The following is a 225,717-nucleotide window of genomic DNA, read 5'->3' as shown; positions in this document are numbered from 1 at the left end:
AGTTTTATTTTAAAAAATCCTTTTATAATACATGTATGAAAATCTTACTATTTTTTCTACGTGTGATTTTACAAGCATGGAAATAAGGAAAGTTATAAATGGCTACCATGATTACCTAGTGGGGATGAGCAGTGAGGTTGTGAGGTGGGGGGGGGCAACAACCACATAGCATTCAAGGAAAAAAATAATTTCACTTTTTAAAAACAAAGTCTTATGACCGTATTTATGCATTTATATGAAATTCTTTACAGGAAGTTCCCAAAGAAAAACTAGAATTTGGATAAAGGAAAAAGTAAAACAGATTGAAGAATGTTTTTAGATGGTAGGAAATCCTAAGATGTAGAAGGCAAGGTAAGAAGGTACCATAAAACAGGAATAGTTAACTGTCAAATTGCTTCTGAGGATGAGAAGCTTGAGAACTGGGAGGTTCCCAGTAGATTTGGCAACATGGGATGTTGCTAAGAAAATGAACAAAACGAGTCTCAATGAAATGAGGCCATACTAGAGTGAGTGAAAAATTAGTGGGGGCAAGAATAAAGATGAAGAGGCAATGCTGACAACTTGAAGGCATTGGAAAGCTAAAAAGGTGGTGATTAATTTCTAAGCCAAGAAGTGGGAGAAGGTGGAAATTCAGAGAGGTAGACCAGACATTTGGAAACACTTAGGCCTGGGATTGTTTACTGATTCCAGGACCTCCAGAGGGTCAAGTATCTAAAGGAGCACTTTTAACAGCTTTAAAGGACTAGGAAAACACAAATTGGGGTCCCAAAATGGAATGCCAAGGCTGGGGGACACTAGAAAAACTCCTATGATATGGATTAAGATCCCAAAGAGCAGCACGTAAGAAATAAGAATTCAGCAGGGAACAGGATAAACAAATTTTTAAAGACAACCAAATTAGAAAGTACTAATGAGAATTTAAAAGTATAATAGTGAAATTAAAAACTTAGAATCAGAAATGTAGTAAGACATAAAACAGATAAGAAAATATAAGAAAAAAATTAGAGAAGTAATAAATACAGATTTCTTTATTAAAGATCAAATATTAGAATTGCAAAAGAAGAGATATGTAGATATGCTACATAACATTTGAAGAGATGCCTTGGGATTTACAGAATGATGCAGAATGATGAAAATCAACAAGCTATAGACTCAAGAAGCTCTGCCAACACCAAGCAGGAAGAATACAGAGAAAACTATTCCTGGGCATCTCATGGCAAAACTGCTAAAAACCAAAGACAAAGAGGAAAAATTTAAATGGCTAGTGGAAAAAAAAAAAAAACAGTGGGAACATACCTTCAAGAAGTGCTGAAATACTAAACTACCAACCTCAATTTCTATACCCAGCACAACAATTACCAGGGAAACTAAAGTTGAGAAAATTAATCCAGTGCAGGCCAACTGATGGAAATGTGGAAGGATGCATTTGGACCTAAGAAAAAAGTAATAACAGATGAGAGCTTATGTAGAGACAAGAGTTGGGGAGTGCAGCTCGGTGGTAGACCTGGATAAGTCTCATATTCCTGTTGTAAGCTCATGTCATCAACAGAAGAATGGTAAAATCATATATACTTTCCAAAATAGCAAGGGAACTATTTTTAAATTTCATCAGAACTGGAAGGAAAATATTGGAGAAAGGGACACAGGTAGGATAAAACTGCATAGTAAGATGGCTGACTTTTAACCCCAAGTATCTTGGCAATTACATTAAATGTAAATGTTTCAATTAACAGGTAAAGATGATAAAAATGGATTTAAAAACACACATGCTATTTATAAAATAAATATCTATAGCATAAAGATTCTAAAAGCTTGAAAGGAAAAATATATCATGCAGGGCTAGGGTTGTAGGTCAGTAGTAGAGCACTTGCCTAGCATGTGCAAGGTGCAGGGTTCGATCCTCAGCACCAGATTAAAATAAATAAATAAAATAAAGGTATTGTGGGGCTGGGGCTGGGGCTCAGTGATGGAGCACCTGCCTTGCACTTGTGAGGCACTGGGTTCGAAACTCAGCACCACATAAAAACAAACGAAATAGAGGTATTGTGTCCATCTACAACTTAAAAAATAAATAAATATATTTTTTAAAAAAATAAAGGTATTGTGCCCAACCACAACTTAAAAAAATTAAATATATTACATAAACACTAAGCAAATGAAAGCAGGTATAATTATATTAATATCAATTAAAGTAATGTTAAGGCAAACAATGTTATCAGAAACAAAAGAATATTTTTAAATGAGTTTTCAAAAAAGGTTCAATTGTCATGAAAACACTTTAATTTGTATGCAACTAATAATATTGTTTCAAATTCTACACAATAAAAACTGACAGAATAGCAAATACATATCATAATGAGATAATTTAACATATCTGTCTCATACCACTAGGAAAAAACTCACAAAGAATATGTAAAATTTAAACAACACAACTGGAAGAAATAATATATGTAGAACACTAAATCTCATAACTGCAGAACATGAGTTCTTTCTATGAGCACACATACTTTCAATACTTATTTATATGGTGAATCATAGAATAAGTCCCACAGACTTGAAAGAATTTAAGTCAAATCATGTTCTCTAAACACTATGCAATCAATCTAGAAATAAATTAGCAAATAATAATGAGAAAATATATAGATATTTGGAAATTAATAAATATACTTGTAAAATGAAAAATGGAAATTAAAAGATATTTTGTACTGATGATGATGAAAGGATTTCATATCAAACCTTACAGAATCCGGATAAGGATTGTTATTATAAAGGCTGAAAATCAGCCAAACACCCAACTCATAAAATTCAGGGAGCAGGGAAACACAGCAAAGAATTCCAAATAAAGTAGAAGGAGGAAAAAAAACAATATTGAATACTCAATATTGACCAATATTGAATTGAAAAAAAAAAAAACTCCAGTAAGAGATTAATCAAGAAAATAGACAAGTACAGGAGGAATAAGTTCTCATGTTTACTGGAATACTAGGGAGAACAGTTATCAATATTCACCGTGTGTCTCAAAATTAGAAGAGGATTTCAAAGGTATTCACAATAAGAAAATGGTAAAAGTATAAGTAACGAATATGCTGATTACCCTGACTTGACCATTTCCTAACTTGTGTATGAATCAAAAAATAAAGTACAAAATATTGTATCTCATAAACGTACAAATGTTATGTGTCAATCAACAAATTTTAAAAATAGAGAAGGCACTAACCAATACCACTAATTGGAAAAATCAGTGCTGCAACATGAAAAAAGCCTCTTTTTTTTTTTTTAGTTGTAGATGGACACACAATGTCTTTATTTATTTTTATGTGGTGCTGAGGATCAAACCCAGTGCTTCACACATGCAATGCAAACACTTTGCCACTGAGCCCCAGCCCCAGCCCCCAAAAAACTCTTAAAATATAAATTGCTCTATAAAAATTTGAAATTTTCCCATTAAATGGACACACTCCAAAAAAATCACATTTCAGGGCCTGGAGCTGTAGCTCAGTGTTAGAGCACTTGTCTAGCATGCATGAGGCACTGGTTCCCCAGCACCACACACACACACACACACACACACACACACACACACACTAGAACTCACTAAGACAGACACAATAACAAATCTGAATAATCCTATAGCTATAAATAAATGAAATCCATACTTTAAAAAAAAACGTCAGAAATAAGATCCTTGATAAAATACTTAAAACTTTAAAGTAATGCTGGGCATGGTGGCACATGCCTGTAATCCCAGTGACAGGAATTTAGTGAGGCCCTAAGCAATTTGGTGAGACCTGTCTCAAAAAATAAAAAGAACTGGGCATGTGGCTCCGTGGGAAAGCGCCCTTGGGTTATATCCCTGGTACAAAACAAAACTGTAGAGTAATAAATAATGCCAATCTTCCTTGTATGATAAGGTTGGAAGTAATAACAAAAATCTAACATATTTTGAAATAAATTTATGGGCCGATCTGATTAAAACAATACAAAAAGCACCAATAAGATATTGGTATATGTTCAAAAAATATATCATAATCAACTTGGGCTCATTCAAGGGAATTTGGTTTAATATTTGAACATCAATTTACCAAGTGAGGAAAAAAATTACTATCTCAGTAAAATGTAGAAAATTATTTGATTAAGTCATCCACTGATTTTTTTTTCTTTTTAATTCCTTAGTAAACTGGAAATCTAAGGAAGCTTCTCTAATCTGGTAAATGATATTTACAAAAAAAATTATAGAAAAATCTTTCCTTCTGAGATTCATAAAGGGTGGACTGTCACCTAATAGGATCTCTAACCATTGCAAATGGGAAAGAAAAAAATAAAATTAAAAAAATTTTAATTGTATATGTAAAACTAAATACCTTTATTTTATTTATTTTTTGTGGTGCTGAGGATCAAACCCAGTGTCTCACATGTGCTAGGCAAGCGCTCTGCCACTGAGCCACCCAGCCCCCCAAAATAAAATTTTGAATGATAAGGAAGATAAAGCAATAATTATTTATAGATGATATATGCAAAATCAAAATAATTTATATGAATGAAGTACTGTGATTAATAAGAAAGTTTAGCAAGTGTGTGAAATACAAATATCGAATGTATTTCTGTAGACTTTGCTCTAAAGTTTTATGAAAACACTCCCATTGGTGGGCTCCACCCCAGAGTTTCTGCAGGTCCAGGGTGGGGCTCAAGAATTAGTGTTTCTAGGGCTGGGGTTGTGGCTCAGCAGTAGAGTGCTCACCTAGCATGTTTGAGGCCCTGGGTTCAGTCCTCAGCTCCACATAAAAATAAATAAATAAAACGAAGATATTAGTGTCCAACTAAAAAAATAAATATTAAAAAAAAAAGAATTAGTGTTTCTAATCAGTTCCCTGGTTATGCTGATGCTCTTGGTCAGGGGACCAAACTTTGAGAACCACTGCTACAGACTATTAAACAAAATTTATAGTAAAATCACTTACCCAGGAATCTAACAAAATATGCACAAGACCTATCCTAGAAAACTATAAACTATTGTGGATATAAATTTAAAAGGATCTCAATAAATGGATGCTTCATTTTCGTAGATTGGAAGAGTCAATATTCTGAAGATGTCAATTTGCCTCAACCTAATCTATAATTTAATGCAAATCCATTCAAAATTTCCACAGGTTTCTATTTGTGAGACTCAACAAGAAGACTCCAAAGAGTATACTGAAGCAACAATGTGTCTGTATAGATACAAGAATCCCTGGGTTTAAAAGCTGTCTCTCTCAGCTACTTCGTGACTACAGACAAATGACTTAACCCTTCTGTGCCTTAGTTTTCTCATCTGTAAAGCAGGGAAGAACAATTACATCTCTCACATAAGACAGTTACATTTATGTATACTGTTGAGATGAGTGCCTAGCACCCAGTCAGCGCTGTGTATGAGTTTAATTAATAAATAAAAGGAAAGAAAATTAAAATAGGGAGATAAAATCTATTGGATATCTTCTGGAGTCCAGAAGCAGATCCATGTATATATGGACACCTGGTTTATGATAAAAGTCTGTAGAATGATCTGTAGAAATATATTATCTTTCCAATAAAAGATACTGGGACAATTTGGTACTCATATAGAAAAAATTAAATTTGACTCCAACTTCACACCCTATATAGAAAGCAATTCTATCTGGGTAGATCATAGACAAAAAATCAAAGTGTTTAGAGAATAATCCAAGAGACTGTCTTCAAAATCTTTTCTTAAACACTTACACAAGGGGTATTAACTGCAAAGAATAAATTTAACGGTATTAAAATTAAAATACGTATGCTTAGAGGAAATCATTAAGATAATGAGAAGGAAAATCACACACAAAATGGGAAAATCTATTTTCTCTCATATGGCAGACGAAAGGCTTCTATCCAAAATGTATGCATTGAATCTTCTAAAACAAAAAGCAAAATTAAAAAAAAAAAAACTTCCTCAGAACAAAACCTAAAACACTAAAATGAAAGGTGACCCTGTTAAGAAATGGACAAAAGATATAAACTGGCATTTCTCAAGGGAGAAAATCCAAATAGCAAAAGACAAATATGAAAAAAGCAATTTAGTCTTATTACTATCAAGGGAAATGCACCACATAAAACAGAATGGCTAAATTTTTTAAATTTTTAATTGACAAGTAGAAATTGTACGTACTGATGGGGCACAGTGTGACATTTTAACACATGTATACAATATGTAATAATCAGATCACGATAATTAGCCAAACCATCACCTCAGACATTTTTCGTTTTATATGGGGAATATTCCAGATCCTCTCTATTAGCTATTCTATTTAAAATGTTGGTTAATTGGATATTGGTGAGAATGTGGATCAACAAAAAATTTCACACATTAGAGTACTAGGGGGGAATAAATTGATTCAACCACTTATTTTAGCATTATCGTCAAGACACAGATGTGCAGCAAAAGCGCATGCCTATAATCCTAGCGGCTCTGGGGGCTGAGACAAGAGAATCGTGAATTCAAAGCCAACGTCAGCAAAAAGCAAGGCACTAAGCAACTCAGTGAGATCCTGTCTCTAAATAAAATACAAAATAGGGCTGTGGCTGTGGCTCACTGGTTGAGTGCCCCTGAGTTCCATCTACGGTTCCTGCCCACCCCCCCAAAAAAAGATACAGAAGTGCATAATCTTGTGACATATCCATTTAAAAAGCATACAACACCAAAGAAATATGTACATATATGAACCAGGAGGTAAATCATAATGATCGTAACAGCATTATTTGTAATAGATTCAAGCTGGAAATCCAGAGGGAAATATTACTGTATAGCTTTGGTCTTTGAAAGAGTGCTACTTAATGACTGGTCTCTAAGAGTATTGTTTAAATATTCATTTAAATTGTAACATTTCTATGCTAGGTTTGAATTACATCTCTTTGGAGTGTAAACTTGCAATAATCTTGAGAAACTCCTGCCTGTAATAAAGGCCACTTCCTGATATCATTTGTAGGTGTTCCCCTGCCTTTGTTCTGCGCCTGTGAACGGTTTATCACAAGAATTCCTGCCCGTGGCCCTTGATCACATGGTCCAAGGATTCAACCCCACCAATGTTGTCATGGTTAAGAAATAATGTCAAATTTCCTATCAAAGTCCCATGTAACCTCAACTCAGGTCCCAGAACTTCAGAGCACTAGCAAATCTGGGTCCATTGGCATAAATGAACTTGAGTTCTCAACCCTCTGAGTGGTGCTCGGTCTCTTTCCGAACACGGTTTCCACAACAGAAACAAGGACAGAGATGGATATCTGTAAAATGGAAAACCACACAATGATATCAAATGGCCCAGAGCTGCCTGCAGCCACATAGCTGAATCCCCAAAACAGTGTTGAGTAAAAGAAGTCTGACCCCCAAGGTAGGCAGCATCACTCCAAAGTAAGGGAATAAAATTGCTCCAGCAGAAGGGACAGGGGTTACCTTGAGAGAAGGAGGAGATCCTAACCAGGAAGGGAGCTCGAAGAGCATCTGAGATGTTGGCGATATTCTTCTCCACCTGTGCGATGGTTTGTTTATCTTATCAGTATGTTGTTAGTGGTTGTGAGAAACTGATGTGACTCCATTTTAAAAAATAAATAAATAATAGCAGCTTCTACCTCAAGGCCTTTCATAAGGAAGGGGGCTTGACCCTTGTCCTTGGAAAAACCCACAGAGCACTCCTAAGCACATACCCACCTTGCTAAGTTGTTTGTCTAGAAATAACAGGAGAGGTCTGCAGCGCCAGGTGTCCCTGACTCAGTCACGCTAGGTGAGGACCCATAGCAACCCCCCTAGCAACCTCCAATCAGCATGAGACAGGGAAAATACCTGGGATGCCAGATGACCCCCAGTAGTTTATGGTGGTTGATAACATGTTGAGAAACCATGTAGTTCAGCACGTACACCCCTCGTGGCCTAAACCAATCAGTTCAAACGAATCCCCCTCTTGTACTAACCAATCACTCCTACCCAACTTGTTCCCGCCAGTGAATGTGCTAATCAATGTTAAGAGTTGTTGTTTGATTTTCCCATGGTATGGAATGATTTGCTGTGTGATGTTGTGATGCATAGAGTATCCCCCCAAAACCTATAAAATCTCACTGAACAAAGGACCAGGACTCACTCCCTGGGACCATTTCCTCGGAACGGTTGTGAGTCCAGGCTCCAGCTTGCAATAAAGACTCTTGTGTGATTGCATCAGATTAGGCTCCTGGAGGTCTACTGGGGTCCCACGAATCTGGCATAATAGTTGATGCTCTTTACAGCATATGTTATTTCTCAAAATATAGAAAAGGTAGAAATGAAGAGGAGAAGAAGAGTATGAAAGGCCAAAATTTGAGTTATTGAACTTGTACTCTGTTAAAACTGAGGAGGAATCATGGGCTCCAGGAAGTCATTCATCACCATCTTTGAGTAGGAACAACTCGCAAGGTGTGCCTCTCATTGCAAAGGGGGACATAGGTCCCAGATTCCAAAGGAGGAAGCAGCTCCAGGATGCCGTGACTGGATCCCTGAGGGGAGGCTCAGCCATCTGGAGTGCAAGATTTTATTTGTTTTTTTAAAGATTTTTGGTGGTGCTGAGGATTGAACTCAGGGCCTTGCACATGCTAGGTGAGTGCTCTACCACTGAGGTCCACTCCCAGCCCAAGGAGACACTTTTGAAAAAGTTTGTCTAGCAAGCCTACAAAATTTTAATTCTGTTCCTTTTCTCTAATGATCATGGCTTTGGAGTGGTTTTCTGACCACACCCAGTTAACATTGTTACATTTCTCCCCAGTCTTTTGCTAAGTTGAACAATATAGGACATTTTAAAGTGCTCTATTAAAATGCAAAATGCACAAGACATGTGCACAAAGCCCTGGGCCAGTTCCATCCCCAGCACTGAAAAAAAAAAAAAAAAAAAAACCATAAGACTCAGAAGTCAAAGCATGTCTATGAGACTTTATTTGTGAAGGAAGACACTTGGAATGGAAGTGGAGATGTACAACCAGAGCTTACTCTATAAGGTTATGTCATTGAACTTTTTTCATTGTATTAGAAATGATCAGAGTCAAGATATGGTGTCAAGTTGGCAGTTCTCGTGAACGTTCACTTGCAGAAATAACTAGACTAGAAAAATTAAGACTGGATACAGTAGGAAAGGCATCTTTACATGCAATCTTCATCTCCACGTGTACTTGTGTTCTTCTTGTGAACTAATAAGACACTGAGGATAATTTTCCCAAATGATTTGGAAGAGAGAGAGAAGATAATGAGTTTGGAGCTTCAGACCTGCAGGAGGGGTTCTGAATGAGCAGGGTAGGTTTTGGAAATACCATCTTGGAACAACCTCTCAGGAGGAAGAGGGGGAGAAGGAAAAAAGCTAGAATAGATAAAGCTCATTGATAACCCATGGTCCCAAAACTCATGGATTTTCATTTCCTGTGGAGCAAAGGCCAACCTCTTACTCTGCATCTAATTCCTGGGTTGCTACCTAATTGCAGAATTTTCCACCTCTTTCTCTTGAGCATTATTCCCATGCCCAATCTCTGAGCCTCCGTTCACTAGGGTTTATCTGCTGTCTCCCTCTGGAAGGTCCTACTTTGCAGCCAGCTTCTTCCTGAGCTCTGCAGCCAGCTCATGCAGCCAGCTTCTTCCTGAGCTCTGCATTGTTTATGAACCTCTTGAATGGGATCCAGACCTCAGATGCTCATCTTTAAACTTCTGCACCCCCTGCCCATTTTGCTCAATTACTGCCTTTGGACATCTGTGACTTTGCTCTCTTGAACTAAGTTCTAATTTTTTATGTCTTCATGATTTACCTCCCTGGAAAAACAGTCACGATACTGAAGGAAATAATTATGTCATTCTTTGGTGACTGATAGCCTACACTATAAACCTGACCACAAGAGATTTAGTCAAAGCCTTTGGGGGAGAGAGATGTCTCATTCCATGACAGTAGAGTCACTTCCTGCAAAGTTGGGTTTCCAACAATAGCTTCTGGGCAGTATGTCACAAGGAATTCAAGAGGTCAGTCAGTACTCAATGGCATGATTTCGTTAGGTGTTATATTAGGTTGAGATATGTCCCCCACCCAAAAAAAATGTCCCATCAGGAGCCTCAGAGTGTAAATTTATTTGATTTTAAGGACCTTTGTAGATATAACTGAGGAATGCTAGAGCCACCAGATACCAGAAGAGCAGGGAAGGATTCCCCCTTAGAGGCTTTAGAGGGAATGTGGACCTGCCAACACTGATTTTACATTTTAGGTCTCCAGGACTGTGAGAGAATAATTTTCTGTGGTTTCAAGCTACCAAGTTTGTAGTAATCTGTTATGGCAACCCGAAGAAATTATTATAGTGGTTTATCCCCAAGTAGATGATATATGATCAAATATGAGCCTTTTTTTTCTTCCAGTACTAAGGATTGAACTGAGCAGTACTCTACATTTTTAAGCTATATCTCCATCACTTTTTTATATTCTATATTTAGGTAGAGTATCTGTGGACAGCAGGCTGTGTCCTCTCTGGGTTAATCCATGACGTACAGAAGAACAGTTTTCAGGCTAGGCTTAAACCATTGTTACTCCATTTTATAAAGCAGTAGTTTGCCATAAGCTGAGTTTAAGTGTTGAGGTGGAATGACTCCATACCTTGTTCCTACAAGTAAACAACCTCATGGGCCTGGCACAAACATAATCCCTAAGTGGATAAATTAATATTGATAATAAGAATGACCACTAATTAATAAGAAGCACACGGATGCACAGGCATATCAGATTCCTACCAGAAACAACAGGCCACTGGGTTTATCAAATACACCAGACCACCAATGACGCAGTCCCTTCACTTGAAACCCATAAAAGAAGTGGCACCCTGAGACTGGACATGGCAGCACCCTGATCTCCTCACTGGGTCACTTGTCATGAGCCTTGCCCAGGAAAATTGCCACAATACAGAACCTCTGAATCTCTGTCCTCTGGCTTTAGCAGAGTGTGGTTTATCCTGCCTGTGGCCACCACCACCACAAGTCCCACTCCAAGCTCACTGTGAAACTGCCATCAGTCCAGATCTTGGCCTAGCACCCTGAACAAGTGCTTTGGCTGGTAATCTTACCTGACACCTATGCTGGCTCTTTGCATCCATACCTACCTACTCTCCGCCTTCACTCTCAGGTCAGGCAGAGATATATACGTCGCGACACACAACTAAACCAGCCAGGGTCACTCAGGGTGAACTGGGCTGGCATGAAATAATGACACACATAGAAAGACCTCTTCCTTTGGGTTCTGTGATGGCCCCTCTGACCCAGCTCCCACAAAGGAGGCAAGGCAGGCAAGAAAGAGAGGGAGCCCACCTCGAATCTGGGTTTTATTAATGGGGGGAGCTAATCTATGGAATGTTCTACCCAAAAAAAGGGCAAAAGGTTAGGATTATGACAAACAGGTGGGTGTAATTCAACCTCATTGGGTGATGCCCACTCCCAGAGCTGCACCTTTCTTATCTGAGCAGAGATAAAGTCACTTTCATTGCAGGGTGTAATACCAGTCCAGCACCCCTTTACTCAGGACTTAAAGGTGTGTGCATAGCTCCTGTTCAGGGCAGCCCCTGATATATATACATATATATATATCTCACATATATAACATATATATTATTGTGTAAACTGTGATGTGTGACTTGACTTTAGTGTTACAGATATTAGAAATTAAGATTGGACTGAAAGAACTTGTGATTGTCTGGTTTATGACTATCAGATGACCTACAAATATTCAGTGAACTGTCACTAATCAAAGTGGTGTAGCCTATGAATTTATTGTTATTCAATACATTCTGACATTGTGGGAAAACATAAACATGTTTGGTTTATGTTAATGACATAGTGCGCTCATGACAGTGTCACTAAGTCACCAAAGCTGGCCTTGAATTTGTGATCCTCGAGCCTCAGCCTCCTGAATAGCTGGGATTACAGGTGTGCACCACTGCACACAGCTGAGCCATTATTATGGGTTTTTTTTTTTATTAAATAATTGTTTAAGAAAATGTGGTACATGTACACAGTGGAGTTTCACTCAACCATAAAGAAGGATGAAATTATGGCATTTGCTGGTAAATGGATAGCAGAGAACATCATGCTAAGTGAAATAAGCCAGACTCAGAAAATCAAGGTCAAACGTTTTCTCTCATCCGTGGGTACTATACCAAAATAAGGGGAAAAAAGGGCAGGGGGGATCCCATGAGAGTGGAAGGGAGATCAGTGGAGTAGGAAAGGAGGATTGAAGGGGAGGAGGAAGGGATAGGAAAAGGAAGGAATGGTGGAATGAACCTGACCAAACTTTCCTGTGTACATATATAAATACACCACAGTGAATCTCACCTTTATGTATATTCATAATAGCACTAATTTAAAAAAAAAACTATAAATAAATAGAAGAAAGATTAGTAGAGTGGAGAAAAGGGAACAGGGGGAGGGAAAGGAGTAGTACCAGGGACTGAATAAGAGCAAATTTTATTCCATGCTTGTATAAAATTATGTCAATATGAACCCCAATAATATAATGTATAATGAAACTGAATTAATGAAAAGTAAAACTAACTTTTTAAGATCTGTGTCTGAATCCATCCAGGCTTCTATAATAAAATATCATAAATTGGATAGCTTATAAGCAGAAGAATTTATTGCCCACAGTTCTGGAAACTGGGAAGTGGAAAGAATCAGGCTTCTGCCAATTTAGTGCTTCCTGATTCACTGAAGGCCATCACCACATCTTCACATGGTGGAAGGTTGAGGGTCTTTTGGCCTTTTTATTACAGCACTAATCCTATTCATGAAGGCACTGCTCCCAGGGGCAAATCACCTTCCAAACCCCATTGGCATGATGATACAGATTTCAGCATATGAATTTGGGAGGAATATCACCATTTAAGACCATAGCCCTCTGCCCTGAAGAAGAGAAATGCACTGGATAGAAACACACATGCTATACGATCTCCTGTTTTATTCTATAACCTGAAAGAAAAACATTTATTCACTATTCTGGCATAGTTGAGAGACTGGAAAGCAACAACATTGAGAGCAGTTCAGTGGCAAAATAAAATAACAAGTGTCCAATAATCGAATCTCAAGACCCTAAAAACAATAACTGAACACTGGAAAACAACTTTGGAAATGCCAAAAGACTCACAAATACGGAGGAGAGAAGGGGACAAGACGGGGAGGGAGAGGAAGAGGAGCAGGGGGCTTCTGCTTCCATGGTAAACTTCAAGGCTATGTTTTCTCTCCTGAGAGGAGAAAGTTAGAATCCTTAAACTTGATTCCAAGATTTCCAATAAATCTATGGCAATCAAGAAAACGGTACAAGTAAGAAACACATATATATGTAACTATTGTGTATAACTATACTGCACTAAAAAAGCATTTTAAAAAAAGAAATACACGTATACATCAATGGAACATAATGATATAAAAGGAGACTACAGATACTTGATTTTACTTTAGACAAAAGAACTTAGACAAAATAATACAAAAGGGGGAAAATGGTGCTAGAAAAAATATCTATAAATAAATATCAACCCTTACCTCAAACTATAAGAAAAAATTCACTCAAAATAGATCACAGACATAAGAGTAAAATCCAAAATTATAAAACTTTTAGGATAAAAATTTATTTTTGATTTTGTGAGAGCAGTCTTTTCATAGGTAGTTCAAAAACATCAGTCATAAATGAAAAAACGAATAAAATGAACTTCACTAGATTGAAAAACATTATTAGGCAATGTTTAAAAATGAAAATAAAAGCCACAAACTGAGAAAATATATTTGCAATAAATGTATCTGATGAAGGAGTTGTATTCAGAAACCTGGTAAGAATTCTTATAACTTCATGATTAAAGAGTAGGGCAGCCCAATTTTTTAATAATGGTCAATCTATTTGAACACATATTTCATAAATAAAGATACAAATGGCCTCTGTTTATGAAAAGATATTTAATGTAACTAGTCCTAATAAACATTAATTTAATATGTATATTAAAACCATAATGATTACCAATTATACATCTATTCAAATGGCTACAGTTAAACTGACTGATATTGTCAATGTTGGTGGAGATATGGAACAATTGGAACTCTTGATACGTCGTTGTACATTATTGGGAGTATGAAATTGGACAATAACTTTGGAAAGCATTTTGGGAAGTTTCTTATATGACTGAATATACATTTTTCTATAAGATGCTGTAATTCCACTTAAAACAAATGAAACATGCTCACACAAAAACTTATACCTGAACTAGTGTTTTCTACTTGAAAACACTAGTCCAAATCTGTAAGGAATCCAATGTCTATCTACAGTTGTATAAAAAAATCTGGGGCAATAGCACACTAGAGTTTTAGTCACTGTAGTAGGTAGCTTTCAAAATAGCTCCTAGTGATCCCAACTTTCGGTAGTCAGAGCCTTGTGTAATTCTCCGCTCTTTGAGCAATTTCTCAAATGAAATATCTTGTTGAGGGATGTCATTTCTGTGAAGACATTGCTAATAATTGTATGCTTGCTATCAGAATCTCTCTCATGTTAGTTTGTGGGGTTTTTTTGTTTGTTTGTTTGTTTGTTTTTGTTGTCGTTTTGGTGCTGGGGATCAAATCTGGGTCGTGTGCCTACTTAGTTTGCACTCTACCATTGAGCCACTTCCCGGTCCCTCTCGCTAGTTTGGATGAAGCGAATTGCCATCTTGGGAAGGTCCACATGGGAAAAAATGAGGAGGAACTCTGGATGACAACTGCCTGATATCTGAGGCCACAAGCCACAATACACAAGCAAAGTCTGGGGCATGGTGGTGCACACCTGTAATCCCAGTGGCTCAGGAGGCTGAGGCAGGAGGATCACGAGTTCAAGGCCAGCCTCAGCAACTTAGTGAGGACTTCAGCAACTTAGTGAGACGCTGTCTCAAAAAAAAAAAAAAAAAAAAAAGGATGTGGTTCAGTGGTTAAGTGCCCCTGGGTTCAATCCCCAGTGCCAAAATAAAAGCAAGTGAGTCCTACAAACCATGACATCAAGTTAAGATGGAAGTGGACCTTTCCAAGTTGACCTTCCTTGATGAAAGTCCTGTATGATACCTTGTTTGCAGACTTGGAAGCAACCCTGAATCAGAAAGCTCATGAAAGCCAGGCCCAGATTCCTGACCCAGAGAAAACTATAAGTATGTTCTATTTTAAGAGTCTGGATTATTGGTGATTTGTTACAAAGTAAAACACTAACTAAACACTCACCAACAAAAAGGAACAATTCAACGGTAAACCCCAAGTAGTGGTTTTCTATTAGTTCTCTGTTGGTGCACGACAGATCACCACAAACTCAGCAGCTGCAAGAGGTGCTCATTTGTTCAGTCACTGTTGTGTAGGTCAGAAGCCTGGGCGTGGAATAGCCAAGTTCCCTTCTCAGGTCTCAACAGATCTTCCATCTCATCTGAGGTTCGAAGTCCTCTCTTCTTTACAAGCAGGAGAGAAGGGGACAAGAGAGGGAATAGAATTCAACTCCTTGGGGTTGTAAGACCGAGGTCCCTACTTTCTTGCTGGCTGCCACCAGGGAGTTGTTCTCAGCTCTCAGACATCACCTAGTCTTCTCTCCAGCAAGAAGATTGTCTCCTTAAAAGCCACCAGCAGGACTGTAAAGTCACCCGGAAGACAGAGCCGGGTAGGTGCGGGCTACGGCTTGTCTTCTCTACCCCATCGGGAGGCGGAGGCCTGCCCGATGCCCGGGCCTGCAGCGCTGAGCGCCGCGGCGGCGGTGGCACTGGTGGCCGCCCTGCTCCTGGCGCGGCGTGAGGAGGCGGGGCCGGAGACCGGCCCCAGGTAACTCCTTCGGGTAGGGGACCGAGCTGGGCCCTGCACTCTTCCCGGGACCCTGGAAACCGCGGGGAAAGAGGCTGGTGGTGCCAGCAGTTTGTGGCACCTGGGCGGACCCCCAGCTCGTTCCCCTTCCGAGGTGTCTGCTGGGGCCATTGGGAGGCGGCTAAAGTGCCGCGCCCCGCAGCAAACCCAAGCTGCCGAAGCTTCGGGAAGACTTCAAGATGCAGAATAAATCCGTCTTTATCCTGGTCGCCAGCGGGGAAAGTGGCAAAGTGCTGCTAAAAGAAATCCTGGAACAGAACCTGTTTGCCAGAGTCACTCTGATTGGCCGGAGGAAGCTCACCTTCGAGGAAGAAGCATATAAAAACGTGAATCAAGAAGTGGTGGACTTTGAAAAATTGGAAGACTATGCTTCTGCCTTTCAAGGTCATGATGTTGGATTCTGTTGCCTGGGTACCACCAGAAGCAAAGCTGGTGCGGAGGGATTTGTTCGTGTTGACCGAGATTATGTGCTGAAGTCTGCAGAGCTGGCAAAATCTGGAGGGTGCAAACATTTCAATTTGCTGTCTTCTAAAGGAGCTGATAAGTCAAGCAATTTTTTATATTTACAAGTTAAGGGAGAAGTAGAAGCCAGGGTTGGAGGATTAAAATTTGATATCTACTCCATATTTAGACCTGGAGTTCTGCTATGCAATAGGCAAGAATCTCGCCCAGGTGAATGGTTGATTAGGAAGTTCTTTGGCTTCTTACCAGACTCTTGGGCCAGTGGCCACTCTGTGCCTGTCTCGACTTTGGCTAGAGCAATGCTGAACAACATGGTGAGACCAAGTGACAAGCAGATGGAAATTCTGGACAACAAGGCCATCCACGACCTGGGGAAAGCTCATGGTGTTCTCAAGCCATGACCACACTGGAGAAGCACTTTTGACTGCAGACCTCAACATCTATCACTAAATCTATAATTTCATGGCCTTGAAAGAATTTGTGTGCTTTACCTTGGTTGTTTGACTATTCTCAGCCACACAGATCCAATCAGGACATGACTTTGCTCTATATTGGTGGCTTATGGCCTGATTATACATGTAGATCACTCAGGAAGCTTTTGAAAAATGAGATTTATAGGCCCTGTTTCAAATCTTCTGAATCGGAATGTGGGAGATGTGGGCATAGGAATCTGTGGTTTTATTTTGCTTAAAATTCCTCTGGTGGTTATGGGCGACAGCTTTGAGACACTCCTCTGCAATCACAACAGCAGTGTAACCCCTATGTGCCATGCAGATGAATGCTGTGGTAAAACTTGACATTTTTGTTCTAATTAATAGCATATAACTGTGTAAGTGAACACTGTGCCTTTACTACTACTTTAAATATATAATAAAAAATTAACAGTTTATATAGTTCATGGGAGAATTAAATAGGGCAATGAAAATAAATGCACAAATCCTGGGTGCCTCTTCAATGGTTCGAAAATATTAGTTGTACTAGTGGTGATGGGCAGCTTTTCAGCCAATGCAGTGATATAATAACAGCTATCATTTATCAAGTGCTGGCTATGTTCCAGTCCTTACATATATCATCTATGCTTTAACCTTCCAAACAATCCTTATAAAATGATATTGTCCATTTTATCACCTTTTCTCCTTTTTTAAAAATCCTTATATCTTAGATGGGGAAACTGATGCCTTATTTAGGGATCCAAAGCTGAAGCCCTAAAACTAGGAAATGGGAGAGTCAGGATTCTAACCCAGCTCAGCCTGTTAACCACTCAACAAAAGAATCCTGTGTCTGTATATTTCCAGGTGGTTCCAGTGAATTGTTAGTACATGTCATGGATGAATAAAGTTGAAATATTTGGGTTTCTTCAAAAAAAAAAGCCACCAGCAGGGGCTTGGGGCATAGCTCAGTGGTAGAGCTTTATCTAGCACACACGAGGTGCTGGGTTCCATCCCTGGCCCTGGAGGGAAAAAAAGGAAGGAAGGAAGGAAGGAAGGAAGGAGGGAGGGAGGGAGGGAGGGAGGGAGAGAAAATCCAACAGCAGAATTTCCCCCATACTTCAGATATCCCTAATTTCTTCTAAAGACTCACCCAAGAAAATATCACAGCCCTAAACCTGTTAGGGACTTTAATTACCAGATGATTCCACTTTTTAAAAATCTCTAGGAAAGACAAATATCATCTTCAATAATAAAGAACAGATCAACAAGTACCAGGACACAGAGGTGGAGTCTTGAAAGTGACACAGGCATTTTATGGGAAGAGGGAATTACACACTTTGATATTAATGCTGGTTACAAAGGTGTGTAACACTATTGGACCTCAGCAAACTGTAGGCTTAAAATATGTGCATAGTGTGTGTCAATAAAGGTCATTAAAAGTAAACAGAGGGGCTGGGTTGTGGCCCAGTGGTAGAGTGCTTGGCCTAGCATGTGTGAGGCACTGGGTTCAATCCTCAGCACCACATAAAAAAATAAATAAGCAAAATAAAGGTATTGTGTCCATCTACAACTAAAAAAAAAAAAAAAAAGTAAACAGTCAGCCAGCCACAGGACTTTTGCTTCACTATCATCTTGTAACTGTTACATAAAAGCATCTAATTGGCTGAACTTCACCTACAAAAAGGAATAATCTAACAATGTACACAGAATCCCAGCTGGGTCTTCTCACCCCCAAACCTAGCTGCAAAGGAATCTAGCAAATGCAATTTTAGTTGTAGTTTCATGTTTCACAAAAAGGAGTGGCCACTGGAAGGGAGATGTAGAGATGTTGAGCTGAGCCTGGTCCTTCAGTGCAAGCCTGAGCATGGATTAGCTGAGTTCCTTTCTCAGGTCCCGCCAGTATATTCAGTAGGTCAGAATTACTGTATCACACACACTCACATATGTGTGCACATGCGTACACATATGTATCATGCTCCCATGGACCAACACTATACTCAGGGACACTAAAATAAAATTTATTAAATGAAGCAGAATCTACTGATGAGACCCCAGAAAAGAGAATTCTTCTTATTAATATATACAGCATATATATATCTTATTAATATATATAGCATATACATAATATATGCTGTGATTACAGGCATGCACCACCATGCCTGGCCATAGAATTCTTAATAGAAAAAAATGACACATATATAGAACCTATATTATATTTGAAATAACAGAATTTTCCCTTTTTTTTGGTGGGAGTGTGGAAATTGAACCCAGGACCTCCTCACACATGCTAAGCACACACTCTACCACTAAGCTACACCCCAGTCCCTCCTTTTCATTTTTTTAATATCAGCTAGATTTATAAGGCATAAATTTCTTCAATAATCTCTACTTAAGTACTAGGGGTGGAAGGGGGAGGGCATGAATCAGTTATTCTCATGGCCAAATAATTCTCTGAGATTAAAAGTGGGGCATTTTCTCTTCCAGTCATAAGCATATATACTTAGGTATAAAGAATAAAACATATACAAATTAATGAGATTTTCAGCATGTGTGGAAGGAGTTTCAGATGATGAACTGCAGGAGCCTACCACTTGAGAGCCACTGACACAACAAATTGTATAACAGGACAAAGAACAAGATTTAAACAAACTGTCAGTGCTCGTTGATTGTGTTTCTGCAATGTGTATCAAATCCAGAGAGAAATAAAATTTAATTAAAGCAATGTGTTGTTGTAGAGTGGATTATTTGATTTTTGCCAAAGCCAGAAATACACATTAAATCATAGTTATCCAGAAAAATTACATCTCTAAGACAACTTTTCTGGGTTCTTTGATCTCAGAAAAAACTAACAAAGAAATAAACAAATTATTAAACACTAGCTTATTTTAATAAAGGATCATTTCATTGAAGACACAGGATGAAGTAATTTCCAAACCAAAAAGTTCAGTTAATGTAGTCTCCAGGGCAGCTGAAAAAGTCTGCTTAGAAAAAACAACAATGCATAACATGTACAATTATAGGTTAACAAAAAATAAAGTACATTTAAAAATCAACATTGCAGTTAAGTGCAGCTGTTCTCCTTATCAGAAAGTACAAGTAGTAACAGATGAAAGGGAGAAACACAATTTAAATTTGTTAAGGAAAACCAAGAAGGGTTTGAAGGAAGCCCAGCACAGTGGTGCATGTACATCTTTAATCCTGGCGATTTGGGAGGCTGAGGATCACGAGTTCAAGGCCAGCCTCGGCAACTTAGCAAGACCTGTCTCAAAATAAAAAAATAAAGGACTCGGGGTATACTCAGGGGTAGAGTGCCCCTGGATTCAACCCCCCAGAACTGAAAGAAAATAAGAAAAAGGTATGAGAAGGAGTGAGATCATGATTGACAACTTTATTGAAGATCACCAGTGGATATCACAAATCCTGTTAGTCAACTTTGGGAAACAGTGTAACAGTTTTTTAAAACATACACTTGCCATATAACCCAGTAATTCTCAAGAAAAAGGAAAATATATGCCAATGTTTACATGGGTGTTCGAACAGTGTTGTTCATAATAGAGCGAAAATGTAAAATCTATTCACCTTTATTCACAGTCGTAAAATGTTAATAATAAATAAAAACCATACAGGGCTGAAAGAATGAAAATCAGCCTGGAGCAAGAAAGAAAAGAAGCAATCCTAATCATTTATCGGGAGAGGAAGAAAGATGCAGATCAAACCAGCTACAGGGTTCATAGGGAACGTCATTTCCCCCCCAGATCATAGAGCAAAAGTAAAATACACACGGCTGCTGTCTTCCCAGACACACCTTGCACACTGCATCCTTCACTGGGTACCTGATGAGTAACGGCCCATCTCCTGACTGCACCCACTCTCTACTGAGTCCCCACATCTCTGAATCTCCCCTCAAAAACAGCTGATTGAAAGCTGATTGCAGCTTTCCTGTGTCCCCGGCATTCCATGGTTCCTCATGGTGCCTCCCTCACAGGGCAACCTGACCATGACAGACTACACATTTGCTCCTGGCACAACTACACCCCCGGTTGATCAGGCTCTCCCAATAGCCCAACCCTGGAAACGGAGCGCATCATAGGTGGATGGATAAGCAAACTTGTGCTCTAGTCATTCAATGGGATACTACTTAGCAATAAAAAAAGGCTACTGTCACACACAATAATATGGATCATGAAGAAAAGCATAAAGCATGTACTGTGTTTTTCCATTCATATGATTCTAGAAGAAGCATCATCATTGGCTGCCATGCACCAAGGTTATGGAGTGAGATTGACTACAACCAGCACCAGGGAACTTCTTGTGGGAGGAATGGAGCCAGGTGGGGATGTAGCTCAGTTGGTAGAGTACTTGCCTACTATTTGCAAGGCCTGGCTTCCATCCCCAGCACCACAAAAAAATAAAAAGAGGAATGAAGTGGTGCTTGAGGGATGTGGCTACACATTTCCTAAGTGGTCAACCCGCATGATTAGCATGTGTTAGTATTTTCATAGGAATGTCATTCTTCATTTAAGTTCAACAAAAGAGTATGCTGTAGGTGTGGATCCAGGGTTGAGGTGGGTTGCAGTTACCCAGAGAAACTTGAAATATAACCTGATTTACCTTTTTATAAAACAAAAACAAAAACAAAACACTGCTCTCCATAGATTTCAATTAATGTAAATGCAGAATGTTAATTGGTCCCTACTCCACTAAATGGAATTATCCCTGTTATCAGAATTATTGATCATAAAGCCCCTGTCAGGAAAAGGACACCTGGGGGATGTGACTTGGACTGCACTCCAGGGGGTTACCCATAAAGGGGAGATGCGAGCTTCCCTGAGCTTCCAGTGGGTGGCCCCATCCTCTTGCTTCTTGTGGGCCTGCCTCATGGAATGGCGAGGCACAGAGCTGCTCCTAAGATGTTGCCAAACCTCCTTATGCAGGGGCCTTTAGAGCCAGAGTGGACTGAGCCACCACAGAGGATGTTGTCACCACGGTCCTGTGGCGTGGTGCAGTTCAGTGCACCACATCTCCAGGAAACTGTTCATTGCATGTGCTGCTCCTCAAAACAGTTCAGTCTCTTTATGTCAAAAAGTTTCAATAGCAGGCTGCTGCTGAACTCCAGGGGAAGGTACTGGTGTTTCCCGGACATTACATTAACTCCCCATCAATCTTCTTTGCTCTCATTGACCACGACTGCTTCTTTACTGCACCACATGCATTTTTGATGCATTTAAAAGAGCAAGACCGGCTCTGGCAACTGGGCAACCATCGCTACGCACGCTCCTCACGACTAGATGACTGGCAGACTTCTATGTGTTCATAGCCACAAGGCGCACAGGACTCCTGAGTGGGCCCTCTTCACCCTGCAATAGCATGGTGGCAACATCTGCAGATCTCCCACAGGAGAATCCAAGTACCAGGCAGAGGCGCTGACAGTGAACAAGATGAGCGCTCTGTGGAGTAGCACTTGCTAGGGCACCAGAGTGTTATGGGCCGGGCTATGCGGGCAATGACCAAACAGACTCTGTGTCATATAGGAAAACTTCTCCCAGGGGAAAATTCTGCCTCTGCCATCCTGAGCCTGCTTAGCACACCCTGCTTATGTTTCTGTTCTTCTTATACAATGTAAAATTGTTCTCTTTTTGGGTCCAGTTTTCTTGAACAATGTACCCTGTCAGAGAATGATAATCTAGACATTAGAAACCATTCTTTAACTTGTACCAAAATAGGGTCATTTTGACCCATTTTCCCTCCTGCTTATGATTTTACATCTCATGATGTTTGTTTATGGTTTTGAATCATAGCAACAGCCATTTATGATTAATGTGGTTTTAGACCACGTTAATGTGTGCTCTACACTTTGGAGGGGGGTCTAAGGGTGTAGATTTGCAACCTGCCCCTTGGCCCACCAGCTGGTGAATAAAGATGGTTCCATCTCCTGCTTTAAGATCGACTCAGTGACTTACTGTAATCTTGCTATAACAAGAGGGCCCTCCATCTTTTCTCCTCCAGCTTATTTCCAAACCCAAGTTAACAGAGAAGCTTCCAACTCATTCTAACTTTGAAGGGAAAACACTTCTGGTGTTTTTTTTTTTCTCCCAACAATAATCCTAACTTATCTGAAAACATGGGAGAAAGCATCACAAGAAATTCTCATGTGGTTTGGAGACAGCCTCACCTGGATCAGAGTAAAGGTCCAGCATTCCTAATTTGAAAATCCAAAATCTGAAATGCTACAAAATCCAAAACTCTTTGAGGAATGACATGACACCACATGTCATTCTTGCCTGACCTCATGTTATAGGTTGCTGTTAAAACTCAGGCACAGTAGATCAGTGGTAGAAGGCTCACCTAGCAATCATGAGGCTTTGGGTTTGACTTCCCACACTGCAAAAAAAGAAAAGAAAAAAGAAAAAGCTAGTCACTAAGCAACTCAACGAGAACCTGTCTCTAAATAAAATACAAAATAGGACTGGGGATATGGCTCAGTGGTAGAGTGCCTCTGAGTTCAATCCCTGGTACCACCCCCCATCAAAAAAAAAAAAAAAAGCTTTCTGTTTTTTGTGTACTTTTGTTTTGTAGAATCAAAAGTTAAATGACTTCAATTAAACATCAAAATGTATAAAAACTTAAATCTTTCTAATTCATGCCCTCAGTGATTCTTCCTAACTCCGAAACTACACAGTCATCAGAATAAAATGGAACTTAGTCTTTAAGATATATTTTTTATTCTTTTTTCTTTGACAAATAAAAATTCCTTTTATTTTAAAATACTACCTTACAAAATAGTTACATATTTTCACTGAAATGACACCCCCAAAATATAAACCAAACTGTCATTTTTGAGAACTGAGATTTTAAGGAAAATGATTGCCCCTTTCTATTTTATTTTGAGATGTCCTTACATGTATACTGCTTCTGAAATTTTAAATAGATCTTTAAATGGCTTTCAGAATTTCTTTTTCAAAAACCGTCTCCAACATTCAACTTCACTTCACTGTTTTGCATGAGAAATGAAGTAAAATCTTAAGATGGTGTGAAACGATTCCACACTGCATTTCCCAGCCACAGTGAAGGGCCTCTTTTCACAGAGGGGCACTTTTCAAGGCCTGAAGCATGCAGTAGCCACAACTTGTACAAGATAAAAGGTGGACACTTAGAGGGGAGGGGAGGGGAGGGGAGGGGAGGGGGGATAGTAGAGGATAGGAAAGGCATCAGAACACAACAGACACTAGTATGGCAATATGTAAATCAATGGATGTGTAACTGATGTGATCCTGCAATCTGTATATGGGGTAAAAATGGGAGTTCATAACCCACTTGAATCAAAGTGTGAAATATGATATATCAAGAACTATATAATGTTTTGAACAACCAACAATAAAAAATTAAAAAATAAAATAAAAAAATAAAAGGTGGACACTTGGTGTCATGAAATGGGGGTGGGGGTGGGGGGTTCTGTGCTAATACTATCCAATATGACTTATGCAGCAAGTGAGTGATTATTTAACTCACAAATGACTTGCAAGCTCAAACATGGTTCAAAAACTATCAAATCTTCTTATAATTTTATTCAGATTTATATTCCGAGTGTGATGGAATATTACCAAGCCTCAAGTATTTGCAGAGTCTAGTTAATCTGTGCTCAGCACTGGATTATGCAAATAAGCTGAATCACATCCCATAATAGTAGTGACAAGAAATAACATCTCCCAGTTTTCTGCTTCTGATGAATTTCTCATTTCCAAATCACTTAGATCTACACAGCTTCTCTTCTGTCCAGTCTGACTTGCATCTAAGCATTATAGTGACAAGTGACGAGTTCATCGAAGCTCTTGGCGTCACCTCCTCATGTCTGAGAAGACCTATTCCTGCCCTAAGAAAGGAGCCTCACTGGAGATAAGCCAGGGAGTAATGCTTTGAAGTGATGGAATGACTTCATTTCTTTAAGTAGCTTTTTCAAATTTAAACTGTTTGTTAACCCGAAAGATCTTCAGTGTTCTTTTTCTTCTGGCAATCTTAAAATTTTAGCAAATTTAGCAAATTAGAAAGTGCTCATGAAACTTTATGGGTCGGTGTTTTTTTTTTTCCCCTGCTTCTAATAGAAGAAAAAGTAGGCCCAAATCTCCATCATATCATATTAGGCCCTTATTTCCTTAATAAGACTCCTATAGCACAAGAATTAAAATCAAGAATTAATAAGTGGGATGGATTCAAACTAAAAAGTTTCTTCTCAGCCAAAGAAACAATCAATGAATAGAGAGGTGAATAGAGAGCCTATAGCTTGGGAACAAATTTTCACCACTTGCACATCAGATAGAGCACTAATCTCCAGAGTATATAAAGAACTCAAAAAGCTAAACACCAATAATAATAATAATTAATAATAACCCAATCAATAAATGGGCCAAGGAACTGAACAGACACTTCTCAGAAGGTGATATACAATCAAACAACAAATATATGAAAAAATATTCAATATCTCTACCAATTAGAGAAATGCAAAAAAACTACTCTAAGACTTTATCTCAGTCCAGTCAGAATGGCAGCTATTAAGAATACAAACAACAATAAGTGTTGACGAGGATGTGGGGAGAAAGACACACTCATACATTGCTGGTGGGACTACAAAATGGTGCAGCCAATATGGAAAGCAGTTGGAGATTCCTTAGAAAACTAGGAATGGAACTACCATTTGACCCAGCTATCCCACTCTTAAAACAGCATTTTAAGTCCTTTGGGTATGGACCAAGGGACACAGGGACACAGCCACATCAATGTTTATTGCAGCTCAATTCACAATAGCTAAACTGTGGAACCAACCTAGATGCCCTTGAGTAGATGCATGGATAAAGAAACTGGTATATATACACAATGGAATATTACTCAGAAGATTTTTTAATATTTCAAGTGAGGAAAAGGCTTACAGAAAAGTAAAAAAAAAAAAAGAAAAGAAAAGAAAAATAGAAACACTATGAAGAAGAAAAATAGAAACGATACCAAAAATTTTAAGTTAGAAAAACCACCATTTGGCACCATTTAGCAAAACCACAGTAATAATCATTTCAGGTGAAATGACAAAAATCAGTGGATCCAAAAGATGAGAAATAGGGTATTTTACATAATCTCAAAGTATCTTCCTATAGAACATTTACTAATTAATAAGGGGAAAGGGTAACTTTACAATGGAGAATTCTGTTAGACAGCACCTTGAGCAAATGATCAAAGTTACCTTCACAATGGGCTGGGGATGTGGCTCAAGCGGTAGCGCGCTCGCCTGGCATGCGTGCGGCCCGGGGTTCGATCCTCAGCACCACATACAAACAAAGACGTTGTGTCTGCCGAGAACTAAAAAAAATAAATAAATATTGAAATTCTCTTTAAAAAAAAAAAAGTTACCTTCACAAGAACAAAAGGACATCATGTGTCTCCTGATATGAAAAAAGACACAGCATCCCTTCCATGGCACTGTGGTCAAAATGCAACTTGTATTTATGAAAAGAATTGGAGAAATCTTAAATGCACTTAAGGAAAAGGAGTTAATCTGAAAAGACTATGTCCTATATGATTCCAATTTAGACATTCTCCAAAAGGCAAAGACTACAAAGGTGTAAAAGATCAGTGTTTGTTGGGCATCAGTATGGAGGAAGGATGAACAGGTGAAGCATAAAGAATTTTTAGGGCAGTGAAACTTTTTGGGGGGAGGAGTACTGGGGATTGAACTCAGGGGCCCTCAACCACTGGGTCACAACCCCAGCCCTTTTTTGTATTTTATTTAGAGACAGGGTCTCACTGAGTTGCTTATTACCTCACCATTGCTGAGGCTGGCTTTGAACTCAAAATCCTCCTGCCTCAGCCTCCTGAGCCACTGGGATTACAGATGTGCACCACTGTGCCCGGCAGGGCAGTGAAACTTTTGTGTTAATATAATGGTAGATACTTGTTAGTATAAATTTGTCCAAACCAACAGAATATACAACACCAAGAATGAAATTTAATGTGATCTATGAACTTTGGGTGATAATGAGGTGTCGATATAGGTGTACCATTCTAAAAACTGGACCACTCTGGTGGGGGATATTGGTAGTAGGGAGGCTACCTATGGGTTGGGGCAGAAGGTACAAGGGAACTCTCTTGTGCTTCATGCTCAATTTTGCTGTGAAGCTAAAGTGACTTTAAAAGATAAAGTCTTTTCAAAAAGATTAATAAGAGAACATACAACTGTATTCATTGTTAAGGTAATATAAATTAAAACAATGCAATACCACGTGTCACATAATAAAGCAGACAGTAATTAAAATTTTTAATGAAATCCAACCTTGGCAAAAATATTGAAAACTAACTCTGGCATACATGGAGTGTAAATCCATACAACCTATTGTCAACACAACAGAAGACCTGTAAAATGTAAATGTGCAAACTGTACATTTAGAAATAGCATCTGTACTTGCATAAGCAAAAAGCATATGTGTGCAAAGATATTATTTACTGAAGCGGTCTTTAAAGCAAAACACAGGAAAACTAAGGTAAGGGATCCAAGCTCACTTACCTGAGACAAAAAATTGGGGCAAATATACCAGGCTAGAACCAATCCCTCCAGCAAAGGATCTTACTGAAAATTCGGCTTTTGGGTGGTAAAAAATTACTTCCAACCACATTAATATTAGTATAAATATCACCACTTCCAGATTTAATTGCATTCACCCCATAGCAAAGATAATCAGCTAATCAAATTGAACCTTAAACATATGTGTAATAATAAATATACCAATAAAATACAAATGGTTTTTATTGGATTGTGCCATAGATTGAATTATAACCATCTTCAAATTCGTATGTTAAGCCCTAACCCTCACCTCCCTACTGGAGATAGGGTCTTTAAGGAAGTGATTAAGGTTAAATGAGGTTGTAAGAATATAGCCCTGAACTACCAGACATGATGGTGCACATCTGTAATCCCAGCTGAGGCAGGAGGATCTTGAGTTCTAAGCCAGCCTCAGCAACTTAGTGAGGCCCTAAGCAACTCATCAAAACCCTCCTCTAAATAAAATATTAAAAAGGGCTGAGGATGTGGCTCAGTGGTTAAGCGCCCCTGGAATCAACTGGTACCAGGAATTGGATTTTCCTATCTGATATAATATAATATATTATAGAGCTGGTGGAAGAGTGGAAGAGCTGCCAAAGCTTTCTCCATGTGAGGACACAGCAAGGTGGCAGCTGTGGACAGCCAGACAGGGAGGCTTCCCAGACACTGAATGCTGACACCCTGATGTTGGACTTCTGGGGCTCCAGAACTATGAGAAAAACTTGTGTTGTTTAGCTACCCAATCTACGTTATTTTCTCATTGCAGCTTGATCAGACTCATGTAGACAGACTGCTTCTCAGTCCCTGGAGGGATAAAGTTTTTCATCATGGAAGAGATAACGCAGTTCATTTGGACCTGAGGTTAAAGCATTCAGCAAAACACTCTCAAGAAAATTAAAACACATTGGAAATTCCGAAAACGAAAAAAAAAAAAAAGGTTTGCTCATTAATCCATAGTCAATAAGGACAGCCACAGGGGAACCGCACACATTGCACAAATCACCAGTGGTTATATAAATGGGCCGAAGACCCTGAAGAATACAAGAAATATGAGGCCCCTTTACAATTCAACCAACACACTTGATTGGAGGCCAGGGGAACAGTGACATCAGACTGTGTGCTCAGCCCATCATTACATTTGTCCTCTGAATTCCTTAATTTGGTGATGTGATCTTCCACCATCTCCTCTCACCATCCATTCCTGCATAAGATCACAGACAACATGTGGCTGCCTCGCCCATCCTCTTTGTACAAACCTGGAAATAAAAATTTAAAAGAAGGGGATCTTCGTTCACTTCCTTTCTCCTTCCAATAAATACTATATCCTGTGAGTTCTGCTTCCTTAATATATCCACAGTCCAGCTGTGTATACCTCTACCTAGGCTACTCTTTCATGTAGTGCTTAACCACTGAGCCACATCCACAGCCCATTTTATTTATTTTATTTTATTTTTTATTTTGACAGGGGCTTGCTAAGTTTCTGAAGCTGGCTTTGATCTTGTGATCTTCTTGCCTCAGCCTCCTGAGCCACTGGGATTATAAGCATGCACCACTCTGCCCAACTATACAATTTTTTTAAAGATGTCACCACTGTATTTGAAAACCTCTAATGACTGGGCCTTGGTTCAGACCATTCGCTTCCAAAGCTCTTTATGATTAGATGTTCTCTTCCTTTAGTTTCTTTGCACTCCCTACTCTCATGGTATGCTACAGCTAGCTAGCTCTTCTCTAACACGCACCTTTAAGGTGCCTCCCTCTCTGCTCTGGCCCACCTTTTAGACTTGATCCTACTATTATGGTGTGAGTTTTCTTCCAGAAATTTCCTCACATCCATACATGGGTTGAGCCTGGACTCTTCTGTGAACATTCTGGTCACCGATGATGTCATGGTTGTAAGCACCTATCCTGCTTTATTGAAAATGATTCTCTATTCTGTGACCTTCCCATCCTCTATCCCCAGTAATGACTTCACATTTATCCTTGAAGACAAAGACCATGCTGGCCTTGATCATCACTGTTGTCCTTTAGCATAGCAAAATTTCAGGCACTTGGTTTAGCATTCAACAAACATTGTCTAAAGGAATGTTCTATCACTGAGCAACCAAAGTAAAAGGGATATTTTGAAACGTGTGTGTGTGTGTGTGTGTGTTTACCTATCCCAGGAAGATACCAAATGTGATGTGAAATTTGATGGCATAAACACAGGGATTTTAAATATTCTGTCCCACTGTAGAATTCCAGCAGGTACAGGTGAGGGCCTTTCACCTGGGTGCAGACAGGAGTTATGGATTAGGAGAGAGGCAATAAATTCGGAGAGGGATGCCCAGGTAGAATGGCTAGAAAATCACCACGCACAAAAGATCAAGAAACTGTGGTGAAAAGATATGTGAACTGTAGATTTTAAAATGCCAAGACAGTGCTAAATTGGAGGGGTGGAGGGAACATGAGGCAGGGCATTTCTTCATTGGTGTAGAAAAGCCAGCAGAAGTTTGGTGTTAAGCCACAGGCAGGAGTCTCAAGGAAAAGGGTTGGTACACAAGATGGAGGGGGAAATGGTTTAGAAATGTCAGTAGGGATCCAAGCGAATAGCCAGAAGGTTTTAATACTGCATAGCACGTCTGCTGTGATCCCTGCCTTCCTCTGCCTACTATCAGAGCTAGCTATTGTCGGACTCTTATCTCTGTACTTCAGTTTTGCCAAGAGTATCAGAATGGCATCTTACTCATTTATGTCTCCTGAAGCATCTTTTTAAACATATTTTTTTTAGTTGTAGGTGGACACAATACCTTTAATTGATTAATTAATTAATTAATTAATTTTTATGTGTTGCTGAGGCTCAAACCCAGTGCCTCACACATGCTAGGTGAGCACTCTATCACTGAACCACAACTCCAGAAGCATCTTTTTAAGACTTGGTCCAGGGCTAGCATGAGTGAGGCACTGGGTTCGATCCTCAGCACCACCTATAAATAAATAAAATAAAGGTCCATTGACAACTAAAAAAATATTTTTAAACAGACCTGGTCCATAAGTATGCATTATGTTATTCATTTATTCCCAAACTTTTCCATAAGGACTGGGGTTTACTTATAAAATATTTACTATATAATTTATAAATCAGGACCAGGAAAAAAGTAAATTACAGTGGAAAGCCAGTTGGGGGAATTAAGAAAGTAAACATGCAGACAGATTTTCTACAAGTGGTTTTTGAATTGGATTGTGACCCATCCCTTCCTATCCCCTCACACAGAGACACACTTGGGAAAGCATTCAGATTCCAATTGCAATCAAAATGATTCTTGTCCTTCTCAATTTAATTTAGTATATTATCTTCCCTAAGTTCTCTAATATGCAGATCCTAATTTCAAAATTCTTTGGCAAAACAAACAGAGTATTCTGTATCATAGGTAAAGCACAGCTACTACCATGAAGAAGTCTTTTAATCAATTTCAAAGAATTGTTTGTATCACTCCATTTCAGGGAATCTGCCTTTGTGTCCTTGTTTATAAAAACCTCTGGCTCACTTCTCTGTTTTCAATTAACCTGAGACAGAAACAGTCTCTATTTGGCACAAATGGAACAAAACCAAAAATACACCTACATGAAATAATTTTCTTATAAAGATGAAAGCACAGGATATAAGAAACCCAAGAAATAGGCATAATAGTAAAATGAGTAAAGAATGTGTCTTCTGGGGCTGGGGATGTGGCTCAAGTGCCTGGCATGCCTGCGGCCCAGGTTGGATCCTCAGCACCACATACAAACAAAGATGTTGTGTCTGCTGAAAACTAAAAAATAAATATTGAAATTCTCTCTCTCTCTCTCTTAAAAAAAAAAAAAGCCTAAGTCTTGAGACTTAAAAAAAAAAAAGAATGTGTCTTCTGATGGGAAATCCTGAAGCTAATAAAGAAAAGGTTAATTACAATAAAATCATCCCTGTAATGAATTTGTCTAACTTGATTGCTTTAGTCTTGGTATAAATTCTTTTCTATTATCCTAAAGCGAATTCCATTTTTTCCAGCAACCATTACCAAGGGTTGTTCTGTCCTGCTTCATTTGTATTTTTCTGTAAATGCACTTATTTCACTAACAGACAAGTTAAAAATATGATGTTTATTCATTTATTTTTTCTGCCTTATATTTAAAATGTGAATACCTTTAACTATCAAATAAAGACAGTTCACATAATTTTGTATGTATGTAGTAAATGCTCTGATAATTACAAGAAACAAAATAAGGCACAGGGATTCTAGCTCAGTGGTACATTACTTGCCTAGCAGTGCAAGGCCCTGGGTTTGATCTCCAGCACTGGGGCGGGGCGGGGCGGGGCGGGGAGGGGGGGGGAAAGACAAAGGAAAACCAAATATGAAACGAGAGACTTTAGCTTATTGCCAACAGAAAATAGTACATATCATAAATAACATTTTAGAGGTAAACTCTAAAGAGAACAATTCCAAAGCCATGTTTTGAAGGCACCACTGCACCCATAATTTTTCTGGTTAAATGTTCCAGGACTAGATAAAGTGGAGGGTAAATGAAAGTAAGCTCCCAAGTTCAAGGCCACCGCTTACCAGTATGGAGCATTTAGACCCTTGAACAGTGGCTAGTGCAAATTAAGACATGCTATTTCCTCAAATACTGACCAGATTGAAGACAATATAGGGAAAAATCCATTTCAATATCCTATTTTTAACTTGATTGCATATGGAAATATGTCTTTTATATATTGGATTAAGCAGAATATGTTCAAATTAATGTCACCTTTTTCTTTTTACCTTTTAATGTAGGTACTAGGAAAATTTTAATTACATATGTGGTTTACATAACATCACTATTCTACACTGATGCCACAATTTTTTTGGACTCAGGCCTTGGCTTTAGGACTTGATTCCTACGCTGGATCTTAGAAAATGATACCCCAAAATATGCCGCTTTGAACTTCAAACTGTGCACCTGGGGAGCAGCAAGTGTAGAGAAGGGCTTCTCAGTGAAGATCCATTATTTACGCAAAGAGTAAAGACCAGATCCACCACAAAGGATCAGGGTACTCCCTCTCCTGCGAAACGCATAGGAATGCGCATGCCTTTCCTTCTGATAATTTATCTTCTGCCCGTTTATTTATCAGACTCAAATGCTCCAAAGGGGAAAGAGAAAGTTCGTTTCCCTTTGCACCTATAGATGAGGATCATAGGATGTGTTGTCCATACCTCAAGGTTGTAACGACAGTCTTTAAAAATAAGGTATGATCGCTTCCTTCGCCCATAGTTTACAGCTCGTTCTGGATGTATCGATTTCACACGGTACAACTGAGTCGGTGAAAGAGTCTTTTCAATCCTTACGCGTGTCCAGCCCCTCTTCTACGTCCCAACAGGTGTTGGGGACCGAGTGGCCACTCAACCCGGATTCCGCAGAGGAACAGGAAGCACGGCCGAAGCTGAGGTGGCGGCTGCAGGGGGTGGCTGTCACCCTGGGTCTCAGGCTCCCGAGCCTGGAGCGCTCGGAACTGGCATGAGGCAGGGCGGCTGCACCCTGCTCCCCGCCCACCTCCGCTGGTGACTTGGCTTCACTGGACCGCAGTCTCCCCGCGCGTTGGAGCTCGCCGGCTCCGCCCACGGCTACCATGGCAACCGGCGCAGCACCTGCGGGTGGGATGGGTTACTCAACCCTCCGCTTCCAAGTGCACTGCAGTCACCTTCCCCGGGGTCCTGCCTCCATCCCTTCAGTTAAGTCGGGGTTTTTGCGTCTGGGTTGAGACAACCCCGTCTCCAGACTACTGAAACGGCGGTGGCGCCCTTCCTGGAGGGCGACGATGGTCCTTATTCGCCGGCCTTCCTCCAAACCCGGATGACCGACCAATGCAATAGGCCGGCTGCACCTCCCAAGTCACTCCATGAGATAGGAAGAGCAGGGGCCCTGCACCCACGTGTCTCACCTTCGGCGGTTTGCTGCAGGCTCCTGGCCTCGGACCTAAGGGGAAAGCGAACCGGGCAGCCCCGGGATTAGCTCTTTTCTTTTCTTTTTTCATTGAGTTGGATGGACTGAAGCAGGCTGCGCAAGAAGGCTTCGTTCCCTGTAACATTTGATCCCCTAAACTGCAGCTACGTATTCAGGAGATTCCCTTGTTCCACCCCCGGAATTTGCCAAGATTTAAAAGTGGGGCTGAGGAGAGGTAGTTAAAGGCAATAAGTGGGGCGTGGGGTGGGAGGTCCAGGGACCTAGAGATCTTCAAAGTCTAGTCAGCCCTGCCACGTCGCTTCTGACTCCTGGTGACCGCCACACTTCTTGTGTCATTTTGCTGGTCGTTATTGGTTGCTCTTTCCAGATGATGTTCATGTAACTACAGAGGGACTCCAGAGTTCTTGGAGAAAAGAAGCAGTGCAGCAGCATGGGTCAAAGCCTGGGCTCCGCAGTGGGCAGTGACAGGGCAGGGTACTTAGATATGCCCCCTACAGCAGGGAGTTGACACACACACACACACACACACACACACACACACTGCTTTGGCGCCCTTCCTGGGCATAGTACTCAGTAATTGAAAGCTAATAAAAATAACACAGTGTTGGAAAAATATTATTATTTATTGAATCAGAAAAGAGAAAGGACAGAGAAAATAAGTCAATTATGAGCTACCAGGAAAGCCAAAATTGATGCAAACGTAGATGTAAGACAATATGAGTAATGACTAGGGGCTTCCTATTAGTTGAGGAAATGGGAATTATACTGGAATGATTTTAGGTGCATAATATTTGGAATTACACTAGTTGCATTTTATGAAATTAAGTAGAAAAGTTCAAGTAGTTAAGTAGTTCATGTCTATGTGACCCTCTTGTATGGGAACTTTTCTTAGTATTAACTGCTTTATAGTAGCACACATTAGTTATAAAGTCGCTATACTTAGTGTCTTGTTCAATGAAATAAACACACCCATCAGGGATCATTTCAACCACTTGGTACAGTAAATCTTAGAAATTACCAAAAGGATTTTCATCTTATTCCTTTCCTGGTATCTTTTCTTATGCTGTTACCTTTCATCTTCTTCTATGGTAGCCATTTGCATATTTTTAGCTGAAATGGCATGTTATTAATCTTTGCTGCACTTGGAAACACATAACATAGAAGGTTCTCAAGTATTTCTTTGAGTACTTTCTATATTATATGTTAAAAAATTATTTAAATATTTATACAAAAAAATCATTGGGCTGAGGATGTAGCATTGTAGCATGTGTGTAGGAGACCTGAGTTTCATCCCCAGCATAGCAAAAAAAAAAAAAAAAGTAAAAATAAGAATAAATTTTAAAATAAAAATTATTACACCTTAATATGTATTTTTAGAATGTGCTCTACCAGGGATGCTCTACCACTGAGCTATATCCTCAGCCCTTTTTACTTTATTATGAGACAAGTTCTCACTATAAAGGTGTCCAGGCTGGTCTTGAACTTAAGATCTTCCTGCCTCTGTCTCCTCAGTAGCTGGGATTACAGGTGTGTACCACAGTGCCTGGCTAAGAATGTACTTTTAAAAATGTAAATTTTCCACTGAATGTTTTCTGCTTCTTTAGATTACTGAACATATAATTTTAAAAAAAATACATTGTTTTAAGATATAAATAACTTTAAGAGCAGTTTTTCTTATTATCTATTACTCTTTAAAAAGTATATGAAGTCATCGTTAGACTTTGGTTTGTAACTAAAATTATCTGGTGTAAATAGCAGCTAAAATCATGCAGTTATGTCAAAGTTTTTAGTGATACTTTTAAAAGCTTTTATAGATATTGTCAGCTTAGAAATGTCATCTCCTGGAAACTATAATAAGAAAATCTCATTCATTATGAAACATACAATTTTTTTTGTGGTTTTGTATGTTCAAACCAAGCTAAAAATAGTCCACAACCATTAACTGAATTGCCTGTAGTAAAGCAACAATCATGCCACATCACATGACCCCTAAACCAGTAGAAAGGGTATTCCTGGTCCACTGAGAAGATAATAAAAAAGACATAAATGATTCTGTGAATTCTTTTTTTTTTTTTTTTTTTTTGTATCAGAGGTTGAACTAAGGGGCACTCAACCACTGAGCCACATCCCCAGCCCTATTTTATATTTTATTTAGAGACAGGGTTTCACTGACTTGCTTAGTGACTTGGTTATTCCTGAGACTGACTTTGAACTCATGATCCTCCTGCCTCAGCCTCCTGAGCCGCTGGGATTATAGGCATTAATTCTGTGAATTCTTTATGCATCCAAACTTACAGAAACTTCTCAGCAGTTGTGAATCTGTCAACACACCCACAGATAATTAGAATCCTAAAGCAATTCAAAGGTTAACTTATACTTATGGATTAAAGGATTTTCACCTCTTCCCAGCCTGGAATATGAAAGCATGTGAAATAAAAACTTTCTATCATGCATGGCACTGTTCATTTTTATATTTTCTGGAAAATGATAATGTTGTTCTTAACAAGAAATCATAATTTCTCACTAATTTTCTATTCAAATTACCAGAAATATTGGCATTATGGAATAATGCCATCTAAAACTTATCTATTTATCCCTAAACAACAAACTTATAAATACATGAACATTTTACTTTTATGACATGTACAGAATATTTACAAATCAGTCCTTAGCCAAGAACCTAGAATTTTTCTTTTTAGATTCCTAAGAATACAGCTTCCTAATTAATACAAAAAAAGTGGTAAGTTTATACTGACCAAAATTGATCAATTTCTCGATGGCTTTTAAAAATCTTATCCAAGAATAATGTTTCTTTTAACTGCTCATTTCTCTTTGTTTTGGTCTCTATCATTGCATACTAGTTTCCCCACCTCCATTTTCTGTTATTCACAGATTTCTGCTTAAAGGCTAAAATAGGGCACAGAAAAAATATAGCAAAAGTTCTGGGCTTATAGGTGATACTTTTTTATTCTGGAGACCCCAATAATTATTTTTTTAAAAGACCACTAATTTCCAGCACTCAATGTACACGTGAGATGGCCAGTTTTCTGTCATGATGGCTGGAAGAGGACTTGATATTTCAAATTTAATATAATGTTCTTTCATTTAATTCCTCTGTAGTACAAACAGCATCCTCATCTTAAGCCTGCTTGATGTCTTCTCACCCGAAGATTCTTTTTACTCCAAAAATAAACAACTAGTCATGCTCCCGTGCACAAAGGGTCTGATGGAATCTCAGTGTTTAATTTCTTTTTAAACTAACTTTGGGTGGGCTGCTGTGCTCATGCCTGTAATTCCAGCAACTCGGGAGACTGAGGCAGGGGGATTACAAGTTTGAGGCCACCCTAACAATTTAGTGAGGTCCTACGCAAGTTAGCAAGACCCTGTCTCAAAATGAAAAATAGAAAGGGGCTGGGGCTGGGGCTCAGTGTCGAGCGCTCGCCTGGCATGTGTGAGGCACTGGGTTCTATCTTCAGCACCACATAAGAATAAAACAAAGGTATTGTGTCCACCTATAACTAAAAAAAAAAAAAAAAATACGTATTTTAAAAAAATAAAAAGGGCTGGGGCTAAGTAGTAAAGTTCCCCTGGGTTCAGTCCCCAGTACCAAAATAAATAAACTAATAACTAACTTAAAAGAATCCCTGTTTTTAACCTTGTGTTTATCCCATTCTCAAAGGTCCTGATACTGTGAAATCCTAAAACTCTTGGAAGGTCCATTTTGACCTCTGCTGGCTTAGAATTCAGCTTTCCTGTGTATGTTCATTCAGCAAATTCTCATCTATTGCCTTTTCAGGTCCCCACATTTCAATATTGTCTTTTTTCCTGTGATCTTTGCCCTTGTCCCTTGAGGCCTTTTTAAAAAAAATAATCCACTTACTGTAATTAAAGTTTTCAGGAGGCATAGAGGTAAATGGATGTATTTAATTCTCCCTCCTGTTTCCAGAAATTAGGGTAAAATGTTCTCATTCATGTATAAATTTGAAGAGTCTAGCTGGACACACTCAGAGGCTGAGGCGGCAGATTGCTTGAGTAAAGGAGTGTCAGCCCAGCTTAGGGAACATAATGAGATCCCCATCTCCAAAAAATTATTAAATTAATTTAAAAATAAAGTCTTGAGAAGGGGCTGGGGGCATCTTCTGTAACAAAGTAGTGGTTAGCATTCATGTGGCCTTGGGTTGCATTTTATCCTTAGCACCTCCGCCCCAAAAAATGTCTAAAGAGAATGAAACTTTTTATAATTCTCAATAATACAAGAATCTTCAATTGCTTTAACCCCTATCATATCCCTCTCCTAAATTATATGGCAGTCCAATGTTTGTGTCCTCTCCACTTTATATTCATTGTCATTTTAATGTCAGTGTCAATTACATTTGTCTACATTTCTTTGCCATTTCTCTGGGCATCTCAAATAACTTTTGGCATTATTTTCCTTTTTAAAATTTGTCCTTTATAAATCATTTACTGAGGATCTCTCTAAGGTAAATTTTGTTTCTTTTTGTCTAAAATTGTCTATCTGTACAGTCCTTTAATTCTGGAAGAATCTCAATATTCAAATTCTTAATGTTGTTTTTCCCAAATTCTATTATCATTCTCTGGGATGCCAGTTAGATATATGTAGCACCTTCTAGTTCAGTTCTTCATATCTTACTCTCATGTTTTCCATGTATCTAATATCCTGGGTTGAATTCTGGGTGATTATTTTCAATTTTACCTATCAGTTAACAACTTTGCTCTTCAATTGTGTTGGATCTACTATTCAATTCTTCTTATAGGTTTTACTTTTATTCATAGATATTTGATCTTTTTCCATATCAACTTGATTTTTAACTGTCCACTCATATTTCCAATTATCTATTTATTTACACATAGTAAATATGCTTAATATACATACTGTAGTATATATGCAATAATTACATGATCTGAAATGTCTCATTTGTTGTTTATGTAGATTTTTGCTTACATTAGGCTTCTTTTCTTCCCATTCCCACAGTGCTGAGGATTGAATCCAGGGCCTCATGCCTGCCAGGCACATGTTCTACCACTGGACTACATTCCCAGTCCTTTAGTTTTTTGAGACAGGGTCTTGCTAAGTTGCTCAGACTGGCCTTGAACTTGCAACACTTCTGTCTCAGCCTTTCAAGTAGCTGGGATTATGGGGGTGTGTGCACCTGGCCCAATATTAGGTTTCTTTTATGTATTTTATGATTTCATATTGAAAACTGTTTTTGTACGAATTATTTCAGAATTTTAAATGTTTCTTAAAAAAAGAATTTGTATTAGCTTCTGTCAGGTTCTTGACATGAGGTTTCTCTTATGAGGTTTATAAAGTTAATGTAAATTTGGATAAAAAACCAGCATGAATAAAGGGCTGTAGTTACAAATTCTCAATGAGGTTCAGTACCATCACCTCTTCTATAGCTTTTTTATGAGATGGATTTTTGCTGTTTTCCAGACTGGGGTTGAATTCCTAAGCTCAAGTGATTCTCCCACCTCAGCTTCCCAAGTACCTATAACTACAGGTGCGCACCACTGTGCCCCACCTGAGGTACAGATTTAAATGCAGGTTATAAGGTGATCTCAGGAAGGACAAGGAGGAAACTATAGAGCAACTGCCATGGAAAAAAGCAAATGGATGGTGTTAAACAGCTTTTTATTACTGTAACAAAATACCAGAGATAATCAACTTATAAGCATTCAGAAAGATTTGTTTTGGCTCAGTTTTGGAGGTTTCAGTCCGCAGTTGCTTGGCTTGTTGCTTTTGGGCCTGTGGTGAGGCTGTCTATCACGGCAGGAACATGTGGAGGAAGATATGTACCTCGGGACTGCTGGGAAGCAAGAGAGAAAAAGGCAGTCCTAATATCTCCCTTAAAGGCACATGCTCTCCCCAGTGACCTAACTTCCTTCCACTAGGCCCCAACTCCTAAAGGTTCCACCCCCTCCAAGTAGCACCACAGACCGCTGACCAAGCCCTCAATACATGGGCCTCTGGGGGACATTCAAGATCTAAACTACAGGAGATTACATTGATGAGTTGGCTAACTTCTGTGGATATCAGGATAGTACCAATGGGAGACCCTGGAAGACTGAGTTGGCCAAGGAGTTGTCCCATCTGAGAAGCAAGGAGCTAGGCTATTTATTCACAAACTCCCACGGCAATAGTTGAAGGGTGTTCTAGGAGGCATTAACTCCCAAGCATTCCCTATCTCTTAGGAGTATGGCCTACTCCTGCAGCTGGAGAAGGCCCTCAAGCAGTCACTAGTGTTTACATGAAATGTGGGACAGCAAATGGGAACATTAATGGGCCAGGAACCTACTGCACCTACTAGGGTTTCCTGGAGAGGAAGGCCTCTGAGCTGGGACTTTAAGTCTAGACAGGGGTAATGGGAAAAACAGAGGAGTCAGAAAGGCACAACACTTTATATAAGGATCCAGAGATGAGAAAAGGCTGGGCCTTGTGATCCTGACAAGATCAGTAAAAATTATTTCTTTCTCCCTCTCTCAGCCTCTGGTCCCTTCCCATTTCCCTTCACATGTATTTACCCAAAGAAACTCCTTTTTTCTTTCTTTTTTTGATTGAAAATTTCTTACACTTTGAATACCATCTTAGCATCAGCTTGCTACTAAATGTCCATATTCTGTATTTTGCTTCCTGTGTGTGAATTTCTCCTGGAATGATACAGCTCAAGCAAAACAATCAAGCTTATTACATACTTCCCCATATTCCCAACCAAAACCCAAAACTCCTTAGCTGTAAGGGACTTGGTGGTGATACTTGGGGAATGTCAGGTTATAGTTAAAATAGATGACAGAAACCACAGCACTGGCAGATTATTGAGAAGTCAAATAATGGAGAGGTTCCTCTGCAATCTGTATGTGTGTATGTGTTGCCATTTTTGTTTATTTAAATTAGTCAAGAAATAGGAATGATTTCTTGCTGAATTTTCTGATACACCTATATTCATGCCACTCCAAAATCCAAACTTCTGGCCTACAGAATGTAATTTCCATCTCCCACTTCAACTTCCCTGACTGAGGCACCACACAGAAACCATTTAGGTCAAACACTTTGCCACCACCTTCTCTCCTTTGGATCAGAAGATCCTCTTGAAAAATAGAATTCTTATGTCTTTGAGAGTTATCTTATGATAACTTCAGAATTGCGACTCAGCACTAGTTTCTATCCCTGGTGTTAGCTCCACCCCAGAAGTGAGTGGAACAGTTATTAGATATTAGTCCCATTTTATAAACTAGGAAGCTCAGACCTTGAGAAGGTAAAATACCTTACCAAGGGTCACAAAGGCAGAGATGGACTACAAGTCCTTCTATACACAGGAGATGAGCATTCAAAAACTACCTGTTCAACAAAGGACTCCTGTCTCTCATATACCCAGGTAGACATGATTCTGATCTTAAGTAGAGAAATGTACAATTTGCAAAATGCTGTTCTTGGGGAATTGGGAAAGGAACAAAAGCAGGAAACAAATTATATTTGCCTAAGATCCATTGTTTTCAGAGTACTCCCATCAAGGTATTCTAGTGCAAGAAGCTGCTCCTCCTGTACCCTGGGTCCGATTCAGCCCAGAGAGGACAATACTTCTGCCTGCTACCTTCTTTCCTTAGCCAGAGACATGCAATTGAACAAGTATATAGGGAGTACCATTGGAATATTCAGCAGCTATTGGGTTACATCATCCTGGTTATTCTGGGATACAGTGGTGAGTGTGGCAAAACAGGGGAGAGGAGGTCAAGAGCCATCCTGGGTCATTACTTCCAAACTGCTGCTGAGTTGTGGCCTGATGAATGAAGAGTGGATTGATTAATACTGGACAAAGACCCATGGCCAGTTAACAAGCCTGTCTTTCTACAGACTTATTCCTGGAACTCTGAGTCTGGATCAGCCTTGAAAATGGGGAGTTCAGAGGCCAACTCCTATCCTCAGCTTTGTTATCAAGAAACTGGCCTGCTCTGAGCATCTGTCCCAGGGAAGAAGTCTAAAGTAGCTGTAATCTGGAATTGGCTCAGGTGCAAAGTAACTGATGAGGCATTCTCTTAGACCTTGGGGTATCTCCCAGAAATGGACACCTGATCAGGGCACCTCCTCAACACAGGCCCCCACCAGAGTTCAGGAGTCTTCTCACACTATGCCTGCTGAGGCTAAGCAGCAAGGAGAGAAGTTGCAGAGAAGTCCCGAGCCTCAGCCTGCCCCTGAGGGTGGGCTGGGCTACTGCACTGATCATTTCTTGGAGCCCCAGTGGCAAGTTCCCAAGGCCTGAAGCCTGTAAAGAAGAGGACCCACACATCCCAGAAACCAGCTCACCCATTTATTTGACTGAGAACATTAAGAAGGACAACAAAATTAAACAATCTTTAATAAAATTCCTATAGAAAACTCAGTCACAGGGTGAGCACCCAGTTATCTTCCCCATTATTGAGGACTGAGAGCTCCCAATATTCTTTGGAGAATGAGCAGTAGTTTTGCTGGATGTTGCCAGTACTCAGAGCATCCATTTACACATTCAAACCAGTAGTTCCTATTGCACATATTAACATTATTTGCCACCTAGCACCCTACATATATGGTACCTCAACAAATAAATAAGACATTTCCATGTGGCATGAAACCATATCAATTTGAATTAATATCCTTGAAAAAAATCACATTAATACAAGTTTTAATAAATACAGTAAGAACAGCTGGTATTTTACTAAAATACTGAATTTTAGGTCTGAAGTTTATTCCATAAATAGGTTCTTTTTCCTTTGCTTGCTTTCTTGGATACATTTACTCAAGTATTAAGCTCTATGAAGTGAATTCTTTCATAGATACCATATAAAAACTGTATTAATATGCGCCTCATTACAGAAGCAGCTGGAAGAACTGGATCACACAGTTAACTGAAAAGTAACTTAGGAAAAAGCTCTGCTTTTTTTTAAACTTCAAAACACAGACTGAAGAATACCAAAGAAACATCGTTTTATATAGAACTCCCACTAGAAATTTTATAAATATATATATGCAGCATATTTATATATATATATATATATATATATATGTATATATATATATTTGCCTCACCAGTAGATTTTCAGCAAGTCTGGTTGGAATGATGCTATCATAGTAAATAAATATTAACAAAAGAATTTATGAGTTTCCACAGGTTTAAAATATTTCTTTTGAAAAATAATCATAAATTCAAGTTATAATTTGTAGTTTATATATATAAAAATGGAAGGAAGACACCGCTCTCTGAAGCCTTATTTGGAAAGTAAGAATAGCTCCCAGTCCCCAGGTGTGGAGAGTTGTTACCTGACTGATAACACTTGATCACAACACTGGAAAAGAAGTATTTACATCTTTCTGGTAAAGTACCAATCACTTAAAAAAAAAAAAAAGAGAGAGAGAGAGACATCAAACAATCCCTAGTAGCATTCCTTGGCGTGCAAAGTCAGCAGGAAATGATTATCCATAATGTTGACTCATATTCATGATGAATCTTGGAAGCATTCAGAAAGCAGAGGGTGGTCATCGGGAATTTTCCAGATTAGGATTTGTGGGATGCTGTGTTGTTAATTTAATTGAGTTCCAAAATTTCATTCCCTTTATAACATCTCTGGCAGGGTCATGTTCAATTTAGTGCAAGTGCAAAACGAAAAAGAAAACTAACAAATACATTAGGAGCAAAGGCTGATCATTAAGATCTGTAGTCCTTCCGAACTGTGTGGGCCATCCAGTTCACTTTAGTAGTCCAGCTTTCCCTGAGCGCCTCATCAAATTTTTGCTTAAATTGTTTGAGTGCTTCTTCTTCACTCTTCCCTAAGGCAAGAGAGTCCTAAAAATGAAAGGGAAAAAATATGATTTTATATCCTCATCTGAGAGGTGCAAACAGCAAACTTTGCAAGAAGTTGGCTTGGCCTCATCTTCTCTAGCCACATTAGGCAGAATACCTCATGTTTTTACTTACATATTGTCTGCAGGATGGGGAACAAATAACAAGGTAGCATGATAAGATGACCTCACCAAAGGGTGTTTTGTTTGGTACTGAACCCAGGCCCGCCTACGTCCCCAGTCCTTTTTATTTTGAGAAAGGACCTCAATAAGTTGCTTAGGACCTCGTTATATCGCTGACCTTGAACTTGCAATCCTCCTGTCTCAGCCTCCTGAGCCACTGGGCTTATAGGTGTGCACCACCACATCTATCTCACCAAAGGGTTTTTGAAGATGAAATTAACTTATAATTATTGCAAGATACTCAGGTACTTTTCCAGTAAGAGGACTTAAGGCAAGTAAAAGGCACACTGCTGAAAAGCAAGATGCTTAACTACTTTCTGGTCTTCCACAGTGTGGGTAGAAGGTCACTGCCCAGCATGTCTTCTGAATGCCCCTTCTACTGATGGGAAAAGCATCTGGTTACAAGATCCACTTTCAAAATTGCTCCTTCATGTGAACTTTCCAGATTCTTTTCCTCTTGGCTAAAGACCATCTGAGGAAAGGGCTTTGTTTTACTTCCTTTGGAATATTTAAATGAAATAGACACCTCTCACTGACCTTCATGCCCACAAAGACCAAAATGCAAGGAGAAGGGGTTTGTACCTTGAGATACTGTATATCCTTGACAGAGGTAAGCTCAGGAAGCCCTGCAGTCAACATCAGTGCAAAGAGAGTGATGAAGAGATTCCCATGTCGGCGTAAAATCAGATATGCATCTTCACAACACTGGCGGAACCTTCAGTTGATGCAGCATATGAGCAGTGTTAGAGGGGAGACATTTCATAAAGGAACGAAGACATCGTTAGACTTTTTATTGGAACTGGGGCATCTCTACTGAAATAAAAGTTCATTGCTGATTTTTCCTTCTGTGAATATTTTCCTAGGACTAAAATTTATATAAACTGAGTTTTCTAAAATCATGCATATCTTAAAAAAAAATAAAAACCACAACTAAATTGAAATTCTATGATAAAAGGCAATGTAACAATGCAGGCTGTTTACTTTCCATGAACACAAGAACTGATTATTAAACAAGTGATAACTATAATCCATGAGAGTTTCTGAACACAATTCTGGGTTCTGCCTATACGGTTTTACTCCAGAGACTAATCTCTTTAACGTGTGCCCCGCTCCACCCCACACCAGTGTCTGTGCCTCTGCACTGCTCCTCCCTGTAATCTGCCTTCCCTTTCTCTTCTTCAAGACAGTAATTCAAGGGGACCGTCCATTCCTATGCCCCTTATTTTGCCACAGAAAAAAACAGGACAGAAACTGGGATTCTGCCTGTATTTTATACCTCTAATCCCCACAACAGCCCTGAACTTTAAGTACTTTTGTCCACATTTTGAGATTAAAGAAACAAAGGTAGAAAGAAAAGTAATGTGTTTAGGAACACACAAGTGGGAAGGAATAGATTATGAAGTCTCTTCCAGAACCCAGATTCCTCACTACTCTCTATATACAATGAGAGTAAAATCTATAATTCCTGTTCTCTCAGCATCTTACTGTCAAATATCTGAATAGCTTCAGATAATTTTCTGAAACAGATAAAAGGTGGTATACTATTGGAGTCAAACTAGTAACTTATTTCAAATTTCTATCATTTTGTTTCTTTCCTGAACATTTCTGAACTGGCATAAGGATCTGACAAGCAAACTCCTCCACCCCAAAGCCTCCTGTTATTGTCTGAATATCTCCCAGACCCAAACTCAGTTAGCAAATGTTACTCTGCTGGTCAGATGACAAAATGCCAGACATGTTTAGTTTTGACAGGAAGGCAATACTCACCGGCCAAACTTTTCTGTGTTTCCTGTTTTTCCTTGTTGAATGACATGAATGAAATCATAAGTAAGAATAAAAGGCACTCTCTCTCTTTTAATACCAAATTTAGATTTAAAATTTCCAAGAATGTGTCCAAAGTCGATGTGGAAGAGCTGAAAATCAAATGGGATTTAATTTCTCTCATTTTTTCTAGAGAAAAACAAGAAAGGCAAGATCTCTGTAGCCCTCAACTCCCATGCACTACACCCACCCCTCATTCTGTGCAGAGCCCACTGGGCCACTTGGGAAGAGTATTTTTAACACTCTTAGGTCTTTCACTTTCCATAAGAACACTGATTTTAATTGCATAAACCCAATGGGAAAGGAGAATCTTTAAAAGAAAAATTCACCCAAATAATAAACATGCGTGATTAAAAAAAAAAATTGTACAGCTGGGGATGTGGCTCAAGGGGTAGCGCGCTCGCCTGGCATGCGTGTGGCCCGGGTTCGATCTTCAGCACCACATACAATCAAAGATGTTGTGTCCACCGAGAATTTAAAAAAAAAAAATTAAAAATTCACTCTCTCTCTTTTAAAAAAAAATTGTAGTTTTAGATGGACAGCATGCCTTTATTTTATTTATTTTTATGTGGTGCTGAAGATCAAACCCAGTGCCCCACGTATGCAAGGCAAGTGCTCTGCCCCTGAGCTACAGCCCCAGCCCAACATGAGTGATTTTTAAAATGCCAAATAGTTCTAGAAAACAAAACAAAGAGCACAAACATGCCCCACTACCTCCTTTACCCTAAGTGCTACCACTCAGAAGGTACTTTCTCCCCATGCTTACACACACTTTCCCTGGTATCTGCCTCCATTTTTCTAAATATTATTTTTATACTTATATTTACTTTCTAATTTTAAATTACTATTCTTTTGGAAAATAAAGATTTAGTACCCTGTGCTATAATGTTACAGAATACAGCACACTGTCATAGATTATGGTTAAATTGGCATTCAGTGTTTTTTGGGGTTGTTTGCTTTTGCAGTACTGGGGATTAAACCGAGGGGTACTCTACTGACAAGCAAATCCACCCTCACTCCAAGATTAGAGATCCTGCTGCTGAGAAATACACCTGAACCAAACAACAGTGAAACTTACCCCACACATAAAGTAGCCCTGCCTGAGCCTTAACATTACTCCAACTCAGAACACTGAGGAGACAAAAACTCCAAACCAACAAGAACCCAAGGAGGAACAATCAGAGAAAACTCATCCCACACTCCTTGACATCTATTCATCTATCAAAAATGAGAAGCCCCAGAACAAAAAAGATAATTACAAAAAACAATAAATGTGATTTGCCACTTAAACAGAATTGAGGGCAAAAAAGAAGAAGACAAATCTATCTAAATTGATGCACAAGTCCACGGCCTTTGAAAGAAAACATTAGGAAAAATGCAAAAAAAAAATCTCCTCCCAAAATTCACAATACGCCAACAAAGGATCCCACTGATACCGAAGTGGATGAAATCCTAGAGAAAAGTTATAAAAAATGAGTATTAAAATGTTCAATGAAGTGAAAGAAGATCTAAGGAATGAATTGAGATAGCAAACAGGAAATGATAAGACTACTTCGTTAAAGAAATAGAAACAATTAAAAGAAATCAGTGACCAGAAACCAATCAGAAATGAAAGACACAATCAATCAAATTAAAACTTCACTTGAAAGCATCAATAACAGATTAGATATTACATAGAAAATAAAACCTTAGCCCTTGAAAACAGGGTATATGAACTTGAGAACACAGAATGCAATACAGGGAAAAATTATTGAACATGATCAGAATATACAAAAACTCTGGAAAAACATCAGAAGACCAAATCTGAGAACTGTCAGGATGGAAGAGAACAGGGAGATACAAGCTAAAAGCATTGAGAACAGTTTCAATGAGATAGTTAGAGAAAACGTTTCTCATATCAGAAATGAAACAAAGATCCACATACTGGAGGCTTACAGGACCCCCCCCCCCCAAAAGATCTATTCAAATGAGAAGATCCAAATTCTAGACCCTATTCTAGAGAGGACCCAAACCAATAAAATTAGAAATGAAAAAAGAGATATCACCACTGGCCCTTCTGAAATCGAGATAATCATCAGAACCTATTTTGAAATTTTATAATCAATAAACTGGAAAATTTAGAAGACATTGACAAATTTCTACACACATATGACTTGCCCAAATTGAACCATAAAGACACAGAAAATCTAAACAGACCAATATAAAATAATGAAACTGAACAGCAATTAAAAGCCTTCCAAAAACAAAAACTTAAGAACAGATGGAATCTCAGTTGAGTGCTACTAGACCTCAAAAGAATTAACACCATCTTTCTCAAATTATTCCATGAATTGAAAGAGGGGGAACACTCCCAAATATATTCCATGAAGTCAGTATAACCATGGTACCAAAACTAAAGAGGCATTGATGAAAGAAAACTGTATACTCATATATCTGATAAACATAGATGCAAAAATCCTTAATAAAATATTTGCAAATCACATTCAAAAACATACCACAGTCAAGTAGGTTTCATTCCAGAGATGTAAGGTTGGTTGAATATAAACAAATCAATAATGTGATTTGCCACTTAAACAGAATTAAGGGCAAGAATCTCATGATCATCTCAACAGATGCAAAAAAGGCCTTCAATAAAATCCAGCACCCTTTCATGTTAAAAATGTTGGAGAGGGATAAAAGGAACTTACCTCAACATCATAAAAGCTATTTATGACAAATCCAAAGCCAACCTCATACTGAATGGAGAAAAAACTAAAAGTATTTCCTCTAAAATTAGGAACAAGACAAAGTTGTTCACCTTATCACTCTTTCTCAATAATAGCCCTTTAACATTAGCCAGTGATCAGGCAAGAGAAGAAAATCAAAGTGATGCAAATAGGAAAGAAGTCGAACTATCTCTGTTTGCCAATGACATGATCTTATGTCTAGAAGACCCAAAAGTCGCCAAGGGAAGATTTCTAGACCTTATGAATGAGTTCAGCAAAGTAGCCAGATACAAGTTCAATACCCATAAATCAAAAGCTTTCTTATACTCCAACAGTGGTTCAGCCAAGGAAGAAATAAAGGAAACCATCCCATTCACAATAATCTCAAAACCAAAACCAAAACAAACAAACAAACAAAAACAAAACAAAACAAAACTTGAGAATTTATTTAACCAGGGAGGTAAAAGAACTTTACAATGAAAATTATAAAACACTGATGTAAGAAAAGAAACTAAAGAACTTAAAAGATGGAAAGACCTCCTATGTTCTTGGATAGGCAGAATTAGTATTGTCAAAATGGCCATACTATCAAAAGCAATATACAAATTCAATGCAATCACCATCAAAATGCCAATGACATTCTTCACAGAATTAGAAAAAACAATTCTTTTTTTTAGTGAGTGAAAAATCCAAGATTTATTTATTTTTATTGGTTGTTCAAAACATTACAAAGCTCTTGACATATCATATTTCATACATTTGATTCAAGTGGGTTATGAACTCCCATTTTTACCCCGTATACAGATTGCAGAATCACATCGGTTACACATCCACGTTTTTACATATTGCCATACTAGTGACTGTTGTATTCTGCTATCTTTCCTATCCTCTACTATCCCCCCTCCCCTCCCCTCCCATCTTCTCTCTCTACCCCATCTACTGTAATTCATTTCTCTCCCTTGATTTTTTTCCCCTTTCCCCTCATATCCTCTTATATGTAATTTTGTATAACAATGAGGGTCACCTTCCATTTCCATGCAATTTCCCTTCTCTCCCCCTTTCCCTCCCACCTCTCGTCCCTGTTTAATGTTAATCTTTTTCTCATGCTCTTCCTCCCTGCTCTGTTTTTAGTTACTCTCCTTATATCAAAGAAGACATTTGGCATTTGTTTTTTAGGGACTGACTGGCTTCACTTAGCATAATCTGCTCTAATGCCATCCATTTCCCTGCAAATTCCATGATTTTGTCATTTTTTAGTGCTGAGTAATACTCCATTGTGTATAAATGCCACATTTTTTTAATCCATTCATCTATTGAAGGGCATCTAAGTTGGTTCCACAGTCTAGCTATTGTGAATTGTGCTGCTATGAACATCGAAGTAGCAGTATCTCTATAGTACGCTCTTTTAAGGACTTCAGGGAATAGTCCAAGAAGGGCAATAGCTGGGTCAAATGGTGGTTCCATTCCCAGCTTTCCCAGGAATCTCCATACTGCTTTCCAAATTGGCCGCACCAATTTGCAGTCCCACCAACAATGTACAAGTGTACCCTTTTCCCCACATCCTCGCCAGCATTTGTTGTTGTTTGACTTTATAATGGCTGCCAATCTTACTGGAGTGAGATGGTGTCTTAGGGTGGTTTTGATTTGCATTTCTCTGACTGCTAGAGATGGTGAGCATTTAGAAAAAACAATTCTTAAATTGAGTTGGAAGAATAATAGACTCAGAATAGCCAAAGCAATTCTGAGTAAGAACGATGATGCAGGAGGCATCACAACTCCTGATCTGAAATTATACTACAGAGCTACAGTAACAAAAAACACTATGGTATTGGCATAAAAATATTCATGCAGACTAATTGAACAGAATAGAAGACACAAAAATCCACATAATTACAGCCATCTGATATTTGACAAGGGTGCCAAAAATAAATTTTGGAGAAAAGACAGGCTTTTTAACAAATGGTGCTGGGAAAACTGAATAGCTCTATGTAGAAACTAGATCCCTATCTCTCATCTTACACAAAAGTCACATCAAAATAGATCAAAGACTTACATAGACCAGAAACCATGCCAACTGCCAGAAAAAAACATAGGGTCAACACTCCCTCATATTGGTACACAGACTTTCTTATCAAAACCCCCAAACCATAAGAAACAGAACCAAAAATCTATAATAAGTGGGATGCCATCAAAACAAACATCTAAGGTAACGCTATTCTTCCCTAGAGGCCCCCGCTTATTGTGAATTAGCATCCGCATATTAGAGAAAACATTCTGCCTTTTTGTGGGATTGGCTTATTTAGCTCAGCATAATATTCTCCAACCATTTACTGGCAAATGTCATAATTTTACTCTTCTTTAAAACTGAGTAATATTCCATTGAGTATATCATACTACACATTCTTTATCCATTCATCTATTAAGGGACACCTAGAAATGGTGGGAGTGGAGGGGATATGGGGATAGGAAAAATAGTAGAATGAAACAGACATTATTACTGTATGAATATATGTGACAATATGACCAATGATTCTGCAACTGTACACTCAGAAAAATGAGAAATTATATCCCATCTATGTATGATATATCAAAGTGTATAAATGCAATCTACTGTCATGTATAACTAATTAAAACAAAAAAAAAGTTCGGTACAGGAAGGGAAACAATTAAGAATGTGAAGACAGAACCTATAGAATGGGAGAGAAACTTTGTCAGTAGATTCTCTAATAGGGGATTAATATTCAGAATATATAAAGACCTTAAAAAAACTTAACATCAAAAATAAAACAAACAAACAAAAAACCTCAAATAAACCCAACCAATAAGTGGGCAAAAGAACTAAATAAAAAATTCTCAAAAGAAGAAACACAAGGGCTGGGGTTGTGGCTCAGCGGTAGAGCACTTGCCTAGCACATGCAAGGCCCTGGGTTCAATCTTCATATGATCCACTATCCCACTCCTTGGCATTTTCCCAAAAGAACTAAAATCAGCATACTGTAGCGAGACAGCCACCTCAATGTTTATAGCAGCACAATTCACAATAGTTAAATTATGAAATCAATCCAGGTGCCCATCAATAGGTGAATGGATTAAAAAAACTGTGGTATGTATACACAGTGGATTTCTATTCAGCCATAAAGAAGAATGAAATTATGGCAATGGAGAACATCATGCTAAGTGATGTTCCCAGTCCCAAAAAGTCAAAGTTCAAATGTTTTCTCTCATATGTGAAAGAGTAAAATAAAGGAAAGGAGGAGGAAAGCATAGAATATCATAAAGGGAAGATGAGTAGTATAGAAGGAGAATGAGAGGCAGAGTGGAGGGATGGAGAAGGGAAGGTAATGTGGAATAATTCTTTAAAAATTATGTTATATGCACATATAAGTATACCAGAGAATTTCACTTTTAAGTAAACAGAACCAATCAAATATAAATAAATATATAAGCAAAAGGAAATCTAACAGAGTAGGGGAAGGAGAATGGGGGAGGAGAGGGAGGAGAGAAGGGAAAAGGGGCACTGTGAACTGAAATTAAATTCCATGCATGTATGATTTTGTCGCATGAACCCAAATACTATATATAACTATATAGCTCTAAGAAAAAATAATTATTATATATAAAATAAACATATAAATGAAAATATCTTCACATACTGACAAACATTTCCTGCGGGGAAAAAACTGCCTTAGTTAAGTACTAGTTTCAACTCTTGGTGCATGTCCTTAATCCAGTAGCCTCCTGAGAAAAGCATGGTGGTATGTACCTGTAATTCTACTTATTCAGGAAGCTGAGTCAGGAGGATCAAGGTCAAGGCATCCTGGGCAATGTACAAGACCCCAACAGGAAAAAAAAGGAAGGAGGGAGGGAGGGAAGGAGGGAGGGAGGGAGGGAGGGAGGGAGGGAGGGAGGGAGGAAGGAAGGAAGGAAGGAAGGAAGGAAGGAAGGAAGGAAGGAAGGAAGGAAGGAAGGAAGAATTATATATATCAGAGGAGGTACAGATTTTGAGAACTTGCATGTTTGAAAATGTCTTCCTTTATTCCATCTTCACACTTGTATGATAGTCTGGTTATAGAATTCTAAGTTAGAAGTCATTTTCCTTGAAAATTAGAAAGGCTTTTACCGTCTTAAAGTTTCCAATTTAGCTTTGATAAGACAAAGTCATTTTGATTCCTATATTTGGCTTCCTGTGTCTCTGAAAAGGTTTTAGAATCTTTTCTTTATGCCTGATGCACTGAAAAGGGTTTTAATAAGAATCTTTTCACACACTATAAGTACAAAGAAATTGTTAAGTTTTGTGCTCTGTTGACTGGATCTTCATGAACATCAGCTCTGGGAAACATTTTTTATATTTGCTTAGGAGTTTCTTCCCTTACTCTTCTCTATTACTTGTTTCTGGAATACTATTAGGCTGATGGACTAATAGGACTAAGTCTCCCTGGACTAAGTCTCTATCACGTCAATATTGATGCATAAATACAGCGCGCGCGCGCGCGCGCACACACACACACACAAGGCAGTGGGGGTTGGGGAAGAAATAGACATTAAGGCATAATGTTTTAAATCAAATTGCTAGGATTTAAAACCTGGAATGTCTACTCTGTTGACTCATTTTTCCTACCTATAAAATGGGGATAGTACTACTTTGCTGTAAAGTTGTCATGAAGATTCTTCATTAACTTATATAACACACTTACATCTGTTCCAATTTTAAATTTTTGTTTGTTCCTATTTTTAAGACCTCTATTCTCTAATTTAAAAAAAAGAAGTCATTATATTTCATAATACAATGCTATCTACTTTTTTTCTATTTTAAAAATCATCTGTTAAACTGAAGTTACTCCATTTTCCCAGTCTCCTTCTTCCCCCACTTGATAGAGGTCTCTCTCTTTCACAGTAGAAGTTTCCTTCAAATGTCTACTAATCCAAGGGCTGGGAATGTAGCTCAGTGGTAAGGCACATGCTTAACATGCATGAGATAGTGGGTTCAATCCTGGGGTGGGAGGTGGGAAGTTAAAGGATATAAAATTTCAGTTAGACAGGAGGGAATAAGTTCAAGGGAGCTACTATACAACATGGTGACTACAGTTAACAACAATATATCATACTTCTGAAAATTACTGAGAATAGATTTCAAGGTTATCACCACAATAAGTAAATAATGTTAATTAGTTCATTTAGTCATTCTATAACATACATATTTCTTTTTTAACATATATATTTCAAAACATGTTATTTATGAGATATATATATATTTCTATTTGTCAATTTAAAAATATCTGCTAGTCCTTGGCTAACCATTCATATTTGAGTTGCTAAAAAGCTAAAGGAAAATTCCATGTAAATAGTTATGCTTGTTTGTTGACTAGTGATCTTCCCTGCAGAAGGCTTGGGAAGAGACCTCAACTGTAAGAATCTTTTCACTGGAATCAATCAGATTTTCTTACATGTCTTGTGGAGAAGGATAGAAACCTGAGCCAGTGTTCCTGTAGCAAAGCAAGTGGAAATGGCTGTAAACTGTAACATTTAGTATGTTTTTAACTTAGCCCCATTTTTAATATGGCACCTTCCCCTCAGCCTTTTATAGAACTTAGTGTCCTTTAATCAGAAGTTCCTTCAGAAAATAAATCTTCTGTGTCCTTCTCCAGGTAAGGAAGGGGACTTGAGCAAATAAACTATTCCATATAAAAACTGCCGCACAATCCCATTTTTAACCTTGCCCATATGCCCATCCTGAACAGTACTTGGTGCCTCCAATTTCATAGCTTTCCTGAGACTGGCATGACTTTCTTTCTCTCTCTCTCTCTCTCTCTCTCACACACACACACACACACACACACACTTAGTTGTAGTTGGACACAATACCTTTATTTTATTTATTTATTCATATGTGGTGCTGAGGATCGAACCCAGTGCCTTGCATGTGCTAGGCGAGCGTTCTACCGCTCAGCCACACCCTACCAATACTCAGGTTCCCATTTTTCAGTCATTGCTAATCATTGCTGCTTCTTCATCTCACTTGCTATCATTCCCAAATCTATTATGTCTTTCATCCACTGTGATCTCTTCCCTAACACCTTTGTCTTCTTGAGTTTATCTACTTTTTTTCTTGTTGCTTATTATTACTTTAGGAATTACTATCAGGAAAAAATAATGTAGATAAACCAAAGTGTTTGGTCTGATTAACTTGAAGTATGAAGGAATCCTTTGAAGTAGGGACACATGGTTCAATTCTCAGAACCCAAGTCAAAACTACCCAAATCTCCCATGTGGTATAACATTCTGTGTTCCATTCATGCCCCAAACTCACATAGTCACCTAGAGATATTCATTCTGGTATGCTTCTAGTTTGAGGAATCCCAATGGTGACTAAACTGAAAAATTATCCATCTATCTGTTAATATAAAAAAACTTTTACAAACAACCTAAGTCACTTAAATTAAAAAAAAAAAAAGGAAATTTTTCATTTGGAAATTCATTTGAAACTTAAGAGTTTCCTCACAGTTAACCCAGCTGTGGTATCCTTAGATACCTCCAAATAGTATTCGTATACTACTTTCCTCCCTATTCCCACATATGATTAGGTTCAATGTTCTAAAAGAACTGACTCAAGTGTTGTTCCTACCATCTTTTTTTTTTTTTTAAAGCTAAAGCACTGGCTACATTTTTTGAAGTTAATACATCTTCTGTAAGTAAATGCTTAACCAACTAATTTGAAACAAACAAATACAAGAAGTAGATGGTTATGAAATGAGGGAAATTGAGGAAAGATGAAGATATGATTTGATATCACTAAGGCCCTTGGCAAACCCAGCAGTATAGCTCACCTGGCCAGTTTTTTTGACCATGATGTTGTCACTGTGTCTGTCACCAATCCCAAGGACATAAGAAGCTACACAGTAGCCAGCACAAGACAGGGTAAACTCCTCAATTGCTCTGTCCAGGTCATCCCTGAATAAGAGAAAAAGTAGGAGCCTCAATGGTATTCAGCTTTCAAATGTGTGGGGTGAGACCCAAACTATACCTGTTACTTTTTTAATTGTGAAAAGAACTTACAATACATAGCTACCAAAACCACAGGGTGGGTCAGCCAAGAATCAGGGGAGTCAGGTAGCTTAAAAACACTAGATATAGGGGCTGGGGTTGTGGCACAAATGGTGGAGTGCCTGCCTAGCACGTGTGAGGCATTGGGTTTGATCCTCAGCATCACATAAAAATAAAATAAAGATACTGTACTCATTTAAAACTAAAAAATAAATATTAAAAAGAAAAAAAAAAACACTAGATATATGGGCTCAGCCATTCAAATTCCTGAGTCCTGGGGGTAGTGGGGGCAGGGGCGGTGTTGGTGCTTGTTTCAGTAGGGATGGAGGTAAACTCATGTGCATAAAAGGGCAGGCTACTGTGGTTTTGGTTGGATCACAATGCACTTAGGAACATTTTTGTCAGTTTTGACCTAAGACTAGAATTCCATGTTGAAGAGTTGAGTATTGTAGTTTCCACCATCTGAGTCACTGATCTCAATTGGAAGCGAGCAATATAGACTCTTGTGGAGACAAGGCCACAAAGATCAAAATTTAGAAACTGATTCTCACATACAAGTTCTTGGACAATACTAATGATAATATCTGAATCTCATTTTGAAGTCTTTAGCCATAAATAATTGTGGAGCTCTTCACTTATTAATGCTTGTCCAACACCATCACCATAAATAACACATAACTAAGCACTACAGTTTTTTAGAGAGGTCATAGTCTACAAACTCATTTACTTCTATCATAAAATTAATCTACTATAAACTTACTTAGGTTCATATATTCACATAATTACAAAAGCTGATATGTTTAAACAAAAACTTCAATATGTCATCTTAAATTCCTAGGTGGAATATCATTACAGAGCTTATAAAATTTGATTTAGATAAAGTAGAAATCAATTATAACCATTCATAAGATTTTAGGTCATTCTGTTCTAACCTGAAGTGAAGCAATCTATGAAACTAATTTTTCCTCTCAGACACCAATGATTTCTATTGGGAAAAGAATTATCTGTTTGGATGTTTGTATAGAAAAATGATGATTAAATAGAATCAACTAACCCAGAATTATATTCCTTCAGCCAGTTCAGAAGGGCATCTTTGTTGAAAGCTGCTGCAGCAGCCACATTGCTACTATTCAGCTGAATGTCAGCAATTGTTTCAGAGGTGCTCACAACTTCAATGAGGCCAGAGCGATCTCCTGTTGCTAAACAGCCATAAGGGAGCATGCTGAAAGGGGGGGAAACAGATGGGGGGGGCATTAAAAAGTCATAATTTCCTTAAAATGAAACATTAATTTGTTAATTTCCCCTAGGATTTAAAAAAACTATTATCATCGATACGTTGCCATTACTCATTATTATGTTATTGCCATGTGGAAAAATACCACCTCTATCTTTTGTTAGGGAATAAAATTCTTAGACAAGAGATGGAATGATTGACCAGAATTCCAAGGATCTAGCTAAATATATCATTTATTACTACAGCATTATTACTCTATTTACTTGTTAGAGGAATGCAAGTACATTAGATAAAGAAAAACTCCTTCGTTTTTACTACAAATTTTGGGGAAGGGAATCATTTTTTATGGAACAGTTGGTATGTACTACACAGTAGGCCAAGCACTATACATATTATCTTTGTTCAGGACAACTTCACCTTTCTAACTGCTCAAGCCCACAACCTTAAGGTCACCTTTGACTCTTCTCTTTCTTTCATGACCAACATTTAATTTATCTGCCTTGAAAATGTATCCAGAGTCCAAATATTTCCCCACTCCCACTCTTCCTCTGCTAACAGGAGTCAAACTAACCTTTATCTCAATTATTGAAGTTTCCTAAGTGGTCTGCCAGTGTATACATCATAGTCTGTTCTAAATGCAACAGGACTATGATTCATTTAAAATGTATGCATATGCTATCACTCCCCTGATCAAAATGTCTGTGATTGCTTTCCACCTTAGAGTGAAAGCCAACATGCTTGCCATGGCTTGAAAGCCTTCTTTAATCTGGCCTCCTTCATCTCTTCTACTTCTCCCTATTACTAACTTTGTTCCTATCACATTGGCCTCAAACATATTAGGCAAAATATTCAGCTATTCCTTTGCACGTGTTGTTTTCTCTTCTGGAATATTCCTCCTCAAGACATCTATATGGCTTTCCCCCTCAATTCTAGGAAATCGCTCCTGAAATATCAACTTTTCAGTGAGAACTTCCTGGATCATCCTATTTAAAATACACTATCCTTGACCAATATTCACTATTTCTTCCTTGCTTTATTCTTCTGTATACACCTCAACACTATCCAACATCCTGTACATTTTACTTATTTATCTGTATCCACCATTAGGATATAAGTTTATCAGGCAGGGATATCTTATTACTCACTACAGTATCCTCAGTGACTGAAAATATGCCTGACACAGAACAGATGCTCAATAAATATTTGTGAATCAATAAGCACATTTAATAACAAAATCCTTATGAAGCAAGTTCCCAATTTTACAAATGAGGAATGTAAGTAACCTGCCCCAAATCACACATTTAACTAACATGTAAGATCTGAGAGTTAAAACTGGGTCTGTGCAGCTCTAAAACTATCTTTTTAACCTAACATAATCTCCAGAGTAACAGACTATTTCTGTGTAAATAAAAATACATAGGGAGAATAATGTGAATGAAGAACTGCTACATGTTTTACAGCAATTGAATGGATTGTTAAAATGACAGCACCAAATGTGAAGCCAACAGGTCTGCATGCTGACTTCGTATTTCCTGCATTGAAATTTTACCTCCCCTGCAGGATTATGAACTCCTTAGAGACAAACTTTAACTGAAAAGAGGTGACTGAAAAGGTAGAAAAGGCTGATAGTCTGCCAGGAAGATGAGACTTGATATTTTTATTAGCTAGACATCCAGAGTGGCTACCAATACCACACACTAAGAAATATTTTAGATTATTGATTAAAATAATTTTTGCCAAATTCATAAGTAGCACTTTGCTTTTTTTTTTTTAAGGATTTCTTCACTGACAGGATTCGATTTGACAAATTCCTGCATTTTTTTAAAATTTATTTTTAAATTATAGGTGGATACAATATCTTTTTTTTATGTGGTGCTGAGGATCGAACCCAGTGCCTCACACATGCTAGGTGAGCGCTTTATCTCTGAGCCACAACCCAGCCCGCATTTTGCTTTGATTTGTTCTTATTTGATTCCTGCTAAAGATAAAATTTTTCTCTTTTGGCCATTTTAAGAAGAATTTATTATTGGGCTGGGGCTGTAGCACAGTGGCAGAGCGCTTGCCTAGCATGCATAAGACCCTGGGTTGAATCCTCAGCACCACATAAAAAAACAAGAAGAATTTTTTTGTGAATTAGCCATTTATATCCTTTGCCTATTTATTAGAATTCTAAACATTTTTCTTAGTGATTTATATGAGCTTTATGTATATTAATGTGTTTTTCCCATTTTGGTTGCAAGTATTTTCTCTACATTTAAAAAAACTATAATAACAACTTGAAAACTGCAAGAGATACATTGGAAGGTTCAACTAAAGATCAGGTACTATAGAAATGCTATGAACAGGATTTATGGGTTTAATAAATAGTTGGGTGCAGCTATGTGTCAAACAATGTCTCAGATGTCAAATGGTGATTCAGAAATAAGCAATCCCTACTCTCACTGAACTTAAACGCACAAATGCACAATATGCATGTGATCTCTGTATGAGGGAGAAGTACCAGGAAAACATAGCAGGAGTTAAGAAAGATCTCCACGAAGAGTAAAGACAGGAAGGCTGGAGTGGAGTATGAGGGGGGAGCATGAGAGCGGAGTGGAGAGAGGACAGAGTAAATGTTAGAAGACCATGTAGGGCACTGTAGGGGCCTATAAGGACTTCTGTCACTCTCCTGGAAAACCTTCTGGACTTTATGCAAAGGGGAAAGAGGTGGGGTTGGGGGGAGGGAGTGTATGAGTATATTAGCAAGTTAACAATCAGATTAAAAAGGAGACTTTCTAAAATTCCTTCCAAAGAAAAATTAAATTATTTTATACATCTTCTAGCACTTTGCTAGTCTAACAAAATAAGGATGAAAGCCAAAACTGTCAAATTACATGCTGGTCGACTTGATATACCAATGGACTGTTTTACACCTGCATTATTCATTTATTTCTCCTTAAAAAAACATTACCTCCAAATAAGAAAGGCAGCTTTGTAGCACTAATATTTTTACTGACACCCTTTATCCTTATCATGACACAACACATGTAAAGCAAACACTGTCAGGTTAAAGTGCACTTTCACACTTTCCTGCATCTCCTCCTGCCCCACTTGCAACAAAATAGGGCACAAGTCCAATAACTTCCTCTTCAAAAGCAGGCAATGATGAAAGCACTCAGTGCCTTGAGGATGGAACATTCACAACCGGAAGGAAAAAACATCCTTGTCAGAAAGACAGTTTGACAGAAGTCAAGCTGGGGACAAACTCTTGGAGCCCTGATCATCTTATCTAGGTCTCCTTTGCAACGAACTTCTACACTTCTTGTAAAGGCCATGACAGCACTTTCAGTAATGTTTACCTTCCTCATAATCTGACCCAAGGAGCAATGTGTTAATTTTCAAATTAAAGCAAAAATTACAAAATGAAATGAATTCTAGAGCAGTGAGGATGGCAGATTCATATCTTTACTTAATAGATATGTACCAAGTCTTCTTTGGTCTTGACTCAACACACTGACCCAAATCTTGATTAGTACCTTATAGCTCACTGCCTCTGAAGGAGGAAAGTGTAAATCTTTTACCTCATGTTTACATTATTTTCATATCCTTCCTTCACCCCTCTGGGACTGATCATTAAATATCTTATATGTAACTTCTGCATGGGTCTCTTAAAAGGGAAGTAAACTCCATTACTGCAACTCAGAAATAAACTTGGACACAACATTTTATGTGTAGCATAGGAAGGCAGGTATACAGAGCATTGTTAAATCTCCCCAAGGCCCGATGGATTTACATGTAGACAGCCTATCAGACACTTCAAAGAAAAGGTCATTTGTTGACCAAAGGATTGCTTCTTAGCCTTTTGGCTAAGATTAAGTGTTGTCAAGATATAAGGAGGTTAAGATATCTCAACATACTGATAGCTTATGTTATAATTTGACATAAAAGATAGCAAAAGAGTATTATGAGACAGGAGAGAAAATTTTAAATGAGCAATATAGATTTTTCATTTATGCAAACATGGTACTCTTACAAGTACTAAAATAGTAATGTATGAAGGGTATCCAAAGATTTGGAATTGAACTTAAAAGAGTGTGTGCTACATGACCCAGTTTAACCTGAACAGCTGGCTTTAAAAGAAAAACAAACACAATAGGAACACTGGAGCACATATATTTATAGAAACAGTAAAAAAGTTTTGGTGAGAAAAAGACATTAGTTTGAAAATGAACTAAAAAAGAATTAAAGCCTTTCATATTTTTTTAAAACATGGGGTCAGAGGACAAAAAGTCAGAAAAGATCCCACTGGACAGATAAGTTCCTTTTTCTTGTTAGACACACAATGTTTCCCATCAGACAGCCACTAAGTTTATTTCTGGCATTCTTACATGTGGCTGCCTCCCTTTATCTGAGGTTAAAAAGTACTTCATTTGATGCAAAATGTGCTTTACATTTGGACAAAACTGAAACTAAGAGAAAAGAGGTGGGTTGGAGTTTTCAGTTAGGCTTATGGAACTAAGAAAGCTAGGATAAAGTCATCAGTTCAGTCTTTCACAACTCAAAAAGACCAATCATATGGACAGAATCTGTTATCGGCAGAGGGAATCACTGTATAGCCTATGTGCTGACTCTGGGAAGAACAAATAAGTTACCAAGTCTATGTGTAAAGTTTCTCTCCTTTTTGTGAACTCAATTAGTAAAAACATTTGCTTAGGGTTTTCTTTTATATAGGAAGAGGCAGTAAACTCATGTTAGCATGCATCAGATAGTATTTAGGCATTGCAGACTAACTACTGTTTCAGCAAAAAAGCAGCTACAAATGGCTATGTGTCAGTAACATTTTATTTACAAATAAAATTTCAAACCCTCTGTTTGACACCCTTGCAGAGAGTTTCTTAAATGATCCATCCCTCTTACCTATGCAGTACTGAACAAAAACTTCTTAACTATTCATAGCTACTGATTTTGTTTTTAAAACAGAGCTATTTAGAAATACATCCTAATTTAAGGCCAAGAGTATGTCACTTAAGGTAACCACAGGGTCCTTTTTGGATGTATTATGATCTCTCATCCTTATTCTAATCTCATTTATAGACCCATGAAAGGAAAAATAACCAGAGCAAACTGCTCTTTCCATCTTAACAGAACTGGAAAAGTGTATTCTGCAAAGTTCCAAAAACAGGAAACTCTTTTCCTTTTTTAGCTATTTGGGACACCATAATACTTTGATAAAGAGTTACTGGACAGGGGCTGAGGTTGTGGCTCAGTGGTAGAGCTCTTGTCTAGCATGTGTGAGGCACTGGGTTCGAATCTCAGCACTACATATAAATAAATAAGTAAGTAAGTAAGTAAGTATCCATCAACAACTAATAAAAATATTTTTTAAAAAAGAGTTATTGGACATGTCTTATCACAATTTTTTCTCATTTGGATGACTGTTAAAATAATAGAAAGACAGTAAGCTTAGAGTGAACAGTCCTGGATTTGAATCTGACTCTGCTACTTAATATTTTTTGTAAAATTTTTTTAAAAAAAATCTCTATTGCCTTAATTTTTTCATGTGTTAAAAAAGGAATTACACAATCTTATGATTTTAAAGTTTACGTGACATTAAATATGTGAAGAATCTAATACAATGCCTGATTCAGTCAATAAATAGCAACTGTTTCACATATTTTTAAAAAAGAATTTCAAACCATTGGTTGAAATGTGATTCTTGCTCTCTGTCCAAGCCTTCCTGAAGTCTAAACCCGCCCTTTTTTCTGAAATCTCAGGCCATATATAGTTTTAAATCTAATGTGGTTTAAATAAGAGAATGTATTTGAAAGTACCTGTAAAGTACTATATTAAATAGCACAAACAACAATTAATATAGCAGGAGGGAAGGAATCATCATGAAGTTTAAGAAATTTTGCTGGGAAGAAAACAAAAGACAAAAAATAAGTTCACTAGAAATCTCACCGAAGATCCAGACCAGCTTCTTTCCAGAGTAAATCCATCAAACGCAGCATTTGGAGTGTTAACATGTCCTGTCGTAAATCTAAGGGGAAAAACTTAAGTTATAAATGCTTTCCATTTTATGCCTACTAACACATTAATTCAACATTAGGTAATTCAATCAGATTTAACTAAAATCATTTAAAAAAAGCTATGCTTTTTTAAAACAGAATTTTAGTGTTGACCACATCACTAATAAAATAGGCTCATTGATTAGCATGTCCCTATAACATTTCTATTATTAAATAAAAATAATTTTTAAATTGTTTACCACTTATAAATTACTGTGCTAATTGTATGGATGCTGTAAAACTGTATTAAGCTGGGCACAGTGGTGCACACCCATAATCTCAGCAACTCAGGAAGCTGAGGAAGAAGGATCACAAATTTGAGGCCAGCCTCAGCAACTTAGTGGGACCCTGACTCAAAATAAAAAATGAAACACACACAAAAAACTGGGGGTGTACTCAGTGTTAAAGTTACCCTGCATTCAATCCCCCAAATCCCCCCAAAACAAACAAAAGAACAATTGTTTGTGTCACATTGCATTCATATTCTACTATATTGCTCATTTGTTTTTAGAGTAGTACAAGAAGTTCTCATAAATCATACAAGTAGTAACTGTATTATGGGCCCAAAAAACTAATGGTTGGACATATTTATTATCATGCCCAAGAGTACTATGTGACTATGTGAAAGTAATCACAAGTGTTTTGTTGTTGTTGTTGCTAATTATTTGTATGTTAAGTGTGGTTAAAGTCTAGCAAAAATACTCTGAGTTCTTTTTTTTTTTTTTTTTTAAGAAACTTGCAGCTGACTCTTCAGGTTGGGGGATCAGGTGCCAGTCAGCTGCAAGTTTTTTGTTTTTTTTTTTTAAGAGAGAGAGCGAGAGAGAATTTCAATATTTATTTTTCAGTTTTCAGCAGACACAACATCTTTGTTTGTATTGGTGCTGAGGATAGAACCTGGGCTGCACGCATGCCAGGCGAGAGCGCTACGGCTTGAGCCACATCCCCAGCCCTCTTTATAAAGAAGTTGTAAGTACATCTTATGATAAGCATGCTTACTTATATCATCTCATTTAATTGCCTTAAACAACTCTGGCATAAAGATTCTATAATTGTCAGGATTCATACGAAGACCTGAAGCTCAATGAGTTGCACAGGATTTGCTTGTAGTCTCACAACTATGAAGACATGACTGCCTTTTGGTTGGCACAATTCCTTCTCAACCATTTTCTTTATCAAATCTTGGTCAGTCATATATCTTATTAAAATACAAATCTATAGCAGTAAAATCAATATTGCTATCACTGAAACAGAATATGTGACTACATTACTGAAATATTCTCTTGTATTTTACAAGCTTTTATCAAGGAGTAGACAGATTTTGTATTTTGCAGTGGGAGAAAAAGAGGTTTATTAGACAGTAAATGTAAATGAATTATAGAAGTCATTTTCCCAAAGAAAGCGGGGCGGGGGATATTTAGGATCTGTTGAATCTGACTTTACAACCAGTGATAGCTATTTTTCAGGTGCCAATTGTCATAAACTTATACACATCTCTCAAATAAAGCAAGTTTAGCAATAAATAAAAAACTCTAAGCAATTTGGCACTGTAAAAACCTCTGTACTTACCATCACCATTTTTAAAAATCACTCCAACTGAATCTTCACCAAATACCTTGTTGTTGTACACTAGCCACAAAGGCTTCATTTTGGAATCCATGTATTTGCACTTTTCAACACTGAAATCAATCAAAGGGAAAATCAGCCTACTTCAGTGCAATAATATGACCAGACTATATTTTTGCAGGAAAATCCCTTGCTCGTCCCCTTGAAGGTCTGCAAAAGTCAGAGCTAGGCAACTTTCAGTAAAAAAGGAACTGCAAGGAAAACACTGATGGCATAACCAGCACTAGATGGACTAGACTCAAACACCCAGGAACTGTCCTTCTCACTGCTTCTGCTGAAATTTCTCCTTATATCCTTATATTTCCTTAACTTTATGTTCTAAAAAATTAGAACATACCACTGGATTAAAGTTAAAAATATTATGAGATCACTCTTGATTTCTTAAAGAGGAATGAATTTTGAATACTATTATATTGAATATACAGTATTATTTTTCCATTATTACCTTTGTATGAAAGAGAAAGTGAGAAATCAGTTTCCAAATTCATTCAAGATTTCATTTTAAAAAAGAAAAGTAAATTACCAAATAATTTATTGTGGTTTCCAAGATTTTGCTCATGTGAAATTTTTAACTCTTAAAAAACAGTAATGTAGAAAATGACTTTTAATTAAATGCAACTGAAAGGAAATTAATTTGTAATAACTCTTATTAACCCCACAGTAAACTGAGCTGTTAGGTACGTATTTTACTGAATTCAAGCACCATCTATGAGGACTTTTAATATTTTCTGTAATCATATCCATTTTCTGGGGCTCAAATTGGCCCTACTACACCCACAAGGCAATGTTCAGAAATCTTTTCTGCACTGAAATTTTCATGGGAGACTCACTGTGCAAAATATAGGAGATCACTTACTAGAGTTCTGAGAGGATGACACATGGATTCAGAGGTGACTGCAGGTCAGAGAGGGCTTCCCGGTAAGCATTCTGTTTTAAACAAGTGTGCATAGCTTCCTTCCCTTTAGCTCTGTTTAGCTTCATTGCATTCAGTTTGATTAAACTATTTAAAGTTTTTAACTTGTTGAGTGCTTCGACCTGAAATATAAGTTTCCCCAGGCCCAAAATTTACTTGTGGTTAAAATAATATAATGTAATACCATGTGATCACATTAATCAATAACAACACACATATCATGTTTGGTTTATGACAAATCATTACATACAATAAAATAAAAAACTGATTTTTAGTATTGTTTACTTAAGGCATAATTTTAAAACATTCTGTAACTCTTTTCTCAAATGAAAACTTATAAATTAGGAGAAAGTGAACAGCCACAGACAGTGGGTATTTAAGAAGATACGCATGACCTTAAACAACTCACATCTTCACCAAGTAACAGAATTTGAAACGCCTCCAATCTGAACCACTCCACTTGGCCTACACCACAATATATTACTTTTACCTGTGTAAAAGTAATCCTGAGGTTTCTGATATTCAACATTAATATCTACTTCTTGTCATGCTCTTGTATGACATCTTCTCAGAATATTGTCCCTCCATTAACAGGATATATAGATAGAATAGATTACTGTGTAAAAAGTATTTGTTGTCCAAGACTAAGTTTCTTGTTTTCATGATGAGGTAACCGGCTATCAAAACTTATGCAAATAAACTTTTGCAAGCATTACAAGGCGGATTAACAATGGCCAAATCAACAGAAACCATTATGTTTAAAAGTCAACTTTACTGTTTAACCCATTCTGTCTCACTGTCCCAGATGTAGAAGACCTATAAAAACTGAAATATAATGTAGAATATAATTGTTCATAAGGATATAATTATAACATTAATTAATATGAGCTGTAGATTGTAATGCCCAACCTATTTTAATGCATTTGTGTCATTTTGTTGAAATATTTGTAGAAATGAAAACTTGGAACTTAATGGGTTAATAACTGAGGTCTTTTAAGTTATATTATATAAAATTCATAAGAATATAACAGCTTCAGTCAACCATAAATCAGAAAGCATTTTGTTTTATAAGTATATTATTAAAAATGGAAAAAACAAATAATAAAAGCACTGAAAAAAACAGATAATATATAACAAAAATAAAAATATGAGTAAAACAAGCATTATGAGGCAAGTGTAGTGGCATGTGCCTGTGATTCAGGAGGCTGAGGCAGGAGGACTGCGAATTCTAGACTAGTCTCAGCAATTTAGCAAAACGTTGTCTCACAAAATGGCTGGAGCCAGGCGTGGCAGTGCATACCTGTAATCCCAGTGGCTTAGGAGGCTGAGGCAGGAGGATCACAGTTTCAAAGCCAGCCTCAGCAACTTAGCGAGGCCCTATGCAACTTAGTGAGACCCTGTCTCAAAATAAAAATTAAAAAGGGTTGAGACAGGTGATGTGTCTCAGTAGCTAAGCACCCCTGGGTATAATTCCTGGTTTAAAAAAAAAGGCTGAAGATGTAACTCTGTGGTAGAGCACCCCTGGATTCAATTCCCAGTATGAAAGGAGGGAGGTAAGGTACAGAGGGGGAGGAGAAGCGGAGGAAGAGAAAAAGAAGGAAGGAAGGAGAAGGAAAACCCAGGAGCTTGAAATTCCATGAACAAAAGTTTTCATTTTTAAACTTGGCTTCCATGCAAGAAAACCACTAAAACTATGTAGAAGTGTGAATTTAAGCATCCACTTTCTACTGAGACCTTGTTCATAGCAAACTAAAAAGGTCCCAAGTAGCATAATGATAAAACCAAGACTGTTGAAGCTGACCAAGTTAGCCATTTGTCAAAAGCATAGACACTCCACTTCTCAGTTATTTCAGGAGCTATACAAATATTGGTGATGAGGGAACCAGATGAAAACTGGGCTCTTGCCAGGCTCAGTGGCTCCGGAGGCTGAGGCAGGAGGATCACAAGTTCAAGGCCAGCCTCAGCAACCGCGAGGAACTAAAGCAACTCAGTGAGACCCTGCCTCTAAATAAAATACAAAATAAGGCTGGGGATGTAGCTCAGTGGTGGGATGTCTCTGAGTTCAATCCCTGGTACCAAAAAACAAAATAACAGCAACAACAAAAACAGGTTTTTTTTTTTTTTGCAAAAAGGAACTTTTTGAAATATTTCAAACTTGAATTTCTTTCACATTTGTACAGTTGGGAATTTTTATGCCCCATCTCTAATTGTGTGATATTCATTTCCTGGAACAGTGTCTTGAATGGCCAAAGTCAAATATTTTAAGTGTTTCAACACACGATCAGTTTACAGGTTTACAGTAATAACAAGAACTGCCATGTAAAGGCTATACTTTTCCTCTTAAAATTTATCAGTCAAGAAAAGATACCTCTGTTTATAAAAGTCAGGGTGAAGTTCTCAGAAAACAAAGAAAATGTACAGTATGGTTTGATCTATCAATGAGGAAGACAATAGTTTTATGAGGTCAAATAAGAAGGGACCCAGTGGGACCTTACAGGCTTTGCTAGAAAATTTTTATTAAGTATAATGAAAAATTATTGTAGATATTTAAAAAAGAAAATGATATAACACAATTTGCAATAAAATCACTTTATCAATTGCACAAAAAATGTGAGGGGAGAAATACAAGAATGGGAACAAGAGGCCCAATTTAGGAGTTTAATGAAGTCCTAATGAGAGGACAATTGATTACATTAGGACGGTAGTCATGAACATAAAAGATACAGATGTGACATATACTTAAGAGATCTATAAAATTAAAGGGATTGATAAAATTATCCCCATCTTGTTATGAAGATCTTATAATAAGTGATAAATCAATGTTAGCATTATTCCCATCAATAATATACTTTCCAAAAGGACAGGATCAGAGATAGTTAGCATCAAGAAAATTTCTAAGTATTAAAAACATCTAATAAAGATCCATTAGAATTTCTCTGGCAATGCAAATGACTAAGAAAAAGTATAGCATAATTTAACAACTAAACAGATCTGATATAAAAATAGGGTAGAGCACCACAGAGGTATAGGAATGAATGAAAGATGAGGGATGAAATAAAAGGCCTTCACGTGAGATAAACAGTCTGTAAGAGCTAACTGAGTAGGAGAGCCTTTGCATAAGGTAAAAATGATGCACCAGAAAGCAAAATCTGAAAAAGACTTCAATACTATAACAGATTTCAGCAAAGTGGATTGAATATATTGGTTTTAGAATATATCAGCAAGATTAAAGTACTCTGATATTTACTAGTCATGTACAGTTTGTGACCTGATACATACTCCATCACAAGAATAAGTAAACAGGCAGTAAGCCTTCAGGATTCACTTCCAACTTGTGCCCACAAACCTAGCCACAATGAAGCTACAAATTCCCCCAATATTTGCATCAGTACTGATGACACCTATGAATGCTCCTAAATTCTCTAAGAACTATAGACTCTCTCGTCAAGCCTTTCACAAAAGGACCTATGACCTTTTACCAAAGTAACTGTGCATTGAAAATAAATAAATAATCAGACTTTTTGAGACCACTGGACACTCGCTCTGAATTAATACTAATTTCAGGAGATCCAAAATGTCATTATAGTGCATCAGTCAGGGTAAGGACTTATGAGCTCAGGCATCAATGGAATTGTAGCTCAGGACCATTTCACAGTAGAGATTGCCAAACTCATTCTGTCATCTCCCCAGCTTCTGAATGCATAATTGGAACAGATATGTTCTACAGCTGGCAGAGTTTCCAATTGTGGAGTGAGAGCTGTTATGGTTAAGAAAGGACAGGTGGGGGCCTTTAGAACTGTCTCTACGAGGAAAATAATAAGTAAAAAGCAGTGCTACAGAGAATGAAGAAATTAATGCCACCATTAGGGAGTTGGAAATGGTGGGTATGGTGATTCCCAAACACAACCCAATTCAACTTGAAATTACTTAGCTATGTAAGTCAGGATTACCTTCAAAACAAATTTAAGAGTAAACTGGATACTGAGACTGCAACTGTCGAAAATGACCCCCATATTGAAATGATTTTGTTTAGTAAGACAGCATACAAAGACACAAGAAAAAGATGTGCTGGGAAAACTGGAAATCCCTATGTAACAGAATGAAAGTTAACTTCTACCTCTCATCCTGCACAAAAATCAACTCTAACTGGATCAAAGACCTAGGAATTAGACCAGAAACCCTGAACATACTAAAAGAAAATGTAGGTCCAACACTTCAACATACTGGCTCAGGAAACTGACTTCCTTAGCAAGACTCCTAAAGCACAAGGAATAAAATTTAAAAACCAATAAATGGATTGGCATAAAACTAAAAAGCTTATTCATAGCAAAGGAAACAAGAGTGAGAAGAGAGAGCCTACCGAATGATAGAAAATCTTTGCCCTATGCACCTCACATAGGGTGTTAATCCAGGATATACAAAGAACTCAAAAAGCTTAACACCATAAAAACAAATAACCCAATCAATAAATGGGCAAAGGAATTAAAAGACACTTCACAGAAGAAGAAATATGAATGGTCAACAAACATATAAAAAAAGGTTCAACATCTCTAGCAATTACAGAAATGTGAACTAAAACTACACTGAGATTTTATCCCACTCCAGTCAGAATGACAACAATCAACAATACAAGTAACAACAAATGTTGATGAGGATGTGGGGAAAAGGGAACATTCATATATTGTTTGTGGAAATGTAAATTGGTGTGAGGACTCTGGAAAGCAGGATGGAGATTCTTCAAAACACTAGGGATGGAATCCCATTCAACCTAGTTATTCTACTCCTCAGCATGTGCCCAAAGGATTTAAAATCAGCCTACTACTGTGATGCAGCCACATCAATGTTCACAGCAGTACAATTCACAATGGCTAAACTATGGAACCAACCCCAGATACATGCCCATTAACAGATGAATGGATAAAGAAATTATGCTAAACATACACAATGGAATATAACTTAGCCATAAAGAAGAATGACTTTAGGACATTTGCCAGTAAATGAATGGATCTGGAGACTATTATGCTAAATGAAATTAGCCAATCCCAAAAAAGCAAAGGTTGAATGTTTCGCTGATATGTGGAAGCTAAACCACAATGGGGGGTGTGTGTGTTGGTGGGGAGTGAGAAGAGAAGTGTAATAGGTTAGACAAAGGGGAAAGAAGGAGAGCGGGGATAGGAATAAGAAAGACAGTAGAATAAATCTAACAATTTTCCTATGTACACATATGAAAATACCTAAGTATATCTCACCATTGTGTCCACCCACAAGAATGGGATCTCAATTAGAATAAGATATACTCCATGCTTGTATAATTTTTATCAAAATGGAGTCTACGGTCATGTATAACTAAGAAGAATAAAAAATAAATTTAAAAATTAAAAGAAAAGAGTTGTATTGCTAAAAAAAGTCTGAAAACTCAGCATAATACAAAGAACTTTAGCTTTATATAGCTAGACAGACTCAAGTTCAAAACAATTCTGTTCTTTAATAAATAGCTACCAATTTTTAAGCAAAAGAAGTCTGTTTCTCTGACAAATGAGAATTTTATTGGTAACTACTCTGGCCATTATTAGAGTAAAATAAAATAACACACTTAAAATACATGGTGTGGTTCTTGGCATATGTGAAAACTTACAGTAATATTATTAGTAATATCTCAGGACTGTAAGAGAAAAACCACAATTCCAGATATATACATAGAGTTTGAAAAAGTAACTTTGAGGATTCTGAATTATAGAAATAATAATACCCATAGACTTGGGTCTCAAAATATCTCAATCCAAAAGATGTGGCAAAGTTTATGAACCACACTTTACCAAATGGAAATAGTAACTCAGGAATGTGAAAAAACAAGGTTTAAAGATTTCACAGCCACTGTTACCACTGTTATCATACCCCTTGTTAACCAGATCTAATAGCAATATTGTATTAAAATTTAAAGCATGCTATTAATATAGAAAATATGAGGATATCAAACACAGAGCTGAATTCAACACACATTAACATAATTCAGAATAACACTCAAAATAATTTTCAGGAATGCCGGTCAAATTAGTCAAGGAAAAGGAAATAACTTCCCTTGAACTGTTTATAAGATAGACTTGAAGATAATTTAAAATATTTGTGCCATAAAACTGATTGAAAATTGGGTAAATTTAATCAGGGGGAGTGGGGATAGGGACAAACTAAATCATAATATTTTTTTTTTTATTTCAGGTTGCCTATAATTTTACCTCCTCTTCCCCAATGGATAAATTTCCTTAACTTTGCATTAAATTCATTTAAAAATTTAATAAAATTTGCTACCCAGAAAAAAAAATGAGGAATTCCAGCTTATTATGTTGCATGTAGCATTTGGTTAATGTTTTTCTGCTAAGTATGTGGGAACTTCACATAACTTAAATTTTCATGAAAGAATATATTAATTGGATTAAGTTACTGAGATTTCTATGAAATAATGTGGTGGCAGAAAAATGCACTAGATAAAATACATCAAACATTATGTACCAAATTGAATAAATATTAAAACACAATTGATACCTGCTTGGAAAGCACTTTCATGTGGCCTACGCTTCCTCGACAGTATGCTTCAAGGATCACACCAAACTGTACCGAGACGGCAGGAATGTGCACCTCTGACCTGCAGAAAAGTTAATATCCAAATGGTTTATCAAACACTTCAAGTGACCAAATAAAAATACTGACTTCTCTATTCTGCGAAACAGACTTATGATGCCAACCAAAATAAAAGTACTCCTCATCTCAGGCATAATTACTAGTGAGATGGTCAACTTTCCAATTTGTTAAACTTCACGAGTTCAACAAGACATGAGATTTTATTAGTTAATTCTTTATTCCAAGAAATCTAAAATTTTCACATTTTACCGGACTGATTTACTTTTTGAGGGGGAAAGGTAATAATCAGTCTTACCAAGTTAAAGACAGTTAAGTTGAAACACAGGTCTATGAAATTTGACTTATCATCATGCAATTGACTAAAGCCTGAATTAAATCTATTCATTTTTTTTCCTCACTTAAGGAATAGCATGTATATCTGAAAAAAAGAATACTTAATCTTGTCACTTCCTGAGGGTTTAAAAATAAGATTGAATTAGATGAGAAAAGTTAAAAAAATCTATCAATAAGAATACCAGTATTCAGAAACAAAACCCTAAAATTAATAATACAATATTATAGAGGTCATAATATTTTCTTTAAGAAAGGTATCTTTTTATTCCCTCTCTGATAATCTAAAGTTTCAATAGTCTAAAGTTTGGATGAAAAAACCCAAAATATCTTGAGTACCAAATAAGAAATGAGAAAATCTATAATTTTTCTAGGAAACACAAGAGCAACTTTGGTTCTCATTCCTTATTTTAGTCTTATATGAGTTTGGTGAAATAAGGCTCATGTATTTCTGAAATGACTAAATTAACAGAGAAACTGAAATTAAAAATTGCTATTGTTATAATAAAATTTTATCTTCATTCAATAACAGCAGTCATGCTAATACCATCCCTAACCTTTTGGAAGGAATAAATAAGCCTGCATTTAGCCCAAACATGTTAAGACATAAGTACATTTTACTGGAAAATAGAAGTACATTATGTACTAATTTCTGTTAAAAATCATGCAGGCCTCAAGGGACACTTATGTGAATTACCTTACTAAATGACGAGTCTGGGTATCAAGCAACATGAGAAGGCACCAAACAGTGTAAATGCTATACAGATGATACAGAAAAAATTACAGCAACTGAACATTCCACTAAATGTCTTATATATTTACTAAAGCACACATAGGTTCAAAATTAAAAATACAACAGACTTACCTAAGATGCCAAAACAGAAACTGCCCTATCCTCCGATTAGCAAGTGCCCTTTCTAATAGGAATCTAGAGAGGGCACAATCAAGAAAAGGCTCATATTTTAAAACTTGCACCAGTTGTAAAAGATATTGAGAAAGTTCCTCATCACTGAAAGAAAGAAAGAAAAGACAAAGTAACTCAACCAGTTATGCCAGAAAAAGATCCTTTCCTATATAACTGTTGAATGCTAACTTACTGACACACAGGGGTCTCCTGGGTCAGGCTTGTTACATGTTCAATTCCCTGTACCACTGTTACAATAGCTCAAGGAAAGTTCAGGAGTTCAGATAGGGGTGGGAGAGTGGAAAGAATCAAGGAACAGGTACAGGGACATTTCTATCAAATGAATTAGCTTGTTACAATACATGGTTACATTTAAAATTAGCCAAGAGTTTCCAAAAGTTAGGTACTTTATTACTACTGATTTCTGATCATGCTAAAAATCTTTTAAGCAAGCAATAATTTTAAAAAAAATATTATTTTAGGGGGCTGGGATAGTGGTTCAGTGGTAGAATGCTTGTCTAGCATGCGTGAGGCACTGGGTTTGATCCCCAGCACTACATAAAAAAAGCAAACAAATAAAATAAAGGTTTTGTGTCTGTCCACAACTAAAATAATATTTAAAAAACTTTTTAGTTGTCGACAGACACAATAATTTTGTTTATTTATTTATGTGTTGCTAAGGATCGAACCCAGTACCTCACACATGCTAGGCAAGCGCTCTATCACTGAGCTACAACACCAGCTCCTCAAGCAATCATTTTAAAACAAAAATTTCATCAGTACTTTAGCAATTTAGTTTCCTTTCCTAGAATTAGGGTTAAGTAATTCCTTCTTCAGAGAAATAAACAATTAAAATCTTAACTTCAAATAATTTGAAGAATAAGGAAATGAAGGCATTTCTAAGTGGGGACTATATTGATTTGCTGAATTATAATGAGAATACCATCATTAACAGGGCTGAGTTAGTGGTTCTCTAGTTGGTGTCTTATCTCCAAACTATTCACTGTAAACACACTCCCATTAGAGGCAATTTCTAAAGTAATGAACATATGAATCAAAGTTTTCCAATTATTGACTACAGTCTTCGACAATAAATGACTAAGAAAGGAGGCTAAGGAAGATATGGGACTGAAACCCAGAGCATTAAGTGACAAAAACATGTATGAAGACACAAATGGTGTGAATATACTTTGTATACAACCAGAGATATGAAAAATTGTGCTCTAAATGTGTAATATAAATTGTAATGCATTCTGCTCTCATATATAACAAATTAGAATTAAAAAATTTAAAAAATTAAAAAATGACAAAAATAAAACTCATAATTATGAATTTCAACACACAAAAATCCATCAGAATTGGCTACATGGGGATCATAGCAATCTTCTGAGGGAAACCAATGCATTTAAGAAAAACACTTGGTCCAGCCCAAGGAGAACTAGTTGGCTTCTCCCCATCAGTTCTCCAATCCAAACTTAAATGGGTGCTTCATTTTTAAAAATTATCTATTCCACAATCTTAATTAGGTTTATTGCAAAATCTCTGCCTATTATAAAACTTATAAGTAATATTAAAAAAGGGAGGGGGTGTGGTTAAAAACAGAAGGTAATGTTAGGCAGTGAACCCATATTTCCCAGAAATTTGGTAGGCTAAAGTAGGAGGATCACACATTTGAGACCAGTTTCAGCAACATAGTGAGATCCTGTCTGAAAATAAAAAATAAAAAGGACTGGAGATGTAGGACTGGGCTACATTCCCAACACACACACCAAAAAAAGTAGGCAGCTTCTCTTATATATCTAAATTAACTCCCCAGAAATAACAACTATAGAAGAGTTTATTTAATTTATTTTGTATTTCACACATTGTTTTAAACATATCTGATTTTAAAAAGAAGAAAAAGGATATATTGTTCTGAGAGCTTTTAATTTTCAAATAACCACACAATACATAAGCCACATATGCTAAACCTGAAACTCCCCACTGAGACTGTTCTTTCCTCAATTCTATAGATTCTCACATATATACTGTCCAAAGGGGACTGCACATGTTCACTGCAGCTCTATTTATAAGAAGGAAATTTGGAGAAACAATAATTTTCCTTAATAGGATAATAAATTATAAATAAGATATCCCTCTTACACAGTAGCAAATATACAGTGGTAAAAAGAATAAATTACATTTATTTATTTATTTTTTCATTTATTTTTCAGTTTTCGGCAGACACAACATTTTTATTTTTATTTTATGTGGTGCTGAGGATCGAACCCAGCACCCCGCGCATGCCAGGCTAGCGTGTTCCCGCTTGAGCCACATCCCCAGCCCATAAACTACATTTATATATAACATAAGAGACTAACCTCAAAAACCTAATGTTAAATTTTTAAAAGCCAATATATAGGACAATATATATGGCACGGTACAGTGATGAGTTCCTACAGACCCAGACATGTAGGAAGCTGAGATAGAGGATTATTTGAGCCCAGGAATTCAGGGCCAGCATGGACAACACAGTTGAGACTCTGTCTCAAAAAAAAAAAAACCCACATTCATGTAATTTAAAATGTACCCTATTGTTTTATATGTAATTTTATACATATAAATATGTAGGAAGAAACAAAAAACTGATATAGGAGGATACATCAAATTCACGATAAGTTGTCTCTAGGAAAGGACAGAAATAATCAAAACTGGGCCAGAAAACAAGGACTTCAACTTTATATTATATTAGCCTTAAAAACAAAACAAAAAAAAACCCACATTTTTTAAAACACCTGTTATACGATAGTAACATAATATCTTAATTTTAACATCTTAATTTTGGGTATTAGACTGTGTTATAGTGAAGAAGAGTTACAACGTGCTTCTCTGCTATCCTTTGAAAAGCCTGTTTACATATACCTGGTCGATGATTGGCATCTGGGTATTAACACTCCAGAAAGGTTTCTACCACCTAGTGGCTTGCTACACCTAAATTCTTTGTGTAGTGTGGTCTGTGCTGCACTGTTTCCTTTGGGGAGTCTAGAAATTTGGGACATGGTAGGCTGATAGTACTTATATGACTAGCACCCAATAAAAGCAGCAGCCAACAACTCTCAAGTTTTCCTTGATTCCTTCCTTCCCTCCTTCTCTCCATTCTTCCTTGCCTCACACTTAGTAGGCAAGCACTCTGATGCTAAGCCACACCCTACCCCTTCTTATTTTGAGATAGGGCCACACTAAGTTGCCCAGGCTGACCTCAAAGTTGCAATCCTCCTGCCTCAGCCTCTCAAGTAGCTGTAATTACATGTATGCACCCACACATCTGGCTGGCCTTCTTTATAATGAGAAATTCAAAGAGGCATGCTCTTAACTACCCACCCTCAAGTTAGTCCTTGCCCCAAAGAAAGCCACCTGTAAGAGATACCTCATCTGTCGCAAGCAGCCCACAGCATATTCCCGAACATACTGATCCGGATAGTTGAAATCCAAAAGCTCCAGAGCATCTCGAGGAGAAAGTTTAGGCCATATCTGAAGCAGTGCCTGAAGCTGTTTAAAAATTGAAACTGGTTCAGAAATAATGGAGGACAAAAGCAACGTACTTTCCTTTGGCATACAGGAGCACACATATGGGTCAACTATTAATGCACCAAAAATCTATCCTGGTTAATATGAACTAACAAAGATTGATCTCAAAATATTCTATAATTAAGTTTAAAAAACAAACAAACAAAAAAACTATTTAGTACTTACCTGAAAATTGAATAAGAAATAAGATACTGAATATATGGATTCTAAAATCATTAACTATTACTCAAGGACAAAAGAAGGGGAAAAAGTAAATGATTATGAAACATTTAAAAAAAAAGTAACACTTAAAGGTAATATTCAACAAACAAATATAAGCTGCAAAACTCAAACTAATGAAAGGCAATTTACATTTAAGAAGTTTACTACTAATAATATAAAACTAAAAAGAAATTTATGTTTAACTCTTAATTTTAAAAAAATATCACTTTACAAAATCGACACTGGTGCAGAACTATTGTTTAGAATATAGTCCTTAATTCAAAGAAAAAGATCATTTACAAAACTTTATATTGATCATAACATGTTTAAATCATAATTAATATAATGAAGCCCTTTTCCACACTTCTTCTGACTCTCCACTTTTCAAGGTGTTAGATTTACTGAGAAAATAGTTTATATTCTTTTGGTTGGGGAAGGAACCAAAACTCATTCTTTCTTATTCTATTAACTCTTTTATCTACTAAAAGTGGGCACAGGGTTATAAAATTATGCTTTCCTATACTTGCTTACACACAGTTAATACTCAACTATTAAACTACACTGCTGGCTTTCTTCTACCAAAATGGGAGGAACTTAAGTTACACCTCAAAACAATGCTTCACACTTCCTCTTAGGGATCAGAAAAGCATGCTAAATTCCTGAATGTAAAAATTTCTGTCCCTAGAGGTCAAATGAATACTAAGCATAAACTAGTTCATTTCATTTTTGACAGTTGATACATGAAACCTCTAAGACATCTTAAGAGTACATCAAGAGGAGCTAGGAGTGTAGCTCAGTGGCACACATACAAGGTCCTGGGTTCCATCCCCAGCACTATCAAAAAAGCAAAAACAAACAAAAAAGGAGTACTAGAAACTTTTCCTATTGTGATTCTAATGAAATAATGATTCATTTCTTGGATATATATACATAGCTCAAGACACTATCTATGAGACATAAGTAAATGTGCAAACTTAAAAAAAAAAAAAAGGCTTAGATCTTATTTTCCACCATTAATGGGATTCAAAGAAAATTAACCTTCAGGGCTGGGGTTGTGGCTCAGTGGTAGAACACTTGCCTAGCATGTGTGAGGCACTGGGTTTGATTCTCAGCATCACATTTTTTTTTTTTAAAAGGTCTATTGACAACTAAAAAAAAATATGTATTAAAAAAAAAAAGAAAGAAAATTAGCCTTGAATTTAGACAAGTGGTTAGAAGGCAACAGTGATTCTGGAGCAATTAAAGCTATCTAAATAATGTAAAACAGTTCCTTTTCAGATTAAATAATGTTAATTTTGTCTAATCTAGAAACACTCTAATAAAGGCATGTACAATAATGTAATTATATCATTCAAAAAAACCTTTAGATGCTAGAAGTAAACTGAAAAGAAAACATTTCCACGTTTAATAAAAGTAGTAAAACAAAACTAAAGACTTTAAAAATAAATATGATTAAACTGGGCATGGTAGCATACACCTGTAACTCTAGTGACTCTGGAAGCTCACAAGAGGAAAGAAAGTTACAGGCCAGCCTCAGCAACTTAGTGAGACACTGTCTCAAAATTTAAAGAAGGGAGGGGCGTGATGGCGCATGCCTGTAATCCCAGCAGCTCGAGGAAGGCTGAGACAGGAGGATGCCGAGTTCAAAGCCAGCTTCAGCAAAAGCGAGGCACTAAACAACTCAGTGAAACCCTGTCTTTAAATAAAATACAAAATAGGGCTGGGGATATGGCTCAATGGTTGAATGCCATTGAGTTCAATCCCTGGTATCAAAAAAGGAAGGAAGGAAGGGAGGGAGGGAGGGAGGGAGGGAGGGAGGGAGACGGATGGACTAGGGATATAGCTCTGTAGTAAACTGTCCCTGGGACAAATCTCTCATAAACGACTCCCCCCCCCCAATAATATGATTAAAATAAAAATACAATTTTTGGAATCTAATACTACCATTCCTTAGGTATTTAATAAATTTTGTGTTCTTTTCTCTAGTTAAAGCAAACAAAAATGTGTTTTTTGTATTTTTTTGTATATGTATTTTTCACTAAAATTTTAAAGCCATTATGATACACTGAGATCACAGAGCTAGAGAAATCAGTTAAATTCAAAGAAAATAAACAAATTTCATTTTTTAAATAGGCAAATTTATTTGTTCTGATTTTAAAAATCACTTCAAGATTCTTTCTATTGAGCATTGGGGGCCATATGACTTTAAAAGTGCCTTTTTTGTCTGTGGGAGGAGATATTGGGGATTGAATTCAGGGGCACTTAACTGCTGAGCCACATCTCCAGCCCTATTTTGTATTTCATTTAGAGAAATGGTCTCTAAATTGCTTAGTGCCTCACTTTTGCTGAGGTTGGCTTTGAACTCTCCCATCTTCCTGCCTCAGACTCCTGCGCAGCTGGGATTATAAGCGTACATAACCGTGCCCAGCTTAGAGTACTTTTTGACAGTCTTGATAATTATATCAGGGAGCCCAAATGTGGCTGCTTTTCAAGAGCAAAACATTTCCCCTTCTCTATTCTGCCTGAATGACATATTTATCTATGTTTAAAGTTACATATTTATCAATACTACCCAATACATGTGAATGTTAAGACTGAATTGAATGGTTTAACATCAGCCTCTACAATAGAGCTAAATTAACTTCCATGATAGTGGTAATTTTCAAACAATATTCATTTTAGAGCAGTCAGCTGGATTTGGTGGTACATTCCTATAATCCAGTGACTGCAAGTTCCAGGACAGCTTTTATTTACGGAGACACTGTCTTAGGGTGAAAAAAAAAGTAAAAGGCTGGGCATATTGCTCAGGTGTAAAGCACTTCTGGTTTGATCCCCAGCAACACAAAATACATACATACATTCATTCACACATAGGGGTTCACTGAAGAAACTGGCAAAGGTGCCCAAGACCTAGAAAGTGCTTCTTTTCATAGGTGACTAACCAAAACCAATGTTTTGGTTGTCTTTAGTGAAAGATCCAGCAACTCTATCTAGAATCTGGGATTTTTAAACCTTGAAACTTTCTGGTCCAATATATAAGGATGGACCAGAGGACTTAAAGTTTAAAACTTCAAAGTTTTTCTTGAGGAAAATTATCCAACATATGGAAATCAACCTATAAGGAAAGGACACTTTATATAAAATTAACAAAGAAACATATGCACCCAAAAGGAGCTACAGAAATGATGTTTTGTTACCTGAGCGACATCTTCAAGTTTATTCCACTTGATCGATAGGAGTAATTTTGGCAGTGACTGTGGGAAATTCTCTCTGCAGTCTTGACGCAAAGTCCAAATAAGATCCATTTCATTCTCACACAGCTGCGACAAGGGATCCCTGTCCAAGATTTCTTTCAGTACAGCAAGAAACTTTTTTCCACCTCGACTCTACAGGAGTAAAATACTCATTACAGAATTTAATTATGCAAATATCACTGGCAAACATTCAGCAACTCTATACGAGTTTATACGCACTTATGACGTGAAATACAAATACATAAATCCCTAAAAAGATACAAGTGGATAAAAAATAAAAGTGGATTCATTTAAAAAGTTTTAATTTCTCAATGTTAAATTTATAAGCTAAACATGAAGAATCAAAGTAGCTCTAAAAAAGGAAAAAAGAATAACATTTAAAAAAAATCTATGTGCAAACGCTAGGTGGCAGGAGTGCATTTCGGTTAAAAACCAAGTTACTCATTATTTGAACAGAATTTAAGATGACCCAAATGTATAAGGTAAAAAAATAAAAGTAATAAATAGATGTCACCTGGGCTCAAAATCTCTTTAAATGAAGAACTTTCTGTTAGGGTTTGGGTGCAGCTCAGTGATAAAGTGCATATGAACTATGTGTAAGATCTGGGTTTCAATCCTCAACAACTCCCCAAAACAAAACAATGTTGTTGCTAAAACTAAATATGATACTGTGTGCCTGTACAAATATTTAACAATGAATCCCACACAATGCGCACGCACACACACACACACACACACCAAACTGAGGGGGAAAAAACCTATTTTCCTTCCCAATCCCTGTAAGAATATACTGAAAAAAAGAAGACAGAGAGGATGAAGGTGAACAGGAGGATCATCTGAGCCCAGGAGTTTGAAGTCAACCCAAACAACACTGAAAGACCCTGGAGGGAAGTGGGGCAGATCAAAAGCAGGTTAAATACCTTAATAAGGTGATGATAAATTTGCATAGATCCAATTAACCATATGTATACATAATTCAATAAATGAAACTACCATCATCTTATTAAGGAACTTAACCTGCTCTTCATACATATGTGTTTGTGTGTATATATACACACATATATACATACATCTACATATGTGTATAATGCCATGAAAACACAGTTCTCTTCATCCTCTCATCCACAAGCCCAAATAGTGGCACTGGGGATGTAGGCCAGTGGTAATGTGCTTGCCCAGTGAGCACAAACTGTAGACTATATTCAGCACCAGGGTTGGGGAAGGACCCATAAAGTATAAAATATGTTGTTTTGAAAATAATAGCCAAAAAGAGCCCTAGGAAATGACAAAGAGTGCCTGACACCAGAAATGTTTAAGGAGAGAATGCAGAATGCAGACAGGACAAGAGATCAGATATTCTAAACCCATGTAGTAGTGAGAATGTTATGCACACAATCCTTGGGGAGCTCTAGCTCAGAATCAAGGCATTCAAGGAGTGGGAGGGAGCCACTGGCAATCACAAAGAGGACCACTATGGGACTGTAGATAGTCAAGCATGCTCCTTTCTCTTTCTGTGCTAAGACGGAACAGCTATGGTATCAATCCCAGATTTAGGTGAGAAGCATGGGTATTGAGCCCTAGGAAGTCAATTGATTCCAGAATGCATGGAAGTCCTCTCATTTGGGATACTCTAATTCCTACAGTTACTTAAGACACATTACAGGCAGACAACCAGGAAGTCTCTCACTAGTCAAGAAAAACCAGCATAATGAAAGTACTTCTAGGAATTGATCCTACAAAATACACAGATGTATGAAGCAGTATGTACAAAATAATCATTGCAGACGTTTTAATAGAGAAAAGCTGAAAATAAGCAAAACATCCATCAATAGGAATATGTATGTTGAATAACTAATGGTTACTAATAAATATAACTACAGAATATTGAAGTATGTGAAAAATGAAGACCTATTCATGCTAACATATCCACAAAGTGTATTAAATAAAAAAGATAAAACTATATAAAAATGATCTCACTTCTTAAAATGGAGGAAAATAAAGACATTTACACTAAACTTAATATTGGTAACTACAAACTTAACTCTTTATACAGCTCTGGAGAGAAGAGCACACAGAGGTTATAGATAGAGACTTTCATTTTTGGTCTATTTCTTAATTGTACTACGTACCTAAATTTATTTATTTGTATGTATATATGTGTGTATATATATATATATATATATATATATATATATATATATATATACACACACACACACACACACACACACATACACACACACCCAAAGATCTGAATAAGATTACTAAATCAGTATTCAGGGAACCCTCTGATTAAGTAAGGTACAAGATTGTGGCAGAACTAGTGAAAATTAATTCAATACTCTGAGGTTCAAGGAGCAATATTTAGTATAACACATGGATACTAAAGAGGCATTAGAACCAAGACTTAACCTAAAGTTAAACTGTAATGACCTGTTTTAATAATTACCTGACAAGTTGGTAAGTGTATACCAGTATTAAACTTTTGGTACATTAAATGAGAATTACCTTTAACCTTCTTTTTTTGCTTTTGTTTTTCTTTCCAGCAACTCTTAGAACACAAAAATGATAGGGGAAAAAAGATGAGGGGGCAGGCAGGACTCAGATCCTGAAGTCCCAACCTGACCCAGAGCCTTTCTAAACTGGTACTCGTGATCCACCTTCCTGGGTAAAGCATTAATATTCAAAAGACAAAATTTAAGCTAAGAGACATTAATATGGAAGTAGTAAAAGGGGACTTGCACTGTGAGATTCTGAAAGATTTCATGGCAAAGCAGAAAAGAGCCTAGGCCAGATACCCCTCCAACTAGTAAACATCAAGCAGTGCTTTGATACTCTGAGAATGAGAAAAACATACATAATTATCTCTATTTGGCTTCCTAGACTCTATATCATTAATATTCTATGTGTAAAATGGTTTTGCTGAAGACACTTAAAAGTTGTTATGTGAGACCAAGAAAGGTGAATATTAGGACAGAGTTCAAACAAAGTCTTAAGTTATAAAGTCAAAAAACTTAAAGATCCATTCTGTTACTTTTTCCTGTAATGGGATGGCTTACTTTTAGCCATGCATCTGATGGCCCAATTAAAGACTGCATTTCCCAATCTGGCTTGCAGTTTGGTTATAGTTGTGAGATCTGGCCAATGAGATGGGAGCAGAAATGAAAACATACTAACAATATCCTCTAAATAAGACTGGGGCATGGCCTCTAGTCTCACTTTTGTGTTCCTGAAGCCTGTATCATAGCAAAGTAGGAAGCTAGAGCAGAAATATTAAATTATGAAATGGGAACTGTATGCTAAACATGGCAGAATTTCAAAATGGAAGACATATAGATCTTCACACCACTTTCTTGTCCTTATAACACTTGCTTTGTTTCACAAAGATAACAAACAGTCTCCTTGTTCAAATGAGTAAGATTCACTAAGAGTACTGTTAATCTCCAAGGTGCAACAACATCCCTTAGAGATGGCTGAACCTGCACTTACATTGCAAAATGGCTTAGTAACTGTGCACAGATGGTCCACAAACTGAGCTGCCATTTAATAAAACTCAGTATATGCATACTTACCCACACTCACATACTGTTCTTTCATATGAGTTATGGTCTTCCACAAGTTCACTACCATAAATGAGATGAAGGTACAAAATAATGCATACAATTCTATAAGAAGACAGTCATTTAAAACTCTTGATACTTACTGCTACATTAGCACTATCACTGCTTGCAATCTCAGCTGCCTTTTCAATAATCTGTTTAAAAAAAAGTTTTAAAGTTAAAATTTGATTCCCATATTCATAGAATTTTAAGTGTACATAACTATGCCTGTACTTCGATTATAAGAGACTACATTATGGTCTGGCATTTCTGCATTTTACAATGGAAACATGAATTTTAAAAGCAAAATGATGCTTCCCAAGTGCTTCAAACCTTTGGCAACAGGGAAACAGTGATATTACTGTAAGAGACTGCAACTCCTAGGGTACATTAGGATTACCTGTAGGTAAAATAAGTAAATATATAAGTACATACATATGTAACACTTTTTTGGAAATATAGATAAACGAATTTTGGTTAAAAAATGCAAGTGTTTATAAGAGTCACTAAATATAGAACAAGTTCTTGTCATTTCTCCCTTTTCGCCTTAAGTAATAGATACCAAAAGCAGAAGTTGGGCTAAAGGTATAGCTTTAGCTCAGTAGGGAAGTGCTTGCTGAGCCCTGGGTTTGATCCTCAGCACCAATACCAAATAACAACAACAAAACAAACAAACAAAAAAACCAACAAGGAAAGTAAAAATAATGACTAGGGAAAGCCTTAAACATATTTTTTAAATTCATTAAGTTTAAAGGGGGTGTTCAATCTCGAAAAGAAGGAAACTCACTGGTCTAGTGGAAGATCAGTGGATAAACAACCAGAAGATCCATTTCCTATTTCTGAGTAAATAATTTATCTATGTTCTCATGTATAGCATGATAATTCCCATCCTATTTCATAGGGTTGCTGTGATAAAGTGAGATTATAGTTATTAAAATTAAGCAAGAGCCATAAAATTGGCTTGAAAAGCAAAATGTATGCAAGTGGTTACAGCAACAAAGTTAAATAAAAAGAATAGGACCTATGGGAACTTTTGCATTTTACATAGGTATTGCTTATTTTATAATAACCATATATAATTGCAAAATTAAAGGAAAACCAATTAAATGTAAATGTATTTATACATATTTAAAAACTAAAATCTTTATTCCTAACTGAACTTCTTCAAGACAGCCTTCCCAAGAGACTAGAAAGGCAAAGGAAAATTTAGTGACCAGTTATGGATGACTATGGTCAATAGTCAAATATATTTTAAAAAAACTTGACCTCTCGGGCTGGGGATGTGGCTCAAGTGGTAGCGCGCTCGCCTGGCGTGCGTGCGGCCCGGGTTCGATCCTCAGCACCACATACAAACAAAGATGTTGTGTCCGCCGAAAACTAAAAAAATAAATATTTTTTAAAAAAATTCTCTCTCTCTCTCAAAAAAAAAAAAAAAAAAAAAAAACCTTGACCTCTCTTAAAATATTAGATTAAATCCACTTACATTTACATGGGATGCTATATTTGTAAAAATGCTTCAAAAACCATATCATTTGATCCCAAGTAAATTATAATTGACTGTTGAATACAAACCATAACTGAACACAGTAACAATCATTATATTAAATGTAGCATAAGCAGTTATAGCTTATGGAGAAATTTCTATCCATGGTCAACTAAAATCACCACAAAAACATATCGGATGAGTCAAAATGTACTTTTTTCTACTTAATGCATACTAAAGTATATGGGTCCTACCATATGTGGGATTTCAATTATAAGAAACACAAAATTTAATTTGGTTGTAAATTATCAGTCAGAAAAGCATTCTTAAAGGACCTGAAGTGAAAAGTTACCTTTCTTGGGTAGATAAAATCAAATTAAAGTGAAAATGAAATAAAAAACACCGAATTACATAAATTAAATGTATATAATACTTTTAAAACATCTCCTTTAGTGTTGGGGATGCAGATTGGTGGTAGAATGCTTGCTTATTAACATAGGTGAGGCTCCTGGGTTCAATGCCCAACACCTCCCATGTGAAACAACAACTCTTCAGGATTTAGTGTTAAATATTAAAATGCAATTAAGTTTAATGTGGATTAATTTGTAATATTGTTTAGTAAAACATCTTTAAAGGCAGCTTATTCTCAATTGGATTAAGAAAAAAAGAAACTTGCTTATTTTTTGAGAATTTGTTCAAAATTTCTGCATAAAAATCCACATCAACCATGTCTGAAACAAGGATGCCAAACCTGAAGATAAGAATATGACATCTTAGCTCTCTGAACACAAAAATTATCAAAGTCCTATTTTCAGTCCTCACCAGATAATCTCCTTATCCCTAAGACATACAGTTCACATACTAAGGAAATATATTTGTAAATGGAAGTACCTATGTAGACTCTATACAAATGCTACCTTAAGAAGTCCTACAAATAGTAATATTCAACATAAATAATCCAGTGTTTGAATATCAACTCTAAAACAATAGTGATTTTGTCTTTAATCTCTGAATCAACATGTTAGATATGTTTCACTGAACATTTTATGTGTTCAGTTACATATTAATGTATTTATGGCCTTTTTACATTGAAAACGATTTCAGAACAATTACAATTTTGTCACTTCATAACTGAGGAATCTGAACTCCAGAAGCCATGCCTTACTTGGTCAATGATATCACCAGAACTCATAGGGCTTGCAGGTTCCCTGCCATGCCTTGTTACTGAACCAAACCATTAACTCATGTTAAATTTTAAAGCGAAGTAGACATGTTGAGCTCAAACTGCAAACATACAGAGCCAGGAAATAACACTTTAAATTATTTCATGCACAATGGTCCTCTAAATAATTAGCTTACCTTATCGAAAGGAGGGTAATAATAAGGTTGTTTTTTATTCTCTGGAAATTTAATATGTAAAGCTGTTGCATTTTCAGTATATGGATTTGTCTGAACAGTTCCCATAGGATTCAACATTTCTTCAAGTTCATCTAAAACATGCAAATAATTTTGATTCTTAAGAAACATTTTCAAAACTAAACAAAACAAAACAAAAACAAAACTGAGCCAGGCATAGTGGCACACGCCTGTAATCCCAGCAGCTTGGGGAGGCTGAGACAAGAGGATCTCAAGTTCAAAGCCAGCCTCAGCAACAGCCAAGGTACTAAGCAACTCAGCAAGACCCTGTCTCTAAATAAAATACAAAATAGGGCCGGGGATGTGGCTCAGTGGTTGAGTTCCCCTGAATTCAATTCCTGGTATCCTCCAACCCCAAACAAAACTGTAAGGTATTTCTCTCATGTAAATGACACACACAGATAGTACTGTCACTTAAAGTCTGGCAGATGGTTCTATCAATAAGTCTCTAGCTTTCTATTAAAGCTTGGAATAAAGTTTCTATATGAGTTTGTACACATCTTTAAAATAAGAAAGTTAACAAAAATCAGTAAATACTTTACCTCCTTCTTCATATTGAATAAGGCTTCTTGACTCTGAAAAAAGCTTAACTGGAAATGCTCTCCCTATATCAAAATTAGGTAACCCACAGAAACCATTTTATCACCGCATGTGGACTTTTTGTTACTTATCTTATTAGTTATACATTATGACAGTAGAATGCATTTTGACATATTATACATATAAGGAATATAACTTCCCATTCTTCTGGTTGTACATTATGTGGAATTACATTGTTGTGTACTCATATAGCACACAGGAAAGTAATATCTGATTCATTCTGTTCTCTTTCCTATTCCCATTTCCCCTCCCTTCCCTTAATTCTCCTTTATCTCATCCAATGAACTTTTAGTCTTCCCTACCCACACCTTACTTTGATTTGGCATCTGCATATAGGAGAAAACATTTGGCCTTTGGTTCTTTGGGATTGGCTTATTTCACTTAGCGTGATAGTCTCCATTTCCATCCATTTGCTGGCAAATGCCATAATTCATTTCTCTTCATGGCTGAGTAGTATTCCATTTTGTATATGTACATTTTCTTTATCCATTCATCTGCTGAAGGACACTAGGCTGATTCATAGTTTAGCTATTGTGAACTGAGTTGCTATAAACATTGATGTGGCAGTGTCACTGTAGTATGATGATTTTAAGTCCTTTAGGTATAAGCCAAAGAGTAGGATAACTGGGTCAAATAGTAGTTCCATTCCAAGTTTCCTGAGTTATCTCCATATGGCTTTCCAAAATGGTTGCAACAATTTGCAGTCCCATCAGCAATGTATAAGTGTACCTTTTCCCCCACATCCTCAACAGCATTTATTGTTACTTGTATTCTTGATAATTGCCATTCTGACTTTAGTGAGATAGAATCTCAGTGTAATTTTAATGTGTTTCTTTAGCTGCTAGAGATGTTGAATATTTTTTCATCTATTTGTTGACAGATGGTATTTCTTCTTCTGTGAAGTGCTTGTTCAGTTCTTTTAATCATTTATTATTTGGGTTATTTGGTTTTGGGGGTATTAATATTTTTTAGGTTTTTTTAAATTTCTTTATATATCCTGGAGATTCATGCTCTGAGGTGCATGGTGGCAAAGGTTTTCTGCCATTCTGCAGGCTCTCTCTCCATGTGAACCTCTTAATCACATATGATCTGGTTTTCACGATCACTACAGTATCCACACTGATATTCAAAGAGTCAATGACGTTCCTCTTGTCAAATCTACATTGTAATGTTCCCTTTATTTCCTGCAACTCCTAATACAAATAACTTCTCTGGTGTCTCTGCAGTACTCCTTCCAAGTGGTACTCTTTTTACCTTACCAGTCACATTTTTCCTCAAGATACTCCTTCCTTTCTTCTCCACCAACCTAACCATGGTCCATTCATGGATTTGTACATGGAATCTTAGGATTGCAAGAAAACCCTGAAGTTCAGATAATATAACTTTCTAATTTAACAGATAAGTAAACTCCAGATGAGAGAATAGAGTTAAGAGTACAATTTTAGGTCTCCCCTCTCTAAAGTAACATCTGTTTTCTTATGATTTTTTATAACAGTTGTTCTTTCTGCATGTTCTAAATAAAATAAAATAAAAAAGTCCATTCTTTCTAGACCTAATGTCCACAAAGTATGTACACTTGGAATGATTTCCCAAAGACAGAAAATGTTGCCAGACATAGTAGTGCACAACTATAATCCCAGCTACTCATTAGGCAGAGGCAGGAAGATTCCAAGTTCAAGATCAGCCTCAGTAGGTTAGTGAGAAGCTGTCTCAAAATAAAAACAAAATGGGCTAGGGGTTTAGTTCAGTGGTAGAGCATCCTTGAGTTCAATCCATAGTGCCAAGGGGAAAAAACGGGTAGGAAAACTATAAATTTCAGTTCTTTAATCTTTTGTTCATCTTATTTAAGACTTTCCAGTCTTATAGATTCAATTTTTACCTTGATGGAAGTCAATTCTGATTATTTATACATTTTCAGAGTTGATTTATCAGTAAATTATAATCCCACAGTTGTGCTCTCCAGCAGCATTACACTAATTCGTGCATCATTTGAAATCAGATAGGACATATCTGAATCTATCTGAAGTCAAATGTAGGGTTTTAGTACTTTTAGAGTAAAAATTGGTACAATTTCTATTGGAGAGTAATTTATAATTATTGAAATTACAAATGTATTTATTCTTTGACTAAAAAAAATCCACTTCTGGGAATTTACTTTAGACATATATCTGCACATAGGGCAAGGTTATTCATTTTATTATTTGAAGTATCAAAAGCTAATTCTCATAACAACAAAAAGGTAATTCTCTATGCACACTGACTAGAAAATTCTAATTTGTATAAGAATAGGGACAAAAATAGAATCTACATTTGTATTTCCTAGTGTACATACATGAAGAATTCTGGAAAGATAAAAAAAAAACCCAATAAATGTGATTATATAGCTTGCAATGAAAACCTAGGGACTTTGGATGATAGATTATTTGTAGTTGCTTTGTTTCTTGTTTGTCTCTGTTGGAATAAACATGACAATTCTAGAGCTGATACAGGCAAAGCTAATTCTGTTCATTTATTATTTTTATCATACATTTTCTTAAGAGATGAATTCAGGTTCAAGGTAATGCTAAGTTAATACTGTCAAAATTTATCATTTTCATTGATAATAATTGTCAAGTTGTTTGTAGATTCTGGAGCACATGTGTGAGAGTAGGATTTTCAAGAAAGTATAATTTTTGCTCTATTGTGAAAATATAGCTCATCATCAAAAATGTGTCAAATACTCACAGTTCTGTATTTGAGGAATAGCATGATTAGTGAATATTACTGGAAGCTTAAGCAGCAGAGGGTAGATAAGATACACACAAGTGCTTATTTACATACACACACACACACACACATATTATATTGCATATTTGGGGGGGAGGGTTTACCAGGGATTGAACTCAGGGGCACTCAACCACTGAGCCACATCCCCAGCCCTATTTTGTATTTTATTTAGTGACAGGGTCTCATTGAGTTGCTTAGCGCCTTGCTTTTGCTGAGGGTGGCTTTGATCTCATGATTCTCCTGTCTCAGCCTCCAGAGCTGCTGGGATTATAGGCATGTGCCACTATGCCTGGCTTGCATAGAGTTTTTAAGTATCAGAAAATAACTAATTATCAAAAAATAATTTATCAGGTAGCAACTCCTAAAATAACATTTTCAAATGTCTGTCACAAAATACTCTAAAAAATCTAATAAGTTAATAAGGTTGCCAAGTGTGGTGGCGCAAACCTATAGTCCCAGCAACTAAGGAGGCTGAGGAAGGAGGATTGCAAGTTCAAGGCCAGTCTCAGCAACTTGTAAGGCCCTAAGCAACTTAGCCTGTCTCAAAATAAATAATAAAAAGAGAGCTGGGGATGTAGCTCACTGGTAATGTACCTCTGGGTTCAATACTCAGTACACTCCTCCCCCCAAATTCCACAATGTTACCAAACACATTAACAAACTATAAAGACAGAAAATGAGAAATAAAAACACTATTATAAATAAAAACTTGACATTAAAATTTCTAAATTTTGAGTAAAGCAGTATAGAATAATGGAAAGAGCAGTCTTTCATTCAAATTCTAAGTGTGGACCAATAAGGCAAGATTGACTTATACTTTGTGATCTTTACTTTACTCATCAGTAAAAAGATAATAAATTATCTATCTCATTTGATCAGGGTTTTTTAAGTAATATTTGAGAAATGCTATGGAAAGGACTCTACTTACCTCAAACTTTTAGACTAAAGCCAATTAATAAGGGTTTTTATTACCTATCCCATTTTAGTAAATGCTCCTTCTACTAGTTAGTACTAGTTAGCACAACTAGAAACAATAAAGGTTGTAAGACATTCTGGGCTGGGGTTGTACCTCAGTAGTAGAACACTTGCCTAGCATGTATGAGACACTGGGTTCGATTCTCAGCACTGCATATAAATAAAATAAAGGTCCTTGACAACTAATAAAATGTAGAAAAAGAAAAGAAAGACATTCTTCCTTAAGAGGATTTTTTTAAAAAACTATAAAAATAAAATATTTCCAACTGGGGATAAAGCTCAATGGTAGAGCACTTGCCTAGTATGCATAAGACCTTGCATTCGATCCCCACCACTAAACTAAACTAAACATGTTTAAAGCATAGATTCATTGAAATAAAAAATATACTAAGAATCAAATCATTTTATGAGTGTGTATAAGTAATCTATGTAAATCTGTTTTATATCACAAAGACACAAAATGACAGTTTATTTACTAAAATACAAGAAGAGTGAATCATAAAAGATACAGTAACTAGTCAACAAACCAAAAGCTAGTAACTCTTTAACACTAAGGATTAGATGTAAATCTTACCAGGAAATGAAGACCAGCTGTGCAATATTATGTCTCCAGACCTCAGCTGTCCTTTAAAGTCAAAAACCATGGTATTTACCCATGCTACAGGATAATGCTGTTGAAAAAAGAAATCAATGAATAAATATGCTAAAAATGAACTTCAAGGTGTGAACATGTTTATGTCCTTTGTTTCAATGTTAGTTCTAGAAATTTCTGAATTCCCAAATGATTTCCAAAAAAATCACCCTAAATGAAAACAAAACATTATCTGCCAAAATGTTTAACACCTTTATAATGGCTAAGGAAAATCCTAAAAGCAAATTAATATACCACAATAAAATAGTATATTCATAAAATGGAATATACCCTATAGAATCTTCGAAAATGATGAGGAAATTTTAATTAGCAATAATCGCGCCTCGGATAAACCTCATTGGCTACGATACTGCCACTGCGCAAAGCTAGAGGAAATTTTAATGATAAAAAAAAATGAGTGCTATAGTATCAGGTTATGCTTTAAGTACTTTTAGCTTATATAAATCTTAATGTGGGAGGAGACAATGTCTCTATGGTTTGTAGAATTCATTTATATAGACAAAAAGGAGACACTGAACTAGTAGGGCTTTAATGCAGACATTTGAAGATTCATGAATTTGGCCTTGATGTATCAAAATCCTCATAAATACTCAAACACTTTGAGAAAAATCCTGAAGAAAGATAGAAATAAAAATTAAGAAAGTTACTTTATGTGACTTTTTAGTCATTAAAATTTATTTTAGAAGAATATATGATAATAACCAGAGGAACTGCTTTACATTCCCATGTTAAGAAAAAAAGGACACAAATTTTTATAAATAAATAGAGCGATTAGATTTTTAAAAACATAAAATTCATTCTTACTCCCCCAAAAGAACTTTTTTTAAAAAAAGAAAAAATTGAAAGACACTTGATTAAAAATACGAAATAGGAGATGAAAATATGAGAATAGATATATCAGCCTTTATTTAGGATTTAAAAATCCAAGAAGGTCTGAAAACTAAAATTTTGTTCATAACTAATGTGACAGCAAAACTGGCCAGAGATGACAAGAAGCTAATGATAGTCTTTATTTGCCACATTTAGCATGAATATTCATATATTTTACTCCAAATACTGATGTGTTTCACTATATATTTGTGCCTTAGACCTCATAAAGTATGTTGAGTGAGGTATGATCTCTGATCTTTCTAAAATACACAAAATTGTGAATTCTCAAATATATCTGGCACCTGGAATTTTGATTAAGAGATTGTGGACCAGTTATTTTGACATATCTTCATTCTCTTTTATCTCTATCTTCCAAAACATATTATACTTGTCATGAAACACATTATGAAATTTACTAAAATAAATTTGCCAAAAGAACATGAATTAATAAAGCATAATCATAAAGATTTACTGACTTCTTGAAGACAGGTCTTAGGGACCAACACTAAATGATATAATTTAACTTATATTACTCAATTATTTCAAAAAGTTTTTAAATTATCCTACTTATTATAAATAATTTTTCAGAAGTTAGAATATCATTACCACTTTCCCAGCTTTCCTGATGGTCTGATATTTAGAGGGATTTATAGTTTTTGTTGATTTCTTCGTTTTCACTTTATCCAAAACTGCATAAACTGCAAGACATAATCGAGCCATTCTTGGCAAGTCACAAATATTAATATCAAATTCCAGTAATTCATTCCAAATGTGATCATTTTTCCCTGATATCTCTGAGCTTACGATGGTTTTACACAGGAGCTCGGTACCATGAAAAAGACCAGCCCTGACATGAACCTGTAATGGGAGAGAAGAAAACAAATACAAATCATGAAAACTGTACCACTGAAACATCTCTTCTCTGGAGAACGAAGAAATGTGTACACCAAATTATGGAATGCCTGTTTCTCTGTAAGTCCATCACACTGTGATTGATCAGTAAGCTGTTCACTCAACTAGGCTTAGTTTAACTTGTTTTCATTAAGTAGGTAGAACATCTACAAAAATCACATATTGGTCAAAATGCCAGGGGTGTTGATGGTTTAAACAGTGTTAAAGAAACAAACATAATAAACATAAAAACTACTCAGACGCTTAACTACCACTAACTTCATTTATTTGGGGTCTTGTCTGACTCTTCTGTATATCTGAGAAAGAAAGGAGGACTGAGAAGGCTCCAAAGCTTCATTTTACTTCTAAATAACCTATGATTTTGCCATTATAAGTCAAGAGCCAACTAAGATATTTTATCTATACCTATGATTGTCCCATATATCACTGTTCTTCATTTTTGCCCTAAAGGCTCACATTCAGAACATATATAAAATTTCTCAAAAAATTTTACTCAGTCACTTGTATATATATTTTTAAGTTATGACCTAATTATCTTCAATATAAATGTGAGTGGCAAAAGTAGAACTAAAAATAAAGAAATTGCCCAATGATACACTTTTAAGATCAAAAATAACTAAAAACTATGTTATGGTGGCATATAAAGCTACCAGTATGCAAAACACATCTTAACAGGAAAAGGATAGCTTGCTTTATAAATAGTATTAATTTTATTTAATTCCATCAAAAATCATCACAAAGGATTGAATATTTTAAAATCATTAAAAGTTTGAAAATTGGGCTGGGATTGTGGCTCAGAGGTAGAGCGCTCGCCTAGCCCGGGCGGGACCCGGGTTCAATCCTCAGCACCACATAAAAATAAAGGCATTGTGTTGTGTCCATCTACACCTAAAAAATAAATATTTTTTTTAAAAAAGCTTGAAAATTATTTAAAAGCTATCAGAATAACTGCTGAAGCTGTGTTACAGGTTCAGGGAGGTCTATGAACTATTTTATGAACTTCTCTGTATTTGACATTAGGGGAAAAAAACTTCTCTGTATTTGACATTAGGGAAAAAGATTTGCTTACAGTAAAAGAAGAAAATCGATTACTCCAAACATGGATGGATTATTAAACAGTAAATATTATAGTAACAGGGATTACAAAGGATTACTAAAACACTTGTAAACACATCCCTAGGAATTTATATCTGAACATATTAGTGAATTCTCTTCAGCTTCAGAAAAAGGGGTGTTCCCTCTATTCAAGTCTCTGGACCCCATTGTGCTCCAACTTCCCAAGTACTCTAACTGTGCTCCTTTGTCCTCAACATTGGGAAAAGTTCCCTCCCCTGCAGGCTAACTATGTGAGTTGATATTAAACTCAATCAAAAATCATCCCAAGAAGCTAACATAATCACCTGCTTTGCACTATGAAGAGAATGGCACCTGTTATCTATTTAAACACTCTCTTTCAGTCCATCATGAAATATATATAAAGGGAATACAGATTTATGATATAATTTTAAATGAAGAATGAGATAAATCAAAATACTATTAAAAGCATGTTCACACTGTGACGATGTGATGGAAAAGAATATGAATAATAATTTATACTAGAATGACTTGTCATCACTTAAATAACCTTTGATTTTATGTTATCTTTAAAATATTTTAAAAATAATATTCTAGAAAGTATCATAAAATATCTATATGCTCTAAATTTAAAATCCTCTATATAGACAAAATGCCCAAACCCATCCAATTTAATGAAAGCATGAATAAAAACAGAAATTATTTTTTGGTGTTATGGTACTTTCCCATGTACTCAGAAATGAGTTTAAAAATCTAAAAGACTTTTGGTTTTAGTTTGTAAAGATGGTAAGGAACATTATAAAGAAGGATTTACACAACAACACTTTTAGGAAATCTTTACATCCACCTTATATGCTATGAGTATCTATGAGAACACTAACAACACTAGCATTTTTAATAGCCAACATAGACCACTAGACAGAACAGGAATGAACTCCCCCGCACCCCAAGAGGGTCTTGCTATGTTGCTCAGGCTAGTCTTGAAAATCCAGATTCAAGAGCTCCTCCTTCTGCTTCAGCCTCCTATGTATCTGGGTTTACACATGCATACACTATCACACCTGGCTCAGAGAAAGCATTTTAACATGTGTTTCAATGCTCCTTAGAAATACTTTATTGTGTAAATAAAATTCAGCTGCTTATGTGAATCATAGAACAAGTATTCTCTCCAAAGCAATTAAGAAATAGCCATCATCAGTCTGTATCATTTCTAATGAACTCTTTAAGACTGAAGAAATGATCAATTTCACAACATATGACCAAAAATTTGTATGCCATTATGTACTCAACATTCTGTTTCCTTTATTTAAATGAAATTCACATCAACTCCCAAATCACTGAGATTAAATGATAGAGGCAGTTCTGAATAGACATTAAGAACATGGCTTTCTCAAGTAAGATCTGTATTTTATTGGACTCTGTCTGCCTTCTTCAGTTTCAAGTGTTAGGACCTCGAACAATGTCATTTCGTTGGGCTTTTTTAAAATTATTTTTTATTTTGTAGTTGTAGACAGACATCTTGTCTTTATTTTATTTGTTTATTTTTATGTGATGCTGAGGACCGAACCCAGTGCCTCACACATGCTAGGCAAGTGCTCTGCCACTGAGCTATAGCCCAAGCCCTAGGACTATCTTTTTCAAATGAGGATAATAACTGAACCCACCTCAAAGAGTTGATGCAAAGCTTAAACAAAATAAAACACATAAAACTTGGAGCACAGTGGCTGGTTGACTATGTAACAAACTGTATTTAGTGTTAGTAAAATTATAAGGTAGGTTTATATCCAGGTTTCCACCCTGGATTCACAGGTTTTCTTTTCCTTCCTAGTTTATCTCAGGGAGATTGAGTATCAGTTAATGAAAACATAATGGATAGGGATTTAAATTTATCAGAGGGTTAGAAAGGCTCCATCATTGTTACACCAAACATTTTCTTAAAAGGAAGTCAAAAGGCAGAAAAGGAAAAAGGAGAAAAGGCAAGTTCTTTGGCATTCCTTAAGAATGGAAAATAGGGCTGGGATATAGCTCAGTTGGTAGAGTGCTTGCCTCATATGCACAAGGTCCTGGGTTTGATTCCCAGCACTAACAAAAAGAATGGAAAAGAGTTTGGTATAGCTTGAGTCAAATGAGAACAGTGGAAACCAACTGTGTCAGTTAAGAATACTAAGTAGGAATATAACTAAACTATTAAAAGCTCCACTTTAGGCCAGGCTATGTAAGGGAGGATCTAAAACTAGACACAAGGAGGATGGTAGGGAGGCTGCTGCTGTAACTTGGGGAAAAAGATTAGGGACTAAAGGCCAGGCAAATGAATGCATAGGGCAGGATATTAATGAGATGTCTCAATGAGATGTGATCAACTGGTAAGGCACAGAGGCAACTCTAGCTCTTTACAAAATATAAGAGGAAAGTCAGTCAAAGGGGCACCACTGCATGCAGCCAGATTCTTCTAAGGAAGACAAAGTGGGTGATGTGTTGAGCACAGCACTATTGCCAGCATCATTGTAGTAGGTAAAACAATGCTTTACATATCTGTTTCCTACAATATCTTTCATTAGGTAAATACAAAATATCATAATCACTATGTGTATATAGTGAGCGAAAATAGCTGTCTGGAACTGAATAAATATCTGGTGTCTAGAGAAAAAGGCCTGGGGATCATAAGCTGAGGTGGTACAGCTTTTCAAGTTCCTTATAAGGAGAATACTGGGTAACTGCTTTCCAAGGTCTGAAGAACACTAAGTGAGAGGAAAATCACCGAGAGGTGCTGAAGTAGGGCTACGTACCTGAAGCAAACAGTTCATCTGACTCCTAAATTCCTTTAACTCAAAATCTCTACTCCTTTCCCTCAGCCTTTCCCAATCACACCTTGCATTTGACACCTCCAGATCACTAGTTCTCACATCTCACTTTCCAACAAACTTTCTCTTCTAACTCACCCCAACATTTCCACAGGAAAATAGACTTGCCCCCATCGAGGCCTCTTTTAACACTGATTTCAACAACCAACAATCCACTTCCCCACTTCTCCATCAGCTTTTGTCTCTCTCCAAGCACCTGTCTCTCCTTTTCATACTCATCTAGAAGTCCACACCCTGGATGAGCGCAATTACCTGCTTCTTTTCCATGCCACATGATTCTGGGCAGAAGCACCAAGACCAACCAATTTTAAATGTAAAATTATTATTTCATCACTAGAAAAATCATTTCTTACTCTTCTTTCCTTCACTGATCAGAACTTCTAACGACATTTACTCTGTAAGGTAATAAGCCTGTAACATTCAATAAAACTACACAATTTCTTTTGATGCCCTGTTTAAGCTTTTTTGTCAGGTTTCCTTTTACTTCAAGATGACATGCTGATGTGACAAGATTCTTCCTATCAATTTATTCTATTTGTAAGGTACAGAACATTAGAACAATGAAATACTATTTCACTGTTACTCATAAGGAAAACATGTCATTCAGAAGATCAAATTATATATCTAAAATAAGAATCCAATACTTACTAAAGAGAGATACACTGTTGTTACTAAATAGTGAGCACAGGGTATGTGTTGGGATGGTATAGAAAAGCTTGAAGAAAAAATTTTTTTTCCTGGAAAATGCAGGTTATTTCATAGGCACCTGACACTCCATACATCTCCATGAAAGGCAAAAAGAGATGGGTAGGAGCATCATCTACTCACATTATGAATCTCTAAGATAACTAACTCTACACTAGGCTCAGTACATATTTGATCTAAATAGACACAACAAAGTGTCTGCTGCACAATCCTACCCCAAGCCCAGTTTTGAGTAAAATTACAGAATTTCCTGAAGGATTCACGATATATTTCTTTGGCAAGTTCAAATATTAATATTCAGCTAAAGATAAACATCACAGGCTGAGTATGGAAGTTGGACCAAATTAGTTTCTTGTCTCATAGAATGACTTTGTAATTGCATAGTGATTATGATATTCTGTATTTACCTAATGAAAGATATTGTAGGAAACAGATATGTAAAGCATTGTTTTACCTACTACAATGATGCTGGCACATCACCCACTGTCTTCCTTAGAAGAATCTGGCTGCATGCAGTGGTGCCGCCTGTAATCCCAGTGGCTCAGGAGGCTGAGACAGGAGAATTACCGAGTTCAAAGCCAGCCTCAGCAAAAGCGAGGCGCTAAGCAACTCAGTGAAACCTTGTCTCTAAATAAAATACAAAATCAGGATGGGGATGTGGCTCAATGGTTGAGTGCCTCTGAATTCAATCCTTGGTGTCCAACAACAACAAAAAAGGATTCACTAAACTCTCAATTTATGGAATCATGAGCTACAAACTCTTGAAGAACTAGGTTTTTTAAATCTTATTGCAATCTAAATATTATAACTGATCAAGTTTTCCCTTTGCTTTGTCCACTACTAGAATACCAAGCAGAGGTCCAAATATGGAGCCCACATCAAGTAATTAATAAGATCAAGAAGGATCTTATTACATACATACCTACTGGGAAAATTGCTAATAACATTTTTTTATTTGTTGCCAGTTAAATATCCTCACTATTTTTTAAAAATTCAAAACTGTATATTGTATGTTAAAAAAGAGAAAGATGAAGAGTGGGATAGGGAGAGAGAGAGACATCACCTCCAATCACCTGTAAAATGTTATTAAGTAAATCATAAATAAATAAAACACATAAAATATATTTTGCATTTGTTGTATGGAGGTTGAAAAATAGGAATTTCAGGATAAAAATGGTATTTCTTATTCCTAGAGATCTTACAGATGTATGAATTTGTTACCTTGTATATATGGAATTTAAATATAGTAAATTTGGGCTGGGGATGTGGCTCAAGCGGTAGCACGCTCGCCTGGCATGCGTGCGGCCCGGGGTTCGATCCTCAGCACCACATACAAACAAAGTTGTTGTGTCCGCCGAAAACTAGAAAATAAATATTAAAAAATTCTCTCTCTCTCTCTCTGTCTCTCTCTCTCTTAAAAAAAAATAAATAAATATAGTAAATTCAGAAAATTACAAATTAAAACAATAAATATTTTTCAAAGTGTGTTGATAAAGACAAGCTATTTCAAATAAATTGTTTAGCATGTTTTGTTGTTTGACAAACTTTGAGAAATAACAAGTATCCACCATATAAGTTCTAAATAAATATTAGCTAATAATATTTGGGGAAAAATAGTTGATATAAGTAGATCAACAAACTTCTGGCAAAATTCAGAGATAGGAAAATAAGGTAGTATTATGGTTAAGCTGTCTATAAAGCTGGGGGGGGGGGGGACCCTCAAGTACAAAGGGCTAGAAAAGTCCTATACTGTCTGTGAAGAGCCACAGCAAAGAATATAACCTGGTAAAAAATAACAATGAAGAACCAGCAAAACTTGGGTTTAGTAACAATAAATTTACAAAAAAAAAAAAAAAACTTGAATATTCTGAAAATTTTACTGGAAAAATAAAATCACTCTTTAAGAGTCAAATTGTGATTTATTGACATCAAGGAATTAAGATTATTTTTGCTTTGGAAATCTCCTAGTAATTCACTAAAAAGATTTGACACATGCTTTAAATTAAACAAGAGTAGAAAAAATGCTCTACATTTACAATGAAATAATGAAAATTTTGTTTTCTGAATTTAGAATCTTCCATGATAATAAGCATTAAAAAGTTTTTGTTTGGGGGCTGGGCTGTAGCCCAGTGGTAAAGGACTTGCCTAGCATGTGCAAGGCCCTGGGTTCTATGCCCAGTATTGGAAAGAAAAAAAAAAAAGTTTTTACTTTTGGAAAAAATAACAGGAAAATCTATTCTCCAAACTTGTATCACGTGAAATTTTGTAAAACTATCCTAGCTCCTGATGTCTGGTTCACTTTCAGTCTTCTGAAAAGTTAAGAATTTTAAAGTACCATCATGCTTCATACAGTCATGTGTTTTATTATCCAACTTCAGTAAACTACCAATGAGACAGTTTTTCACAAGCCCTAGAACCTTAGGAGAGCAAGAGAAGTAGGTTTTGTCATGCAAAGGACTTGCCACTGTGCTACAACAGAGAGGTGCCAGCCAACACACAAGCTGAGTTCCTATACTCACCAATTAAAAATGTTCTGTGTTGGGCAACATACGAATTTTTTTCACAACATCAACACCTTAATTTCCTCTTGTTCCTCAATATGGCCAAAATCCACTACATTTTTGCCTTTAGATATTAGACACAAAAAAACATCAGCAGCGTGAATAAGCTGAATTCCCAAGTTTTCATTAAGTATACTTCATAAAGAATAACTTTGCATCCTTAATCACTTGTAAAGGGGGAAAACCATTTCTTCTATACTGATACTTCTGAAACCAAAAGTGTGTTTTTTCCCACACCAACTAATTCTTTGGACACCAACTGGGGTCTGCCCTACAATTCAATTCTGCCACTAATTACTTAGGATTAGTGCAGCCCCACATGTTCCACAGGACTTCCCCCCACTTCACATACCAAAAGCAAGTCCCATCTGGGTGCATAACACACGCCTGTAATCCCAGTGGTTTGGGAGGCTGAGGCAGGAGGATTGGAAGTTCAAAACCAGCCTCAGCAACTTAGTAAGACCCTGTCTCAAAATAAAAAATAAAAAGGACCAGGGATGTGGCTCAGTGGTTAAGCATCCCTGGGTTCAATTCCCCAGTACCAAAAGAGAGAGAGAGAGAGAGAGAGAGAGAGAGACCCCGAGACCATATGCAAGTCCCAGATCATCATCACTACTTCTGTTCAACTGGTTATCAATTGAGAGATTCCACAACCCCCTCACATTCAATAACGTAGTCTAATGAGTCACAAAACTCAGGGTAAACACAATTGCCAGTTTATAATGAAGTACATTTCAAAGCATAGAAATGAACAGCCAGATGATAAGGTACATAGGGCAAGGACCACAGGATACTAAGCACAGAAGCTTTTGTTTCCATGGAGTTGGGGTGTTCCCTTCTCTCAGCATATGGATGCATGTATCAACCCAGAAACCCTTCAAACCCCACTGATTATAAGTTCCATTTTAAGTGTGGTCACTGGTGATTAAGATAATCTCTAGTTTTTCTCTCTCTTGACCTGGAAGTCAGGAAGTGGGGATGAAAGTTCTAGTCCTCTAGTCCTCTATCCATAAGATACTCATCTCTGGTAACCATCGCCTATCTCAAAGGCTATGTTTTTCTTTTTTTTTTCCCCTATCACTATAATCTAACACAAACACACACACACACACACACACACACACAATATTCCTATTGGCAGGGCATGGTGGTATATACCTATACTCTTAGCAACTAGGGAGGCTGAGGTAGGAGGACCAGCCTGGGCAACTTAGTGAGATACTGTCTCAAAATAAAGCCCTCCCTAGTGTGGACTGGCCTCATTCAACTGGTTGAACACCTGACTAGAACAAAATGGCTGTCCCTCCCCTGAGTAAATGAGAACTTTTCCTATCTGATTGTCTTATAACTGGAACATTGGCTTTTTCCTGGTTCTCGGGCTTTTAGACTGACACTAGAACTAAATCATTAGCTCTCCTGGGTCTTCAGCTTGCTGACTTACTCTGAAGAATTTGAGATGGTGTTGCTCATTTCCATAATCATATAAGCCAATTCCTGTAGTCAATATTAAGAGTACCTAAATTTCATTAGAAGAATAAAAAGTCAACAAATAAATGACCTAACACTACATCTCAAAGCCCTAGAAAAAGAACAAATCAACACCAAAAGCAGTAGAAGACAGGAAATAATTAAAATCAAAGCTGAGACCCAGCCCAGATCGCCCACAGCAGCCCGTGTGGGACCCAGGCTTATAGTAGGCCCAGGTCCACCTCTCCACAAGTCGGACAGATACCTGCCAGAACCTAGCCTCTGGCATAGGACCCTTCCAAACAGCAGACTACCATGAGAGGTCAAGCCTGGTGGCTTAGATCCACCCATACTGGCCTGTGGGGGGTCCAGGCTCACAGTAGGCCTGGGTCCACCCCTCTGCCAGCAGGCACTGACATATATAGAACATTTCATCCTTCAACAAGAGAATACACTTTCTTTTCAGCAGCACATGGATCCATCTCTAAAACAGACCATATGCTATGCAACAAAGCAACTCTTAGCAAATATAAAAAAGTAGAGATACTACACTGCCTTCTATCAGAACATAATGGAATGAAATTATAAATCAATGATAAAATAAGAATTAAAATCCACTCCAACACCTGGAGACTAAATAATATTCCACTGAATGAACAATGGGTGGGAGAACACATCAAGGAAGAGATTAAAACATTCTTAGAGGTAAATGAGAACACAAATACAACATATCAAAATCTCTGGGACACAATGAAAGCAGTTCTAACAGGAAAGTTAATTGCATGGAATTCATTCCTTAAAAGAAGAAAAAGTCAACAAATAAATGACTTAACATTACATCTCAAAGACCTAGAAAAAAAAAAGAACAAATCAACACCAAAACCAGTATAAGACAGGAAATAATTAAAATCAGAGCTGAAATCAATAAAACTGAGACAAAAGAAACAATTGGAAAAAATTGACAGGACAAAAAATTGGTTCTTTAAAAAAATAATAAAGCCATGCTAACAAAGAAAAAAGAAAACTCAAATCACTAACATACGTGATGAAAAAGGAAATATCACAGACACAACAGAAATACAGAAGATAATTAGAAATTATTTTGAAAACTTGTACACCAATAAAATAGAAAAAATTGAAGGCATCGACAAATTTCTAGAGTCATATAATTTGCCCAAAGTGAATCAGGATGATATACACAATTTAAACAGATCAATTTCAAGTGATGAAATAGAAGACACTGTCAAAAGTCTACCAACCAAGAAAAGTTCAGGACCGAATGGATAAACAGCCAAGTTCTAGAAGATCGTTAAAAGAACTAATACCAATACTCTTCAATTTATTTCAGGAAATAGAAAAGAGGGTGCACTTCCAAACTCACTCTATGAGGCCAATATCACCCTGATACCAAAACCAGGCAAAGACACATCAAAAAAAGAAAACTTCAGACCAATAATATGTCTAATGAACATAGGTGCAAAAATTCTCAATAAAATTCTGGCAAATCGAATACAAAAACATATCAAAAAGATCGTGCATCACGATCAAGTGGGATTCATCCCAGGGATGCACGGTTGGTTCACCATACGGAAATCAATAAATGTAATTCATCACATCAATAGACTTAAAGATAAGAATCAACTCAACAGACGCAAAAAAAAAAAAAGCATTTGAGAAAATACAGAACCCCTTTATGTTCAAAACACTAGAAAAATTCAGGTTAATAGGAACATGTTTCAACATCATAAAGGCATGCTAAGCCCCAGGCCAACATCATTCTAAATGGAGAAAAATTGAAGGCATTCCTTCTAAAAACTGGAACAAGACACTTCTATTTAACATAGTTCTTGAAACATTGGCCAGAGCAATTAGATGAAAGAAATTAAAGGGATACACATAGAAAAAGAAGAACTCAAATTGGCACTATTTGCTGATGATATGATTCTTTACCTGGAAAACCCTAAAAGTTATACCAGAAAACTTCTAGAACTAGTAAATGAATTCAGCAAAGTAGCAGGATATAAGATCAACACCCATAAATCAAAGGCATTTCTGTATATCAGTGACAAAGCCTCTGAGAAGAAAATGAGGAAAACTACCCCATTCACAATAACCTCAAAAAAAAAAAAAAATAAGATAATTGGGAATCAACTTAACGAAAGAGGTGAAAGATCTACATAATGAAAATTACATAACCTAAAGAAAGAAGTCAAAGAAGACCTTAGAAGATGGAAAGATCTACCTTGCTCTTGGATAGTCAGAATTAATATTATCAAGACTTTCAAAGAAGAATTAACATCAATACTCCTCAAAATATTCCATGAAATAGAAAAGGAGGGAAGCTTTCCAAATTCATTCTACGAGAATAATATCACCCTGATACCAAAACCAGACAAAGACGCATCAAGGAAAGAAAACTTTAGACCAATATCCCTGATAAACATAGATGCAAAAATTCTCAATAAAATTTTGTATGCAAATTTCATACAAAAACATATTAAAAATATATGCACCACGATCAAGTGGGATTCGTCCCAGGGATGCAGAGTTGGTTGAACATACAGAAATCAATAAACGTAATACATCATATTAATAGACTTAAAAAAAGAATCATATGATTCTCTCAATAGATGACAGAGAAAACATTTGACAAAATACAGCACATCTCCATATTCAAAACACTAGAGAAACTAAGAATAACAGGAACATACCTCAACATTATAAAACCTGTATATGCTAAACCTAAGGCCAGCATCATTCTAAATGGAGAAAAATTGAAAGCATTCCCACTACAAACTGGAACAAGACAAGGATGTCCTCTTTCACCACTTCTATTCAACATCATCCTTGAAACTCTAGCCAGAGCAATTCGACAAAAGAAAGAAATTAAAGTGATACAAATACATAAAGAAGAACTCGAACTGTCACTATTTGCTGATGACATGATTCTATATCTAGAAGATCCAAAAAATTCCACCAGAAAACTTCTAGAAATAATAAATGAATTCAGCAAAGTAGCAGGATATAAAATCAAACACATTCCTATACAAAACTACTCCATTCACAATAGCCTCAAAAAAAAAACACCTGGGAATCAATCAAGACCTCTACAATGAAAACTACAGAACACTAAAGAAAGAAATTGGGGCTGGGGTTGTGGCTGAGAGGAAGAGCACTTACCTGGCGCTTGGAGACATTGGATTCGATCCTCAGCACCACATAAAAAATAATTAATTAATTAAAGGTATTGACAGCTATAACTAAAAAATAAAAAAAAATTAAAAAGAAAGAAATTGAAGAAAACCTCAGAAGATGGAAAGATCTCCCATGCTCTTGGATAGGCAGGATTAATATTGTCAAACTGGCCATACTACCAAAAGAGTTATACAGATTTAATGCAATTCCTATTAAAATCCCAATGATATGCTTCAAAGAAATAGAAAAAGTAATCATAAAATTTATTTGGAAAAATAAAAGACCGGGAATAGCTAAAACAATCCTTAGCAAGAAAAGTGAAGCAGGAAGCATCACAATACCAGACCTTAAACTATACTACAGAGCAATAGTAACAAAAATGGCATCGTAAGCACCAAAATAGACTTGTAGACCAATGATACAGAATAGAGGACACAGAGATAAACCCACATAAATACAGTTATGTCATACTAGACAAGGGTATCAAAAACATTCACTGGAGAAAAGATAGCCTATTCAACAAAGGGTGCTAGCAAAACTGGAAATCCATATATAGCAAAATGAAATTAATCCTCTATCTTTCACCCTGCACAAAAATCAACTCAAAGTGGATCAAAGACTTAGGCAATAGAACAGAGACCCTGCACCTAATAGAAGAAAAAATGGGTCCAAATCTTCACCACATCGGCCTAGGATCTGACTTCCTTAACTCCTACAGTGCAAGAAGTAAAATCAAGAATCAATACATGGAATGGATTCCAATTAAAAAGCTTCTTCTCAGCAAAGGAAATAATTAATAACGTGAGGAGAGAGACGACAGTTTGGGAGAAAATCTTTACCATATGCACCTCCGATAAAGCATTAATCTCTAGGATATATAAATCTTAGAGTAGTTTTGATTTGCATTTCTCTAATTCTAGAGATGTTGAACACTTTTTTATATATTTGTTGGTCAATTGTATTTCTTCTTCTGTGAAGTGTCTGTTCAGTTTCTTAGCCCATTTATTGATTGGGTTATTTGGGTTTTTTTTTTTTTTTTGGTGTTAAGTTTTTTGAGTTCTTTATATATCATCTCACTCCAATCAGAATGGCAATCATCAAGAACACAGGCAACAATAAATGTTGGTGAGGATATGGGGGAAAAGGTACAGTCATACATTACTAGTGGGACTGCAAATTGGTACAACCACTATGGAAAGCAGTAAGGAGATTCTTCAGAAAATTGGGAATGGAACCACCATTTGACCCAGCTATCCTACTCCTTGTTTTAATCCCAAAGGACTTAAAATCAGCATACTGTAGTGACACAGCCACATCAATGTTTATAACAGCTCAATTCACAATAGCTAGACTATGGAACCAACCTAGGTGTCCTTCAATAAATGAATGGATAAAGAAAATGTGGCATACATACTCAAGGGAACCTTTCCAAATTCTTTCTATGAGCCTAATATCACCCTGATACCCAAACCAGACAAAGGCACATCAAGGAAAGAAAACTTCAGGCCAATATCCCTGATGAACGTAGATGCTAAAATTCTGGTAAATTGCATACAAAAACATATTAAAAAGATAGTGCTCCACGATCAAGTGTGATTCATCCCAGGGATGCAGCGTTCTCAGCTTTAAAAAAGAGTGAAATTATGGCATTTGCCAGTAAATGGATGGAGTTGGAGAATATCATGCTAAGCAAAATAAGCCAATCCCACAAAACCAGAGGCTGAATGTTTTCTCTAATATGCAGATGTTAATTCACAATAAGGTGAGGGGGGTGGCACTAGGGAAGAATAGCATTACCTTAGATTAGGTAGAGGGAAGGGATGGGAGGGGAGAGGAGGGAATGTGAGGATAGGAAAGAGTAGAATGAAACAAACATTATTACTGTATATATATATGTGACTATGACCAATGTGATTGTGCAACATATACACTCAGAAAAATGAGAAATTATATCCCATCTATGTATATTATATCAAAGTGCATAAATGCATTCTTCTGTCATATAACCAAAACAATAAAAAAAATTTAAAAAAAGAAATCTACTCTTTAGCAAATTTCCACCATACAATATTATTAGCTATAGTCCTCATGTTGTACATTAGATGTCTAGAATTATTCATTCAAAATAACTGCATCTTGTTGTAGCCTTTAACCTATCTGTCTCCATTACCCCAATCATCCTCCTTCAGAGAATCTTTAATATCCATGTACAAAAAGCAAGTGACAGGTAATATTTGGCAAGGTGCACCCGAATACCACCAAAAATTTCAAATTAACTGAATCTCTCTTCCTTGGATCACAAAACTGTTCTCTCAAATTTCTTGCCTAACAAAATAAAGAAAACACTTTATCTTTTGAGGCTAAATACCTTACAAGGTCTTTACTTAAAATTATATGGGGTTGTGCAATAAATCCCCATGTTGTGGTCTTTAATGTAATCATCCATTCTCCACCACCACCCCATCCCCCGGAAATGGTATCATTTTCTCTGTGCTCAGCAAGTTTAAAGAAAGAAAGAAAGAAAACTGGGAGAAGAGGCTGAATGCAGCTCTAGGCAAAGATGACAGGACAGTAAGTTTGTGTGTGACCCATAGTTTCAGTTTAAATTTCACTTGCTGAATTCCTGCTATAAAAATAATTTATTCTACATAATGGAAAAATAATGTCAGCCTTTCTAGGAGATCTTCAACTATTCCAAGAATGTTTTAAAACAAACAAACAAACAAACAAACAAAAATACTCAATAGTCTTACAAAAATTGCCATATTCTATCTCATGTAATTGATGGATATGGGTAAAGTTTAAAAATCTGCAATGTGACATTATGGAGCATATGAGTGAGTTATTCAAATAACAGAGCACATGGCAAATTCAAATCTTAAGAAGTACTCACTTTTACAGTTTCTTCTGTGTTAAGTTTATTTCCCTTAACCAAGACAATTTGAAAAGGGTTGTTATTGTCCCACACATGCTGTAAAAGAAGGAAATAAATATAGAGCTATTTTAAAGAAAGAAATTAAGATTCTATGATAATAATCAAGTCATCTATAAGTTCTCATATCTACTGCCAAAATTATGAAAACAGGGCTCTGAACTTACAACTGAAAATTACATGTATTAAATAAAGCACTGTAATCACTAGCACTTGGTTTTGTGGGCAAATGTTTTACCATGGAACATATTCCACTACTAAGAGACATCACTAAAATAAAAAGCATCAACAAACAATATGAAAAACTTTGGATAAATTGACCATTTACTTTAATATAGAAATATATCATCAAGGAGCAATTAAATTCAGAATTGTAAAGACTGAGTAACTTATAAAAATGTTAATGATTCAAATGAACCCAAACTTAATATTTATACAAATAAGTTCTGGAAAAAAAGTGCCTTTGATGCATATTTAATATTGAAAGTTTTTAATATTAAAAACACAGAAAAATCTCATCAAAAATACTACTTTGGTTAAGTTGATAGAAACTGGTAATACTTCAATTTCTGTGCATCTATCTTTTCTACTAGAATAGTCATATAAGTTCTAGGTTTAACATCCAATCTCTAATTTGATGGCACTTTTTTTTGAGGGGGCACAAAAAATAAATGGTATATTTACATTTATCTGGAGCTTGAGCTAAGAAAATTAATAGCTAGAAAGCTAGTTTTAAGTAACTGGTAATAAGTTTTTCACAAACGTGCATTAGTTTTCACAGAAGGAGAAGTGAGCAAAGGAAATATGTGTGAGACTTGGCATATAACTTAACAAAAATCACATGCCTTTTGGGGTTACCAAAGGTTCACACATGAAACTTACAGAAATAACTCGTGTTTTCTTTGGTGGTAAGGGAAGAGGAAGGTTAGATGAATTCCGATTTATGGCAGCCTCTATGGCAATCATTTCCTGTTCATACATTTTCTTTATCTTACTGCATTCCACGAGTATAAAATGGGGTAGAGTCCTGTTCATTACACAGTTCCGGATATACTACAACAGCAAGAAAGAGGAAAGTGTGGATTTTCAGACAAATACTTAAAACAGACTAAATTAATTTGAGCTGGGCAAGGTGATGCATGCCTATAATCCCAGCAGATCAGGAGGCCGGGGCAGGAGGATCCAAGTTTGGAGTCAGCCTCACCAACTTAGTGAGATCCTGTCTCAAAATAAAAAATTAAAAGGTCTGGGGATGAAGCTCAGTGCTAAGTACCACTGGGTTCAATGTCTAGTATCCAAAAAAAAAAAAAAAAAAAAAAAAAATTAAAAAGAAAGGTAATATTAATTTGAGCATTGTCATACAACAAGCACTGTAAAAGCACATTTTAACTAAACAACTTGATATTAAGAACATGATAATTTAACATCACAACCCCATAAAACAGTTAGCCTTATGATCTTCACAACATTCAACAAGAGAGATTATATCCCTCATTTAATAGCTTAAAGACATGAAACTCAGAAGGGTTAAGTTACAGACCTATTATCTATAAGACCTGGATTTAAATCCACTTATCTAATGTCAATGTGATATTTAAGCCAATCAGCTAGGAAAGGTGAAAACATAATTCACATTTTCCTGTGCATCCCTGAAAGTGGCCCTTTTTCAGCACAAGGTTCTAGGTAAGCATTTTTTGCTGTCTCCCCAGATTTAAAAAAAAAAAAAAAAAAAACTATTGGTCACTCCAGCCCCCAAAATCTGTCTAATTTCCATGAAAACAGTGGATTCTTCAGAGGCATATAAAAAGGAGGTGATTTTCATATTAACAAAGATTCCTAACAAATAGAAATCCAATGTATTCCTCAACAGAATAAATTTCCTATATAGTTTCAAAGTGTGATTCAATGTATTGTATTCTATTTAGAAAGTTATTTTTTTAATTTATTTTTTAGTTGTAGTTGGACACCAATACCTTTATTTTATTTATTTATTTGTTTATTTTTATATGGTGCTTCGGATGGAACCCAGGGCCTCACCCGTGAGAGGCACGCGCTCTACTGTTGAGCCACAACTCCAGCCCCAGAAAGTTATTTTTAAAATAACTTTAATGGATGCTACTTGAATGACAGCAGAACACAAAGAGAAGTTAGTACTTCTGTGCTGCCCACCAAGCACTTGTCTTCTTCCTCCTTCTCAAGGGTTGAATCACTTATTATCAGAATGTCTCAGCTCCCAAAGCTGTTTACACAAGTTAAAACTGCTCCTAGACCTTCTATCTGCTAAACTACAAAAATTAAGGTCATTCCAGAAACCTAACAAAGTATAAAATTCAGTTGCCTGCTAATAAATCTCAGTAGTCTCAGATGTCATTTTATATTTGGCATGTTTACATCCCCTTGTATAAAACAAAACAACCATATAACAAAAGAACACAATTTAAATCCTGTTACTATTGAAATCTAATTTGGAACTTATTCTATTATTCCTTACATAATAACCATTTTTTAGTCTCCAAATATAATTTCAATGAAAATATCTTTAAGTTCCTTGAAGACAAAGCCAGGAAACAAACCTTGTGGGAAAAGGGACATTGTATTGAACACCTTCTATTTAAATTCCACTTTACTCCAAAAATCATCAGAGGCAGTGGAGTTCTTTGCATAAAGTATGTGCTCAAATAACTCATGACTAAATGAAAATAAATACCTCAAAAATTAAGGAAGGCTTTTTTTAAAGTATTTTTTAAAACTTATTTTATTTATTTATTTTTATGTGGTGCTGAGGATCAAACACATTGCCTCACACATGCTAGGCAAGTGCTCTACTACTGAGCCACAACCCCAGCCCCAAGGAAGGCTTTTTAGGACCTAATGCGTGCAAAATTCCTACCACAAATGGAAGCAACGAAAAAGGAACAAAGGAGATTATAGACATAAATATTACACACTTAAATTTAGAAGTTTGCCAACTCACAATGAAAAGTTGAAATGTTACTTCACTGCAGTGGGAATATAACTCTTTGCATGTTTAGCATGCATAAGGCCCTGGGTTCAATTCCCAGCACCCCAAAATACTCTATTTAAAAAATAAATATTGGGCTGGGGATGTGGCTCAAGCAGTAGCGCACTCGCCTGGCATGCGTGCGGCCCGGGTTCCATCCTCAGCACCACATACAAACAAAGATGTCGTGTCCGCCGAAAACTAAAAAAATAAATATTAAAAATTCAAACAAAATAAAATAAAATAAAAAATAAATAAAAAATTTTTAGCATTTTCATATAAGTAAGTTTTTATGATTCAACAAGTGACCATTTAATCAACTTTAAAAATATTCCAGCTCCCCTAAAATACTTCACACTTAAACCATATGTTTGTTTATATGAGGAAACAGTAAATAGCTACAATAATTTGTGTTAAGATTTCAGAATGCTGCAGGAAAACAATTATAACAGAACACCAACTGACACAACCGAAAAAAGTAAAATGCAAACACATTTAGATACATATTAATGTGTATATAATTATTAGATTAAAAACATATATCATGAGCTGGAGATGTAGCCAATTGATAGAGTGCTTGCCTCGCACACACAAGGTCCTGGGTTCAATCCCCAGCCAACCAAAAAAAAAAGAAGAAGAAGAAGAAAGAAAAAGAAAAACATACATTACTACAAAGAATGTGAATATATTAACACTGATAATCTCAGCATAATTTTCTGTAAGTCCCAAAGGTTCCAAGATAGGCACACCTTTTTACAATCAGAAATAAAAGTTAAATACTTACACACACTTTTTTTTTTTGGTAAACTGACAGTTAACACACGTACCTGGAACTGAATTAGTGGGTGATCACCAAATACATATTCTACTCTCCCACTGACTTGCAACACATAGTCATAGGGGCTAGCTTCATCTTCCTTCCCATGAATAGTCAAACGTTTTTGGATTGCCAATTCATTTATTTTGATGGGATTCATTTCAGGAGATACTTGAAAGCTAAACACATCCTAAAAAAGAGAAGGTAGAACACAAAAGCAGGAAATTTAACATTTGTGTTGAAAAACCACAATTGATAATCATTATGTAATACTGTGCACAAGTGTGCACATTTACATGTGTATCCTTTACAGTATACTATTCCAGTAAATTTTGTTGTATTCTAACTATGTGCCCATGTAAAACTTGCTAAGATTTCTGAATAATTTGCAAGTTGTCTTCCTACATACTTAGTGCCACAGATCCCACAGGTAAGATAAATATTTAACTAAATTTTACCATCCATTGTAACAGAAAACATGGATTTTCCAGTAAACATCATTCTTTAAAAAATTAAAAAACCTATGCTGGCAATGTAACTCTGTATTAGAGCAGCCTGAGTTCAATCACCAGTATTTGCATAACACAAGACCACATTATACACATATACCTACAACTCCCTATTGCTATTTGAGGTATATCCCATCAGAAATACACAGAATAGCATTACTCCATGTAACAGCAGTGTTTAACTTAATATGCCGTGTGTGTCTATTTTTACATGTATATACATGTATAAAAATTGAGGAAATCTGAATAGTGACTAGAACTTAAGGATAGATAGAAGCAAAACAGAACTAACAAAACAAAAAATGGGGAAAAAAGCACATATTGGAAGAATACATTTACAGCTCTATTCTGCTCAGTTCTTGTCTTCCTGCCTGTTCATTCTTTTGAAACAGGGTCTCTCAGTATGCTGCTAGGCTACGCTTCATTCAACTCCTAGCCTCACTTGATTCTTCTGCCTCAGACTCCTAAGATGATGATACTATAGATGCCTGTGGGAGGCCATCCTTGAACATCCTCCCTGTCTGGGTGAGAGGCTCTTAGACACATCCTGTGTCCAGAGCTTTCCCCACCCTTCTCAGGTCCGAGGGCTTGTCCGTGTGGAGGCGTGTCTGCCACTACCCTGAAGACCTAATCGTTGCACCTGACCGTGGAACACTGCCCCCCTTAATCTTCATTGGATGGGATTTTCCCCAGAATTTTTTGTTCCCCAATATAAGTCCACTCCCTGGCATGTTCTTTCTCTCTCACTAGCCTCTTCAGTAAACCTCGCTACCATAATAGGTGGCTGGAGGCTGGAGCTAGGAGAAGCTGTTCTGGAGCTGGTTTAAAGATAATTAGAGCCTGTCTCTTTAATTCAAACTCCCTGAGGATTTCTTACACGTATTGAACCTTCTTTTATGAAGCCTGTGTTGGCTGGGGGCTAAAGGTGCCTGTAACCACACCCAGCTTTTGGAGCACACATAAGTAAAAAAAAAAAATACATACCTTCAAAAAAGAAGAACTTCCATCAATATAAAAAACACAATCCAATTTTTTAAATAAAAAAGGGGAAACATAATAGAAATTAAAAAATGATTCATAAGTATGTGAAAGAGATTCATCCTCATTAGTTATTCGGGGGACACAATCAAGAAGACAATGAATGTATTATAATACATGCATATAATGAAAACACACAAACACATACAGAGGGCTTCAAAATTTTCCCCAAAGGCCTTTGAAGTTAAATTCATGTATTCTAAAAACATATTAATTAGCCAAGCACGCTGGAAAATGCCTGTAATCCCAGCAGCTCAGGAAGTTGAGACAGGAGGATTTCAAGTTCAAAGTCAGCCTCAGCAACTTAATGAGGCTCTCAGCATAGCAAGACCGTGCCTTCAAAACAAATAAACAAATAAATAAATAGAAAGAAAGAAAGAAAGATAGATAGATAGATAGATAGATAGATAAATAAATAAATAAATGGGCTGGGGATGTGGCTGAATGGTAAAGTGACCCTGGGTTCAATCCTTGGCACCCCCAAAAAATAATAAAAAAAAGATCTATGAACTAGAGTAACTCAGTCAGAATTCAAATGGACTAGTTTTTCCTGTATTTCATTCAAGCAGTTATCAACATCACTTTCAATAACTTTTCATGAAATACTTCCTCTTTAATAAAACTAATTGTAGAGAACAATTAATTTGCATTTTATTATCCAATGTTTACAAATAGCTAAACATCAGAGACAATAAATATATAGGTGGGGACAGATACCTCTGTTTAGCAGGGAGGAGGTGCATTTCATACTTTTACATTATGACACCTTTGGTAATTCAATTGACTACACAGGTGAGAAAACAGTTTCATTTTTCATGCTTCGTTGTTCCTCACATTTCTCCTTATTCTCCTGACACATTATCTGGAATGCTCCCAAATACCATAGTCTCTACCTCTTTAACACACTCTAGCCTTCCCCACACAAAGGACTATTTCAAATTGCAGGTGTCACTCCCTCTAGTGATACAATTATTTCATATCTTTAAGAAGTAGAAAATGAGGGGCTGGGGATGTGGCTCAAGCGGTATCGCGCTTGCCTGGCGTGCGAGCGGCCCGGGTTCGATCCTCAGCACCACATACAAACAAAGATGTTGTGTCCGCCGATAACTAAAAAAATAAATATTAAAATTCTCTCTCTCTCTCTTTAAAAAAAAAAAAAGAAGTAGAAAATGAGGTTGAAAGTACAGCTCAGGTTTATCAGTATCCTTTACAAACTGTGATTACTGGAATTAAAAATAACGAGATCTAGGTACACTCCTGCAATCCAGCAATCTAGATACTGAAGTAGGAGGACTGAAAATTCCAGATCAGCCTGTGGCAACTTAGTGAGACCATGTCTCAAGGGGGGAAAAAAGGTTATGGATATAGTTCAGCGGTAGAGGGCAAATGGGTTCAATACCCCATACTGGGGGGCGGGCAGGAGTAAATAAATAAAAAATAATCAGGGAAGAGCACTTGCCTAGTATAGGCAAGACCCTGGGTTTGATCCCCAGTACTACAAAAAAAAAAAAAAAAATTAATGAAATAAAAACAACGAATCTGTGATTCAACTCCTGGGACTCTCAGTAAAACTCAGACATGACAGGTCTATGGTTCTATATATCCTGCTTCCTAAGTGCCATGTTTTAGGGTTGGCTGATATTAACTATGAACCCATTTAAACGTCTGGTATTTCCCACAGAAATTGCTGGCTAGTTTTCCCCCTACCAGTCCCCAAAATACCTTAACTAAATGAATACCTTGTTACATTTCATCTCACTTTTAGTTTAGCCTTCCCCATTTGTTGCTCCTTATGAACTAGCGTTGGTTGTTAGTGGTTGATGGTAAAATGAGAATTTTACATCAGTGGGAGGAATTGAGAATGCATATATAATGGAGTAGGTTGCCAGGTGTCTTTGAGATTGTGTCATGTATATTTTTTATGATAAAATGTTAATTCATTTGTGAAATACAACAGATATTAAATAATGGTTTAGGGTTTTTAAAATATCCTTACTTGGATAAATTTTTTATAAAATCTATAAATTCTATGTGACTTCTCAAAATTCTTTAATAACAATAATTTTAGTGGTCTATAGGATCCAAAACTCAAGAAACTTGTTTTAACCCCTTGGGGGAAATGTTTAGCCTAAAGAAAAGGAAAACACAGGAAGGCCTGTTGCTATATTTTTACCTGAATATCTGGCATATACAGGGAAAAAAAGAGACCATATGATTACTACATTGAGAAAGGCAGAAGTCACAGAAGGCAAGACTGAACATTTTTTTTAAATTTTTTTTTAGTTGTTGATGAACACACAATGTCTGTATTTATTTTTATGTGGTGCTGAGGATCAAACCCAGTGCTTCACACATGCAAGGTAAGCGCTTTACCCCTGAGCTTTTTTAATCCAAAATTTAAACACATTTGCCCACAATGTAAACACACTACTTCAGGAGGCAGAGGATGTACATCCCCTAGCACTGGATATATTCAGGAAGAAATACATGATATCAGAAACTAAAAAAAGAAAAAAAACTGTATAGAGTCTGATTAGACAATCTCTAAACTCCTTTGAACTTTTAAATTCTACTACAGCTTAAAATCCAGTAAGATTTTACAATATCTTCATTTCTCTCCTAAGCTTAAAACACTTTCATATGTACTTTGCAACCAGAATGATTACATTAAAATTTGTGTATCCCAGTAGACATTTGACTCATAAAATGAAATTCAGTCTGACCTATACATGCATTACCCTGAGTCAGTGTCTCCAAGTTAAATTTTAGTCACCTCAACAATAAACTTCCTTATTCCACTTCTTGCAGAAGTCCCTAAATAGTATTTTAAATTTGAGGCTGATACTTTATGATAATAAAATCTTTACTCAAAATAAATTTTAATTTAATTATATCTCAGGATAGGATAATATATGGAATATTTTCCTTGACAAACTTTCTTGGCTAGGGAAAATGCCTAAAGGCAAGATCCTTTTTTCACATCTGCCCTTAAAAATACTAACATGTTGTCTAAAAAGAGGCATAAAATCAAAGCTACTCTAAGACTTCATCTCACACCAGTCAGAATGGCAATTATCAAGAACACAAGCAATATTAAGTGTTGGTGAGTATGTGGAGGAAAAGGTACACTCATACATTGCTGGTGGGACTGGAAATTGGTGCTACCACTACGGAAAGTAGTATGGAGATACCTCAGAAAACTTAGAATTGATCCACCATCTGACCCAGTTATCCCACTCCTCGGTTTATAACCAAAGGACTTAAAAACAGCATACTACAGAGATGCAGCCACATCAATGTTTATAGCAGCTCAATTCACAATAGTGAAACTATGTAACCAACCTAGATACCCTTCAACAGATGAATGAGTAAAGAAAATACAGTATATATATACACAATGGAAATTGCTCAGCCTTAAAGAATAAAATTATGGGGCTGGGGTTGTGGCTCAATGGTAGAGCACTTGCCTAGCATGTGTGAAGCAATAGGTTTGATCCCCAGCACCACATAAAAAACTAAACAAAATAAAGGTATTGTGTCCATCTACAATTAAAAATATTAAAAGAAGAAGAATGAAATTATGGCATTTGCAGGTAAATGGATGGAACTAAAGAATATCATACGGGGCTGGGGATGTGGCTCAAGCGGTAGCGCGCTCGCCTGGCGTGCGTGCGGCCCGGGTTCGATCCTCAGCACCACAAAGATGTTGTGTCCGCCAAAAACTAAAAAATAAATATTAAAATTCTCTCTCTCAAAAAATAAAAAAATAAAAAAATAAAATAAAGACTATCATACTAAGTGAAATAAGCCAATCCCCCCCCCAAAAAAAGCCAAATGTTTACTCTGATAAGCGGATGCTGATCCACAGTGGGGCCAGGGGATGGGAAGAATGAAGAAACTTTGGTTTGTGTAGAGGGGAGTGAGGGGAGTGGTGGGACTGTGGGGATGGGAAGGACCAAAGAATAAGACATTATTACCCTATATACATGTATGATTACTGGAGTGACTGCACCATGTACAGCCGGAGGAATGAAAAGTTGTATTCCATTTGTGTACAATATGTCAATATGCATTCTACTATAAAATAAATTAAAAAATAAAAAATAAAAGAAAGCATAATCAGATAACTGGTTAAATACTGGATAAAATCCTGATTCTTTCAGGGACCAACTATGAGACGTGGTACAAAAGAGCAAACTTTTGTTTGCTCTTTCAGTTTCCTTTTTCTTTTTTGGCACTGGAAATTAAGCCCACGGAGCTTAACAACCAAGCCAGATCCCCAGTCCTTTTTTGTATTTTATTTTGAGACAGAGTATTGCTGAGTTGCTTAGGGCCTCTCTAACTTGCTGAGGCTGGTTTTAAGCTTGTGATCCTCCTGTCTCAGCCTCCTGAGCTACAGGGATTACAGGCATGCGCCACCACATCCAGCTTTTAGTTTCTTTACTAAAAATGGGGAAGAAACACTTATAAAAGGTTGTTGTGGGAACTGGAGAATATATGAAAAATACCTTACATAGGTATAAGTACTCAATATAAGACAGCTACTATTATGGTTATTATCATTTTTATGACTTCCATTATAAATTAAGAACAAACATCCTTGCCTGTAAGCCCAGTGACTCAGGATGCTGAGGCACAAGGACTGCAAGCTTAGCAATTCAGCAAGAGCCTATCTCAAAATAAAAAATAAAAGTGCTGGGGATGTGGCTCAGGGGTAGAGTGACCATGGGTTCAACCTCTAATACCAAAAAGAGCAAACCAAACAAAAATAATCTTTGAATTCCTACCTTAAACTAAGGTTAACCCCTTAATTATAGGTTGACTATACTTGATACACAAAGTAGTAGCACAATCTAGTTTGTATAATTGCTATGAACATTCAATATGGATTCACAGTATATAGACTCTATAATGCCAAATTCCATATCACCACTCAATTCACATATTCACAGAATGCAAATGAAGAAATATGGAAACTCTTTGTTTCTTTTAAAAAATATCTTTTTTCCAGGCATGTTGGCACACACCTATAATCCCAGAAGCTCAGGAGGCTGAGGCAGGAAGAATCACAAGTTCAAAGCCAACCTCAGCAACTTAGGCCCTATGCAACTTCGTTAGACACTGTCTCAAAATAAAAAATAAAAAAGGGCTGGGGATGGGGCTTAGTGATTAAGTGCTCTTGGGTTAAATTTCTGGTATACAAAAATTTTTTAAAATCTCAAAGTTTCTTTAAAATCATTTCAGTTCCTTTTCAATCTCTTTAAAAATGTAAAAATTAAACAGTGCAGTTTCACCACTCTATGAGACCTGACACAAAGAGCAAACTTTTCACCCTTTTAAACTACTATCCTACTACATAAAGTAATAATGGGTGGGCAAAGGATGACACCTTAGATATGTATAAATTTTAAATACACTCCCCTCTTAAATATAAAGCTTCTCTTATTCTCTCTCATTTTTGTATTTGCAGTGCTGGTAATTGATCCCAAGGCCTCACACCTGCCAAGCAAGCACTTTCCCAATGAGCCACATCCCCAGCCCTAAAACTTTTCTTTGTAACAGTGGTTACTAAGCAAGCAAGATACACTTTTAAGAATTGAGCAATGTTCTGGTAATAATCAGACTTATTACAAAATATTTCTTAATAAAATATGATACTACCTGACAGTTTTCAAAATGAACAGCTACAATGAGCTTTCCTCCATAAAGCTTATCTTCCAAATTTTCAAGGGTGGATGGCTCATGCTCCGGTGGATACGTTTGCTTTAGCCAGTCAATCCACGATAATCCCACAAGTGACTGAATCTTTTCCTCACTGAATATGCGCATTTTTCTTCTAAATTCATTCACTTCAGGATCCTTCAGGGCATCAAATTCATGCAGACCTAAACATATTTTGTAAAGCTTTCATTTCAGAAGGTAATAATAACAAAAGAATGCAAAATATTATCAACAAAAACTAATTTAGATTTTTTTATCAAACAATTAAAACAATGAACTATCATGGAAGATCAAAATATAATCCACATAAAATAATAATAAATTGGATCCCTAAAGTACATGAACTTAAAATCTTATAAAGAAATGTAGGTTAGTTACCAGTTTCATAAAGATAACACAGAAATTCATAATATACAATTTAAAACCACATATAAAAGATCTACAGCTTTCTTTATAAACCAATTAAATTGCATTGATAATATCTGAAAAAGGCTAAGAATCTTAAAACTTTTCCAACATTGTAACAGAAGAAGTATAAAACTTGAGTTATTGTTAACTCAAAATTCAGTAAACTATGGGGGTGGTTATGCACATGTCAGGGTAGAAGACAGAAAATTTCTATTCCTTCTTGCCAATTTTTCTCTGAACCTAAAACTGCTCTTTAAAAGCAAACAAAGATAGTAAACTTAAATTTTACTGACTGAATTTTCAGGTTATTGTGACTTTTCAACAGTTATAGCATAATTACTCAAATATTCCATAAAAGTAAACTTTTTTGTTGTATTTAATTCTGAATCATTTCTGCCACAAGAACAATGACAATTTTACATATATTTATGATTATTCAAGTAAATAATTCTAGATATTTAAACTAATGAATCAACATATAAATTTTTATATATGAATTATTTTTTACCTATCAGATTGGTAAACATTTCAAGCTTTGATAATACCCCATGCTGGAAAGGGTAGAAAGAAACAGGCTGAATTCTGAAGTATTTCTGGTGAGAGACATAATTACCATAAAATTTTCAGGAGGCAATTTGGTAATATATTTAGGCATGAACAAGGCCCTGGAATTGATCTCCAGTGAAAGAGAGAGAGACACACACACATAGAGGAAGGAAGAAAGGAAGGGAGGGAAGGAGGGAAGGAGGGAGGGGAAGGAAGGGAGGAAAGAAATAAATTACAAAACCATACATAAACGCACACACACATCCTTTGACCTCACAATTCCACCAAGAAGCATTTCAACCTGAGACATTAGGACCAACCAAGAAAGCCAAACATGCTCCCTAAAACAATAAGACGTCCCACTTCTAGTTTGCCTACTACCAGCTTTCTCCTGCCAACAATCTCCAAATACCTGGAATCTTCCCTTTTTTGTTTTCAACTAAAAAAACTTTCCTGCCTTTGAGTCTATGCCAAAAACAAGTTCCTCTACTACAGCAAGCTATGAATAGTCTCTGTTCTCATTTGGATGATCTCTATTTCCACAAACCTATAGATATAATTGCATGAATATATCATGATTTCTACACAAAAACATTCACTGCAGTTTTGTTTACAGTAATTTAAAGTAACCTAAAATTCATCATTAAGAACTGCTTAATATGGGCTGGGGATGTGGCTCAAGCGGTAGCGCGCTCGCCTGGCATGCGTGCAACCCGGGTTCGATCCTCAGCACCACATACAAACAAAGATGTTGTGTACGCCAAAAACTGAAAAATAAATACTGAAATTCTCTCTCTCTCTCTCTCTCTCTCTCTCTCTCTCTCTCTCTCTCTCTCCCTCTCCCTCTCTAAAAAAAAAAAAAAAAAAGAGTGGGTTTACTCTCCTCCACTTTAAAAAAAAAAAAGAACTGCTTAATAGGGGCTGGGGTTGTGGCTTAGGGGTAGAGTGCTTGCCTCACATATGTGAGGCACTGGGTTTAATTCTCAGCATCACATATAAATAAATGATTAAAATAAAGGTCCATCAACAACTAAAAAAATTTTTTAAAAAAAGAACCGCTTAATAAATCCCCAGTATTATAAAAAGAAAAAAAAAGGAGAAAAAGCTGTTTAAGATAAATCTATACACCATTATGCAGCAGTCCTGGTAGTAAAAAATAATAAAATAAATGTTATGTATTTTTAACAGCCTCAGATTGGTTTTTTTTTGGGGGGGGAGGGGTAAACTGGGGATTGAACCCCGGAGTGCTTTACCCCTGAGCTACATCTCCTACTGTTTTTATTTTTTTATTTTGATTTGAGACAGTTTCTCCACAAAATTGCTTAGGGCCTTGTTAATTTGCTGAGGCTGACCTTGAACTTGCAATCCTCCTGCCTCAGCCTCCCAAGTTGCTGGAATTACAGACATGCACCACCATGCCCAGCTAGCTCTAGATACATTATATCCAAAAAGTAGGAAGAGAATGCATCCAGGAAGTCTCCTTTCACACAAATTCAAAAGAAATGTCATAGAATACACCAAAATTTTTGTTTTGACATTTGAAATGGAAGGAAGGAAGGAAGGAAGGAAGGAAGGAAGGAAGGAAGGAAGGAAGGAAGGAAGGGATGGAGGGACACTATTAATTGCATTTCAGAGTACTGGGAAGAAAAGCATAGCAAGGCAAACTGTTACCTTTTTATTCCATAAAACCAATCTATATACAATATTATTTGAATGAATTAAGATAAGAAAGTTTTGGGGGATTTTTTGGTTGTCATTGTTTGTTGTACCAGAGACAAAACCCAAGGGTGCTCTACAATTGAACTACATTCCCAGCCCTTTTTATTTTTATTTTGAGACAGGGAATCACTTAGTTGCTGAGGCTGGTCTCAAAGTTAGAATCTTCTTCCAGAGTCACTGAGACTACAGGCATGTACCAGACAGCCAGGCTTAGATAAGTAAGAGTTAGCTAGACAGTCTGTATTGTTGTTTTTTTTTTTAACCTTTCTCTATTAGAAACAATAATTATTATGTTTAATATAAAATAAAAATAAATATTAAATACTAATAGTGTTGTTAAATACAGAAAAATAAAATGTTATATTGCAAAATATAACAAGGGTAAAATCTTCTGGGTACAATGTAATTTTCTCTAATACTCTAATTTAGTAAAGAATAGTCTATAGTTTGGGTAGACCAGGTGAGACATTTAGAGCTTTTTCCCCAGTATTGTTAATAGTCTTTTTATTCACAGATAATACGTATTACAGGTAATGAAAGGGAAATGAGTACTCAATAATATATATACAATAACAAAAGCAAACCTCTTAACTCCCTCCATCCACTACAAGCCTTACCTAAGTGACCTTCTACATTCTCTCAGCTCTGTCCACTTCTCTCATTGCTGCAGCCATTAACCTTATCCTAGCCATTTATCATCTCTCCTTAGGTTACTATATAATGTTTCCACTAATTTCTCTATGTGAAGTCTTAATCCCTGTAATCCACTCTCCATTTTACAATATGAATAATCTTTCAAAAATGCAAATTTAATCCAAGCTTGTTGGCACACACCTGTAATCCCAGCTGCTTGGGAGGCTTTGGCTTGATCATAAATTCAAGGCCAGCCTAGACAACTAAGTGAGACCCTGTCTCAAAATAAACAAAACAAATAAAAAGGGCTGAGGTGTACCTCAGTGGTAGAAAACCCCTGGGTTCAATCCCCAACACTGCAAAAATAAATAACCAATTTGATCATGTTATTTCCCCTAATTAAATTGAAGTGAGTTGCCCCTTCAATCTCCCCACACCTTTTTTTTTTTTTGCCAAAAATAAGAACTTAGGCTAAGTAGTTTAACTTGAAATTTAGCAATTTTCTACATGTCTTCCTGTATGATAAGGAAAGCAAAGCTTAAATTTTCTTTTAAGATAATGATTACTATAAAATTTAGTCAAATATAAATTTTATATTAAAAATATAAAATTTAATTTAATATAAAATATAAATTTTATATTAAAAAAGTATCAGTGAGATGTGCGCAGTGGCTCATGCCTGTAATACTAGCTACTCAAGAGGCTAGGACAGGAGGACCCAAGTTTAAGACTGGCTTCAGCAGCTTAGCAAGATTCTCAACAATAGTTGAGAATAGTAGTGAGATCCTGTGTCAAAATAAAAAATAAAAGAGCTTAGAATGAGCTCAGTGGTAAAGCACCCGCGGGTTCAATTCCCCCATGTTAAAAAAAAAAGTATTGAGTGAATAATTTGTTCACACTAAAGATACTGCTAAAATCCTGAAGATTGTTGGGCATAGTGGTAAGTACCTATACACTGCTAGAACTTGGGAAGCAGAGATGGGAGAATCACTTGAGACCAGCCTGGGTAACAAAGCAAAACCCAGCTGAAAAGAAAAACAAAAACCAAACAAAAAACTCCAAACCCCAAGAAGCAAAAACTCTATTGATTATATATTTCTTTCACTTAGATTATATCATATGGGGCAGGAGATGTAACTCAGTGGTAGAATACTTGCCTACTTAGCATGGGAAATGTCCTGGGTTTGATCCCCAGAACTTGTGTGTGTGTGTGTGTGTGTGTGTGTGTTATGAGTAATAGGTTTATAGGGATCAGAAGAAGTAAGATTTATATATATGTATTGAATCTCATATGTGTGTGTGTGTGTGTGTGTGTTTCTTTCTCTAAGAGGTTTATAGGATCATAAGAAATAAGATTTTTTTCCTCCCAGAATTCTGATAAAAGTATCTGATTAAGATTCTTTTTCATTGGAGGCTGGGTTGTGGCTCAGTGGTAGAGCACTTGCCTAGCATGTGCGAGGCACTGGGTTCAATCCTCAGCACCACATAAAAATAAATACACAAAATAAAGGCATTGTGTTCATCTACAACTAAAAAGAAAATTTTTAAAAAAGGATTCTTCTTTTACTGAACTACTGGATGTTGGAGAAATTAATGTAGAGATAGCATACACTTTAACTACAGGGAATAACAAGAACCCAAACAGCAGTTCTGCAAATAATTATTCATAATAAGCATAGAAAATAAAATGATCAAGCATATCATCTTTCAGGAAAAGGTATTTTTACCCTGGTCAGGGCAATTATGTCAAAAAAAATTATATTGTTTTCTTTGGAGAAAGGAGACAGCAACCTTGTTCCTGAAGTTAAACTGAAATAATTGTTTATTGTTTCCCAGAAGGCATGACCTCACCAAGCCCTGTTTATGGTCATCACAGGCAAATCAGCAACTGCAAAAATTGACTTTATTAAGTATTAAAAATGAAAATTAATTCTAAAATATTAAAACAATCAATTTCCTATATATTTTTAACTAATTAATTTGTGTATGTGATCATAATGTCAACTTTTCTACATATACTGAAAAGTACAATTTATAAACAGTTAAGCATATATAAACTGCTTAGTTAATGCAAAAAAGCACTGTATTTTGATCAAATTGCAGGACACACTACATGAAAATTTATATGCAAAAAGCTTTATGAAACAGCATTGTTTATAGGAAGAAAAATTCAATTCTTATATCAGACCCCTGTACTGTGGTGGGTAAGGCTGCCAGGTTTAAAAAAAAAAAAAAAAAAGCATATCCAGTTCATTTAGAATTTTAGATAAACTATGAATAATTTTTTTAGCCTAAATATATTTTATGTAATAGCTGGATTTCCTAGATAAATATTTATTTGCTAAATTTGGCAAGCTTACGTACAGGTAATAGTGGCTAATGAATCTGGGGAATTGACCAGAAAAGTAATCTAAGTTTTGAAAAGGTAGAGATCTCACTGAACAAACTACTCATTCTGTGGTACTTTCTGGATTATCATTTTAATTTCCTAAACAGTCAATGTGATTCTGGTCTACTTCCTTCGATTAGCATAAAAATACACAAAAGCTATGTATTTGTATCTACAAAATCAAAAAGCAAACAAAACTCTTAAAACATATAAGATGCATTTGAAGGAAATATATCAAAGTATCAGAGGATATTCTTGCCCTGAATGATAATTCTATAAATGATTGTCTTACTTTTTCTACTCTTCCATATGTTCTTCAATTTTTTATGAGCATTAAAACAAAGGAAAAACTTTTTCTAATGGATGGATAGAAAGTAAAGATTCTAATAAAAGACAATAGGGAGTTCAAATCCAGCATCAGCAAAAGTGAGGTGCTAAGCAATTCAGTGAGACCTTGTCTCTAAAATTAAAAAACAAAATAGGACTATGGATATGGCTCTGTGGTCAGGTGCCTCTGAGTTTAATCCCCAAAAGAAAAATTTTTTGTCAGATGTTGAGATGCACACCTGTAATCCCAGCATCTCAGGAGGCTGAGGCAGGAGGATCACAAGCTCAATGCCAGACTTAGCAACTTAGTGAGATTCAGCAATTTAGTAAGACCGGCAATTTTGTGGACCCTGTCTCAAAAAAAAAAAAAAACGAGTGCCAGGGATATGATTCAGTGGTTAAATATCCCTGGGTTCAATCCCTGGTACCAAAAACGAAATAATAATAATAATAATAATAATAATAATAATAATTTTTCTAGTGAATAAGAATTCTATAAAAATTTTTGTACCTCTAGAAAAGAGAAAGGAATGCTTCCTATGGAGGCCATTAATGTATAAAAAAGAGTCTTGTATGATAATTTTACAGTTCTTAATTGGGGAAAAATTATTGCCAAAAATAAACTATCCATTCTGTAACATAATCATAACATTTTGAGTATCATCAAATGAATGATAGAATGCCATTTAGTAAGCCAATAAGGTTCTATTCTAATGTACTAAAAGTAGTCCCACAATGTAATCATTACCTAGCCTGAATTACTATTGTCAAGATCAAAGAAAAGCATCTTAAAGGGGATAGTATTATATTATCCTATTAATGAATCTGATCAATACAGATTGCTAATCAGAAGCAAAACCTCTCCAGCGAATTTTCTGGTTTTGTATTTAGTCTTTAGCTTCTCCTTTTCAGAAACCCCTTATAGTTCCTAGTGAACTTAGTAATTTCTCTAAAGCATTGATATCCATTGGTCCTTGAGATTCCTAATATTTCCATAGAAAGGAGAGATTCCTTCATGTTCTTAAATTTGTTACAATTTTCCCCTAGAATTAATTTGCAAGGAATAATATAGACACAATATATCTTAACTCTCTACAAAAATAATTCCAATTAAAGATAATGTCAGTTAAGAAGTAAAATCTGTCAAAAACATCAGTTACTTATGAAAACATTAAGTATCTTAAAGTCTTAGCATGCAGAGTTGTATATTACAGAGGAAAAATCATTTAAAAAAAAAAAAAAAGAATGTCTGTTTAAAAAATAAAAGTTGGCTTGAACTACCTGAGGTAAAGAAACAATTTTTTTTTTTCTCTTTCTAGTTCATCAAAGACCAACACTTGTGTAAAATAAAAATAATTATTAGATGGGGCTGGGAATATAGCTCAGCTGGTAGAGCGCTTGCCTCGTGTGCACAAGGCCCTGGGTTCAATCCCAGCAGCACACACACACACACACACAAAAATCATTAGTTTAAAAAAAAAAAAAAAAAAAAATATATATATATATATATATATATAAGCCTTGGGTGTGTAGCAATATCACAATGCTAGAGGAGTTTCTAAATATTTATTCTTAATTCTGTACTTACATTATCTCAAACTGGTAACCAACATTGGTGCATAAACTATACTTTGAAAAGCAATATCTTAAAATAAACATGTTTATATATATTACAATACACACTCATAAGAATTCATAAGAACTTTTAAATTACCTTTTCCTATAAGGACTCCAATTTTTGAATCCAATTTTTCCGCCGGATCACAACTTCTTGTCACTAATTTGAGAACAGGAAGAAAAGGTCTGACATCACAGAGTCTTCGTGTTTCATCTTCAAGCTCCTCATATACAGCAGTTTGATTCACACATGCAAACATATAGGAGTCAATTTCCATAAGGAGGTTAAACATTGGGTAATTGTGAACTTGCTTCCATAACATCTGCAGAAAACAAGAGTAAGACCTTACGTGGTATGGAAACACTGGCATAAATTTTCAAAGATACATGTACAAGAATGCCCACCATAGCAGTGTTTGTAAAAACAACAAATTATACAGAAAAGCCAAATGCTTAGCGGTGAAGGACTGGCTAAGTAAACTACAGAATATTATCAAACTTTGAAATAAAATAGAAATACATTCAGATATGGAAAGCCATATCAGATATATGTAAGTTTCAAATTACAAGACAGTGTGTATAGTATTATTCCATGTTTGTGGAATAATATAACAGCACAGTGAATGAGATATGCATCATAGATAAAAATACTAAAAGCAAATTATCTATGAGGATTAAGAATCAATGAGGGGGCGGCGAGGGGAGTGCATTACCCCCGTGTGCTGCTTCACTGTGTGGGAGTATGACAAGTCAGGACGGCTAAAGGATATCTTGTTAGGAATTTCCAGCAATAGTGGGGTGCGCTGGAACCTGGAGGAAGGATTTCCATCGCACGAGGATCGGCTACGGGGACTCAAACGCAAGAGGTTTGTCGCACGGAGGGTAACACTGCTTATTCAGCAAATCGCCCCGCGGCTAGAGTCTGCAACGCGCGCTGGGATAGAGACGCAGGGTTACAGCGCTGCAGTTTCTGCCAGCCGCGCAAGCACCGCACTCAGGGCTGAATTCTGGGTTCGAGACGGGGGAAGGAAGCGGTCCATCTCGGTTCTCCACACCGGTCAGACCACAGAGGAGGCCAGCAGCCACCATGTTGGTAAACTGACGTCACCATACCTGTTTTCGACTGACCGCAGCTCATTCAGCCATAGAACAGGTAATTTCAGGCTGCAATTCGCCTGCGGCTTGCAGACAGATTGCTAGGGTTCAGCGCCTGGGTGCTTCTTAGAATCTGATCTTATCGGAGTGAACACCGAGCGCGGGGCGGCCGAGTTCCGGCTCCCGGAACCGTCCCGGAACCGCCCTGGCTCAGGGCTGCGGAGCCTGCGGAGGCTGCTTCCTGGACCCTGCTACTATCAGAGCATACACCAAGCACTAAGCAGCCGAATTCCGGCTCCAGGAACTGAGCCCGCGGGGGCTGCTTCTTGGAGCTTACACTTATAGGAGCTTACACCGAGCACGGAGCGGCCGAGTTCTGGCTCCCGGAACTTCCCTGTACCGGGGCTAGGAGCCCGCGGAAACTGCGTCTCGGTCCAGGTCCTGCTGAGGGCCGGTCAGGACTCACCCGTTGCTTGGGTTGCCCGGCAAGGGGAAAGAAATGCTGCCATTCGCATAGGATACCAACATGGCAGAGATCTGATGTCACCAGAAAGCGGTGGAGGAGAGATCTTCATCAATACCAGCGGTGACATAAGCAGTTGGTCTCCTGGTAAGGGGGGTGAGGCTCAGTCACCCGAGTCTCCTCAATTTGTCCTCGAGCCAGAGGGGAGGAGCCGGGCCGCCGCCAGCCCCCGGAGCAGGCCCAGCGGCTCGCCAGTGTGGTGACCGCGTGACCCCAATTGGAGAGGGGGCGGAGCGGAGCCGCCACCCACACCCGCCAGGTGGGCAGACCCATGACCCAGTAGTACATGGGCGTGGTAGGAGGGGCAGGGCAGAGCCGCCCTTCGCGCTTGCAAGGTAAACAGACCTGTGACAGCCTGGCGGGTCAGGCCCAGTGGCCTGCCAGTGTGGTACACACGTCACCCCAACTCGAGTAGGGGCAGAGCAGATCCTTCTCCCACGCCCGGATCAGGCCCTGCCGGTGTGGTGGTCACGTGACCCCAATTGGAGTGGGGGCGGAGCGGAACCGCCACCCGTGCCCGCAGGGTGAGCAGACCAGTGATCAACCTGCAGATCAGGCCCAGGGGTCCGCAGGCGTGGTAGGAGGGGCAGGGCAGATCCGCCGCCCGCGCCTTCAAGGTAGGCAGACCTACAACAGACAGGCGGATCAGGCCCAGGAGCCTGCCAGCGTGGTACAAACACCACCCTAATTGGAGTAGTGACAGAGCAGAGTCGCCTCCCTTGCCAGGAACAGGCCCAGTGTCCTGCAGGCGGGGTAGTCACGACACCCCAACTGGAGTAGGGGCAGAGCAGAGCCTCCACCCGTGCCCGAAAGGTGGGCAGATCTGCGACCGACCAGCGGGACAGGCCCAGTGGCCTGCCGGTACGACAGACACGTCACCCCATTTGGAGTAGGGGCAGAGTAGAGCTGCCGCCCGCGCCTGCAGGGTAGGCAAACCTGCAAACGACCGGCGGATCAGGCCCGGTGGCATGCCGGCATGGTACACTCGTCACCCCAATTGGAGTAGGGGCAGAACAGAGCCACCGCCAGCTCCCAGAACAGGCCCAGTGACCTGCTGGCGTGGTAGCCACGACACCCCAATTGGAATAAGGAGAGAGCAGAGCCGCCGCCCGCACCTGCAGGAAAGATACGCAAGCAGTATGAAAAGACAAGGAAAGAAAGGACCACAAGCAATGCAGGTCAACGCAACTTTAGAAGAGGTAACAGCTGCAGCAGATGGAATGTCAGATAAAGAATTCAGGATATACATGCTTCAGATGATCTGGAGTATCAAGGAAGACATTAAACAGCAAAATCAGACAATGAAAGATCACTTCGACAACGAATTACGCAAACAAATCCAGGAAGCAAAGGATCAACTATACAGGGAGATAGAGGTTATAAAAAACAAGCAATCAGAAATCCTAGAAATGCAGGAAGCAATAAACCAACTTAAAAACTCAATGGAGAATACTACCAGCAGAGTAGAACACTTAGAAGATAGAACATCAGACAATGAAGACAAAGTATTTCAACTGGAAAAGAACATAGACAGCTCAGCAAGACTGTTAAGAAACCATGAGCAGAACATCCAAGAAATATGGGATAACATTAAGAGACCAAACTTAAGAGTCATTGGGATACAGGAAGGTACAGAGCTCCAAACCAAAGGAATGAGCAGTCTATTCAATGAAATAATACAAGAAAACTTCCCAGACTTGAAGAATGAGACAGAATCCCAAATCCTAGAAGCCTACAGGACACCCAATGTGCAAAATCATAAGAGATCCACACCTAGACACATTATAATGAAGATGCCCAACATACAGAATAAGGAGAGAATTTTAAAAGCTACAAGAGAAAGGAAGCAGATTACATTTAGGGGTAAGCCAATCAGGATAACAGCTGATCTTTCAACACAGACTCTGAAAGCTAGAAGATCCTGGAATAACATATTTCAAACACTGAAAGAAAATGGGTTCCAACCAAGAATTGTGTATCCAGCGAAATTAAGCTTCAGGATGGAGGATGAAATTAAAACCTTCCACGATAAACAAAAGTTTAAAGAATTCGCAGCTAGAAAACCATCTCTTCAAAACATCCTCGCCAAAGCATTACAGGAAGAGGAAATGGAAAATAACAATGAAAACCAACAGTGGGAGGTAGGACAGTAAAGGGGGGGGGAAAATAATCAAAGAGGAAAACAAACAATGTTTAGTAACAGAAATAAACAAATATGGCTGGAAGAACAACCCATATCTCAATAATAACCCTAAATGTTAATGGCTTAAACTCACCAATTAAGAGACACAGGCTAGTAGAATGGATCACAAAACAAGACCCAACAATATGCTGCCTACAGGAGACGCATTTGATAGGAAAAGACATACATAGGCTGAAGGTGAAAGGTTGGGAAAAATCATATCACTCATATGGACTTCGGAAACAAGCAGGCGTGTCCATACTCATATCAAATAAAATGGATTTCAAGCCAAAGTTAATCAAAAGAGATAAAGAGGGACACTACATACTGCTTAAGGGAACCATACACCAACAAGACATAACAATCATAAATATTTATGCCCCAAACAATGGTGCAGCTATGTTCGTCAAACAAACTCTTCTCAAGTTCAAGAGTCTAATAGACCACCACACCATAATCATGGGAGACTTCAACACACCTCTCTCGCCACTGGACAGATCTTCCAAACAAAAGTTGAATAAGGAAACTATAGAACTCAATAACACTATTAATAACCTAGACCTAATTGACATATATAGAGTATACCACCCAACATCAAGCAGTTACACTTTTTTCTCAGCAGCACATGGATCCTTCTCAAAAATAGATCATATATTATGTCACAGGGCAACTCTTAGACAATATAAAGGAGTAGAGATAATACCATGCATCTTATCTAATCATAATGGAATGAAACTGAAAATCAATGATAAAAGAAGGAAGGAAAAAGCATACATCAATTGGAGAATGAACAATAGGTTACTGAATGATCAATGGGTTATAGAAGACATCAAGGAGGAAATTAAAAAATTCTTAGAGATAAATGAAAACACAGACACAACATATCGGAATCTATGGGACACATTGAAAGCAGTTCTAAGAGGAAAATTCATTGCTTGGAGTTCATTCCTTAAAAAAAGAAAAAAACAACAAATAAATGATCTCATACTTCATCTCAAAATCCTTGAAAAAGAAGAGCAAAACAACAGCAAAAGAAGTAGAAGGCAAGAAATAATTAAAATCAGAGCTGAAATTAATGAAATCGAAACAAAAGAAACAATTGAAAAAATTGACAAAACTAAAAGTTGGTTCTTTGAAAAAATAAACAAAATCGACAGACCCTTAGCGATGCTAGCGAAGAGAAGAAGAGAGAGAACTCAAATTACTAGCATACGGGATGAAAAAGGCAATATCACAACAGACACTTCAGAAATACAGAAGATAATCAAAAACTATTTTGAATCCTTATACTCCAATAAATTAGAAGATAGTGAAGGCATAGATAAATTTCTTAAGTCATATGATCTGCCCAGATTGAGTCAGGAGGATATAGAAAACCTAAACAGACCAATATCAATTGAGGAAATAGAAGAAACCATAAAAAGACTACCAACTAAGAAAAGCCCAGGACCGGATGGGTATACAGCAGAATTTTACAAAACCTTTAAAGAAGAACTAATACCAATACTTTTCAAGCTACTTCAGGAAATAGAAAAGGAGGGAGAACTTCCAAATTCATTCTATGAGGCCAACATCACCCTGATACCTAAACCAGTCAAAGACACTTCAAAGAAAGAAAACTACAGACCAATATCTCTAATGAACCTAGATGCAAAAATCCTCAATAAAATTCTGGCGAATCGGATTCAAAAACATATCAAAAAAATTGTACACCATGATCAAGTAGGATTCATCCCTGGGATGCAAGGCTGGTTCAATATACGGAAATCAATAAATGTTATTCACCACATCAATAGACTTAAAAATAAGAACCATATGATCATCTCGATAGATGCGGAAAAAGCATTCGACAAAGTACAGCATCCCTTTATGTTCAAAACTCTAGAAAAACTAGGGATAACAGGAACATACCTCAATATTGTAAAAGCAATCTATGCTAAGCCTCAGGCTAGCATCATTCTGAATGGAGAAAAATTGAAGGCATTCCCTCTAAAATCTGGAACAAGACAGGGATGCCCTCTCTCTCCACTTCTCTTCAACATAGTTCTCGAAACACTGGCCAGAGCAATTAGACAGATGAAAGAAATTAAAGGCATAAAAATAGGAAAAGAAGAACTTAAATTATCACTATTTGCAGATGATATGATTCTATACCTAGCAGACCCAAAAGGGTCTACAAAGAAACTATTAGAGCTAATAAATGAATTCAGCAAAGTGGCAGGATTTAAAATCAACACGCATAAATCAAAGGCATTCCTGTATATCAGCGGCAAATCCTCTGAAATGGAAATGAGGACAACCACTCCATTCAAAATATCTTCAAAAAAAATAAAATACTTGGGAATCAACCTAACAAAAGAGGTGAAAGACTTATACAATGAAAACTACAGAACCCTAAAGAGAGAAATAGAAGAAGATCTTAGAAGATGGAAAAATATACCCTGTTCATGGATAGGCAGAACTAACATCATCAAAATGGCGATATTACCAAAAGTTCTCTATAGGTTTAATGCAATGCCAATCAAAATCCCAACGGCATTTCTTGTAGAAATAGAGAAAGCAATCATGAAATTCATATGGAAAAATAAAAGACCCAGAATAGCAAAAACAATGCTAAGCAAGAAGTGTGAATCAGGCGGTATAGGGATACCAGACTTCAAACTATACTACAGAGCAATAGTAACAAAAACAGCATGGTACTGGTACCAAAACAGGCGGGTGGACCAATGGTACAGAACAGAGGACACAGAAACCAATCCACAAAACTACAACTATTTTATATTTGATAAAGGGGCCAAAAGCATGCAATGGAGGAAGGATAGCATCTTCAACAAATGGTGCTGGGAAAACTGGAAATCCATATGCAACAAAATGAAACTGAATCCCTTTCTCTCGCCATGCACAAAAGTGAATTCAAAATGGATCAAGGAGCTTGATATCAAATCAGAGACGTGCCGTCTGATAGAAGAAAAAGTTGGCTACGATCTACATACTGTGGGGTCGGGCTCCAAATTCCTCAATAGGACACCCATAGCACAAAAGTTAATAACTAGAATCAACAAATGGGACTTACTCAAACTAAAAAGTTTTTTCTCAGCAAAAGAAACAATAAGAGAGGTAAATAGGTAGCCTACACCCTGGGAACAAATCTTTACTCCTCACACTTCAGATAGAGCCCTAATATCCAGAGTATACAAAGAACTCAAAAAATTAGACAATAAGAGAACAAACAACCCAATCAACAAATGGGCCAAGGACCTGAACAGACACTTCTCAGAGGAGGACATACAGTCAATCAACAAGTACATGAAAAAATGCTCAACATCTCTAGCTGTCAGAGAAATGCAAATCAAAACCACCCTAAGATACCATCTCACTCCAGTAAGATTGGCAGCCATTAGGAAGTCAAACAACAACAAGTGCTGGCGAGGATGTGGGGAAAAGGGTACACTTGTACATTGCTGGTGGGACTGCAGATTGGTGCAGCCAATTTGGAAAGCAGTATGGAGATTTCTTGGAAAGCTGGGAATGGAGCCACCATTTGACCCAGCTATTCCCCTTCTTGGTCTATTCCCTAAAGACCTAAAAAGAGCATGCTACAGGGACACTGCTACATCAATGTTCATAGCAGCACAGTTCACAATAGCAAGACTGTGGAACCAACCTAGATGCCCTTCAATAGATGAATGGATAAAAAAAATGTGGCATTTATACACAATGGAGTATTACTCTGCATTAAAAAATGACAAAATCATAGAATTTACAGGGAAATGGATGGCATTAGGGCAGATTATGCTAAGTGAAGCTAGCCAATCCCTAAAAAACAAATGCCAAATGTCTTCTTTGATATAAGGAAAGTAACTAAGAACAGAGTAGGGATGAAGAGCAGGGGAAGAAGATTAACATTTAACAGGGATGAGAGGTGGGAGGGAAAGGGAGAGAGAAGGGAAATTGCACGGTAATGGAAGGAGACCCTCAGGGTTATACAGTGGAGGGGGTAGAGAGAGAGGAGGGGAGGGGAGGGGAGAGGTGGGGAGGGGGGAGGGTGGAGGATGGGAAAGGCAGCGGAGCACAACAGACACTAGTATGGCAATATGTAAATCAATGGATGTGTAACTGATGTGATTCTGCAGTCTGTGTATGGGGTGAAGGTGGGAGTTCATAACCCACTTGAATCAAAGTGTGGAATATGATATGTCAAGAAATTTGTAATGTTTTGAACAACCCACAATAAAAAATTAAAAAAAAAAAATAAAAAAAGAAAAAAAGAAAAAAAAAAAAAAGAATCAATGAGGACTTTTTTTCGGGCTGGGGATGTGGCTCAAGCGGTAGCGCGCTCGCCTGGCATGCGTGCGGCCCGGGTTCAATCCTCAGCACCACATACAAACAAAGATGTTGTGTCCGCCGAAAACAAAAATAAATAAATAAATATTTAAAAAAAAAAAAGAATCAATGAGGACTTTTAATTGAACATTTCTGTAAATATTATAAATAACTTCTAATAAAAAAATAAAATTTAAAGCATACATCATCATCCTCATACAAAATTTAAATTATGTTTGTCCTGCATTCTTTACTATTCATCATGGGTATACTCACTAACTCTGCCCTATCATGATGAGAAAAGTCAATCTATCATCTCCTCCCATGTTTCCTGGATGACATAATGTAAAATAAGTTCACGATACAAAACACAAAGAAGGATTTCACATTTTGACAAAAGCCAGGAGATGACTATTATAGACCTGCAGTAAAACTTGTAACCTAGGTTCACTCTACATAAAACAAATAGGAGAAAGCATATGTATGCAACAAAGGAAAAAAAACAGGTCAAGTGGTCATGTACTCCTACAACTCAATTAAAAAAAAAACATACAAAATTTAAAAATTGACAAAAGTGTTAAAGATAATTCTCCAAAGAAAACATACAAATGGCCAATAAATACATGAAAAGATGCTCAACATCATTAATCATTATGGACATGCATATAAAAACCACACTGAAACACCATTTCATGGGTTGGGGTTGTAGCTCAGTCCTAGCACATGTGAGGCACTGGATTCGATCCTTGGCACCACAAAAAAAATAAATAAATGGTTAAACAGTAAATTTTTTCATGTATGTTTCACAACTTAAAAAAAGAGGAGGATTAATAAATAGTGTCAGTTATAGTTAGAGGAATCCATAGTTACCACTCAGACTATAAAAATAACAGTTCTCTGTACCTACATGGTACCTAAATCAACCTGTATTTTCTTTTTTACTTCAGCAATCATGCTGTTTTAGAATTCCCATGTCCCCGTGATGAAGAAGGTTGGAAAAGAGTTAAAGGGGTTTATCCAAAGTCAAGAGCTTTAAAGAGGTTTATCATAGTACTCATTTAAAATAAAATAACCCTGGGCTGGTCTTCAGCAGAATACTCTTTCCCCAGAATTATCATGAATTGGAATTGGACTGGGGTAAACCAACCAAAAAGAACATGAAAAAACAAGTGTAACTAGCTCAAGGACAGTAACTAGAAAAACTTTTAACTCAACTTTCTTGACAGTTTCAATAACCTGAACAAACACTTCAAACTACCTAACACAAGCCAATTTTTCTTAATTCAGTCATCATAATGGATTAAAAACAATTTAAAAGTGGGGAGCAACAGACACAGAGGCACTCATCTGTAGTTCCAGTGACATGGGAGGCTGAAGCAGGAGGATCACAAGTTCAAGGCCAGCTTTGGTAAAAATTAAAAAATAAAAAGGACTAGGGATGTAGCTCAGTAGGAAGAGTGCCCTAAGTTCAATTCCCTGCATTTTAAAGCGGGGGAAAAAAAGAGCTAGGAAGGAATCTATAGGAAGGATTTGAGTGGGGAAACATGAACAGAGAAGTAAACTCCCTTATAAAAGTGGGAGAGAGAACAAGCATGTTTGATATGTCCATAAAAGACAGGGCATATATCAAAATCTTTAAAATGACTTAAAGGTTAAACTTCTCTCAAATTTACCACAAAATTTACAATAATCACATTTCTTAATAATAAAATCTCATTTCTCCCTAAGTGACATAGAAGGTAAACTAAACCTTTAGAAATTTTAATTATTAACATACCTGCTTAATATAAGAAATAGTAGCTTCCCGAGGTACCTCCAACTGGATATAAATCCCAGTGGGCAAAAGAAAATCCACAGGTATGGAGCCATCAGATGCTATCTGTGAGTCCACTGCCCAGATGTCAAGAACGTCTGCCATAGCAGGAGGCATTATGAAACTGAAGCACATTCATAACCATGGGGCCCTAGAAATCAGAAAATAAAACACAGCAAAAACAGTGATTAGCCAAATTTTATATTAAAATATGACAAACGAGGAGCATACCAATTATCCCCGGTACTTGGAAGGCCAAGGCACGACGATCCAAAGTTCAAAACTAGCCCAGGCAACTCAGACCCTGTCTCAGAATAAAAAATAAAAAGGGCTGGGATGTAGCCCAGTGGTAAAGTACTCCTGGGTTCAATACCCAGTACCAAAAAAGTTTATATATGTATACATATATGATAAAGCCCACCAATCCATAATTAGTCTTTGGATTTCAACATAACCAATAACATTAATAGGAAGCTAATTTAAAAATGTGTTACTTTTGAAGCCGGGTGTAGTGGCACATGCCTCTAATCCCAGCAGCTCAGGAGGCTATGACAGGAGGACCAGGAGTTCAAAGCCAGCCTCAAGCAAAAGTGAGCCACTAAGCAACTCAGTGAGACCCTGTCTCTAATTAAAACACAAAATAGGGCTGAGGATATGGCTCAGTAATTGAGTGCCCTGAGTTCAATCCCTGGTAAATAAATAAATAGAAAGAAATGATTAAAATGTGGTTTTTTTAAAAAATATTTTATTAGTTGTTGATTGACCTTTATTTATTTATATGTGGTGCTGAGAATCGAACCCAGTGCCTCCCACATGCTAGGCAAGCGCTCTACCACTGAGCCACAACCCACCCCTAAAATGTGGTTTTTGAAATAAATTATAATTATAAAATATATCACTATACATGTATGTTACATAATAAAAAAATTAAATAAACCAAGATTCAAATCCCATTTATTTAAATCATGAAGGTCATGTCAATTTAGAAATCAACTTTGTTTTTTATTTTTTATTTTTTCAATCATCATGCCTCAGTCTCTCAGGAAGCTGCAGTTTACAGGTATGCCCCAATGCACCTAACAAGTTGACACATTTTTTTAATATATATTTTTTTAGTTGTAGTTGGACATAATACCTTTATTTTATTTATTTATTTTTATGTGGTGTTGAGAATCGAACCCAGCGCCTCGCACATGCTAGGCAAGTGCTCTACCACTGAACCACAACCCCAGCCCTAATTGACACATTTCTGGCCATTCTAACTTTCATGAATAGAAAACACATCAAATACATTTTAAAAAATGAGTTCATAATGATCCAAAAAACAACAACAAACCCAAACTTTTCATTGGTCACTATTGGAGACGGCTAAGACATCACTGACTCATTATTTTAAAAACTGATAAAGAATAAGAAAGTAAATCAAACATATAGCCTGCTAGTACTAACTCTATTTGAGTAAAATTATTACAAACGAGGGTTAAGTTTGTCTTTTTCTTAGTTAGAAAAATAACCATTTTGTAATCTCTAATGATTAATGAATCTAGACAAAAATCATTAATAGATTCTAAAAAACAGTAATATTGAGTGAAAGGATGATAAGAAACTTTCCAATAAATTTATCTTATTGACAACACATGAACCTCTGATTGATCTTAACTAATCACAGAAAATGAGAGCACCGAACACTATGCTTCTTACAAAGTACTGGCAACAAGAAGTACTTACCCATTCCTATACTTTTCTTTGAGAAAACAAAACTGAATCTGGGTCTAATAGAGCCTCTAAAGCTGATCTATATCAGCTGAAATTATATGAAATACAGTAAGAAGTTAAACACTTCAACGAAGTAATCAGCCAAGTGTAAAATGTGGCATGTTCGACAGATCTAAAGATAAAGTTTATCCAGCTAATCAATAACAAGAACAGGGGTTAGGTGGTGGTAGAAGACCTGTTAAAGACTAAAAGAGCATTTAGAAGATAGAGCCACAAGGTGAGGTACTGGGGAATGAAAATGATCAAATTATATTGTCACACTACGTGCCTGTATGTGTAACAATAAACCCTGCTATTACATACAATTAAAATGCACCAATAAAAAGTTTTAAAAGACATGGCCAGACCCAGTGTTCATTTGAACAAGTTAATTATAAAAAACTATCTTTGAATAATCTGGAAATTTTAAATATGGATTGACTATAAGCTCCTTGTGGGCTCAGCCCATGCTTTTTAAGTTCTGGTTTCTCATTGCAGTATATGGACAAATCTCTACATATTTAGGAACTCTAAACCAATAAATTTTCATAGCTGAGAACAAAACTACACAAAGTCATCACATGTCGCAATGTCACTAGACCTGGAATCTTTAGGCAAATCACTTCAGAGCAGCCTTTGGAAGTTGTTTTCAGTGGAGGAATTTCTAAACCTTGCATGTAATAGGTATTCAATAAGTATCTGCTGAATCAAAACAGGCTGCATCAAAAAAGATGCTTTCACATATTCAAATACCACCATGCAAAGACAAACACAGAGGAAAGTCAACTCCTGAACAAGTCAGAGCAAGTACTATGACTTAAGAGTTACTAACAAAAGCTGAGATGAAAAACAAAGTTAGCCTTCAAAATAAAGAAGGCTGATGAGGGCTAGGGGGGCTCAGTGTCAGTAGTGGGGCACTTGCCTAACATGGGTGAGGCCCTAGGTTGAATCCCTAGACACCCCACACACACACACACACACAGCTTATGAAACATCAGCCATCTGTCACAAAATGACAATCATATTGACCTACATCTATTCCTTGTTTTTGGCAAGACTCTCTCAACTGAAACCAAATCACTCAAATAATATAAATAATAATACAGGAGCATGAGCTGGCATGATGGCACAGGCCTGTAATCCCAGCAACTTGGAAGGCTGAGGCAGGAGGATCACAAGTTCAAAGCCAGCCTCAGCAATTTAGTGAGACAGTAGCTCAAGATAAAGAGGGTAGGGGATAGGGAATGTAGCTCAATGACAAAGCACCCTTGGGTTCAATTCCCAGTATCAAAACAGAAAAACAATAAATAGAAGAATGAAACTATACAAACACAACCCTGGGATCTAACCCTTACCACACAGCTGGAAACAGTAAAGCATCCTAATGTGCAGAGACCAAAGCAGCCATCTTTTCCAGGCTATGTAGGCATTTTATCACCAATCCCATCAACTTTCTAGACATGAAACTCTAAACTTCTGGGCTATTAGTGGAAAAAGCACTGAGGTGGATTCCAGAATTTTTTGATGACATGGTTATATATAAAAATGAAACCTGAAAATGCATCACAATTGAGCTCCTACTCTTCTTCTTGTCTAAATCAGTCACTTAACACAACATATATGTACAGTCATGCTGAAATACTGGTACTTGCCAGCAATTCCCATATTCGCTACTACCTCCTACCTGAAACACATTATTCTCTCTCCTTACCATGTCCTCACCTCCATGTCTCCTGAGAAACTCTTTTATACTTCTGGATTCCTGAAACCTCCCACTGGTATTTCTCTGTGTGCCTCAAGCATATTAAGCCCTCGATGAATATTTATTTATGGTTAAATGAAACAGTGAATAAAAAATTCTATAGAATTTGCTGGTAGAACAATTATACCAGATACTTAAAATGTGGTTTAAGTAAAATAAAAGTATAGTTTAAATCATGCTCTACAGGAAATATTAAACTATATAGCCTTCAATCTAGTCATTTAGCACCTAGTCTAATGCCATATATAGCCTCCAAAATCGTTATTATGAACGCAGCACAGTGGTACATGCCTGTAATCCAAACGGCTTGGGAAGCTGAGGCAAGAGGATCACAAGTTCAATGTCAGCCTCAGCAACTTGGTGAGGCCCTAAGCAATTTAGCAAGATCCTGTCTCTAAAAAATAAAAAATAGAAAGGTCTGGGGATGGGACTCTAGTGAAGCGCTCCTGGGTTTAATCCATGGTAATAATAATAATAATTATTATTATTTAAAAAGTGACATTATGACTGAGAAATAGAAAGTTCCGTAGTCCTTTTTCAGAATACAGCATTTAGCCTTAATTGGCATATAAGATCCAACTGTAGCCATTTTAATTATTGCCCTTCCCTTTGCACATCCTAATTTGAAAATTAGCTAGATTGTAACCCCATGCTCCTCCTATCAAAGCAGGGGCAGTACTGCATTAGGGATAAAAGCTGGCGGATTGCCTACCCAGGTGCACTTACTTACTGGATGTTCTTTGATACCATGCCCTTCGGCAGAATTAAAGTTTGTCTTGTCAACACATTTCCAAGCATGTATTTAAGTCCTTGCAGTACTCCAATATCTCCAACATTATGTAAAATGTTTTTACCAATACACAAATGAAATGCCATATATATCTACATCTAGAACTTCTTAAGAAGTTTGAAATGACTTAACTCAGATATTTAAATCAATTCACACAGTTTTACCAAAATCAATCTATACCTTGAGTATGTACATTTTTCTATAAAAGAATAAAGTAGGAAAATATTAACAGAGTTCTGATTGCATCACCATTACTACAGATCAGGCTTTGCCTGCTATCAGCATGTTTAAAACCTATAATCTCCTTACCCGTTATGAGAAACATGATACAGGTCTCACCTATAACTTAAATATGAAACCCTCACTATATTGCGATTCCGCAATGTTACAGGCATTGCCAAAAATGATGTATTTTTAACTGATGTTCCACTATAGAACTGCTTGCTTTCATGTTATGGCATTCTCCATCAAATTTAGACAATGGGGAACTCCCACATCAGGATAGCTATTATTTTTAATATATTAAAGAATAAATTACTCATTTCAGAATTAATTAAGCTAAATATTTATGTTTTATGCTCTTTTCAAAATGCTGTATTTCACTACAAAAAAAAATCTTAAAATTTTTAAAATGGTAAAACGCATTGTAAAGTCTAAGTATTTTTCTTGTTACATCTTTTTCTTCCCTTCTTTTTTTTTTTCCTTTCCCCTTTCCGGGTGCTAGGGATCCAACCTAGGGTCTCATGCGTACTATGAAAGCTGAGCTGTACTCACAGCCTCATGTGACATATTAAAGCACATCATAAAGGCAAGTTCTATCCTTTAGCTTTACAGTTGCCTGTGCTTACCAGGAAAAAAATCCTTCCTCACAACACATTTCTACTTGAAAATCAAGACAATCAAAGGGGTTCTTATATGTTTCTGGCTGGGTTGTCTTTGGCTAATTAAGGGGTATATAAGAAGCTCTAAGTCAAGAAAACTTAGTTCTTTTTTTTCTTCCTTTTTAAAAAATATGTATTTTTAGTTGTTGATGGACCTTTATTTTACTTATTTATTTGTATGTGGTGCTAAGAATCGAACCCAGTACCTCACACACATGCTAAGCAAGCGCTCCACCACTGAGCTACAATCCCAGCCCAAGAAAACTTAGTTCTCTAACAGATTTGAGAAAACTAGCTCTTACTTTTCAAATTTTAGGGTTAATATATGTATTGATGGAGCCAGGTGCCACTGGTGCATGCCTGTAATCCCAGTGGCTCAGGAGGATCATGAGTTCAAAGCCAGCCTCAGCAACTCAGCAAGGCCCTGAGCAACTCAGCAAGACCCTGAGCAACTTAGCAAGACCCTATCTCTAAATAAAATTTTAAAAGGGCTGGAATGTGGTTCAGTTGTCAAGCGTCCCTGGATTCAATCCCTGGTTCAAAAAAAAAAAAAAAAAAAATGTATTGATAGGATGGTCAAACTAAAACCAGAGGATGTCTTGCAGCATGTATGACCTTTCAGGGTAGGTTATTGATGGAGGGGCCAAACTCACAAAATGTGGTATGCTATAATAAAAATAACATGCCCTGTGTCAAACCTAAAACTGTGATGCAGTTATTAAATTAATGAGGTAACTGACCAAGGGGTAACAAATCTTATTTTATCAAATGATGAAATCACCCAAAATAGCTGGAAATACCAGCAGATTGGTAGTGTTAAATCTACAGTTTTCTGAAGAAAAAAAAAACAACAAATCTTGTTCTGTAGAGATATATTAGAAAACAAAATTATTGCTACTAAGTTAAAAATAAAATATAGTGTTTCTTATTTCTCTCAGTCACCATTATTTATAAGGGGGCACCACATATACACAAGAGTCCAGCCTTTGAGTTTCAGGTTGGTCAGTGTTTTAGGAGTCAAACACATTTCCCATTTTAAAGATAAGAAAACAAAAACCCAGAGAGATTAAGTAAATGATCCAGGAAGACAAAGAGACAATGGACACAGCCAGGACCAAAGTCCCTCTCCTACCCCCACAAAGAAATTATCATATAGCATATTTTCCCTCATTTTCGGTCTTTTTCTTTCTTTCCCCTCTCCCCTAATCCTCTCACTCTCTTTAGGAAATATACTTCACAGAATCATCTATCTTTACAAGATATTCACTTTTCTATCATTCTTTTGTTTAAGCATGAAAGCAAAAGATCAAAGGCTAAGAACAAGCAGTTTTAAAAACTATGACAATGACTGTTCAAGGAAGTTATCAGAGGGCATAAGAACTTCAGCAGTGACAAATGGTTCAACTAAATCCTTAAAAGTGTAATTATGACCCAAATTCAACCAAAAGCTACTTTGGAAAATCACAGATGAAATTTTTTTTAAAAAGACCAAAATAATAATTCTTAAAAATTAGGAATGAGGGTATTTATCCCACGTGTCTTATCTACAACATCATATAATTAGAAGAAAGGTAACTATTTATAAAAAATAAAAAAAAAAAAGAAAGAAAGAAATCTTAGCCTAGAAGGAGTCATGATTAGAATGAGCACTTCATTTGCTACTGCAACTCTAAGTTTCATTCAGAGGCAACTCAAGTGATGGGATGTGTCTGGGTCTCAATTCCCACTCCCTACATGCTCATGACAACAAATGAGCCTTAATTATAGAAAAACTGAACAGTGTAAAACTTCATTTTTAAGAAAATATAATTTTGTCTGAATTACTGTAATTCTAGATAAGATATATCTCTAAGTAATTCGACAAGTTATTGAAGAATAGCTAAAATAGTATATGCCCTATCATTTAAAGTAAAACAAAATTTAAAATTTATCCTCTCATATTGAAGACAGTTCTCTAAATTGTTTTCAGAAAACATCTGCAAATAGGCAATTGAGCCTTCCAAACTTTTATACTTGCTAACCCAGTAGTAATCCCAGCTCTGTAATGTATCTATTTAAAGCCTAAAGTAGAGAAAAAAGTTCATGTATAAATCAAAATATATAAATATTTAAAAATTCCAAGTAACCCAACTGTTCAAACACAAAGCAATAATTCACAAACTGATACATCCACTTTATGGTTTGGTATTTAGTCATTTAAACTGAAGTTTATCAAGTGTGTGATGTTAATAAATGGTATGGAAGTAGTAAAATAGAAACCAGTATTCATAGTATAATTAGAATTGTGCTTACAGTGAAAAACAAACCACAAGCACAATCTAATGGGTAGAAATTAAGGTTGGAAGGAAAGGTGAATATAGTTCACCTTTAATGAGGGCATACAGCTTACACATTCTTTTTGGATACCAAGGAGGAGCTCAGTTTAGAGCCTTGACTCTTTTGGGGGGAGGAGGGGTACTGGGGATTGAACTCAGGGTCACTCGACCACTGAGCTACATCCCCAGCCACATTTTATATTTTATTTAGATACAGGATCTCACTGAGTTGCTTAACACCTAACTTTTACTGAGGCTGGCTTTGAACTCGTGATCCTCTGCCTCAGCCTCCCGAGCCACTGGAATTACAGGCGGGTGCCACTATGCCTGGCCTTGACTCATTTTTGATTAGTATTGTTTTGCAGTGCTGGGGACCTCAGGTATGCTGGACAAGCACTCTATCACTGAGCTACATCTCCAGCCCTGATTATTTATTCTTAACATGTTTGTGTTCATTAGTGTTTCTTAAACTGCAGATCTACAATCTTAATTTTCAATGTAACTATAAATAAGATATTTATTTATACTTAGCATATCTCTATAAACAAATTTTTAAATTACAAGCCAAGCTTCTTTCTTTCTTTCGGTACTGGGGATTGAACACAGAGGTGCTTAACCACTAAGGTACATCCCCAGACCTTTTTATTTTTCTTTTGATATAGGGTCTCACTAAATTGCTTAGGGTCTAAATTGCTGAAGCCGGCCTTGAACTTAAAACCACCCTGTCACAGCCTCCCCAGTACCTGGAATTACAAACATGGGCCTCCATAAATAGCCATACCAGGTTTATTTCAATATTCATAAATGCACAACAATTTTTTAAAATCATAACACATGTAATTACTATACCAAAAAGACTTCTGTGACTACTCTAGGCACAGACAAAACTAGCTCTTATCTCACTTAAGGAATTCCTCTCTATTCTAAAAATATTATCCTAATAAGTTATTTATAATGCACAAACAGCCGGAGTCCACAATAAAAAAAAAAACTTCCTAGGGGCTAGGGCTGGGGCTCAGCAGTAGAGCACTAGCCTAGCATGTGCAAGACGCTGGGTTCAATCCTCAGCACCACATAAAAATAAATAAAATAAAGGTACTGTGTCCAACTACAACTAAAAAAATATTTTTTAAAAAAACTTCCTATAGAGGAATACATATACCTAATAAATGGTACAAATTTAAATAAGAAATACTTTAGTACACACCTGTAATCCCAGCAACTCAGGAGGCTGAGGCAGGAGGATCACAAGTATATGTTTGAGTTTTTATTCTACGATTAATTCTTTTTAATGTGGCATAAGGTTCATCAACACTGGACCAGATACACAAAGATTTTATTTATTGAAACACTAAGAATTTCAAAAAAGAAACACTAAGAGTTTCTTTTGGTAGTATGGTGTCATATACATGTTTTGTGTAGGTATTTGTTAAACTGCTTGGACTGTATGACCTTGAATAAACTCTTTAATCTCTCTGGGCTTCAGTTTCCTAATTTATGAAAAAATAGTTAATATTTACCTTGAGGAGTTATTGTGAGGATTAAATAAAATAGCACATACAGAAAAGCACTTGACATTTAAAAAGCACTCAAAAAAGAGGACTAATTAAATTACTTGAGGACTATTTTAATAAGACTTGTCTTTTTCCAATGAAAGAACAGTCAAACCTCAATTCACAGCATATGATCATAAGCCCCCACTGCTGGGTGGGAAAGGAATTAAAGCAGTGTTTCTCAAAAGGTGGTCTCCACAAACCTATCAGATGGTTTGATCATATGCACTTCCCCAAATTACAAATCTCCACAGAAATCCCACAAAACAGTTCTGTGCTAGCAGAACTGTGTTATTTCTCTTGAGTAAAACTCAGGTGTAGGATGCTGTTAAGTCTTAGCAAGGGTATTTTTACTTCATTTCTGTTATAGTATACTTTTGTTAAATATTTATTTTTATTGTTACTATTGCTTCACATTATTTATTATTTAAAAACCGTTGAAAGAGGATACCAAACTTAGAAACGCATAATTCAAAATTATATCCCTCATGGCAAAAACAATTTACACAACTGTGGTATAAAGGTTTTAAAACCCAAAATAATGTTCGTGACAAAGCAGAATGGCTACTGCAAAACCCCTTCATCAAATTACAATAGGCAAAAGATTGGCATGGTGTCACATGCCTTTTATCACAGCAACTTGGGAAGCCAAGGCATGAGTATCACAAGTTCAAGGCAAGCCTCAGCAACTTAAGAAGGCCCTAAGCAACTTGTTAAGACTTGTCTCAAAATAAAAAAACAAATAAAAAAGGGTTGGGAATATAGCTCAGTGGTTAAGTGCCCCGGGGTTCAATCCTTAGTTAAAAAAAAAAAAAATTACACCAGGTGGCCTTGTATAATATAAATGGTATGTGATACAGCCATTACACTCACTTATGTATATATTATAAAAATTTTGCTTTATCAGGATGTCTATCATATAGTACCAATCTGAGGGAAAAGTGATCAACGATTTTTTATTCTATTTATGCATGAAAAGCCATGCAACAAAGAAATTTTTTCATGTAGTTAGTCTGTAAACCACAACACAGAATCAAAAGCAGAAGCAGTATGTACTGCTCATGGAATCCAAGTTGCCAACACACACTGTCAGCCTGTACTTGTCATAAATAAAATCAACTGTGATCTAAGTACAGATATCAACAATTGACTGTCATTACAGGAGTATTCATATCATTTAAATCCATAATAATTTCATCACAAATGACCTTCTTTAATTAGAGTTAGGACATTATATTTTATTAATATATAGGTAGATTACATGTATCTATAAATTTCATTCAATAAAGTAAACAAGAATTGCAAAACTTGTTACTAAAAATCATTTAGATCCTGTAAGGTTTAAAAACCACTAGAATATCATAGTAAATATATTATTTTAATTTTTTAAAAAGAACCACAGTATAGACTTCTTTAGGGTTACTTATGTGTATTGTCAAGCATTCTCAAAAGGCACCTTTGTAAAGATTGTACCATTGCCTTTGTAAAGATTATATTCTCACTACAGTACTAACAGGACAATATTAGAGCTTCTTAATTACCTAAAGGCAAAAAGTTATTGTTTATAAAATCAAACTTTTTACATATTTACTAGAATTTATATTTTTATTTAAATGAACTATTACTGTGATTCATTACCAATTTTGGAGTATCTGTGTTTTATTCGGCTGCGGGGGGAGGGGGGGGTGTTCTTATCTTTCTTCTTCATTTTGTGGTACTGGGGACCGTACCCAGGTTTTTCTATTAAGCTACAGCCCCAGCCCTTTTTTATTTTGAAACAGGGTCTTGCTAAGTTGTGCAGGATAGTGTCTAATTTATGATCCCCCTATAGCTTCCCAAATTCCTGGGACAACAAGTGTGTACTGCCATGCTCAGCCTTTTTTCTTGTCTGTCTCTCTTTCTCTAATGGTAGCAATGGAACTAAGGACCTCACACATGTTAGACAAGCATACTACCACTGAGCTGCACCTGCACCTCTAGCCCCTAATTTTTCTTTTCTTTCTTTCTTTTTTTTTTTTTTTGGGGGGGGTACTGAGGGATTGAATTCAGGGGCACCACGAAGCCACATCCCCAGCCCATGTCCCCAGTCCTTTTTTATATTTTATTAGAGACAAGGTGTCATTGAGCTGCTTAGCGCCTCGCCATTGCTGAACCTGGCTTTGAACACATGATCCTCCTGTCTCAGCCTCCGGAGCTGCTGGATAGTGTTTTTCATTTCTTATTGAAAGGTATCTTTCTCTATTGAGGATCTTATATGGTGAAGATTTAGGCCTCTCCAAAATTACTAATAGTCAAGGTTAACCCAAGAGAAGGCTGAAGGCCTGAGATTTCTCCTTTGAAGATCTTTCTCTTTGAGGATCTCAAAATCTAATTTATCTACAATGAAATTCCTAGATCATTTTCATTCTGGATTACATCTTGAAGATCACCCATCTTGAAGAGCAGAAGATTTTTATTAGTCATCTATGCTTTGGGACTGGTTTAGAAAAACATAAATCTCAAAATTCTCAGAAACATCAGAACATAGGATGTTCTATAACCCAGACTTTTTTACCGTAATTTTTTTGTTGTTGTTTATTCCACTGATAATCACTAATGAATGAATAAAAGGGTTTCAAACAAACCATACAAATTTGCTTATGTAAAAGGCATAAAAGAATTTTAAATAATTCTCACCTTCCCAACAACTTTTAAAAAATTGTTAGATAAAAGTATAGAGAGATGCTGGGCACTGTGACACACGTTTATAATCCCAGCGGCTCGGGAGGCTGAGACAAGTGGGATCTCATATGAGTTTAAAGCCAGCCTCAACAAAAGCGAGGTGCTGAGCAACTCAAGGAGACCCTGTCACTAAAAAAAAAAATACAAAATAGAGCTGGGGATGTGGCTCAGTGGTCAACTGCCTGAGTTCAATCCCCAGTTCCCACCGCCTACCCCTGCCCCCAAAAAAGAAAAGTATAAAGAAAAATTTCATTTACTTATTTATTTGGTACCAGTGATTAAACCCAGGGGTGCTCAACCACAGAGCCACATCCCTAGCCCTTTTTATTTTGAACAGGATCTCCTTAAATTGCTTAAGGCCTTGCTAAATTGCTGAGGCTGGGTTTGAATTTAGGATCCTCCGGCCTTAACCTCCCTGGGATTATAGGTATGTGCCATTCTGCCTCGCCTATAAACAAGAAATTTAGATATTAATTTGCAAAGTCGTTACTCCCATGAGAAAGAGGAACATTATTGGCATTATTTCATCAGACTAAAAGAACTGATCAAAAATTTTTAATTCAGTAGATTCTACGGTCTAAAAAATGTAAATAGTCTCTCTACAAAAGTTATATAGAATAAGAGTTTTAACAGTCTATTATTCCAAAATATATAACTAGACTCTGTTAACATACTCCATTTTAAATAATTTAAATGATCCTGCGTTACATATGTAATATGTAATATTTTATTAAGTAATGCTAGTAAATCATTTTAGAGTTCTAGCTTCCAGTCTGCCTTCCTCCTTCCTGATCTAAATGCTCACTCATGCTTAGCCCTATCATCAAGACATGAATTATTACAACTGGACATATAATTCCAAGATAGTTCAATTCTCTGTCTTTTCCCCTTACCCTGATTATTTTCCTAAATAGACAAAATTAAGAGGATAAGGAGTAAAGACTGATTAATAGGTACTGAGTTACAGTTAGATTGGAACAAGAAGCACTGGAGTAATATTGCACAGTATTACATTAACATGTACAACTTTTAAGTTTTGTATATCAGTTAAAAATAAAAAATAATAGGACAAAAACTTACCATACTACCAATATCTAAAACATAATATAGTGACCTTCTCTAGCCTTTGAAGATTTAACTGAGAGAATTCTCTTACATAATAAAACAGTACTTACTTTCTGACTTCAGCCACCCACCAACCTCTCACACCAACATGACTTCTGTAGTAAGGCTTTTATTATGTTTAACCATTTTAGGCCACAGTACAGGAGTGAAGCAAATATCTAAATAATTTTGGCTCATTGGACACACTTTTTCTTTTCTTCTTCTTTTTTTTGCTCATGCTAGGCAAGTGGTCTACCACTGAGTTTACATCCCCAGCCTATTCTATTTTGAGACGAGGTCTCACTAATTGCCCAGGCTGGCAAACTTGTAAGTACCCTGCCAAAGACTACCAGGTAGCTGGCATTACAGATCACCATGCTCAGATCATTGGACACATTTTGCACTTATCATTCAGATACATATTTTAGACAAAAGTCTCATTGTCTTGATAACTGCTTCTGTTTCTTACTCCAGTAGCAATGGAAACAGTAGACTCTAGGGTATGTGCTTTTGAATGTCAACAAATCTTTCTCCCACTTATTTCTTGTTCTTGTTTACAAGTGACATCATGATAATCAGGAATGACTGTTTGTGAAGCAAAGGGTACCCACAAGTAACTGCTGCGAGAGTGAGTCAGAAGCCAAATTGTACAAGTGTGTGGTGGTGCTGGTGAGTAACCAACAGCCCTCACATCTAGGAACTGAACCAGTGCCAGAAAGCCATCTGGATAGCAAACAGTAACATGAGAAGAATTTTAAATAGCTTACAGCTGTAGAAAAAGCACTACTCAGGCTCTGAACCTTTTAGTTATTTCTGTCTGCTGTCGTTTTGAAAATAAGTTATAATACATAAAAAATAAAAGAGCATTCTATAAAGTCTGGCATTTCTCCCAAACCATTTCAGAAATTACTCCTTTGCACATAGGTTTAAGTTTATTCTGTACATGTATTTGTTGTTTGCTTGTCTGTTTTAAATCCTTTCCTTGGAGACCAATTTTCCTTCTAAGCTATCCAGCCATAAATGAAAAAATGCTTCTGTGAGTAGTTTCCATCTCTCCCTTACTACTAACAGTAAATGGGGGCAGCAGGATGGAAACTAGGAAGATTGAAAAAGTACCTGTCCTTGATTTCACTACCTGTCTTCTCTGGAGGACATGGTAGGCCAGGAGAAGCAGGCTGATAGTGTCATTTCAGTGCTAGGCTATAACCAAAACTAAGAGAGGACTGGGCACAGTGGCATATGCCTGCAATCCCAGTGATTCAGGAGGCTGAGGCAGGAGGATCACAAGTTTGAGGTCAGCCTCAGCAATTTAGCAAGACCCTATATCAAAATAAAAAATATAAAGGACTAGGGATATAGTTCAGTAGAAAAGCAATCCTGGGTTTAACCCCCAGTACCTAAAAAGAAAAAAGAGAGAGATGGAGAGAGAACTGCATAAGAACAAAAAGGGAAAAATGATTGGCCTTAAAGTTGATGAATATATACTAAGTATTCAGTCTGTTCAAGACACCACATCACACACTTACACTTGACTGGAGGTGAGGAGATTTCAAAACTAAAACACCAAAGCCGGGCTTGTTGATGTATGTCTGTAATTCCAGCAGCTTGGGCAGCTGAGGCAGGAGGATCAAAAGTTCGAGGCCAGCCCCAGCAATTTAGCAAGGCCCTAAACTTAGTGAGACCTTGTCTTTAAAATAAAAAATAAAAATGGCTGGGGATATAGTTCAGTGTTAAAGTCCCCCTGGGTTTAATCCCCAGTCCTCTCTCTCCCGATGCCCTCCCCCCAAAACACACACACAAGCAGTTTGCATCCATCCTACACCAGAGCACATGGGTTTCCTGAGAAAGATGAGTGGCAGGCATGTCTGCTCTGCTTCAGATGGTGCTCCATCTTAGATTGCTGGAGGGAATGAAAGACAGCCTTCCATATTTCTTTTAGTAACTGAATGGACTAGTACACTCACCTAAAGATTTAAGGTGGCACCACAGTATTGCTCTCATGAAACTGCCTCATGGCCTCACAGCCCTAGTCTATGACCTGAACATAAGGGGATGAGCACTGAGTTACATGGAGTCAAATAATTCACCTTTTATCTCTACGTCCAGCATCCCCAGTGATCTGAAATCTTTAAATTTATGATTTAAATTTAGCTTTTGGATTCTATGTTTAATTTATAGCAAATACACTACAGTTTAATAAATCATATTTTTGTTTCAAAACCTCAAAAAAGAATTCTTTTTTAAAACAGCCTAATTTCTGTGTCTCCTTCTAATTCTTAAAACATCATGTCAAATATTGCCTTGTTGGGAAGCACTGTCTTCTTTTTACCACCCACACTGCTTACTTTCACAATGAACTGTTGACTAAGAAGGCAAATAAACTAGAAAATAAATAACATTAGTATCAATTTCATAAGACTAATATAATGGCTAAACAATTAAAAATATTTCCAGATTGAATATGACTATTAAAACAACTTATACTTTTTCCTTTTTTTTTTTTCTTGAAGTAAGAGTTACTATTAGAAGTTCACTTTACACTTGACTTTACTTTTTAACTTTAAATCTGATCCCATCTGGAAACTGTGGGGATACTTTTAAAGGAATAAAAATCTATTAGATGGAAAAAAAAAAAAATTACTAATGAAAAAAGCTTTAAAAATATATTATAGTATTAAAACTAGCTTTAAAAGACTTATAGGAATATAATAAAGAGCTTGGCTGGGGCTGGGGGTATGGTCCAGTGGCAGAGTGCTTGCCCAGTATGTGCAAGGTTTTGGGTTCAATCCCCAGCACTGAACAAACAAACAAACAAACCACCTCTGTTGTCATGACCTGGCATGTTTTTAAACATAGTCCCAAACTACTTCTGCACTCTTCCCTACCTGAGTAAAGTGCATGCTCCATCTCCTTTTGGGTTTTGTAACTACTTGGCCAGCAATATACGACAGATAATGCTCTATGAATTTCTAGGCCAAAGTTTAAGAAGCTGCAACTTCCCTTTGTTATCTCTTAAGACACTCACTTTTGAGGATGCTCACTCTTAAACATCAGCCACCATGCTCTAAGGATCAGGACAAAAGGAAAGACCATGAGTGGGCCTTTTGACCAACCCCAGCTGAATGACAACACTAACAGTCAGCCTTCTGAATGGAAAGGCCTTCTTGATTCCATCTAGCAGACTTCAAGTTTCTCCCATTAAGGCCCCAGACATCATGGGCCAAAGACGAACCAATCCTGCTGTGCCCCATACAAATCCCTGACCTCAGAGTCAAGCCAAACAAAATGGATATTTTACACAACTACGTTTGGGTGTTTTGTTAAAGCAACAGATAACTGCAGCATGATCTGAGACTGAGATCAAATTATGCAGCTAGAACACCCAAAAGTTAATTGCTTCTTTTTTAAAAATTCACATTTGCATACATGTGCCTTAATAGATATTTTATTCAACAACATTTTGTTTGTTTGTTTTAAATACCAGAGATTGAATCCAGGAACACTTAGCCATGTAGCCACATCCCCAGCCCTTTTAAAAAAAAATTTTGAGACAGGGTTTCACTGAGTTGCCAAGGCCTTGCTCAGTTGCTGAAGCTGGCTTTGAACTTCCATCCTCCTGCCTAAGCCTCCTGAGCCACTGTGATTATATGCATGCGTCACAGAACCTGGTTGTGTATTTTAAATTTAATCACTAAGGAAGAAGAAATATGTGCATTATAAACCTCAGAGTGTAAATCACTTATCTTATACTTTTGAAACTGAGACTTACAGAAATAAGATGACTATACCAAGGTCACTATGGCAGACTGCTTTCTCCACAGTTATGGAATTGCAGCTTGAGCACTTGGAAGACTACACATTCCAACTTCCCATGCAGTTAGAAGTGACCTTGTATTAAATTCTCTTCACTGGAATATGGGGTGAAAATGACATGTGCTACTTCAGGTTAGGGTTTTTAAGAAATGTGGTACACAGCCAAGTGTGGTGGCACACTCCTGAATTCCCAGCAACTCTGGAGGCTGAGACAGGAGAATCGTAAATTCAAGGCCAGCCTCAGCAAATTAGCCAGGCCCTAAGTAACTCAGTGAGATGCTGTGTCAAAATAAAATGGACTGGGGATATGGTTCACTGACAAAGCACCTCTGGGTTCAATCCCCAGTACCAAAAAAAAAAAAGAAAGGGAAAAAAAAGAAATGGGTGTGCAACCTACATCACCCCATTCTTCTTCCACTGGACACATAAGATGACAGAGTCACATAAGAAGGAAAAAACTGACAGAGAACCACCCACCAAAGAGGACCATACATTATAACTCTCCATGAGTGAGAAGTAGACATTTGTTATGCTAAGCCTTTTTTTTTTTATGGTACTGAGGATAGAACCCAGGAGTACTCCAACACGGAGCTATATCCCCAGCCCTTTTTAATTTTGAGAAAGAATCTCATCAAGTTGCTTAGGCAGGCCTTGAACTTCTGATCCTCTTGCTTCACCCTCCCAAGTTGCTATGATTACAAGCATGTACCACCAAGCTTGGTGTGCTAAGCCATTATTAATTTTCAGCAATTTGGCCTTCACTAATTTAGTCAAACACACAGTAGCTGCAAGGCCAAGATTAAAATCCACATATTCTCTCTCCTTCTTAGCATCTTCTGCTAGAATTATTGTTATTTTCACAAAGAATTATAGGATCACAATGCATAAGAATTCTACTTAAAAGAAGACAGTAAATGAAATAAGCAATGAGAAAGAACATATGCAAAAATATCAGAAAAAGTACTAATTTGAGGAATTTGAAGATTAGAACACAGAGAGGCAAAGAATAAGGGCAAAATGAGACTGGAGGTTTTTATAAGTTCCACTGTGAAAATGAATCTAAAAAAGCTAGACATGTAGCATAATGCCTATAACCCCAGCAACTCAGGAGGCTGAGGTAGGAAGATTCCAAATTCTAGCTCAACTTCAACAACTTGGCCAGACCCTCAACAATTTAGTGAGACCCTATCTCAAAAATTAAAAAGGACTGTGAATGTAGCTCAGTGGCAATGTTTGCTTGGCATGAGCAAGGCTTTGGGTTCAATCTCAAATACTACAAAAACAAAAACAAAACTAAACACACACACACATACTCTATATATTATGCATAAAACTAGTAATCTTAGGGTTGGGCATGTAGCTCAGTGGTAGAGAACTTACATAGCATGTGTAAGGCCCTGCATTTGACTCTAGCACCACAAAACAAACCAAAAAAAGACTAGTAATCTTCCACATAAACAAAGCTATAGTTAATGGTTTCTTTTTATTTATTTTTATTTTTTTAGTTGTAGTTGGACACGATATCTTTATTTTATTTATTTTTATGTGGTGCTGTGGATCGGACCCAGAGCCTCGCACATGCTAGGCAAGTACTCTACTGCTGAGCCACAACCCCAGCCCCTATAGTTAATAGTTTATAACATGCCTTTATATTGGAAAACTGTACTGAGAACAATGAGACAGCCATTTATATTGCCCTTTATGTACTACTTCCTCTATCATGTGGCAGTCAAAAGGCTGAGATGCTTGTAGCAAAAAAACAAAACAAAACAAAAAAAAAAGAAACAGTTTTGAAAGGTCATGCTATGCAGACAGCCGAATTTCTTTCACAATATCCTTACTGTCTATGGCAAAACTGTATGATAATCTGACCACAGTTATTTTCTGAGTACAACAAAAAAACACATCACATCATCAAAGGACCAGAAACTGTAGGCACTCAACAATATCATCTTTATGAACATTATTTCTAACTGCATAAACATCCAATACATATTAATGAAAAAGAACCCCAAGGCAAAGAAAAAGAACTAGAGGAAGAGGAACTAGTAAATGAAAGTCAAGTTTAAACTATCCCACTGTTTCTTCATAGAGCTCATATAACATGATAAGAAGTTTCTAAATAAAATATTTTCAAGTTAAAACATATCACGTGGTTGGGCACAGTGGCATATGGCTATAATCCCAGCAATTTAAGTAGCGGAGTATATGTTTTAAGGAGGATCACGAGTTCAAAGCCAGCCCCAGCAACTTAGCAAGGCCCCATCTGTAAATAAAACATTAAAAAAGGAGCTTGGGAGCTGGGGTTGTGGCTCAGCGGTAGAGTGCTTGCCTAGCATGCATGAGGCACTGGTTCAATCCTCAGCACCACATAAAAATAAAATAAAGATATTGTATCCACCTAAAACTAAAAAATAAATATTTAAAAAAAAAAAAAAAAAAAAAAAAAGGAGCTTGGGATGTGGCTCAGTGGCTAAGCGTCCCTAGGTTCAATCTGTGGTACCATATGCAAGGCCCTATGTTCAATCCCCAGCATGCACAAATATTATAATATTGACCTTGAAAATGTCTTTATCTAATGCCAAACAAGATAGAAAGCTCCAGAAACCTCTCTAGCAACTGTAATCCTATCAATATTTTTTCCTTTAATAGCTTTTATTGGCCTAGCCTCTATCTAAATACGGAATTATCTTTTCCCACAGGGAATTACTTACTCAACACCAAGGAAAAAATTTCTCTAGCTCCTTCTAAAATTTCCAAACTCAGAGGTTAACACCTATATTCTTTTAGTAAAAACAATAGTAATCTAAATCTAGTAATATGATTCAGTAGTAAAATAACTGCCTAGTGTGCAAGAGGTCCTGGGTTCAATCACTAGTCCTGTAAAAGGAAAAAAGAAAAAAAAAACCTGCCGGGTATGGTGGTGTACACCTGTAATCATAATCCCAGAGGCTTGGGAGGCTAAGACAGGAGGATAATAAGTTCAAAGCCAGCCTCAGCAACTAAGCAAGGCCCTAAGCAACTCACTGAAACCCTATCTCAAAAGGGCTAGGGATGTGGCAGCGCCCCTGGGTCTAATCCCTGGAACAAAAAATAAAAAAAGAAAAGAAAAGGGGAAAAGAAAGAAAGACCTGGTCCAGTTCTTGGTTTCAATCCTTTTGGGTATATATCAAGAAGTAGGCTTGTTGGATCATGAAATAATTCTGTTTATGGCACTGTGTCAGGGATGGAACCCAGGGCCTTATGCATGGTAGTCAAGCATTCTACAACTGAGCTATACCTCTATCCCCCTGTTTACTTTTTTTGTGAGAAATACAAGAGTTCCAATTTCTCCATACTGTTGTCTGGATTTGATTTTTATAGTACACCTATGGTTTTTAGTAGGGGAATGTTTTAAGTATATTTCCTTAAAAGCATATTTATCATAGATTTCTTCCTAGTTTTAGAAGCAACACAAAAGGTTATGCTACACTACAAAGTCAGAACTAGTTAAAAAAAAAAAAAAACTGTGTGTGTATGTGTTGGGGGGGGGGGGGGGTACCAGAGACTGAACCCAGAGGTACTTTACCACTGAGTTATACCCCTCAACTTCGGTTTGTTTTTTTTTTTTTTTTAAATTGTGAGAGGAGGCAATCAGCAATCAGAAGCTGTTTTGTTTTGTGATAATGTGGTGCTGGGAATTGAAGCAAGGGCCTCGCACAGGTTATGCAAGTGCCCTACTCCCAGCCAGAAGGTTTACTTACTGGGCATGTTTAGATTTGAGATGACAAAAAGTTCTGGAAAAGGACAATGGTGATGTTGCTGGCCATTGTGATTGTTTTTGATGCCACTGAAATTACACTAAGAAACGGTTAAAACAATAAACTTTATGTTATATATATATATTTACTACAACTTACAAAATAAATCTGAATCCAAGTAAATTTGTTCATTAGGAACTACAGACCTTCTGTGCCACCAACTCACCTTTCTCTAGTCTTCCATCCTCCTGTGGTATTCAAATATTTCCTTAATTGTTTATCTTTCTCTTATTATTACCTTTGGAAACTTGATGGTTCTTAGCTACAAGTTACAACTTTTAGCCATTCACTTGTCTTTCACTCCCCCTACATCCTCACTCCTGGCTCTGCATCCCTGTCATTGCACAGAAGAAAACTCAAAGGCCTGATCCTGATCTACAGTTTGACTTGAATCTCTACCACCTTCACAATGCTGATGAAAGCTGCTACCACCTCCTCTCTCATTCCATCCCAGCTATACTGCCCTCTTAATGCTGCTAGAATAATGCTACTAGAATATACATCAAGCACAGTTCAGTCTCGGAACATTTGCTTAAATTTAAATGCCTTCAGCCTAGAATGCTCCCATTATCCCATCCCAAATATCCACATGGTCTGTTCTACTACTTTATTTAGAGATGTGAGATCGTGTATCACCTAATCAAAGAGGGCTTCCAGAACCACACCTTATAAAATAATAAACCTATTTATCTTCTATGAATGTCCACCTTTTCCTAATGTATTTTCTTAACACTAATCACCTCCCATTCTTTATATATTATTTATTGAATAGCTTGTCTACTCTTACTAGAATATCAACTCCATGAAGCAAAGCATGGTGACACATGCCTATAACCCCAACTACTCAAGAGGTTGAGGCAGAAGGATCCCAAATTCAAGGTCAGCCTGGGTAATTTACACCCTGTCTCAAATTTAAAAAAAAAAAAAAAAAATTTTTTTTCAGCCAGGCATGGTGGCACACACCTGTAATCCCAGCAACTCGGAAAGGTAAGGCAAGAGGGCCGCAAATTTGAGGCCCTAAGCAACTTATTGTGTCTCTGCCTCAAAATAATAAGTAAAAAAGGCTGGGATGTGAATCAGTGGTCAAACATCCCTGGGTTCAATCCCCAGTACCAAAACATTTTTTTCTTAATTAAAAATAAAATGTTTCTTTTCTTTTTAGCAATTCTGGATATTGAATCCAGAGGCATTCTACTACTGAGCTATCCCTACCACCACGATTTTTATTTTGAGACATGGGCAAGACTGGCCTTTAACTTGTGATCCTCCTGCCTCAGCCTGCTGAACTGTTGAGATATACATTTGCTCCATTGCACCCTGCCATGCATCCTCTTTATCCAGCCTTCACCCCATAAACATTTCAATTACCAGTTTCAAACTTTTCATTTCCACTTAAAAGGCTATATTAGCTAATAAATTCACTCTGCCTCTTATCTCATGTGAGCTTATATCAAACTGGGATTTTACTATTGCTCAGCTATTCTTCTGCTATACTGACAATAAGTTTCTCTACTATATGTCTGGCCTGGTCAACAGCAAAAGTCTCTAAACTGAACTTACTGCTTTCACTCTGTACCTGTAATCTATCTTCAATAAAGTAGCCAATAGAATCCTTAAAACACATTTTATCCTTAAAATTTCCCAAGACTACTTTGAACTTTACCACAGCCAAAGGGAATTGTACATCCTTACTTCCTCGTGTCTTCACTCATCTCACAACACTTTGGTCCTCATCCACCCTGATGAGAAGAAGAAGAAGCTATAATTCTTCCCATGCTTCAAACACATCCAACTCATTTCACCTTGGGATTTTACTTAGCTTGTCTTCCATTCCTTAATATTCTTTGTTACCACCTGACAAGCCAACCATTATTCTCTATCAACTACTCTATTTAAATTGGAATTTTCCTTGTTCATTTCAATAATTAGCTCCATGAGAGCACTGATTATGTGTATTACAGTGCCTGGCACTGAAGAGTGCAGTGGTGTTCACCTGTAATCCCAGCTACTTGGGAGTCTGAGGCAGGAGGATCACAAGTTTGAGACTATCCTGTGCTAGCAAAAGTCCCTGTCTTGAAACAAAATATAAAAAGAGCTGGGGCCATAGTTTAGTGGTAAAGTGTCCCTAGGTTCAATCCCCAGTACTGCCAAACAAAGTGCTTGGCACAATACAGGTATTTAAATAAATACTTGCTGAATTTGTTAACTACCCTACAATATTTTTCCCAAATGTTTTCTTTTCCCAGGATCCCAATCCACTGTTGAATAAATATGTCTAATAGATAACCTCAATCCCTACCATATTAAAAAGGTAGAATAATAGGGCTGAGGCTGTAGCTCGGAGGTAGTATGCGAGGCCCTAGTAACACACACACACACACACACACACATACACACACACAGTAGGATAAGGAATCCTACAGTTTCTTCATCTTTTCCTAAAAATTCCTTGATTCATCCTCTCCTCCAATTCTTTAATTTCTAAAAATTCCTTGATTCATCCTCTCTTCCAATTTTTTAATTTCTAAGCACAAAGACTGTTACTCTTTTATATGAGTTAAGCCCTTTAACCATGTCTTTGATTTTAAACTTCCCTACTTCCTCAAGGTAAGAAATTAATCACTTTCTTTAATATTTAGACTACTGTAATGGATAGGTAAGAAATTAGTCATTTTCTTTAATATTTAGACTACTCTAATGGATCATTCCTTTTAACCTAAAAAGGAATTACACTACTTATTAGTGCTAAAATACCTAGCAAACCAGATAACACCTGGCAGGAAATGTCTATTCTATTAACAGAATAACTAGAGAGAACCACATTATTTATTGTCCAACCCTGTAGAGTTGAGAGTAAAAACTGGCATGAAAAACAGTTGGGCATTAACTGATCTGTAAGAAGCTAAAATCAGTATCAATGGACACCTTAACTACAACTCCGGAGCTTAGAGAAGGTATTGCGATATTCTAAGCACAGAGAACTTACTGGTCTAATAAATGAATTAAAAGGAGCTGTGCATGGTGATGCACACATATAATTCCAGTTACTCAGGAGGTTGAGACAGGAGGATAGAAAGTTTGAGGCCAGCCTGGAGAACTTAGTGAGATCCTGTGTCAAAAGAAAACTTAAGGAGTTGGGGTTGTGGCTCCATGGCAGAGCACTCACCTTAACATACGAGGCCCTGGGTTCGATCCTCAGCACCAATTAAAATAAATAAATAAAATACAGGTATTGTGTTAAACTAAAAAAAAAAATAAAAAAATTTAAAAAGAAAACTTAAGGGCTGGATGTGGGCTAGGGTTGTAGCTCAGTGGTAGAGCGCTTGTCTAACTTGTGAAGCACTGGGTTCAATCCTCAGCACCACATACAAATTAATTAATTAATTAATTTAATAAAGGTATTGTGTCCATATATAACTAAAAATCTTTTTTAAAGGGGAGGCTGAGGACTGGGCATGGTGGCTGACACTTGTAATCTCAGCCACCAAACAACAGGGAGACTGAGACAGGAGGATCACAAGTTCAAGGCCAGCCTCCCAAGTTTATTGAGGAGGCCCTAAGCAATTCAGCAAGACCCTGTCTCAAAATTTAAAAAATGAAAAGGGTGGGAATGTAGATCAGTGCTAAAGTGCCCCTGGATTAAATCCCCAGCACCAAAAATAAATAAATAAAAGGGCTGCAGCTCAATGGTAAAAGCACTTGCCTGTATTTATAAGGCACTGAGTTCAATCCTCAGTACTGAAAAAAGAATCAAGAGCTGAAATATTCAAATACATTTTACCATCTCCTCTTTACTCTTTACTCCATTGCAAGTAGATTTTCAGCCACAAGCACCCTCCTGGAATGTCCCCTACTGAGGTCATCAATAACCTCCTCACTATCAAATTCAAAAAATGTTTTCTTCAGTTTCCAATCAACCTCTCTAAAAAGGTTTTCACACTACTTAACCCCTATTTCTATCATGAAGCTCCATTCTTTAACTCTGTGTTAAATAATCCTAAATAATCAGACTATCTTAAAGGAGACCTAGGATTCCCCACCACCACCACCTCAAAGATTAGCTAAAAGACTTAGAATCTAGCTGGGTGCAGTGGCACATGCCTATAATCCCAGCAGTTTGGGAAGCTGAGGCAGGAGGATCACAAGTTCAAAGCCAGCCTCTACAAAAGCGAGGCACTAAGCAACTCGGTGAGACCCTGTCTCTAAATAAAATACAAAAATAGGGCTGGGTCGAGTGCCCCTGAGTTCAATCCCCAGTAACCCCCCCCAAAAAAGAGATTTAGAATCTAACCAATATTCACATTTTCCTTCTTCATTTAACTTCTAAAAAAATAATAGAAGAAATTTAAAATATAAAATTGTCACTTACCTCAAAATAATAGTCCCCATTTTACTCTTTTAGGAAAATAGACAGCATTACTTATTTTTTAAACGTGAAGTTTTCATGGAAGACTTTTTCTGATTATAAGATACACTACAAAGAAAGGTTGAACAAAAAAATATTAATCTAAATGGGCAAAATTAAAATTTTACTACTTATATGATATTTAATTCCTTTACAACTCTACACATTTTAAATACAGGCTGAAAAACCAGGTGTGATGACACACACCTGCCTGTAATCCCAGCTACTTAGGAGGCTGAGGCAAAAGGAGCACAAATTCAAGGCCATTCTGGGCAACTCAGTATGACCCTATCTCAAAATAAAATAAAAAGGACTGTGAATATAGCTCCATGATAGAGTGCTTGCCTAGAATATTTCAGGCCCTAGGTTCAATCTCCAGTGCTGAAAAAGATAAAATGGGAGAAAATATTTGCAAATCATATCTGATAAAAAACTAATCAATATTCTGGAATATATAAAAATGGGTAAATGTTACAGGCATATAAATTATCACATGCAAAATTATAACACATACCAAATTATATCACCCTCTTAAAGTATACATGTGAGTTGGTTTTAGTATATGCACAGAGTTGTGCAATCATAATCACAATCAATTTTAGAACATTTTCATTACCCTGAACTGGGACCCCTTATACTTCAATAGCTTCTCATTATAAAAATCTTAATATTCGGGATTAAGGATAGAGCTCAGTGGTAGAGCCTTTGTCTATAGCATTTGTGAAGCCCTGGATTAAATATCCCCATAAAATAACAATAAAAATCTGAATATTCAATGATGATATCTGTGCATTTGTATATTTTACATGCTCCACAGTTAATTCTGATTTACAGTCAAGACTGACACTTAGTGCTCAATAAACACTTAGATGAATGGGTGGGTGATAAGGGAATGGATATGTTAAAACAGGGGTTCTTTTTTTTTTAACTCTTTTCACCCCTTTTATTTTTCTGGTGCCAATATATTGTGGACATTCTTTCTTTTTTTTTTTTTTATTTGTTTTAATTAGTTACACATGACAGTACAAAGACCTTGACACATCATACATTTGAATCAGATGGGATATAATATCTCATTTTTCTGAGTATACAGGTAAAACAGGGGTTCTTAAGCTTGGTAATATTAACATTTTAAGTCATTTTGTGGGGCTGTACTATGTGTTTCTGGAAGGACATTTAACAGTATCTCTGGCCTTAACCCATGAGATGCCAGTAGCATTTCCCCATTTATGACAGTTTAAAAAAAAAAAGTCTCCTAATATTTCCTAATGTCCCCTGATGACAAAACTGCCCTGGTTGAAAACCCCTTGAGTAGATTAATAAATGCATACACAGATGGATACATGCTTACATGGATGGATATGTGGATGGATGGGTGGATGAAAGGGTGGATGGAGATGGGTGGATGAAAGGGTGGATGGATCAATAAAAGCTAATGGATGGATCATAAAGCTAACTGAATGTTTTTGTTCCTGAAGTTTTTACTCTGAATACATCCCCCTTGCTCATTGTCCATCAAATAGCATAGCAGAGTAAATATTTGGAACATAAAATAATTGGAAGACTACAGAAATTGAAATTTCAGACACTGACATCATTCTCCAATGTAAAATTGAATTCTAAAGTCTGACCCAAGAAAAAGACTTGATAAATATAGTGACATAAAATAAAACTGATTATGGCAAAAACTATATGTGGTAAATTGTTACTAATTGAAAATTGACAAAAGAATCAAATCTTGATCACAATACCAAGATAAAATAAAATTTTGACCTGGGGTGAGAGGGCAAGAGAAAAGAGACCCCATTCGCTTTAGCATGTTTTCAAGGTTCATCAATGTTGATGTATATATTAGAACATCATTTTTAATAGCTGAATAATATTCAATTGTATGAATAAATGCCTTTTGTTTATCCACTTATTGACATACATTTAGGTTGTTTCCAACAAATATTATGAATAGTGTTGCTATGTACATCCATGTACAAGTTTTTGTTTTTTATAGCTGAGCGTGGTGGCACACACATAATCCCAGTGACTTGGAAGGCTGAGGCAGCAGGATCACAAGCTTGAGACCAGCCTCAGTGACTTGTTGAGGCCCTAAGCAATTTAGCAAGACTCTGTCTCAAAATTTTTAAAAAAATAATAATAATAAAGAGCTGTGAATGTACTTCAATAGTAGAGTACCCTGGGTTTGATCCCCGTTTTTGTTTTTTTTTTTTAAAAAGCAAAAGTCTTGTTTTGTAGTACTGGGGATTGAATCCAGGGTGCTCTTTCCAGCCCATTTTATTTTGGTACCAGGGATTGAACTCAGGGGTACTCAACCACTGAGCCACATCCACAACCCTATTTTGTACTTTATTTAGAGACAGGGTCTCACTGAATTGCTTAGTGCCTCACCATTGCTGAGGGGGCTTTGAACTAGTGATCCTCCTGTTTCAGTCTTCCAAGCTGCTGGGATTACAGGCATGTACGACTGCATCCAGCCCCAACCCTTCCTATTTTTTATTTTAAGACATGGTCTTGCTCAATTGCTACAACTGTCCTCCTGCATCAGCCTCCCAAGTTGCTGGAATTACAAGGGTACCACCACTCCTGCCCATGTTCAACTTTTTATAAGAACATATGTTGGGATTTAACACTGGTTAGTGCCTAGGAAGATTTGTTGGTCCTGGTGGTGAAATAAAAAGAATTTCAAAAAATATGTTATTATAGGGAAACTGGCCTTTTCCCTCGTCCCCAATCTTCAAATTGGGATCAAAGCAGAAAGACCTTGGTTGTGAAGTAAAGAAATGTGTTCATAAGACATCTGAAGGAATTTGTACGTGCATGTAATCTATCTTATATATAAATCCCCCCTGCTTGTAGGTGTGGTGTGCCCTCCGTATTGTCTTGGCTACTGCCAGAGGTGCACATGAGTAATAAAAAGTCCAAACCCCTCTCTATTGAGTCTTCCAAATTCTTTGGGATTAGTAAACAATATTATACTGGGGTTTTTGTAGTCCTGGGGATGAGCAACATATACTTTAATTCTCTTAGGTATACACTTTAGAGTAGAATTGCTGGGTCACATGGTAACACTATTGTCTAAGACCACTTGCACTGTTATAACAAAATATCCAGGACTGGGTAATTTACAAATGACAAAAAAATTATGTCTAACAGTTCTGGATGCTGAAAGTCCAAGATCAAGATACTATTATGTTTGGTGTCCGGTGAGGGTCCATCTCTCATAGATGGTGCCCTCTAAGGAATCCTCTCATTGCAAAAAGGATGGAAGAGTCAGAAAGGCTTGGCTAGCTAGTTCCCTCCAGTCTTTTTCATAAAGTCACTAATTCCATTCATGAGGGCTCCCCCCACACCCACCCAGAACTGAACCCAGGGGCACTCTACTATTCGGTTACATGCTCATCACCTCCTCCTGTCCTAGCCTCTTGAGTTGCTGGGATTACAGGCATGTGCCATCACATCTGGCTAACATCTTATTTTTAGAAGCTATATTTTCAAAATAAATCATTTAGTGAGAAGAGTGACAATATTTCACATTTTTGTAGAGACTGAACCAGAGGTGCTTCACTAAGCTACATCCCCAGTGTTTTAATTTTGGGACAGTCTCCCTAAGTTGTTGAGGCTGGCTTTGAACTTGTGATTCTCCTGCCTCAGCCTCCTGAATCACTGGGATTATAGGTATGTGCTTCCATGACTGACTCCCCATTTCTTTTAGTTTTTTATTTTGATACAGGGCCTCACTAATTTGCCTAGACTAGCTTTAAATTTGCAGACATGGGCAACAAACCCCAACTCTAAATTTTGATATAAAAATAATTCATTTTTTTAGCTGGGTATGGTGGCACATTCCTCTAATTCCAACTACTTGTTAAGGCAGGAGGATAGCAAGTTTTGGGTCAGCCTCAGCAATTTGGCAAGTTCCTACCTCAAAATGAAATGAAAACGACTGGGATGTGTGGTACAGCACCCCTGGGTTCAATCCCCAGTATGCAAAAAAAGATCATTTTTTTAACTTCATTCATTCATTCATTAATACCAGGGATTTCGGGGCTAGGGTTGTGGCTCAGTGGTAGAGCGCTTGCCTAGCATGCACGAGGCACTAGGTTCAATCCTCAGCATCACATAAATGTAAAATAAAGATATTGTGTCCACCTAAAACTAAAAAATAAATATTAAAAAAAAAAATACCAGGGATTTCACTAAGGGATGCTCTGGCTGAACCACATCCCCAGCCCTTTTTGTGTTTTGAGACAGGGTCTTGCTAAGTTGCTTAGGAGCTCACTAAATTGCTGAGATGGGCCTCAAACTTGTGATCCTCCTGTCTTAGCCTCCTGAGTTGCTGGGATTACAGGCATGGGCCATCATATCTGGCTAACATCTTATTTTTAGAAGCTATATTTTCAAAATAAATCATTTAGTGAGAAGACTGACAATATTTCACATTTTTGTAATGGCTGCTTAACAGATAATAACAACTATATTATCATCTGTTGAAATATCACAAGTCCTACTGCTGCTGGAAAACTTCAATATCTACTTGTGAGAGAATGAGAACAACAACAACAAAAGAATAAATAATCTTAGTATTGTTACAAAGATAGTTTTGACCTTGCAGATCCCTTAAGAAGGAGTTTAGGGACCTGGGATGCCATACTTTGAGAATCAACCACTGCTCTGTTCAGTGTTCCCACAATAACCCAATGAGGCTCTACCACTTGTACTTACCACACCTTATTAGAATTATCTGTCTCTCTAAAAGTTCCCTAAAGTTCATGAGCCTTCTTTAACTTTGAATTCCCAGTGCCTCATACAACATATAACACATATCTTCTCAATAAAATTTCCAATAAATAGTAAATATAGAAAAACATCCACAAACTCTAATATTAAAGGTATATGTGAGCCATGTGCAGTGGCACATGCCTATAATCCCAGCAGCTCTGGAGGCTGAGACAGGAGGATCACAAGTTCAAAGCCAGCCTCAGCAACAATGAGGCGCTAAGCAACTCAGTGAGACCCTGTCTCTAAATAAAATACAAAGTAGGGCTGGGGATGTGGCTCAGTGGGCAAGTGCCAGAGTTCAATCCCCATTTCCCACCCCCCCCCAAAAAAAAAGGTATATGTGAATTAAGCAGATTTTCGCATGGCAAATACTTTAATAGAAATGTATAAAAGAAAAGTCTCATGATAAATTGATAGCAATGCCAGAAGTAAAATAAAGAATATATTCAGACCTGGTGTGACAACATAAGATTGGACATTTTCAAAGTTACACCCTGAGGGAATAAGGAAAGCAGATCCTAAAAATCATCTTAAACTATGAACACCCACTGCTATGTCTTCTGACTAAAAGTATACACCTCTTCTAGGACACAATTGCACTACTGTTTTAAAAATGGTGGGGGAGGGGAGGTAGTGTCAAGGTAAGGAAAGTGCTGCTCACTGATGTCTAAGAAAGAATACAAACAGTTTATCAAATTCATGTATATTTGACATTTCATCAAATAAGATGTTTTTAAATGGAGATGGGGTACATGCCTAGCATATACAAGACCCTAGGTTTGATCCCCAGCACTGAGCATACACACATACAAAAAATTCCTAACTTTAATTGCATTTACTTTCAAATCAATGCCTTCTTACATTTCTGTAAATGAGCCCCACCTTCCCACTCTTCTAAACACTGACATCAATGAAGACAGGGTACACACTTGTCTCTCTTGCTTAATATAACTAGACTAATACCCTGATAATCAACATATCCAGATTTGCTCGTTAGTTAGACAGCTAAAGAAGCACTTGTGAAGAGCTGATGATATGGCTCAGTTGGTAGAGTGCTTGCTTCACATGCACAAGATGACCCTGGGTTCAACCCCTAGCACCACCAAAAAAAAAAAAAACAACACTTGTGACAATGAAGATAAATTCTTTTGCAGTAAGGACCTCAGTGAGACTGGGTCAAGGTGTCATAATTAGAGGATGAGAAGATTGTCAGTTATGGGGGTAAGATTTTACACTGAGCCCATTCAGCTCTACAACTCTAGGGAGGCCACTGCAGCTTTCATGCATTAGAGCTAATGGTCTCCTTCTCTGGTCCTCCATTCTCAATTGTAAATAAAGCTGTAAAATGCAGAGACTGTGTGTCATGATATTCAGAAAGTCTCTGCAGTTTGGAACCTAGGAAAGCCCCTCTCAGTAGAACAAATGAGGCATTCCCAAGGTCCTAATTTTGACCACAGCTCATTGGTGGTTCATACTTTATTGGCAAAGCATTCAGTTATTGCCGTTTATGCTGGTGCATGCCTATAACCCCATCAATTTGGGAGACTGAGGCAGGAGGATCACATGTTCAAGACTAGCCTCAGAACTTAGCAAGACCCTAACTCAAAATAAAAAATAAAAAGGGGGCTGGGGAATGTAGACAATGATTAAGCATTATATTGTATGTTGTCTCTAGGGCTGATTTCTTATAATATACATCTTATTCCCTCCATCAAATTGAGGGCTGGGAAAAGATGGATTTATTTTCTACATATGACATGTGGTTTTGCAATCTGAAGTTAACAGAGCTTCTTATTCACCCCTCAAAAAGTTCCAAAATTTCACTTCACTATTTTTCTTCTAACTATGAAATTTATATCTGAGAAATTTTTAAAAAAGAAAGAAAAGCAAAAATTATTACTTGTCAACAATAATGAAACCCAAAGCCAGATTTGGTGGTGCATGCTATTATCCCAATGACTCAGGAGACTGAAGAAGGCAGCCAGCCTGGGCAATTTAGTAAAACCCAATCTCAGAATTAAAAAAAAAAAAAAGACTGGAGATGTAGCTCAGTGGTACAGAGCCCCTGAGATCAACCCTCAGTATGTATGTATATATGTATGTATGTATGTATGTATGTATGTATGAATAAATAAATAAATAAATAAGTAAATAACAAAAGGAAGAAAGGAAAACTGTATCTCTGATGTAAAACATAAAAAACTATAAAATATTTAGGAGAAAAATTTTCTGAGAAACTTGTGATTGGCATTGATGTCCTATCTAAGAATTAAAGGAGATTTTTTTTAAAAAGTCAAAAAATATTACTTATTGACAATAGTAAAAATCTTAGTTAAAAAAAGAAACTCAAATTTTATGGTTAAAAAAAAGAAACTCAAAATCTCTGATATAAAATATAAAATTATAAAACATCTAGGACAAAACTAGGTCACTTGCAATTGGTTATTAGCTTTCAGACACCACCAAAAATCATGATCCATGGGGGATCAATAGGTAAGATGGACTTCATTAGAATTTAAAACTTTCTCTGCCTATAGACTCTCAAAAACACGCTTTTATCATTTGGTAATTTTTTTTTAATATTTTTTTTTTTTTTAGTTTTTCGGCGGACACATCTTTGTTTGTATGTGGTGCTGAGGATCGAACCCGCCGCACGCATGCCAGGCGAGCGAGCTACCGCTTGAGCCACATCCCCAGCCCCTCGTTTGGTAATTTATAATCAAATCGTTAACTTGCTGGAGAATTACTGTTAGGTTCAATATTTTTCTCTTAAAAAAAAACAACTACAGTTTGGGGGCTGGTGTTGTGGCTTAGTGATAAAGAGTGCTTGCCTAGCATGTGTGAGGTGCTGGGTTCAAATCTCAGCACCACATATAAATAAATGAATAAAGGTCCATAAACAACTAAAAAAAATACATATAAATAATTAACAAACAAACAAACAAAAAAAAAAACCCCACTAAAGTTTGGGTTGGGAGTGTGGCTCACTGGTAGAATGTGTGCCTGACCATACATAGGCCCTGGGTTCAATATCCAGCAACACAAATAAACATAAGTGAAAAAAAAAAAATTATTCTAATTACACTTTTAGGAAGGACTTAACTTATTCATATGCTAATAATTATTTTTTTCTTTGCATTTTAACTCTTGCCTTTTCTGACTTGGCTTTATATTATTAATATACATATAGGAAGTCTTTTTTTCTATTTGTTAGCTGAATGCTGAAGAAGCCAGTTTTGCTTTTTGCTAACCTTTAAAATTTTATCACCACTGAGGATATAGCTCAGTTAGTAGAGTGCTTGTCTTGCATGCACAAGGCCCTGGGTTCAATTCCCAGGACCACACAAACACACACAAAAGTTTATCACCACTTCGCAACCATGACAATAACAATTGATTCAAGTAAAAAAAAACTAAAACATAAATCAAAGCTGGGCATAATGGCACATGCCTATAATCCCAGCTAATTGGGAGGCAAAGGCAGAAGGATCATAAGTACAAGGATCTGTCTTAAAATAAAGGAATGTAGCTCAATGATAAAGTACCTGTAGGTGCAATCACCAGTACTGGGGTAAGGAGAAATAGATCAATAGATGGTAAAATTGGTGAAAAGTTTGAAAAGATCTTCCCATAGTATAATACTTATTAATCACCAAAGCAAAGCTAATAACTTTTAAGTGAAGAAATTGGGCCAACATGACCTTAAGTGATCAAAGTTAAAATGGCCAATAATAAAGGGAAAAAAAAAGCCAATAATGAAATGAACTACCATCACATTTATGCTGAGGGACATGCAGCATTACTTCTGTGGTGCTCCTGCCAAAAATGCACAATCTGGATCAAATTATGAAGAATAGACAAACATGAATTGAGGGACATTCTATTACATAAATCAACCTGTATTTTCCAAATACATCACAGTTATTAAAGACAAAGAAAGACAAAGAGGGCTGGGGATGTAGCTCAATGATAGAGTGCTTGACTAGAAAAGCTAAGAAACTGCTTCAAATTAAAGGAAATCATAGAAACCTGACACCATATTTACAATGTGATGCTGAACTGGTAGTGGTATCATGAATAATAGTATATATCTGGCAAAAATAGAACATGGACTAGTGTTGTGATGTGTGCTTTGCCATGTTATGATTCTCAGGGGTCTAAGAAAATTAGTATTTTAGTTATGGTAGATTTGACTGTTTTGACAACACTAACTCCATTTTGAGCTTTTTCTTATAACATAAGTTGTGACTGAGCCAAGTGTCTAGCTGATGGTTTCCTAGACAACTGAGAGCTACAATGATAACTATGTACTGATATCAAATTTTGATAGTTGGTGTCCAAGACTTTCCCTCTAAACTTGATATCTGAAATCTAAGAAAATATACTTTATGGGACTATAAATGCCCATGCTTTCAGACTGCTGTTTGAGACACATCTCACTCTGATTCTACTCTGTGAGTATTCACTCCCTACTTGGCTCATCTACACATCCCTTATCCTATACATGTCTCTCTCTCCCTCCTCTCAGGCCATATATGGCCTCCTTGTAGTTACTCCAAAATGCCAGGCTGCTTCCCACTAAAAAGCCTTCCAATGTGCAACCCTTCACTTATTTGGGAGTTCTTAGCCATGTTAGGCCCATTAATTTAAAAAGGGATTTTAAAAATAATATTTCCTTAACCATTTAAAATAAAATTTATAGTTAATAGGAGCTAAACATAACTTTAAATAATTACATATCCACACGTTATGTAGAGTTCTAACTATAATAAAAAGGACAAATAAAAGGAACATTAATTTATTATAAAAATATTTTCATGCTAATGGTAAATGTTCCAGTACAACTACATTAGAAGTAATAAAATGGTAATCAAATGGTTGCACCAATACTTAGTTTCTAAATGTGATCGCTACATAGAACAACAGATACATATATCGTCTCGGTGATTAAACAGCACCACCAGCATATGTCATTGGTGACATGAATTTTAGAAAGATAACTCTTGGTAAAGTTCTAAAAAAACAAAGCATAATTGCATAATTTTTCCTTACATTTACTAAGCAGCTCCAGTCTTGGAAAACTGACTATTAAAACCATGCCTCAAAGTATTTTGCTTATACATAAAATCCAGTTAGGTCCTAGGCCAATGGCTCTCAACCTGTGCTATCCATTGAGGTAATTCCTTTGTGGTACTAGGGATTGAACCCAAGGACACCTCATTGAGCTAAAGCCCTAGTCCCTCTTATTTTTATTTTGAGATAGGGTCTTGGTAAATTGCTGAGGCTGGCTACAAACTTGTAATCCTCCTGCCTTAGCTTTCTGAGTACCTGGGATTACAGGTGTGTGCCACCATGCCCAGCTTCTCAGCATTTTTTAAAAGCTCTCTGATTCTAGTGTGCAGCCAGAGTTGAGATTCACTGTTTGAGGCTGAAGTAAATAGGTATTCATCTATATGAAGTCAGGATGGAAGGTCCTGCAGGACACACATCAAGTTGCTAGATTTTGAGATTTGAATGTCCCACAAAGGCCCACATGTTGCAGACTCAGTCCTCAGCCAAGTGGCTCTATAGGAAGGTGGTAGAACTTTAGAAGATGGTGCCTGTTACAAGGAAGTTGATTCATCAGAGTATATCCTTGAAAGGAATACTGGAAACCTAGCCCCTCCTCCTTTCTCTTTTTTAGCTTCCTGGCCACCAAGAGATGGACAATTTCCTCTGCCACACACTCCAAGCACACTCCTAACACGTTGTGCTCCCACAGGCCCAAAGCAATAGGGTCAATGGGTCACAGAAAGAAACCTACAAAACTGGGAGCCAAAATTAACTTTTGCTACTTAAAAGTTGACTATCTCAGGTATTTGCCACAGTAATAAATGGCTAACATTCAAGTACTTTAGCTCAGTACAAAAGACTAACACAAGTCTTTGTTTTACAGGCTGTCCTTCACCTCACTAAGGCTATCATTATGACAACCAAAACTGCCCTGCCTCTTATTTTTGAAACAACCTCTAAAGCTTGTCCCAACACCAGATGAGAATCACTGACCTAACTCATTCATCACTCGCATCTCAATTCAAACATCACCTCCTCTGGGAAACCTTCCCTAAACCTGCAGAACAAACTAGGATTTTCTGCTCTATCTTCTCATTATACCATGTACTTTTCATTCATAGCTATCATTATAACTAGTAATTAAATTTACTTTAGGGATTATTTCATTTATACTTATCTACAACTAGAACAGCTATTCTGAAACTTAAGCAAATTATCAGAATCACTTGGAGGACGCTCAAAGTGCCAGATGCGGTGGCACTTTGGTCTCAAAATAAAAAATAAAAAAGGCTGAGGATGTAGTTCAGTGGAAGAGTGTTCCTGGGTTCAATCCCCCACTTTTTAACTTACTTAAAAAGTAAGTTAATGGCTATATGACTGGAAGATTGCTGTCTTCAAATACACAGGTATTATAAAATAAGGGTGGTGGTTATTATACCGGGAAACACAACACTTTAAATGTATATATTCCTTTTCTTTAAAAAAAAAAAAAAATTTAAAGTTGTAGATGGACACAGTACCTTTATTTTATATATTTATTTTTTGTATGTGGTGCTGAGGAGCGAAACCCAGTGCCTCACAAATGCTAGGCAAGCGCTCTACCATTGAGCCACAACCCCAGCCCACATATAGTACTTTTCCACTTTCAGAACTTAAGACAAAAAGTATGAGCTGGGCGCAGTGGCACACTCCTGTAATCTCAGTGACTTGGGAGGCTGAGGCAGGAGGATCATGAGTTCAAAGCCAACCTCAGCAACTTAGTGAGGCTCTAAGCAACTCAGTGAGACCCTGTCTCTAAATAAAATATTAAAAAGGGCTAGAGATGTAGCTCAGTGGTTCAGTCCCTGGTACCAAAAACAAAAAAGGATGAGATGATCAATAGAAAGCAAAAATTCTAGAGTTAGACAAATCTAGGTTTGAAACCTGACTTAAAAACTGTGCCACTTGGCATGTTAACTTCCTATAACTTCAGTTTGCTCCTTTCTCTCCTCCCAAACCCCTCTCTTTCCCATAGTACTAGGGATCAAACCCAGGAGTAGTCTATCTCAGAGCTATACCTAAAGTCCTTTTTATTTTAAGACAGGATCTTGCCGAATTGCTGAGGCTAGCCTTGAACTTGTGATCCTCCTGCCTCAGCCTAGGAGTGACTGCTCTTACAGACATGCACCACTATATCCAGTTTCGCTATCTCTTAAGGGGGAATATCATTAATACCTTCCTTAGAGAGTTGTTATGAAAATAAAGTAACAGAGAGAGCACTTAGCATAGCCTGCCACATAAGTAAGCACCCAATAAATGTTTCCCATTGTTAGTCTGCCTGATTTTATATACAGTAAGATACCCAAGGGAGTTTTCCTAATAAACTATTTTTTCTAATAGCCTTTCTAATAAGCTATATTGATGACCACAACTTTAAATGGTAAATGAATATAAAAGAAAGATGGAGACAATACACAAAATACAACAGAATTAAATAAATCACCAATTCAAAAATAATTATCTGGGACTCAAGAAGACAGTGAATTCTTCCCAAGTTATAAGTGAAATAATTTTTGCTAGTTGGAAAATATTATAGAGCTATAAAGGAATACATAACATATGATTAGCTTAGGGCTTGAAAATGATGAACACATGGCAATTAAAAGCAGACAAGTATAATTACTGTTCCATCAACAAGTTACAAGAACATCAGACACTCCTTGCAGGCAGAACAAGGATCCAAAACCCAAAATCTCCTCTGTTAGAAAACACATTAATACTAGAATGTGTGTAGCTTATATCACAAGAATTAAGACAACTAAAATGAATGCAGTGGTGGACACCTGTAATCCCAGAAGTTTAGGAGGCTGAAGCAGAAGGATCTCAGGTTCTAAGCCAGCCTCAGCAATTTAGTGAGACTCTCTCGCAAAATAAAAAATAAAAAGGGCTAGGAATGTAGCTCAGTGGTTAAACACCCCTGCATTCAATCCCTCAGTACAAAGAAAAGAAAAAAAAAAAAAAAAGAAGAGGAGGAGGAGTAGGAGGAGTTAAGGCAACTAATGATTCCCAAAGAAAGAATGAAATTTCCACAATTATATAAGTGGAAAAAACAACAATAAAATAATTCCAACTGACCCAAACTTGCCTGTTTCCTTAGGCTCACATCATAATGCATAAACTAAACACATTAGGAGAATTTCATCTAGTTCTCCTCAGGAGTTCCCCCTCAAAATTATCAATGAAGCTGGGTGCGATGGCTCATGCCTATAAACCCAGTGACCCAGGAAGCTGGGCAAGAGAATTGCAAATTCTAGGCAAGCCTCAGCAACATAGCAAGGCCCTAAACAACTTAGTGAGACCCTGTCGCAAAATAAAAAATTAAAAGGTCTGGGGGATGTGGCTCAGTGGTAAAGTGCCTCTAGGTTAAACCCCCCAATACTCAAAACAAAAAAAAAATTATATGGAATGAATCTTAATTAAGGGGAATATTATCTGTACAGCTCATAAATATGGAACCTAACTTTTGAAAATATGCAACCACAAAAACATGCTTTATTTTTACTTTTTTGATACTGGGGATTGAACCCAGCCAGATGTGCTCTACCACTGAGCCACATCCTCAGCCCTTTTTATGTTTTATTTTAAGACAAGGTCTCACTAAGTAGCTTAGGGCCTTGCTAAATTGTTGAGGCTAGCCTCAAACTTGAGATCCTCCTGCTTTAGCCTCCTAAGCAGCTGGGATTGTAGGCGTGCTCCACTATAACCAGCAAATACATGTTTTAAATAATTACATTTTTGTTCACATAACAGCAGCAATTTGAAATGGTTTATAAAAATGAAGAAAATGCTCAATTTAATAGAATCTAAATACAAAACCTATATTAAATCAGTAGTTCAAGAATACATAATTTTATGGGTCTAGGGGTGTGGCCCAGTGGTATCACCACTTGCCTTGAATGCTTGAAGCCTTGGGTTGGGTCCCCAGGACTATTTGTGCACACTCACACACAGAAGAACATAAAAGAATAACTGAAATTATTTTTCAATAATTTAGTAGAAATTAATTACTGTGCTATCATGTTTAAGTAATTGGAGATAGTAGTAAACTAGATACAAATACTGAGCATCTCCTATTTCAAATGGCAGGCCTTCAAGTTATTTCCTAAGAAAATTGTTAATAGGCTATTTTAAATAATCTGAAATTTTTAAAAACCCTCCTCCAAGTTGAGTTGAATTTATAACTCTGATAGTATGAAATGTTGATTTAGATCACAAAAGTTCAATTATTTGAAGAAGTAAAGTACAATATGTCAAAATGGAGTTTGACCTCTTGTTGACAGTCACTTCAAATTCCTTACAGTGGCTCAGCAGGTAAGGAATTCATGGAATTCAGGTCTTCAAGGTCTAACAAACATTGCAGTGAAACCACCCAGGCAGCACCAAATTATGTGGGCAAAGCTGGTTGATCATCTAACTCCTTAGATCCTTTCCACTTTATCTCTACCTTACAACTCTGCTACTTCTAAATAACAGGATGAGTACAATTAGTTAATATTATAAATTATTATTAGAAATGTGCAATTAGTAAATATTATAAATTAGTCATTATAAATGCAAGGACAAATTGTGGTCAGGAATGTTTAAACTGTAGTTTAAAATAAAGCTTTTGGATTACCCATGGATTTCTTTTAATCCACATAATCCTCCTGTTGCAGGCAGGGATAATCAGGATCACATTTCCCTTGAAGGCAAATGAGCACTTGCCTGGTGGTCTCCCAAATGGTTGGAGCACCAGAAAAACCAAACTACAGGGTCAGGGATGCTTTGGTCCCTGGATTTACACCAGAGAGGATTTGGAGCCGCAAACCTAGCTCTAGCAATATCAGAAAATAGGGAACTGTCCAGATTAGCATCCTTGATTTCAGAAGTAAACTCCCAATTAAAAAGCCAAATAGCTAGAATGTGGAACCAACCTAGATGCCCTTCAATAGATGAATGGATTAAAAAATGTGGCATTTATACACAATGGAATATTACTCAGCACTAAAAAATAATAAAATCATGGCATTTGCAGGCAAATGGATGGCATTAGAGCAGATTATGCTAAGTGAACTTAGCCAATCCCTAAAAAACAAATGCCGAATGCTTCTCTGATATAAGGGGGTGACTCAAAATGGGATAGGGAGGAAGAGCATGAGAAGACTACCACTAAATAGGGAAGAGAGGTGGGAGGGAAAAAGAGGGAGAAGGGGAGTTGCACAGAAGATGGAAGGAGAACCTCATTGTTATACAGAATACATATATGATGTTGTAATGAGAAAAAGAAAAAAAAAGTGTGACACATTAGATTGGATAGAGAGAAAGGATGGGAGAGGAGGGGAGGATAGGAAGGGCAGCAGAATAGACAATATGATTGATGTATGTACATTCCATGTATGTATGATATATCAAAATGCATTCTATTGTCACGCATGACTAAAAAATAAATAAATAAAAATTAAAAAAAAAAAAAAAAAAGCCAACCTCGGGCTGGGGTTGTGGCTCAGCAGTAGAACATTCACCCTGCATACACAAGGCCCTGGGTTTGATACTCAGCACTACATAAAAATAAAGGTATAGCATCCAACTACAACTAAAAATAAATATTAAAAAAAAAAAAAGCTGGGGCTGGGGATGTGGCTCAAGCGGTAGCGCGCTCGCCTGGCATGCGTGCGGCCTGGGTTTGATCCTCAGCACCACATACAAACAAAGAGGTTGTGTCCGCCGAAAACTAAAAAATAAATATTAAAAAAAAATTCTCTCTCTCTCTTTCTCTTTCTCTCTCTCTCTCTCTTAAAAAAAAAAAAAAAGCCAACCTCAGGTTATCTGCTAAATATTCAAGGAATTACTATAAAGAAATAAGAGCCTGTAACACCAGCTACTTGAGGCTAAGGCAGAAGGATCAAAAGTTGGAGGCTAGCTTTGGCACTTTAGCAAGAGTTTGCCTCAAAATAAAAAATAAAAAGGGTTTGGGATATAGCTTAGTATTGTAAAGCATCTCTGGGTTCAATCCCCAGTACGGGAGGAGCGGGGGACGACAAGTTAAAGAGAGCTAGAAGTTTAAAGCTATGCTAAAGGGTAAAACTAGTCCCAATAGCTGGAAGACAAGAACACTACCTTGATGAGAAAGCAGAGATCTCCTTTTAGGCCAGGTACAATAGGGCGTGCCTAAAATCCCAGTGGTTCAATAGGCTGAGGCAACATGATTGCAAGTTCAAAGCCAACCTCAGCAACTTAGTGAGACCTAAAGCAATTTAATGAGACCCTGTCTTATAATTTAAAAAATTAAAAAGGGCTTGGGATGTGGCTCAGTGCCTAGGTTCCATCCTTGATACTGAGGGTAAGGGGGAAGAAACCTCCTCTTTGGAAAAGGATAATTGCTTCTCTCATAAGGTCTGACTACCACATACTCATAGACGCTCCTCAGAAAAAGAGCCCACACAAACCAGGAAATGGAAAGGAGACAAGGAAAAAAGCCCAAGTGCCAAAATATGGGATAGAGGTGAGAGATAAGAGGTGGAAGGGGGTAAAACATAGAAGGGACTTTGTCCCATACAAGTTTGAAAATCTATGATAGTCTCCCTTATGTTTCTTTTCTTCTCTTGTACTTAGTATTCCATTAAGTACTGTTCTCCTGTCTAAATTTGTTCCTCCAATGTATTTTCCCCCCATATTTCTATTTTGACAATAAAATTACATATTTCTGATTTTTCTGAACCCTTCTTTGTTCATAGAGGCTAGATAGCTTTCAGGGATACAGACTTGGTCTCAGGGAGGGAGAAAATCTGCAATTCTATGTCTCATTATACAATCCATGAAAAGCTCTCAAATAAGAAGTCAATAGAAACCAAATAATGATGATTTACCCCCAAGATATAATAACTCCAAATCAAATGGTTAAGAGGATATATACATACACCTACATTGGTGTGTGCATACATACACACAGGTATGTAATGGAAGGTTCTCAGATTCAAAAAATAAACTAACTTGGGCACAGTGGTACACACCTGTAATCCCAGCAGATTAGGAGGCTGAGGCAGGAGGATCCCAAATTCAAGACCAGCCTCAACAACTTAAAAAGGCCCTAAGCAACCTGGCCAGACCCTTTCTAAAAAAAAAAAAAAAAAAAAAAAAAAAAAAAAAGGGGCTGGGGATGTGACTCAGTGAATAAGTGCCCCTGGGTTCAATCCCTGGTACCAAAAAAATAATAAATGTCTAATTGAAATGAAAAACAATTCAGTTATCTGTTGAAATATTAAATAAGATTGTACTGCAAAATAAAACTAGCACATCCTAGAATCAATTCCCTCTAATCAAGACCAAAACTCAATGCCTCCCCAAAACAAAACAGGGCAAGGGATGTAGCTCAGTGATATAATGCTTACCTAGCATATGGGAGGCCCTAGATTTGATTTCCCAAATGGGAAACAAATAAAAACAAGATGGGAGAGCTGTTCTTTGGTTCATTTTTTCAAAAATACTAGTGATTCAGTACACAATGAATAAAATTCACATTTTTAAAAAAACATTCTTAGCTATAGACACAATACATTTGTTTTATTTATTTATTTTTATGTGGTACTAAGGATGAAACCCAGAGTCTCACACATGCAAGGCAAGTGTTCTACCACTGAGCTACAACCCCAGCCCTTGCATTTGTTTTTCTTATTAATGATTTAATGTCTGAATGCTTAGTCTTATCAGAGGTAAACACCTTCCTTACTGAAGATCTAGCTGGATGTGATGGTACATGTCTATAATCTCAGCAACTGCAAGTTCAAAGCCAGCTTCTGCAATTTAGTGAGACCCTGTCTCAAAATAAAACATAAAAAAAGGGCTAGGGATGTGGCTCAGTGGCTAAGCACCCCTGCTGGGTTCAATCCTGGTACCAAAAAAAAAAAAAAAATCCCTTAAGGGAGTTAAAAATACTTAATTTAAGAAAAGACTAACTCCAGGCTTTTTGCTTATTTCCTATTACACAAACATGGAATTAAAAAAAAAAAAAAAAGTAAACTGTTTTCGAGACATGTTAAACTTGGAATCAGAAGATTTTATAATTCATCTTATTCCTAAAAAATGTTCCAGTAACTGTTCTGATTCCTGGGAATACCAAAGGCAAGATAAGCAAGGTCCCTGTCATCGTGAAGTTTGTATTATGTTGAAGGGAAAAAAAAACCCTTAACATAAACAAATGAGCAAGAAAATTAGCTGAAGTAAATTTTGGATTTTCTTGGCACCATGAGAAGCCATTGAGGTAGGAGAATGATCAAAGATCACTTGGATTGCTATGTGAAAATTGAAAGAAGACCAGAGGTGAAGAGACCAGTAAAGAAATTACTATCCGGAGCTCAATGTGCACTGGCGCACACCTATAATCTGGGACTGCAACTATTTAGAAAGGCTGAAGCCAGAGGATCACAAGTTTGAAACCAGGCTGGCAATTTAACAAGATCCTGTCTCAAAGGCAGGGGTTGGGACTGAGGATATAGCTCAGAAGTAGAATGCTCCTGCATTCAGTCTTCAATTCCCAGTACCACAAGAAAAAAATAATAATAATAATAACTACCCAGGAAGAACTGGAGTGGTGGTGATACAAATAGTATGTAGTATATATATGTATATGTGTGTTAAGGAGTTCAATCCTTAACACACATATACAGGAAAGACAAGCAAGAGAGGTGGGAAATATCAATAAATCAAAACCCAACTGGTTTATCTCCTAAAAATAAAAAAATAATAATAAAAAACCCTCTCAAGGTGGAATATCTTAGTCAAAGTGTGAATCGGAGGTGTAAGGAAAAGATTTTTGTTTCTTAAATCATTTTGCTTTGGGTGAATACAATTCCAATTTCAGGGCTGGGGATGTGGCTCAGTAGCAGAGCACTTGCCTTACTTGAATAAGGTGCTAGGTTAGGTCCCCAGCGCATAAAACAAACACAATCCCACCCCCTGCCTTCCTTTCTTGATACTCAGGGGCACTTTACCACTGAGCTACATTCCCTTTTTATTTCTTGAGACAGGGTCCCACTAAATTGCTGAAGCTGGCCTCTAACTTGAAATTGTCTTGTCTCCACCTGCCAGACTGCTGGGGTTTACAGGCCAGAGCCACAACTCCAGCACAATTCCTTTCTTAAGCCTTAAGATTTTTACTTTATTTCATACTTGGGTTCTAAAACTAGGTTCAGATCCTTATCCTGACAACCCTTTCCTATGCTACATTATTACCACTTACACAGTTCTGCTTTTACCATAAAAGCTAACAACTTAACCTAAAAATCCCCAAATGATTAACAAACTGCTGAGAACTGACTCGTTGGAGATGATTTTATTAGGAATCATATGTCCAAACATCCATTCAGTGCTTCAAAATAAGTACTCTTATAATTTAATTATGACTTCACCAGACAGTAACACTGCCCACAATGATGTTTACAAAAGCACTTGTCACTCCCTTCGGATGTAGCAATGCAGAAAAAGAAGGCTGTTTCCATACTCTTCCTGTGTTTATATTCTGTAACAAGTGACAAGAGTTTAAGTGTCTCTTAAGATTATTTAAACAGCAAAGCACTTAAAGTTTATGTGTCCCACCATCTTCCATCCTAAGCAAATCCTGAATTCACCTGGTTTCCTTACAGCAGCAGTTTCTACTCGGTTTCTAAGACAGGTTTCCAAGCCACCTTTTCCAAGAGACTACTGACTCTTGGAAGAGACCACAGAATTCTACTTCGGCCACTAAGATAACAGGCTCCAGCATTAAGCAACTCCAGTTGAGGTTACTGCAGCACTAGAGCAGTTCGGAAGTAAATGTGCCCCCAAACGCAAACCCGCTGCCAAGAACTGGCAATTGCTAACAAGAGATGCTGCAGCAGGACTCTCCTAACAGCTACCATTCACCGAGCCATTACTGTTGGGTTATGCCTCCCCCTCGACAATCTAACAAGTCCATATTATTATTCTCAATTAGGAAATCAGGACATTTGGCCCCAGGTCCCAGGACCCGTCCGTGGCGACGCTGCGATTCTAAAACACGTCCCGTCCGGAACCCCGGAGTCCAGGATCCCCGCCCCTAAAATACACTTCTGCGCAAAAAGGCACCTGAGGGTCGGGAAGCTCCGGATGTGTCCGCAGAGACGCAAGGGACCGGTACCGCGCCACTCCGCACCCGCGCCCCTCAGGAGCGGGGCCGAAAGCGCCCGCGGCCCGGGCGCCCGGCGGCGTCTCCACCGCCCGGAGGCCTGGGGGCGCCGCACACCTTGGAGAGCCCCGGGCGGGCCGCAGCCTACCGAGGCGTCCCCGCCGGCTGGCGGGCGGGTGTTCTCCGCGCGGGCAGGAAGCGCGGCGCTGGCACCAGAGTCGCCAGAGCCACAGGCAGCGCAGCAGGAGCGACTCTCCGGGCCGCGCGGGGGCACCTCAGCCGGCAGCCGCAACCCTGCCACCCCTCAGCCGCGCCGCATCCGGGTCCCGTGCCGCCGCGCTCACCTGCCCGGGGCTCCGCCACCGCCGGCTCCCGCTCCCGGTGCGCGGTCAGCAGCCCAAGCCGCCGCGACCTCCTCGTTCCGGCGCTCCCATCTCGGCTCCTTTCAGTCAGCTCCCGCCTGCCCAGCGCAGATCTACACCCGCCTGCCGCCCACTGCCATGGCCCGCTCCGCAGCAGCAGCAGCCGCACCGCCCCACAGAGCACGCGCGCGCCGCCGCCGTGCCCGCGCGTGCGCGTGCGCGCGCGCTCGCCTCCCAAGCTGGCCTCTCGGCAGTCCCCGCCCGGCGCGCGGCGCTCAGGCCAATCCCGGGCGCCGCGGGAGGGAGGCGCACCGCCGGCCGCCTCCGCGTCTGTCCGCAGGGCTGACTGGCTGCTGCGCCGCCTCTCTGCGGCTCGCGGCGGACTGCGGTATGCAGAGTCCCCGACAAGCCGCCTTTTGGAGAGACCCAGCCCATGCCCTGGCCTTGGTAGCCCCTTCCCCAGAGACCCTTCTGCTTCTAGGCTCTTCGCTGGCCTCTTCCCAGCCCTTCTCCCCAGTCTTGTTCGTTCTGCTAATGCAGAACGGACTTCTTGGTTCTTGAACACTAGACTTTGCTTCTCCACCTCCCTCCACCCCTCTCTGTTTGTCACTCCATTTCTGGGGATGAGGGGCGCTAGGTGGGCTGCTTCACAGCTGACCGTTCAGTCTCTGTACTGTGAATAGTCATTTAAAGGGAATGGTGCAGCCTTTCCAGCCCAAGATTCTTTTTCTGTGTTCCTATTTTGCGATAACACCACCTAACTATTCGTTTGCAGCGCCTTACACTTTACCCAACCCTTTTGCCTGTCTTATCTCCCTGTTGTGCCTTTGACCACAACCAGGAAATTGCATAGTCCTTTCTTCAGTAAGACACTTGAAATTTTAACATATTGTAAAGCCACTGCGTTATAGCTATTGCAGCCTAATGCTACAATAATACCTCAAGCGAACAGTCTGGGATAGAATCTAGAAGTAGAACTTAATATAAAGCAAAGGTGACAAGTTAGTTCAGTGATGAAAGAATAGTTTGATAAATGATCATAGTTTTAACTCACTCTCCACTCACAATAATTCAAAGCAAGATCTATGCCATATTCAAAAATAAATTCCAGAAGAATTAAAGATACAAAATTTTTCAAAACAGGCTAAGGATATAGCTCAGTGGTAGAGTGTTTGTTTAGCATGTCTGAGGCCCTGGGTTTGATCCCCAGTGTGTGTGTGTGTGTGTGTGTGCCCACGCATGCACACACACACATGCACACACACGCACACTGCATAACAAAAACTTAGGAAATTTTTGAAAGGATAGTAATATAACTTCAGTGAGGCGGAAACTTGAAGCAAGACAGGAAGCCCAGAATCATTAAAGAAAAAAATAAAAACATTCGTCTACATAAATATGACATCAGAGTAAGTTTTTTAAAGAAGAAAAAAAAACAGTAGATGGAATAGAACTGGACATAACATGGCAAACACATTGTTTCTCTGGCATAAAAGGGAGTTTCTATAAATGAACTTTTTAAAAACCAAATAATGTTTTAAAAGTACAGGTGAAGTATACAAATAGAGGGTTAATAGAAGAGAAAATCCAAATGGTCATTGGAAAAAGATGCTTAATTTCAGGAATAGTTATGGGAAAGCAAATTAAAAACATCCATTTTTCACTCATCAGATTGGCAAACCTTAACAAGAATAATCAATGAAACATGAGAAAACAAAGTTAGTGCATCTCAGATGGAAATGTAAGTTGCCACAAACTTCCTAGAAGTAACTTATAAATATGTGTTAAAATTTAACGTACACATTGACCCAAAAATCCATCAATCCTGCCCCCTATAAAAACTACAGAAATTACAAGTTGGAAGATTGTACACAGAAATGATATGGTGTGTTAAGTGCACGCAGGAAAGATACATCCATATGAAAGCTGTGATCATGACCTTATTTGGAGAAAGGATGTTTGCAGATGTAATTAAGGATCTTGGGATGAGATCATACTGGATTTAGGATGGGTCTGATCCCAATGATGGGTATCTTTATAAAAGAAAGGCAGGGGAAGATTTGACACAAATAAGGAAGATGATATGAAGAAGGAAGTAGAGGTTGGAAAATTATGTCTACAAGCCAAAGAACACAAAGGATTATTGGCAGCCACCAGAAACTAGGAGAGGAGAATGAAACAGATCTTCTTTAGAAGAACCAACCTTCCAGAAGGCACAAGACCCTGGATTCAATCCTCAGCACTGCAAAGAAGTGGGAGGGGAAGGTATTTTCTAAAAGTAACCTATGTTGCATATAACTTGATATCACCTTTGGACTTGAGAACTATGAGAAAATAAATTTCTATTTCTTTCTTTCTTTCTGTTTGGTACCAGGGATTGAACCCAGGGGTTTTTAACCACTGAGCCACACTCCCAGCCCTTTTTTATATTTTATTTAGAGACAAGGTCTTACTGAGTTGCTCAAGGCCTCACTAAGTTGCTGAGGCTGGCTTTGAACTCTTGATCCTCCTGACTGAACCTCTGGAGTCTCTGGGATTACAGGTATGTGCCACCACACCAGGCATAAGTTTCTATTTATTTAAGCCATAAAGTTTATAGTAATTTGTTCAGCTAGACAGAAAATGGATACATATGCTTATTATATAATTGTTTGAAAGGGATAACAAATATAAATAGACTGGGAACAACCCACTTGTCAATTAATGAATTTATTTTAGTACTTCATATTGTAGAATATTATACCATGCTGAAAATGAGCCAGATCTGTTTTTGTTTTGTTTTGTTTTGCTTTTGACCTGGAGGGATCAAAGTGGAAAACTTTTACAATTACAGAATGATATGAAAGTGGTTTATTTCAGTTAGTATATAACTGAAGATAGTAATATATATTCATGAGGACATAGAAAGGGGTATAAGAATTTACCCAAAACACATCATAGTAGATATCTCAATGGACAAAGAGAAGAGGTTGAGAGGGAGCGTTATCTTTTCCTGTATATGTCTTTGAATTGTCTTACTTGTTATAAATAGTATATGTTAACCTAATAAATACCATTTTGAAGAATGAAACCAATTTGTGACTAGTGTATTTTTGTGAAAAAAAAAATTTTTTTAAATTTTTTGTACCAGGGATTAAACCCAGAGGTGCTTAACAACTGAACCACATTCCACCACTTTTTGTTTTGAGACAGGATCTTGCTAAATTGCTTAGAGCCTGGCTAAACTGCTAAGGCTGGATTTGAACATTCCATCCTGTGTCAGCCTCCTGAGCTGCTGGGATTACAGGCAGGTGCCACCACTCCTGGCTATGACTAGTTCTTAAATCATGGCTAAAGTTATTAGCATAAAGGAAAGCTTCTATCTGTCCAGTTTGAGAAGATTCAAACATTCTCTATGATCCCTACTTCCCCACTACAAAGTTTTAAAATGTACTTTCTTTTTTTTTAATATTTATTTTTTAGTTCTTGGCAGACACAACATCTTTGTTTGTATGTGGTGCTGAGGATCGAACTTGGGCTGCACGCACGCCAGGCGAGCGCGCTACTGCTTGAGCCACATCCCCAGGCCATTAAAATGTACTTTCAATATATGATCTCTGCAGGCTTTTTCCTAATTTACCTTCCTTCCAAATACTTCTGAGTATTCCCTAGACTCATTGATTTTATATTTATTTTTTTTAATTTGAGTGTTTTGTTGTTGTTGTTGCTTAAAATCCACATAATTTGAAATCTAAAATGTAGACTTGGTGTGTTCAGTGGTACAATTCTTGCCTAGCATGCATAATGTCCTTGTTTCAATCTGAGCATCCTGCCCCCCACAAAAAAAAAAGTAAAAATGAAATAAAAAGTGAACCAATAAGCAGTGAAAATCTTTAACCTTGTTATGAAACTTTCCTCACAGACAACCAATTTTGTCAGTTTCTTGAGCATCCTTCCAAAAATATAATACTCATATAAGAGAAAATACAGCTGGGTGCAGTGGTGCGTAGCTGTAATTCCAGTAGATCTGAAGGCTAAGGCAGGAAGATCACAAGTTTAAAGCTAGCCTCAGTAATTTAGCAAGGACCTAAGCAATTTAGTGAGACCCTGTATCAACATAAGAAATAAAAAGAGCTGGGGATGTGGCTGTGGTTCAATCCCCAGTACCCCCCAAAAAAGAGAGAGAGACAGAGAGACAGATAGAAAGAGAAAAGAGATGTTTTTCCACTTTGTGTGCAGATGGAAATGTTTGATTCATAGTTGCCTTTTTTTACATCTTCACACCAGTACATAATGAGTGTGTATGTGTGTGTGTGTGTGTTTATTGGGATGGAACATGGGGCAATCTACAACTAAACTACATCTCTACTTTCCTAATCCTTTTTTGAGACAGGTTCTCACTATATTGCCAAAGCTGACCTCAAACATGCCATCTACCTGTGCCATTCTCCCAAGTCACTACTAAGAGAATATAGGACTGCGCCCATGCACCTGAATATTTTTGCATTCTTTTAAAACTTTTATTGGTATGTACAGAATGCATACAGAAACTACACACATCATAAAGTTTTACAAAACAGCAAGACATAGGGGTACATTCCTGTAATCTCAGTTACTCCATAACCTGAGGCAGGAGGATTACAAATTCAAGGCCAAACAGGACCCAGTGACACAGGCCTGTAACCCAGTGATAAGGGAGGCTGAGGCAGGAGGATTGCAGGTTTGAGGCCAGCTTCAACAATTTAGCAAGACCCTAAGTAAATTAGGGAGACTCTCTGTCTCAAAATTTTAAAAGGGGGTGAGGGTGGACTGAGGATGTATATCAGTGGTAATTCAACCCTGGGCTCAATTACCAGTACCAAAAAGAAATTTCAAGGTCAGCCTCCACAATTTAGCAAGACCCTTCCACAAAAAAAATTTTTTTAAAGGGCTGGGACATAGCTCAGTAGTTTGCCTAGCATATGTGAGGTCCTGAGTTCCATCCCCAGCACGTGAAAAGACAATTATTTTTTTTAACAAATTCAACACACTAGTGTAAAAAAAAAAAAAATCAATAGAGAACATGACCAACATCTCAGACTTCACAGTCATTGTCCTCCCTTCACGGGTAATCACTACTCTAACATGTAACACCAGAAAAAAAATTCCTTTTTCTTGGCTTTAGACTTTAAGTAGATTGTCTATGCAATGTGTACTCTTTTTGAGCCTGGCTTCTTTTGGTCTACATTTCCTCTACATTATCTGTGATATTCATGTACTACTACATGTGCCTGTACTTGTTCATTCTCATTGCTATGTAGTATTTCATTGTACTTTTCTTGATGGCTGCAACGTATGCCTTTGTAAAGATATGGTGTAATTTAGCTGGTGACTTACTGATGGATATTTAGACTCTTTCCAATCTTCTGACCCATAAAAAATGCTGCAATGAACAACTTTGAATTCATATCATCTTGTGTATATGCAAATATGACTACAGAATATACTCTTGGAGAATTACTGAATCAAGGGCAAGAGTATTTGTAATCTTGAAAGACATTGCCAAATTACTTCTAATGAGGGTTGTATCCTTTATACCCCTTTTTCTTTTTCTTTTTTTTTTGGGGGGGTGGGGTGGGGTGGGGTAGGGGTTACCGGGAATTGAACTAAAGGGCACTGGACCACTGAGCCACATGCCCAGCCCTATTTTGTATTTTATTTAGAGACAGGACCTCACTGAGTTGCTTGCTTAGTGCCTCACTTTTGCTGAGGCTGGCTTTGAACTCATGATCCTCCTGCTTCAGCATCCTGAGCTGCTGGGATTACATGTGTATGACAGTGAGCCTGGCTACCAGTAGGATATTTAAGGGTTTATTTTCTTAGACTTTTAAGAGTTGAGCAGGACACACAATGGCACACACCTGTGATCCTAGTGACTCAGGAGGCTGAGAAGCAGGATGATTGCAAATTTAAGGTCAGCCTCCTCAATTTAGTGAGACTCTCAAATTTTGAAGAGAGAGAGAGAGAGAGAGAATTTTAGAGCTTGAAACTTTGAGGTTTGGGAAACACATTGCACATCCCACTCATTTATACAGAAAGAAATGAAAGATGTTAAAGGTGAGAAGTCTTGCAGAAGGCCCTACCGTAAGTTAATAGTTATCCCCAACTTCTAGAGGAGGCCTAGATGCTAGACACGTATCAGAGAAAGCCAACAAAGCCTCAGACATCCTGTGCTGCCCACATTGTTGACAGGCTGCCTCTCTCCTCCTCTCCACCAACTAACTGCCTTCAAAGACAAGCATGAAAAGGCCCAGCCACATACCAGGGCCACCCATCTTGGAAGGAAGAGGACAGAAAGGGAAAGGCTGAAGGAGGGCTAAGAAGGGGAAGGGTGAGCAGCAGCCATTTGAGGAAAGATAGACAAACTGTGGTAGAAAGAAAAATTTGCAGAGCAGATAGGGGGAACAATAACATTGAAGGAAGAAGGTAAGGGGCGTGGCCCATGCCTGTACTCCCAGCTACTGAGGAGGCCATGGTAGGAGGATCACAAGTTCCAGGTCAGCCTGGGCATCTTAGTGAGGTTCTTAGTGAGACCCTGTCTCAAAATAAAAAATAAAAAGGACTGCCGATACAGCTCAGTGGTAAAGTGCCCTGGGTTCAATTCCCAATACCAAAAAAAAAAAAGAAGAGTTGAGTCATTCCTGGGGCTACTGGAACTGATAGAACCTATCAGTTTGTAAGAAGGATCAAAGAACATTTTTGTTGTTGTTGTTTTTGGTGCTTGGGGATTTGAACCCAGGGCCTCATGCATGCCAGGCAAGCACATTACCACTGAGCCACATCCCCAGCCCCCTTGTTTTGTTTTTTGATACTGAGGATTGAACCCAGAGGCACTTTACCACTAAGCCACATTCCCAGTCCCTTTTTATTTTTTATTTAGAGACAGAGTCTCAACTAAGTTTCTTGGGACCTCAGTTACTTGCGATCCTCCAGCCACAGCCTCCAGAGTCACTGGGATCAAAGGTATGCACCACTGCGCCCAGCTCAAGGAGCTAAAGGAAAGGTTTATACGTCCTAGCAACATCTTGCCTACATTCCTCTCAAGGTATATGGACTTTGGGGCTAAAACTTGGGAAGATTTGGGTTCAGCTTTTAAATTTTATTAAGTTATTATTATTATTATTTGTTGTTGTTGTTGTTATTGTTGTTGTTGTACTGGAGACTTAACCCAGGGATGTTCTACCACTGAGCTCTACCTCCAGCTCTTTTTTATTTTTGAGACAGGGTCTTGTTAAATTGCCTAAATTGACCTTGAATTTATGAGCTTCCTACCTTAGCCTCCTGAGTCCCTGGGATTCTAGGAGTCCACCACAGCACCCAGATTGTTATTTTATTTATTTTTAAAATTTTATTTGTTTTTAAGCCAGAGTCTTGTTATGTTGCCCAGGCTGGTTTTATACTCCTGGGCTCAAGTAATCTTCCTGACTTAGACTCCAGTCACTGGGATTACCACTGGGCCAGGCTCTGGGTTCAGCTTTTTAAATCTTTCCTACCCCATCCCCATAATTCAAGCCATATTATTTCAGCCAGCCCTTCTCCAATGCCTTAGCTTCCCTTCATTTGTGTGTGTGTTTTAACAGTGGGGGTTGAACTCAGGGACATTTTACTACTGAGCTCCCTCCCCAGTCTTTTTCATTTTATTCTAAATTACTCAGGCTGTCCTTGGACTTCCTATCCTCTTGCCTCAACCTTCCGAATTGCTGGAATTACACACTGTACCACCATGACCTGTAAGAGAAATATTTAATAAAACAGAGACAAAAAGAAAAAATTAAAACTGAACTGTGTGATATTATACAACTTTAAAGAAAACAAGACAAATGCTTCCATATGAACTGATCTGGAATAATCTCCAAAATAGAGTTTAAAGAAATAGGGAAGCCAGGCATGATGGCCCACATCTGTAAACTCATGGCTCTGGAGGCTCAGGCAGGAGGAGCCCAAGTTCAAAGCCAGCCTCAGCAATTTCACAAGGTTCTAAGCAATTTAGCAAGACCCTGTCTTTTTTTTTTTTTTTTTTTTTTTTGGTACCAGGGATTGAACTCTGTGGCACTCAACCACTGAGCCACATCCCCAGCCCTATCTTGTATTTTATTTAGAGACAGGGTCTCACAGAGTTGCTTGGCGCCTCGCTTTTGCTGAGGCCGGCTTTGAACCAGCTGCTGGGATTACAGGCATGTTCCACCACGCCCAGCCCAAGACCCTGTCTTAAAATAAAAAGGGCTATGGATGTGGCTCAGTGGCAAGGCACCTCTGGGTTCATTCTCCAGTACCAAAAAGAAATGAATAGGCAAGATGCAGAACAGCAAAATATTCTAAAACTTAAATATGAACAGAATACCACCAGAAAACAGGAAACTAAAGTGACTACCTGAAAGGAGAACTGGAGGCTGGGAAAGAAGGGTGGAGGGGAAAAATTAATTTTCATGGTTATTTTCTCATGCTATTTGAAATTTTTATCATGCTCTTACTGCCTGTTATACTGGTAATATATGTAATTTGTATATATGTATACATACCCAAGAAGACATATAAACGGGCTGTAATTTAGCTGCTGATATGACTGTCATTGAAGAAGAAGAGAAACTGCAGGGGAGGAAGGGGCGGAGCCTATTGAAAGAGTCAGTGTGGCTGTGAGGGCATTCTGAAGGACAGGAAGTAGCCTCAGAAACTAGCCTTGAAAATTGAGAAGGCCATCACACTATATTTTAAGTACAAATAGTTTTCAGTGCTATTAACTTGTGACTCTAGAATGGTGTCATACACTAAAGAAATATAAATGTAGCCAGGGTTGATGATGCACACGTGTAATTGCAGAGACAGGATGGCTGAGGCAGGACAATGCAAGGTCCAGGCTGGCCTCAGCAACTTAGCAAGACCTTGTCTCAAATAAATAAATAAATAAATAAAAATAAGGCAGAGTTGGATGTTGAGAAATAATAAATCAGACACTTAAAATTTTGTTGTTGTTGTTGTTGTTGTTGTTGTACTAAGGGTTGAACCCAGGGCCTATTCCATGGTAAGCAAGTGTTTTACCACTGAGCCACACCTCCAACCCTAAATCAGACACTTTTAAAATCAATTAGTGCTGGTATATAAAATGAGAAAGATCAAAGATTGTAGCCCTGGTTCCCAAGAAGTTTGGGTGTGACTCTGCCTTGTGGAATGTGAACTATTTATCAACAAAAGCTTAGCCTCATTTGTTGTGAACCAGCCACCCTATACTACAATTTAACCTGTTTTGATATTTGAGAAAGATAAATCAAGTAAATAAGCATTCTACATAATCAACTTCCTTTAATGACTTGAATCAAGAATTTTCTGGGGCTGGGGTTGTGGCTTAGTGGTAGAGTGCTTGCTTAGCATGTATACAGTCCTAGGTTTATATCTCCAGAAGCATTAAAAAGAAAAAAAAAAAAAAAAAAGAATATTTTTGGCCCATTAAGAACAAAGGGTTAGGTGCCCTGGGAGGCTGAGGCAGGAGGATTGCAAGTTCAAAGCCAAGCTCAGCAATTTATGGCCCTAAGCAGTTTAGCAAAATCCTATCTCAAAATAAAACATAAAAAGGGCTGGGGAAGTGGCTCAGTGGTTAAGGGTCCCTGGGTTCAATCTCTCAGTACCAGGAAAAAAGAAAGGAGGGGCAGGATGAGGTTCAGTGGTACCATACTTGTTTAACATATTCAGTCCCCAGCAGGGAAAAAAAAAATACACTGAGGCAGAAGTGTCCAAACTGTAATGTCAGTGCCCACCTGAATTTTACCAATTCACTCGTAATTGAATTTTTATTACAGGGCCTCTGTTCAGCTCACTAGGCAACTCAGGAGGCCTTATATTTCCAAAACAAAGCCTAAACTTCAAAGAGAATTACTTTAGCTAAAAAATGGGCTCCATCCCAGTCTTTTTCCTTTAAGAAAACAGTGGACAAAGAATTGACTGACTTTAATGCTGCCACTCCTTAATTAAGTCTTTATTTTAAAATAGAGGTAGCTGGAGCCTGGTGGCACAGGCTTATAGCCCCAGCAACTCCGGAAGTTGTGGCACAGAGGATTGCAAGTTCAAGGCTAGCCTCAGCCATTTAGGGAGGCCCTAAGTAATTTAGCAAGCACCTGTCTAAAATACAAGATTAAAAAAGTGGGTGGAGATGCAGCTCAGTGGTTAGATGCCACTGGCTTAAATTCCTGGTACCAAAAAAATAAAATCCAAATAGAGATAAATAAGGCAGTTAGGGTTTTTGTACCAGGTTTTATTCATGGTTTTTTTTTTTTTTTTTTGGTGGTGCTGGGGGGAATTGAACTCAGAGCCTTGTGCATCTAAGGCAAGCATTCTACCAACTGAGCTATATCCCCAGCCCTTGTACCAGGTTTTGATAGTTAAATAAATGGGTGCTCACAGGTCTAGAACAGTCTTGAAATACCTATGCAAATGAAATGGGGAAGGTTGCAGGTACAGATGAGTTTTCAAAACAAGAACCTGGATTGCTCAATCTGTAAGGGTGGGGACAGGAGCAAAATGTGAAATGACTTCCCTTGTCCTCCCTCCCCTAGATAGATCAAGGAGCAGATAAATGTTGTTCCTCTTACATGATCAAGATTTACACATTCAGGTACCAGGGGTGTAGCTCAATAGTAGTACAGCTCTTGCCTAGCAGGTGCAAGGCCCTGGATTCCACCCCAAGCACCAAAAATAAGTCAGAAGGGTCAGGGATGTTCCATCTAGACTAAAAGTACATAATAAAATCAGTAGGAATTTGTCAAGTCTCTCCTTCAAAGCTACCAGGAGAAATTCAGAGAAGGCAGTATTTCTCAAATTTCAATAAAAGCAAACTCTGAGGAGGACTAAAAAAAAAAATGTCCAAGGTCTTGAGAATATCTACTCTTCCACTCCCTCAGCAACAGTCTCAGGCACTGGGATAGGTGGTGGGACATGGGGGTGAACAAAACAACGTGATTCCTGCAGTGAGCTTGCACAGGAAGAAACAGTCATTAATGAAGTCATCACATGATTAACTGCAAATTACATCTAAGTGCCATAAAGTGGGGGCGCCTGAAACTGTGAAAGCAAACAGAGGGAATTAACCTAGAGGCAACAAAGGTTTCCCTAAGGAAGGGACAAATAACCTCGGTTTGAAGGAAGAAAAGAGATTTTAACCAGAGTAGAGGCTAAGGGTGTTGCAATCAGAAGGAATAGCCTAGAATCCTGAGGCAAGAAGGAACACGGTCATTCCAGAGATGAAAAAACACCCTATATGCCAGGCGAGGAGGCACCATTCCCAATCCTAGTGACTTGGGAGGCTGAGACAAGAGAATTCCAAGTTCGAGACCAACCTCAGTGACTTAGCTAGACCCTCAGCACTTTAGGGAGAACCTGTTTCAAACTACAAAGGTTTGGGGCCCAGCATGATGGGCCTGTAATCCCATCAACTCAGAAGACAGAGACAGGAGGCCAGCCTAAGCAACTCAGCAAGACCCTGTCTCAAAATAAAAGGACTGAGAAGTATCTCAGTGGTAAAGCACCCTTGGGTTCAATCCCCAGTACCAAAACACACACACACACACACACAAATAAATAAATAAAAAGGCCAGTGTGGCCAGAGTCTTATGAGCTGGTAATGTGGCTCAGTAGGGCTCCTACCTAGCATGTGTGAAGCCCTGGGTTCAACCTTCAGCACCACAAAAAAATAAATAACCATGGTATGAGACCATCAGTAGAGTCTTACTGAAGATCCATGTCACCTGCTTAAAACTGAGCTGTGTTATCTGACCTTCCAAGAAATCAGGATTACAGAGATAACCCCTAAATTTCCTAAATTTCAATTGATATGATAATGACATTTTCTGTGCTTTAATCATTACATGAAAAAGCAAAGCGAGATTAATTAATCAGTTATTTTCTATTGTTCTTATGAAGAAAGTAACTGAAATGACCAATCTGCTTTTTGTCCTTTTGTTTCTGTTTTCTTCAACCTTTCTCCATTGGTAAAACCAAATTCTACTAGCTCAGCCCATTGAAACCCTTATATTTTATGGAACAAAATGTTGCATAATCCTAGAATAGAAAACAAAGCCAATTAAGATAATTAAACTAAATTGTTATAATTTTGTCCTTTCTGTTTTTGTACTGGGGTTGAAGCCAAGGGTGTTTTTATCACTAAGTCACATCCCCAAGCTCTTTTTAAAAACTGTTTATTTTGAGGCAGGGTCTCACTAAATTTCTCAGGATGGCCTTGAATTCATGATCCTCCTGCCTCAGCCTCCATGTGCAACCACACCTAACTAAGAGAAAGAAGTTATTTCATCTGCAACTATATTTCCATCTCCTCTGCATTCACCAACATTTGTTCATTAATAATAATAATAATAATTATTATTATTATTATTATTATTATTATTATTTGCAGTACTAGAAATTTAACCCCTGGTCTAGCACATGCTAGGGAAATGCTCTACCACTGAGCTATACTCCTGACCCTTTTTATTTTATTTTGAATATCCCTAAATTGCCCAGGCTAGCAACCTGTGATCCTCCTGCCTCAATCTCCCCAGTAGTTGGAATTACAGGCCTGCTCCACCAAACCTGGCATCATTTATGTATTTTAAGACTGCATCTAATTTTCCTTTTTCGGTGTGTTTGTGTGTGTGTGTGTGTGTAACAGTGGTCCACTCTATGCTTTGAATATAACCCTTGCTGCTCGGCCACTGCAACTTATTTTTAAATAAGTGCTTCTTTTTCTTTCTCTCTCCTGGCTCCACCCTAATCTCTCCCCATCCCTAATCTCAGGGGAAACAGGATTACCTTTCTTCTGTATCCTAAACAGAATTAATTTATCCCTGAGTACACATTCACCATAGGAACAAAGTAATCCTGATTTGGGGGATGGTACCAGGAGATTTCAGAAATGACTATCTCCCAAATTAAACAGTGAATTACAACTCCAACAGAGAACATGTGGAATATAGCCTTTGAAGCACCTTTTGTGTGTGTGTGTGTCTGTGTGTGTGTCTATCAGGGATTGAACTCAGGGGCACTCAGCCACTGAGCCACATCCCCATCCCTATTTTGTATTTTATTTAGAGACAGGGTCTCACTGAGTTGCTTAGTGCCTCACTGTTGCTGAGGCTGGCTTTGAACTTGTGATCCTCCTATCTCAGCCAGGTACTTGGGGATTTGCCCCACCTGGTACTGGGGATCGAACCCACGGCCTCTCTCTTTAAAAATCCCTGGTTCCTGCTGATGGGCAGAATCACAGCCTTTGGGACAGGAGCAAAACAATAAGCCTTCTTTTTCCTTTTTCTCAAAACTGTGTCCTCATTATTGCATTGGCATTGGGGACATGGACCGAGTTTTGGCAACATGTATGTATATGTAGAAAAGAGTTATGGATCCAACCCAAGACCTTGCACATACTAGGCAAGCACTCTACCACTGAGCCTCATCCCCAATTTGTGTTTTTTTCATTTTATAAAGTTGACTAGAAAACATTTAAAAGGCCCAGGAGGGCATTGGGCACATACCTGTAATATCAGCAATCCAGGGGGCTGAGGCAGGAAGAGCTCCAGTTTAATTTTTTAAAAAAGAGTCTGGGGATGTAGCTCAGTGTAGCATGTAGCTCATGTAGCACCCCTGGGTTCAATCTCTATTAAAACTACTACTACTACTACTACTACTACTACTACTACTAATAATAATAATAATAGAAAGAAAGAAAGAAAAAGAAAAAGCCCAGCATTGTGGCCTGCATGCACCTGTGGTCCAAGCTACTGGGGAAGCTGAATTGGGAGGATTATTTGATCCCAGGGCTTGAGGCCAGCTTGAGTAGAATAATAAAATCCTAAATGAAAGAATGAAAGAGAAACTGAAAGAAAACATTGAGTGCTTCTCTGCTATCTATTGGCACCATGATAATACATGAACTTGTTCATTTAATCTTCCTAACAGCAAACACATGCATTTTCCAGGTGAGTAAACAGGCTTGGAGGGGTTAAACAGTTTACCAAGGTCACACAGCTCTGAAGTGTTGTATCTGAAATAGAAGCCAGGTCAGTCTGACTTCTTAATAAACAGACCTCTTATTCAATACCATTCACACCCCTGAGATAGAGAACTCCATTAGACTGAATGTCTTCAAGGCAAAGATGATATCTGATTTGTCTTCCAATCCCCAGCACAGGGTTTGACATCCAATAACCCTCAATGCATATTTTTGGACACAATGAATGACTGATAAAACATAAATGAAACTGGGCATGATGGTACACACCTGTAACCCCAGTAATTCAGGAGGTTGAGTCAGAAAGATTGAAAGTTTAAGGCCAGCCTCAGCAGCTTAGTGATACCCTGTCTCAAAATAAATTATATAAAGGGTTGGGAATGTGGCTTAGTGGTTAAGTACCCCTGGGTTCAATCCACATTACCAAAACCAAACAATGGCAACAACAAAAAAATAAACAAATAAAAATAATATAAATCAATAATGAAAAAACCCATATAAATTAATATATAATTGGTAAGCTACATTAGCCCCTACAAATTATATTTTGGCTTATTTACTTATGTGCTTAGAATCTCCTGCCAGGTTGCAACTCCTCGAGGATGAAGTGTAGATACAGATTGATTTTTTACACTCCCCACAGTTGATACAGGGCCTTTCTCATAGTGAATCTTCAGAAAATATGTGTTAATTCTCTTCACTTGGATCCCATTTATTCAGAGCCTCACACCCTCTTCCTTTCCATTGCTATGCTCCCTCCCGGATTTTAGTTCATTCATTGTTTTCTAGGAATATGCAATTCATAGTTTCACTGTACATGGCAGCCAAAAAAAGAAAAAAAAAGAAATTCTATATTCAACTTTCAAAACTATTAAGTCATCTGTTATTTGAGACAAAAAAAAAAGAGAGAGAGAGAGAAAAACACCTGACTATACATATGATTAAATTGACCTTGAGGATGTAGCACATGCCAACCAAAGCACAGAAATCCAGAGTTCACCCTGCAACAGCATCCTGAAATTGTGTCTCCACTTCCACTCGGGTTCTCTGAATGAGATTCCCAGGTGTTATTTTCCAGTGGTGACATGTAGCTCTGGGATCTCTGGACTGGAGGAACACTATCTTATCACATTTCTATCCAGACAAAGCTTAATGCGGGGTTTCTAATTTTTTTTTTAATCCAACTCCCAGAAAGAAATGAATTTTAGTTGGGTGTGGTAAGCAAATTCCTGTAATTCCAGCTGCTCTGGAGATCGAGGCAGGAGGACAGCAAGTTCAAGGCCAGGCTGGATAATTTAGCAAGATCCTGTCTCAAAATGGAATAAAAAGAGCTGGGATGTAGCTGGGTGATACAGCGCATGTCTCCAATGAGAGAGGCCGTGGGTTTGATCCCCAGTACCAAGTGGGGCAAATATTTTTTATTTATAAACTATCAAGTTAATTTCACTGCCCATTAGGCCTTGTACTTTGAAAAAAAAAAATAGAAGCTGCTTTCACAGACTATTCTTTTGTTGTTGTTTTGGTTTGGTTTTTGGTAGTAGGGATTGACCCAGGGGACACTTCAGCATCAAGCTACACCCATCCCTTTTTATTTTTTATTTTAAGACAGTTTCTGTTTAAATTGCCCAGACTGGCCTTTAACTTGAGATTACAGGCATACACCACTGTGTCTGGCTCTCATGGGATCTTATTTACAAAACCAGATACACATTCTATTGAATGCAAGCTGTCTCAAGAGAGACACAGTCTTTGGGGGCAAATAAGAAGTACACATTCAAGGGAAAATTCAGTCTGTCTCCAGAGGGAGAGACAGACGGATCTTAAGCATCTTTAGTGCAAAAACACATATATCTTATTTACCTGAATCCTTAGCCCTCTCACCCTTTGTTTTCTGAATAAGTGATCGAGATAATTAATACCTACCAGGTGCGAGTGAACTGGAGCTGGAAGTCAATAATGACTAAAACTGAAAGCCAAAGCTGTGGGGATCTTTGCCCTGGTGGAATTGACAGCCTAGTGAGGGAGATGGCCTTTTAATCAATATTAAATTAAACTACATTAAATTAAAAATTAAATAAACATTGCTTAATTACATTATTGCTATAACAGTGTCAGTCAGGTAGATGTAATTTAATGTGTGGCGTCAGGGGAAGCATCTTAGAGGAGCTGGCTTTAAGTTTAAGGCCAGGTAAGAGTTAGGCACTTAGGATTTGAGCAAGAGGGGGTAGAGAGAGAATCGTAGTTAGAGGGAAAACCACCACCCATAAACAGAGGTATGGAAGAATTGAGGATAGGTAAGAATCTCCTTACCAATACCCTGAAAAAACAGATGTGGACCTCTGCAGTATCTGTCCCACTTTTCTTTGGAAACTGCCATACCCTATTCTGCATGGGCCTGGTAGGATGCTTATGTGTGAACTCCATATGTGGGTGACTGAGGCTGGTCAATCAGAGATCTCCATCTCCCTGGCCACAGTGAGATATATATATGGTAATGGGAACTGAATTCAGAGGCACTCAACCACTGAGCCACATCCCCAGCGCTATTTTGTATTTTATTTAGAGACAGAGTCTCACTGAGTTGCTTAGTGCCTCGCTAAATTGCTGAGGCTAGCTTTGAACTCATGATCCTCCTGTCTCAGCCTCCTGAGCCGCTGGGATGACAGGCGCCCGCCACTGTGCCTGGCTCACACAGTGATAATTGATTGCTTCAGGGATTGGTCAGACAATCTCAACTGGACCACTGAACACTTATCTTTATAAGTGTTATATGGAAAGAATGTCTTTTGCCAGGCATGGTGGTACACAACCATAATCCCAGCAATTTGGGAGACTGAGACAAGAGGATCATAAGTTTGAGGCTGGCCCCAGCTATTTTAGTGAGGTTCTTAGCAACTTAATGAGACCTTGTCTCAACATAAAACATAAAAAGTGCTGGGGAGGTGGCTCAGTGGTTAAGTGCCTCCGGGTTCAATCCCTAGTATCAAAAATAAGTAAATAAATTAAATAAAAGCAAAGGACAGAGGGAAAGAAAGCAAAGGACAGGAGCAAGGGTCGGGTAGGGAAAGTGCATGAACATTGTTGGAAACTCTGGGCCTAGATATGCTAAAAGCCAGCATAATAGCAACACCTCACAATTGTCTGAATTAATATCTCCACTTTTTCCTTGTGCTGGTTTTAGTTGGTTCTCTGTTATCTAGAACTGACTATACAGGTGAAAGGAAAGGTAGACAGCCAATTAATTTATTTAATTTTTTGTTGTTGCTAGGGATTGAACTCAGGGCCTTTTTCTTGCTCAGCTATACTCCCAACCCCTGATTTACATTATTTCTTTCGTTTTTTTTTCCTGGTATTGGGAAAAATCCTCTACCATTGAGCTATATCTCCAGCCCTGCTAATTTACTTGTTTTTTGTTTTTTATAGTGCTGGGGATTGAACACTGGGGGCTCTCTACCACTGAGCTACAAACCCAGCCATATATATATATATATATATATATATATACTTTTTTTTTTTTTTTTTTTTTTTTGAGACAGGTTCTCACTAAATTGCCCAGGCTGGCCTCCTACCTTGCTGTCCTCCTTCCTCAGCCTCCCAAGTCACTGAGATTACATGTGACCCCAAGACTGGACCTAATTTACTTTTTTAAAACAAAAGAACAGAAATGTATTTGTTGGGTAATATACTTAGCTTTTCCATAATGGGAAACCTACCTGGAATATGCTACCTTCAAGGACTCCAGATTGAAGAAGGTCAATTCATTTCTTTCTCTTTCTCTCTTCCTCTTTTTCTATTTATCAGTCTATTTAAGATCAATGTATCAACTACCTGGAGACAGTTTAGGGAAGTTTATCTAGAAGGTGGGGAAGGTATGATATATTCCCAGCTAGAAAACTACCTAGCTGGAGCGGTTTAGACAGGTGTGGGCATGGGTGAGATATGAAGATTTGAACAGTCAAGATGAATTACAGGTAAATTAATTTTACCCAGATTAAAGGTTAACTAATTAAAGAGCTTACCTGAAATTAGGAGATTGTGTTCCTCCTAGAAATGGAAGGCCCCAGTCTCGCTTTTGTAAGAAGGGACTGTCACCTTTGGTGACCCAAACTCCAGGCTCCCAGGCTGAGGCCTGGCTCAGGGAAAAATTCAGGGTCAAAAGGGCAGAAGAGTGAGGAGAAAGAAAAAGTTAGCCTGCAGGATGGGAACCCATGCTGAGCTTCTTTATCCTAACCAGCAAGTAGGATTTGAAGATACAAGGGGAGGGAGGGAGGTGTTCAGTGGTGGGGCAATGGGACCTCCCAGGCCACTTACTAGTCAAGCTATTCCAGAGGCCAAGAACAAAAAGGCTCTCAAACCAGGTAAATACTCAAATCATACACTTTATTAAATCATGGTGTTAAGTAGTAGCTAGCAATGAGCAGCAAAATGCATGGTAAGGTCACAAGTGTTCTTTAAATTAATTTAGGGTCTTTCATTTTCTTAAAATATGTATTTTTTAGTTGTAATTGGTCACAATACCTTTATTTTATTTATTTAACTTTTTTAAAAAAAACCACTTTTATTTATTTATTTATATGTGGTGCTGAGGATCAAAACCAGGGCCTCACACGTTCTAGGCATGCACTCTACCACTGAGCCATAATCCCAGCCCTTTAGGGGATAGTTCTTTTTTTGTTTGTTTGTTTGTTTTAGGTGGACACAATATCATTATTTATTTTTATGTGGTGCTGAGGATCAAACCCAGTGCCTCGCGCATGCCAGGCCAGCGTGCTACCACTTGAGCCACATCCCCAGCCTAGAGGATAGTTCTTTAAACTATCTTAAGAGTGGATGACAAGGGCTGGGGATGTGGCTCAAGCGGTAGTGCGCTCGTCTGGCATGAGTGCGGCTCGGGTTCGATCCTCAGCACCACATACAAATAAGGATGCTGTGTCGCCAAAAACTAAAAAATAAATATTAAAAAAAATTTAAAAAAAAGAGTGGATTTCAGTTAATCTGCAGAAAATAAACAAAACAAAAGCAAGGGAGTCAGTTGGAAATCACATCAAGGGAAAAGGATTAATGGGACTAACTCTTGACAGGGCCCACTGAGGTTGATGTGAAGTTAGAAACTATGGGTATTGAGAAACCAGTCTCTACCTCAGAGCAAAGCCTGTCCAAGGAAGGGGGCCCTGACCCTTGTCCTTGGAAAGACCCACAGAGCACTCCTAGGCACATACCCAACCTGCTGAGTTGTTTGTCTGCAAATAATAGGAGAGATCTGCGGTGCCAGGTGTCCCTGACTCAGTTAGGCTAGGTGAGGACCCATAGCAACCCCCTAGTACCCACCAATCAGCATGAGACAACTGCTCAGCTGGCTAACTAGTGAGTAATGGGAAAATACCTGGGATGCCAGATGACCCCCCAGTAGTTTATGGTGGTTGATAACATGTTGGGAAACCATGTAGTTCAGCAATACTCCCCTCGTGGCTTAAACCAATCAGTTCAAATGAATCCCCTTGTACTAACCAATCACCCCTACCCAACTTGTTCCTGCCAGGGAATGTGCTAATCATGTTTTAGAGTTGTTTTATGATTTTCCCGTGGTGTGTGATGATTTGCTAAGAGATGCTATGATGTATGTGAAGTCTCTGCCTTCCCCAAAGAGTGTATAAAACTGCTGCAAACCCTGGGCTCGGGGCCTCTCAGAGTCACCAGTTGCTATGTGTGCGGAGGACTGAGCTAGCCTGTTTGCTGCTTACATAGATCTTGGTCTCTGGTGGTCTTTTGGGAGTCCCGAATTCAAGCAGAACAGTATAGGCATCTCTATCTGTCTGGGAAGGAAGATTCCATTAGTAGCACAGGGAACTAAGATCACTTCTGACCAGTTCTAGACCCCCATGTCCACATTAACATGGGATTGACTTGTGGATGAAGCCTCCTAAATAGGATGGCCAAGACAGTTCTGGAGAGGACCAGCTAAGGTCAAAAACTCCACCGACCAATGTGAAGGAGGAGTTGAACACCTGATTGGTGAAGGTTGCTGAAGGAGGACCCCAGTTTTCAAGTCAACCATAAAACAGTAAAGTATTTGGAGACAGCATTGTCTCCTTTGTTATTCTTTGCCCAGAGACAGCCCACTCTCTCTTGAAAGAGCTCTCTGTTTAAGCTTTGCTTTCTTTTTATTTTACTTTTACCTATAATAAAGTTCTCATGCATGACTTTTAGTAAGTCTGACTCTAAAGTTTCTTTCATTGGAACACAAGAACCGAGGTTTGGAGTGTCAGTTCCCTGTGACAGCTTTTCTGTGACTATGTGAAACAAAGAGGAAATAGCCAGTCATGAGGTCTGAAATCCCAAAGGCTTGGGAGACTGAGGCAGGAGGATCACAAGTTCAAGGCCAGCCTGGACAACTAATTGAGACCTGTCTCAAAATGAAAAATAAAAATTGCAGAGAAGGTTGGGGATATAGCTCACTGGTAAAGCACTCCTGGATTCAATCCCTGGGAAATTAACATACAAGAGATTCTGTTGTTTAACATACTTAGGTTAGAATGAACAGAATGAGACATCTCAGTATCTGAATCCTGGGGGGTCACAGTTGCTCATATATCTCTATCTGGCTCTGGGCTGCATTGGTATTTCCTGATGATGTTGCAATTACAAGGACCATTGTTAAGTTTTTTTTTTTTTTTTTTTAATATTTATTGTCTTTTTTAGTTTTTGGTGGACACAACATTTTTATTTGTATGTGGTGCTGAGGATCGAACCCAGCATTGCGCGCATGCCAGGTGAGCGCACTACCACTTGAGCCACATCCCTAGCCCCCATTGTTGAGTTTTGAGCAAAGGTAGCCACACATGGACATTTCCCTGGATCAAAGACACATTGACTCCTCCAAAATGCACAAACCAGTACACTTGGCCACCACAGCTGCTCACTAGTTAGCCAGCTGAGCAGTTGTCAGTTTTATTTGTATATTTTGAATAGACAATGGAGCCTGAATGGTTGTCACTACTGAGGTCACAGTGGTACATGCCAGTAAGCCAGGTGACTCTGGAGGCTGAGGCAGGAGGATCCCAAGTTTGAAGCCAACCTCAGCAACTTAGTAAGACCCTGTCTCAAAATAAAAAATAAAAAAGGGCTATGTGGGGTTGTACCTCAAGGGGAAAGTGCCCTGTGTTCCATTTCCAGGACAAAGAAGAAGGAGGAGGAGGAGGAAGAGAGGGAGGAGAAAGACCAGCTCAAACCAGGACTCTCTCCATTCCTTGCAAACCTGTAACTTTCCTAAAAGCTACTAATTTGGGGGTTGGGAGAAATATAATAACACACACAAAAAAGAAAATTGGGAGTGGGAGTACTGGGGATTGAGTTCAGGGGCACTCAACGACTGAGCCACTCCCCAGTTCTATTTTGTATTGTATTTAGAGACAGGGTCTCACTGAGTTATTTAACACCTTGCTTTTGCTGAGGCTGGCGATTCTCCTGCCTCAGCCTCCCAAGCCGCTGGGATTACAGGTGTGTGCCATGGCACCCAGCTGAAAAAAAAATTTTTTTTAATTAAAAAAAAAGCTAAGTTGGGCATGGTGGCAATACACTTGTGATCCCAACAACTTGGTAGGCTGAGGCAGGAGGATTGCATTTCAAAGCCAGCTTCAGCAATTCAGGGAGGCCCTAAGCAATTTAGAGCGGCCCTTTATCAAAATAAAAACCCAAAACGGCTAGGTGTGGTGGAACATTCCTGTAATCCCAGTGGCTCCAGAGACCGACCGAGGCAGGAGGATGGCAAGTTCAAAGCCAGCCTCAGCAACTTAGCAAGGCCCTAAGCAACTCACTGAGACAGTGTCTCTATAAATAAAATATTTTTTAGAAAGGACTGGAGATATGGCTCAATGGCTAAAGGATCCCTGGGTTCAATCCCTGTTCCAAAAATATAAATAAAATAAAAATGTAAAAGCTGGCTATTTTCATTACTCCTTGTTTCTCTGAAACTCAACTAGTGAAATGAATAAGATTTAAGCAAAAAAAGGAGGAGGTGCAAGAGGGGCTGGTAATATATTCAGGAGCTGGTGGGGAAGGGGAGCTGCCCTGGAGGAGGGGTAGATCTGCTGGCAGGCTTCTCTGACTGCGGCATGGGAGGCTGTGGAAGAGGTAAGACCCTCCATCCCAGTGGAGGTGTGGGAGCTGAGTGGGGCTGGAGAGTGTGTGTGGGTGCTCTGACTTGGAAGTCAAAGTAGACCCTGGGGGAACACTTTTATTTTGAACCTCTCAGCTTCCTCCTTGGAGAGGTACAGGAACTGATTGCTGTGGGAAGCAGTGCTACTCCTCCCCCGCCCCCAGGCTCCCCTAGTTCCTCTGCTACCTCTTCTGTCACTGAACACTCATTGTCTGTTCTCTCTGGGTCTCCCCCACCAGACCGTGAGTGTCCCGGGAACAGGCACTGCATCTGATTCACCTCCTTCTGCCTCACAATGCAGCCCAGCGTGGGGCTTGACACTTGGAAGTTTCTCAAAGAGTTGCTTGTTGAATGAACGAACAAGTGAATGCTTTCTCCAAACTGCCCTGAACTCTCCATGGGATTTACAAAGCAGGAAAGGCCTGCCTACAGCTCTTGGCTCTTTACACCCCTTACTAAGACATTTGTCTGCCTCCAGAATTCAAGGAGGCTGTGAGCTCCTAAGGTTTGGTTTATATGTTATATACATTTTCCTGGTGGCAGGAGTATATAACTCTTTTTGCAGTGCTGGGGATTGAATCCACGGATGCTTTATCACTGAGTTACATCCTCAACCTCATCCCTCCCCACTTATTTTTAATTTTGAGACTTGGTCTCCCTAAGTTTCCCAGGCTGGCCTCATACTTGGGATTCTTCTGCCTCAGCCTCCTGAGTTTCTGGGATTACAGGCCTGCACCACCATGCTTGGCAGGAGTCTATTTATCTGTCCCCATCCCCCCAACAGAATGAGAATCATCAATTAAGAGAAGAGCTTCAGGGCTGGGGATGTGGCTCAAGCGGTAGCGCGCTCGCCTGGTGTGCCTGAGGCCGGGGTTCGATCCTCAGCACCACATACAAACAAAGATGTTGTGTCTGCCGAAAACTAAAATAAATAAATATTTAAAAAAAAAAAAAAAAGAGAAGAGCTTCAGAACAGAAATTATATAAATTTTCTCGGTATTGATTTCCTTGAACCAAACTGGCTTTCTTCCCACTACTGCTGTTTTCTTCCTGTTTGTGAATCTGTCAGGTGTGCTGTTTTGTAACTTCAGAACATTCAGCTCACCTGTGTAAATGGTAACAAGACACTATGACCTTTGAATTCACCCCAAACCTCCCTTCAGTGTCACAGTCAAGGTGCCCTTACTGATTTCTTCCAGGATGCTGGCTCCTCCACCATTTTGCAGGTGGGAAGAGAGTGTGGAGTGGGTGTGGGGCTCCTTGGAAGCAGCGGAGGCAGAACCAGCAAGAGAGCACTGAGATATCCTGCTACCTAATCCAATTCTCCTTCTTGCACATTCAGCAGTCTCTCCCCCTCCCTCTGCATAACAATGGAAGGAAAGAGGAAGTGGGAAATATAAGGTCCTGTAATTGAGTTAAAAGGGGGTAATTACCAGGACCAGGGAGAAGAGGGAAAGCAGCTGTGAGAAAGGAGCGTTTAAGAAAGCACCCGGATAAAGAGTTGGAAGATTAGTAACAAATATTTTTTTGCTTGTAGCAGGGAAGCAAAAAAATTGAAGAGCTCAGTGCTGAATTGCACGGGCACTGGGGAACCTGAGATTGGCAGCAAGGATCATTCTGGGTCTGGGTCAGGGTCAGGAAGAGAGGAGAGAAAATCCCAAACCATCACGGGATTGTGCAGCAAAAACTGTGGCCTGATATTGAGTATTGGTGCTGCAAGGGAGAGATGAGTCAGTCCCTGAGCATCCAGGTTTAGGATAAAAGAGCCACGGGGAGGGCACTCAGCAAACACCTTTCTCGTGAGAAGGTTTGCTAGATGCTCCAGTGTGAGATCCCAGCCTGACCCAGGAGTCCCTGGCCCTGACGGAAGTCCGCTTTAAATGCCCCTTTCCTCAGACAGGAGTGCCCACCTTTGGTTTGCATTCATAGATCTTCTAAAGTCAAGTTTGCCACATAGTAAAAGCCACAGGACTAAGTGCCAGATTATGACTATGAACACCGCAACTTGCTTCAGGAGGCAGGGAGTGGAGCTGGGGAACTCAAAAATATTTTTATTTTTTTTTTTGTGTGTGGAATCACCAGGTAGCTCTTTCTTTTTATTCTTTTTTTTTTTTTAATTTTTTATTGTGGGTTGTTCAAAACATTACAAATTTCTTGACATATCATATTCCACACTTTGATTCAAGTGGGTTATGAACTCCCACCTTCACCCCATACACAGATTGCAGATTCACATCAGTTACACATCCATTGATTTACAAATTGCCATACTAGTGTCTGTTGTGCTCCGCTGCCTTTCCCATCATCCACCCTCCCCCCTCCCCACCTCTCCCCTCCCCTCCCCTCCTCTCTCTCTCTACCCCCTCCACTGTATAACCCTGAGGGTCTCCTTCCATTACCGTGCAATTTCCCTTCTCTCTCCCTTTCCCTCCCACCTCTCATCCCTGTTATTTTTAATTATGGATATAGCTGTAAACACAGAATATGTCCTGGTGCCTCATGGGAAACTATAAGGAATAGTAGCTATCTGGTCAACCTGGGTCTGTTCCTTAAAGGAAGGTAGCCTCCAGCACCCCATCCTGGTATTCTTGGCTGTTGAAAGGATGGCAGTGATACCGCCAGTGACAAGTTCTGCTTCCTCACATGTTGAATTTTGAACGTTAGAAAAGCGCACAGAGGCAAGCATATAAAGCAGGGTTTATTTAAAAAGGGGTAACATAGACTTCTCCCAGGAGGGAGAAGGGGCCATAGCTGGCATCTTGGTATCCCAAGAAGTGTTCTGCCCTTTTTATATGTCCTAAGCTTTTTTTTTTTTTTTTGTTCTCCTGCCCTCTTCTCCTTATCTTCCTCCTTCCTGCATAGGTGACTAGGCCCAGGAATGCTGGGTGGGATGGCCAAAAGGTGGGAAACAGGTGGGCTGAAGGGGGAAGGGCAGGATGGTGCAGCCCAGGACACCTTAATTGACAACCTTATAGCTCCCTGTAGGGAGGGGCAATTCCTGAGACAGGTTACCTTAGCAACTGGTTGGAGCAGGGGCAGGTTCTTGATAAGGGTGGAGGAAGATCTCCAAAGGTATTAACATTTCAGTCCCTCAGGGAACAGTCTCCAACTTCCCTGGACTCACTCAAAATTGGCCTGACTTGATCTGACCTGACTCGATTTACCTATCTATACTGACTGCCTGTCTAACTCTGGCTTCAGCAGGATCATGTTATATCACTTGCCCTAAATGTCTTGGAAACATGAAAAATGACCCAAAGAAGGTGATGGCCACTACAGAAACTTAGTTCATGGTGGCTGAACAACAATTTTTATAGTAAAAGCTCCTGCTAGGTGATCCCCCCTCAACCCCAAGTACCAGGTATTGAACCCAGAGGCTGGTATATGCTAGGCAAGCACTCTACCACTGAACCACATTCCCAAACACTATTTTGCTTTTGAGACAGGATCTCTTGAAGTTGTGCAGGTTGGCCTTGAATTTGTAATCCTTCTACCTCCATCTCCCAAGTCTCTGGGATTATAAGCATGTAACCACCAGCCTGGTAAATAAATATACATGTTTGGTAGTGGTGGTGGTAGGGGCAGTGGAAATAGGAATAGAGAAACCCTGCTGTACACAGTGCCATGTAGATTCAGAGATTGAAGGCCACTCAGAGAAAAGATCCACAGACAGCTGGCCCAGCAGGACAGGTTGGGCAGCATTCCGGGTAACACTCTGTTGGTACTAAGAACCAGCAGGCGGCCTGGGCTGAGGTGAGAGCAGTGGCCCAGTTACCCTGGAGTCTCCTTCATCTGAGGCTCTGGGTGTCAGCTGTGGTACCTTGACTCAGCTCACATCATTCACAGTCTTGGAGGCAGCAGGAAACAGGCTGCCCTTGTAGGTCTGAGTTGTAGCAGTTCACCTGCATCTGCTACACATCCTATGTGTCAGATGGCTGCACCAGCTTCCAGAAGTTGGTGTTCAGGATTTTGCTGTGTGGTATGAAGCCAATCTGGCCATGTGGGGAAGATGCCATGAGCATAGCCCAACATAGGAAAGAGGATAACCCTTGTAGAACTGCTGCATCTCCCTGAGGAGGTCTAAGATACACAGAATGCCATGCTCCTTGAGGGCTGTCTTCATGAGCTAGTAAAAGCCATCCGTGAAGAGGCTCACTGTGGCACCTATGATGTCTGAGGAGTGGGATGGTAACATGGAAAACATCCTGGTTCTGTTTCATGACCTCAAAACCATTGCCCAGTATAGTGTCAGCTTTGAGGCACAATAACCAATGGCTAGGCCTAGCAAGTTTCTCTGGAACTTGGATCACATCCTAGTTACTCTCATGCTGGACCACGGACTCCACATGGGGTGCTTTACCATCTCATGCAGGATGCCTCCACCCTCAAAGGATCAGCACCTTTTAGGGATTGGGGTGGCCACAGACAGGCAGGTTAGTATCATTTTCTGGTGGAGAACCAGTCCCTCTCCATGCAGTGGATGACCATCATTCAACACCAGCAGGTCACAGTACATCTTGACTGTGGCAGACAAGAATACCCTAGGATCTCAAGCACTGATGATGGAGCGACAACTCTGCTTGCATTGACAAGGCCTGGCCTGGCCTCAGTACCCCTGGGTGAACTAGCCCTCATGTATGGCAGCTGGGCAGGTAATCGCTGAGCTGAGAGACTTGGGGGGCCGGCAGCAGCCAGTGCATCTCACATAACTGCTGCACAAGGGAAACTGCCGGTACTGTCCATTACATGGTTTTGTGTTTGCTTTCTCTAAATTGTAGTATAACATATAGAACATAAAATTTGCCATTTTAGCCACTTTTAAAGGCACAATTTAGGGACTGGAGAAATAGCTTAGTGGCAGAGTGCTAACCTAGCAAACAGGCCCTGTGTTGATATCCAGCCCCCCAAACACAGAAAGATACAATTCAAAACCATTAATCATATCCACATTGTTTTACAACCACAGCCACTATCTGTTTCCAGAACTCTCCTCTGATTCTAAACAGAAACTCTTTTTCTTTGAGCTAAATTGGCCAGGTTGGTCATCTTTTTGATGTCCTCCTGCCTCTCTCTCTCTTACTTTCTCTCTCTTTCTCTTTCTCACCCTCTCTCCCAAGGATTGAACCAGGGATGCTTAACCACTGAGCCACATCCCCAGCCCTTTTTAATGTTTTATTTTGAGACTGGATCTCACTAAGTTGCTTAGGGTCTTGCTAAATTGCTGAGGCTGGCTTTGAACTTGCGATCCTCCTGCCTCTGCCTCCCAGTTGGCTGGGATTATAGGTGCATGCCACAATGCCTGGCCCAGTTAGTACTTTTCTTGTTTAAATAACTTCTTTTGCCTAGAAGATAGGCTTTGTGCTGGCAGGTTGGAGCCATGTCCTCATGCCTACTCCAGAGGTCATTTGCCTGAGCTTCATCATAGGGTTGGGGTGAGGGGTGTGTGTGTGTGTGTGTGTTTGTGTGTGTGTGTAAGCAGCACTGCTACTTTTCTTCTATGCGTGCATACTTACTTTACCAAAGTAGAGATTAGATCACACAAACTCAAAATTTAATGCTTGAAACTTTATCTCCTCTCCTCTGGGTGCAGAGAAAGTAATCCCAACCACTTAGGAGGCTGAGGCAGGAGGATCATAATTTCAAGACCAGTCTCAGCAACTTGGCAAAGCCCAAAGCAACTTAGCAAGACCCTGTCTCAAAATAAAAAAAAAAAAAAATTAAAAAGTGCTAAGAATGTAGCTCAATAGTAAAACAACCCTGGGTTTTAATCCTCAGTACCAAGAAAAACAAAAAAAGAAAAAAAAAGAAAGAAAGAAAAAAGAAAAAAACTTTCCTGGCTCATCATTCTGTGAGTCATCAATTTGGATTGGGCTCAACTGGGCATTTCTTTTCTTTTGCTGTTATCAACTGGAGTCATTCATGAGTAGTCTTCTGGTGACTCAGCTGAGGCTGGTAGGATCATACAGCCTCATTCATATGCTTGACAGTTGACACTGGCTGCAGGCTAGGTGGTTATCTCCAGCATGATAGCGGACAGCTAGGTATCAAAAGCAGCAAGAGAAAGGGGTCAAGACTCACTGCGTAAATATTTTTCAAGCTGCCACTGCATCATCTTTTCTAATGTCCCATTATCCAAAGTAAGTCCCATGGCTGAGCCCAGAGCCAGTGTGGGAAAAGACGTCACAAAGTCCAGAAACAGGTGTGCCACATTGAAGCCTTTGCTGCATCCATAGACCTATTTCGTGTTTTACTTTCTGCTTAATCGTGTATTTATTTTACAAATTGATAGAGTCACATTTATAATTAGATTTTGATAATTACATTTTCAATGACTATGCAATAATCAAAGAACAATGGGAAAAAATCATTATTACTCTATTTTTTTGCATTATTTTAATTTTTGCTATTACAATTAATTTATTAAAGTCATTTTTTCTGAGTATCTACTATGTGTAAGGAGTTATTCGAGGACACTAGGAACATCTTCCACATAGATCCTGGGAAATCCATACAAACACATGATTATGAAATATGTGCTACAGATCAAGAAGGAAAGGGGGGTTAGATGTGGGGAGTGGTGGGCTAGGCTTACTATTTTAAGGCTGTGTATTTTGTTTTTGTTTCTGTGGCACTGGCGTCGAACAGTCCTTTTTATTTTTATTTTTTCAAACAGTGTCTTATGAAGTTGCTCAGCCTGGCCTTGAGGTTGTGCTCCTCCTGCCTCAGCCTCCCATGTAGTTGGGATTATAGGTAAGAGCCCCTCTACCCAGTTAAGACAGTATTTTTTTTTAAATTATGATTTCTTTTTTAAAAAAATTGTTAGTTGTTGATGGACCTTTATTTTTATGTGGTGCTGAGGATTTAATCTAGTGCCTCATACATTGCTAGGCAAGTACTCTACCACTGTGTTACAACCCCTGCCCAAGGCAGCAATTTTTTGGTTGGGGGGTGGGTACCGGGGATTGAACTCAGGGGCACTCAACCCCTGAGCCACATCCCCAGCCGTATTTTGTATTTTCTTTAGAGACAGGGTCTCACTGAGTTACTCAGCGCCTCGCTAAATTGCTGAGGCTAGCTTTGAACTCCCAGCCCTCCTGCCTCAGCCTCTGGAGCTGGGTTTACAGGCATGCGCCACTGAGCCCGGCTCCAAGACAGCATTTTATATAGCCACTTAACCACGTCTGTCTTTCTCACATTTTAGCTTTTGAGCTATGATTTCCATTTCATTGTTCTCCCATGTGTCTGGAATCAGGGAGGGGCAGATGGTCAGAGGGAAGCATTAATGAAAACGAAGTCCATTTTCACTAAATTGGTTTAAGAGCCGATGCCAAATGTGTATGAGAGAGAGAAGGAGCAAGGGGAATGAAGGGCTCCCCAGGGAGGAGCATCCCAGCCCTCCATTGTCTTTCCCACTGGCTGCCACCATCGCTTATGATGTTTTAGAATTTGCGCTACTTACTCCACTGCCTCCCTGAGCTCTCCACTTGGATATGTCCCTTTGGGGTCTCAAGTCTAACGCATCCATGTCTGAACTTCCTGTTTTCCCTCTAAGACTCTGTTCTTCCAGTCCTTCCACCAAAATCCCTGGAAGTCATGCTCTATCTTTTGTTTTGATTGAACTCTGGGGCACTTTACCACTGAAATCACATCCCCAGCCCTTTTTATTTTATTTTATTTCATTTTGAGACAGGGTCTCCCTAAGTTGCTCTGGGTCTTGCTAAATTGCTAAGGCTGGCCTTCAACCTGTGATCCTCCTGCCTCAGCCTCCTGGGCTCCTGGGATTCCAGGTATGCACCACCTCACCTGGCTAAGAAGTCATGCTTTTTCTTTCTCACACATTCCATGTGCAAGCTCCTCACACATTCCACTTGCAAGCTCTCAGGAAGTCCTGTTGATTACATCAACAGAACATCTGGAATCCCAGAACTTCCCTTGGCTTCCCTGCTGCACTCCAGCCTGTGTGACCTGCCTTTGGCTCTCCTGGATAAAGCTTGTCACCTAGCAGCTGCTCAACTTCCATTCTGATTTCTCCATCATCTCCTCTCGGCAGCCAGAGACATCCTGCTAACTTCTAAGTCAGATCATTTGATTCCTCTGATTTGAAGTCAAAGGCCTTCAGGGACTGCAGGCTCCACATGATCTCACTCCAGCCCAGATCCCTCTGTGGCCCCTCTCAGTCCTTACTTCCCTCTTCTTCAACTCTTCCCAAGCTTTTTTGCTGTTTTCTGCAGACACCAGACACTTTCCTGCCTCAGGGCCTTTGCAATGTCTGTTCCCTCTTCCTGGAATACCCTTCCCTCAGATACCCACATGATTTGATTCCTCAGTCTCTGGTCTTGCTCCAGTATTATTTCCCCAAGGGGCCTGCTAAAAACGTCCTGTTTAAAATGCAATCTGTAGTACTTGTGATCTTTCATATCCACTCTATTTTTTCCCAAACCATGTGCTACCTTCCAGGAGAGTGAATAATTTAGTTTTCTCTTATGTTTCTGTTTATATCCGTTTCCTCTTTTACCCCCCAGTACCAGCCCAGTGGCAGCTCTGCTGGGGCAGGATTGTTTCCTTGTTTACTGACATACAGAGTGGGTGTCCAGTCAATGGGCACTAAAGATGACTATACTTTGTAGACCTTTTAGAAAAAGCAAAGCTAAAAGACTTTTATTGCAAAGAACTTCTTCTGTTCTGTTATTTAAGCTATGCTCTACTAAAGGAAAGGAATTATGTCTTTTATTGGCTCATTCAAAAGCGGGAGGAAGTTGTGCTAGATTATTTTTGTTTTATTGTATATAATTATGTTTAACATTTACTTGATGATAGCTCAGGATGAAACAAAATTTGTACCATATACATAACCCACAGGGGCCAGAGGGGAAGTTGTTTGTTATAGGTTCACATTGAAGTTAAGCTACTGAAAATTAGCATTGAAAATTTTTACAACAGTTTGACAGAATCCTTTTATATCTGCCGAATCTAATAATAAAAATTGGACTATAATTTTTTTTTTAAAGGAGTAAGCAAGGAAGAGAGAATGTATCAAAAAGATAAAATACAAGTCTGGCCATAGTGGTACATACCTGTAACCCCAGCAACTCAGGGGCTGAGGCAAGATGATCTCAAGTACCAGGCCAGATCCAGCAATTTAGCAAAGTCCTAAACAACTTATCAAAACCCTGTCTCAGGGCTGGGGTTGTGGCTCAGTGGTAGAGTGTTTGTCTAGCATGTGTGAGGCCTTGGGTTCGATTCTCAGCACTGCATATAAATAAATAAAGTTCTATTGACAATTAAAAAAAAAACAAAACACTGTCTCAAAATAAAAAATAAAAAGGGCTGGGGATGTGATTAAGCACCCCTGAATTCAATCCCAGGAAAAGGGGGTTGAAGCTCAATAGTAGAGCACTTGCCTAGCAATACACGACTCAAGTTCAATCCCCACTACTGAAAACAACCAACCAAACAAAAATAACCTACTGTGTGGGGTGGTGTACATCTGTTTTACTTGCAAGAGGAAGACAGGGGAATTGCAAATGTGAAGCTAGCCGGTGCGATTTAGTGCGACCCTGTCTCAAAATAAAACATAAAAAGGGCTGAGAACGTAGCTCAGCAGTAGAGCACCCCTGGTTTAATTCCCAGAGGGGATTAAAAGAGAAAAAATAAATAAAAAGGAAAAATCTGGGTATGATCATGCTTTAAAATATTCATGTTTTCTTGTGTGAATAAAAAATGAGAATAAGACATTAGGAATCATTAAAGTTCAATTAAAGAGGGAACCAAATATCTCTAGTCAGTAAGCTTAGATGGGTATGTCTGTCAGCAGCTGTAGTTTGGCCCTTAGGGATGGATAAAAGGTCCCTTGGCAGGGGCCCATCTGGGCACATGTTCTAACCCTGTGCTATGTGCTCTGCTTGTCTGGGCACACCCTTGGGCACTCACCAGGAAGTGTGGCCAATTTCAGTTTTAACAGGAAGGACCCCAATCTTGGGCTCATGTCCGTTTCTGCTTTCTAGGTGAGTCAGTAGGGCAGAATCCATACTGGGTCAATGACCCATTATATTGTATCGGTCTGCCCTATGAAAGTGTTTCACTTGTGGATTGAACACATGCTCTCATGCATTCATTTATCCATCTATTCATTTGGCTTTGCATTTAATGTGTTACCCACTTACTGAGCCCAAGATGCCTATTGTACTAATTTCCTGTTAATGCTGCAACAAATTACCACAATCTGGGTGGTGGCTGAAAACAAGAGAAATGATTTCTCTCACAGTTCTGGAGGCTAGAAGTCGGAGATGGAGGTGTGGGCAGGGCTGTGCTTCCTCTGCAGGCTCCAGGGAATAACCTCCATGTTTCTTCCTGGTTTCTGGTGATTGCCAACACTCCTGGTGTTCTTTGATTTGCAGCTGTATCAAACGAATCTCTTGAGTCGGCTTCAATTTCCCTCTATATCTGTCTGTTACAGGTAGAACTGTGTCGCCACAAAAGTCTTATGTTGAAGTCCTAACCACCAGTACCTCAGAATATGACCACATTATTTTTTTTTGAATATGATCCTATTGAGGTAGTATTTTTTTTTTTTTTGTATGAGGGATTGAACCCATGGGTGCTTAACCACTGAGCCACATCCCCATCCCTTTTAAAAATATTTTATTAGATACAGGGTCTTGCTGAGTTGCTAAGTGCCTTGCTAAATTGCTGAGGTTGGCCTTGAACTTGCTAACCTCCTGCCTCAGCCTCCCTATGCTGGGATTACAGGGGTGTGCCACCACACCTGGGTGAGGTAGGGTCTTTATGGAGATAATTAAGTTAAAATAAGATCATTAGGGTAAACCCTAATTCTATCTGACTGGTGTCCTTGTAAAGGGGGAAATTTGGAGACACACCCATGCTCATATTCACACACTCTGTGAGAATGAAGGCAGAGATCAGGGTGATGCCTCTACAAACCAAGGACTATAAAATAATGCAAACCACCAGAACCCAGGGGCGAGGCGTGGGACAGATTCTTTCTCACAGCACTCAGAAGGAACCCATTCCACAATATGCTCTATTTTGGACTTCTAGCCTCCAAAACTGTGAGATGATAAATTTCTCTAATTTAATTTATAGTACAGTCATTCTTTGGTGTTTGTGGGAGATTGGTTTCAGGAAATCTCATGGTTACCAAAATTCAAGAATGAGGGATAGGGATAAAGCTTAGTGGTAGAGTACTTGCCTACCATGAGGCCCTGGATTCAATCCCCAGCACTGCCAAAAAAATAAAAAACAAAAATAAAATGATATTTGAGTTCCTTATATAAAATGTACTTGCATATAACCTATGCACACTCTTCCATAAACTTTTTTCTCTTTCCAGTACTGGGGATCAAACCCAGGACCTTGCTCATGCTAGGAAAGCACTCTACCACTGAGCTATATCACCAGTCCTTTTAAATTTTGTGACAGGGTCTTGCTTAATTGTCCAGACTGGCCTTGAACTTTCAATTCTCCTGCCTCGGCTTCCTGAGTATTGGGATTACAGAATTATGGGTGTGCACAGCCTCATCTGGTTCTGGAGATGATTTAAAGCACATGGGAGCTGGGAATGGTGTCATATATATATATATATATATATATTCTGTGGTGCTAGGGATTGAACCAAGAGCCTCATGCATTCTAAACAAACGCACTACCACTGAGCCATACCCCCAGCCCTTAAAAAATCTGTTCAAGCTGGGCAAGGTGGCACATGACTATAATCCCAGCTACTCAGGAGGCTGAGGCAGGAGATTGGCAAAGTCAGGCAATTTAGTGAGACCCCCCATCTCAAAATAAAAATACCAGAAAGGAGTGGAAATGTAGCTCAGAGGTAAAAGATTGCCCAGCGTGCGTGAGGTTCTGGGTTCAATCTTCAGCATTGCGAAAAGAAAACAATGGTTGAATTTGTGAATGCAGAACCTATGGATATGGCATGCCAACTCTACTTTGTTACAGCAGCCCTAGCAAGTTAATTAATACACCATCTGTCTGTATCTTCACCTGGCCGTAGATGGGCATGGTAGTGCACACCTGTTAATCCCAACAATTTGGGAGGCTAAGGCAGGAGGATCCCAAATTCAAGATCAGACTCAGCAATTTTAGCAAGACCTGTCCCAAAATAAAAATTAAAAGGGCTGGGGCTGGGGCTGGGGTTGTGGCTCAGTGGTAGGGTGCTCACCTAGCATGTGTGAGGCACTGGCTTCAATCCTCAGCACGACATAAAAATAGATAAATAAAATAAAGGTATTGTGTCCAACTACAACTATCTATCTATCTATCTATCTATCTATATGTTTTTAAAGGGGGATGTAGGTTAGTGGTAGAGTGCCCTTGGGTTCATATAAAGCTTACTATATATATAGTTTTATATAGCTATATAAAGCTTATTCAGTATGATCTCATATTAACTTGAGTACACCTACAAAATCCTATTTTCAAGTAAGATTTTATATATATATATATATATATATATATATATATATATATATATATACACACACATATATATAAATTTTTCATTTTTTGGTACCAGGGATTGAACCCAGGGGGCACTTTACCACTGAGCTACATCCCAGCCTTTTTTATTTTTTATTTTGAGACAGGATCTTGTTAAGTTGCTTAGGACCTAAGCTAAGTTGCTGAGGCTAGTTTTGAACTCAGGATCTTCTGGCTTCAGCCTTCCAAACTATTGGGATTATAGGCCTTCGCCACTGTGCCCAGTTTATCCTCAGCCCTTTGTTTTTTTGTTTTTTTTTTGCTACATGATCTCTCTAAATTGCTGTGATTGATTTCGAACTTGCAATCCTCCTGCCTCAGCCTCCCAAATTGCTGGGATTACAGGCATGAACTACTGTTACCAACTTGATTATTCATTTTCTAAAAAATGTTTTTGGGATAACCCAGATCTTTAGAAAGGTAAAATTTTCATCCTACTTATTATTATACAAGATTTAAATTAGCCTCCCTATCCCCATCCCCAAATTACCTTTTTTTTTTTTTATACTAGGAACTGAACTCAAGAGTATTTGACCACTGAGCCACATCCCCAGCCCTATTTTATATTTTATTTATAGAAAGGATCTCATCACGTTGCTTAGTGCCTGGCTTTTGCTGAAGCTGGCTTTGAACTCATGATCCTCTTGTCTCAGCTTCCCGAGTCCCTGGGATTACAGGCGGGTGCCACTGTGCCTGGCCCCATATCACATTTTTTTTTAAAATATATATTTCACCTTTATTGCCAGTAAGAAAAAAAATCACATTATCCAGTTATGTAATAAAAAATCACATTATCCAGTTATGTAATAAAAAATCACATTATCCAGTTATGTAATAGCAGTATAGCAAATAACAGTAAATCAGCTCACTGGAATATATTGCAATCATTTGAAAGGTTAATTGTGAAGAACATAAGAAACAATGAGATGTGATTATAATGTATCCCAAATCACATTTTTATTGTCATAAAATAATAATTCAGTTCTAAAAAACTAGTTTGCCAGGCACAGGAGTGCATGCCTGTGGCCTGTGGCTTGGGAGGATGAGGCAGGAGGATCACAAGTTTGAGGCCAGCCTCAGTAAGACCCTAAGCAATTTAGTGAAATCCTGTTTCAAAATAAAAGATAAAAAGGGCTGGGGGGGGGGGGGCTGGGGATGTGGCTCAAGCGGTAGTGCGCTCGCCTGGCATGCGTGCGGCCCGGGTTTGATCCTCAGCACCACATACCAACAAAGATGTTGTATCTGCCAATAACTAAAAAATAAAAAAATTTTAAAAAAAAGGGATGGGGATGTGGCTCATGGTGAAGTGACTCTGAGTTCAAACCCTGGTACCAAATAAATAAATAAAAATAAAAAACTATAATTCTATTCCACTTCTTAAAACCCCCTTATTTGGTGGAGGTAGTGGTGCATGTCTGTAATCCCAATGGCTCAGGAGGCTGAGGCAGGGATCATGAGTTCAAAGTCAGCCTCAGAAAAAGCAAGGTGCTAAGCAACTCAGTGGTACCCTGTCTCCAAATAAAATACAAAATAGGGCTGGAGATGTGGCTCAGTGGTCGAGTGCCCCTGAGTTCAATCCCAGTACCCCAAACAAACAAACAAACCCATTACTATCAACAATTAAATTTTTTAAAAAGAATTTTTCATATTTTTCTGTGACTGGGGATTGAACCCAAGGGTGCTTTACCACTGATTATTTTTTATCTTGAGACAGTGTCTTGCTAAATTACTGAGGCTGTCCTCAAACTTGTAATCTTCCTGCCTCAGCTTCCTGAGTCACTGGAATTACAGGCATGTATCACCAAGCTTGGCTATATTCAGTTATTTTAAAAATAAAGCAAAAACTGGGCGCTGTAGCACCCATCTGTAATCCCAGCAACTTGGAAGGCTGAGGAAAGAGGATCACAAGTTCAAAGCCAGCCTCAGCAATTTAGCAAGACCTTAGGCACTTAGCAAGATCCTGTCTCAAAATAAAAAAATAAAATAAAAAGGGCAGGGGATGTGGTTCAGTGGGTAAGCACTCCTGGGGTTCAATCCATGGAACCAAAACAAAACTTCCCCCAACCAAAACTTTGCTCAGTTTCTTTTCACAAGACCATTTTATATTTCTGTAGCTAGAGTTCTTATCTACTCCACAAGGATTCCTGATAATTAATTAGAGACCTAAGAGGGTGCCCAGGGAAAGGCCACAAGCTGCAGACCTGTAGCCATGTTTGTTGGTGTTATGTAAATCGGGATCATGACAGTGTGCTGACCAGCCCTTTTTGGTCCACTGACTTTGAACAAGTAAACTCTTGTTTTACCAAACCAAAGGCAAAATGTGCTGACTAAGCCTTCTTTACCAGGAAAAATGTATTGCATTTCTCTCTCTGTGGCACCGAAGGTTAGAATAACAATGTGTGACCTTACCGCTTTGGGCACTGAGACTGCTGTATGTTGGCTTTGGAAAACAGATGTCCCTGCATCCAAGTGACAGATTTTAATTGGCAAATTTAGTTATCTCTGTGCTGGGCAATTAGGGGGATTTTATGTTTTAAAAGCAAAATCCAGTTGGAGAAATGAAGCCAGCCCAATTAGAATTAGGATCATAAAACTAAGCAATGTTTTATATTGAAGGTTGCCTTGGAGACCCATCTGGTCCATAATTCCCTGCTAAGGTGGAACTCCCCTTACAAGGTACTCTGCAAACACTTTAGAGCTCTCTACCAAAACTCCTCTGGAGAGGAACCCATGATTAATTGTTTTTTCTTCTAGTACTAGAGATCAAACAGGGCCTCATGCATCCTAGACAAGTGTTCAACCACTGAACTACATTTCCACTTCCTCGGTATTATTATTATTATTATTTTAATTGAAAAGCAATATTTAGCTAGGTATGTTGGCTCATGCCTGTAATCCCAGCTACTGGGGAGGCTGAGGCAGAAAGATCACAACTTCCAAGCTAAACCAGGCAACTTATCAAGATCTTGTCTCAAAATAAAATTTAAAAGGGCTGGGGATGTCTCTCAGTGGTAGAGGGCTCCTGGGTTCAATCCTCAGTACCACAAAAACAAATAAAAGAAAACAGGATCGCAGAGTAAGCATTAATGCCAAACCTTGAAACTTTCACTTCTCCACTATATGTCAAGGACTGTATGGGATGGTGAGAGTGGCTACTTTTTATATTACACAAACATTTACCTGAAAAGTCTCACCCTATACTTTATTTAAAAATTTTTTAAATTGATGATGATGATGATGATGATGAGTGTTTGTATGTGTGTGTGCATGCGACTGTGTGTGGTACTGGGGACTGAGTCACTGAGCTACATTCTCAGCCTTTTTTTTTCTTCTTGAGACAGAATCTCCCTAAATTTTGAGGCTGGTCTTGAATTTCTAATCCTTCTGCCTCAGCCTCCCCAGTATCGGGGATTACAGGCATGCACCACAGGATGGTTCAATCCATACTTTTCAAATTTATTTTTTTGTGGTGCCATGATCAAAACCCAGGGTCCAGACACTCTACCAACTGAGATACCTCCTTAACCCTTTCACCCCATACTTTATATGTATATATTAATATTGTTTTGTTTTTTTATTACAGTGCTGGGGAAGGGGCCCAAGGCCTTGTACATGCTAGGCAAGTACTCTACCACTGAATCCCTGAGTCCCAACCTCATTTTGAGCAGGGCACCATGGGGCATGCCTGGAATCCCAGAGACTGGGGAGGCTGAAACAGGAGGATCCCAAGTTCCAAAAGTGAAAACTTATTCCAAAAGTAAAATAAAAAGGGCTGGGGATGTAGCGCAGTAGGTCAATAGTAGAGCGTCCGTGAGTTCAATCTTTTAAATTTATTTTTAAAAATAGGTTTTAAGTTGTGCAAGATTTTTCCCCCTCCATGGGTTCAATCTTGGGTACCTCCTGCCCCATCCGCCGCCCCCCCACACACACACAAAGAGGAAGTATTTATTTTGGTTCATAGTTACAGAGATTTCGGCTCATAGTCACTTGGCAGCGTTTGGGCCTGTGGGAAGGAAGGCCTTTTCCATGGTGGTGGAGAATGTGTAGTGGAGAAAAACATCACCTCTTGGTGGTGGAGAGGCAGAGAGAGAAGAGGCCAGGGTCTCCCTACTTCCTTTAAGGGAATCCCCCCAGTGATCTCTTTCCAACTAGGCCCAACCTCCTGAAGTTTTCAAGGCCTTTCAATAGTGCCATGGTTGGAGACCAGGTCCTTAACACAGAAGTTTTCAAGGGCTACGTAAGATCCCAAAGGTAGCATTTGCCCAAGTTAGTCTCCAACTTTTGGGCTCCTTTGGTCCTCCGGACCTGCTGACTCAGCCTCCCCAGTGTAGACACCCAGGCATATGCCACCATGCCCCATTTAATCTATTTATTAAAACCCCAAATTTTTATTTCTGTGGTGCTGGAGATTGAACCTAGGACCTCATGCTAGGCAGGCATTCTACCACTGAGCTCTATGGGAGTCTTCATCTATTTTTTAATTTTTATTTTATTTATTTATTTTTGATACTGGAAATTGAAGCTGGAGGTGCTTTATCACTGAACCACATCCCCTGTTCTTTTTTTTTTTTTTTTTTAAATTTTGAGACAGGGTCTCACTGAATTGCCCAAGCTGACCTGGAACTTGCTATCCTCCCACTGCAGCTTTCCAAGTTCCTGGGATTACAGGCGTGTGCCATTGTGCTTGACCCAATTTATTTTTTTTTTCAATTAAACAACATAGTGCAAAATAAAATCAAGTAGAATACAAGACTGTTATAATGGAGAGAAAACCTCCTTCATCCCCTCCCACCTCCTCCAGCTCCTCAGTTCTGCTTTCCAATGGCATCCATTGTCACCACTTCCTGTGCATCTCTCCGGAGATGGCACATGCCTTTACAAGCATATAAGTCCATCGTTTAATCTTTTTTTAATGAAAGCTAAGTTTTAGCATTCCATATGCAATATTGTTCCTTTAATAATGTATTAAAAGTAGCATTTCATACCATTACCCAGAGCTGCCGTGTTCCTTTTATAAGTGCATAATCTTTTGTAGTATAGATAGGATATAATTTATTAAATCAATCTCCTACATGTGAATATTTTGGTGTTTTCCATATTTTGCTATTATGAACAAGTCTGCAATGAATAACTAACTCTAATTTTTTTCTTTTGTGTATGCAAGTACCCACCTCACAGCACAATGCTGAACCACAGCACATTTTCATTTGTTATCCTGATATCCACTGCCCATGACTCTCCATCCAAGTTGTACCAGTGACACTCCTTCCACCAGTGAAAGAGTGTTCTTTCTGTGTGTGTGTGTGTGTGTGTGTGGTGCTGGGGATGGCACCTAGGGGCTATGCTAGACAAATGCTCCACCACTGAGCTATGTCCTCAGCCCACTGTTTTTTAGAAAACCTTTGGGTTTGGTTTAAAAAAAGAAAAAAATAAATAAAAATTTAAAAGAAAGAAATCCCTTTTGGTTTGAGGATGTAGTTCCATTTTGGAGCCTGACCTGCTGAAGGCTCTGTGTTCAATCTCCAGTACCCTCCCCAAATTTAAAAAAAAAAAAAAAAAAAAAAAAGCCTTTGCCAATTTGGGAAGACAAAAGCAGTTATCTGTATCTGTTTTCATTTACACTTTCCTTAGTAGGAATAAAGTTGAACGTTCTTTCATATATGAATACCATTCATATTTTTTTTCTGTATACTATCTGTTCATATCCTTTATCTATTTTTAAAATATATTTTTTTAGAGTGCCTGGTGTGGTGGTGCATGCCTATAATCCCAGCTGCTGGGGCGGCTGAGACAGGAGGATTGCGAATTCAAAGTCAGCCTCAGCAAAGGCGAGGCACTAAACAACATAATGAGACCCTATCTCTCTCTCTTTTTTTTTTTAAAGAGAGAGAGAGAGAGAGAGAATTTTTTAATATTTATTTTTTAGTTTTCAGCGAACACAACATCTTTGTTTGTATGTGATGCTAAGGATCGAACCCGGGCTGCACGCATGCCAGGCGAGTGCACTACCGCTTGAGCCACATCCCCAGCCTGAGACCCTGTCTCTAAATAAAATACAAAAATAGGGCTGGGATGTGGTTCAGTGGCCTAGTGCCCCTGAGTTCAATACCTGGTTAAAAATAATAATAATAATAATAAAATAAAAATAAATAAATAAATAGATAAATAAATAAATTTAAAAAGATGGATACAATACCTTTATTTTGTTTTTATTTTCATGTGGTGCTAAGGATCGAACCCAGTGCCTCATACTTGCAAGGCAAGCGCTCAACCATTGAACCACAACCCCAGCCCCCTTTATCTATTTTTCTATTTTTTGCTTTTCCTGTCAGTATCTAGACTTTTAATGTATTTGTTTTATTTTGCTCAATTTAATTTTTAAAAATTCTCTAGTTTGTTAGTTTTATTATTATTTTGTTTATCATATCTTTCTCCATCAGAATATAGTTTTTCCCTCCATACTGAGAATTGAATCCAGGGCCTTGCACATTAAAAATTTTTGAATAGTTGCATTTATTAGTATTTTCTTTTAGAGCTGCTTGTTGTTGTTGTTGTTCTTCTTCTTCTTTTATTTTAGTACTGGGGGTTGAACTCAGGGGCACTCGACCACTGAGCCACATCCCCAGCCCAATTTTGTATTTTATTTAGAGACAGAGTCTCACTGAGTTGCTTAGTACCTCATTATTGCTATTTAGCATGAGAACCTGTCTCAAAATAAATTTTTTTAAATTTTTTTATTTTTAAGGCACTAGGGATAGGACCTAGAGACTCACACATGCTAGGCAAGCACTCTGCTACTGAGTCACATCTCCAGGCTTTGTTAAATTTTATTTTCAGACAGGTTCTCAGGCTAAATTGCCCAAACTGGCCTTGAACTTGAGCTCCTCCTGCCTTAGCCTCCAGAGTAGCTGGAATTGCAGGCATGGGCCACCAATGCATGGCACACAATTTTCTCCTTCCTTCCTTCCTTCCTTCCTTCCTTCCTTCCTTCCTTCCTTCCTTCCTTCCTTCCTTTTTATGCAGTCCTGGGGATTGAACTCAGGGCCTCACACATGCCAGACAAGTGCTCTACTACCGAGCTGCATTCCCTAATCTTAATTTATTTTAGAGACAGTGTCTCACTTTGTTGCCCAGACTAGCCTGGAATATCTGGGTCTTCAAGCAATCCTCCTGCTTCAGCTTCCCAAGTAGCTGGGACCATAGGCACACGCCATCGACATTCTGGGCTGGCATTCTTATTTTCTTGGTTACACTTATCAGTTTTAGAAATTATCCAGGTGACATGTGTCACCCACTAGAGTGTAAGCACTAAAAATTCAGGAGTCTCCTCTGCTTTATTCTCTTCCATCTCTAAAGCCTTATATAGTACCTGCACATTAAGTACTTAATAAATATCTTCTAAAGGAATGAGGGGGCAGGAATCTCCATTCAAGATCTTGGAGAATATTTTTCATGATCACATCAGTTCTAGTTCCAGGTTCTCCTCTTTTCACTGATCTGCTTTCCACGACCAAACTTCTTGGTCCCATGAGAGGGCTTTGAGAGGAATTATTCAGCTAGTTAAGACCCCTGCTAACTGCCCTGTTGCCCACTTTTCCTCCTGGCCACAGAGAGACCACAGGACTTTATCCACGCGGTTGCAGAATCTAGATACATTGTGTGTGCAGTATTTTCGGAACTTGTCCAGTTTAGTAACCCTATCAAAAAAGGAAATGAGGTTACCTTGGCAGGAAATGAGGTCAGTTTGGCAACTGATAGTGAAACATTGAACAATGTGGAAATTAATACGAGTGTGAGTTAATGTAAGGCATGTTGTAAGGCATGTCGTAAGGCAGTACAGAAAGATCACATGGACGGAGAGCTGTGCAGGGAGGGCAATTTGGGTTTGAAGAGGGAAGATCCCTATAAACTTGTGTTTGGTTGCTTTCTGGGTATAGTGGGCAGGTGTGTCCTATACACTACCAAGTTTTCTCAACCTGGGGTACAGATTTCTCAGTGCATCTGCAGGAGAATGACTTTGGTCAAAATCAATAAGCACCATTTACTGGGCTTCCCATTCCTGGTGCTGAGCATTGCTATCTCTAATCCTCCTAGTAATCCTGTTAGGCAGATTCCAGTATCCCCTTCACAGGAATGAAATTGAAGTTTAAATGACTATAGGACCTCGTTGGGCACAAGAGCTCATGCCTGTAATCCCCCTGGCCCCAAAGGCTGAGGCAGGAGAATTGAGAGTTCAAAGCCAGCCTCAGCAATTTAGTGAGGCCCTAAGAAACTGAGCAAGACCCTGTCTCTAAATAAAATATAAAAAAGGACTGGGGGCTGGGGTTGTAGCTCAGTGGTAGAGTGCTCACCTAGCAAGTTCGAGGCCCTGGGGGTGGGGGCGGGGGGGAACAACTCTGTTCTTCATTTTTTTTTTTTTTAAAAGGGCTGGGATGTGGGATGTGGGATGTGGCTCAGTGGTTAAGTGACCCTGTGTTCAACCCCTGGCACCAAAAAAAAAAAAAAAAAAAAAAAAAAGAAAAAAAGACTACAGGACCTGACTAGCTGAGTATGGTGGCACATATCTTGTAATCTGAGCTATTTGCAAGGATGAGGCAAGAGGATTACAAATTGGAGGCCAGCCTGGACAATTTAGCAAGATCCTGTCTCAAAATAAAAATTTAAAAGGTATGGGGGTGTAGTTCAATGGTAGAGGGCTCCTAGGTTCAATCCCAGGTACCACTACCACCATTACTAGAATATCCCCCAAAACAAACGAAACCAAAGGACCTACCCAAGGTCACACAGTCATGCCTGGTCAGTCAGGAAGACAGTCTGGTTCCCATTTCTACCTCAGTTTGGGCCCCTTTTCTCCTTTCCTTCCTTTTATTTTTTCCCCCAACACTGGTGAGTGAACTCAGTAGTACTGTATCACTGAGCTACACCCCACCCTGTCCTTTTTATATTTTATTTTGAGATAGGGTCTCATTAAGTTGCCAAGGCTGGCAACTTGTCTCAGCCTCATGCCTGTAATCCCAGTTACAGGCATGAGCCAATACACCAGTCTCCCTTTTTCCTTTTTTTTATGCTAAGTGAAGGAAAACCAAGGCAAATCCAGGGCTCTCTGGATTCTTCCCCAAGCAAGCATTGGTTTAAATCTATCTAACGCAGTATCCAATGCTTAAGCAATTCTGAAATGTCATCTTTAAGTCTTTGGAATTATTTTTGCTAACAGACCACATAACAGAAATAGAAGGTAAAACTCAATGTGGAAGGACAGGAAAATTGAGATGGTTGTCAAAGAGGATTAACCTACCCCAAGTTCCAGGTGTCATGGACCATCAAAAGCTAATAGGCATCCAAACTAGTCAACAGAATATACTATAAATGAAAATAATGATGCTGTTACTGTAGATGAGGGATACAGTTAAGCTAATCAACTTCCTGTTTCATGCACATCTTTCCCAAATTTGTGGCAGCAATGATGTAATTATAATCA

At 37.9% G+C, this 225,717-nt stretch overlaps 2 protein-coding genes, 1 long non-coding RNA gene, 1 other non-coding gene and 1 pseudogene across 5 annotated transcripts; 2 read left to right on the top strand and 3 right to left on the bottom strand.

Moving 5' to 3' along the window:
* Positions 1-15,701: 15,701 nt before the first annotated feature.
* Positions 15,702-17,454, top strand: LOC124084440 (oxidoreductase HTATIP2-like). Its single transcript, XM_046431754.2, has 2 exons — positions 15,702-15,829; positions 16,011-17,454. The coding sequence occupies exons 1-2, from the start codon at positions 15,729-15,731 to the stop codon at positions 16,729-16,731; spliced, it is 822 nt and encodes a 273-aa protein (XP_046287710.1). The 5' UTR covers positions 15,702-15,728; the 3' UTR covers positions 16,732-17,454.
* A 2,256-nt stretch (positions 17,455-19,710) lies between these two features.
* Positions 19,711-33,005, bottom strand: LOC131423713 (uncharacterized). Its single transcript, XR_009225626.1, has 4 exons — positions 32,548-33,005; positions 25,988-26,103; positions 23,107-23,142; positions 19,711-22,426 (listed from the first exon to the last, which is right to left on the bottom strand). It is a non-coding gene; the product is annotated as an uncharacterized LOC131423713 (long non-coding RNA).
* Positions 33,006-41,604: 8,599 nt separating this feature from the next.
* On the bottom strand, positions 41,605-181,691 carry Pik3cb (phosphatidylinositol-4,5-bisphosphate 3-kinase catalytic subunit beta). Of its 2 annotated transcripts, XM_046431708.2 has the most exons (24): positions 181,555-181,691; positions 161,176-161,280; positions 136,277-136,463; positions 126,474-126,699; positions 118,678-118,901; positions 111,480-111,659; positions 108,534-108,704; positions 107,613-107,690; positions 92,551-92,802; positions 90,997-91,093; positions 86,025-86,155; positions 83,287-83,337; positions 79,527-79,715; positions 75,968-76,089; positions 72,523-72,666; positions 71,232-71,331; positions 64,635-64,813; positions 63,722-63,831; positions 62,049-62,127; positions 55,929-56,096; positions 54,658-54,781; positions 45,075-45,220; positions 43,890-44,022; positions 41,605-43,128 (listed from the first exon to the last, which is right to left on the bottom strand). In XM_046431708.2, the coding sequence occupies exons 3-24, from the start codon at positions 136,445-136,447 to the stop codon at positions 42,991-42,993; spliced, it is 3,213 nt and encodes a 1,070-aa protein (XP_046287664.1). In that variant the 5' UTR covers positions 136,448-136,463; positions 161,176-161,280; positions 181,555-181,691; the 3' UTR covers positions 41,605-42,990. The 2 variants fall into 2 exon arrangements, with proteins under 2 accessions (XP_046287664.1, XP_046287665.1); XM_046431709.2 differs by lacking the exon at positions 161,176-161,280 and having other exon boundaries at positions 181,555-181,688.
* Positions 91,313-91,441, bottom strand: LOC124084640 (U4 spliceosomal RNA; annotated as a pseudogene).
* LOC124084639 (small nucleolar RNA SNORD65) lies at positions 142,267-142,338 on the top strand. The gene has a single exon (XR_006849176.1). It is a non-coding gene; the product is annotated as a small nucleolar RNA SNORD65 (small nucleolar RNA).
* Positions 181,692-225,717: the final 44,026 nt, after the last annotated feature.

This window comes from Marmota monax, unplaced genomic scaffold, assembly GCF_021218885.2.
Source record: "Marmota monax isolate L192 unplaced genomic scaffold, Marmota_monax_Labrador192_F-V1.1 WCK01_AAM20220418_F8-fsc00022, whole genome shotgun sequence".
Lineage (NCBI taxonomy): Eukaryota > Metazoa > Chordata > Mammalia > Rodentia > Sciuridae > Marmota > Marmota monax.
This window is presented reverse-complemented; position numbering and strand designations above follow the sequence as displayed.

Excerpts from the sequence above, each read along its gene's own strand:
- LOC124084440 (XM_046431754.2), top strand. The coding sequence starts at position 15,729 with ATGCCCGGGCCTGCAGCGCTGAGCGCCGCGGCGGCGGTGGCACTGGTG. Across the intron at positions 15,830-16,010 it reads GGGCCGGAGACCGGCCCCAG|CAAACCCAAGCTGCCGAAGC; the intron begins GTAACTCCTTCG and ends CGCGCCCCGCAG.
- Pik3cb (XM_046431708.2), bottom strand. The coding sequence starts at position 136,447 with ATGTGCTTCAGTTTCATAATGCCTCCTGCTATGGCAGACGTTCTTGAC. Across the intron at positions 62,128-63,721 it reads GATTTTTAAAAATGGTGATG|ATTTACGACAGGACATGTTA; the intron begins GTAAGTACAGAG and ends TTTTCCCCTTAG. Across the intron at positions 56,097-62,048 it reads GAAGCTGGTCTGGATCTTCG|CATGCTCCCTTATGGCTGTT; the intron begins GTGAGATTTCTA and ends CCCCCCTTTCAG.